At 40.4% G+C, this 288,358-nt stretch overlaps 5 protein-coding genes across 11 annotated transcripts in view; 2 read left to right on the top strand and 3 right to left on the bottom strand.

Annotated features, from left to right (window-relative positions):
• Positions 1-3,589, bottom strand: part of gsx1 (GS homeobox 1) — a 5,095-nt gene extending 1,506 nt beyond the window's left edge. The window contains exon 1 of the mRNA XM_062974674.1: positions 2,960-3,589. Coding sequence (XP_062830744.1) covers positions 2,960-3,398 — 439 coding nt within the window. The 5' untranslated portion in view covers positions 3,399-3,589. The remainder of the gene's footprint in view (positions 1-2,959) is intronic.
• A 50,005-nt stretch (positions 3,590-53,594) lies between these two features.
• LOC100553792 (uncharacterized) lies at positions 53,595-63,438 on the bottom strand. Its single transcript, XM_003225512.4, has 3 exons — positions 63,262-63,438; positions 57,338-57,412; positions 53,595-54,946 (listed from the first exon to the last, which is right to left on the bottom strand). The coding sequence occupies exons 1-3, from the start codon at positions 63,285-63,287 to the stop codon at positions 54,658-54,660; spliced, it is 390 nt and encodes a 129-aa protein (XP_003225560.1). The 5' UTR covers positions 63,288-63,438; the 3' UTR covers positions 53,595-54,657.
• Positions 63,439-73,479: 10,041 nt separating this feature from the next.
• lnx2 (ligand of numb-protein X 2) lies at positions 73,480-187,311 on the top strand. Of its 6 annotated transcripts, XM_016996322.2 has the most exons (12): positions 73,480-73,680; positions 81,066-81,118; positions 110,013-110,096; positions 167,282-167,770; positions 172,822-173,069; positions 174,535-174,734; positions 175,568-175,936; positions 177,714-177,857; positions 179,422-179,599; positions 180,788-181,019; positions 182,093-182,251; positions 184,130-187,311. In XM_016996322.2, the coding sequence occupies exons 4-12, from the start codon at positions 167,376-167,378 to the stop codon at positions 184,263-184,265; spliced, it is 2,061 nt and encodes a 686-aa protein (XP_016851811.1). In that variant the 5' UTR covers positions 73,480-73,680; positions 81,066-81,118; positions 110,013-110,096; positions 167,282-167,375; the 3' UTR covers positions 184,266-187,311. The 6 variants fall into 6 exon arrangements, with proteins under 6 accessions (XP_016851811.1, XP_016851810.1, XP_062830742.1 ...); XM_016996321.2 differs by lacking the exon at positions 81,066-81,118; XM_062974672.1 differs by lacking the exons at positions 73,480-73,680; positions 81,066-81,118; positions 110,013-110,096 and adding an exon at positions 130,408-130,664.
• A 47,644-nt stretch (positions 187,312-234,955) lies between these two features.
• On the top strand, positions 234,956-241,178 carry mtif3 (mitochondrial translational initiation factor 3). The gene is made up of 4 exons (XM_003225510.4): positions 234,956-235,046; positions 236,338-236,831; positions 238,654-238,808; positions 239,708-241,178. Exons 2-4 carry the CDS (start codon positions 236,348-236,350, stop codon positions 239,915-239,917), a joined length of 849 nt encoding a protein of 282 aa, XP_003225558.1. The 5' UTR covers positions 234,956-235,046; positions 236,338-236,347; the 3' UTR covers positions 239,918-241,178.
• Positions 238,626-252,051, bottom strand: gtf3a (general transcription factor IIIA). Of its 2 annotated transcripts, none has more exons than XM_062974670.1 (9): positions 251,717-252,051; positions 249,932-250,032; positions 248,899-248,989; positions 248,350-248,438; positions 247,116-247,189; positions 246,462-246,545; positions 245,252-245,481; positions 245,112-245,165; positions 238,626-240,219 (listed from the first exon to the last, which is right to left on the bottom strand). In XM_062974670.1, exons 1-9 carry the CDS (start codon positions 251,966-251,968, stop codon positions 240,064-240,066), a joined length of 1,131 nt encoding a protein of 376 aa, XP_062830740.1. In that variant the 5' UTR covers positions 251,969-252,051; the 3' UTR covers positions 238,626-240,063. The 2 variants fall into 2 exon arrangements, with proteins under 2 accessions (XP_062830740.1, XP_062830741.1); XM_062974671.1 differs by lacking the exon at positions 238,626-240,219 and adding an exon at positions 241,453-243,660.
• Positions 252,052-288,358: the final 36,307 nt, after the last annotated feature.

Below are 288,358 nucleotides of genomic sequence, written 5' to 3'. Positions count from 1 at the left end.
CTATCAATGATGTGTTTCTCCTAAATAATTTTTTTTGTAACTGTAGCTAGCTAGTTTTTACTCCTTAAGCTTGATATTTCATTATACTTCCTCAATTCTGGGCCCATAACCCTGTGTTCACAGAGAGAGCGCTATGATTATTATTTATTTGCCTTTCTCCCTATAGTGATTCAACCACACAATTAAAATACGTCTAAAATTATACTTAAAAACTCTCTCACACACCGGGTTGCTATGAGTTTTCCGGACTGTATGGCCATGTTCCAGAAGCATTTTCTCCTGACCTTTCACCCACATCTATGGCAGGCATCCTCAAAGGTGGTGAGGTCTGTTGAAAACTAGGAAAGTGCGGTTTATATATCTAGCGTGGGAGTAAGAACTCTTGTCTGTTGGAGGAAGTGAGAATGGTGCAATTGCTCACCTTGACTAGCATTTAATGGCCTTGAAGATTCAAAGCCTGGCTGCTTCCTGCCTGGGGGAATCCTTTGTTGCAAGGTGTTAGCTGGCCCTGATTGTTTCATGTCTGGAATTGCCCTGTTTTCAGAGTGTTGTTCTTTGTTTACTGTCCTTATCTTAGGGTTTTTTAAAATACTGATAGCCAGATTTTGTTCATTTTCATGGTTTTCTCCTTTCTGTTGGAATTGTCCACATGTCCACAAGCCATTGAAATCCACAAGCATGTGGACAATTTCAACAGAAAGGAGGAAACCATGAACATGAATAAAATCTGGCTACCAGTATGAAAAAACTCTAAAATCAGGACTGTAAGTAAAAAGTTTTATTCAGGAGAATTACAAAGTTAATAGTGAAAAGACTAGGTTGCTATCCTATTTAGTCCTTTCTCTGTCAACAATGTCGTTCTCCTAAATAAAACGTTTTACTACTTTAGCTACTGGTTTTTCTACACAAAATTCCAACAGCTCCTTAAGAACTCAGCAGCTCTTGGACTGTTGTGTAGAAAATTTTAATCACTCTGCTTATTGCTTCTCTTTAGTGGTTGTTATTTGGCAATGGTTCGCTTTCTATAGTGTGTTTACAATAACTGGTCTCCATTGGAGTCAGGGGACATGTTTTCCTATTCAGTTTTCTAAATCCTGTCTAATGACCTATCAATTTCTCATCTTGAGAGGTATTTGTGTAGAGCATTGCTGAATTCCAACACTGGATGAAGCGTCAGGATGATAAGAACTCATGCCCTGCTTCCCCCTTAATCTGTTGATACTCTTGAACGTTTTCAGGGCTGGGAGAGGTCCTTGCTTTATGGCTACAGCTCCCAGAATCACTCTCTTTCTCAAGGAACATTTCCATGCTCTGCTACGTTCTCTGTCCCATCAGACTGGTCTGGGACCCTGGCAAGAGCCTCTCTTTCTTCTGGCTTAGATGCACGTTTACTAGGGAATGCATCTGAGACTTTATCACAATGGAGTTGGTTTCAAAGAAGATCTGGGAAAAGCTACTGGGTCTCAAACTTCCAGAATTTCCCGCCATGATGCTGGTGGGAAATTCTGGAAATCGTAGCTTCCCTATAAGGAATGGTAATGGCCAGAAATTGTAATTCCTGATGGGAAACTCCCATGAAGAGAGCCACTTTGCAGTTGTACACACTCGGTTAAAGCCAAGTGAATTTGAGATTGCAGAAATTTGGGACTCTCTAGGGAAGGATAGAGGGTTAAATCCTGTATCTCCTTTGTAGGGGACAATAGAAGGGACAGAGGTGTCGAAATAATATTTCCTATCTCACATTCCTGGAAGGTACTTCCTCCCTGCTTTTACCTGCTGAAGGTTGTGCTAAAATAGAGTGTCAGAGTCAACAGGTGCAGAGTTAGGCTGGATGTACAGTACCCTATATCCCAGGATCTGATCCCAGATTATTTGCAGAGATGCCAGATAATATGGGATCAGATCCTGGGCTGTGGCGCAGGATCAAGGCCCGGGCTGTGGCGCAGGCTGGTGTGCAGCCAGCTGCAGCCAGCTGCAACAAATCACTCTGACCAAGAGGTCATGAGTTCGAGGCCAGCTCGGAGCCTGCGTTTGTCTCTGTCTTTGTTCTATGTTAAGGCATTGAATGTTTGCCTTATATGTGTAATGTGATCCGCCCTGAGTCCCCTTCGGGGTGAGAAGGGTGGAATATAAATACTGTAAATAAATAAATAAATAAATAGATCCACTTCACCAGCGCTCAGACTCAAAGTCCCAGGACTCTGTTACTTGTGATAAATATGTAACAGGCTCTAAACTGACATTAAAAGGGAATTGGTTTTCAAATGGGCCACCTTCCATTAAGGATGCCTAACTCTATTTGCTATTGCTGGGCCCATAACCCTTTGTTGGGTATTCCCCAACAGCTATGCGTCAAAATGTAAGATGCTGAATGTCGGGCGCAATTTTCTTCAGGAAGCCAGGACTAAATAGGACATCTCTGGACACTCACCTTGTTCCTCCTGCTGCTTTTACGATCACAGAAGTTACTTTTGGACAGCCATTCCCAGACTCCCCGGCAGGGCTTGCTGGAAACCGCAGTCCAAAACGCAACAGTGATCATTTAATGCAGTTTCAAACTAGTATTGAATAAAGTAGTTTCCCTGTCCAGGAAATCGGGGTGGTTGATGACACAAAGCACTGATGCTCAGTAAGGGCTGCTTTGGTGGGAGTTAGTTGTCTGTTCGCCACAGTTTGGAGCATTCAGTGGTCAGTCTAGATCAGGCACGGGCAAACTTGGGCCCTCTCTTCAGGTGTTTTGGACTGCAACTCCCACCATTCCTAACAGCCTCAGGCCCTTTCCTTTTCCCCCTCAGCCGCTTAAGCGGAAAAGGAAGGGGCCTGAGGCTGTTAGGAATGGTGGGATTGCAGTCCAAAACACCTGAAGAGAGGGCCCAAGTTTGCCCGTGCCTGGTGCAGAGTTTCTCCCCTTCTTTCCTTCCTCCCACCTGTTTCCCTTCCCTCCCGCCCTGGGACTCACCGACGGAGATGCAGTGGAAGTGCCGGGGGTCCGGCATCGGGAAGGCAGCCGGGTAGAGAGAGGGTGCGGCGGGGGCGGCGGGGGCCTGCCTGGCGGCCAAGGGAGAGGGGCAGAACTGGGAGCCGAAGGGGGCCGGGAAGGCGGCCTTGAGCAGCGGCGGGGGAGGCGGCGGCGGCGGGTGGTGGTGGAGCTGCGAGGAGGCGGCGGCCAGGCACAGCGGGCACACGCACAGCAGCCCGGCTTTGCGCCCGGCCGACGAGGCGGCTCCGGGGGCGGCGGGGCAGGCGGCGGAGACGGCGGAGAGCCCGTGCAGCGGGTGCGAGGGGTGCACGGCGTAGGGGAAGAGCGGCGGGGGCGGCGGACTGGCCGGGGAGGACGAGGAGGAGCCCGCTTTCTTGTCGCGCAGCACCAAGGCGTCCACCAGGAAGGAGCGCGGCATCCTGGCGCTGGCGTGGCTTCTCCTGCTCGGGGCGCTGACCGGCGCCAGTGGTGCTGAAAGGGACGCGCCCACGGCTTTAAGTAGACCCCGCGGGGCCCACGTGACGCGCACACACCGCCCGGGGCTGGAGGGGCGCGCCTCGGGCCCCACGCTGCACGCTCGCCCATTGTGCCCCTCTCCGCCCCGAAAGGGAGGCGCAAGACCCCCACCCTCCTTGCCAAGCCTTGCCTCCTCCCTCCCTCGCCCCCGCCCACAAGGCCATTGGCTCCCTCGCCAGCCACAAGTCCGCGCCTCCTTTTCTACCCCTCCTCCTCCTCCTCCTCCTCCTCCTCCTTCTTTTCTTCTTCTTCCTCCTGTCCTTTTCCTCTTCTTCTTCACCCCCTTCTCCTCCTCCTCCTCCTCCTCTCCTCCTCCTCCTCCTCCTCTTCCTCCTCCTCTCCTCCTCCTTTTTTTCTTCCTCCTGTCCTTTTCCTCTTCTTCACCCCTTCTCCTCTTCCTCCTCCTCATCTTCTTCTTCTCCTCCTCCTCCTCCTCTTCCTCCTCCTCTCCTCCTCCTTTTATTCTTCCTCCTGTCCTTTTCCTCTTCTTCTTCACCCCTTCTCCTCCTCCTCCTCCTCCTCTCCTCCTCCTCTTCCTCCTCCTCTCCTCCTCCTCTCCTCCTCCTCCTCTTCCTCCTCTCCTCCTCCTTCTCCTCTCTTTCTCTCCATCAGGGGCCTATAGCAAGTTGTCTTGCCTCCTGTAGACATGCCACTCTTAACTTGTGTTGTTGAAGACTTTCGTGGCCGGAATCACTGGGTTGTTGTGAGTTTTCCGGACTGCCTGCCGCGTTCCAGAAGCATTCTTTCCTGACGCTTCGCCCACATCTATGGCTGGCATCCTCAGAGGTTGCGTCACTCAAGTGGGGTTTATATATTTGTTAAAAGTCCAGGGTGAGAGAAATAAGTCTTTTCCGTTTGTTGCAAAATCCCAAAAAAGGATTCCCTCAGGCAAGAAGCAGCCAGGCTTTGAAGCTGCAGGAAAGGAGAAAACCATGAAAACGTACAAAATCTGACTACCATTTTTTTTTATTTATTTTTTTTTAAAAACTCTAAAATCAGGACAGCAAACAAAGAACAACTCTCAGAAGACAGGGGAGTTCCAGATATGAAACAATCAGGGCCAGTTAACACTTCCCAACAAAGGATTCACCCAGACAGGAAGCAGCCAGGCTTTGAAGCTGCAAGGCTATTAAATGCTAACCAAGCTGGCCATTTGCAATCAAGGTGATCAATTGCAACATTCACACTTACCTCAAACAGGCAAGTCCAGGCTTTCTCCCAGCCTGGACTTTCCACAGATATATAAACCCCACTTGACTAGTTTCCAAGAAATCTCACAACCTCTGGGGATGCCTGCCATAGATGTGGGTGAAACGTCAGGAGAGAATGCCTCGGAACATGGCCGTACAGCCCGGAAAACTCACAGCAGTCCACTCCTACCTTGTCTGGAGCTTGCGGTCCCGAAGCCTACTCCATGCTCGAAGGAAGGAAGCTGGGAAGTAAGGAGTCTCAAAGGCAGGGCTTTATTTCCAGACGTGCCGCAGAATTTGGCAAAGTTGCGGAGTTTGGTTGTTTCACTCCCTCTCTGGCATTCTGAGAACTGCTGTCCAGAAGAGTCGCGTTTTCAGGCTCGGTTGTGCGAGGAAGCCGAAATCGACTAGATTTGTATCCAAAGCATACACTCCCCGAAGTGTGTGGCATGTACCTTCAAATCGCCTGTCGATTGATGGCGCATGCATTTCATACAGTTTTCCCAGCAAGGGAGGCTCGGGGTGGTTTGGCCCCCAATTCCGTCTCCCGAAATAGACTATAGCACTTGGGATTTATCGGGAGGTCTCTCACCAAAGACCAGAAGCATTCTCTCCTGACGTTTTGCCCACATCTATGGCAGGCATCCTCAGAGGTTGTGAGGTGTAGGAAACTTGTCAAGTGTGGTTTATATATCTGTAGAATCTTCAGGATGGGAGAAAGAACTCTTGTCTGTTTGAGGCATGTGTGAATGTTCCAATTGGCCAGCTTGATTAGCATTGAATAGCTTCAAAGCCTCGCTGCTTCCTGCTTGGAGGAATCCTTTGTTGGGAGATGTTAACTGGCCCTGATTGTTTCACATCTGGATTTCCCCTGTCTTCTGAGAGTTGTCCTTTATTTACTGGCCTGATTTTAGAGTTTTTAAAATACTGGTAGCCAGATTTTGTTTATTGTCATGGTTTCCTCCTTTCTGTTGAAATTGTCCACATGCATGTGGATTTCAATGGCTTCTCTGTGTAGGTCTGACATGGTGGTTGTTCAAGTGGTCCAGCATTTCTGTGTTCTCAAATCATATGCTGTGTTTTCAGATAATATGCTCACAACCTCCTAGGATGCCTGCCATAGATATGGGCGAAACTTTAGGAGAGAATGCTTCTGGAACATGGCCATACAGCCTGGAAAACTCATAGCAATCCTAAGGATACTTTACTGATTATGGGTTAAATTTACATAATAGGTAACCTAAGGTTTACACATGACAATCCTATTCACAATCTCAATTCACAGTTACACTCATTTTTCAGAGGCCAAATAATATTGTTACTAGTGATACTATTATTATTATTGGCACAGCAGCATCAATGTATCATACTAGATTTCCACAGGCATTTTAAAATTATCTCATAGTCATAAGGGATTCCAAAGATGGAAAAGAGAGTGAAGAAGGAGAGTGTGCCTTGGAGTCACCTGTTAACATATGGCAACCCCCATGAATTTTATAAGATTTTCTTAGGCAAATAATTCTCAGCGGTGGTTTTGACAGTTCGAAAGAATAAATGAAGGCAAATATATTTCACAAAACTTCATGACAGATTAATATTCTATTTTGCACAGTTAGGAAATGAGGCCCGGCTTTATTTCCTATTTAGCCACTGTCTAGTATGACTTTGCTTACCAAATGATTACCACACCAATAACATCATCCGTAACAACAACATAAAGTCATTAATGATAAAGGCTTCTTTGCAATGATATAGGCTGCTTTGCAACAAGTGGTTGTTTTGGAACAATGATATGACAGTGACAACAACAAGGAGACCCTCCCTGCCTAGGAGGACTTGCAAGCTCAAAATTCTGTTCAGACTTCTTCAGCTAAATATGGACAAATATGATATCCAGGTGCATTAGGACTATAATACCCAGCATGCAATTCTTTCTGCTCATATTATGTGTGTGTACTTTAAGTCACTTATATTTTTTTAGTGATCTCATGCATTTCAAATGGGTCTCTTAAGCTACTAATACCAGAGATGGTTTACCATTGCCTCCCTCTGAAATACAGCCTACAGCTTTTGATGTTCCTTTTAAAGTTGTTCCTGGTTTTTTTCCCCACCAGACTATTTACTGTCATATCCACCTTTTTTTTATTCTCTGTGTGGAGTTATCTTCTCATTGTTCAGGTACTCAATTGGTGTTCTTTGGTAGTTCCCTATGCAAGTACCAACAGGCCTGACCCTGCTTAGCTTCCAAAGCCAGGCACAAAACAAGAAAACCGAAAGCACAAGATTTTCCTCTGGAGTGATTTTAGATGTTCCTGACATTATTCCCACAGACACTGTATGTATTTAGATGGTTGTTCCCCCATCTCCCCCTTCTTTCCTCCCCTTCATTTCATTTTGGGGAAAATGATCCTGATGAAATGGTCTTTCAAAACATACACAGAGAAGATCTGAGATATATTTAAAGAAATCCCAGCCAGCAGGGATTAATACAAATATACCCTTACCAGGTAGATTAAAATATTATTCCCTCGTAATGTTTCCAAAAACCTCTAAGCTCTTATTGGTAGAATCCCCATGGAAATTGAAAATGCCTGTGTTCACTTCTGGGTGGCAGCAGAGAAAGTACAGCATGTTGGTAGGGCATATGATCAGAAGTGAGCAGCATGTGCTGTCTTTGGGTGTATCTATATTCTACAATTAATGCAGTTTGACGTCACTTTAACTGCTATAGCTATGGAACTCTGGAAGTTGTAATTTTGCAAGCCTTCTCTGCCAAAGACTGCCGGGGCATCAGCAAACTACAAATCCCAGTATTGATATCATTGAGCCATGGCAGTTCAAGTGGTGCCAACTGTTAAATATTATTAATTTTATAGTGTAGATGCAGTCCAGCTTGCACATTGGATCTTACATCCACTAGTAGGTATATGTGTGCATAAGAATATGTATGAATGCTGCTTCTCCCACATGCCCATCTCAAATGGGATGTTTTTCTCCACAATAATCCTGCTCTGGAAAAACAGGAGTAGGGGGAGTCACTTTCCTGGTACATTAATTTATGATCCATACTAATTCAGGCATCCCTGTTCCGTTGAATGGAAATATGGGCAAATGGCATGTTCTCTTTCTTCCCACCTCCCTCTCACAATGGCATACACACATTGCATGGTGCAGGAGTGACATAAAATCAAAGTTAAGCAACCCTTTGTCTACCTGGATGGAATTGGGTTGGAATAAGAAACAAATATGCATGTCTACATCAACAATACACTTGTGATGGCATACACACAACATTCTATTGCTCTCTCTCCCTCTTCTATCTTCTTTCTTTTTTAAGTCCTTAAAAAACAGTGACAACAGCAAGTGCCAAATAAATCAAGGACAATTCAAATAATGGGTTTTTAAAAATCCCAGGTGCAGTTGCAGTGCTGTTGGTTTTAATCAGAGCACTACACATGTGTGTAAGTCTTCCCCTTGTGTCTAGGTGCACCTAAATGATTATTGTTTTGCTATTGTTTTTTCTGGTACTACTCAGATTGGTACTAGCATCACCTGCTACTACTTGTGACTGGTGGTGATTGTTTTAATACAGTGTATCTTGAAAAAAATACCTGAACATTCCTGAATATAGATAAAATCAGTAATGACCTTCCCGCCAATGTTGTGCTCCCTTCAAGCATAAAAACACCCCTTCCTGCATTGGCAGGCAGGATTTATTCTTGTTGTTTTGTACATACATCAGACATGATATAGGACTGACCCACCATCTGTACTGCATTATATGATCAGTGTGGACTTATATAATACAGTTTAACTGCATTGAACTGATGGTACAATGGTCTGAGGCTGGATCTACACTGCCATATAATCCAGTTCCTGAATCCTGATTATCTGCTTTGAACTGGATTATATGGCAGTGTAGACTCATATAATCCAGTTCAAAGCAGATAATCTAGATACAGAAACTTGGTGAGGCATCCACACTCTTTGGTAGAGAAGGCCCAAGACCTTGTAAAGCTACAACTCCCAGAATTCTATAGCATTGAGGCATGGCAGTTAAAGTGGTATAAAAGGGACTTAATTATACAGTGTAGCTGCATCCCCAGAGTCCCGTTTTGATATTAAAGTGGTTTTTTTTACTGGTTGTTGCTGTGCCTCTCTTTCAAAATAGTAACGAGTAACATGTGAGGTACATCATGAGGTAATTAGCTCCTGGAGTGAGAGGAATAGATTACTTTCTGGACAGAGTAATGAGGAATGAAACAAGTTGCTTTGAAAATGCAGCTTTCTTAGTTCTGCATGTCTATTCTAGAAAGTGTGTATAGGATCAGAGCTAGTTTCTAGCAACTCAAAGTGGTGCTGTTTCCCCTCTGAGAGAGAGTGAACAATCAGGGATGAGAGCAGGAAACCATTTTAGCGAGTTTAGGGTGCATCTACACAATAGAATTAATGTAGTTCGACATCACTTTTAACTGCTATCATTCAATGCTATAGCAACCTGGGATAAGTTGTCTGGTGAAGCACCAGCATTCTTTAACAGAGAAGACTAAAGGCTTTGTCAAAATCACAACTCTGATTATTCCATAACATTCAGCCATGGCAATTAAAATGATATCAAATTGCATTAATTCTACAGTTGGTAGATGCTGGGGGACACCTGCTTGGACCCCTGGCCATTGACCTGTGGGGTCCCAAAATGTTCCATTCTCTCCCCCATGCATGAAACTGCTGGGTGAGGTCATTTGAAGCTTTGGAGTTGGGTGCCATCTCTATGCAGATGACACACAACTCTACCACTCTTTTCCACCACATTCCAGGGAAGCTCCACAGATCCTGGATCAGTGCCTGACAGCCGTGATGGACTGGATGAAGGCCAACAAACTGAAACTAAATCCTGAGAAAACAGAGGTCCTCCTGGTCAGTCTTGGGGCCGATTGGGGTATAAGGTGGCAACCTTTATTGACAGGGTTAGACTCCCCCTGAAGACACGGGCCCATAGTCTGGGGGTTCTCCTGGACTCAGCACTGATGCTTGAAGCTCAGGTGTTGGCGGTGGCTGGGAAGGCATTCGAACAATTAAAACTTGTGCGGTGGCTGGGAAGCCATTCGAATAATTAAAACTTGTGTGCCAGCTGCAACCGTACCTCAAAAAGCCTGATTTGGCCACGGTGGTTCACGCCTTAGTTACATCTAGAATGGACTGCTGCAATGCACTCTACATGGGGCTGCCTTTGAAGATGGATTGGAAACTGCAGTTAGTGCAAAGGTTGGCAGCCTTCTGCACACAACTGAAGACATGGTTGTTTAAATAAGCCTTCGACCATATTTAGATGCCTTTAATAAATATATGAAGTCCCACAGATGTCACCAAGCACTTTACATTACTAGATTGACTATTGTTGTTTTATATCTGCAGCTATTGCTGTATTTTATTGATTTTAACCAAGGGGTTTTATGAAGTGAAATATTTATGTTGGCTGTTATTGTTTCATGTTCTTGTTAATGCAATTTTTGTATTTTGTATGTTGCACCTTTGAGTACTTTGTAAGCTGCCCCGAGTCCCTCTGGATGGTGGCAGGGTATAAATAAAGTTTTATTTATTTATGTATTTATTTTTTATAGTGTAGATGCACCCCTAGTTTCTCTTCTTAGCAAATTCTCAGAAGAGAAGTTCACTTCCAATAGAGATGCCTTCATAACTGAGATGAAGCAGACCTTCTTCTATTGCTATGAAAGCTGCAAATCTATAAAAGAAGCAGGTCAGCCTTAAATGCTCACAGATTTTATCTCGCTTAATATTCAGTGAAGCTTTTCTCTAAATGCTCAAAGTACTTAGTCCTAGACCATTTACTGTACCAGGCAAAGGTGCAATTTTGGCTTGCCTGTCTTTGCATAAACCTACAATCTTGCCTTATGAGATGTTATTTTATTGTATTTGCCTATCCCTAGCTGAATTTGGAAAGGAATAGGTAACTCATATAGTGGGATTTTGGGGATCCTAAGACATTTCTGTACTTTGGGGCAGTTGATCCCCGACCTACATACTTCAGAGAAGTAAAGGGTTAATAACCCTTGAATACAGACCAAGCCCAAAGCTACTGGGAACGAAGAATATGAAGGGGGGGTGTATAACCAGTTCCCCCCTTCCTTCCTTCCCTCCTTCCCCCCTCCCTCCCTTTCCCCTCTCTCCAGCCGCTGGACCTTATTGAATGTCATTGAAGAAAGTTTTGAATGCCAGATAAAGAGAGGCGAATTAAACTGTGTGACAGCAGAGGATAAGCAAACACAATGGGAACTCTGTCACACTTTGGGCAAAATCCGTGGGCTTTTTACCAAGCCTCTTCGCTATGATTGAATTAAGTAATAGGAAAACATTTTCTTTCACTTTACAGACCCGAAACAAAAAACTTCAAAGCCAAGAACACTTTTTAATGCACAGTCTCCCCCGACAATGGAATCTTGGGTTTGTGGTGGCAAAATGTTGGAAATGGTTTCTTTGGGCAAGAAGAAGAAAAGGACCCTGGCCCGGAAAGAGAGGAGAGAACTGCATCCTAGCAGAATTTCTCCCTCTTTGCCTCAACCCTTCTCCACACTTGGCTTGAGAAGAGCTGCAAATCCTTGAAAACCTGGCCTGGGATGGCTCGATTCCAGACCAGGGAGAAAATGTAAAGCTGTTTGGCTTTGCAAAGTGTCTGGATTGGGGATGGAGAATCAAATACAGGACCAGAACATGGCCTTGATCCACAGCAGAGCTAGGGCATGTTGACTTGGGGGAATGAAAACTCCTGAAGCCCTCCAGATCCAAAGAAACAATGCTTCCAAACTCTGATACTCAAGTAGCAAAGAAGAAAGAAGTGCAGTGAGATCACAACCATTTCTTTGTGGCCTGTAACTCCCAGAATGCTTCCACCAGCACAGCCATTGGGAGTTGCAATCCAAAAAAAGGAACTTTTTCAAGCTCTGTCCACTTCTTATTCCCTATTGTTTTCACCATGCCATGTCCTGTGTAGATGACCTTCAATGAGGGCTTCAGATTTGGTTCTGACTCACTAACTCAAATGCTGTCCACCAACGATGGAGTTTTACAGCCACTTGGATCTTGAACAATTCGATGTTCTGGTTTTTAAAGTAACTATTATGTTGTTTTTATCTTGTTTTGCATTGTTTTTAAATCTCATTGTTTTAGTGGATCATGTGTATTGTATGCTATGTTGTTGTCATATTCTTGTTGTAAGCCACCCCGAGTCCCCACGGGGAGATGGTGGCAGGGCATAAATAAAGTTGTTATTATTATTATTATTATTATTATTATTATTATTATTATTATTATTATTATATTTTTATTGAAAACAATCCTCACTGCCTCAGTCCACAAAAGCTTGCCATCCTAATCTGCTCAAATAATAGGACTACCCTGACAGCTGCCAAAAAGGGCTTTACACACCAGGAATCTACTCCCTAATCCAGCATTTTTCATACTGTAGATATTGCTTAAGAGAACAGGGACAGTCATCTGGTCTATATTCATAAGGTAGCAAAGCTGTGTTTCAGGCCCCTTTCCTTGTACTACCAAGTAGTCCTCACGTGTGGTGCTGCTACCACTTTTAGTATTAACCACTACTAAAGTAAGATTTAGGTGGATTCTCTATATGAAATGAAAGCACAATCTTGTGGCCCAGGAAACAATATATCATATTTCTGTTTTCATATCTGACTGAGCCTTTCTTGAGGTGGTTATTCAAGAAATATATGAGTGCTCAATGAAAGTATGCTCCACCACAAAACCCTAGTTCTATACCAGTCAGAAATGGCATGGTAGTAAAACTAGAAAATAGGGATATCTAGGGATATTGTTGACCTCAAGATAATTTAGACTACAGAACCCATCATCCTTGGCCACTGCAATGCTGACTGGGCTGCTGAGTCACATTCCAACAACAACCAGAGACAGTCTTTTCTGTGGCTCTCCAACTCCTTTCCCAAAGAGGTTAAACTGGCACCCTCCCTACCCTCTTTCTGTAAACAGATGAACATTTGTATAACATGCTGGATTTTCAAAACAATTTGTTGAAGTGTTTTATGGTTTACATTTCAACTGGTTTAGATTATTTTTGATAGTTTAATAATTTTTAACTTTTGTATTTTGTGAATTTTAATCTTTTTAAAAAGTCTTGACACTCAAACTGGAAAAAAGATGTGTGGAAGGTGTCCCTTATTATTAGGGATGGCCCACATGTGAGGGCTGGAAAGCTTTTCTCTTTATATATATTGAATAAAGTGCTCCTGATCCCATATTTTTGGGTGTAGGCCCTTCATAAAGACATAAATGTGGAAATCATATAATTTTGAATGCAGAGAATATACAATACTTGGCTAAATTAACTGAAATCAATACATATTGAATATCCCTTATCCAAAACACTTGGGCCAGATATTCATACAATATTTTAATTGTTTTGTGTATGGAGCAAAGTCTGTGCACACTGAACTATCAGTAAAGAAAGGTTTCCTTTTACCTTGATAATTTACTCATCTTCAGGTTGTAAATATTAATTACTTGGCTTCTCACATTCCTGAACAGTTACGGCCAAGACATGTAACGCCCACACTACTTTGAGTTATGTCCAGGACCAAATGAGTAGTTAATGTGATTGGGAGATAACTGGATCGTAGAAAGTATTTCTGCATGAGTTCTGTTCCACCTCATGGCCTTCAGGTTGTGGGGTGCTGCTCTACTTCGAGCAAAGTGACCAGTGTTTGGGCTACCATGTATTTTGGATTTCAGATTCCAACAGCTCCACTCAGCACAACCAATTGTAAGCAATTAGGGGAGCTGTAGCCCCCAAATCTCCAAGACCAAGTGTTCCCCACTTAGGATTGAAATGAACACTAGGAAAAATGTCCTCACTGTGAGAGCGGTTCAGCACTGGAACTCTCTGTGTGGCAGAGGCTCCTTCTTTAGAGGCTTTTAAGCAGAAGCTGGATGGCCATCTGTCAGGGGAGCTTTGAATGCAATTTCTTGCTTCTCAGCTAGGGGTTGGACTGGATGGCCCCTGGTTCTATGAAGCTACAAACAGATTTGATAACCCTACATATGTTTATGCCATATTTAAACTTCTCTTTTTTATATACACACTCAAAGAGGTTATTACATTTTCCCAACATGGTGTAGTGGTTTCAGCATTGGACTATGATTCTGGAGACCAGTGTTTGAATTCCCATTCATCCATGGAAACCCACATGGTGAACTTGATCAAGTCATACTCTCTCAGGCTCAGAAGAAGGCTATGTCAAAGCTCTTCTGAACAAATCTTGCCAAGAAAATCCTGTGATAGGTTCAGTTGGAAATGACTTTAGCAAATACATTATTTCAGTGGATGTAAATGGAGTTTGCAACTAGTCATTCTCCTTTCTGGGAGGAATTGGATCTACTCCATAGTTTAATCCTAACTTTAAAAGAGCTATCCAAGACATCAGATTGTATGCCTAAAATGGGCTCAACATGTTGGAAAGCTCCTCTGAAGTTCAGCCTTCAAAGCCACCATTCACCACTGGGCGGAGTCATGCATTCATAAAATATATAGGGGTTTTTTTGTTTCTGTGTTTCTTTTTAGAGAAGAAAAATTGTTGGACAAGTTATGTCATATTTGGGATTATTTCTACCAAGTGTCTAATGTAATGAATTTTTGGAGAAAATGTAGCAATTTTTCACCCTAGCACTTGCAGTATAACACCCTTGCAGTGTAGGCTTAACATTTTTTTCACCTTCTCAATGATGGACTGAAGTTTGCATTTAGTCAGTGGGAGGGAAAAGGCCCAGAATAAGAGATAAATTGTTATATGCAAAAGAGGAAGAAGGAGCCTGGGGAATACCAAGTTTAGAAGCATAAAAAGATGTGTTTCAAATTCAAAGACTGTTAGAAATACAGTATAGTAGGAAAAATGGGTAAATATGGAAACAATAATAAATAATATTAAAGAAAAATAAATAATATTTAAGGAATGGAATAGGAGAGAGAAAACAGAGTGTAAGGAACAATAAGAGGGGGGGGGGAGAAGAAATTAAGTCCAGACAATGAAAATAAGTTGGCAACAATATGGCAAATTAATAACAACAATGACATAAAATAGGCTGAACATTGATGAAAGTAGAGGGAAAAGACTAGCTGAGGACTTGTAAACAAAAGATTGAAATCCTATAGAGCAAAAAAGAAATTCAAAACTGGATAGGACCGGGAAATTGGATCCAAAGTTGGGCTATAAGACAAAATATCTTTAAACAGAGGGAGAGTTAGGGAATAGGACAGTCAATTTGAGAAAATGATAAGGAAATGTCTGAGAGATGAGACAAAAGTGGCAGGAGACTTGTACAGACAAATTATAACAGCAAAGGGAAAAATAATAGAGGAAATATTTCAGATGTGGAGAATAGACATGGAAATTGAGAAGGAAGATATCCAAAGGGAAATAAGTAATATAGTAAAGGAAAAATAAAATGGATGAAGGGAAGTAAGAAGGAAAATGCTACAAAAATGGCACAGAACTCTGGCACAATTTTTTTTTTTAACCAGGGGTAAAGGACAGGTGTTGGCATGGTTGTAAACAGAGAGGTTTGTTTGCTCACATGACATAGGAATGTGATAGAGTATAGGCATGCTGGAGAATAATTGAAGGAGAAATTAATAGAATGTCAAATCTTCAAATGATAATAGCCAATAGAAATGCATTACATGCAAGGATACCAGGAGTGTATAATGTGCAAAAGGAAAGGGTAGCTGACAAATTAATAGCATGTGCTCAAATTATTTTAGTGACGGGTTAGAAAGATAAAACAAAGTGGACACTGACAAATTGATATAATTATATAATTAATATGTTAAATGTGGAAATAACAAATTGTAAACTAAATAATATAGATAAAATAGAAAATGTTATAACAATTAAGAGTCCATGGGATCCAGTTAGGAATTATTTAGAGAATATATTAAGATGTGGAATCGAAAAACTGAGATTAAGATTGATATGTCAAGTGTAATTTCTGTAGTTTATTGTACAAACTGTATGGGAGGGGCGAAGGGTGGGAGTGGGGTAAAACAATAAATAATTTAAAATATATTTTTAAAGAGAAGTTTGCATTTAGTTAGAAAGGTGAAAAAAAGAGAAATGCTACTTTACCATCTGCAAGTACAGTTCAACACTTTCCATTGAAAGGCTCTGAGAGACTCAGAAGAAAGCTACAAATGAAATAAAAAGAGCACATTTGTTATTTAACAAGTCATAAGGATGAATACAAAGTGCTGCCTATAAATTTGTGAATCTCAGCACACTTTTTCATCCCTACTCCTCTTGTCTTTTCTGTTCTTCTCAGCTACGATCGGTCAGTGGTCACTGAGTATTCCAAATTGCAACCAGTATGCTTTGCAAGTAAATGGATCCTGGGGCTTTCTGAGTGCAATTGAACACTCATTTGGGCCGGTGGGAAAGGTCTGAACATTTTTATTTTTAAGGCAGACTGGCTTTTGCTGCTGGCAGAGGGCTTGGCTGGGAATTCCAATTTGCCTCAGTCCCACCTCTGACCTGCAGCCCTAACAATGGGTTGCCTTGCAGGGTTTTTATACTGACTCTCTTTCAGCAAGTGCTGCAAGTTACCCTGCTGTTTGAGCTGCAAGGACACCTTCTTGTGAGTGTGCCCCACACACCTCCCACTTTCCCTTAGTCTCTTTTCCCACTATTTCCCCATCTCTCTCCCCTGTCTCTTCACCACTGATTTCCCTTACTCTGAGGGGTCCTTGTTCACTGGAAGGCAAGGTTGGGGAAAGTGTGAGTCTGAAGCAACTTACAATTTTATTTCCTACCTGCCTCTCCTTGTGGCTCATTTTTCCAGACCTTATGATTTCCTGGCTGGTAGTCTTCATTGACAACAACTCATTTTTAAGCAAGCTGCAGAGAGCCCTTGTATTATTTAAAACTAGGAGAAATGCCTAGTTTTTACAGGATAAGAAAGTGGACGTCCAGCCATTTCTGTGCTGCTGTTAGGTTGCTGTTTGTTTGTGCATTTTTGGCAGTCCCTAAATGCCTCAAGGAAGACAAATGGCCCCCAGACTCACTGCAGTTGCTCACTCCTGCAAGATGATGTTATGAGTGAAGTAGCCCTGGCCACGGTGCTGCTGGTTAAACCCTCTCAAGTCTGACCCTCTCAGAAGAAGGCTGTGGAAACCTTTGTGGGGTGCAGTCCATGCAGTGCATTGCTCTGAATGGGCCCTAGAAACAAGTCTTTGAGTGATTACTCTGAAGAGCCACATTGGTTGCTTTCTTCCTGGGACATTTGTCACAACAGAAGAGTGGTCAATGTGTATTTCTAGAGCATTACCCAGCATAACGCTTTATTCAAAGATCTCCTTGGAGACATGCCCTACTCCAGAAAAATGAGTGAGCAGCTTTCTGCTGTATCATTTCCCAAAGTAGAATGGCTGGCAAGGATCGCCAGTACTTTTTTGTGTGTGTCAGAAGCAACACGAAACAAACATCCGGGACGCCTGGATGTTTGATGTTTTACCATCCGGTGGGAGGCTTCTCTTATGTCCCATCTCCAGTACTGAACAGGTATGAGAGGTTGACCTTGGAATAGTGGGTATATTTTTTTAAAAAAAGATTATAAGAAATATGGCCCAAATGGGGGCTGGAATAATTGTTGCTGTTGCGTGCTTTCATGTTCTTTCTGACTTTTAGCAACCTAAGGTGAACATCACAAGGTTTTCTTGGCAAGATTAATTCAGATGTGTTTGTCTTTGCCTTCCCTTGAAGCCGAGAGAGTTTGACTTGTCCATGTCCATGTCCGAGTAAAGATTTGAACCCTGACATCTGGAGTGATAGTCCAATGCTGAAGCTATTACTCCATGCTTGCTCTCATGCAGCTCCTCAAATGATCTTCAAAACAAAGTTCCAACAGTCCTAATCAGTATAGCCAATAGTGAGAAATGATAGAAGCTGCAGTACAACATCTGGGGAGCCATGTGGTTCCCACTCCTGGCCGAAGATTAATTTCTGATAAAAATTAGAGTAGACCTATTGAACAAATGGGAACTAAATTAATCAACAAGCCACATTAAATGAGCCATACAGTTTTTAGGTGGTGGCTGCAGTGGGATTGCTGAGTGGAAATCACTCTAACACAATGGTTCTCAACCTGTGGGTCCCCAGATGTTTTGGCCTTTAACTACCAGAAATCCTAGCATCTAGTAAATGGACTGGGATTTCTGGGAGTTGTAGGCTAAAACACCTGGGGACCCACAGGTTGAGAACCACTGCTCTAACAGAATGACCGTGACACTTTAACTACCTCATATTAGTGTTGTAGAGAAGGAGGTAGAAGTAGCCAACTTCTGAATTACTTTTATCCCTATGATGATGAGACAATTCAAAATGGGGTCAGAGATAGTGCTGGTCGATAGGAGTCCTGAAGCAGAAGAGACTGCAGCAAAGGCAGACTGAGGTCAACCAGGATAGCCATGACACTGGATTTACAAGAATAATAGAAATGTGTCTTAAAAGTTTCTCCTTCATAGAGTTGCCATAGATTGAAGCCCACTTTATGTCAATAACAACAACAAAACAACAAGAGAGATTAAGGCTGAAGTAATACAACAAGCTAGATGCACAGGAAAGAGTTCAAAGAGAGAGGATATTATCAGTCTGAGCAAGGAAGACATACATTAAACAAGGTGTCCACATTGTGACATTTATGCAGTTTTGTACCATTTTAACTTCCATGGCTCACTGCCATGGAATCATGGGAGTTGTACTGTTCTGGCAAAGAGGGCTGGTGCCTCACCAAACTACAACTCCCATGATTGCACAGCATTGAATCATAGAAGTTAAAGGGGCATCAAACTGCATTGATTCTACAACGTAGATCAGTGGTTCCCAAACCTTTTTTTGACCAGGGACCACTTGACCAGGGAATACTTTGAACAGGGAATACTTGAACAGGGGCCACTTGACTGGGGAACCACTCTCCAACATTAGTACCAAAAGGGTTATGAATCAGTTTTTCTTCAACTTTAGATATGGTTTGGTTATTTGGAGTGCTGATTCAAAAAATAGCATTAGATAGACCACATCAGCTCTAGTTTCTGATACGGGATATATCTCATCCAGTAGTCACCATCTGCTCGCTCACAGAAAACTATATTTAATCATCTAGAGCTGATGTAATCAGAGTTGAGACTGGTCAGCTCTGTGGAAAAAAGCAGAAATAAAATAAATAAACAAAGAAATAAAGAAGGAGGAGCTTCGCAGACCAGATTTTCATTCTCGCGACCCACTGCTTGACCGTGATCCATGGGTTGGGAACCCCTGGTGTAGATGAAGCCAAAATGGGGATACATCTTTCTCTACCATTGTTGCCATATGTAAGCACAGACAGGTTGCAAGTGACTCCCAAAATCCAGCTTGCATTGTACTTTGATGTTTCCCTCCATGGCATGGTAGGGACATATTAAGCCATCCCACAATGTGGGATATGATTCACCACTTGAGGTGAGGATTTTTCTTCCTAGAAAAGCCAGACCTGTTCTCAGAACAAAGATAATAGAGATATAACAATGAACTATGTGGCTGCATCATTGTGCATTATTCTATAAAACTAACCTGCAATGTGGAGATAAAAGCTTTAGTCTAATTTGCACCTGGGCTGTCATGCCACTAGACAAGAATGCATATGGGTTGTAAAGCACTTTGAGCCCCAGCTACAGGTCCATTATCAGCCAGTCTCTCCTAACTATAACATTTCCACCCTACAATTCAAAGAAGAAAGTCCAATTGCTTTGAAATTTAGATAAGATGACCTATTTTTTCCTCCTTCCAAATTTAATTCTATATCATTATTATTTCTTGCTCTTCTTTTCCTGTGGACCAAGGTGGGAAACAATGGACTAAAATACAACTGCTAAAAGCACAGAATGCCAATTGAAATACGTGACCATTTAAAAGGGCATAATATCAGTTAAAATAATAAATTCCTAATTTAAAGCTTATAATATAATTGTCTGGACAGGCCTGCTGAAAGAGATTAACCTTGAGTCATCGCAAGAAGTGCAAACTTCCTCTCTCTGTGGATAATCTTTGGAGTAATGGATGAAATCAATGATGTGGCCAGAGATGCTGAGACTAGAACCCAGCTCTGCTCCAAAGTGACCAGCCAAAGCGGGTGTCAGCAGGTGGAAGCAGTGGGAATGTGGCCAGTGTAGCCACTTGGGCTAACAAACTGGGATCCATTCATGATGGCAGTGGCTGTCACAACATCCTTAATGCCATCTTCTTTTTTAAAAAAGAAAATATATAGTCAGGAGGTGATCAACTGGATGCATAGATACTCTTTTCATTATTTTTGCTTTAAATGCATGCTCTTTAATGCATTCCCTGCCAAGTAAGCATGCTTGGCATCAGGCAACAGAACCAATGCCCATTTTCTTTCTGGAGCCACAATGTTGCTGTGATTTAAATGGGTTGGACATTCAAAGTTGCACGTGTTCAGAGTATTTTTAAAAAAAGCTTTGGCAAACAAATTTGTTGGCTCTAACATCAGAAAAGCAGGCACAGTTGAAAAGCATGGAAGTGGAAGAGGAAAGTGAAGCAAAATGTTACTTGAGTTAGTGGTGCGTTTTACAATAATATGCAAGGACTATCTAAGATCCTTCCATAGGCAGACCATACCAAAATGACCATTGTGCCCAGAGTCTAAAACCACACAGCTGCACTGAAGGACCATTTCATTCTGTAGCTACTGGACTGAATCTTATAGGCATTTCCAGACTGAATAGGTTTACTAGATTAGTTGTAGAAGTGTCCCATTAATCTACTTTTGTCAATAAAACCAATAGAATTCAAGCTATAAAAACCTTTCTTGTCTAAAATCAGGACAGTAAATAAAGAATAATATTCTGAAAACAGGGGAATTCCAGACAAGAAACAATCAGGGCCAGCTAATCACCTCCCAACAAAGGATTCCCTTAGGCAGGAACCAGCCAGGCTTTGAAGCTGCAAGGCCATTAAATGCTAATCAAGCTGGCCAGTTGCAACATTCACATTTGCCTCAAACAGACAAGAGTTCTTTCTCTCACCCTGGACATTATTCCACAGATATATAAACCCCACTTGCCTAGTTTCCAACAGACCTCACAACCTACGAGGATGGCTGCCATAGATGTGGGTGAAAATTCAGGAGATAATGCTTCTGGAACATTGCCATACAGTCCAGAAAACTCACAGCAACTCAGTTTATTGTCGTTATCTTCCAACACATCAATGATCTCTCCTCATCATGCCATCAAGCCAGATTTGATCTATTTATTTATTATCTCATCTTTGTCCTAAATGGAACCCAAGGCAGCTCACACATGAGTTGAAACACAGTGAATGAATTAAAAATGGCCATTAAACAAGTTAAAACACCATTAAACTGCTGCCGTATTAAAACACCAGTGCTACAAGACTGAATCAATCTACCTGCATTGTGGTCTCCTTATTTTCCAACTGCCTTCCATTTCTCCAATATTGTCATCTTTTTTAATGGGTCATGTTATGCCATGGTGTTTCCAAAGTATAATTTAAGAGAATTATTTGCAACATTTGTATTTTTTATTCCAGCATTTGTTAACATTAAATGCAATTGGTAAAACCTTTAGTACAGCATTCTTCTGAAACTCAAAACAAAATCTGAGATAAAACATAAACATCTGAACAGAGATCTCCACAAATTAGATTGTAGTTCTGTTTGTATTTTTTCTCTATCTTCTCTTAGAAAGGATACACATTGGCAAGGTGATATTTAAATTCCAAGGTTGAACTAACCTCAATAGTTTAAAATTTTCTCAAACCTCTCTGAAAGATCTTCTTATTGAAGTTCTTAAGAAGGGCCCGGTTCTGTTCAACATCTTTATTAACGACTTAGACGAAGGGTTAGAAGGCACGATCATCAAGTTTGCAGACGACACAAAACTGGGAGGGATAGCTAACACTCCAGAAGACAGGAGCAGAATTCAAAACGATCTTGACAGACTAGAGAGATGGGCCAAAACTAACAAAATGAAGTTCAACAGGGACAAATGCAAGATACTTCACTTCGGCAGAAAAAATGGAAATCAAAGATACAGAATGGGGGACGCCTGGCTTGACAGCAGTGTGTGCGAAAAAGACCTTGGAGTCCTCGTGGACAACAAGTTAAACATGAGCCAACAATGTGATGCGGCTGCTAAAAAAGCCAACGGGATTCTGGCCTGCATCAATAGGGGAATAGCGTCTAGATCCAGGGAAGTTATGCTCCCCCTCTATTCTGCCTTGGTCAGACCACACCTGGAATACTGTGTCCAATTTTGGGCACCACAGTTGAAGGGAGATGTTGACAAGCTGGAAAGCATCCAGAGGAGGGCGACTAAAATGATTAAGGGTCTGGAGAACAAGCCCTATGAGGAGCGGCTTAAAGAGCTGGGCATGTTTAGCCTGCAGAAGAGAAGGCTGAGAGGAGACATGATAGCCATGTACAAATACGTGAAGGGAAGTCATAGGGAGGAGGGAGCAAGATTGTTTTCTGCTGCCCTGCAGACTAGGACACGGAACAATGGCTTCAAACTACAGGAAAGGAGATTCCACCTGAACATCAGGAAGAACTTCCTCACTGTGAGAGCTGTTCGACAGTGGAACTCTCTCCCCGGGGCCGTGGTGGAGGCTCCTTCTTTGGAGGCTTTTAAGCAGAGGCTGGATGGCCATCTGTCGGGGGTGCTTTGAATGCGATTTCCTGCTTCTTAGCAGGGGGTTGGACTGGATGGCCCATGTGGTCTCTTCCAACTCTACTATTCTATGATTCTATTATTCTAAGAACTGGAAAAACTGGAATCAAACATTATTTGTTGTAATAATAATCTTTCGAGATAATTTTTATTAGTAATAACAACATAATCTTGGTGTTCTATTCTTATCCTTTTTTCTTAAAGTTTCCCATTATAGCATGTAAATCTGAAATCCTTTTAGTAATAATGTTGGTAAAGTCATACCTACATTTTTTTTCCAAATTTCAGATCTTCAGTATTCAATATTCAGAATCTAAGACAGAATTTTAAGAGTCTGCTTTCCTAAACAAGAAATCAATTTAAATGGGACCTTAAATAAATATTTTGAAAAATTATGAACATAATTGATAATTATAATACCAATTATTACTGATGTGGTCCTTCTGCTGCTACTCTAAAATTCCACTGAGAGATGAATTATTTTCATTGGGCTTATGAAGAAAGAAAGCTTTTCCACCACTATCCACTTATAAATGAATGAGCAAATGATAATCTTTATTTATATGTTTCAATGCTGTACAGCAATTTCTCCAAGGGCCCTTCCGGACAGGCCCTATATCCCAAAATCTGATCCCTGATTTTCTGTTTATCCCATAATATCTGGTAGTGTGGACTCATATGATCCAGTTTAAAGCAGAAAACCTGGGATCAGATCCTGGGATATAGGGCCTGTCTGGAAGGGCCCTAAGAAAACTGGTCTGTATGTACCTCAAAAGAAGTCACAGCTTGGCAGTCCAACCTAGTCTTCAAAAGCAAGAATATCCATTGGGTGTGGATTAAGAGAGATTCCATCCAACACGTTTACAAGACACTACTTGAAGTAATTTGTAATGGTCATAGGCTGGACTACTACCATTTTAAAATGGAGGCATGAGGAAAGAAATCATGAGAAAAGTCACTTGACAAGCTTTACGGTTGAATGAAGACTATGAACGCAATGAAACCCACTGGGTGATCTTGGGCAAGTAACACTCTCAGCTCCAGAGAATGGCAACTTCTGAACAACTATTGGCAAGAAATCTGGGAGAAATGGTCAGCTTGTCACAGGTCAGAAATTACTTGAACACCAACAACTTGTGTACTGCAACCATAGTGTAGTTGTCTGTGTACTGGACTTAGCGCTCTAAGAGACCAAGATTTGAATCCCTGCTCAGTTATAAAAACCTGCTGGGTGACTTGGGTAAATCACACACTCTCAAACTCAACGGAAAATATATCTTACGGAAGAACATTATGATTAGGCTGCCAAAAAATCAGTTGACATGAAGGCATAGAAGACCAACAAATCTTGTTCCACTTTGGGAAGTAAAATTCTTGGATCATAATTTCCACAATCCCCTTAGCAGTCATCACTGTTAGCCATGCCCTTTCGATTTACACTAGACTAAGTTTGCTCAATATGTAAAGTATTAAAATATTTTGCCTTGGATGAGGAATTGTCCTACTATTAAGCTTGAGGAGTGTTTTCCAGTTGGTTTTAACAACTGTTGGTGTATCAGGTGTCTGTTGCTAATTTTTGTGTACCTGTTAAGAGATGTTTGACAGTAGAATAGGCTGCCTTACAGACAGTGGACCTTCCTTTGGAGATCTTTAAATAGAGGTTGGATGATGATATTGCATGAGTTCTTTAATAGTGGCAAAGGGTTGGACTAAATGTGCCCCTTCCAACTCTGTGATTCTATTAGTTTTTCTAGCAGCTGCAGAGTGAGATATTAAATATTGTACATATCTGGTTGTTATTGTATACCTTCAAATCATTTCTGAATTTGACGCAATGGGTTAAACCTTTGTGCCAGCTGAACTGCTGATCTGAAGGTTGGGTTGCTAACCTGAAGGTTGCTGGTTCGAATCCACAAGATGGGATGAGCTCCCATCTATCAGCTCTAGCTTGTGGGAACATGAGAGAAGCTTCCCAGAAGGATGTTAACACATGCGGGCATCCCCTGGGCAACATCTTTGTAGACGGCCAATTCTCTCACACCAGAAACTACTTGCAGTATGTTCGCAAGTCACTTCTGACACAATAAAAAAATTCTAAATTATGGTGACCCTAAGATTTGTTCAGAGGGGATTTGCTATGGGCTTCCCCTGTCCTTACTCACTTGCCAGCATAGCTTCACCCTTGAACAGTTACTTTCTTTGCACTACAACTGTTACAGTTCCTCATCCTGCATAGTCACTGACCATGACAGCTGAAGGATTCTGGGATTTGTAGTCCAAAAGTAACTTTTTCAGACTCTGTAGTGGTTATACACTGTATGCCATTTGGTTCTTGCTTTTCGTGGTTTAATTCAATTCTAGTTTGTTGTGATGCATTTCTGAAGTATTTTCTCGTTTCTCGTTGTGTTTTATATCATCAATACACTGGATGCTTTGATGGCGATGCCAACTGGCACAGCCTTCATGCCCGCCATGAATGAGCTGCCTTATTGTAACCTCGCAGACACACACAGCAACAAGTGTCTTTTATCCTCCTGAATGTTCTGCAAATTCCTCCAGTCTTGCCTTAGTTTAGGAGTGTTTGCTGCCCTCTTCAGGCCATGGCAGGAAGTGAGTTACAAAATAACAAAAATCTCAGAAAGAACACACCCTTTCCTTTCTTGATTTTGATTCTACATATTATATTGGGGAATGTTTCAAGTCTTCCGATTGTGTCTTATTGGGTGTATGGAAACCACAGGTAATTTAATAAACAAAAATGAAACTTTAAGCTTCTAGATTTTAGTCTTCTGGCAAGCAAAGTTTTCACAAGCGGTTTTCCTTTTTCACAGTTACACTGCAAAAATAACACCGAGGAGCAGGTTATGACTTTGGCCTGGTCTACACTGGAGAATTAAGGCAGTTTGACTCCAATTTAATTGCCACGACTCAATGCAATGGAATCCTAGGCTTAGTAGCTTGGTGAGGCATCAGTACTTTTTGGCAGAGAAGTCTAGAAACCGTGTAAAATTACAGCTCTGTGAGCATTGAGGCACGGCAGTCAAAGTGGTATCAAACTGTATTAATTCTACAAGGTAGGCCGGGCTGTGGCGCAGCTGTTGAGCAGCTGCCTTAAATCACTCTGACCATGAGGTCATGAGTTCGAGGCCAGCCCGTGGCGGGGTGAGCACCCGTCAATTAAAAATAAAAAATAGCCCCTGCTCGTTGCTGACCTAGCAACCCGAAAGATAGTTGCATCTATCAAGTAGGAAATAAGGTACCACTTATAAAGTGGGGAGGCAAGATTAACTAATTTACGACCTGGAATGAGGAAGTGCCGTCAGTGTGGATGATGAAGCAGCTGCTCCCCCCTGTGGCCAGAATCGAACATCCCCTCAGAAGAAGGTTAACTGCCTCTGCGTGTGTCTCTCAGTCTCTGTTTGATGTGTTTATGGGCATTGAATGTTTGCCCTATGTGTGTTATAATGTGATCCGCCCTGAGTCCCCTTCGGGGTGAGAAGGGCGGAATATAAATACTGTAAATAAATAAATAAAATAAATAGATGGAAATATTCCCTGATTGCCAGAGGCAATTTCTGCTAGATCTTTCTAGACCAGTTCTAAACTGTAAGGAAATGGCTCCCATTGAACCTCATCCATTGTGGAAATATGGTTCAACTAGAGCTGTTACTCAAGCCCCTTCTACACTGCCCTAATCTCCACTGACAGAAAATCTGGGATAAGAAGATAATCTGGGATCAGATCCTGGGATAAAGTGCAATGTGGAAGGGATTTGAGAAAGCCAGTGCGGTGTAGTGATTTCAGCATCCCCACTCAGCCACTTTGGACAAGTAACACACTTTTCACCTCAGAAAGAGGCAAGATAAAAATATCTCTGAATATATCTTGCCAAAGTTAATCATACTTACTGCTCTTTCTCTGTCTGTGTGTGTGTGTACTAGAGGTAGGTGTAGTACCAAACTCAACATGACCTAGGAGGTATATGGATGTTTCCATATAATTTTTGATTTTACTTTATGGAGTCATAGACAATTCTGCATTTGATCAGAGTAATATGGGGTGTTTAATCCCATTCTTGTAGGCCACTTTCTCACTCCAGTTTTTCCCCAGCTGTTCTCATTTGCACAAGGAAAAGCTAACAGGTCCATATAGGTTTGTCTTAGGGTTGCATAAGTTGATTCACAAAAACAACAATAAAGTGTTCTCCTCGTATTGTAATTTAGCTGGGCTTCCAATGTCGTCCCAAGCCATTAGACCAGTTAATTGTCTCCCTTCATTGGATATGATGTCTTAGCATCACAAGACTGCCACACTTTTATGCCACAGTTTATTTGGCACATGCTATTGGAATAGACATTTACCTGTGAACTTAGTCAGCTATTCATGAAAGGTTAGATTTGTCTCTGGTGTGCATCTTGTTTGAAGCTGCTAAGCACATGTAGCCCAGTACTGAGTACTACAATTATGGATTCATTACCTGGAATTATACATATGTAGCTTCTCTGTTTTCAGTAAGACTATCTAACCCTGAACTCAGATTACAAAGTTGACCAGCACATAGAAATTCTTGTAAATCATCCTCACATTTTGTAATGACCCTCACCATTACATAGGTTTGGCCAACTCTGGTTCAATCTACTGTGCCATCATACATCAGCGACAATGATGAATTTGTTACTTATCTCTCTTCATGGTTCAGTGGCAAGTTATTACTATTTATGGCTGGGATCCTCAAACTTTTGAAGCAGAGGGCCGGTCCACAATCCTTCAGACTGTTGAGAGGCCGAATTATCATTAGGAAAAAAAACCCCGAAGAAATTCTTATGCACACCGCACATATCTTATTTGTAGTGCAAAACAACAACAGTAACAATGAAAGAACAATACAATATTTAAAAATGAAAGCAATTTTAACCAACATAAACCTATCAGGCTTTCAATAGGAAGTGTGGGCCTTCTTCTGGCCAATGAGATAGTCAGGTTAATTAGGATTGTTGTTGTTATCTGTCTTCAAATTATTTCAGACTTTGGCCGAGCCTAAGTCTAAAATTATTTATTTATTCATTTACTATGTTTATTTACTATATTTATATCCCACCCTTCTCACCCCGAAGGGAACTCAGAGCAGCTGTATGTACATACAATATATTATATTATTAGCATAGCACAATATTAGCATTATATATTACTATATTTAACTATACTTTAATATTATATGTAATATATAACATAATTAATATTATTATATGGTATTATAATTAGTATTATATTGTATAAAATGATAATATTATTATCAATATAAGTATATACAATATATTATATTATTAAAACTGATATAAAATTTTATATTATAAATGAGGGCGGGGGCCAGGTAAATGACCTTGGAGGGCCGCATCTGGCCCCCGGGCTTTAGTTTGGGGACCCCTGATTTATGGTAACAAGGGTTGCTGCAAGAGTAAATAGTAATAAAAATGTGAAGTGCTTTATGTGGAAGAATGTTTTAAGGCAAGAGAGATAAACTCTTATCAATTCCAAAGTTTTCAGTAGGGTCTCATTTCGTTCCTTCTCTCCTCAAATTGCCACTGGCTGTGTGCTATGCAATCCTAGAGATTTTAGTTTGGTGAGACATCAACAGATCTTGGCAGAGAAGGCCAAACCTACAACTCCCAGGATTCCATAGCACTGAGTCATGGCATTTAAGGTGATTTTTGTGTGTGTCAGGAGCAAAAATCACTTCTAGTGTGAGATAATTGGTCGTCTGCAAGGACGTTGCCCAGGGAATGCCCTGATGCTTGATGTTTTACCATCCTTGTAGGAGGCTTCTCTCATGTCCCTGCATAGAGAGCTGGAGCTGACAGAGGGAGCTCACCTGCTTTCCTCAGATTCGAACCACTGACCTGTCCTTCCAGCACAAGGGTTTAACCCAGTGCACCACTGGGGGTTCCTATTTAAAGTGATGTCAAATTGCTTTAGTTCCACAAATAGTTCATCACAAACTTCTTCCTGCTATTTTCCCCCTCTTCATGTTGCTGTGCTTTATGCTGCTTGAAATTGCTGCCGCCACAAAGCACAAACTCCAGTGAAGATATTAAGGAAATTGCAAGAAGGAGAGAACAATGTAGCAAATGAAAATGCTACCCCTGCTTCCCATATCAGCTCCCAGACAGTGCCCTCAACATTATATTCAGCTTTGGTGCAGTACTTTACATTAGTTTAATTTGTAGTGTGATTTAATGAAATTAATATAAAAACCTTTGCTATGCTCTGATTAATACATAGGAGCAGGGCAGATAAACACAGAGAAATAATTATTATAATTTAGATAGAAGTACAACACCACTCAATGTAGCAGAGAAGACTGCAACTAGATAAATGACTGTATCCCACTATGTTCCTTTACTTATGGAACTAGGAGATCAGGACAGAAGCTCTTGAATTCTGCTCCCCTCAATAACCTTCTTTTCTGTGTTTTGGGCTTGCAATATATATGAGTTGCTGGTTTATAGAAACATTATTAACATCTGAATTTTGAAAGTGTAATAATATTGTGTTGTCGAAGGTTTTCATGGCCGGGATCACAAGGTGGTTGTGTGTTTTCAGAGCTGTAAGCCATGTTCCAGAAGTATTCTCTCCTGACATTTCGCCCACATCTATGGCAGGCATCCTCAGAGGTTGTGAGGATGCCTGCCATAGATGTTGGCAAAACATCAGGAGAGAATACTTCTGGAACATGGCCATACAGCCCGGAAAACACACAACAAGCCTGTAATAATATTTGCACTACAGTATATATCATTATCAGTTTCACACCACTTTAAATGCCATGGCTCCATCCAAAAGAATCCTGGGATTTGTAATTTACTATGTACTACCGGCAAGAAGGTATCAAGTAATCCTGAGCAGTGGAAGGAGAAAGGAGGAAAAAGAACCACATTTGTCATAAGTTTCTATAAAAACTGAACAAATGTCCAAATATAAGTCAATTTGTAAATTTTGTCAGTACATCATCCTTTAAAATGTTGAAAATGTTATTAAATTTTCAATCTGTTGGATTACAGATGGAGAAAGATTATCTTTGCAGCAATGACATTCTCTGTCTTTTAACATCCAAAAAGAGTTCAATATAACAATTCCCTTTGGTCATTTATTAATTCCCAATAAGCAGGCAAATCATTCATGCATGTTTCTAAAAACCAACATTTACTTGTGTAATTTTTTTCCTCCCAAAATGTTGCTACTATGGGACAACTTCAAAGCATATGTGTTAAGGAAGCATTGGCACATTACATCTCCATCAGTCTGTGGATTTAGAAAGCTCTTTTTTGAATAGGCTTTGTGGTGACCATATACAGGCAGTCCCCAAGTTATAAACATCTGACTTACAAATGACTCATAGTTACAAACAGGGGTGAAACAACAGGGAGAATAATCTACCCCAGGAGGGAAATTCACTCCTGAAAGAGTTATCATGTTGGAAAGGTGTATCCACTAGTGCTTTATCACCAATTCATCTTTAACTGGACTTTGACTTTACAAAAACTGTCCAGACCCTCCTAGAAAACCGCAGCTTCTATGTGGAGTTTCAGGGCCGGAAAAGCAGATGGAGGAGGCAAAAGAATGGTTTACCCCACGGAAGCGTTCTTGCACCGACCTTATTTAACATCTTCACGAACGGCCAGCCACAACCACCACTCACAAAGAGCTTTATATATGCTGATGACCTTGGCCTTACAACACAAGCAAAAGATTTTGAAACAGTTGAAAACCAACTCACCAATGCCTTGAAAGACCTCTCCAGCTACTACAAAGAGAATCACAGGATGCCTTAAACCTACACCTGTTGATAAACAGTTAGCTGGCATTGTCCCTCCCTACGTGCAACGGGAAGTTGCTGCTAACTGTGAGAGAAATAAGGTCGAACATTGTGAAAGCCACCCACTGCATGACTATCAGCCTCCTCCCGCCAGACTCAAATCAAGGAAGGGCTTCATGAGAACCACCACTCCTCTTGATGTTCCTCCAGCAGCAGCAAGGGTGTCCCTCTGGGCAGCTAAACCTGGCAATTCCAACTGGATGGCCCCCCACAAGGGTCTTCCTCCAGGGGCAAACCAGGAATGGGCAACTTGGAAGTCCCTGAACAGACTCAGAAGCGGAGTGGGCAGATCTAAAGACAACTTGGCGAGGTGGCATTACCTGGAGGAATCCTCCACCTTGTGTGACTGTGGAGCAGAACAAACAACTCCGCATATGTATGCTTGCCCACAATGTCCTACCTCATGTACAGAGGAGGAGTTGCTTAAAGCTACGGACAATGCAGTTGCTGTTGCCCGCTTTTGGTCTAAAACTATTTAGTTGTTTTGTGATTTCCTCTATTTTTTTTCATCATTTTTAAAATGTATTTGTTATGCAATGCTTTTGACACAAAATAAATAAATATGTTTTGATGGATTTTAACTATGTTTTTAGTGCTATTTGTGTTTAATTCTGTTTGATACTACTTGAACTGGCATGGCTCAATGCTATGGGATACAGAGAGGTGTAGTCTTGAGTTTTCTTTGCCAAAGAGTGCTGGAGTCTCACCAAACTACTGCTCCCCTGATTCCATAGCATAGAGCCATGGCAGTTAAAGTGGTGTCAAACTGCCTCGATTCTACAGTGTAGACGAGTCGTTTTCAACCTGTGGGTCCCCAGGTGTTTTGGCCTACAACTCCCATAAATCCCAGCTGTTAGGATTTCTGAAAATTGAAGGCCAAAACATTTGGGGACCCACAGGTTGAGAACCAATGGTGTAGATACAGCCTAAGTTTCTATGGTGCCATTCACCAGTCAATGATCCTATTTCCATCCGATGGTGTTATCCCTTTCTTCTTGAGGCCTGCACACACCACACAGGTTTGTCAGAAAGACACACCAGTGAATCGTGCAAACTCCACCTTAAGGGAGCCTTGCCTGTGAAGCTTTCCCACAGACTACATCTACACTGCCATATAATCCAGTTTCTGAATATAGATTATCTGCTTTGAACTGGATTGCATGAGTCTACACTGCTATATAATCCAGTTCAAAGCAGATAATCTGAATTTAGAAACTGGATTATATAGCAGTATAGATAAAGTAAAGGTAACGGTTCTCCCCTGACTTTAAGACTAGTCGTTTCTGACTCTGGGGGTTGGTGCTCATCTCCATTTCTAAGCAGAAGAGCCTGCGTTGTCCGTAGACACTTCCAAAGTTATGTGGCTGGCATGACTGCATAGAACACTGTTACCTTCCCGCTGAAGCAGTACCTATTGATCTACTCACATTTGTATGTTTTCTAACTGCTAGGTTGGCAGAAGCTGGGGCTAACAGCAGGAGCTCACCTCACTCCCTGGATTCAAACCACCAACCTTTCGGTCAGCCAGTTCAGCAGCTCAGCGGTTTAATCCACTGCACCACCGGTGGCCTCCATAAATCGTGAAGCACTTTCTTACTAGCATTTTCACCTGCATGTTTCCCTGTGTCAACTTCAAAGCATGGTGAGCTCTAATAACATAGAAGTTTAAAGTGTGGAAGTATTAGTTGCAGAGCTGCTTTTATGTGTACCCTCCAGAGCTGGCTATTGGCTTGGCAATTCATTTCAAGACTTCATGAAGTCCAATCAGCTGTTTGTACCATCAATCATTTGAGGTGATCACAGCTGTGGGACTTTAGCGATCAATGGTCATGGTTGTCTCTAATAACATCATTTAGTTTTTTGATTTTTCCTAATTAAGGAAGGTTCCCACCAGCAACAGTTAAAAATTCCCCAAAATCGCAACCACCTCTTTCATCAGCTGGGCTTTTCTTCCCTTTAATTACTTTTGAAGTCCTGGCTGATTAAATTAAAGGGGTTTTATTCCTCCCTCCAACCCCTTCCTGGTCCTTTCTGAATCCTTTGGGGGAAATGATCTTTTTAAAAAATATATATCATGAAATCAATTCCCTTACGCTGTTTTAATCTTTTATGCCGTGGGCTTTGAAAGGGATGGGCAGACAAGAGTGAACCCTTCGGAAAGTGTGCAGAGCTGGACAGTTTGCCAGTCTTCCATTGCTTCTGTGGACCATCTGGGTCAATTTCCTTCTAAGTGAATAAAATGCAAATAAAAATTCCAGCAGTTTTTCAGCTGCGGGCTGCCCACCTCATTAGCATGATAGAGCCGGGAAGATGAGGCCTGACCTGGTGCACTTCCCCTCATCTCATTAAGTTGTAACTCTACCATGGCGGCATTCATGGTGTTTATTGACGCTGAAAGGCGTCTTTATCCAAAACTAGCTAAATTCACATTCAAACTTTTCTCCTTGCCCTCAGAAGGCTTTGCCTGCTGCAGCATCCACATGAAAGTGAACCTATTGTTGCTCAGTAATGCGTCCCACTGATTCAGTAACAATCTCGAGGTTCCCTCCATCCCCCACTTTGCACCCCCAAAAGGGGCTGTCTACCATTTGAAGTTCTAAAGATTTGTGGGAGAATGGAGGAGGCTGATGTTAGGGAGATAAAAATGTGGGGTTAGGATCATGATTCAAACAGATCTTGGACAACATGTGTGGATAGTACTCTAAGTACCTGCAAGGCATAACTAGGGCCCCTTCCCCACAGCTGAATAAAATCCCACATTTTCTGCTTTGGACTGGAATATTCAAGTGTGGACTCAGATATCCCAGTTCAAAGCAGTTATTGTGGGATTTTCTGCATTGATATTCTGGGTTATATGGCTGTGTGGAAGAGCTCTAAGTCTGGATGGATCATTGCATTAATTATGCTATAGCTCAGGGAGACCCAGACAACCTTGATGCTTCACAATAGCCTCTAGAGATCCATTCACACTATACAGTAATATCATGATGATTCCACTTTAACTGCCATGGTTCCATCCTAGGGAATCCTGGGATTTGCAGTTCAGGTTGGAATATTTAGAAGTCTCTGCCAGAGTACTCTAATGCTTCCCCAAATTACAAACCCAATGTTTTCCCAGTTAGTGCATTAAAATGTGAAAAAAATTGAGTCAGTATTCTTCATGAAGCTGATTCTTAGTGAACTTGAGATCAGAGAGAAATAGAAAAGGCTTAAAATCATCCTGACTAGATAATAAAGCAGGCATAGGCAAACTTCGGGCCTCCAGGTGTTTTGGACTTCAACTCCCATAATTCCTAACAGCCCACTGGCTGTTAGGAATTGTGGGATTTGAAGACCAAAACACCCTGACTAGATGTCCAAAACATCCTTACTAATATCATCCTGACTACATAAATCCATAGGAACTGTAGCAATGCTTAAAGCTCCAAGGGAGAGACTCAAAAGTGCAATCTGTGGATAGCAAAGTGGGTTAAACTGCCAGCTACAAAAGATCTTGCCAACCGGAAGGTTGACAGTTCAAGCCACGGGCAGGGTGAGCTCCCACTGTGAGTCTAGCTTCTGTCTATCTAGCAGTTTGAAAACTGCAATGTGAGTAGATAAATAGGTACAGCTTTAGCAGGGAGGTAAAGGCACCCCTGAAAACATGCTGGCGCTTCAATCAACAGGCCCCTTGGCATGGAAGAATGGAACAGCACCTCCCCATGGCCAAGTTAAACACAGCCTCCAGATGCCGGATATGAAAGAGAGAAGCCTGCCTGTCTCTGTCAATTGCATAATGACATTGAATGTTTGCCATATATATGTACCAGTAATCTGCTCTGAGTCCCCTCAAGGAGTTAGTGGAATATAAATAAGGTTTATTATTATTATTATTATTATTATTATTATTATTATTATTATTATTATTAGCAAGTATTGTCCTATAGAGGTTTATTCAGAAGTTATTTCCATTGAACTCAAATGGGAAGCACTGCAGTATAAATGGGGAAAGAACTGCAGCCAAACTAATCTAACCCAGCTTCTCTAAAACAAATCAGGAGAGTTTGCCTTATAGAATACATGGGTAAAAGCAGGATGAATGGTGATTACATACAGGAAGGTGCAGGGTTGAAGCCTGTAAGCTCATAAGGCTATTTTTGGAACCCATAGAGCTCCCCCACCTCAAATGTTTTTTGCCTTTAAATGACCTCTGGGAAATGAGAGCATTTTGACAATTTAGGGCACATCTACATTCTAGAAATAATACAGTTGAATACCATTTTAACTACTATGGCTCAATGTTATGGAATCATGGGTGCTTTCATTTGGTGAAGCACCAGCACTCTTTGGCAGAGAAGGCTAAAGACCTCACAAAACTACAACTACCATAACCCACAGTATTGAAACATGCAGTTAAAGTAGGGTCACACTGCATTAATTCTGCAGTGCAAATGCACCCTTAGTTCCAGAAAATATCTTGTTTGAAATAGGAAGTGAACAGTGGCTTTTGCTCACTTCATGAAGGTTCCTTCTGGGCCTTAAATTTATTTATTTATTTATTTATTTACAGTATTTATATTCCACCCTTCTCACCCCGAAGGGGACTCGGGGCGGATCACATTGTATACATATAAGGCAAACATTCAATGTCATACACATAGAACAGGACAGAGACAGACGCAGAGGCAATTTAACCTTCTCCTGAGGGGATGCTCGATTCCAGCCACAGGGGGGAGCAGCTGCTTCATCATCTACTGTGATGGCACTTCCTCATTACAACGTCATAAATTAGTTAAATTTGCCTCCCCACTTTATAAGTGGTACTTTATTTCCTACTTGATAGATGTAACTATCTTTTGGGTTGCTAGGTCAGCAATGATCAGGGGCTATTTTTTATTTTTTAATTGACGGGTGCTCACCCCGCCACGGGCTGGCCTCGAACTCATGACCTCATGGTCAGAGTGATTTATTGCAGCAGGCTGCTCGCCAGCCTGCGCCACAGCTCAGGCCCAATGGCACACAGGCTGAGATTGATGCCTCCCCCCATGCTCCTTAGGGGCAAGAGTTGGGGAGAGGGGTGTTGATCTCCTGGACGGCTAATGGGATGTGCTGGCTTTCAATAGCTGACTTGGAGTAGAGGTTAGAGTGCTAGATTTGGGAAATGGAGGTTCAAGTCCCCACTCAGCCCTAATACACATTGGGTGATGTTAAACCAGTGATCCCCACTCAGCCTAATCCATCATTTTTCCTTTATTTTATGTATCTCTCACCTTTTCCCAGAACCTTCCCAAAGACCTGTCAATATGATTAAAAGAGAAGCACAAATAAAGGTGTTGCAACTTCCAAAATTAAAATATAACCAAGCAATCTCTTTTTAGAGGGATAAAGTGGAATATAAATAATAATGATGATGATGATCATGTTTTTAAATATGGATGGTTTTAATGTATGTTTTGGTCTTACGTTTCAATCTGTTGTATTTTAACTCTGGATTGTATCCTACCTTAAGCTTTGAGGACAGGCAGATAAGAAATAAAATACATTATTATTATTATTATTATTATTATTATTATTACTTCATTATGACACAGCAAACAACATAGATATGCTGGATTTCGTATCACAAAATCACAAGTCGAACACTTCCCAAGTGTTTAGGACTGTGTGATGTATTTTCGGATGATGCATGCAGATCCCAGTAGGGTGGCCTTTTGCAGTTGGCAGATCGTGATTTTGTCAATGTCTATTGTTTCCAAATGCCGGCTGAGATCTTTTGGCACAGCACCCAATGTGCCGATCATCACCGGGACCACCTGCACTGGTTTCTGCCAGAGTCTTTGAAGTTCAATCTTGAGGTCCTGATAGCGGCTGAATTTTTCCTGTTGTATTTCGTCAATGCGACTGTCACCTGGGATGGCAACATCAATGATCCAAACCTTTTTCTTTTCCACAACTGTGATGTCTGGTGTGTTGTGTTCCAGAACTTTGTCAGTCTGGATTCGGAAGTCCCACAGTATCTTTGCGTGCTCATTTTCCAATACTTTTGCAGGTTTGTGATCCCACCAATTCTTTGCTGCTGGCAGGTGGTACTTGAGGCATAAATTCCAATGAATCATTTGGGCCACATAGTTGTGCCTCTGTTTGTAGTCTGTCTGTGCGATTTTCTTACAGCAGCTGAGGATATTATTATTATTATTATTATTATTATTATTATTATTATTATTATTATTATTATTGGATACACAAGATTAATACACAGCAAATAAGGATGGACATGAGAGACCTCCCACAAGGATGGTAAAACATCAAACATCCGGGCGCCCCCTGGGCAACGGTCTTGCAGATGGCCAATTCTCTCACAGCAGAAGCGACTTGCAGTTTCTCAAGATGCTTCTAACATGAAAAAATATTATTATTATTATTATTGAAAATTAAGATGTTGTAGCACTTAAACACCTTAAAATAACCTTAAGAGCAATTCGATTTCTGAAAACTCACCTGAACACAAAGGGCTTTGACAATCTTAGAAGATCTGGGAGAAACTACCAAGAAGGCCACTTCATAGGGTAGCAATGTGGACAAAAATAAAGAAGGAGGAGAGCCATGCACACTCTTTTTGCACTCTTGGCAAAATATTCATATTAGACTAATAAATAGGGGCGTTGTATCATAGAATCATAGAATCATAGAATAGTAGAGTTGGAAGAGACCACATGGGCCATCTAGTCCAACCCCCTGCTAAGAAGCAGGAAATCGCATTCAAAGCACCCCCGACAGATGGCCATCCAGCCTCTGCTTAAAAGCCTCCAAGGAAGGAGCCTCCACCACGGCCCCGGGGAGAGAGTTCCACTGTCGAACAGCTCTCACAGTGAGGAAGTTCTTCCTGATGTTCAGGTGGAATCTCCTTTCCTGTAGTTTGAAGCCATTGTTCCGTGTCCTAGTCTGCAGGGCAGCAGAAAACAAGCTTGCTCCCTCTTCCCTATGACTTCCCTTCACATATTTGTACATGGCTATCATGTCTCCTCTCAGCCTTCTCTTCTGCAGGCTAAACATGCCCAGCTCTTTAAGCCTCTCCTCATAGGGCTTGTTCTCCAGACCCTTAATCATTTTAGTCGCCCTCCTCTGGACGCTTTCCAGCTTGTCAACATCTCCCTTCAACTGTGGTGCCCAAAATTGGACACAGTATTCCAGGTGTGGTCTGACCAAGGCAGAATAGAGGGGGAGCATAACTTCCCTGGATCTAGACGCTATTCCCCTATTGATGCAGGCCAGAATCCCATTGGCTTTTTTAGCAGCCGCATCACATTGTTGGCTCATGTTTAACTTGTTGTCCACGAGGACTCCAAGGTCTTTTTCGCACACACTGCTGTCAAGCCAGGTGTCCCCCATTCTGTATCTTTGATTTCCATTTTTTCTGCCGAAGTGAAGTATCTTGCATTTGTCCCTGTTGAACTTCATTTTGTTAGTTTTGGCCCATCTCTCTAGTCTGTCAAGATCGTTTTGAATTCTGCTCCTGTCTTCTGGAGTGTTAGCTATCCCTCCCAGTTTTGTGTCGTCTGCAAACTTGATGATCGTGCCTTCTAACCCTTCGTCTAAGTCATTAATAAAGATGTTGAACAGAACCGGGCCCAGGACGGAGCCCTGCGGCACTCCACTTGGTTTCTACAACTGTATTGCCATGTTCTAGCAGCAATGTTTTGCCTGTATTTGTGGCTGGCATCTTCAGAGGATCCTCAAAGGAACTAAGAAATATATATTTGTATCAACAAAATATGTGTGAGAAAAATGCAGAGCATAGCACAAGACCCTATACTTTATCCATTGGGGTGGTTTTGTTTCTTGTACGTTCTGTTTTGTGCTACCAAGCAAAGAGGATGGGAATCCTGTTTTGCATTGTTCTGAAATGACAGCTCCATACAACAGAATGGGTCAACATTTCAGACTGTCCCTTGTGTTTGAGAATGGGATTGAGCATCCCTGCTTTGCATAGCCACCTTGGGAGGTTCTCTGTGGTCCCAAGAAATGCTCAACCAAGGAGCAGAGACAGGAGCATGGGGCTCACCAAGTGACCTAATAGGGGAAGTAAGCGTTCAAAGCCAGAGCCACAATGAGTCGGCTTCGGAGTGATGTTTTCCACAAATAGCTCTGAATAATTAACAGATTAGTAGAAAATGAAAGTCTTTTTCCAGCTAACTCACAAATATAAAAGGGGGTCGATTTGTTGAATAAACTGAATAGCTTTCCCTGCCACACACACAATCACTGCCCCAAGTCCCAGCTCCAAGACCCCAGTTTTAGCCCATATTCTGTGTGAAGGGAATGTGCGTGTGAAAAGAAGATTCTCTAACGCGCTGTCTAACTATTTTTCTTTGGCTATTCAGTTGTTTTTCCTAAAGTGAACCTAAGACTCTGAGGACTGGATGCCTGATTGACACAACCTTTGGAATCAGAGTAGATCCAAACTGTTGTCATGATCTTCTGTTTTAACAGACTTTTGCAAAGCGAAAGGAGCCCCTGTTCCCTGCAGCTGGCTTTTCCCTCCCATTAGGCAAAGTAACAGCCCAATAATGCCTTGCTAATGAGACATGGAAAGGATGAAACACATATCTGTGTGGCCATCATTTCATCTCAACAATGTTAACTCTCAGAAGGCTTTGCAAGAATTGTTCCCATTGATGCACACAGTTTATAAAATATTTTGTTCACTTTTTTCAGAATTTTTTTGTCCACTTTGTGAGCTATATGGTTTTATGCAGTGCAGATACAAACTCACATTGCTTTTTGAAGTTTTGGTAACTTTCAGAAATGCACTTCTTTTTTGCCACAAGGTACTAATTGAAAATCAAAATCTAAAAATATTGTGAGTTTTTTCCATGGTTGGGGGTTTCTGGAAGCTGCAGTCCAAGAAAGTCAATTTTCAAGTTCTGTGCCAATCACCAACTAAAGATGCCTCCTTTGCAAGGTATTTGCTTTTTACTTGAGAAAGAAATATCTGGAAATAAACTTAAAGTATGTTCCTGATTTTACCATATGCTTCTACAAGCTGCTCCTCTCTCTGACTAACCTTCCATTTCTCTCAGAGGGTGGGCAATCCCTTATGCTGTGGCTGCTATACAGAAGCTGCAATTAACCTTTCCATGTGGCACACACTACATATAATAGTATCCTGTGTGAGAGAAACACAGAACATGTATCTTTCTTCATTATCCAGAGAGTCTTTACTCCAATGGCAAAACAATGTGGTGCAGACATTTCCAGAGAGACAAGCAGAAGGCTTGAACATTGCTCCATTATAATAGATGTTTCCCCACAAAAACATTTACTCTAGCAGAATCCACACTGAGAGTGTTATGTGTGAATTTACTACTTCATAGTCAAGCATAATCACAACCTTGTAAGAGCACCTTCTGAGGGTGCATCTCTACACTGTAGAATTAATGCAGTTTTGTACCATTTTAACTGCCATGGCTCAATACGATGGAGTCGTATTGCATGTTGCTTTTGGTTGGTTGGTTGCATACTGCAAGTCACTTTTGATGTGAGAGAACACATCAAGACATCTGCCCTTGGGCTTTGCTACTCTGCTGATGAATACGCATGCCCAGTGTGGAATAGATTCCACTATGTTAAAACAGTGAATGTGGCTCTTAATGTGACATGCCGTATTATCACAGGATGTCTACACCTTACACTACTGGAGAAATTATATTGTTTAGCCAGTATTGCACCACCTGACATTAGTAGCCAGCAATGAAAGGACCAAGGCATTGACATCTCCGGCCCATCCACTGTTTGGATATCAGCCAGCATGCCAATGCTTTAAATCAAGAAACAGCTTCCTAAGATCTACAGAGATCTACAGCAAGCAAGAGTCCAAAAGTGGCAGGTTAAAACCCGGAATCTCAATCGATGGCTGATACTGGATGAGAGATTTCCTCCTGGGCGAACAGAAGACTGGGTGACTTGGAAGACGCTGAACTGACTACGCTCTGGCATCATGAGATGCAGAACCAATCTTAAAAAATGGGGCTACAAAGTGGAGTCCACAAAAATGTGTGGAGAAGAGCAAACCACAAGCCACTTACTCCAATGCGGTCTGAGCCCTGCCACATGCACAATGGAGGACCTTCTCACAGCAACACCAGAGGCACTTCAAGTGACCAGCTACTGGTCAAAGGAAATCTAGTATAATGTCAAGTTTTAACTTTCTTTTTGTTTTTAAAAATACATTATAACTGTACCTGCAATTAGCTTCTGACACGATAAATAAAATATGGAAATTTAGTAAGGCACCAGTACTCCTTAACAAGGAAAGCTAAAGACTTTGTAAGACTAAAGCTCCCATGATTCCATAGCATTTGCTGCTGTGAGTTCTATTCTCCAAAAACCCTCAAAGATTATTATCAGTAGTTTCAAGGGTTTTTTTCCCCTTAATATTCTTTGATGTAGTTCATCTGGCCCTGGAGACTTGAATTTGTTTAGAATAGCCAGTTATTCCTGTATTGCCTCATTCTGTGCTGTATTCCCCCTACTGCATCATCTGCTTCATTTTCCCTAGGTTGTGAACTGTTTTCCTTTTGGAAGAAAATCAAGGTAGAGAGAGTTTAACCTTTTCTGTTTCCTGTTAGCATTTTGCAATCATTTGCACACAATGGTTATATCATTTCAGACATGACCCAAAAAGTCCTTATAATTATTTTTATGTTGCTTCCACATCCACTCATTCACTGTCAGCTGGCTCTTTTTCGGTTTTTTGTGGGAGGGATGTTGGTTGACGCACACAATGATTTCTTGGATCTGCACTAGAAGGTATTGTAAAGTGGGGGATGTAGTTTACTTAGATAAGGGTGTGTGTCCCTATGCTATACTGGCATTTATTTTTAGAGCTATTTTTCTTATAGTTGTGGTTTCCATGGCATTGGACAATGAATCAATTTTTTGTTTTCTTCTGAACTTTAAAGAAGATCTCCAAGGTGCTAAATAGCATTTCAGTGCAAAAGTAATATTTTACTATTTAACAAAACACTATACCACTATAATATTTTTTAAAAATTTAAAGAGAAAGATTAGGTAGAAAAAATAGAATTTCCTCTACTGTTATCTGTCCCACAATCTTTGTCAAAACCCTCCAATGTGCAAATACTTCAGCTTGTATGACGATGTCCATCATTGGAGGAGTGTCCAAAACATACACACAAAGGACTATAATAATAAATAAATATATAATCACTTTTTTAATTGGATGCCTAATAATAATAGTAATAATGTGGGAATAAAAAGTTGCAATTATTGCTGAGAATTGTCAGCAAATAACACAAGCCAATAAAATCAAACTTTTTGTAATAATCAGAAATGAGAGTAGCACAGTTTAAATCAATTTTAATGCTGATTTTAAATATATATTTATTTTTTCCCATCACATCAACTTTTTAGAATATGACGAATGGTACATTATAGCGGATTACTGTAAAGTCTGCACATTTCACATTATATTTGTGTAACACGAGCCAACAAGTATTTTTCATCAGATATAATTTTAGGTCACTCTTACAGGGTTTTTTGCGCTGAATTCAGATCTGTGTTTATTTTTTTCTCTATCACGTGTAGTTTATTTTTTATGAGGCTAATTGAATAATTAATGCATTTATGCATTGATATCAATAGAATCTAATTATATCAGTGTGTAAATGCATTAATTATTTGAGTCAGAGGAGCTCTGCTCTTTAGCAGAGAATTCTAATTACCTTGGCAAAGTATAAATCCCAAGATTCCATAGGAGTGATGCATGACAGTGGTATCAAATACCCAGGATATACTCCCATTTCTGCTCCCATGCAAGTCAATGTGCTGTAGCTGTGGACTAAAATTGAGGAGTTGTCCTCTCAGGGGCTGGTTTGGAGCCATTCATCTTGAAGGTTGTTATGAGGATGGATGTGTGGAAGGCACAGTCCACTGAACTCATTGGAGGAAAGAGAATAAGAATGTCACAGATAAACAGAACATATGGTGACATAAAATGATGTGTCTAGAATACTTTGGTCTGATTCTGCATTGCCCATTAGTTTGAATGGTCACTTCAGTGTTGAAATATATTCTTTAAAATGAATAAGCAAAGCTTTGACTGTATTCCAATTACTGGTCATTATTGATCCGTGTAAAATGAGACTTTGATGTCAGCCAGCAAAGGCCACCATTGAGAGTATCCATATCTTCGAAGTGGCACTTGGCTACGTTGAGGTGGAAGGAGACAAAAGCCAAACACGATGGCCCTCAGACACATACCCCTTTTTGGTGTTACTCACACTGAAGGGAGCTCAAAAAAGAACTTTTATTCCACCTTAATGCCACACAAAACTGGACAAAAACAGCATCTCCGCTACATAACTCACAATTCAAATGCTCATAAGATGTTCCTTTTTGACTGTTATTTAGTTCAAGGAGGCAGAAAAGTACTCTGAAGAAAGTTTTGTATGGGAACTTTTACTTCCCATCCCATTTGACTTTTGGTCTTTAAAATACGGGTCAAATCAATGAATTTAATGAAGGCCATTTAACACAAAAGCTTTGCCTTGCATTTTGACCCAGATAAAGGAGAGTCAGTTTAGGTCAAAAAGCTTTAGCAAAACTCTAAGTGGTTAGTACACAAATGTGACAGAATGTTTAGAATCTCAGAGTCTTGCAAGTCCCATTGACAAGCCGTTAAAAGTATTTGAAATGGCCGCATGAATGAACTTTGGTAAGGTAGTCCTATTGTCTCCCATTGTCTCTTTCTCTTCATACGAAAACACCCTCCAAAAAAGAACAAGAGTCAATGAATGTATAATGTAGTCTCACTTTTTACTGGATTTCTTTGGACTTTTTGTGGGCATTTCAATCTATTTAAATTCCTCGCTACACATTAAAATCTCTGAAAACACTGTGACTGTTGAGTCACTCATGTCAAACAACAGGCCCTTTAGTTGTGCCAAGAAAACTATGGTGGGTTGGGACACACATAGATTAATAGAAACTAAGATTAAAATAAGGATACCCTGCCTTTCTCATAAAATGGATTTTTATAACAAAAACAGATTCCACTGATACCAGGTTGCTTGGACACCATGGGGCTAGGCGCTATTGACAAAACAAAAATTCAATGGGAAGATGGGGTGCAGATTCATATTCAGTGTGTTTAAATGGCCACTTTCCACTTGGGCAACTTCATGGGAGTTTTTCCAACAGTGTCAAATGGCAGTTAAAAGAGTGTCAATGTCCAAAGCAAAGATGGAAGCATTTGACTACGTACTTCAGAGATGCTTTTTTTCTATTTACAAATTCTGTCAGCTTTGGAGAAAGAATCCTCATTAGCATGACTAGCAATTTAATAAGGCTTCTGTGATCTTGGCAATAAATGTGATTTTTCTTTCCTCTTTTTGTCACAAATAGCAATCTGCCAGGTCAAAGATTACATTGATCTTTTATTTATGTTTTGGAGAGACCACTCCAATGAACCACATGCCAATTTCACATGCGCTCATAGCTCCACGGTCTCAAACACTGTGCTTTTTAAGGGTCTTTTCCCCCCAGTAATTCCCTATAGCTAGATTTTTATTGTATTTTACCCTTTTGTCTACTTTTTGTGTTTGAAAATTTTCCCCCTTCATTCATTGAACGGCAACTTTCTGTCACCCATCTTTGACTTTTCTCCTTACATCTGCATTAAAGCTGTCATTTATTTCTGCATCTCCCTCCTCCTCTCTCAATATTTGACAGGCAAAAGCCCTCGTTCGCTTTTATAGCTTTTTGTTCGCATTATGACATAACCTGTGCAAAGTGGCAACAGCTCCCCAATCCTCGCATGTAAAATTTGCAACATTTTTTGAGACGGGTCAGTGCCCATTTTGGGGACCCTTTTCTTCATCTGAGGACCGTGTTAAAACTTTTTGCAGATGTGAGCCATTCAAGAGCGGTCCATGGCTGCATGCAGAGATGGAAAGAAGAAGAAAAGGCCTTCCTATTTTGCGATTGCCATAGTAACTCAAACATTGCCAGTGTGTTAGGAGTGTTTTGTGTTTTGTTTTTTGTCATGGTGGGGGGGGGGGGGGGGAGAGAAAAAATGCATTTGCTACACCCAAGCCTGTGCATTTGATTTCCTGTGCAATAAAGCCCTCTACTGGATATCATAGCTTGGATGGCACAAGGTTACAAAAAAGGCAGGGTCCTCGTTAGGTTTGAAATTAAAGCGCTGCCATTTAAAATAATACCCATTTGTAACCATTTTGTTCGACATAACAACAGCTGCTACCCCCAGGCTGGCGGGTTTGCTTTTTAAGCCAAAGTCTCATATGACATTTATGAATGAGGCAGACCCTATTCAATTTCACTTTGAATTCACAGTCATTATTTTGGGTTGCTTGGTGTTATTTTCTTCTTCTTCTATTTAGGTGCACGATTTCCAGTCTTGTGTATGCAGTCAGGGACACACTTTTTGATGAGATATAGACTTGTTTGGCAAACAGAGTCTAAATAATTTGTGCTTGATGTGAGAGGGAAGGGAAAAAAATGAACAAACAAATGAACAAACAGGAAAGAAAGAAAGAAAGAAAGAAAGAAAGAAAGAAAGAAAGAAAGAAAGAAAGAAAGAAAGAAAGAAAGAAAGAAAGAAAGAAAGAAAGAACGTATACTTTAAACCACAAAATTTCCATGGTGTTATCTTTTTGTAACATTATTTAAATACTACTGTTAAATGCTTTCAAGTCTGACTCTATCAATAGTCACTTAAGTGTGCCTTCCAACATTTGAAAACCAGGATGCATGTTGCCTGAAGAAGAATACACAAGCAAGGAGAGACCACATCTCTTTGCTTTTGCCTGAATCTGCTGGGAAGGACAAGAATCTTCCTCTCCTCTCTGTTCAGTAAAGTGAGAGCAAACTACTTTTGGCCTTTGAATTCCATTTGCAACAGCTGAAGTGAACTGAGCACAAAGGAATAAAGTTGAGAGGAGAGAGGAACTGTAACTGGAAAATTAAGACAACAGAAATTTAACTGTTGTTATCGCTCTCAAACTGAGGAAGCCGAGGCACATAAAGCAGCATATTATGGATATTCGGAAAGAGCAATGAAATTGCTGTTCATTCACTTTGTTCTTCTTGTATATCTACAGTCAGGAATGTGGATCCATCTCTTTCATATGCCAGAGTAACTGAATTGCCTTTGGGACTACACACCTTGATTTTGCTGAACAATGAGGAGCATCAAATGGCAAAAAAAAAGTTTTGGAGCAGATCTAAAAGTTTAAATAATAACTTCAATAACAGTTTCCACTGCCATGTCATGAATAATATATGGAGTGCAGCCCAAAGTCAAACAAGCAAATAACTTTTCATTCAAAGCAATTCATGCATTTGGTTTGGCTAGTTGAAGAAATTGGTTTTACCATTTTGGTGGCATCACCAAGCCCATAGGGAAAATAATTCTTGGAAGGACTGATTCAAGATATTTTTGCACAGAGCATGTAAAAGTGTTTTTTGGACTGAGCCAAGATATTTTTGCAAAGAGGTTGTAAAAAGTTTCTTTTAGACTGCATCATCCAGAATTCCTCAGCCAAAATGCAATTGACCATTTTACGGTTGGGATGCTGGGAGTCATGCTAAGTTCTGATTTTTTTTGTCTAAGGCAAAACGTGCAAGGGACACCCATTATCCTAAGTCATGGTATGTAGTAGCCAAGGTCAGCCACATTTGGATATCTGCAGTACATATTCCTACAAAGAAAGAAGTGTCTCTCCTTACATTTCCATGCCTGAGGATTAAGAATTGGAGGGTCATTCCTTTGTGACCCAACAGCGGGGGAAATATGATGGCAGAGGGTTATGGGAGAGGCTCATTTCTACTTTGACACAAATTTGTGGAATGCCTTCCCTTCCTCTCTCTTCTCCTGTAGAAATATGTAGTGACATTCCACTTGTCCATTTGGTAAGCATATGTGTATATACAGTCTTTTGTTTCTGTGAAAAGAAGCCAGTGGATCTAGATCAACCATAGTAGTTGGGGACTCCTATAGCAATGGGGCAATTAATTCACTTTGGTCTCCCACCAAAATTTTAAAGGAACTATCCAAGATTCTGAATCTTAACATTCAAATACTGTAGCTAGAACACATTGGGATCCCCATTAAAGTTCAGATTAAAACTTGGAAGAGATCACTACTTTGCCAGCTGCTATCATTGATGTGTTATGTTAGCAAGCATAAATCCTTTTGTTTATATTCAGTCGGGTGTTTACCCATCACTGTATTATTTCTGCATGAAACACTGGGCATCAAAGTTCGAGAAGGGTATTGATAAGCTGGAACACATCCAGAGATAGATGACAAAAATGTTCAATGGTCTGGAAACCAGTCCTTATGAGGGATGGCTTGGAAACTTGGGTATGTTAACTCAGAAAAGAGATTGAGAAGTGAAATGATAGCTATATTTAAATATCTGAAGAGATGTTGTGTAAAAGATGCAATAGAATAGAGTATGAACCAATGCTTCAAATTACAAGAAAAGCGATTCCACATAAAATTAGGAATAACTTTTTTTACTGTAAGACCTATCTGACAGTAGAATAGACTGCCTTGGAATACAATTTCCATTATTTCCTTGCTTTCAGTATCTCATGATGCCTGGGCCTTCTGACAGGTGGAGTCCAAAAACATGTAAGTTTTCCACTCTCTGGAAGAAGTACAGTAGAGTCTCACTTATCCAACACTCACTTATCCAACGTTCTGGATTATCCAACACATTTTTGTAGGCAATGTTTTCAATACATCGTGATATTTTGGTGCTAAATTCATAAATACAGTAATTACTACATAGCATTACTGCGTATTGAACTACCTTTTCTGTCAAATTTGTTGTTAAACATGATGTTTGGGTGCTTAATTTGTAAAATCATAACCTATTTTGATGTTTAATAGGCTTTTTCTTAATCTCTCCTTATTATCCAACATATTCGCTTATCCAACATTCTGCCAGCCCATTTATGTTGGATAAGTGAGACTCTACTGTATATACATATATCCCATTGTCTGTTGTTCAGCTAATATTGAGTTTATCAAAATCATGGATCTTAACCAAAGTAGGTTGGTTACACATTTCATTCATACTTACTGGATGAAAATCATGCTTCTGTATTTTTTAAAAAATTAACAATTCTAGTCAGTATTCTAAAATTATGGCGTATACATCTATAGTTGTGGCCAATAACTCCTATGTCAGCAGGATAGTGAATTAGCTCTGGCTTTTAGTTAGAACTCTAACTGCGCTGTCCATAGTGCTTAACCATATCATCCAACTTGGTTCTGCACCTTGGATGAAGACATTGAAATAGTTAATGTCCTATATGTTGGCTCAATCATTAATTAAAATGGAGGCTACAGTCAAGGAACCAGAAGAATACTGGGACTTAGAAGGGCAACTATGAAGGAACTAGAGAATATAATAAATGAAAATAATATGGCATTATTGACTATTGAAGTTAGGATTCTCCATGCCATCGTATACAACTTCTATGTATGGTTGTGAAAGCTGGACAATGAAGAAAGCTGATGATAGGAAGAAAATCAATAAATTGGAATATAATAGTTCCACAGATATTGCAGACTGCTAAAATGGCAGATTTGAACTCTGGTCCCCAAAGTCCTAGTCTAACACTTGGAATTCTACACCATACTGGCTCCCTTTAATGTCCATTTTCTTTTACTAGTTTTGGGTATTATATGTTTTAATGGGATGACAGACAATGCCTTTTTCTATTCTATCTCAGGCAGCAATATACAGTGTTCCCTCACTTATCATGGGGGTTACGTTCCAGGACCACCCGCAATAAGTGAAAATCCACAAAGTAGGGACGCTATATTTATTTTAATATTTATACATTATTTTAGTAGTTTTACACTCTTTTAAGTCTTTATCAACCAATCGTGTGTTGATAAATCACCTCCTTCTCTTCCTTTTGCCGCTTGGGCTCCTTTTCTCTCCCTTCAGCTTCTCCTTCCTCCCTTCCTTGGGATGTAAATTGTAATTTTTTATTATTTATAATATTCTTTTAGAGTTTATTGAAAAACCGCAAAACAGCGAATCCGCGAAAAGCGAACCACAAAGTAGCGAGGGAACACTGTAATGTGTTTCAAAAAGATGGGCCTGATTTGAAATCACTATATCTTGGCAACAATGAGCCACCCATAAGTGAAACTCTTACTCTTGAAAGGGAGAGGCATAGTTTCAAATGATTATTGCTAGGTACCTCTCCCAGCACACAAACAGCCCCTAGCCTCAGTTGTTCACAAGATAGTGATCCCACAACATAAGATTTTTTTGTGTTCTGCTGTACGGATAACATTGAGACAATAGTTGTATTCATCCCAAATAACTCTTTAAAGTGTCTTCATCTGCTGAAATGACCACTGTTGTGATTCTATGGGGTGTTTCAAAATGATGAACCTAATTTCAAAGCGGCATATTTCAGGATGGTAACATGTTATAATTGCACAAAAAGTTACAAACCGTTTAATGAGTTATAAAATTATGAAGTTTTACTAACCATTTTGAGCCAAAAATAAATCTAAAAAATAACTGCAATTGGAGAGTATGTTATTAGACCTTATGTTGTGGTGGCACAAAAATATGGTCTTTGATGTATTCCCACAAAAAAAGTCAGAAGATGCTTTGTACAGTGCAGCAGGAGGGTACATAGAGAATTAATAAAATGGTTAGGAAATTATGATACTTGGTAACTCATTAAGCTGTTTGTAACTGTTTGTGTAATCATAATATGTTGCCATCATGAAATAAACCGTATTAAAATTGGATCCATCATTTTGAAACACTGTATTTTAAGATGGCCCTGGACTAACTCTATATCCCTTCTGAAATTTGAATGTTTGCACCACCAGAAGACAAGTGCAACACTGAAAGGCTGAGCGAATGAAATTTGAAGCAACCATGGAGTGCAGAAGAATGACAGACTGGAAATAGCAGTGCTTATTTTACATTTATGGGGTGACAAAGTTGGTAATTTGCAATAGATCCGAAGGAGTTAAATGCCTGTGGGGCAATAGTATAATCTTTATTTGCTCCTCCACCACCAAAACTGAGTTCTGTGTTTAAACTTGATTGTATTGGCACCTGCACTGTAAGGAGGATGCTGGGATGGGCTTCCTTTGTCACTTATAATGGCTCATCATTATTGTTCTAACATGCTTTTAAAAAGAAAAGAAGGGTGATGGGGGGAACCCACCAAACCTTAATCTTCCCCTTGGTGCCAGTGACAGTTACAATGGTGAGATAGTTTGTTTTTCTCCCCCACTTCTCCTCTTGCTCTCTCCCTTCACCTCCCATTGTCCCTCTTGCCACAATACTGGGTCATGGCACGGCTGGTTCCGGGGCAGTTTCTTGTACTGTAATGCCCTTTGCTTGATTGTTTAAATCTTATTCAACTGTTTCTGAAGATTTACATTTTTAATGGCTCATTTATGTAATCCCATAAATAGAGTAGCAGAAAAAGCATCCCACACACAAATGAGCGAATGGGAGGGGGGCCTAGGAGGAGAAAAAAAGCTGCTTGCACAGGTCACTGGGGGTCTCAGCTGTGCAGGCCTTGATTGGTATCAACCCTCCTACCCCTGTGGCAACCGACTTAAGACCACCCAGTCAGGCACCAACGGTGCATTACCACGCAAGAGGAGGACGGACAGTCGCTCTTTAGTCTCTCCCATTTATAGAGTTCCACTGAGAAGCCTCATTTACCTTATTGCTTTGACAGCTGCATGTCTCATTCCAAAAAAAGGGGGAAAAGTTGCTCATGATTAGCTTGCTTTTCTGCTAGCAAGCAGCTGATGTTGTCAAGGTTTCACTGACAACACTGTGTTCCGTCCCGTACCCCCCGCGGTTTCCACCCTCCCTGTTCCTTAACCAGTTTCCCCCCCCTAAGACCTATATATTCCCTTCTAAAGAGTCTGTGAATTCAACCACCTGCCCTGAAGATTCTGCATGACATCCTAGGCAGTCAAATAAAAACGAAATGTATTTGATGGTGACCCGCACTTTCTATGCTGCTCGCCACCCTCTTCCTGCTCTGTCTCTAAACACAAAGGCTTGGGGACGAAGAAATAAAGGAATTATATTTTATCAGGGACTGTGCATGAGAGACAACAAATGGCAACTTGATGGAGATACTTTACCTTTAATTATTTCTTCCATTGACAACACAGCCTTCTCCGCTTCAGACAGTAGTGTTTTGTTCTGCTCATTTACCTTTGTGAATCATAACACTAGTTGGTCTATATTTCAAAACATACTAAGGCTTCAAAGCAAGGCATTCAGCAACAAGTTTTAATGATTGATTGGATGCCGTAAATAAACTTCTAAGACTTATTTGTATTGATGGAAATTAAAGATGTATTTTAGATAATTGTGGATTGTGATTATTACAAATATAGTGTTGGACAGTGCCCACTTCCATGAATGAGGGGGCACTATATAGATGTTTGTTTTTATAAAAAGAGCACTGAAAATGGACAAAACAATTCTGCATTTAGATTTTGAGTACTTTGATGGCAGTTTCCAACCCATTCCTAAACCTCCTCAGATTTACAGCAGCATAGCAGAAATGAGGAAGAGGTCAGATTCATCTTCGGCTCATTGTGGTCTGTCAGTTCTATCTCATGGTCCTGGAAGTGTAATTTGAGGCTGAGAATTCCCAAAAGGTTCAGTCTGCATAGTGAATGACAAAGGGTTGTTGGGATCATAATCCAAAATAGCTGGAGGAGGAGAAGTTCTCTACCGATACAGAACGTGCATTAAAATCATAGAATCATAGAGCTGGAAGACACCTCGTGGGCCATTAAGTCCAACCCCCTGCCAAGAAGCAGGAAAATCACATTCAAAGCACCCCCGACAGATGGCCATCCAGCCTCTCCTTAAAAACCATTATGGGCCAGGCTGTGGCGCAGGCTGTTGAGCAATCAGCTGCAACAAATCACTCTGACCAAGAGGTCATGAGTTCGAGGCCAGCTCGGATCCCCGTGTTTGTCTCTGTCTTTGTTCTATGTTAAGGCATTGAATGTTTACCTTATATGTGTAATGTGAGTCCTTGAGTCCCCTTCGGGGTGAGAAGGGCGGAATATAAATACTGCAAATAAATAAATAAAACCTCCAAAGGAGCCTCCACCACACCCCGGGGCAGAGAGTTCCACTGCTGAACAGCTCTCACAGTTAGGAAGTTCTTCTTAATATTCAGGTGAAATCTCCTTTCCTGTAGTTTGAAGCCGTTGTTCCGCTTCCTAGTCTCCAGGGCAACAGAAAATGAGCTTGGATGTGAAACCAGTGATACTCTCCAGCTTAGTTGCACTGGTATTCTGGAAGCCAGAAGCTGGATACTTTAGGGATTACATTTTCCCATGAGCAGCTCTATTTCTTGCCCTACTTTGGGACCCCAATCTGCCTACACTGAAGTTCAGTAGATGGGAATGACAAGCAGGCTCCTCTACAGTTTGAAATCATATATGCTGCAGTTCAAAATGAAACCATAAAAAGCTTTCTTGCCAACTTGACACTGGAATGAAACCAACACCAGTGTCAACTTGGCCCCCACAGGGAGGGATTCAATGAACAGTTTCACATTCGTAGTATTTTGGTCCCACTGATCAGATATGTCTAAGGATTATTCTTGCCATAATAAATATTGTATTCATGGATCTACATGGGTTTTCCAATTCTGTGGGTGAATACAAGATAATGGGGAGAGAGGAAGCAAAATGAAGACATTGCCCCTGCAATAAGAATTCTGTTTTCCCTCCCATTACAAATTTCTAGCATTGCAGAGACATTGAAAATTGGTCACACCTCGAACTCTCCCATTTGCAGTGCTCATATTCTCTTGGTAAGTTTGCCTTTCCCATTTCTTTGGATGCCCATACTATAATTCAAAATGTTCAAGTTCTAATTTTTTAAAATCATGTCAGAAGCGAATTGAAAATATACTGCAAGTCGCTTCTGGTGTGAGAAAATCAGCCATCTACAGAGATAATGCCCAGGGGATGGCCGGATGTGTTACCATCCTGTGGGAGGCTTCTCTCATGTCCCCGCATGGAAGCTGGGGCTGACAGATGGGAGCTCACCCCATCTCGTGGATTCAAACCACTAACTTTCAGATCTTCAGGTCAGCAGTTCAGCCGGCACAAGGGTTTAACCCATTGTGCCATTGCTGCACTCTAAGTTTTAAATTACTGCAGTACTATAAGATTGTGAATTGAAGGAAAATTTTGAGGAGGGAGGCAAATTCCTATTGGGGTGGTAAATGCCCTCATTTTGCCTCCCCTGCCCAGCTTCACTCCAGGGACAACTATCATACAGAAAAAATCATTTCTCAAGCTGATTTAGTGTGTGTATAAATCTGCTAAAACTAAGCATTGCTCTTAATTCAGCATGAAATATGCAATGATTCTAAGATGTGCTTCTTAGATTTCTTTTAATTTTAAAATTAAACAGAGAACAAGCATAGGGGAAAAGTAACAATGTCAACTTCAACGTATTACCAATATGAGACAATATAGGCCAAGATCTGCTGGAACAGATTGTTTTCCACCTAACACACCCACTGACGCTTATTTCTTTCAGACTCCTCTGCCAGGCAGGAGGAGGAAGAGGGGGTTTTTTACTTTCATACATTGTCTTTTATGATTCATTGCTACACAGTTGATTCTCCATATGCAAGGCACCCACAGATTCAACCAGCAATTGCTCAAAACTATTCTGGGGGTAAAATCCAAAAAGAACCCTAACGTTGAGCACTATGCTGCTGTGTGGGCATACTCTGCCATAGACTTGCCTCATTTCAGAGATCCTCAGGCTCTCTCCAGCACTCAATTGATTGGTCTGCCATTTTATAACAGGATTGCCAGTTTACTATGCCACTGTATATAAGGCAACTTGAGCATCCATAGATTTTGATACTTAAGGGTGATCCTGGAACCTAACCACAGGAGATAACAAGAGCCCACTGATAACAAGAGCCCACTAGGAAGCAAATTCTACTGAATTCAATGGGACAATTCAGCACAAACATGTAAGCTCACATTACAAAAACTGCTTTTGACTTGCTAGTATGCACTGAAGTCAGAACAGTACATGCACTAAACTTGTGATAAACTGAAGACATAAGTGTCCTTGACTGGTAATTAAACATTTCTATTCATCAAATTATTTTGTTTCACATTTAAACACCTTTACAAAATACTTGACAAAATTTTAGTATCAGAGCTCAGGTTTAATATCAACTCAGAAAAACCACTCAAATAAATGTTGTCTAAAGACTTACATGTCAGTGTTTCCATAGAACAGAGGAACTACAAAGATAAGTCATCAGCAGATTAAGGATTCACAAAGAACCTAACCAATAAAACTGCTAAAAAGACAGTGATCAAAATTTAAGTGGCCATTCCCTGTATCGTTTCACAATTTAAATAACATGTGGTCAACTTTTTACCACAAACACTCCTGATGTCCACTGTTTTGCACAGAGGTGTCAAAGTATTTTTAGTGACTTAAGAGACATTACCATTTATACAGAGAGAGATGGAATAAAAGCCAATTTTAGATTTCCCAATCTCCAAGGAATAACAAATCACTGCTTGTTTATTTAGTTGCTGGAAAATATTTTTTTGTTTAAACAGATTGTATGGCTGAAAATATTCTGTGCATTTAAATAAATTGCATAACATCTGAAGTGTATGGGAAACTATTGCTCTTGCCAAGTCCCATATAATAAGAGTGTCCACTATGGACCACATTTCCCCTATGTTTATTAACATACATTAAATCAATTTGCATGTATTTAAATAATATGCAATATCCAGATGTATGTCAGGTTATGAGCCTACAATGCAGCTATGTGAGCACAGTGGAAGTTTTCTGTACCTATGGAACAAAATAAAATTAAAAGCAAATTACAAACCAAGTAATTTATCATTTACAGACTATGCATTCATGTATGCTACTATAAAAGATAATGTTTCTGGAAGACAGACACAAGCATGTTACAACCATCCAAAGAAAGGACAAAAAAGCTGAACTGGAAGGATATGAATGTGTGTTGGGGGCAGGGGAAAACAAACACATCATCAACTTCCTAAGTACACAGTAACTCTTCAGGGAATAATCACAAGGAGCAGGCTTGCTGTCTTCTAGAAACCTGCTTTTAACATAGACATCTGTACTGAAGAATGCTCTCTAGTTGAAGATAAAGGAACATTCCCCCCATAGTTCATTGTTTAATTACATACTTGGCTTGGAATGGCCTGCTTTTCTCCTCACTTATTTGATTGCTTTTCATACTTCTCCTTGGTGTTCTGCCTTCTGTTCCTGTTTCGATGCCTAGGAGGAGAAGAGCTGACTCTTCTCCTAGACCGAAAGCTGGGTGTATAAGGATATGATCTGTGCCTCTTTGGTTTGGTTTCTTCCCCGCTCTGCTTTGGCTCAGATTCCTTATCATCTTCCTGATGCTTTTGTCCCTGGTCTTGCTCTTTTGAGGAGTGCAATGTGTTCTTAATAGTATTGATGAGAAACCTTTTATTTGTGCTGGCAAGAGGGCACTTCATCCTGCAGAAACATTAGGAAAAACAACAACATATAAATAGGTTAATGCGAACAAAATAACCAAATAAATGCCATGAATATCTAAATCAGATAGCTCAATTTGTCATGTTTTGGCTTTCCTTGTATGCCACCTAGTGTAGACTTGCAGTATGGAAAGAAACAGCCAAGATGTGTACACTTTCTTACAGGTCTAAAAGCAACTATTTAATTGTCATATTCCTTTTTTAAAAGGGGGTGGAAGTTACATAATGTAGCGATGTTTTTGGTATGTACACAAATACAATTATGATTACACATCTGCAACTATGGTAAAGAATTGTGTAGTATTCCATTTGGTTGAAAACTACGAATGGCTGGGGCAAGAACTTGCCGTTTCAAATAGGAGGACCACAGGTCAGTGGTAGCATACATTTTTGGCCTACATATAGTCTCAGGTTCGTCTCCTGATCCCTCCAGCAGGGCTAAGAGAGATCTCTAGAAGTCACTGTGAGCTAAAGTAGACCAGGCTAGATGGACCAGAAACTTGATAGAAATTACAACTTCAGATAGATTTGCACTATTTGAAATATCTAAAGTATGAAGTTATCCACATTCCATAGCACTAAGCAGCTGTCAAATATTAAAAGGAATGTTTTGTGCATCATTTAAGCAATTCTGATGTAAGCAGGGTCCCACTAATGTTGAACCTGTGAGAAGTGCCACCTGTTCATTCTCAGAGATTAAACCATTTGGGAAAAGGAAAGACATAGGTAGCAGTGGGCATAATGGAAGCCCTGGAAGATCTGGCTTCCATTTTGGGTCTGCTATTTTTTGTGCATGCTGACGTCAATTCTGACCTATGGCCTATGATGATTCTTATTCTATGAATAAGAACTCTCCTAAAACTTCTCTTATTAACAGTCCTCTTTACTCCTACAATCTTTACTGAGTCAATGCACAATGTAATATAGTCTTCTGCTTTGCCCACTATTACTGTATTTTCTAATAAATCATGCTTTATCATTATATGTATGACAGCAGGATCTACAAATCCAATAATTCCTGGTTAGCAAACCAGTTTTTTGGGGCCCTCTAAAAATAAGCTTTGTCGGCACTTCCATGAATGCCTTTCCTGTCTCATAAGAGCTTGAGAGCACAAGGATTTCAAGGGGAAGTGGCAGAGTTCAATACCTTGAGTGACAAATGCCAGGATGCTCGGTTGCTATATTAGTTTAAGTAACACAGGAACATTTTATTATTATCTATTTATTTCTATCCCGCTTTTCTCCCAGATCGGGACTCAAAGCGGTGAACAACATGTAAACAAAAACATTACAACCATAAAAATAAACATAGTAATCAAACCACAACATCTCATGAAAAGTTATAAAACTTGCAACAACATAATAAATAACATTGTGAAGAAATACCTTACCAAAAATATGTCTGGATTTCAAGAGCATACTTAAGAAATATGCCCTATCAACAGACCTAGAAAGACCTGATTCCCAGTACACTCTCCCAGCATTTGCAATAAGAAATTATCCTTCACTCTCTGTCCTCCCTACATCCTGCTGCATCACCAGAAACTGTGTTCTGGAAGTATTTTCCAATCTTCCATCCCAGATTCTGAAATCATCCAGAGGCTGCGGGAATGTATGGGGAAAATGGGTTTTTCTGGATATGCCTTCCATAAGTACTTCACTGATCCTGGACAAAATATTTTAAACAAGTGTGCTGTATAAACAGATGCTGCAGTTAATGGCCTATGAGCATCACTACATAGGAAAAAGGGTACTTTATGAACGCAATTGTGTTATCACCTATTTTAATTGAATTCTTGCACATGTGCTTAATAGGAATTGCTACCACTAGATAGGTTAGGTCCAATGAATCAGTGGTTAAATGGCAAGACCCTATGTAAAACCCACTGAGGGTTGTTGGGACTAACAACAACACTTAGGTCTCTAAAATAATTCTTACTTGGTCCAATGAGGCTTATCTGCTCCAAATGTGTTTAAGGATGTTATTCCACGGGTGGAAGGGAAGCTGGGGAAAGCATTTGGAAGAGTGGGGACTCATCTTACTCCAGCAAGGTCCATCTTTGGGCATGGTCAGCCATCCCATGTCCTTCCCACATATTCTTCCCGCTTCTCCCATTTCTTCAATCCTGAAAACGGAGTCTTCTCTCCATTTTTCACACGCTGGCAAGACAGATTCCCATGGACAGCTACTAGAAGTGGCCGTGCGTCATGGGACAGCCTCCGTGGGACTCCATTTTGCTAGCGTGAGACAACAGAGAGAGAAGGGAGGGAGGCACTTGCATGGGATAAGGTCCTAAGACTGCATCCTCGGTCATTATTTCTTTAACCTGTTTATATTTTAGAAAAGCAGCACATAGTTTGAAGAACTTACCAGCCCATGGCCCCCATAGTTTCTGCTCTTGTTTTCCCACGCTTAGCCTCTGTAAGAAGTTCTTCCACTGCTTTCCTAAATGTAAATATGAGAAAAGCATTTCATTTGATCAATTCTTGAATGTCCTTGAAATATAGGCACATTTACTTATTTCTGTTGTTCACTAAGAACACTAGTGCAAACTACTGACCCATCCCAGGCTCATTAAAGTCACTTTCCCAAATAAAACTGTAAGGATTAAAGTAATGCACGCTCAATTCATCATTTGTATCTTTAACAGCCTCAATCTCATGACTCACTGAACAAATACAGAAGATAATTGCTTTTTACAAAAGACAAAAGGGGATTGATGGTAATTGATCCGGAATGGAAATAATACTGGCACCAATGAAAATGTGTGAAAAGGTGATGTCACTCCAATTTGACTTTTAACAAAACTTACTTTGAAATTGAAACACTGCAACATTACATTTTCTTAAGTTCATAGTCAATCTAGATCTATTAACTTTATTTTAAGTGCTGATGCCTTGTTCACTGTAAATGGAAAAATAAAATACAGGCCATAAATGATGATTACAAATGCTCAGACTTTGGGTTTTTAAGAAAATTACATTTGGGATACCCTATCAGCATTTTTCCCCATCACCTTATTCACAACTGTTCAGTGACAAAGGATCTGAATTATGTTTGAATTCTAGTGACCTGGGAAATTCTAATAACCTCACATAGAAAACTAATTTTTTTGCTAATATGGATAACTAGAGGGACATGAAGTATTTACTGGATTACTATTTTTACCACAGAACAGTCACATGTTTTCTCACCAAGAATGTATGTATTTGTTACTGCACTAAAACTGCTAATGTAAAGAAAATTTCCTCCAGTATATTATATTATATATGCACTGACAATCTCCCCTAGGGGCCTGAAAACTCAGCTTACAGACCAAATCATCACAGTACATAACAATTTAAGAGCCAGTTTGTTGTTGTACTATATCATGAAATCAAAACGTGCTTAACTGATATTGTTACTTTTGAACTTTTCATTGTATTTTATCTTTTCAAGAGCAGTCTTAAATAATTTTAAGACTCTCACTAAGTTAACCCATTTTAATGTTGACTTTTTGTATGTGTTTAACTGTACTATTTTTACATTGTGAGTCACCTTGAATCCCAATTGTGGGAGAACGTGGGATAGAAATACATGAAAAAAGAATAGATGTGCTTAAAATACCCAGTACTGAAAAGATGCAAAATATTGTTATTTTGGCAAAAACATTAACAAAAATAGACTGTCACATTGGTTGCATACACATTAATGCCCAGATAAATTCTGGTTTTGAATTGAATCCATTTATGTACTATTTTAGGATCTCATTGATCTCAGATTAAGCATATCTGTTTCTGTAGGTCTTAAATTTGGTTGAAGAACATATTGACACAAATAACACCAAGAAATAACCAAATGTAAGTCCAGAATAACATTGTGTAGAAACACAAACCAGATTTACTTAAAATAAAATCCCAAATTATGACAATTCCCCAGAGCACTGTTAAATCCATTTTCACAAACTGGAAAGAATATGGCTCAGTCACCATTTTGCCTAGAGAAGGCCTTCCACCAAAACAAAATGAATGTCTTAGGGGTGCATTAGTCACAGAAGCAAACAAATGGTAATTCTGAAGTAGTTGGCGAGATCTGTAGCTGAGATAGGAGAAATGGGACAACCATTATCCAGATGCTTAAAATCATAGAGCTGGAAGAGACTACAATGACCATAGAGTCCACTCCCCTGTCATGAAGGAACACTCAATCCAAGCACTCCCGGCCGATGGCCATCTGGTTTCTGCTCAGAGGAGACTCCACCATGCTACGAGGTAGCATATTCCACTTTCAAATAGCTCTTACTATCAGGAAGTTCTTCCTAATGTTTAAGTGGAATCCATTGCTCTGTGTCCTGGTCTCTAGCAGAAAACAAACTTGGGACTTCTTTCATTTTTTTAACATGGTTACCATGTTCCCCTCAGTCTTCTTTTCTCCAAGCTAAACATACCAAGCTCCCTAAACCCTCCTTATGGGGCCTGGCTTCCAGACTTTTGATCATTTTGGTCACCTTTCTCTAGATACATTTTAGCTTGTCGATGGCTTTTTTGCATTGTTGTGCCTAGAATTGGACATAGCATTTCAGGTCTGACCAAAGCAGAATACACTGGGGCTATGACTTCCCTCAATCTAGACACATTACTCCTATTGATGCAGTCTAGAATTGCGCTAGCTTTTCTAGCTGCAGCACCACACTGTTGACTCATGTTCAGCTTGCAGCCTAAGATTCCATGTACTGTTTTCAAGCCAGATGTCACCCATCTTATATCTGTGCATTTCATTTTTATTTTTCATTTTCATTTTTATTAAGAGTAGTATATTTACCCGTTGAACATTTCTCCCTGCATCCATCACTGTGAGTGATATACACAAGTGTATGTCCACTTTACACCAGTGGATGTCTTTTTTAGTCATTGCAGAAGTTGGTATTTTTTTCAAGACCTCATGATGACCAAAGTCTCTTAGTCTCACACTTCAGCTATGACAGCCCCTCTATGACTATTCTGTGGGTGATGGAGAGCACAGAAGATTGAAGAAGTGTCTGGTTATCTCCAAACCAGATGCAAAATAACATTTATGAGCCAGAGGACACCAGACCTGCAGTGAATCATGGTGGTAGAAGAACATATCGTGGGGATGTTCTAGAAACTGGGAAATTGCCGTATATACTCATGTATAAGTCGACTTCACGTATAATGTCGAGGATCATTCTGTAAAGAGGGAAAAGCACCAATGCCATCTCAGGGGGCAGCCTTACTGCTGCCGTTTTCCCATCCAAGCTTTCAAAAAGGCCAGAAGTGACACCTCAGCAGAGAGAGTAGAGAGGGTTGGTGCTTCTTTCAAGTTATTCTGGAAAGGGTTAAACCCTTACCTTTCACCACTTATCTATTCAGAGAGGAGAATGCTTTCTTTTTTGATAAAGGTTAAGATATAAGTACTCACATTGGTCCATGGATAATCAAACCAGATTGTTTGGGTTGCTTTTTAAACTAAAATTTCTAGACTTATACATGAATATATAAGGTACTCAGGACTGAAGGGAAGATAGATGGAGCCAAACATAGGACAAGCTTGCTTCAGGAACCTGGGATTTGGGCAGAGATTCACCTCTATATGGACAATCATCCTAAATACCAAACCACAACAACACTGTGATGGTAACAACAAAAACCTAATGTCTTAGAATGGCTCCATCAAGGCCCAGTTCTTGAATCTAATTAAAAACCCGTAGCAAGACCTAAGAGTGGCTCAACAAAGGTCACCTTCCTACCTAAATCATGTTACACCACTCACAGAATGAGGAAATAAGAAATCTTATTCTGGCAGTTAAGGCAATGTTCCCAATCACTTCCAAGCGATGCCAAAATTGCTGTTCTGGCAACAAATTACAAAAAATCTTATGAACCTGAATTCAGTATGCAATCCTATATTTCACTGAGTTGTTATTGTGTTCCTTCTAGTCATTTTCAACCAATGGAAATCCTAGGGCAGTGATGGCGAACCTTTTAGAGAGTGAGTGCCCAACCAGTGTACTACTCTAAGGGCCCTTCCACACAGCTCTATATCCCAGAATATCATAGCAGAAAATCCCACAGTATTTGAGTGTAGACTCAGATAACCCAGTTCAAAGCAGATACTGTGGGATTTTCTGCCTTGATATTCTGGGATATCGGGCTGTGGGGAAGGGCCCTAAAAGCAATTTTGGCTATTACTTGTCCAGTGGTCAGGAATTCCCTAAGGCAGGCCTGACCTAAGGCAAACCCATCACAGGGCTTTCTATGCAAGATTTGTTCAGAAGAGGGCTTGTCTTTGCTTTACTCTGAGGCTGAGAATGTGTGATTTATCCAGGGTCATCCAGTGGGTTTCCATGGTTGAGTGGAGATTTAAAATCTGATCTCCAGACTCATAGTGCAATGCTCAAACCACTATAGTTTGGTGATGTTCATGGACAGAGAAGGCCTTGTTCAAGTTGGTTTTATAGCATATTTTAACTAGAAACTACTGCTGCGTTTTTATTGAATATTTTATTTAAATTGAGTTGGGTTTTTTTTGTTAATTTCTGTTAAGTGTTGTTTTATATCAATTGGTGTTGTTACTGATATTTATAAATGCTGATGTATTTTATGTGTTTGTATGGCATCATTATGTGCTGCTCTGTAAGGCGTCCTGAGTCCCTTTTGGGAGATGGTGGCGGGATATAAATAAAGTTGTTGTTGTTGTTATTGTAGAATTACAAATCCTATGACATCACAGCAGTTAAAGTGATGTCACACTACATTAATGTGACATTGCAAATACATCTCAAGCCACAACTATGAGCTTTCTTTTAAGTAGAAGTGGGGAACTGTGCTCTTCTTCTTCCCAGGGTATAACTTCACTGCAGAGTTAATGCAGTTTGACACTTAAACTGCCATGGCTCAATGCGATCGGATCATGGGAGTTGTGGTTTTGCAAGGTCTTCTTTGCCAAAGAGTGTGGTTTTTATAAATGCACCTCCACCTATACCCAGCCACTGCACTTTATTACTGGCCCATCTTATTAGTGACCTTGCAATAAATTGCACATGTATAATTTATTGCCTTGTCTCCAATTTGTGAACACACCCATTATTATATTATATAAAGTTATGGGTATTACATTATGTTTTTTGTTTATTCTATTTTAACTGTGTTGTCGGGCTTGGCCCCATGTAAGCTGCCCCGAGTCCTCGAGGGGAGATGGTGGCGGGATATAAAAATAAAGTTGTTGTTGTTATTATTATTATTATTATTATTATTATTATTATTATTATTATATTGGTTATTGGTTGTTGTTGAGAACAACACTAACATCAGGACAGTAAATAAAGAACAACACTCTGAAAACTGAGGAATTCCAGACATGAAACAGGGCCAGCTAACACCTCCCAACAAAGGATCCAAACAGGCAGGAATCAACCAGGCCTTGAAGGTGCAAGGCTTTTCAATGCTAACCAAGGCAATTAATTGCAGCATTCACACTTGCCTCCAACAGACAAGAGTTCTTTCTCCCACCCTGGACCTTCCACAGATAGATAAATCTCCCTTGCTTAGTTTCCAATATACCCCACAATCTCTAAGGATGGCTACCATAGATGTAGGTGAAACGTCAGGAGAGAATGCTTCTGGAATATAGCCATACAGCCCAGAATCCTTACAGCGACCAGTGATTCCGGCTATAAAAGCCTTCAACAACACAATGGTTTTAAATGTTGATCTAATGTGGGATTTGGTTGGCTTGTTTATTGTATTTGTATCTATTGTTTTTCAAGGCACAGAATGGTTGCCCTTTTGTCTGTTGGAATCTGCCCTGTGTTTCCTTGGGGCGGAATACAAATAAAGCTTATTATTATTATTATTATTATTATTCAAGAGTGCTTAGGGCCTCGCCAAACTACAACCTCTACGATTCCCTAGCCTTGATCCATAGCAGTTTAAGTGATGTCAAACCACACTAATTCTACAGTGAAGATATGCACCTTCAGAGTTGTGTGAGTACCTTCCTCCTGAAACATCCCCTACAACATCTACCATTCGATAGTGGTCTTCAGACTAAGTACGAACCGGGGCAGACCCTGCTTTGCTTCCAAGATCTAATGGGATAAATATAATGATAATAATGCGATGCGGTCCCTTTAAGATTCCGAGGCCCTAAAAAGACAAGGCCACTGGGAAGCCTGTGGGACCTTCTTCCTGGTGTTCACAGACAGTCAAGGCCAAATCCCTCGGCTGCCAAGGGAGCAGCAAAAGCCAGGTTTTCCCTGCAGCGCCTGCCCCTTCCTCCCCGCAGGCCTCACCCACCTCTCCAGCTCCGCGTCTTCCGCCATGGCGGCGGTCGGGGACTGAGGGGCTTCCGCTCGCTCTGGCTCTCACTCTCGCTCGCTTTCTCAGGCCGCCGCCATCATGGCTCTCTTTCTCGCTGCTGCCTGCGACGCAGCAGCCAATGGGAGGCGGAGCTCGCGACGAGGCCAAACAGCCGCTCGCGAGGACCCAGGAAAGGGGCGGGGCCTCTTGGCTGAAGAAGCCCCGCCCACAGCGCCGCCTGCGCCTGAAGTTCTTCTCAGGGCGGGCAGGCCTCTTTCTCAGCTCCCCTGGAGGAGCGCCAATAACAATAACAACACATCATTATTATCATTATTATTATAATCATCATCATCATTATTATTTATGTGTTGCCTGCTTTCCCTCATCTTTTAAGGTAGGTTAGTTGAATGCTCAAACTTTTATACAGTGGCACTTCTTTCACAAGCCAGTAAGGTAATGCTCAAGATCCTGCAAGTTTTGTTGTTTATTCATTCAGTCGCTTCCGACTCTTCGTGACCTCATGGAACAGCCCACGCCAGAGCTGCCTGTCGGCCGTCGCCACCCCCAGTTCCTTCAAGGTCAAGCCAGTCACTTCAAGGATAACATCCATCCATCTTGCCCTTGGTCGGCCCCTCATCCTTTTTTCTTCCATTTTTCCCAACATCAGTATCTTCTCCAAGCTTTCCTGTCTTCTCATTATGTAGCCAAAGTACTTCATCTTTGCCTCTAATATCCTTCCCTCCAGTGAGCAGCCGGGCATTATTTCCTGGAGTATGGACTGGTTGGATCTTGCGATCCAAGGCACTCTCAGATTTTTCCTCCAACACCACAGTTCAAAAGTCTATCTTCCTTCGCTCAGCCTTCCTTATGGCCCAGCTCTCACATTCATAGGTTACTACGGGGAATACCATTGCTTTAACTATATGGACCTTTGTTGCCAATCTTCACGCCTAGAAATGCAAAGTCTGTCACTGCCTCCACATTTTCTCCCTCTCTTTGCCAGTTATCAGTCAGTCTGGTTGCCATAAGCAGTTTGTAAATAAATATAAATACTACTACTACTACTACTACTACTAATAATAATAATAATAAATAGTATATTAAAACATGATGCACCTTTGTGACTTTTGACCCACCCTGTATAAAACATAAGGCTATTAAAATAGGTAAAGGTAAAGGTTTCCCCTGACGTTAAGTCCAGTCATGTCTGACTCTGGGGGTTGGTGCTCATCTCCATTTCTAATCTAAAGAGCCGGTGTTGTCCGTAGACACCTCCAAGGTCATGTGGCTGGCATAACTGCATGGAGCACTGTTACCTTCCCGCCGGAGCGGTACCTATTGATCTACTCACATTGGCATGTTTGGCAGGAGCTGGAGCTAACAGCGGCCGCTCCCGCCGCTCCCAGGGTTTGAACCTGGGTGTTGTGACTGCGCCTTCGGGGATTATGGTTGATGGTGATGGGATTTGAAGAGGAAGAAAAAACTCTCGTGATGAGGGTTCACTGGAGGAGTTGCGCAGGAAGCGACTTAGAGAGCTATATGGGGGATCTTCTGAGGAAGATTCAGATGGGGAGTTTGGGAAAATGGATGCTGAGGAACAGGTGGTGGCTGGGGAAGTGGGCACTGAATGGGCACAGCCACCGGAGATGTCTGGGGATTTGGGGCCTATGGATACTACTGAACCTGGGGTTTCTGCAGGAGCTGATCCCACTTGGGATGCTTGGAGAAGGGAGGATGGTTCTTTAAGTGTTCATGGGGCTAAGTGTGGGCAGGATGATTGGGACTCCGACGAATTGCTAGGTACTCCAGATCCACGAGCTCTAGCTGTGTGGAGTTCGGACTCTGAGTAGATTTGGGACACCTGGTGTTTGGGTGTGAGTGTTTGGTCACCCAGGAGGAAGGGGAATAAAATGGGAATGTTTGGCCACTGCACTTTGCGTGTGGCAAGGTGTTGCTGAGGCGCCATTGGGATCTCTGTGTTTCCGTGAAGACTGGACTTGGACTGTGATTCGGATGTAAGTTATATGGGACTGCTCTGCAGCAGAGGGATGGAACTGTGTGGGTTTCCCTGGACTGCATTCTGATTACTATTTCTAGCTGCTGATACCATCTGGCTTGGCTCTCGCTGTGTCTTATTGTGGACCTGGTTTGGATGACTGCACCCTCTTCGGACTTTGGATTGAATTTGACCTGGCTTCTGTCTACGCCCTCTGACTGACGACTACTCCCGGCTTCTGACTACTGGTTTGCCTTTTGGAATTTGCTGCTGCCTCCTGACCTGACCTTGGATTCTCCTGACGACGGCTATTCATCATCCCTTTGAAGCTTTCGGCTTTATCTGCACCGTGGAAGCAGTTTACTGCTCTTCTAGTTTGTTTGTTTTCAAGCCAGTTTGCTATTTTTCTTTTGGGAACTGTCCCTTTAAATCCGCAGAGCCGGCTGTCTGTTTTCAGAAACGGTTTGAAGCCAAAAGAGGCTTTTGCACTTTCAGTTATACTCTGCAGCTTCTGGAAGGTTTCAAGCCTTCGTTTATTTTGCATATTTTCTTGCAGTCAACTCTATTTGTTCTCCAAAGCTGAATTGAAGCGTCTTTTAGTTTTTATTGAATGCCAGCATGGGAAAATAGCGTGGCTTGTTTTTGAGTTATTTTTGTCCAAACTACTCTTGAAACACTGATAAGTGAAGTGTTTCAAGGATACTTTCTGTGTTTATGTTATTTTTGGCTTATCTTCGGAATAAACTCTGTTTTGTTTGTTAACTGGCGTCTGACTCTTGACGCTGGGACCTTTCAGTCTCCAGCTCAGTGCTTTAACGCACTTCGCCACCGGGGCTCCTATTAAAATACATCTATTATATTCAAACACATGAAACAAAGATTAAAACACATTAAAGTCATGTGCATCTGTATTTTAAGGTGTCCTTAGAGGTTTCCTTCTATGCCAACCTTAAAAACTGTGGCATAGATACTGAGAACTGGGAAGCCCTGGCCCTTGAGCGCTCTCATTGGAGGTCAGCTGTGACCAGCAGTGATGCGGAGTTCGAAGAGGCACGAATGGAGAGCTTAAGGGAGAAACGTGCCAAGAGGAGCATCGAGCCAACCCTGACCGGGACTGCCTTCCACCTGAAAACCAATGTCCTCACTGCGGGAGAACATGCAGATCAAGAATAGGTCTCTTCAGCCATCTACGGACACACCCCCAAGATGGAAGACAATCATCCTCAAACTACGAGGGATCGCCTAAGTAAGTAAGTAAGTAAGCCATCATCTTGAGAAACCAGATTTTACCTGAGGTTGCTGTTCAGCAATCCTAACAAGCAAAATCAAGGATGCATCTACACTGTAGAATTAATGCAGTTTGACGCGTCCTTTAACTGCTATGGTTCAATGCTATGGCATGAGAACTGTAGTTTTGCAAGGTCTTGAGGCTTCTCTGCCAAAGAGAGCTGGTGCTTCACCATACTATAGATCCCAGGATTCCATAGCTTTGAGACATGGCAAGTAAAATGGTGTCAAACTGCATTGATGTAGATGCAGTGTAGATGCACCCCAAGGCAAAGAGTTCTGGCTTGTTTACATAACACAGTTTTAGTGTTGCCTTAGTACTTTCAGTGCCATAGCTGCATCCTCAGGACGGCTGGAGTTTGTGATTTAGTGAAACTTTATTCTAAATTCCTCTCCATAAACTGCAAATTCTAAGAGTCCATAGGGTATCAAAATAATAATTCAATCTGTTGTTGCTACTACCTATCCCTATCCAAAATGCTTGGGATGAGAAGTATTTGCCAATTGGATTTTTTAATTTTTAATTTAATAGCAATAATATTAGTAACAACAACAACAACAAAAATAAATAGTCATGTATCTATGCAGGTATCTCACAATAATAATAATAATAATAATAATAATAATAATAATAATAATAATAATAATTGTACATATACAGATATTCAATCATCATCATTATGTACATACACATATCCAATAATACTAATACTAATTACTAAAAATAATAATACAATCATGTACGCATACAAGTATCCCAAGATCCCATTATTATTGTTGCTGTTATGTTGTATTCTGGGATACTTGAATACATAAATGATGAAATATGTTTTATATGGAGCCCAAGTCTAAACAAGAAATCCATGCTGTTTCATATATATCTGATACATATACTTAAGGTAATTTTATGCACACTGTTTTTAATAATTGTGTGCATGAGGCATGGCTTGTTTACACCAAACTGCCAGAAAGCATAGATATCACTATCTTAGCCACCAATGAGGTCAGTTTTTGATTTTGGAGTATTTTGAAATTCTGGGTAAGGAAACTGTATTATTATGTCCTACCTTGCCCTCTCCATGGATCAAGGTGGAGAACAACATATTAAAATATAACATATACCATCAGTAGCAACATAAAACGGATGTGTATAACTAGCAGTTAAAGTGGAATCATAATATTACAATGTTGTAGTATGTACAGGAAAGCTTGGAGAAGAGAATGATGCTGGGGAAAATGGAAGGAAAAAGGAAGAGGGGCCGCCCAAGGGCAAGATGGATGGATGGATGGTATCCTTGAAGTGACTGGCTTGATTTTGAAGGAGCTGGGAGTGGTGACGGCCAACAGGAAGCTCGGGTGTGGGCTGGTCCATAAGGTCACGAAGAGTCGGAAGCGACTGAACGAATAAACAACAAAATATGTATCCACTCAGTGAAGCCTCCTTTTTGTTGATGATACCTTTATTAAACAACAAAAACTTTAAAATAGAAAGCAATATATAAGGAGAAATTAGATACACTACGAAACAGAGTAAACTGCAAGTGTAAATAACTACACTATAAACTACAATACAATAAGCAAAATGGGAAAAAGAAATGTGACTTCCAGCTTCCCAGCTAATGGTTACAATTGCCTGCTTCTTCTAATTTTATAATATAAATCCAGTTCTACATATTTGTTAATGCCTACTATTCTTCAAATCCTAGTATTGTTAATCTCCCCAAGTAGTTTCTCAAAAATACAATTGTCATTTTTTTTGTGCAAAGTAGTTATTTCTCTTTAACCAAAATGGCCTATTTGTTATCCCTGCCAAGTCACATAATGTTACCAACCAATCTTCTTGTGATGGGATATTTCCATATATTTGTATATTTCCATTTCTGTACCTAAATCAGCCTGGCAGCTGTAATCATGTACTGCAAGATTATAACATTATTCCCGATCAGAAAAGTTCTGAGTTCAGCTGGATTTTAAATTTCAAAATGTTCTTCATCAATTGACATGTCTGAGACGCAAATTATGAGCTCTGCATAGCACTGTAGCAAGTTTCCTGAGCCTGTAATCTTTGCTCCATACTCTATGGAGCTCCATTCAACTCTATGGAGTATAATTACTAAATTATTTCATAGAGGATTGTGTTGTGTCATTTTTTAGGTCTGAGAATACAGCTCTAAAGCACAGATTGTAATCTAATATAACTCACATGGTGTGTTTAAACCTACAGGATATAATACAGAAAAACAGATGATTTCGGATGTGTGTGTGCACATCCCAAAACTATAAGGTATCTCTAAGGGTTCTCTTTGTTATATCCTATAGGTGTTATATCCTATAAGGGTGCATCTACATTTTAAAATTAACACAATTTAACACCACTTTATCTGGCATGGCTCCATGTGATGAAATCATGGGAGTTGTAGATTTACAAGTCTTTGCCCTTCTCTGCCAAAGAGTGCTGGTACTTCACTAGACTACAAAATCCAGGATTCTATAGCATTGAGTGTTGGTAATTTAAGAGATGTCACACAGCATTCATTCTACAAATTGAGATGTACCCCAGGACTTGGAAAGGCAACTTATGAAGGAAGAAGACAAGATTATGTCATACAAGTTAAACAGATATTGTGATAAAATGCGAAGCGTGGGAAGTTATAGCACTGACTACTAAAGTTACGTTTGCCCACGCCATATTTCCCTTTTCCATAGATAATTGTGAAAGCTGGACAATGAAGAAAGCTGATTTGAGATGTGGTGTTGGAGAAGAGTTCCAATTATCCTTTTTAACAGCCTCAAATTCTGCAGGAAGCAGAAGCTGGATTTAAGGTGGATTCATGCTCTAGTGTGATGAGGCTGTAAAAGACAACTATAGTAGAGCAAATCAAGCCTGAAGTCTCCCTTAAAAGCCAAGATGACTACTAAACTTGAGGCTGCCCTACGTTGGCCATATCGTATGACAATATGACTCACTAGAAAAGACAATGCTTGGTGAAATAGAAGGCAGTAGGAAAAGAAGAAAACTGCATTCCAGATGGGTGCATTCAGTCAGGGAAGCCCTGCAATTCCTGAGTAGGGCTGTTGATGAGAGTGACTTGTAGGTCTCTCATCCATAGGACCACCATAAGGAGGAGTCTACTAGATCATAGTTAAAAGGAATCACAACTCTAGGAATCTTCACCACCGATGGATGGACTCAATCGAGGAAACCACCTAACTCTAAGAGAAATAAGGTTGAACACTGTGAAAGCTGTCCTCTGCATGGCTATCAGCCTCCTCCCAATAGATTCAAATCAAAGAAAAGTTTCATAAGAACCTCCATTCTTCTTAATGTTTCCCCAGCAACAGCAACAGTATCCCTCTGGGCAGCTAAACCAGAAAATCCCAAATGGATCCCCCCCAGGGTCTACCCCCAGAGGCAAATCAAGAATGGGCAACTTGGAAGTCCCTGAACAGACTCAGAAATGGTTTTGGGAGATCAAAAGTCAACCTGGCTAAATGGCACTACCTAGAAGAATCCTCCACCTTTTGTGACTGTGGAGCAGAACAGACAACTCCCCATATGTATGCTTGTCCACAATGCCCTGCTTCATGCACAGAGGAAGAATAGTTGAAAGCTACAGATAATGCAATTGCTGTTGCCTGTTTTTGGTCAAAGATTATTAAACTGCTTCTGTTCCCTCTTTTTTTAATTAGTTTTATACTTATTTATGCCATACATTTGACACTAAATAAATAAATAACCTAATTCTGTCAGACCTGAGCAGGCCAGTTGAGGATAGGGAGACTTGGAGGTCACTCATTCATGGGATAACCATAAGTAGACCTTGACTTGAAGGTAGCTAAGAGCTGTGGCGCAGACTGGTTAGTAGCCAGCTGCAATAAATCACTATGACCAAGAGGTCATGAGTTCGAGGCCAGCCCATGTCAGAGTGTGCACCCGACAATTAATTTTTTTTAAAAAAATAGCCCCTGTTCATTGTTGACCTAAGTAACCCAAAAGATAATTGCATCTATCAAGTAGGAAATTTAGGTACCACTATGTGGGCAGGCTAATTTAACTAAATTTACGGCACCATAAAACTGCCACCAGCATGAGGAAAGGAATGAGGAAGTCGGCTTCACAGTGGATGATGAAGCAACTGCTCCCCCTGTGGCCGGGATCGAGCATACCCTCAGGAAGCTGGAGAAGGTTAAATTGCCTCTGTCTCTATGTTCATATGGCATTGAATGTTTGCCTTGTATGTGTACAATGTGATCCGCCCTGAGTCCCCTTTGGGGTGAGAAGGGCAGAATAGAAATACTGTAAATAAATAAATAAACAACTCTTTGAAATATGGCAGTTACGACAGTGTTTCTCAACCTGGGGGTAGGGGCCCCTGGGGGGGGGGGGGGTTGTGAGGGGTGTCAGGGGGATTGCCAAATACCACCAGAAAACACATATTTCTGATGGTCTTAGGAACTCCTTTGGCAGAGAAGGCTGAATATCTCTTTGCCTGTCCTTCTCTTTCTTTTTTGAAACAGATGACGAATCTTCCACCAAAAGCCCAATTTGCCCAAATCTATCATTGGTGGGGTTCAAGGGGCTCTTTGATTGTAGGTGGACTATAAATCCTAGCAACTACAACCCCAAAATATCAAGGTCTATTTTCTTCAAATTACACCAGTGTTCACATTTGGGCATATTGAGTATTCTCAATATGGCCAAGTTTGGTCCAGCTCTATCATTGTTTGAGTCCACAGCGCTCTCTGGGTGTAGGTGAATTGCACGTACAACTCCAAAACTCAAGGCCAATGCCCACCAAATCCTTCCAGTATTTTCTGTTGGTCATGGGAGTTCTGTGTGCCAAGTATGGTTCAATTCCATCGTTGGTGGAATTCAGAATGCTCTTTGTAGGTGAATTATAAATCTTGCTCATTATAGAACTCCATTCAAAACAGAGCCAAAGCTACTAACAGGAATTGTGCTAATGCATAATAAGATAAAGACAGGCATAACACCAAAAAAAGTTATAATGAAACAAGGGAGACAACCCAGGAGACCTTATTGTGTTCCTGTTCTTGGTGTTGCAAGTCAAATGAAGAATCCCTTTCAATACAGTAGTCATTATTTTGAATTTCTCTACTACGATTGCGATGGGACTCAAGACTTTACGTAGCCCCAGGACTAATATGGGCTTGGTTGTACCCACATGCTTCGCTTTATGTCTGTTACTTACTCCTTGAACATTATACCCTTTGTTGGATTATAATATGAGATTTGTATCTTTACTTTTGATACAAGTAATTTCATTATAAATAATACAGTTTGAAGTAACTTACTCTCAGGCAGAGTTGTAGAAAGTATATCCTTGTTACATTTCTTGCAAGTAAAATAAGAGTGTATATGCACATACATTGTTGTTTTATGAATTATAAATCCCAGCAACTACAACTCCCAAATGACAAAATCAATCCCCCCCCCCAACCCCCACCAGGATTCAAATTTGGGCGTATTGGGTATTTGTGCCAAATTTGGTCCAGTGAATGAAAATACACCCTGCATGTCAGATATTTACATTGCGATTCATAACAGTAGCAAAATTGCAGTTATGAAGTAGCAATGAAAATAATTTTATGGTTGGGGGGTCACCACATCATGAGGAACTGTATTATGGGGTCATGGCATTAGGAAGGTGGGGAACTGCTGAGTCAAAGAAATGAGGAACTACATAACCTCGGAGTTTAAGATCATCTGGGGTGGCCCTGCTCTTGATCCAACCTTCGCAAGCACGACTGGTGGGGACGAAAGACAGGGCCTTCTCAGTAGTGCTCCCCCCCCCCCCCCCGGCTGTGGAACTCCTTCCTTAGGGATATTAGAGCAGCCCCCTCTCTCCTAACCTTCAGGAAGAGAGTAAAAACTTGGCTTTGGGAGCAGGCCTTTGATAAATAGGTAAAGGTAAAGGTTTTCCCCTGACGTTAAGTCCAGTCATGTCTGACTCTGGGGGTTGGTGCTCATCTCCATTTCTAAGCTGAAGAGCCAGCATTGTCCGTAGACACCTCCAAGGTCATGTGGCCAGCATGACTGCATAGAGCGCCGTTACCTTCCCGCCGGAGCGGTACCTATTGATCTACTCACATTGGCATGTTTTCGAACTGCTAGGTTGGCAGAAGCTGGAGCTAACAGTGGCCGCTTATGCCACTCCCGAGTTTGAACCTGGGACCTTTTGGTCTGCAAGTTCAGCAGCTCAGCGCTTTAACACACTTCGCCACTGGGGCTCCTTTGATAAATAGCTCAGTGCAAAATATTTTTTTACCTGGAAATGGTGCAATGGATTTTGGAACAACTTTTGACCTTGTCTTTGGATGACGTGTCTCATATTGGAATGTATTGTAATTATGTTTTACGTCTGTTTTAATTTTAATCATTCTATTTCATGTCTGTGTTTTATGCACAAGGCACTATATACTTGCCGTTTGTAAGCCGCCTTGAGTCCCCCTCAGGGTAGAGAAAGGCGGGATATAAATATGGTAAATGAATAAATAACTCTATAGCGGGCATGGCAAACTTCGGCCCTCCAGGTGTTTTGGTCTTCAACTCACACTCTTCCTAACAGCCCCTAGGAGTTGAAGTCCAAAACACCCTGGAGGGCCGAAATTTGCCTATACCTGCTTAACAGTGTAGCTGCATCCATGGACTGTAGCCTGTGCACCTGGATGCTTCCAGGGCTGGTACTAGATTGACATGGGCGAACCCCAACTTTGGGTGGGGGGAGAGGAGGAGGAGGAGGAGGAGGAGGCGGGAGGAAGAAAGAAGAGGAGAGAGGGAGGGAGGAGGATGAAGAAGGGGAAAGAAGGAAAAGGAGGAAGGGGAGGAGGAGCCTCCATTTAAGCCGGGGTGGGTGGGTGGGTGGGGGGAATCGCAGGTGCCAAGTCCCGCCTGGAGTTTGCCTCCTTCCACGAGTGGCAGAACAGGAGGAGGAGGAGGAGGAGCCAGAGGGCCTGCCTTGCAGCCCCGGCGGCTCCAGCTGCGGTGCGGCGGGGGAGAGGACCTTTTCCTCTGCAGCCTCCTCCTCCTTCTCCTCCTCTCTCCGGCCGCCCTTCCACAATGCCTCCTTCCAGGAGACAGCAGCAACGCCGGGCTCCTCCTGCCCCTTAGGGTGAGTATTAACTTCCAGTGGGAGGGGGGAAATGGTATTATGGCCCGCTCCAAAGCTCGGGTCTTGTGCTGGGACCGAGGCGCTTCCTTTTAAGGCTCCCTCCGGGCACTGCGGCGCCTGGGTCGGTGCGCATTTGGAGCCGCTCTCTCCCCCTTTTTCCCAGCTGCTCTCCCTGAGTTGCCTGCCTTCCTGCCTTCCTTCCTTCCTTCCTACCTCCGCTTTTGGTCTGCCGCCACCTCCGTTGGCAGCCTTTGCCTGCAGGCTGTTGTGACTGACATCTACCTATATAGCATCATCATCACCAACTCCATCCTCACCTCCTCCTTCAGGCGTTGGGTTTCCCATTCATTGCCCCACATCCCAAACATAAACAGTTTCCCAGGTTAGCAAAAAATAAAAAATAAAAAAATGAGATGCTGATGTTGCTGGAGATAGAGGAAAGGAATGATTCCCCACCCCACTGCATCACAGCAATCTGGGGGTGCATCATGGTGCATCATTCAACACCAGGCATGGGCAAACTTTGGTCCTCCATGTGTTTTGGACTTCAGCTCCCACCATTCCTAACAGTCTCAGGCCCTCAGCTTAAGCGGTTGAGGGGGAAAAGGAAAGGGCCTGAGGCTGTCAGGAATGGTGGGAGTTGAAGTCCAAAACACCTGGAGGGCCCAAGTGGGCCCATACTTCTTCTACACTGTAGGGTTAATGCAGTTTAACATCACTCCAACTGCCAGGGCTCCTTGCTATGGAATCATGGGAGTTGCAGTTTTACAAGGCCTCCACCCTCCTCTGCCAGAGGGTTCCAGGATTTCACAGCATCCCGCTGTGGTAGTTAAAGTAGTGCCAACCAATACTCATTAATTCTATAATGCAAATGTATAGGGTTTCTAAGGGCCCTTCCAGACAGCCTTATATCCCAGAATATCAAGGCAGAAAATCCCACAATATCTGCTTTGAACTGGGTTATCTGAGTCCACACTCAGATAATTTGGGATTCTCTGCCTTGATATTCTGGGATATAGGGCTGTCTGGAAGGGCCCTTAGGGAAGGGAGACTATAGTGTAAGTATACTCCTAGTCTTCCTTGCCTAGGAAACCCTATAAAATATCATGGGGTTGTCACAAGCCCCTAGGCAACCTGAAGCTACATATACTTGGTGTCAAACTGCATTAATTCTACAGTGCAGAAGCACCCTGGGAGGTGAAGTGAGCATGGAGCCACATAATCCTCCAATAATTAAGAATGGTGTGCAGGGACAAGAGGGCACACCAATTATAAGCTGTTTCTGAATTCTGGAATAGCACTTCTGCACACATACCTTATCTTGCTTCAAAATTATTCTTTTACTTTATGATAGGTTCTTTTATTTATGAGCAGATTTTAAGCCAGTGGCTCCCCAAACTTTGGAAATTTTTGAAGGAAGCTTTAGGAAAGGCCTAGGGTCTGTTTTCTCAGACCAGTGGATTGTATTAAAAATGGAAGTGACTTGCTCCTAGTGTTGATATCCTGATTTGTGGCAAAACTAATGGGCCAACCTTTATTTCTCACGCTATGGATTGCCTCTTAGACCCCTTCCACACAGCTGAATAAAATCCCACATTTTCTGCTATGAACTGGAATATATGGCAGTGTGGACTCAGGTAACTGAGGGCTCTTCCACACAGCCAATATCAGCGTTGACCTGGGTTCTTTGAGTCCACACTGCCATATATTCCAGTTCAAAGCAGATTTTATTCAGCTGGTGGAAGGGGGCCCCAGTTCAAAGCAGATATTGTGGGATTTTCTGCCTTGATATTCTGGGTTATATGGTTGTGTGGAAGGTCCCCAGTCCCCCTAGTGTCCCTCAGTGCCTATCAGTTGTAGGTTTGAGTCATTTCTATTCCAAACTTCCAGGCTCCAGGTATGAATGGTAAGTGACAGCCTCTAACCAAACTTTCTGTCTTTATTCTGTCTTTGCATAATTGTTACCTGCAAGGATATGCAATTTGTTTACATCCTCCTTCCCTTGTGTGAAAACATACATTTTCAAGGGCAGCACAACAGGACCAGAGTTCAAGAGTGTATAAAAAGAGTAGATGCCTCCCAAACAAATGCAGGACTCTTCTGTTGGGCCTTTCTTCCTCATATTGGTGAACACTTAGAAGCTTCTTTTGAATTAGTATTTTGAACCAAGAGGGTCTCACTCTCTCCCAGAGCCTGTTGCTTTGTATATGGTTTGTAAGCATTCCCCCAAGTTTTCAAGTTCCAAGAAAATCATCTGGACAATCTCTGGGGTTTTTTTTATATGTGCAAAGAGTTTGTGTTGAGTGGCTATGGGGAAAACTGCAAGTGTGTGTGTAAGAGTACTGTCTGCAAGAAACTGCTGGCTGGGTAGCATAAATGTTTGGTGATGTTGAAAGTAGTAGGAAAAGAGGAAGACCATACTGCAGGTGGATGGACTCAGTACAGAAACTGCAGCCCTAAGTGTACAAGGCCTGAGCATGACTATTAAGAACAGGTGGTCCCTCATTCATAGGGTTGCCATAAGTAGCATAAAATAAACTTACATGTATAATAAAAATGACTTTTTTGGTAGTGACATATCAGAATCTAAAGATTAGAAAGGTTCGCATCTCCTCCTATGAGCCAGTGCGGACCTTGAGATCTTCCGGGGAGGCTCTTCTCGTGCTTCCACCACCGTCTCAAGTGCGGCTGGTGGGGACGAGGGAACGAGCCTTCTCGGCAGTGCCCCCCCCCCCCCCAGGCTCTGGAATGCACTGCCAAAAGAGATCAGGCAATCCCCTACATTATCCAATTTCTGTAAGGAACTGAAGACCTGGTGGTGTCGGCAGGTTTTTGAGTAATTATATTGGACTACCGCCGATTTCTGAGCCTGAATACATTGCACAAGATTTCCCTAGCCTAAAATGATACATTTTAATATATTGGGTTTATGGTTCCCGTCCCCTTGATCTGGTCATGTAAGTGTGATTTATTGTTATAATTGTATTATTTTACCTTGTTTAATAATGTGTGTTATGTCGTTATGTAATGTTGTGTTGCTTTTATGACTGTAAACCGCCCTGAGTCCCATCCGGGAGATAGGGCGGTATATAAATAAAGTTTTATTATTATTATTATTACCAGTAAGATTATCAAGTCAACTTTGATTTAAAATAGAATAATTCAGACAGACTATAGATTATTATGTGACTGGCAAAGAGAAAAAAAAAGAACAAGGCTAAACGTTAGAAACATGTCTTAACTCAGTCCCATTGCACCTCCCAGATTTTATGGGAAAGTTTTTCCAAGGTCTTTAGCCTTCTCTGTCAAAGAGTGCTGGTGCCACACCAAACTACAAATTACAGAACTTCACAGCATTTAGCCATGGCAGTTGAAGTGGTGCCCAACTGCACTGGCTCTACAGTCTAGATCTGTGGTTCCCAACCTTTTTTTGACCAGGGACCACTTTGACCAGAGACCACTCTCCAACATTAGTACCAGAAGGGTTACAAATCAGTTTTTAGTCAACTTTAGATTCGGCTTAGTTATTTGGGGTGGTGATTCAGAAAGTTGCATTGGATAGACCACATTAGTTCTAATTTCTGACATAGAACATATGCCATCCAGTAATTGCCGTCTGCTCACCCACAGAAAACCATTTTTAATTATTTAGAGCTGATGTGGTCTATCCAAATAATCCCAGGAACAGGCCTAAAAACGGAGACACCCAGGCGTTCCTGCTTCCAGGCGCCACGTGGAACAGTTCTGCTCAAGGGGAGAGAGGGGGGATGAGGAGAAGCAGTCAGGAGGCTTGTTGTCGCACCTTTCCTGGGTTGTCAGCCTCTCCCCTCCTGACATTCCCGTTGCCTCTGCACTATAAGAGGGTTTCATAAGACCAGCTGGTATCGTTGCAACAGTATAGTAATGGTGAGGACCATATTTTAGTTCTTGGGACCACTGGTGGTCCATGGACCACAGGTTGGGAAGCACTCATCTAGATGCACCCTGAGCATCTAAGGAGAGGAAATTCTACAACTGGAGTTTCATAGCAAGAAATTTCCAATATCTCCATATAGTATGTAGTAGCCTTGTTGGAATAAAGCAAGTGTTGATCTAGTCTGGAGGGGAGGTTAACTAGGTACCTGAACAAGTTGTTGTGGGAAGGGCTGTAACTTGGTGGCACATCTCTCTTCCCAGCTGCGTTCTCCATCATCTCCAGGTACATCTCCAGGTACTTTCTGAAATCCTAGGGAACTTCAGCCAGTCAATGTGAACTGTACTGAGCTAGATCAGTGGTTTGAGAGCAAAGTCAAGTTTCTAGGTTTCTGAGAGTCCATCCCAATACAAATACAATGGCCTACTATAACCATAGCTGAATCAGAACACCATCAAAATACAGCATATTTTTCCTCAATGTATCTAATGCTTTTCGGTGTTTAGAGGTATCCCTATCTCTTCTGTGATCTCCACCTAATTGCATGCCCTGTATATTTGCTGTGTCAAATAATGATGGGGACAGTATTGTCTGCCTTAATGCTTGGAACATTGAAAGCAGTAGGAAAAGAGGAAGACCACATTTCAGGTAGATGGACTCAGTCACTGAAGCCACAGCCCTGAGTGTTCAAGACATCAGCAGGGCAATTAAGGACCGTGGGTATTTGAGGTATCTTATTCATAGGGTTGCCATAAGTTAAATGTGATTTGATGGCAGTTAGCAATCACACCTTATCCTGTTTCACATTATACAGTTAGATAACATTGATCCTACTTTTAGTGCTCCTGGGATCTGTAGTTTTGAATGGTATTTAGAAATATCTGCCAGGGAGAATTAGTGTCTCATGAAACTATAAACCCCAGAACTTTGGAGGATGCACTCATGACAGGTATTGTTTTTGCTATTTGGCATCTGCTTAAATTGGAATCAAACCAGGAAATATCCATGTTCTAAGGAGGTACTTTACCAACACATTAAGATTCTTCCCCTAAATTGGTAGCAAGTGGTGTACAGTGTTCCCTCACTTATTGCTGGGGTTAGGTTTCAGGACCACCCGCAATAAGTGAAAATCCGCGAAGTAGGGACACTATATTTATTTTAATATTTATACATTATTTTAGTAGTTATATACTATTTTAAGTCTTTATCAACCAATTGTATGTTGATAAATCACCTTCTTCTCCTGCTGTTGCCGCTTGGGCTCCTTTTCTCTCCCTTTGGCTTCTCCTTCCTCCCTTCCTTAGGCTGTAAATTGTATTTTTTATGATTTATAATAGTCTTTTAGAGTTTATTGAAAAAAATACGAAACAGCGAATCCGCGAAAAGTGAACCACGAAGTAGTGAGGGAACACTGTAGTTGTATTCCTTTTCAGACCCCTTATTTCAATCTTTGTTTTTATTACAGTCCTTTAGACATGCTAACTTGAACTTCTTGTTTTCTTTTGAATTTATCCTTAATCACTGTAAGGGACAAAAACTAGATTTGGTGTTTGCAATGAATAAGCTCAAAGCAATGCCATGGTTCCATCTGGTGGGATCCTGGGGTGTGTAGTTTGATGAGGCAATAGAGCTCTCTGCTTGAGAATCCCAAATGCACCTCCCTAAACTGTAGTATGGATGGGCCCCAGAAGTCAGCAAACTCTGGAGTCGAAAAACAGTTTTCAACTGTACCAGCTCCTCAAAAAAACAACAACATGGAAGTGGGGAGAAGTCCATACCTGGTGCTGAAAACAGGTATGGAGAAGTTGTACCACCCCTTCTTGAAGCTCCCAGGACTGACAATTCTCATTTCTCATCAAAATTGTTTTTAGCAGCAAGCCTCAAAGTTGAAAGAATGGATCAAGTGCCTCGGAAATAGGCCTAGATGCCATTTATGGTCTTCAGAACTCACTATTTCCAATCCTGAATTTAGGAGCGTAAATTTTCAACTATTAATCCTTACAAGTGAGCGTGAATAATTTCCAGTTTTCTCCATGCCACGAAAAACCAAATATTTCTACACAGTGCTTGCCATGTATATATACATCCCATAATATTTTGGGAAACTCTGGTGGATAGCTCTTGCTGTCAGGAATTTTTTTTCCTGTTCTTTAAGTGAAATATCTTTTCCTACTAGAATTACTGTGCCTGATGTATCCAGAAGCTGCCATTCACCTGCTTTGTCATGACCCAGCTATGATTGATCAAGGCCCCCCAGACCCTTTTCTTCCTATGTTATTTGGGTGGAGAAGCCTCTATCCTAGTGAAGACTAGAAATGATTTTCGCCCAAAATGTGGCTTTTATATTTTTGTGTTGAATTCTGTTCTATGATACCCTCAATTCCTAAGGTCATCTGTATCATCCTGTATCAATCCTGCAATCCGCCTGTGTTACAAATGCTTCTCAGCATGGCATTATCAAATTTCACCAGTTCTCTGCACCTGCCCTCCACAAGGACACTGCTGAAATACTGGATAAAACAGGATCCCTGATAAAAAATTTCCCTAGTTACTCTGATCCTTCCTATTTAAAAGTTGCGGTTTTGAACATTAAGATTATCATGCCCATCAAACAAATGGTTCCATTTTCTCAGCATTTTGTTTTCCTCTACCAGCCTTGGGAAATATCCCAATCGGAGCATGATTTGTTATTGTTATGTGCCTTCAAATCATTTCCGACTTTTGGTGACCCGAAAGCAACCTTGATGGCCATACGTTCTTAATCCTGGCATCTGGTATGGCATTTCTGATTAAAGAGCCTGTGTTTAAAAATCTATTCGTAGCCACTGTATTCATATAATATTTCTGTAGTTGTCCTAAAATATTTTGTGCTAGATGGAATCAGAACATCTTTAGTTCCATGGGCTTGATTAAAAACTTTTTTCGCTTTTTTCTAATGTTCTTGGCACTGTGCCCTCCCAATTTTGATGGATGTCTGAGTTCTTTCTAGCTTTTCCTTCTTATTGTCATGATTGGGGTTTTTTTGTGCCCCTTCCATTTTACTTTGACTTACGATGATCCTGTAATAAGGGTTTCCTACTAAGATTCATTCAGGAGCAGGGTGCTATTGTCTTTCTCTAAAGTCTTTCTTTTGAGAGACTATGACTTACCTAGAGCTTAAATTTCAAGGATTTGGGCAGAGATTCAAAACTGAGTCCCCATCTATACTGATCATTTAATGCAGTTGGAAGCTAGGAAGGAACTCTTAGAGATATTTTTCAAGTTCCTTCCCCTACAATATAGACAACAGTCCCTGATATCCATTAATGGTCTTCCATCCAAATACTAACAAGGGTTCACCCTGCCTTGCTTCCAATATCAGATGGAATCTGGCACCTTTAAGGTATTTTGGCATTTCGCACAGTATATTAATGTAAATATCAAGTCCTATCCCCTTTTTAAAGCTTAATTTCTTTACTTTTTCCCATACCAGATCCCAAAATGCATGGCATTGGATTATTGCCAGTATTGCAGTCCAGCTAAAAGGTATGTCAGGAAACAAATATGAGGGGAAAAATTGATGACTTAGAGGCTGGCTCAGCCCCCAATCCCAGCAGTAGTAATTCCTCTGTAAATATCCTTTAATCTATCATTTGCATTGCAGGAAAAATAGGGTTGACAAGCCTGTGTTTGCTGGAGAACAAGTGGTTCTAGATGCCCTAAGAGAAGGAATGGTTATATTCCTGAGATTTAGTGCCAAAACTATCTCTCATCATTGGATACTAAAAGCAGTTCATTAAAGTTGAAGTGTTATATATATCAGCATTGTTTTTGTTGATGCAAGTCAGCCTTCCTCATCCTGTATTGTGTTGGTGATAAAAATCCTATCATTCCTGACAGCACTGTTCCTGAATGGAGAGGATTAGGGCAAAGAAGGCTAATAAAGCAAGTTCTTTTCTGTATGGAAGATGGAGTGAATTTCTGAGAAAGGGAACTATTGGTTAGTTCTCTGGATGTCATCCTATATAAAATGGGCTGGAATTGCACAGTATGGATGGGTGGAGGAACAAACAGATACAATCTAGATCCTGCCAAAAGAAGATATAGCACTGTGTGTATAATATTTTACTTGACTGACTCGGTTGCTTAGGAATTTAACTTCTGAAAGTATGGCTTTAGATTATGGATTTGCAATGTCTTTTTCTCTTTGAAAATGCAGCATGACTGGATGATTCCAACTTGAATAAATGAAGTCAGATCTTATTTTCTGTATGACATTGAGATAAAATATTTTCCTTCTAAGATTAATTCAGTTGACTGCATGATACTGATTTCATTATTTTCATATAACGGAAGCTTATGTTGTAAAATTGAGGTGGATGTGACTGGAACACAACTTTTAGCAACTGTTGCCAGCATAGACATTTGTGAGAAATTGTGATGACCCATGGGCCTTGTAGTCCTGCTCATGACATTGTGATGCCTGATGAAGAAGAAAACTTGGGTTTTTTACCTTCCCAGTCAGAACTGGATTCTTCCCAGACAGATTCTTCCCAGCCAGATCTGGGAACCTTGCACCTGCAAGAGGATTATGTTCCAGAAGTATGTCAAACAAATACTGAGGCTACATCTCCAGTGTTTTCTCGCCATGAGTTTTGTAAACAACAGAGAGGTTTGGAAGCAGCCTCGCGCAGGAGTGCGAGAATAATTGCTAAGAATTTGCCAATTAAGCCTGCTTTCCATGAGAATCTTTAAGGAGTCAAACATCTGGTCTCAGAGATTAGCTTTCGTTTCTGGTTCCCAGAGAACTGCTCTCGGCGGGAAAGTTAGACTCTATATAGGTGTTTTACCCGCGGAGTAACTTTGCGGAGTCAATTCGTCAGCCTCCGGAGCGAGTTGTGTCTGGACAGCGCGCTCCGTTTCAAGCCTCGTTCCTGCTCAAGCCTTGTCCTTGTTTCCTGCCTTCGCTCCTGCTTCCCAGCCTTTGTTTACCTACGGACCTTGCCTTGTTTCCCAGGACTAAACCTTGCCTTGTTTCACGGATTTTACCAAGTTATTCCACGGACCTTGTTCTTGTTCCTCGTTACCTTGTTCCACGATTCAAGCCTTGTTTTCAAGTATCAAGTTATCTCCTAGCCTTGCTCAAGTTCATGGACTAAAGGACCTTGTCATCTCCCCTCACTTTGCCTGGCAAAGTGAGTGTTTCGGTTATTGGATTACAACTTTGGACCTTAATATTTCATATTGGACATTGTTTCTTTGGACTAATTTTGACCTTTCCTGAAAGGTCTGCTTCTGGACTAACTTTTACATTTGCTTTTACTAACTTTATATATTTCCTTAATAAAGATATTAGATAGAATCTGGCCTCTGCGTATGGTTATTGGTGCTCTGTAGCCTGGGTCGTGACAGTTTGACTCCGCCACCCTAAGCACCAATTAACCTCGGCCAGAATGTCTACCGGAGTCGTACCTGGGCCGAGCGGCCAGCCGATTACCTACACCATCGACAAGGATGAGGTGGACCGAATCCGTGATAAGCTCAATGCACAGGATGGAGAAATAAAGGGTTTGAAGGAACGCGGAATCCGTCTTCCGGCCATGGCGTTGCCAACCAAGTTTACTGGAGAAGCTTCTAAGGTTCATGTTTTCCGTCGCCAATGCCAAGCTTATCTAGAGGCCCATGATGCCGAGTTTCCCCAGGAAGACATCAAGGTGGCGTGGATTTACAGTCTCCTAGACGGGCCAGCGGCTAACTGGGCGACGGCTCTGTTCGACCAAGCCTCCCCACATCTAAGGTCAGCGCAACATTTCTTGGACCACCTTAAGGCGACCTGGGGAATCGAGGACAATTTGGAGGCAGCCGGGCACAAACTCCGCCGCCTCTTCCAAGGAGACAGACCCATGTCTCAGTACATAGCCGAGTTCCGAGTGCTGGCCCACAACACCGGCTGGAACGATGTTGCCCTCAGAGGACAATTTCGGGAGGGTCTCAACATTGAAATGCTGGAGGAAATCTCCAAGGTGGATCCTCCCCAAACGCTGGAAGCACTCATCGATCAATGTTTACGGGCTGAAGTCATGATTGCCAACAGGAAGCAGTGGGTACGAGGCCAGAGCGGTAGAGCTGGGGCAAAACCCCCCGCTCCCGCCAGCGTTCAGCCGCGTCCAGTGTGGAGACCCCCACCACCATCCCCATACCCCAGAGGGAGCGAGGAGGTGCCGATGCAGTTGGGCAATGTGCGTCCCAGATTAGATGCCGCCGAGAAGGCCCGCCGCCAACGCCTAAATCTCTGTTGGTATTGCGGGAATGGGGGCCACTTCGCCAGAGAGTGCCCAGCCAAAGGGAAGCCCGCCGCCCGTCTTGCGGCGGCGTCCTCCACGGAGACGAAGACGTCTGAGGCGGCTGGCACACAGCCGGCGGGGGAAGCCAACGACCGGGCGTAGAGAGGCTCGCCAACCCGGTCAAGAAACCCATTCAAGAGCCGCCAACCGGGGTCCTGTTCCTTCTAGTGGTCACCTTATGGTCAGCAAAAAAGGGACCCGTCATGATCCACGCCATGATAGACTCAGGAGCTACCAACAATTTCATTGATAGAGAGTATGCCGACTCTCTGGGATTACAATATCATGACTTCAAGAATGCCCGTGTGGTGCAAGCCATCGATGGCCGCCCTCTCAAGACGGGCCCCGTAAGCCAGTGGTCGGAACCCACCAGGATGTGGATAAGGGAACATATGGAAGAGATTTCCTTCTTTGTTACTGAGGTTCCCCATTTCCCTGTGATTTTGGGGATTCCATGGCTGACACTTCACGACCCAAGCATCTCCTGGTCCAACAGAGAACTGCAGTTTGCTTCAAAGTACTGCCAAAACCATTGCCTCGTAGCCAAGGTCTGCCATGCCACAGACACCGAGCCCATTATCACCTTGCCAAAGAAGTACTCCGAGTATTGGGATGTATTCAATGAAAAAGAAGCCGAAAAATTACCCCCACATAGACCTTATGACTGTGCCATTGACTTGGTGGAGGGGGCCCCGATCCCGCGAGGGCATCTCTACTCCCTGACTGAACCAGAGCAAGAAGCTCTCAGGGAATTCATAGAGACAAACCTTCGCAAGGGATTCATCAGACCCTCTCAATCCCCAGCCGCCTCCCCAGTGATGTTTGTGAAGAAGAAGTCAGGGGAATTACGCTTGGTGGTGGACTACAGAGCATTGAATAATATCACCAAGCGGAACAGCTATCCCCTGCCCTTAATCTCGGATCTACTAGACCGACTTCGAGGAGCCAAGGTTTACACCAAGCTGGATCTTCGGGGAGCTTACAACTTAGTTCGCATCAGAGAAGGGGACGAGTGGAAGACCGCCTTCCAGACTAAATTCGGATTATTCGAGTCCCGAGTTATGAATTATGGATTATGCGGAGCTCCCGCAACGTTCCAGCATTTTGTCAATGACATTTTCCAGGACTATCTAGATAGGTTCTTGATAATCTACCTGGACGATTTTTTGGTGTTTTCTAGATCACAATCAGAACATGAGAACCACGTCAAAATGGTGTTGCAACGATTGCGGGATCATGGACTTTATGCCAAGCTAGAAAAATGCGCTTTTGATCTACAAGAGGTAGATTTCCTTGGATACCGTATCTCGCCTCTAGGGCTCTCCATGGATCCAGCCAAGGTTTCAGCAGTATTGGAATGGCGGGCGCCAACTAACAAGAAGGAGGTGCAGCGATTCTTGGGGTTCGCGAACTATTACCGTAAGTTCATTCCAGATTTTGCCCGCTGGTCTGACCCAATCACTAGCTGCATCCGTGGAAAACAGCCCTTCCGCTGGACTGATCAAGCAGAGAAAGGGTTCCAGCAACTAAAGAAATTATTCACATCTCAGCCAATCCTTCAGCATCCAGATCCTGAAACCCTTTTTGTGGTGCAAGCGGACGCCTCTGATGTGGCAATTGGGGCTGTGCTCCTACAACCGGTGGGAGATCACCTTCATCCTTGTGCCTATTATTCTCGTCAACTAACCGCACCAGAGAGGAACTATACCATTTGGGAAAAAGAACTATTAGCCATAAAGGCAGCTTTTGAAACTTGGAGACATTGGCTAGAAGGGGCCAAATTTCCCATTGAAGTCCACACTGATCATCGGAATCTAGAACATCTAAGAACTGCCCGCAAGCTAAATCAGAGGCAGCAACGTTGGGCTTTATTCTTTGAACGTTTCAACTTCCAGATTCATTATGTGACCCCAGCCCAAACCAAGCAAGCAGACGCCCTGTCACGTAAACCGGAATACGCTGCAGGACGCAAGGAGACCTTTGAATCCCAACTACTACAACCCGAGAACTTTGCCACGCTCACAGTGGGGAACACCAAATGCACTCCCATTGATTCAACTCCCTCTACTCCAGGGCCCATCTGTGCTCAAGAAATCAGGGCTAGTCAGCAAGCAGATGCCTGGGCGCAGGACCAACTTCGTCAAGGTCTGCATTTTCCCTTTTCGCTTAAAGATGGACTGCTTTGCTATAGAAATCATGTTTATATCCCACCCGGACCGGGCAGGGAAAAAGCACTTCGTCTGTGTCATGACTGCAAACCAGCAGGGCATTTCGGACTATTTAAAACCATGCATTTGATCCTAAGAGATTTCTGGTGGCCCAAGATCCGCAAGGATGTGGAAAAATATGTTAACACCTGCCCAGTATGCCAGCGCTCCAAGATAAGAAGGGAGAAGCCCTCAGGGCTTCTACACCCCCTTCCTAACCCATCTCGCCCATGGGAAATAATTTCTGCGGATTTTATCACTGACTTACCACCTTCCTGTGGATTCACCACGATCCTAGTGGTGGTGGACCTTTTCACCAAGTTAGCCCATTTCATTCCCTGTGAAGGTCTTCCCACGGCCCAAGAGACTGCAGATTTATTCCTCCAACATGTTTTCAGACTACATGGATTGCCCAAGAGTTTGGTCACAGACCGTGGATCCCAATTCACCTCTCGTTTCTGGAAAGCACTACAAAAACTATTGGGCATAGACTCTCGTTTATCTTCAGCTCATCATCCCCAAACGGATGGGCAAACGGAGCGCACCAATGCCACTTTGGAACAGTACCTTCGCTGTTATGTAAACTACCAACAGGACAATTGGGCTTCTCTGTTACCACTGTCGGAATTTGCCTACAACAATGGAGTCCAGGCTTCTACAAAAGAAACGCCGTTCTTTGCAAACTACGGCTTCCATCCACGTTTCTTTCCCCCTGTCATTGAAACTTCAGAAGTTCCCGCAGCAGAAGATTGGCTGCAGGAACTCACAGCGGTGCAACAACTTTTGCTCCAGCAACTGGAACAAGCCAAGGAGGACTATAAACGTCACGCGGACAAACATCGCCAGCCGGGCCCCGAAATCAAGGTAGGAGATCGGGTTTTTCTGTCCACTCGCTTTTTGCCCTCCCATCGCCCTTGCCGGAAGTTAGATGCCCGTTTCATTGGCCCCTATCCAGTGGTGGCGCAACTTAACCCCGTGACTTTCAAACTCCAACTTCCGTGCTCAATGCGCATTCACCCAGTGTTTCACCGCTCCCTGCTCCTTCCGGCGGATGGTGTGCGGCCAGATGTAGACCGGCCGGCCCCCGTCCCTATTTTGGTGGATGGGGAGGACGAGTTCGAGGTTCAGGACATTTTGGATTCTCGCTTTCACCGCCGCCGCCTGCAATATCTCATTGACTGGGTGGGTTTTGGCCCTGAGGAACGCTCTTGGGAAGACGCTTCCACAGTTCATGCTCCTGATCTAACCCGTCGCTTCCATCAGACCTATCCCGCCAAGCCACGACCTCACGCCTCGGGGAGAGAGTCCCAGTTTGGGAGGGGGCTTGAGGAGGGGGATAGTGTGATGACCCATGGGCCTTGTAGTCCTGCTCATGACATTGTGATGCCTGATGAAGAAGAAAACTTGGGTTTTTTACCTTCCCAGTCAGAACTGGATTCTTCCCAGAAAGATTCTTCCCAGCCAGATCTGGGAACCTTGCACCTGCAAGAGGATTATGTTCCAGAAGTATGTCAAACAAATACTGAGGCTACATCTCCAGTGTTTTCTCGCCATGAGTTTTGTAAACAACAGAGAGGTTTGGAAGCAGCCTCGCGCAGGAGTGCGAGAATAATTGCTAAGAATTTGCCAATTAAGCCTGCTTTCCATGAGAATCTTTAAGGAGTCAAACATCTGGTCTCAGAGATTAGCTTTCGTTTCTGGTTCCCAGAGAACTGCTCTCGGCGGGAAAGTTAGACTCTATATAGGTGTTTTACCCGCGGAGTAACTTTGCGGAGTCAATTCGTCAGCCTCCGGAGCGAGTTGTGTCTGGACAGCGCGCTCCGTTTCAAGCCTCGTTCCTGCTCAAGCCTTGTCCTTGTTTCCTGCCTTCGCTCCTGCTTCCCAGCCTTTGTTTACCTACGGACCTTGCCTTGTTTCCCAGGACTAAACCTTGCCTTGTTTCACGGATTTTACCAAGTTATTCCACGGACCTTGTTCTTGTTCCTCGTTACCTTGTTCCACGATTCAAGCCTTGTTTTCAAGTATCAAGTTATCTCCTAGCCTTGCTCAAGTTCATGGACTAAAGGACCTTGTCATCTCCCCTCACTTTGCCTGGCAAAGTGAGTGTTTCGGTTATTGGATTACAACTTTGGACCTTAATATTTCATATTGGACATTGTTTCTTTGGACTAATTTTGACCTTTCCTGAAAGGTCTGCTTCTGGACTAACTTTTACATTTGCTTTTACTAACTTTATATATTTCCTTAATAAAGATATTAGATAGAATCTGGCCTCTGCGTATGGTTATTGGTGCTCTGTAGCCTGGGTCGTGACAGAAATGTTGGGAACTGCAGTCCAACAACTTTGAGTGGGTTACATGATACCCATCTCTATTATAAAATTATAGTAGTATGAATCAGAATTACAATCCCCAGGTTGAAGTCTTTTCGTAATCATGAAACTAATTGAATTAACTTGGGCCGCTGTCTCCCAAGCTAACCTACCATGTAGGTTTGTTGTGTGGATAAACAAGTGTCGGAGAAGGGTATTTTAATGTGAGAATACGGCTGTGAAGACACTGGTGTTGAAGGTCAGTATAAAAATTAGTTCACCCTCTCCAGGCAGATTAAATAAAAAGACTGCCATCAACTGCTTTGATCTAGAGCAGGACAAGTTTTTCCACTTGCGACCCCTTCCCACCTGAGAAATGGTTATATGACCCCAAGAATACAAGATTATAAAATAGTTATTTTCTGCAGAGTCCACCATAAACCCTGCATGTTGTTACTAACAGATTTGTGTAAATGGGTGGTGCTCAGAAACCTTTTACTGTTGCCTAACATTGAACTAAGGCAGTGGTTCCCAACCGTTTTTTGACTAGGGACCACTTTGACCACTGACTACTCTCCAACATTAGTACCAAATGAGTTATGAATCAGTTTTTTGTCAACTTCAGATTTGGGGTGTTGATTCAGAAAATTGCACTGGCTAGACTACATCAGTTCTAGTTTCTGATACAAAACATATGCCATCCAGTAGGTGCCATCTGCTCGCCCACAGGAAACCATATTTAATAATCTAGAGCTGATGTGGTCTGTTCAATGCAATTTTCTGAATCAGCACCCCAAATAACCCCAGAAACAGACCTAAAAATAAAGACACCCAGGAGCCACTTCCAGGTGCCACATGGGACGGCTTTGCTCAAGGGGAGGGAGGGGGAGGAGAAGCAACAGTCAGGAGGCTTGTTGTTGCGCCTTTGGTGGGTAGTCAGCCTTTTCCCTCCCGTCATTTCCATTGCCATGGCACTATAAGAGGGTTTCGCAAGACCAGTTGCTGTTGTTACAACGGTGTAGTAACAGTGAGTCCGCAGACCATATTTTAGTTTTTGGGAACACTAATGGTCCACGGACCACAGGCTGGGAACCACTAAACTAAGGGTATCCAAGTTGGAGTTGGGAACTACAGTTTCAGAAGCAGTGAGAGACTCAAGTGAAAAGCCCAGCGTATTGCAGGGTATAATAACTCACAATGTGCACAGAGGTATTTGTCAGTGCGGAAATAAGGATACTTTCATAGCATTCAGACCCAGAAAATTTATGTTGATATGAACTTAAGAGTTCGCTAGAATAACTTTCAGGTCTCATTTTTTGCATCAAAAAATATAACTAATGCAAATGCAGTTGAGTTTTACAACCATTTATGTCCCAACCATATTTTATCTTTTAAAGAACAGGTGTTAGAAACTTGAGGATATTATTCATAGCCCTTCAGCAGACAATGTCATAAAATGTCTACCACGTAGGTCCAGTTGTTTGTGCATTCTAGAACAAAATGCAAGTGGAGGACTGAAACGTCTCATCTGCCTGGATAAGGGTTCAATAAGTAATAATACAGTAATTACAACGTCAGGTTTTTTGATCATATATGGCTGGATCTGGCTTGTGCCTTCTAACCCTCTCTTCCATTGCTAATGCATGCTCAGTGCTATTTGATTATTTACTTTTGTAGAAATCCTCTATTAAGTACTTCTGAGCTTCATTTAATTCCTTCTTTAATTACATTATATTGTCGGTTTCTCCCACTCCTTTTGTACGCATTAAAAAAAGATCTGTCATGGATTAGCTCAAAGGTATGCTTCTTTCTGAAAATGATTTCTAAATTATACATGCGATTGACCTTCCGTTGAGAAGAAAAACTGTTTCTGGCTGGCTAGACCTTTCATCTCATTAAATCAACAATGTGACCAATGGGAATTCTTCCCAGTTCTTTGTGACTTGTTGATGTTTTACACTTACTAAGCATACAATCAGACAAGAGATCAAGGAGGCTTAGGCAGAAACATCAGCTGGGTTGAGCTACTGTCCCAATAAAGATGCTTTTACCATATGCTACTCTGACTTTCAGGAAACAAATTTCTTCCCAAGAGAAATGAAATGCATCACATATTCGCCTGATGGGAAAACTATTAGAACATATTTGCAGCATGGGATATAGGAACCCATGAAGCCTGAAATAACTTATTTTGGGCTGTATCCTTTTGTGCTAACATTGTAATTGGCAATAAGATTTTTTTTATTGTGTCAGAAGCGACTTGAGAACATACTGCAAGTCACTTCTGGTGTGAGAGAATTGGCCGTCTACAGAGATGTTGCCCAGGGAACGCCCGGATTTGTTGCTGGGAGGCTTCTCTCATGTCCCCGCAAGCTAGAGCTGACAGACGGGAGCTCACCCTGTCTTGTGGATTCAAACTGGCAACCTTCAGATCAGCAACCCAACCTTCAGAGCAGCCATCCAGCCAGCACAAGGGTTTAACCCATTGCGCCACTGTGACTCATAGGCAATAAGATAATATACTGGTATTTGGAATTTGTTCATTACATTTTGGTAGTAAATAAGGAGGAGAATTAAAGTAGAATTTAGAAAATTTGCCCTTTTTTTGACAACAACTCTTAGAATTCCCATCTCAGCACTTTTACACTGGGTGGAAATTCTTGAGAGTTATCGTAACCAAATTAATATTTCCAAACTCTTTTTTTAAAAAACCACAACAATCCAGAATATGATATTTTATCTCACACTTTAATTATTTTTTTAAATGAGCCCGGCTTGGTGGTATTGTCAAACAAATATAGGATGGCAATAGTACAATATAAATTCTTTGTGAATATTGATATACGTGTTACAATATTAAGTCAGATGGACCTTCCTTTGTGATGGACAAAAACAGATTTGTGTTATTTTTTGCAAAAAAAAAAAAGTTAAATATGTGTCAGATATCCTGGATCTTCTCTGTAACATAGGTCTATTTGGCTCTGGGTATAATCTCAGTCTAAAATCCTGAGAATTGGCTGGACTGAGTAAGATGTACTCATGGACTGATAAGGAATATGAAAGACCTTGTAAATACAGTAGAGTCTCACTTATCCAACACTCGCTTATCCAATGTTCTGGATTATCCAACACATTTTTGTAGTCAATGTTTTCAATATATCGTGATATTTTGGTGCTAAATTCATAAATACAGTAATTACTACATAACATTACTGCGTATTGAACTACTTTTTCTGCCAAATTTGTTGTCTAACATGATGTTTTGGTGCTTCATTTGTAAAATCATAACCTAATTTGATGTTTAATAGGCTTTTCCTTAATGCCTCCTTATTATCCAAGATATTCGCTTATCCAAGCTTCTGCCGGCCCGTTTATGTTGGATAAGTGAGACTCTACTGTACCTGAATGTATAAGGTATAGAATCAAGTATGTAAAGCAATATGCTGGTATTGCAACGCCAAAGTCATGTTGTTGTTAACTGCTATCAAGTCAACTTTGACTTATGGTGATCCTATGAATGAGAGATCTCCAAGACCCTATCCTCAAAAGCCCTGCTCAGATCTTACAATTCAGGACTGTGGAATCCTTTGATTGAGTCCATCCATCTGCAATGCAATCTATTTTCCTGCTGCCTACTGCTTTACTAAGTATTATCGTCTTTTCTAGTGTGCCATGACTTCTCATGACATGGCAAAGTATAACTGTTTCAAGGTAGTCATTTTGACTTCTAGGGAGAGTTCAGGACTGATTTACTCAAGGACTTGTTCATTTGACTTTTTCACAGTGTACGGGATCCATAAAACTCTTCTCCAGCACATTTCAAAGGAGTTGATTTTCCTCCTAACATACATAACATAGTAGCTTAGCATTTGGAAGTGAAAGGTGAGGAGAAAAACTAAGCACCTATGATTGCTGAATATAAAATCAAGACCCTACCAAGTATAATCGTATTAATCTATATTCAGGGGTGAACACATCTGAGTTCAGCATGACTTATTCCTGTGCAAACAGGTAAAGAACTGCAGCATAAATGTGTCAGATTGGTTTAGAGGATAAAATTAAGACAAAGAAGAATATGGGGAAAGACTGAAATAATTTAGAATTTATTGAATTACTGGGAGGTGGGGGCAGAATTACTTAGAATGAAATGGATTAGGTCTATAAACCCTTAAGCAATTTGTAAAAGTTGCCAGATTGATGGTTTAGCTATAATACTCCTTATATTAGAATAATCTGGTAGGAAGGATAAATCAAGTTTTGAATTATTACTTAGCAAATAGCTTTGTATATTTGATTTATTTATTTGTAAAAGAGGAAATGAAAGGCATTAGCTATCCTGGAATTTTGCAGCATGGATATATTACATGAATAATATTCAAAATACTAATATACATTATGAATTGAATGGCTAGTGTAGTGATTGTGTCTTGGCTTCATCAGATTCAATTATATTTTAAAAAATGACCCTACACCTACTAGAAATTAGATTCTTTGGTAATTATGGTATAATGATTATAATGTTGGGTCAGATGTATTTTTGTTCTCTGTGGTAGACAAAGTTATTATTATTATTATTATTATTATTATTATTATTATTATTATTATTATTATTATTATTATTATGAAGCCCCCGGTGGCGTAGTGGATTAAAGCCTTGTAACTTGAAGGTTGGGTTGTGACCTGAAGGCTGCCAGGTTTGAATCCATGCTGGGACATAAGAAAAGTCTCCCACAAGGATGGTAAAAACATCAAAACATCTGGGCGTCCCATGGGCAACGTCCTTGCAGACGGCCAATTCTCTCACATCAGAAGTGACTTGCAGTTTCTCAAGTCGTTCTTGACACGAAAAAAATGTATTATTATTATTATTATTATTACTACTACTACTACTACTACGTATTTTAGAAAACGCCTTTCCCAATCTAGTTTTCTCCAGTTGTCTTTGATCTCATCTCTCTTCAACCACAATTAACATTTAATCACATTTCCCAATGTACATGCTAGAATGTTCATTGAAATCATGGATCCACGCCATATTACCAGAACTATGGTGAAAGTAGGCAATATCAGATAGCTTTGAAATACTTGCAGAGCATTGTGGGGTTGTGGGCAAAACATGTAGCTTATTTTCTTCCCTGCAATCTAAGATGATGTAAGTTGGCCATGGAATGTCATAGGCAAAGCTTGGAAATACTATTTTGGCAGGAGTATGTCTCCTAGTACTCCCAGCCAGCATGGATGCTGTCCAAAACTATATATTTTTTCATACTCTGGTCATATGTTCTATTAGGAGCAACCACCCATCTGCCATGGAGATGGCAGACGGTAAGACATCTTCTAAATTGGTGCAGAAAGCCAAGTCTTAAATCATCATAGCAACCATATGCTATGATATTTAAAACTCTCTCGGCATTCAATTTGCAATAGTTTAGTGAGATATAATTGATGTTCATGGCTTTTCATTCTTTCATTAAATGACTGGTGTTTGTTGTGTATAAATTATAGGCTCTTTTACATTTGAAATTAAATAATTTCAAATGCCATTAATTATATGCTTTAAATGTTAGGTCATAATATGAAATGAAATAGCAATGTGTTAATGTGTACTAGGTTTTGGATGCAGTCTTACAGGTGCTCAATTAATTCATTTCAAATGTGAATATTTCCATAAGTGCTTTTTGTGTAACATTAAATTTGTATAAACAGTTGAAGGAGGATACCTGTATAGACTATATTTGGTTGGTTTTATCATTTTCCACTTGCTATTGACCAAGAAATGGTTGTTTGGTTTTATTACAGTAAATAGTGCTCAGATCATGACCATATTTGAATAATAAACAGTAATCAGCACTGGTGTTATTCAGCGCTTTCTGTGAAGTCATACTTTTGGCCTAACCCTTTGTGTCCTATAAATTGCTTTATGCAGAATATTGTGTGAGCACCTGTTAATTCCACAAATAGCTTTCTCAGACAATGAGGCACATAAATAACCTTCTGCAGTTTTACAGCTTGTTTCAAAAGAAGCAGAGTACAGGAAAGGTGTGTAAATGGCCATGATAAATTAAGATTCCTTAGGGCATAAAAAGAATGCCAGATATAGCACACACTGCAACCTGCCACAGTCTTGGAAGGAGATAAGTAGAGAAAATACCCTAAGAGGGCATGGGAGGGCCTTCTCTGTTTTGGCACCCCATTTGCGGAATGCTGTCCACTTATAAGGGCTTTCTGCACAAGCTTTTCTGCAGAGGCATTTTAATAGTAAGTCCTTATTTTGGGCACTTGAGATGGGGTGGAATAGTAGGGACCATTTTAATAGTGACTTCCTGCGTAAGTTTTGCTGCCAAGAGATTGTGGTGACCATTTTTAATAGGGGCTTACTGTTACTGGAATTTTATTATATGCAGAATCTCATTGATCAAGATCTTATAACATTCCAAACTTACGTTATGGTATAGTAATAGAAGTTCTTAGCATGCATTTCAATTGCACTTAAAGGTGCTGCTTAAATGTTGGTTGCACGGCCTTGAATTTCATCTCAGTGGATTCTTGAATTGAGTTACAATAATAAATAAACACTTTATTTGTATTTCCTTTAAAACATAAGCAATTAAATATCATCTGGGAAAGGCAAATTCTTCTCTTAAGTCATTAGGCAAATTTAACAATCCATCGCTGTTTTGGTAAAAAGCAAGGGATGAACCATGGCTAATTCCAAATTACAATCCTATGCTACACATATAGCTCCTTGGAAGTTAATTCTGTTGAGTTCAGTATGGATGTCTTCCAGGTGAGCATGTGTAGGATTTCCAATTAAATTATTCAGAATAAACCAACTATATCCACTAAAGACAAACCCTTCACATTTGAAGATTTGACTTTAGTGCAGTGGTTCCCAACCTTTTTTTGACCAGGGCCCACTTTGACTAGGGCCCACTTGACCAGGACCCACTTTGACCAGGGACAACTCTCCAACATTAGTACCAAAAGGGTAATGAATCAGCTTTTTGTCAACTTTAGATTCTGTTTGGTGTTTGGTGCTGAGCCAGAAAATTGCATTGGCTAGACCACATCAGCTCTAGTTTCTGATACATAACATATGCCATCCAGTAGTCGCCATCTGTTTGTCCATAGAAAACCATATTTAATAATCTAGAGTTGATGTGGTCTATCCAGTGTAATGGTCAGCTCTGCAGAAAGGAGTGGAAATAAAATTAATAAAATAACATAAAGAGGAAGGATGTTCGTAGACTGGATTTAATTAAAACGTTATCTCTAGGAATGTATAGATCCTCCGGTTGACCACAAAGTCATGGTGGGGAACCAAGAGATTTCTATAGGGAACATCTCTCTAGGAATCTGTAGGTCATCATGCTAGAGGTCCCAGAGATTCTTAGAGAGATGGTCTCTCAGGTTTTAAAAAAAACTGGGTTTTTAAATTCATGTTTTTAACCTTTCTGCAGTTATTCCACCCTAGCAGCCTTTAAGAAAGTCTTGAAAACCTGGCTCTTCCAGTGTGCTTTCAACAACTGATCACAAGAATATCCTCTTCAGTATGGACTATTACTGGGCCTGATGTATTGTTTTCTTGCCCTTGTTAATTACTCTCCTCGATTATCCTACCCCGAACTCCCTTTTTATACTACAGCACTTTATCTACCTCATCAGGTTTTAATTATGCACTTCTTGCACCACTACCCAGCCTTCTACCGTTTTAACTGCGGTATTGTTTTTACTTGGTGGTTTTATTTGTTACTTTATTATTTTTAAAATGGCGGTTTAATCTGTGTTAAAGGTCAATTATATTTGTTTTTACTGTGAATTGTATTTTATCTTGTCTGATGTGGAAATTTGGGCTTGGCCCCATGTTTATTTATTTATTTATTTATTTATTTACAGCATTTATATTCCGCCCTTCTCACCCCGAAGGGGACTCAGGGCGGATCACATTACACATATAGGCAAACATTCAATGCCTTTTAACATGGAACAAAGACAAGACAAACATAGGCTCCGAGCGGGCCTCAAACTCATGACCTCCTGGTCAGAGTGATTCATTGCAGCTGGTTGCAGCTGGCTTGCTCTCCAGCCTGTGCCACAGCCCGAGACGCCCCGAGTCTCTGCGGGAAAATGGAGGCGGGGTATAAAAATAAAGTTGTTGTTGCTGTTGTTATTATTATTATTATTATTATTATTATTATTATTATTATTATTCCAAGCCCCTACTGTGGTGTACTGACAGTAATTTTCAAACAGCAATGGATCCATTCTGTGACAGCTTTTCCTTGGAGACTGCCTTCTTTTATTTTGCCCCAGGCATTGTAGAAATTAGTTCAGCTTCTGTTACGGGCTTTAAAATAAGGATCAAGCAATGATAGCTATTAGATCTCATACTAAAATGAATGCTGGATCTGCTGCCGTAGAGTGCCAAGTGGAATGCACCCTAAGAAGGCAATGCATCCTGGAGAGAGGGTAATCCTCTTCACGATGGAGAGGAATTTAAGAAACAAGCTGACGTAAATGGGAAGACATCTGGCATCCCAATCCAACCCTTTCTGCTGCCTTTTGGACTGCAGTGCCAGCATTAGCATCATGCTTTCTGATATAATGCATGTATAGGAGTTACTATAACTGTTCATTGTGAGTTACAAGTGTTATTCCTCAATAGAGAAAGTGGTGTTTTAATGTTTTAGTGTGATAGTGCTGGGAATTCGGTAAGCAGATCATGTCAATTCACTTCCTTTCATCTAGTGGTTGTCCTGTTCCCTTGTCACTTACTTGGCAGCGTCGGCTCCCTTAATTAGTGGGAAAAATGATTTTTTATATATGAAGTGCTGGTGGCCCTGCAGATTGCTTATAAACTGGGATTATATTTCACTGTGACAGTTGAGCATATCTACATACTGTGTTTAAAGCAAGACTGGTAAAGTGAAGGTTGGAAATAGTGACTGATCATGAGTTAGCCTAAGACCTGAGCTTTGTCATACTTACAATTTATGTAAGTTGTAATAATAAACTAGTTAGTGAAGTTATTTGCAGAATGAAGATCTATCCCCATTGCTGTCTACTACAGGAACGGGCAAAGTCTGTGGATCCAGAGGGTTCACTTTCAGATTGGGCCACTGAGAAGGGCCCCCACATCTGAGTCACATGTATACAAAAAAGAGGCAGATCTTAGCAGACATTTTAGATGACAAAAATTGTAAAATACACACAAATAGATAACTAATGTATTTATTTGTTTTTTTTTTTAATTTCATCCTTGGCTGATAAAATTTGTTATCATTAACAAATACATTTTCTATTTATACTTGATTAATTAGTATTTGGAAAGACTATATTCATTATTAACAAATCAATGCACATGTAAGTGAACCATAAATGTAGTACTGGCTTTAATAAGGTATTGAATACTGAACATGGTATTAACTATTCAATTGGCTAAAGTCAATGGGATGGCCAGCGGGGTAGTGAATTAAATGTCTTTACCAATGACCATTTAGCAGTTTCCATTATTTTTAATTATTTAGGACTCTGTGGATGGTAAAGACTTTGTCCATCCCTTAATACACTGGGGCCAAATCTCTATGGCGTGGAAAGAACAGTTTACCCCTGGGTCTGAACAACTCAGTAGTCAGTACTTTCCTGAGCAGCCAGAAATGTCTAATCCCCAGTGGCTGTAACATAGACTAAAACTACCATATTTATTAGTGGTGTGCATTCAGGTAAAAGCTTATCCCATTTTCATTTTCAGCTTTCATTGTGGGGCCCAATCCGTTCTTGGTAAACCTCCCAAAAATGGGAGGGTTGCTTTCAGTTGTTTTGTTTCAGGGCCCGAAAATTGGTCCATTATGGGGGGGGGGGCTTTCCACCCACTGGCTCCCCTTCCTGAGGCACCCAGCTGCCTGTCAGGCACTGTGCTTCTTCTCTTCCTCCTCCCTCCCTCCCTCCCTCCCTCACACCCACAATGCCCCACATTCACTCACAGGAGTCATGGCCAGGCAACCCCACATCTAGACCCCAGCAAGCAAGCAGGAAAGAATCATTGCCCCTCCTTTCCCCTTGGAGAGTGTGGTGGGAGGCGGAGCGTGTGTGTGTGTGGTGGGATGTGTGACTGTGCAGGCACTCAGCTGCAGGCAGGCACTGAGAGGCGCTCGCAAGCTTTCTAGACCTGCTTGCACGCCCCACACACACTCTCCTTGGAAAGAGAGAGAGTGTGTGTGGCGGGGCGCAGGCAGGTCTGGAAAGCACATATGCATGCCTGTCAGTGCCTGTCTGTAGCCAAGTGCCGGCACAGTCACACACCCACACACACAAGCCCGGGGCGCAGACGGGAGAGCAAGCCAGTGTAATTAACTGCAATGAATCACTGACCAGGAGGTCATAAGTTCGAGGCCCGCTCGGAGCTATGTTTGTTGCTTATCTTTGTCCTATGTTAAAAGGCATTGAATGTTTGCCTGATGTGTGTAATGTGATCCGCCCTGAGTCCCCTTCGGGGTGAGAAGGGCGGAATATAAATGCTGTAAATAAATAAAAGGAGGGAGGGGATGTGGTTCCTTCCACCATGATGCCGAGGTCCGGATGTGGGGCTGCCCAATCACGACTCCCATGAGTGAATGTGAGGCATTTTGGGCATGAGGGAGTGAGTGAGGGAGGATGAGCAAGAGAAGAAGCGTGCACGCATGGAATTTCAGCTCCACACAAAAGCAGGCTTTCGTGTCGAGCTGAGTTTCACGTGCGTAGGGGGCTTCCTGTTTCGTGCTACCAAATAAATGGAAAACAAAAAAGAATAAGAACGAATTTTGTGCATATGTCTAGTGTTTATTCAATTCTAGGGTAAAGGTAAGGGTTTTCCCCTGACATTAAGTCTAGTTGTGTCCAACTCTGGGGGTTGGTGCTCATCTCCATTTCTAAGCTGAAGAGCCGGCATTATCTATAGATACCTCCAAAGTCATGTGGCTGGCTTGACTGCATGGAGCGCCGTTACCTTCCCACTGAAGCGATACATATTGATCTACTCACATTTGCATGTTTTCGAACTGCTAGATTGATAGAAGCTGGAGCTAACTGCAAGAGCTCACTCAGCTCCTTGGTTTCTAACTCGATTCTAATGCTCACCTTTTTTACTAAATTACCTTCCCAAAATTAGGGTGTACATTAGATTCGCATAATATGGTAAATGCTTTTTTGGGGTTTCAGGGTTTCAAAAATTGAGGTGCGGAGGGAGGGAGGAATCACAAATAGATTTGGAGTTACAGGCATTTATATGACTTTACTCCAGAATTAGGAGATGTGCGGCCATTGGTCCTGAGTTCCTACCAGACTAAGATATGACTGTATGTCTCCAGCAGATTTTAGTTCAGGAATACTATAGACTCGCCCAATAACAAGGCTCTGGTGTAGATGGAGAACTGCTTACCCAATGTGTTACTGCAGATCACATAGTTCCTATAATGGAACTGGCAGATTGGATTTTGCTCAGATATGGACTATTTAGTTGCTAGGCATACCCACAGGAACATTATGTGGAGCAAAAGTTATAATTTCAGAAAATAAATGTAGCTGTTTTGACTATCTAAAACTATTCATGGTTGCTCACAGGAAAGCATCATTGAGTTCAGTATGGTCTTAGTGCAAATAAATACGTTTAGGCTGCATAAAAGGAAATAGCTGGAACTCAACAGCGCTGAGCTGGGCATTTGTTTTTCTTGCCAGCGTCAGGGTGGCAGCTGAGGTCAATATTCTTCACATTATGGCAGTGTTTTGTAGAATAGGACCACAGCATTCCACAGAGCATATAGAATTTCTACTGCCATTATTTTATATCCAGATCTTAAAACTTATTTATTAGTAAGGCTTATTGAATGAGACTTAAATTCCAGATAATATTAGTTCGATTGCTGCCCAAGATATACCCCTGTCCCCATGGTAATTCTTGGTAGTGTATTAAACTGTGGCATAACCATCCAAGAGCCGTGCAGATCTCCTTAAATCAATGTCAAGATATCTCCTGCATTTCAGTTTACTTCCGAGGAAAGAGTGATGCTGATCTAAGTAATATTCCACTCCAATAACACCGCTTAAACAAGAAATTCCAATGTTATATCCTCAAGCTATTGACATTGCTGTTTTAATATGTGGAGATAACATTCATGTTATTTCAGCAGGAGACTGGCAATTCCCAAAAGCTTTTACACAGTGGTCTTCTTGAAAAACCTTTTCCTAGAAATTGCCTAAAAAATTATCTGACAATATCTTACTGTTTTCACAGATAGAAAAAAAAACCTCAGAACCAGTACTTTACACATTGTGCACTTTATAATCCAAGACCAGATGAGTTCAGTAGAGTTTATCTTCAAGTATGTGGGAACAGGTTTACACAACCATAGAAAGAAATACTCACATTCTGTATCATCTGTGATCAGCCTGAGACCACCACTATATAAATACAGATTGGAAACCGCCATCTGGAATTCTGAAATCCAAAATACTCCAAAACTCAAAATTGTCCATATGAATAGCTGAGACAATAACACCTTTGCTCTCAAAATACTGTGTATAAAATGGCCTTCAGATATTTAATTATTGAGCATATACAAATATAGGTAAGGTAAAGGTTTCCCCTGACGTTAAGTCCAGTCATGTCTGACTCTGGGGGTTGGTGCTCATCTACATTTCTAAGCCGAAGAGCCGGTGTCGTCCGTAGACACCTCCAAGGTCATGTGGCTGGCATGACTGCATGGAGCGCCATTATCTTCCCGCCGGAGCGGTACCTATTGATCTACTCACATTGGCATGTTTTCGAACTGCTAGGTTGGCAGGAGCTGGAGCTAACAGAGGCCGCTCCCGCCGCTCCCGAGGTTTGAACCTGGGACCTTTCGGTCTCCAGCTCAGTGCTTTAATGCACTTCGCCACCGGAGCTCCTACAAATATAGGTACAGTAATGTTAAAAAATCCAAATTCCTACACATTTCTGGTCCCAAGGTTTTATGTAAGGGATACTTAACTTGTAATAGAATCTCACAGGTACTATTAGTGATTATACGTACAGTGCTTCCATTTGAGTGGAATAGATCTTCCCCACTGGATTGTGCCACAGAGCTGCAGGTGTCTGAAGTTCATTCCACACACTCCACTTACCTGAGGAAGAAGCTTTCATTCATATGCCTAGATCCACAACAGTTAGCATGTACATTACATTTAATACTAAACCGAAGCTAAAATTCAACAAGATATTCCATTTTTACAGCCTCATCAGATGGGCAAAATAGCCTGTTGTGTGAGACTCCCTCCTCACTTGCAGCATGGAGTCCGACAGCTCCAATCCTATACCCTCAATCAACTTCCAGTGGGGCTCAGTGCCACGAGTAAAGTGGGAGTGTGGTAAGCCATTGTGGTGGCAACACGGGAGGTTTCCCAAGTTGCATAGGCAACAATGGAAGGAAGCCAGGCGGTGCATGCTTCCCCCTGTAGGATGGGGTAAGGGGTAAGTTGGGAGATGCAGGGTGCCCCCGCCTGCCCTGCTGGATTTGCCACAATGCATGGTGAATCCCACTCTTAATGTGATGAGGTCCTTAGTCTTTTTCAGCATAAAAAGACTTCATAAAATCTAGTAGAACCTTCGAGACAAAATGGGGAAAAAGATATTTCTAGCCTGACCTTTTATGGACCCCATTGCATTAGATGGGGTGGACTGAATTAATGAAAACTTAATGTATAATTTCCTTCTTCCTAGGCTCAATGGTGCTACTGGATTCCTTTATGGTTTTTCATACTAAATGAAAAGTTTAGATAATTAATTGGCAACGCTCTGGCTTTTTAAATTAATTGGGATGAATGCTAAGCACATACTTGTTCACTGCTTTAGGCTACCTTGGTTCTGATGTCTTACTGTCATAAGGAATGGAAAATATTACAAATTGTATTTTTTTTTTGCTGAAAGCAGTTTTAATCTAATACAGGTTGAGCATTCCTTAATCAAAATTCCAAAATCTAAACTACTCCAAAATGCAAAATTGTTGATATGGGTGTTTGAGATAGTAACACCATTTCTTTCTGAGGGTTCAATGTATGCAACCTTTGTTTCATGCACAAAATTATTAAAAACATTGTATAAAGTTGGCTTCAGGCTTTATGTATAAGGTTGTACATGAAACAAATTAATTTTGTCTTTGGACCCATGTCTCTTGGACATGGGGTCCCATCTACAGGGCAGTTCATTAATTTGGTAGATGCAAGGAATATTATGGAAGTAGCATATCTTGATTTCAGCAAGGCCTTCATCAAGGTCCCCCATGACCTTCTTGCAAACAAACTAGTCAAATGTGGGCTAGGCAATGCTAATATTAAGTGGCTCTGTAATTGGTTAAGCGACCAAACCCAAAGGGTGGTCACCAATGGTTCCGCTTCATCTTGAAAAGAAATGACTAGTGGAGTGCCGCAGGGTTCAGTCCTGGGCCCAGCACTGTTCAACATCTTTATTAATGACTTGGATGAAGGTTTAGAGGGAATATTTATCACATTTGCAGATGACACCAAATTAGGTATAGCTAATACTCCATAGGAGAGGATCAGAATTCAAAATGACTGTAACACAGACATTGACTTTAGCTGTTAGGAATTGTAGGAGTTGAAGTCCAGAACACCCAGACGGCCAAAGTTTGCCCATGCCTGCCATAACAGATTAGACAAACTAACAAAATGAAATTCAACAGGAACAAGTGTAAGATACTACACTTAGGCAGAAAAAAATGAAACGCAAAGATACAGGATGGGTGATGCCTGGCTTGACAACAGTCCATGTGATAAAGATCTTGGAGTCTTTATGGACAACAAGTTCAACATGAGCCAACAGTGTGATGCAGCAGCTAAAAGAACCAATGGGATTTTGGGCTGTATCAAAAGAAGCATAGTGTCTAAATCAGTGGTTCTTAACCTGTGTGCCGTGGCCCAGCAGTGGACGGCAAGAACAAAAATCCGGCCTGCGAACCTCCTTCCTATTTATTTATTTCTTATTTTATTTTATTTCCGCTCCTTTCTGCAGAGCTGACCATTGCATTGGATAGACCACATCAGCTCTAGATTATTAAATAAGATTTTCTGTGGGCAAGCAGATGGCGACTACTGGATGGCATATTTTCTGTTTCAGAAACTAGAGCTGATGTGGTCTATCCAATGCAGTTTTCTGGATCAGCACCCTAAATAACCAAACTGAATCTCAAGTTGACCAAAACCGATTTGTAACCCTTTTGGTATTAATGTTGGATAGTGGTCCCTGGTCAAAATGGGCCCCGGTCAAAGTTGGCCCTAGTCAAAAAAAGGTTGGGAACCACTGGTCTAGATTGAGGGAAGTTATGGTGCCTTTGTATTCATCTTTGGTTAGACCTACCTGGAATACTGTTTAAAAGAGATATTGACAAACTGGAAGGTATCCAGAGGTGGGCAACTAAAATAATCAAAGATCTGGAGACCATGAATCCCTATGAGAAGCGTCTTAAAGAGCTGGGTATGTTTAGTTTGCAGAAGAAAAGGTTGAGAGAAGGCATGATAGCCATGTATAAACATGTGAAAGGGTGTCTTAAGGAAGAGGAAGTAGGCTTGTTTTCTGCTGCCCTAGAAACTAGGACTCGGAGCAATGGTTTCAAATTACAGGAAAGGGGATTTCACCTGAACATTAGGAGGAACTTCCTGATTGGAAGAGCTGTTCAGCAGTGGAATTCTCTGCCTTGGAGTGTGGTGGAAGCTCCTTCCTTGGAAGCTTTTAAACAGAAGCTGGATAGCCATCTGTCGGGGATGCTTTGATTGTGCTTTTCCTGCATGGCAGGAGGTTGAACTAGATGGCCCATGTGGTCTCTGCCAATTCTAATATTCTATGATTCTGATTCTATGTATATGAAAATACAGGTATTCTAAATTCTCTCCCTCCTTCCAAATAATAATAAAAATTCCTTTTGTTACCACGCATTTTGTTTAAAGAATATTCAGCCTGTAGTTGTCTGTTGAACTCAAATGTATCCTGTTACTAATTAAGAAATATGGATTTTTTTATTTAAAAAAACAGCACCAACAAAAAGAAAATTTAGAACACCTATTGAAGTTTTGCCAATTTATACATTTTAATTGATTTAATAATGTTCCTTTTTATCTAATTAAACAGCAGTCGTATCCTTAATTAGTTGGCAAAGTTATTCTTAATACGTTAATATGGTTAGATATTTGCATGAGTTTTTATTCTTTTTGTCTCCCTGAGGTGTGTGTATTTTATATGAGATCTGGGAAACATAACTATTAAATATATTCATTATTTTATTTTATTTTATTTTATTTTATTTTATAAGGAAGCTCTATATTTGTGGGTTTTACTTGTATGGATTTGATTCTTTGTAGATTAGAGTAATAAGATTTCTCTAGGAATCTCTAGGTTGTCCATCACAATTATGTACTCAACTTCCAGGCATGCTGGAGGACCTAGAGATTTCTACAGATAAACTCTCTTGGATAATAGGCAGCTATTTTATTTGCGGCTTTCCCACTTTTGTGGGGGTCCTATGTCCTTATGACTGTAAAAGTGGAGAGCATACTGTATACTAAAAAGCTTGTAAAGTCACTTAGATTTGATGTGAAAATGAGCATCGTATGTATTTCAATACCTCCTCCGAACCTTCAGTTTTTCACCTGGAATAAAATAGTGGAGAACCTCCCACATGGCTCTAAACTTGTTAATAAACTTTGCACCTCTGTCTGCCTGGTTTTAAGGACCACAACACTACTTCTGTCATCCAACAGGATTTTCTGATCCTATGCTTTGGACTTTCAGGGAAGCAGGAGGGGCTACCATGAGGATAATAGACCGTCAGCTACCATAAACCCAGTTGTGTGCACATATGTTCATATCCAGTATTCAACATGTAGAGTAGACAGATGAAGGTTGTAGAATGCATGTGAGTGGGGTACTGAAAACATGCCACCTTTTAGTTTAGACTTTCAAGGAGCTATCCATGGTGCTGAGCCCTATTCTCTATCATACTACTTATGAGTTCAGCACCTTGGACAGAATATTTAAGTTTTGAACATCACTAATTTTTCTGCTCTGCTTATATGGAAGCCATTTGATATCATTAATTCATTTTTTCTGTGTCTTCTTCCAATGTCATCAGCATTACAGCTTTTCCTGGATTACATGACACCCCCACCCCTTCTTTATTCTGAAGCCCAAAGCAAGACAATCTGGTTTAGATACAATGTGTTGTCGAAGGCTTTCATGGCTGGGATCACAAGGTTGTTGTATGTATTCCGGGCTGTATGGCCATGTTCTAGAAGTATTCTCTCCTGACGTTTCGAAGTGTCAGGAGAGAATACTTTTAGAACATGGCCATATAGCCCGGAATACATACAACAACCCTGGTTTAGATACAATTCGGAATACACACAGAATACTTATGAAATGGGATTTTAAAATTACAGAGATGTCTCCTCTCCCTTCCCAGCCCACTGTGAATTCTTCAGATGTTAATCTTTGTGATTTTACTGAAGAGCTAGAGATGACATTCTAATTTTGTTAAAATCAATATAGCTGTGATGCTGGCAATTTAAGTGAATGTAGAATTCATTTATAGCTGCGATGGTCACTGAGCTGTTTTCACCAGCAGTGAGTTCTAAAGTGCACATAATATTATTATAATAAGTACAGAATCCTGCTCTAAAAATCAATGTAGCAGATCACGAAGGGTGTGAAGTTGGCGCAAGTCTTGTATGTGCACAAAACTGAATTAAGTAATGCCACAGCATTCCTATTCATTTATGGGACTTTACAATTATGAGCACCTATTGCACAATTGTGGTGTGACTGATGCATCATGACTTGATGTACAATAGCACCAGCTGTGCTGTTCTCTTTGAACACTCTTGGTAATGCTGGATGTGTATTTTTGCAGATCACAAGATGTGATTTGTTGTGTTTCTGCAATGTAGCTACAGTTTCATAAAGTTACAAATGCAGACTCTGATACAGGACCTTGGCCATTATTAATAATGTTCCTACTTATTAATAGCAATAAAGTATAAGAGAAACAATAGTACTGGAATTCCAATTTTAATTTCTTTTCCTTTTCCTTTCTGTTGGCAAATCTCCTAACTTAATTAATAAGTTTGTTGGTTTTGTTATCTGCCATGGAGTTGATGGCAGCCCTGTGAATGAGAGACCTCCAAGCCTCCCTTTCATCATAATTTAATTGATTTTAATTTCATTGTTCCTATCATTGCTATGTTTTGTATATGAAAGACGTTTCTCTTTCTGTGGAGCTTTAAGTCATGCTCATTGCCAAATTCATCTGGGTTTCTTACTAGAAAAGGATCTACATATTCTAAATGAACTTAGCATGATCAGCCCAAGTTAATACTTGGGTAGGAGGCCATCAAAAATGCCAAGTGCCATAGTCAGAGGATGTAACCTTATGAAATGCATGGGGTTGCTGTAAGTACACAGGTGACTTGATGACACATACAAACACTAGACAAATGTTCCAAGAACTTCACTGTAATAAGCTTGTTAGCAGTCTTTGGAATGTCATTACTTAGATTTCAAAAATATATTTTAACATGTGCTATCGAACTATATTTTAATAATTACATAGTGATCCCCCCCCCCCCCCCCGTGTAGAACACTTCCAATCCCTTTACATGCAGCGCACAATACCCTAAAATTTATACATTGCCAAATCACCATGGGAATGACAACTTGAAAAGATTTAATGTACAATGTTCTCACTGTAAAAATATGTCCTAAAATATATAATGAATGTACTTCTTACCTTTAAAGAGTGACTGGTAGCTTGATTGGAAAATACCTTGTGGGATTTGGTGCATGGAATAGCTGTTAAAACAATTCATTGCAATTTTTCCCAGAATAAATTGAACAAACTAATTATACCCTTTAGAGATCAAATGGGAGAATGTGCTTATTTTAGAAGGAACAGAGCCAGGATGTACAAAATTCCTACTATCTTTTGTAGAACTTGCTATTGGAATTCTATGTACAGAGTCTCGTTGGTCAAGATCTTAATAAAATTTTAGAAGAACATTATGGGAATTTTTTAAAAGTGACTTCTTTAACTCTCATTGCACTTAAAGATGCTGCTCAAATGTGGGGCGCAGGTTTAAATTTCTTCTCAGATTTTGGTAGTGGCTTCTTGAATCTACGTAGTAGCAATAATAAGTAGATATTTTAACTCTATCTCTATTTCCTTTAAAATATAAACCATTGTTTTCTGGAAAGTCATTAGGTAGATTTCACAATGTTTTGCTGTTCTGGTAAAAGTAAAGGATGATCCCTGCTAACTCAAAACTACAATTCTATGCTACACATTTAGCTCCTTTGAAGTTAATTCCATTGAGTTCGGTATGGCTTTCTTCCACATAAATATGTGTAGAATTTCCAATTAAATTATTCAAAATAAGACCCACTAAATATGGAGAGATTTACTTCTGAGTAAACATGCACAGGATTAAGTTGTGGCTTAATTCAAATGTGAAAAACTAGATAAATCAGGAAGAAATAATTGAAAATATGGGTAAATCCCCCTTATTTGAAGCCTAGAACGGGGGGAAATGGAAATTTGGCAGAGCAAACTGATTGATATTTGTGATAATACAAGTTGATTATCCCTTATCCAAGGTGTTCAGAATTAGGAAGATTTGGGATTTCAGATTTATTTTCATATTTTACTCTACTGTACTTGTATTTGCATATAAGAAATTCATTTCTGCTTCAAATACACCTTATACTTATGGCCTGAGAATAATTTTATACAATGTTTTAAATAACTTTGTTTATGAAACAAGTGTATGTACATTGAACCATTGAAAGCAATGGTGCCGCTGTCTCAGCCAATCATGTGGGCAGTTTTGGATTTTGGAGTATTTCTGAATTCAGGGTGGAGGATACTCAGCCAGTATTGGTTTTGACCAGATTATTAAATAAGCAACACTTTCGGGATTAAAGAATATTGTGGGAATATGCTTAGATACTGAAGAGTATAACAGAGGTATTGGGTGCAGGAGTGCAGTTGAGTTGCTGGGGAAATTTTCCATTAATTCAGCCACAACTGTGTATAGGATTCCAGCTAACATACGTGTTACTTTCTGAAACTGCATACTGTCGTTACTTTCATAACACCAAGACACTCCCCACAGTAGTTCCTCTGGATTCTGGCAGGAAATGCACATTTCATGCCATCTTGCTATCATATCAGTATCCACATGTGTGAAGGTAGGACTATTTATTTACTTCACTTATATATCGCTTTTCTCATCCCAGGTGGGGGACTCAAAGTGGACTAGAACTGTGTGATACTTTTCCTCTGTTTTGTAAACTCACACACCTGTGCAACTATAAAAACTGTTAAAAAAAAACACCCTTGGTGTTACAGTTACACTGCAAAAATGTTCCCTTTTCCATTTTTAAAAGTCCAAACAATGATAAAACTGCAAAATAAGATGTGAATTGCAAGTAACTCTTTCCATCCAAGCTCTGAATAACATTGCAACTAATTGCAGCTTTCCCACGGCAATTTATAAAGTTTCTGCTCTAATGGCTTGGCATCAGTGGATTAAAACCTTTCTTCCCCACAAAACCCTCTGGGCTATGAATGATTCTTTCTCACTGAATTGTTTTAACTTGCTAGAAGCTGTCTAGTTAAATTATTTTCTGTACCTTTGTCTAACATTCTTTTGTTTCAGGATTTTCTTGCCACTTTCTGTGTTATTGCTCCTTTGAAAAGTGCTTGTTTTAACCTTATTTTTGTGGCCCAACATTAGGAAAGACAGTTTTAAAAACAGAAGTGAGCAACTGTCAATGTTTGGGGTCCATATGATATTTGAGTAGGCTGCTGCAACTAATGCTATACCCCTTACAAAACATGCATCTAAATACAGTAGAGTCTCGCTTATCCAACGTAAACAGGCCAGCAGAATGTTGGATAAGAGAATATGTTGGATAATAAGGAGAGATTAAGGAAAAGCCTATTAAACATCAAATTAGGTTATGATTTTACAAATTAAGCACGAAAACATCATGTTATACAACAAATTTGACAGAAAAAGTAGTTCAATACACAGTAATGCTATGTAGTAATTACTGTATTTACGAATTTAGCACCAAAATATCACGATGTATTGAAAACATTGACTACAAAAATGCATTGGATAATCCAGAATGTTGGATAAGTGAGACTCTACTGCAGTGCCCTGTTATAAATGTTTGAAATTAATTCATGAATAGTTACATAAAGCCCAGGCAGGAAGCTTACAATCCCCAGAATCTGCCATCCAGTTTATACAGTGACCAGGCTGGATAGTGGATGCTGAGGCTTTTAATTAAACATTTCTCAATGTATTTTTTTGTGTAAGACAGGGAGAGATCAGGTCATGAATATTGTGGTGCAGAGAACTGGACATTTTGTCTACAAAAGGAAGTGCTTTGTATCAACAGTCTGAGCTGTTGGAACCTTTATTAGAAAATAGAAAGTGATAACATGATGGTAATTAAAATGAGAAAATAAAGATATCAACTCTTGTTCTTCCAGAATCTTACAGATATGCCACCTCAGGAAACATCCATCAGGAACTCCCACCCCACCTCTGCTGTTCGGATAAAGTATCCCACACAAGTAAGCAAAACCAAAGAAATAAGATGTCCCCATTTATAATTGCTGCTAATATCTGTTCTCTCTGCCACTGTTCTTTTTGTTTTTAAAAAGCTCAACTATATTGGCAAAGTTCTCCTTTTTCCTCTAGCAGGAGTACTCTCATGCATGAACGAGCCAGGAAAGGAGTTGGAGAGGTTTTTACACAATTATAGCACAATTATTCTATTTTGTGCAATGGTTCTGTCTTATGCAATTGTGAGATTTTCACTTTAAGGAAGAGTGTTCAGAGTTATCCATTATTCCATCAGACTATGCTCCAGGATGACATAACATTTAGGAATTGTGCTTACAGTTAAATCATAGCATTATATTACAGTTGGCTTCATCACCCACAGATTCCACCATCCACAGCTTTAGATTAGTTTTTTAAAATCCGGAAAGTAATTATTTATTTTCTTATTTTATATAAGTCACACCTTTCACTACACCATAATATGAAATGGGACTTGAGCATCCATAGGAGGTCCTGGAACCGAACCCTGGCAGATATCAAGAGCCCACCACAGTATGAAAGGACTCCAGGTCAATTTCAAAGTTTGTCAGATGTCAGATATTGATGTGGTTGTCTTGTTGTATCAAGGATATCTTATAATGTGTTTTGTTTGCATGTATTAAGTGCCTGATAAAACTAGGCATTGCACAGCATCAAAAGCATAACAATGGGACAGTAGGAATCACAAGCCCAAAAATCAGTTGTTCATCTCTGCTAGAGAAGTTCCATCATATCAATCAGACTTATATAAGCACTGGCTTATCATGTTGTCATTGATTTAATGGGGTTACTCTTCTTAGAACAAATAGTTGGATTTAGGTCATAATAAATAACTAAGAACCAGTGCAGCATAAAACCTTGACAAGCACATTCCACAAACTGCAAAGCAAAACAAAATCTAAAACTGCCCCAGAGGCAAAAGGACCTGAATGTTTTTGGAGAGATCTAGACCTCTTAAAATATTTAAAATGTTTGGAGGAGGAGAAGGCTGGGAGCTGGTGCCACAAAGACAACAATGTGGATAGCAGACAAGCTTTTTTACAGAAATCATTCCTGGATGCTGAGTTCATCGTGCAAAAAATTATTTCTTTTGTCATAGTTTTAAGTGATGAGATTCTAAAAAAAGAAAGGTTTCTAAGGATATCTTTAAGACTTTAATTTCCTATACCTTAGCTGTGGTTTTTAGGAGCTGTAAGTTTAAATACAGGCAGTCCCAGAGTTACAAACACCCAACTTACATGCAACTTATAGTTAAGAATAGTGGGGGGGGGGGGGGGGTGACACAATAGGAAGTGAGAGAAATCTACCCCCAGGAAGGTAAATTCACTCCTGGAAGAGTCTCCATTGAAGCTTTATCACTATCCTTGTTTCCACAACAAGCCAACATGTTCAAAATCCAATTGTCACAGAGACAGTGTGGCAAAATCTTCTGAACAGACAGCAAAACAAACAACACAGAGGTGTTAACCCTTCCCTATGCTATCCAAAACACACACACATACACACACACACATATATAAAATTTATTTACAGTAATTATATTCCGCCCTTCCCACCCCGAAAGGGCCTCAGGGCAGATCACAGAACATACATATGGAGCAAACATTCAATGCTGTTTATATACTGACAAGACAAACAACTGTACATAGATAGATAAATAGATAGATAGGCTTTTCCCATCTTTAGCATTTTGGAGGCTCGTGCTCAGTTCTGACCACTGGGGGGAGGTGTGTGTGTGTGTGTGGGGGGGGGGTGCTGTTGCTTCATTTCCCTGCCAAAGAACTTAATCTAATTGCCAGCATTTTTCTAGCATTTCTTTATGGGTGCCTTAAAACACCTCCCCGCTTTTAAGCGGTACCTACTCATCTCACATTTTGCTTTTGAACTGCTAGGTAGGCAGAAGCTGAGCTAAAGGCCAGGAACTCACCCTGACCCAGGCTTTGAACTGTCAGCTGTTCAACTGACAAGATTTACTGCAACTGGAGGTTTAACCTGCTGTGCTAAAGCTATATATAGCATTGAACTGGTTTTCATTCTGTATGAGTATGTTGTGTCATAGTAATTATGTCATTGTTTTATTAGGGTTGAGTTGTATATTTTTGTGTTGAAATTGTATATTTTTGTGTTGGAAATTGAATGTTTTAACTATGCTGGAAACTGCACTGAGTCCCTTCGGGGAGATAGAGCGGTATACAAATAAAATTTTATTTATTTATATAGCTAGAGTTACACTTTTAGAACATATCTATTCTGATTTACATACAAATTCAACTTAAGAACAAATCTACAGAACCTATCTTGTTCATAACTTGTGGACTGCTTGTAAATGGAGAACCAAAATGGCTTAGAAGGAAAGGAACTAGTAATTGAACTTTACCCATGCTTCTAATACACTACAACTCCCTTATTCACAGATTCAATATCCATGGTTTAACTTGCCCATGCTCCAAATAAGTGTTTGAAGGTCTTTCTAGGTACTCCAATGCAGTTGTACAGTATGTTTCCAGCTCAGGTATAGTCAAAATATAGGATTCACTATTATCCATGCTTTCACGTGTCCATGGTTGTGTACTTGAATCTGAGATCATGTGATGACTCATGGGCCATGTAGTCCCATTCCTAGTGCTGTTGTGACTGATGAAGAGGAAAACTTGGGTTTTCCACCATTTCAGCCAGAAAAGGAACCATTTCAGCCAGAAATTGAGCCTTTGCACCTGCAGGAGGCTTGTCTTCCAGAAATCTGCCAAACAAGCCCTGAGTCGAGTTCTCCCCCTTTTTCGCGCCGTAATTATTATCTCCAGCAAAAAGGAGTGCAGCAGGCTAATCGCAGGAGTTTGAGAATTGCAGCAAAGCATTCAGATGATTAAGCCTGCTCCCATGAGAAATTTTAGGGAGTCATACATCTGGACACAGAGATTGACTTTCGTTTCTGATTCCCCAGAGAAGTGTTCTCTGGTGGGAAAACGAGGCCTATTTAGGTTCCTTGCTCCCGAAGGAATCTTGCGGAGTCAATTCGTCAGCTACCGGAGTAGCGTGTGTGGACAGCTACTCCTGCTCTCAAGCCTTTGTTCCTGTTCCAAGCCTTCGTTCTCAGCCTTGTTTTCTCCCCGGATCTTGCCTTGTTTCCCGGACCTCGCCAAGTAATTGCCACGGATCTTGTTCTTGCTCCTCGTTTCCTTGTTGCCTTGAATCAAGCTTTGTGTTCCAAGAATCAAGTTATTTCCCAGCCTTGCTCAAGTTCATGGACTAAAGGACCTTGTCATCTCCCCTCACTTGCTTGGCAAGTGAGTGTTTCGGTTATTGGATTACAACTTTGGACCTTAATATTTCATATTGGACATTGCTTCTTTGGACTAATTTTGACCTTTCCTGAAAGGTCTACTTCTGGACTATTTCCTATACTTGTTTTTATTAACTTTATATACTTCCTTAATAAAGATATTAGATAGATTCTGGCCTCTGTGTATGGTTATTGGTGCTCTGCAGCCTGAGTCGTGACAGTTTGACTCCGCCACCCTAAGCACCAATTAACCTAGGCCAGAATGTCTACCGGAGCCGGACCGGGGGCCCAACCACTCAGTTACACCATCGACAAGGATGAAGTGGACCGCATCCGTGATAAGCTCAATGCGCAGGAGGGAGAAATAAGGGGATTGAAGGAACGCGGAATCCGTCTCCCGGCCCTGGCGCTGCCAACCAAGTTTACTGGAGAAGCTTCTAAGGTTCATGTTTTCCGTCGCCAATGCCAGGCTTATCTAGAGGCCCGTAATGTCGAGTTTCCCCAAGAAGACATCAAGGTGGCGTGGATCTACAGTCTCCTGGACGGGCCAGCGGCCAACTGGGCAACGGCACTGTTCGACCAAGACTCCCCACATCTAAGATCAGCGCAACAATTCTTGGATCACATTAAGGCGACTTCGGGGATTGAGGACAATTTGGAGGCAGCCGGCCACAAACTCCGGCGCCTCTCCCAAGGGGACAGACCCATGTCCCAGTACATAGCCGAGTTCCGGGTGCTGGCCCATAACACCGGATGGAACGATATAGCCCTTAGAGGACAATTTCGGGAGGGTCTCAACATCGAGATGCTGGAAGAAATCTCCAAGGTGGATCCTCCACACTCTCTTGAAGCACTCATTGATCAATGTTTACGAGCTGAAGTCATGATTGCCAACAGAAGACAATGGATCCGAGGCCAGAGCGGTAGGACCGGAGCGAGACCTCCCGCTCCCACCGGCGTCCAGCCGCGTCCAGTGTGGAGACCCCCGCCACCAGCCCCATACCCCAGAGGAAGCGAGGAGGTGCCGATGCAGTTGGGCAATGTGCGTCCCAGATTAGATGCCGCCGAGAAGGCCCGCCGCCAACGCCTAAATCTCTGTTGGTACTGCGGAAACAAGGGCCACTTTGCCAGAGAGTGTCCAGCCAAAGGGAAGCCCGCCGCTCGTCTGGCGGCGGCGTCCTCCACGGAGACGAAGACGTCTGAGGCGGCTGGCGCACAGCCGGCGGGGGAAGCCAGCGACCGGGCGTAGAGAGGCTCGCCAACCCGGTCAAAAAACCCACTCAAGAGCCGCCAACCGGGGTCCTATTTCTTCTAGTGGTCACCTTGTGGTCAGCAAAAAAAGGACCCGTCATGGTCCATGCCATGATAGACTCAGGAGCCACAAACAACTTCATTGATAGAGAGTATGCCGACTCTCTGGGATTACAATATCACGACTTCAAGAACGCCCGTGTGGTGCAAGCCATCGATGGCCGCCCCCTCAAGACAGGTCCAGTAAGCCAGTGGTCGGAACCCACCAGAATGTGGATAAGGGAACACATGGAAGAGATTTCCTTCTTTGTTACCGAGGTTCCCCACTTCCCTGTGATTTTGGGAATTCCATGGCTGACACTCCACGACCCAAGCATCTCCTGGTCCAACAGAGAACTGCAGTTTGCTTCAAAATATTGCCAAAACCATTGCCTTGTAGCCAAGGTCTGCCATGCCACAGACGCTGAACCCATCATCACCTTGCCCAAGAAGTACTCAGAATATTGGGATGTATTCAATGAAAAAGAAGCCAAGAGACTACCCCCACATAGACCTTATGACTGTGCCATTGACTTGGTGGAGGGGGCCCCGATTCCGCGAGGACACCTCTACTCCCTGACTGAACCAGAGCAAGAAGCTCTCAGGGAGTTCTTAGAGACAAACCTACGCAAGGGGTTTATCAGACCCTCTCAATCCCCAGCCGCTTCCCCAGTGATGTTTGTGAAAAAGAAGTCAGGGGACCTACGCTTGGTGGTGGACTATAGAGCATTGAACAATATCACTAAACGAAACCGGTATCCCCTGCCTTTGATCTCAGACCTCTTAGACCGGCTTCGAGGGGCTAAAGTTTACACCAAACTGGATCTTCGAGGAGCTTATAATCTAGTTCGCATCAGGGAAGGGGACGAGTGGAAGACTGCCTTCCAGACAAAATTCGGTTTATTCGAAACCCTGGTTATGAATTTCGGTTTATGTGGAGCTCCCGCAACGTTCCAGCATTTTGTCAACGATATCTTTCAGGATTATCTAGATCGGTTCCTGATTATCTACCTGGACGATTTTTTGGTGTTTTCTAGATCACAATCAGAACATGAGAATCACGTCAGAATGGTGTTACAACGATTGCGGGACCACGGACTTTATGCCAAGTTGGAAAAATGCGCTTTTGATCTACAAGAGGTAGAGTTCCTGGGATATCGTGTCTCGCCACTAGGGCTCACCATGGACCCGGCAAAGGTGGCAGCAGTATTGGAATGGCGGGCGCCAACCAACAAGAAAGAGGTGCAACGATTCTTGGGGTTCGCGAACTACTACCGCAAGTTCATTCCAGACTTTGCCCGCTGGTCTGACCCAATCACCAGCTGCATCCGTGGGAAACAGCCTTTCCGCTGGACAGATCAAGCAGAGAAAGGGTTCCAGCAACTAAAGAAATTATTCACGTCCCAGCCAATCCTTCAGCACCCAGATCCTGAAACCCCTTTTGTCGTGCAGGCGGACGCCTCCGATGTGGCGATTGGGGCTGTACTCCTACAACCAGTGGGAGATCATCTCCATCCTTGTGCCTTTTATTCCCGTCAATTGACCGCGCCAGAGAGAAATTACACTATTTGGGAAAAGGAACTTTTGGCCATAAGGGCAGCCTTTGAAACTTGGAGACACTGGTTAGAAGGGGCCAAATTTCCCATTGAAGTCCATACTGATCATCGGAATCTAGAGCATCTAAGAACTGCCCGCAAGCTAAATCAGAGGCAACAACGCTGGGCTTTATTCTTTGAACGTTTTAACTTCCAAATTCATTATGTAACCCCAGCCCAGACCAAGGAAGCAGATGCTCTGTCACGGAAACCGGAATACGCTGCAGGGCGCAAGGAGACCTTTGAGTCCCAGCTGTTACAACCCGAGAACTTTGCCACGCTCACAGTGGGAAACACCAAATCCACTCCCATTGAATCAACTCCCTCTACTCCAGGGCCCCTTTGTGCTCAGGAAATCAGGGCTAGTCAGCAAGCAGATGCTTGGGCACAGGACCAACTTCGCCAAGGACTACGTTTTCCCTTTTCGCTCAAGGATGGGCTACTTTGCTATAGAAATCATGTTTACATCCCCCCAGGACCGGGCAGGGAAAAAGCACTTCGTCTGTGTCATGACTGCAAGCCAGCAGGGCATTTCGGACTATTCAAAACCATGCATTTGATCCTAAGAGACTTCTGGTGGCCCAAGATCCGCAAGGATGTGGAAAAATATGTCAACACCTGCCCAGTATGCCAGCGCTCCAAGACAAGAAGGGAAAGACCCTCAGGGCTTCTGCATCCCCTCCCTACCCCATCCCACCCATGGGAAATAATCTCTGCGGATTTTATCACTGATGTACCACCTTCCTGTGGATTCACCACGATCCTAGTGGTGGTGGACCTTTTTACCAAGTTAGCCCATTTCATTCCCTGTGATGGCCTTCCCACGGCCAAAGAGACTGCAGATCTATTCCTTCAACATGTTTTCAGATTGCATGGATTGCCCAAGAGTTTGGTCACAGACCGTGGGTCCCAATTCACCTCTCGTTTCTGGAAAGCACTACAAAAACTATTGGGCATAGACTCTCGTTTATCTTCGGCTCACCATCCCCAAACGGATGGGCAAACTGAGCGCACCAATGCCACTTTGGAACAATACCTTCGCTGTTATGTGAACTACCAACAGGACAATTGGGCTTCCCTGTTACCGCTGTCGGAGTTTGCCTACAACAATGGGGTCCAGGCTTCAACTAAAGAAACCCCGTTCTTTGCAAACTACGGCTTCCATCCACGTTTCTTTCCTCCTGTCATTGAAACCTCAGAAGTTCCCGCAGCAGAGGACTGGCTGCAGGAACTCACAGCGGTGCAACAACTTTTGCTCCAGCAACTGGACCAAGCCAAGGAGGACTATAAACGCCACGCTGACAAACATCGCCAGCCGGGCCCCAAAATCAAGGTAGGAGACCGGGTTCTTCTGTCCACTCGCTTTTTGCCCTCCCATCGCCCTTGCCGGAAATTAGATGCCCGTTTCATTGGGCCCTACCCAGTGGTGGCGCAACTTAACCCCGTGACTTTCAAACTCCAACTTCCGCGCTCTATGCGCATTCATCCAGTGTTCCATCGCTCCCTGCTCCTTCCGGCGGATGGTGTGCGCCCTGATGCAGACCGGCCGGCCCCCGCCCCTGTTTTGGTGGACGGAGAGGAGGAGTTCGAGGTTCAGGACATTTTGGATTCTCGCTTTCACCGCCGCCGCCTACAATATCTCATTGACTGGGTGGGTTTTGGCCCCGAGGAACATTCTTGGGAAGACGCTTCCACAGTCCATGCCCCCGATTTAACCCGCCGCTTCCATCAAACCTATCCCGCCAAGCCGCGGCCTCGCGCCTCGGGGAGAGAGTCCCAGTTTGAGAGGGGGCTTGAGGAGGGGGATAGTGTGATGACTCATGGGCCATGTAGTCCCATTCCTAGTGCTGTTGTGACTGATGAAGAGGAAAACTTGGGTTTTCCACCATTTCAGCCAGAAAAGGAACCATTTCAGCCAGAAATTGAGCCTTTGCACCTGCAGGAGGCTTGTCTTCCAGAAATCTGCCAAACAAGCCCTGAGTCGAGTTCTCCCCCTTTTTCGCGCCGTAATTATTATCTCCAGCAAAAAGGAGTGCAGCAGGCTAATCGCAGGAGTTTGAGAATTGCAGCAAAGCATTCCGATGATTAAGCCTGCTCCCATGAGAAATTTTAGGGAGTCATACATCTGGACACAGAGATTGACTTTCGTTTCTGATTCCCCAGAGAAGTGTTCTCTGGTGGGAAAACGAGGCCTATTTAGGTTCCTTGCTCCCGAAGGAATCTTGCGGAGTCAATTCGTCAGCTACCGGAGTAGCGTGTGTGGACAGCTACTCCTGCTCTCAAGCCTTTGTTCCTGTTCCAAGCCTTCGTTCTCAGCCTTGTTTTCTCCCCGGATCTTGCCTTGTTTCCCGGACCTCGCCAAGTAATTGCCACGGATCTTGTTCTTGCTCCTCGTTTCCTTGTTGCCTTGAATCAAGCTTTGTGTTCCAAGAATCAAGTTATTTCCCAGCCTTGCTCAAGTTCATGGACTAAAGGACCTTGTCATCTCCCCTCACTTGCTTGGCAAGTGAGTGTTTCGGTTATTGGATTACAACTTTGGACCTTAATATTTCATATTGGACATTGCTTCTTTGGACTAATTTTGACCTTTCCTGAAAGGTCTACTTCTGGACTATTTCCTATACTTGTTTTTATTAACTTTATATACTTCCTTAATAAAGATATTAGATAGATTCTGGCCTCTGTGTATGGTTATTGGTGCTCTGCAGCCTGGGTCGTGACAGATCATCTACTAAAGTAGAACGGGAGATTCAGGACAGATGAAAAAAAGCGCTTCTTCATACATTTCATAATTAAGCTGTGTAATTCAGTGACTTAAGATGTCCTGATGATTGCCAATTTGAATGACATTAAAAAGGAATTAGACCTATGTATGGGCAATGAGACTATCAATTGCTGCTACTCAGATGGCTTTACATTTCTTTCAGTACTAGAGATAACAGACCTCCTAATTACCCGTTGCTTGGGAACATGAGCAGGAGGATACATAGCATTTGTGTCTTGCCTCTTGACCTTTCCTAGCAGCTTGGTTTGATTATTGTAGAAATCAAATCCTGGGCTAGGTAAACCTTTAGTTGGAATGAATATATATGTTCTTATGCTCTTAAGGCCTAGAACCAAAATTTACCATGACTTCTTCTGAAAGAATCTCCCATGAAAAAGATCTCTCACCACTCGCTTTGTGCACTAGACAAACTATTGCATTTTGAACCAGGAAGGGCTTTTTGCTGAACCCCCAGAGGTTTAACTATATTCAGTTCTGAAATTTTGAAAAGGAAAGTGCTATTTACATTGGCGTGCTAATGTGGAGATACCCTCCACAGGAAGCCAAACAAGCCGTGATAGTCTTAATTTTCCAGGCTGTTGACATTCTATCCTCCTTTATCCGCTGGCATTGCTGTCACTTTATTTCCTCTCTAATGGCATGAGCCACGATGTCATAATATCCAAAATCAAATGTACCAGAAAATGTAATAAATTAGAGTCAAGCTAGCAGAGTAATTGAAGAATAAAACTGAATTTTAAACAACAATTGGCTGCGTTATGGGGTAGTTATAGATTGACTGCTGTGCGGCAACATGTGCCGGAGGTGAGTAGCACCATGTGATTTCTCTGTAGATGACAAGCAAGCGAAGGAGTCGTGCCAAGTAAGGAAATAATGAGAGGAGAATAGCTTGATCCAGTAGAGCAGGAACATAGCACTGCGACAGCATAACAAAACCACATTTGTTGCCTTTCAGATTTCATAATAGCATTTTATATAGTATGTCTCAAGTGATCCCAGCCTTTCACTGATATTATCTCTAGGATGCAGTACTATTTGCGGGAAATGAAGTCTGTTGAAGAGAGATGCACTTCTGTTGATGTCGGGTACATAAGATGTGGGCAGACTTCAGGCTTGTGGAATCTATTTTGGGTTTTGTTTTCTCCTCTAGAGGTCCACCAATAGGTGTGCGATGCAAAAGTCACATTGTTATGTTTAAATCAACACCAATTTGTGGCAACACTATCAGAGGATTTTCTTGGCAAGATTTAGTTGGAAGAAGCTTACCATTGTCTTCTTCAAAAGCTGAGAAATGATTATTTGCCGAAGGCCACCTAATGGGTTTTCATGGGTAGGCAGGAATTCAGACTCTGGCCTCTTGGAGTCCTAGCGCAGCACACAAACCACTTTACCACTCCGGCTCACCCGGAGTCCCCAGTGGCGCAGTGGGTTAAGACTGTTGACCAACAGGTTGGCAATTCAAATCTGGGGAGAGCAGGTGAGCTCCCTCTCCAGCTCCCCATGCGGGGACATGAGAGAAGCCTCCCACAAGGATAGTAAAACATCAAACATCCAGGCATCCCCTGGGCAACGTCTTTACAGATAGCCAATTCTCTCACACCAGAATCAACTTGCAGTTTTTTAAGGCGGTCCTGACAGGAAACCTCCACAAAAATAATTCACTTAGAATTAAATAGTTCTGATCCTGGGAATTTGTGTTGAGTACCAGATCATAATGATGTTCACAGTCCCCATGTGCCAAAAATCCACTCTTGATAATCCAAATGTCTCTTTATTGCAGAAGTGAAGTTAAAACCCAGTAGACAGGTGTGAGGACATTGGGTTACTATTGTTACAAATATTGGGAGCTTTCAGCCATCAATTATTGCGTGGAACTCACCCAAAGATCTAACAGTACATTTTATATATAACCTGCCTGTCCCAGTGTATATGTATTTCTTTTACCTCAAGCCTTCCTTGGATGAAACCGTATGAATACTACAAAATCTATTGATCAGAGACAAAATTTGGATTACTGTTACTTAAGGGAGGGAAATCTTACAACAATTATTCTTATGAGAATAAATTTCTTCCAGTTCAAAAGTATTTTCTGCACACAAAAATGTTTTGCATAAAACATTATTCTTTGAACAATAGTACCTCTGTGTGTGTGTGCACAAAATCCTAAAAATCTTTCAGTAGCTCTTGACAATATATCTCTGTACTGACACAGCTTTTTTCACTGATGATGAGAAAACTTGCAAGTATCCTTTCCATTGCTGTTGCACATGCCATGAACAGCTATATCTTTCAGCAAGGGCTCCTTATAGCAGCTCTATATCTTATTTGTATTGCAAAACAACAATAACAATGAAAGACCAATACAATATTTAAAAATGAAAATAATTTTAACCAATATAAACCTATCAGGATTTCAATAGGAAGTGTGGGCCTGCTTCTGGCCAATGAGATAATCAGGTTAATCAGGGTTGTTGTTGTTGTTGTGTGTCTTCAAGTCATTTCAGACTTTGGGAGAGCCTAAGTTCAAAATTATTTATTTATTTATTTACTACATTTATTTACTACATTTATATCCCACCCTTCTCACCCCAAAGGGAACTCAGAGCAGCTGTATGTACATACAATATATTATATTATTAGCATAGCACAATATTAGCATTATATATTACTATATTGAACTATACCACTATACTGTAATATTATATGTAATATATAACATATAATTAATATTATTATATCGTATTAGTATTAGTATTATATTGTATAAAATGATAATATTATTATCAATATCATATGTATATACAATATATTATATTATTAAAACTGATATAAAATGTTATATTATAAATGAGGGCGGGGGCCAGGTAAATGACCTTGGAGGGCCGCATCCTGCCCCCAGGCCTTAGTTTGGGGACCCCTGGTGTAGAGCATTGAATAGTTGCCTTTTGTGTGTGTGTAAACCAACCTGAGTCCCCTTGGGTAGAGAGGGCGGTCTATAAATAACGTTGTTGTTGTTGTTGTTGTTGTTGTTGTTGTTGTTGTTGTTATTGACTTGTTTATTGTAGACTGCTTTGGAAGTGTCTCTGCAAACAAAGTATGTAGGTATTCTAAGCAAAATAGGTTTAGTATATGTTTGAATCTGGGACTTGTTGGCCAAGAGCTTACATGTTAATAAGATATATCGGATCTTTCACTTGAGAAAAGTAATACAGTAGAGTCTCACTTATCCAAGCTAAACGGGCAGGCAGAAGCTTGGATAAGCGAATATCTTTGATAATAAGGAGGGATTAAGGAAAAGCCTGTTAAACATCAAATTAGGTTATGATTTTACAAATTAAGCACCAAATCATCATGTTATACAACAAATTTGACAGAAAAGGTAGTTCAATACGCAGTAATGTTATATTGTAATTACTGTATTTACGAATTTAGCACCAAAATATCATGATATATTGAAAACATTGACTACAAAAATGGCTTGGATAATCCAGAAACTAGGATAAGTGAGGCTTGGATAAGTGAGACTCTACTGTATGCCCTAAATCTTGAAAATTCATTAAATGTTTCAGCTTCCCCAAGCAGGAATTTTCAGCATGAGTGTTGTTGGTGCAGTTCAGGAAGAAATTGTACTGTTTTCTGTTCATCTTTTTATATTTGTTCATTTTTTTAATAAGCATCCTACTTCCTGAGGAACCTTCTGATTTTTCCTTCTTCCTTTGGGCTGAAAACAAGGCAAATCATTTGCCAAGCAGGCCATCTGCTTCCTTGTCTCATTGCCATACGCTAAACAAATCTACTTGGAATTAAATTCTGTAGATTTTCAGTGGAAATTACTTCTAAGTAGGTGCACTCTGGATTGCCTCTTTAATTGCATTTGGAGACGCTCAAGCAATTGGTTCTTGGCACTTTGATCCTAAAAGCATTTCTGTTGAAGGCCACCTCTTTAAAACAGAAGGGCCTGACTTCTGATATAAGATTCACCTTGGATGTCAGCAGCCTGGGTCCACTCATTTAGGGTTCTTGCTTCCTATAAAGTGAGATTGAAAAGCACTTGATTTGCAGTTGCATGTTAAAATAGGATAATCCCTCCACATTTGCTGTAAAAGTCAAAAACTTCCAATAAAATTTGCTATTTTTTCCTTTAATGTTTATTTATTTTAATTTATTCAAATATACATACATTGCAAGTGTTTGTTGCATACAGTGCAATACTTTCATCTGTTAGTCTTTCATAATCATTTCTCAGACAATATATTTTCAATAAGGGGTCACAGTCTTCTATTTGAATAGTACATATAAAAATATTATAAGTTCCAAATTAATATCCGATTCCTCCTTGCCTTCAGCCTATTAGCTTCCTCTATGTACATTTTAAAATTAATTTTACATTGAGATATTGGATCATTGGTTGCCATTCATTAACAAATTTCTCTAAAGTTTCTCCTCTTAAGTGTATCGTTATTTTGTCCATTGTCAGCAACTCTGTAATATGTTGTTCCAGTTCTGCTATTTTTTTAACCTGGTAGAACCTCTCTCTAGGAATCTGTTTCGATAGAGTCACATTGAAGGACCTAGCGATTCCTAGGGAGAAGATTCTAAATCAAGTTTGTGAATAATCAAATCCACAAAAGTTAAGCCACAAATGTGGAGGGACAACTGTATATACTTTTGTATAAGTTGACCTTGTGTATAAACCAAGGGCAGATTGTGGGGCCAAAATCATGGATTTTGATGTGATCTATGGATAAGGTAAGGGTCATTCTATAGAGAAGGGAAAGTGCCAGCGCTATTTCAGGGGACCAGCTGCTCCAGGCTCCGTCACCTTTTCCCTGCCCATGCTTTCAAAAAGGCTTTCGCCACTCTACTTAGAGAAGGGGATAGTTCCTTTTTTGATAATTACATTAATAACTTTGATCAAAAGGGAACTATTCCCGTCCTCTGGGTGCAGGGACAAAAGGTGAGAGCTTAATCTATCCCAGAGGAAACTAAAAGTAGCACTAAGCTGTCTCTACTCTCAATGCTATTTTAAGGTGAAGCATCAAAGAACAACCACCACCACCACTACTTTTCTACAAGCCATTCAGAAAGGCTAGAAATGATACCATGGCAGAGAGAGTAGAAGGGGTCGGTACTTTTTAGGTGTAGCGGACTAAGCTGACCTTTTGCCACTCTACTCAAAGAAAGCAGTGGTTCCTTTTTTGTTAAAAGTTGAGATACAGCACTTATCTAGATCCGTGGAAGAGTTGACCCAGGTTTTTCTACTCATGTTTCCAGTCTATACATGAGCACCTCCTGTTTGTACCTGAAAAGCTTTGTTATTGTCATCTGCCTTCAAGGTGTTACTAATTTATGGGGTTTGACCACAACCTGCAAATCTCATTTTGCAGGAGACTCTTAATATCTTCAAGAGCCAGGGTGGAAGTATTTGGATGCCATCTTCTGATCTGTATGTGTATCTGTGTCTTAATTACATCCTGAAATTAGAAAGAAGCACAGAAGGGAATGGTCTGTCTGTCTGACTATTCATTCTCTTTCTTGCACTAAGTTTTTAGATAATCATAGCCATCTAAAATTGTATTCTTCACAGTGAGCAGGAACTGTTATCTACTAGCTAATTCTGTCGCATCATTCACCGTGTATTATGAATCTTAAATGGGCCTTATTGTATTTCAGCATGGTGCTTTGCTAAGGCAAGGTTGGGGCTACAAAAGTTATTGAAGTAAATAACAGTGCTAGTTATAGATCTTGCTGTTGGTTAAAGCTGGAGTCCTATGCAGTCCTCAACAGGTTTGACTTTTGCAGATTTTGTTATTTAGGGATTTAATAAAATGTTGTCAATAATAATAATAATCATCATCATCATCATGATCATCATCATCATCATCATCTTTTTTTCTAGACAGTCCTCTCTCCCTGAAGGGACTCAAGCGGTTTACAAAAGACAAACATTCATTGCCTCAAATAAGTACAAACACATCAATGTTGGAAATAGCAATCTCCCAAGCCACGCACTATTTATTTGTTAATGTGTATATTTGGTAACCTGTATTCCATATGTATGTTGATTTGATTCTTTGATGTGGGAGGAGTTATAGACATGTGATTATGCTGAGCATGTGCAGACTTAAGACTCTATTTTGTATTCAGTATCTGTTTAGACCTCAGATGAGGTGGATGCATGCAAGTGTGTGTTCGGACTTCATGAAAGCAGTTTGCTGTTTGGACTTCAGAGAGAAGTCAGTTTAGAGACTACAATATTTGCTTATGGACTTCAGTGAGTACAGCTATACTAAAGACTATGGGCTAATGATTAAGACTGATACCCTGTGTTCTCAACACAGACAGAAGAACTATATCCGATCTGTAACTGAACTTTATAAGAAATGTGCCTGTATGGTGAATCAATGTGATGTTTTTTTTTTTAAAGAAGACTTGAGTGCATATTTTAACTAAGAGATTTAAAGGGATTGTATATCTTTTTGGCAACTTCAACTGCAAAGAAACAACCATCCTCTGCTAACCAACTATATTTTTGTTGTGGCATATCTTTACCTTTGGTAGTCTAAATACATGGTTCTTCAGTTAAACAGCTGAAGTTTCCTGTGTGCTATTACTTTAATGTTTGTGAATATCACTTGTTCAAAGAGTTGACTTCTAACAAGGTTATGCTCTTCTTGACTAGTGGTTTTCCAAAAGTGGTCTCTACATATTCATGGAGATTCACATTTGCCAAAAGGATATGTGCCCATAGACTGGGTGCAGTTATGTTCCAATAGCTCATGCAATAAGTTATGTTTTGTAATAAGTTATGGAATGTCCAATAATCGGAAATAATACAGGATAAGCACAATAACAATAGTAAACTTTCAACAAAAGAATTAAGCATTGAAATGAAAATAAAACAGAAACAATCAAATAAGATGTAATGTTTAAACATTACAACATATACCCTAAAAACAATTAGAATACAATTACATTAAAATTGGCTTAGAGATGTCTTTACACAATCCCTGTTCTGTTTCGCTGGTAGTTGTGTGGAGAACCCCATGCGCCTTCTCTCCTTCCACCATCAGATGGTGGGGACAGGACAAGGTACATTGGCACCCTGTCCCTGTCCCCATCAGATGGGGCAAAGGGCAAAAAATGTGCATAGCTCATTTAGCTGCCCAAAACACATTTACCTTTCCATAGTTGCTGAGGAAGCATTTTGCAACTCTTCCTTGTCACTTGGAGGGTAAACAGGGCAGAGCCTGCCAAATTCAGCAGGCCCTGTCCCCAAAGTGCTTCCAAAAGGCAAAAAGCCCCAATGTGATAAGGTGGTAGGAATCTCTAGTTCCTCCAATGTGATTCTGTAGTCAGCTTCCAGTAAAAGGTGATCAGAGAGTTTAACTAGAGGACATAGAAATTCTTAAAGAAATGTTGTGACAGACTTTTTAAAATAGTGTTTTTTATTTGTGCCTTTTCACTTTCATGGGGGTCCTGTGGCCCCAACCCAAGCAAAAGTGGAAAGATGTTCTGATTCCACACTTTGGCCACTTCAGTGAATTTGGGGGGTGTGTGTGTGTACAATGCCCCCAAACGTATCAAAGGTCAGATTTTTCACTGTCAGGACATCCAATTTTAGTGGCATGGCATTGAGCACCCCTTGCCACACACAATTCTTCCTAAAGCAATGCATGGGGTGCCATATGCTTTATTTATAAGATCGACATGCTGGGAAGCCTTTTGGAAGTGCTAATCTGAACCTAAACAAGATGCAAACTGCCTACATAGATTTTTAAAAGGCAAATCAAGGCTCCACCACCTGTCTCTGAATTGTAGCATTGGTAGATGGTTTTGTATTCCATTTTTTAAAAAGTGGATGTCGCCTATTCCTGTTATACTCAGTTGTCTACCAGTAAGATACATTGAACTGAATGTGAATTGAATGCCTGCTCGGGAATGTGGGAATGCTCACGTTCTACGCTCTGAGACAAACCCTACCCAGTAGTGCTGCAGCTGAGAGCCTTAAGTGTCAAAAGGAGCTGGTATCAGCCTGCATTTCTGATAGAGGAGGACAGGTGGGAGTCAAAGATCAGTAGGCTCTGATTTACATGGCGGCAGCAGATGTCTTTGCCTGGAATATTATTGCAGCAGGGAGCCACAGGGGCCCACTTTGTATCAACGTCTTCACATGTCACCAGTTTTCAGCAGAAATGGCAAAACCTCCTGTTCAAATTTTATGCATGACCATGTGCCAGATACAAATAGGAATCTCGTTTACATCCTAAAGCTACGGGAGGAGAAGGGCAACTTATAACTTGAGCTTCTCCTTCTGTTGATTTTGAGAGCTCCGTGACTGGAGGAAATATCAAGTTTTAAATTAGTAAGAAGTATAAGCATAAAAAAGGGGAAATGTATTTTTATTTCTTCTTGTCTTGGAGCAAATTTTACTTACTAATTCCACTTAGCACAGACTCACTGAATGAATTGGACTTTTTACAAACTGTCTAACATTTCACAGAGTGGCCAAGGATGGTCCAAATGGCAAAAAGTAATAATGAGGGAAAACGTTTCGCCCACAGAGGTTGTGAGGTATATTGGGAAAAACTAAACAAGGAAGGTTTATATATCTGTGGAAGGTCCAGGGTGGGAGAAGGAACTCTTGTCTGTTGGAGGCCAGTGTGAATGTTGTAATTACTCAACTTGATTAGCATTAATGGCATTGCCAGATTCATGTCCTGACTTCTTCCTGCCTGGGGAAATCTTTTGTTCAGAGGTGTTAGCTGCCCCTGATTGATTCATGTCTAGAATTCCTTTGTTTTCTGAGTGTTGTTCCTTAATTACTGTTCTGATTTTAAGAGTTTTTTTTAATACTAGTAGCCAGATTTTGTTCATTTTCATAGTTTCCTCTTTTCTGTGATCTCAACCCAGTACTAAATGGTACAACCCAGTACTGCCCCAACCTATGATTGACTTGTTTTATTGCTATGTTTTTATATTGTCTGATGTCTGTGCTTGGCCCCATGTAAGCCACCCCATTTCGGGGAGATGGGGCAGGGTATAAAATTATTATTATTATTATTATTATTATTATTTTGAAATTGTCCACATGCTTGTGGATTTCAATGGCTTCTCTGTTTAGTCTCACATGACAGTTGTTAGAGTGGTCCAGCATTTCTGGGTTCTCAAATAATATACTGTGTTGGTTCATTGACTGCTCTGCTATGGCTGATTTCACTGGTTGAATCAGTCTGCAGTGCCTTTCATGTTCCTTGATTTGTGTTTGGGAGCTGTGTTTGGTGGTCCCTATGTAGACTTGTCCGCAGTTGCATGGCATACGGTAGACTCCTGCAGAGCTGAGAGAATCCCTCTTGTCCTTCGCTAAACATAGCATGTGTTGGATTTTCTTAATGGGTCTGTAGATAGTTTGTAGGTTGTGTTTCTTCATCAGCTTGCTTATGCGTTCAGTGGTTCCCTTGATGTTTGGTAAGAACACTTTTCCTCTGGGTGGATCTTTGTCTTTACTCTCATGGCTTGTTCATGGCCTTACAGCTCTTCTGATGTCTGTGGTGACTGACCTGTAGAGCCCAGTTTAGGTGGATTAGTTCACCTTGTCCTTTCCTTTCTTCTTAGTTGAGTTACTATCATCATCGTCATATTTATTTGTCTGCCCTTTTTTCTCTTAACAGAGACTCAGAGCAGCAAACAGTGCTAAAGTCAATCCAAGCTAATTGAATGCAACTTCTGCACTTAGAACTCAGTCTGCAAACCTTGAAGTAAGCTGAGGAAAAATGGGGAAATTGGGAAGATAAAATAAACTAGGGCTTTTTAAAAGCAGCTCAAAAGTGGGATGACAGCAGAATAATCAGGACAGTTCTTGCCAAACTGGGACAGTTGGAGGGTATATGATGTCAATATTTATTTTAAGATCCATTGATTCGGTGAGCTTAACTCCAGTTGAGTCTTTACCTTTATATATATAAAGGTAAAGCCCAGATTTCATCACTTCCTTGTTTTTATTTGTTTTATTTTTTATTTGTTCCCTTTCCTACTTTAAATACTTGCACCCATGTTAGTATTTTATAAGTGTGTTACATTTTCAACATTAATAGTCTTTCTTTGAGGTTGTAACACAGTTGATCCCAGCTGAAGTAAAGAAATTGGAAGGAATATCCTGACTTGATGTCTGCCATTGTCACAACAGCAAAGCAAACAGGAAGGTAGCAATCACGAGGAGAGAAAGAAAGGAAATTTTCAAGGATACAAAGGAAGCAGGTTGTTATTTTTAATTTAAACCCAACATATTTTGAACTGTTGTTTTTCTACAGGAATGCAGGAGCGTGCAAATAGAAGGTTGGAATTTTTGCTCTTCTGGAAGAATAATTACAAACAATGGTTTTGGTTTAACGTTTTTTTAAAGATATCCCTTTTGCACAGAGAAGGCTTTTCCCTTTAATTAATAAATAAAAACCCACTCTTTTCCCAGCCCAAGGCCCAAGGAGGCTCATGGCAAATTGAAACAAAGTACAGATAAAACACCTATTCATACAGAAGTTGAAAAACAATTAAACAAATCAGTGGGTTTTTTTAAGAGTTTAAACTTATATATTAAAAGATAACAGCATGGCATACCACGTTAAAAGGACAATCTGGCATATGAATTAAGACTGAAGGGCCAGCCTCAATAAAAAGGCCTTTACTTGTCAACAGAAATGGGTGGGAAGGGGCTGGGGCCAATCAAAAGTAGTGGATGGCATCCACTAAGGACTAGTTGGTTGAAAATTGTATGTAGGTAAGAGTCTAATTTCCTGGTATGGTAGCTGTTTCTTTCTTCTGAACATCTGCTTCCCGAATCAGGTGGCTTGAGTCTCTGGGAGTTGTAGTTAAAACAAAAAACTTCCTGAAACCCTGGGTCAGAGCTTCATTTTTATTCAGACCCTCAAAAACATGGTAGAATAAATATGTGAGGTGCAGTGTGTCCAACCCACCCAGTTCTCATATATTTTTGTTACTGTTCTCATCTGGAGGATAATGGTATGAAGAGGAGAGCCTTCTCTGCTTGCGGAGGCTCTTTGTGCAGTTCAGAACACTAGAAAGCCATATCATGTATAATTGACTCTGCTTTGGGTAATAAACATTGTGCTCAAAGCCAGTCGTAAAAAATCCAAATTACAGAATGGAGCTGTCTCAATGCACCTGAAGAAACATTTGCATGCCCAATCAAAGCCCGAGATCTGCCTTAAAGTCTGATTTTCTTTAATATGCCCTCCAGGGGGAAGTAGTTTGAATGCTCGCGGCTATGCATCCTTTTAACTATGACAGGCGCGGCTACAACACGTCCTGAACTGTGGTTGTCAAGGCTGAGCTTGCATTTATATGCTATTGTGCCGGAGAACCCATTTACTGTGTTTAAAGCGTAGGCTGCCATAGATTGCTGTAGTTTGGGGGGTGGGCTGGCTTGTGTGTTTTTAATTATTCTAGTGGTGTATTTTTTGCTTATTTCGACATGCTGGCAGCCTTTCCTCTTGAAGTTCAGTAGGATCACGTGGTCTCTTTCAATGGGAAGAACAATGCCACTCATCCTATGCCTTTATATGCTGTGCAGGTATGTTGCGCTTCTCTCTAAATAGCAGGGACAAAGTGAGAGTGTGGGAGTGAGAGGAGAGGGAGAGAGGATCTTTCATATTTTCAGCTTTTTTAATGGCTTGTTTGTACTGATTTCCTACCTTTCCTGCAGAGGTTTTTAAAGGAATTCTACTTGCTTTTCCATTCCATGATATGCCTTAGATTCTGTAGCAGGTATCAAGTACATTCATGTTTTAAAACAATTGTTTTAGAATTCTATCTAGAGGCAAGAATGTTCAGGGATCATTTATATGCACCATTCTCTCAAAGTCCTATAATTTTGGAATGGGGAGGCAGTTCTATTTAAAACACCAAATCAGCACAAATCTGGAAACCTGAAATGAACTAGCCTTTCTTTTTTTAAAAAAAATCTGCTTATTGTATTTGTTGGCTTTATGTATCATGGAAAACAGTGAATTATAGACATTACTTTACAATACTACTACTGGGACAAAGAACTTCTTTATCTGGTGAAAACGTTTATTTAAGGAACATTGAATCTCAGTTACAGAGATGCTGTTGTCAAGACCCTTCTTTGCTTTTAGATGAAGTCACAGTAGGAAATTTTAATGCTCTTGCAAATTGAGATGCATGGAGTGTGGGGACATGAAAGATGAATAATATCAGGGGAATGGATATAAATAATTGGCAGCATAAGCAACATCAATACACACTTTACATTGTGTCTTAAAATGAGACATTATTAGTTAACCTTCCTTCCATTATTTATGTAGCATGTACTCAGCACTCAAAACAAGGCAAAGTACCGGCCTTTTTAGTTATGAAAGCTCGGTCTAGTCTCCTAGGATACATATTCTGTAGTAGTTCTACAGTTATCAATTTACAGTTCTTCATTGTGATACACAGAAAACCTCTCTAAATAGTCCTCACTATTGAGCTCATTCCACTTGGTTTTGTATTATTATATTGGTTTCTTGCTCTGTTTGGAAAGGCTTTATTTAATATAATGGGCTTTCAGATTTGAAAGAGAAGATATCTGACAGCAAGGTTGTTGCTATCATTTCTTGTAACTGGCTCATTTAGTCTACCTTTTTAATTTAGATAGAAAGACATCCTTATTTTATGTTGTTGTATAACAAATGTTTTTCATGGCATATTGTTTGCTTTGCTTGTTCTGTTCCTCATAAGACAGGGAGAGGTCCTGGAAGATATGGTTCTTAAAGTTTGTTCTCTGAGAATCTTCAGAATTTGGGAAAGTTTGTTTTCTACATTCCAGCTTCCAGAGACTCCCAGCTCATATGTCCAGTGGTCATGCTGTGACTGAAGGAGTTATAGTCCCACACAGGAACTTTCTTAAACTTTGGACATCTTATTCAGCCACATCTCGACCTACTGAGATTTCACAGGTGCTTCTATAAACAAATGCAGTAGTGAAAAACTACTCCACTGGACCAAGACATTTTGCTCCCTAAGGCAAGATGAAGATTGCTCCATTTGATGACCAGAAGCTGACTGGCTTTTGAGTCTTAATTCAACACTGATATCCAGATAGTATAACTTCTACACAGTAGAAGTGACAAATATTGGAGTAGACAAATATTGGAGGTGTAAGGCAGTTTGTGTGGTATGTACAGATCTGTGTTCTGTGATAATGAAAAGGCCAAGAAGAATGACTTGGAAATTGGGGAGCACAGAATGGCCCCTTCCATGCTGTCCTTCCGGCAGCAGGCTGAAACCTTTTTATTCTGATAGGCTATTAAAGATGAAGGTTTTAAAGATCAAATCAGGGGTGCTGTGGCTTTTAACTTTGAATTTGTTTTAATGGTCTTTAACTGGGATTTTAAAACTACTGTTTACATTTAATCCTGTTTTAATCTTCATATATTTGTATATTTTAAATAGTAATGCTGGTGCTTTTATGATAAGCTGCTTTGAGTCCCGTTCAGGGAAGATAAATCAGGGTATAAATAAATATGATAACAATAAAGAATCATAATTTACTTCTGTTCACCACCAGAAGCTGGCACTTGGGATAGTTGCTTCGTTCTTCCTTAAGACAGTACAAGTCTTCTTTCAAATAGGACAGGTCTAATTCTTCCTTAAATTGAACTGCAGTTTATCAAGAATTCTACTCTAGATATAAACTATTGGAGTAGTCCCCCATATTTAAAATTAAAATATAAATGCCTGTGTATAGAAAGCTAATCCTGATATAGCTTCTTTCTTGCATAATGCTTTTAGGGGCATTTGAGAGCTTCCTGTTCCCCAAATGAGTCCTAACTTGGGATTCTCTCCCGAACATACATATGATCTAATCTTTAACTAGCTCAGTGAAAATAGCATCAAACCTTGCTTCTTCACAGCTATTACAATTGCTTGTGATGACAGGCAGAACAATATGATAGCATTAGATTGTAACCGAGGGCCCTTTCACACAGCCGTATAACACAGAAGGCAGAATATCAAGGCAGAATAACCCACAATATCTGCTTTGAACTGGAATATTTGAGTCCACACTGCCATATATCCCAGTTCAAAGCAGATAATGTGGAATTTTATTCAGCTGTGTGGAAGGGGCCTGAGGTACAGGTAGACATATCATCATCCTCACCACCATCCTCACCACCACCTCACCATCATCCCACCTTTTCCCAGGTTTGGAACTCAAGTGTATTACAACATTTAAAACAAGCATAGTTAATCATTCATAGCATACAAAAGTTAATAATTAAAGTATTTTAAAAATAAAGCTAGTTGAAAAATATACCGGGCCTGAGGGGAAGAGGTTCAACACATTATAGAATGTCAATTTCCCCCTAAGCAATATCCGTCCTCAAGAGGTTGCTCAAACAAACAAAATCTCCTCCTTCCAGAAAGATAGCCAGGAAGGTGTCAGTCTAACACCTCTAGGAAAGGATTTCCAGATCTTGGGAGCAAGCAATGATCTCAAAACGTGGGCAGACTCATATAGGATAATGGAGTCCTTTAATTAATACTTATTAACTTCTACTGGTTTAGGCCATCAACTGCCATTATTTGAGTAGCCAAACCATAACACGTACGCCTAACAGAGGAGGTTGACCCCATGATTTCATAAGTATAAAACTCTTTAGGATAGCAAACAAACAAACAAACAAACAGAATGGGAAAATATCCCAGAAGCATCTTAAAGAGGATTGAGCACCTCACTGGGGAGATTCCAGTGTGGCACCAATGCAAAGGAATGTTAAAAAAAAAATAGATAATTGAATTTCTGGTATGTAGCAGCTAGTTATAGAAATTTCGTATTTTCAAGTATTCTCTGAATCTGTTTTGAAGACATTTGTGAATTTTGGTAAATTCTTATCAAAAAGCTAAATTGATGTCAATCAGCAGTGTTGGAATTCAGTAAACAAGTACATGTTGTGTCTGCCAGCCATATATGTATTAAAAAGGAAGAGCTGTTTCAGGAAAAAGTGGTAACAGTCCTAATGTAAGCAAGCACTAAATTGGTTGAATACACAAGAAGCTTTAGGACACTGTTCATACAATTTGTTTTACTTGGGCTGCTGCTGGCAGCAATTTGGAAACTTCCTTTGCTACAGGATATAGCTGTAAGATCTTACAAATTAGTTATGTCTGTACTAAATAAATAAGACATTTTCTACCATCAAAATTGGTACAATTTGTCATCCGTTCCCCCTTCCAACTCTGCTGCATGTGCAGAATCTTGTGCAACCTTCCAGATGTGCTGTTTTAGACAATATAGACAGTTGTAAGAAAGGCTGGGAGCTGCAGTTCAGTAACATCTGGAGAGCCAAACGATTACTGCCATGGTTTCGGGTATTATTTTATGTTTGCTTCTAATGCGATTGTTGTGTCATGACTTTGATGTTTTTAGAGATTGGATGAATTACTAGGAAAGGCTATGCTAGAGGTCCCCCCCCCAAGCAGTTTCTAAAATAATATATCCTTTGTTTAATGTATAGAAGCAAAAAGGCGTTTAACATCTGGTGTCATGATGTCATGCAAGATTTAAAGGCAAATGTAGAGTATGAATCAGCATCTGTTACAGAAAATCTCCCTGCTGCATTTTCAGTGTTACAAGTTTCCACTTAGTTTGACTTGACCTCTTGCGTACTAGACTTTAGCCTCGGAGTACATTACGTCCAAGAGAGTTCCAGTAAATTACAAGTGATTCTGCTGTTGGGCAAATGCAAAGGTTCTCTCCCATGTAGACTTTAACAGCTGTGAAATAGAATAAAGGAAGCTGTCTTTTATCAAGTCAGGCATTGGTGCCTCTACCTTTGTATGGTCTACATCAGTGGTTCTCAACCTGTGGGTCCCGAGATGTTTTGGCCTTCAACTCCCAGAAATCCAAACAGCTGGTAAACTGGCTGGGATTTCTGGGAGTTGTAGGCCAAAACACCTGGGGACGCACAGGTTGTGAACTACTGATCTACATGGTGGTCAAAAATTGATTCTTCAGCAAGTATGGAGACCTTCTATCATGTAGACAAGGAGGACCCTACATTTTGAAGAAATCTTTGCTATAGTCTTTCAACATAGCAAAGAGCTGCAGTTGCCATAAAATTTGGGCAATAATAATGATAAAGTGAAACTTGATGGCAACCGAATTATGTTACCAGTGGTGTGCCCCTCCAGGTTTGGCAGGGGTCTACCAGGCTTGTTTTCCTTACAAATGATGCCTGCTTGTTATCTATACCACATGTGTTAAACCCAAGGTCCATGGGCTGAATCTGGCCCACCATGTCATTTTATGTGGTCCTACAGATGCTGGACTAACGACTCCTGTATTCCTCAGCATTAGACATCATGAATAGAGCTGATGGGAACTGATACATGAAAGGCTGCAGTTTCTTCTGTTTAGTCAGGATAGTAGGGTTTAAATTTGGATACAAGGCTTGTGAATATGATGGCTGAGTTTAACCTTTCCCAACCTCAGAGCCACAAGTGCTGTTAGTTTGCAATTCCCATTATTCCCATTTGGTATGGCAGATAATCAGAAGTTATGGGAGCTGTTGTTCAATAACATCCGGGGGCCCAAAATGGATAAAAACTAAAGAATATTGACCATTATGTAAAAAATATATAGTTGTCCCTTTATGTGCATGGATTCTCCCTCTTTAGATTCACGGCCCTTTGAAGATGAATATAAGACAGATGTGGCCTTGATGATAACATGTCTGACATCCTGATCTACACTGACTGCTGATGGCTCTATAGAACTGGATGGGAATCATTCCTAGTCTTGCCTAGAAATTCAAGGAATTGAATCTGAGGCCTTCTGCATTCAAAGCATTAACTCTACCAAAGCATGAAAGAGTTATTATTATTATTATTATTTGGACCATACCTGAATTCCCTAGTGAGTGTATACTGTTTTGCAGTTTTGAGGGGCTACAAACCAAAAAGAAGGAACATTTAAGCTCTGAACTTTTCCAGGCAGTTACAGCTATTCTGGAATTCCATAGGAAATGGTAGCAGCACTTCCCATGATGAGACAGGTTTAGATTACCATGCTTTTATTTTATTCTATTGACATTTATTTAAACCAGTGTTTTGTTTTGTTTGTAAAGAGCCTATGAATAAAATAGGGAGGGGGGAGCATGAAATACTGAGTGGGAAACACATTACATAAAATTAAAAAGAGAAGGTGGGGAGTAGCTCCTCTTTGATCTGACAAATGCTTTCTTAGAAACCTTTAATGCATTTCATGGATGTAGAATTATGACAGTTGAAGTAAGAAAATGTATCATGTCTCGCTATTGACTTGACAAATGCAGCATTATCTTAATTTGTACGTTCTTTTTCTCCCCAGAAAGAGACATGAGTTTACATAATCATCTAATGGCCATTTGCCTTTGAGACGCCTATCTGCAGGCTATGTTTAAAATTCTGTCTCTAATATTGATAGTGCAGTTGCATAAAGGTTTTGCTAATCTTTTCAAACATGGTTTCTATTTAAAAGAACATTGAAGAGTATCACATGTTCTTTGTTCATATATTCCTTTTGCATCAGTGGACCTGTTTGAGTTTAAGATAATGCATTTGTTTTCAGCCAATATAATCCCAACAGTGCAAGCTTTAACACTGATACTCTTCCTTTTCAAATTGCATAACCACATTGCTCTGTTTTGTAGTTGATAGAAGCGTTTTTCTTCTATGAGTTTTTAATCCAATAAAATTTAAAGAAAACACATATACACACACAAATTTCCCAACTCTACCTTATTTCTGTTTCCATACCCTATTTATTTATTTATTTGCAGCATTTTTACTGTGCCTTTCTCGCCTGAGGGGACTCAAGGTGGCTTACATAAATTGTTCTTTGTTACATCATTTGTTCTTTGTATGGAATAAATAGCTTTCAATAAATTGCTTTCATAGGTTGCTATCCGTTTTCTGGGCTGTATGGCCATGTTCCAGAAGCATTTTTTCCTAATGTTTTGCCTACAACTATGGCAGGCATCCTCAGAGGTTGTGAAATCTGCTGGAAACTAAGCAAGTGGAGTTTAAATATCTGTGGAATAATGTCCAGGGTGGGAAAAAGAACTCTTGCCTACCTGAGGCAGATGTGAATGGTGCAATTGGCCATCTTGATTACCATTGAATGGCCTTGCAGCATCAAAGCCTGGCTGCTTCCTGCCTAGGGGATTCCTTTGTTGGGAGATTTAAACTGGCCCTGATTGTTTTATTCCTGGAATTTCCCTGTTTTCTAATTGCTGTTCTTTATTTACTGTCCTGATTTTAGAGTTTTTAAAATACTGATAGCCAGATTTTGTTCATTTTCATGGTTTCCTCCTTTCTGTTGAAATTCTCCACATGCTTGTGGATTTCAGTGGCTTCTCTGTGTAGTCTGACATGGTGGGTGTTAGAATGGTCCAGCATTTCTGTGTTCCCAAATAATATACTGTGTCCAGGTTGGTTCATCAAGTGCTCCACTATGGCTGACTTCTCTGGTTGAATTACTCTGCAGTGCCTTTCATGTTCCTTGATTCATGTGTGGGCGCTGTGTATATAAACCCCACTTGCCTAGTTTCCAACAGACCTCAGAACCTCTGAGGATGCCTGCCATAGAAGTGAGTAAAACATCAGGAGATAATGCTTCTGGAAAAATGGCCATACAGCCTGGAAAACTCACAGCAACCCAGTGATTCCAGCCATGAAAGCCTTCAACAACAAATTGCTTTCATAGTTTGGCTCTTCCTTCATAGGCCAAAATCCAGTTGCTTGTTCAAGTAAAGCAGGTGTTAACTGGCCCTGATTGTTTCATGCCTGGAATTTCCCTGTTTTCTTTTTCTTGTTCTTTATTTACTTTATCGACTTTGGAATAGTAAGTCAATATGTATGTAAGTCTCATTACTTTCACGTATCTACACCAGTTGGTGCTAGTAATAGGATTTAGGCCATGATATAAATTACAGTAGAGAGCCTGTGTGGTGTAGTGGTTAAAGCATTGGACTCAGATTTGGGAGATCAGGGTTAAAATCCCTGCTTGGCCAGCCTCAAAGGAAGGCAATAGCAAACACCCCCCACCCACCCCCGCAATTTAAACAAATCCTGTGTTGTCGAAGGCTTTCATGGCCGGGATCACAGGGTTGTTGTATGTCTTTCGGGCTGTGTGGCCATGTTCCAGAAGCATTCTCTCCTGACGTTTCGCCCACATCTATGGCAGGCATCCTCAGAGGTTGTGAGGTAAGGTACCTCACAACCTCTGAGGATGCCTGCCATAGATGTGGGCGAAACGTCAGGAGAGAATGCTTCTGGAACATGGCCACACAGCCCGAAAGACATACAACAACCCTGTAAACAAATCCTGCCAAGACAACCCTGTGATGGTCTTGTTTTAAGGTACCAGAACTCAGAAATGACTTTTTGGACAATAAATTGCATCCTACCCATCAACTTTTTATCTCAAGATTATATATTTTTCTCACGTATTCAATTGTTATTCTCTAGGCCATTTAGAAGGGGCTGGTGGGGATTGCAGTCCAGTGATATCTGGAAGTTCCAGATTTCCCACCCTTGCCGTCAGAGTGAATAAGACAATGGAGTGAAGGAAGAATATGGCAATCAGGTGCAACAACATTGAGAACACTTGGATGTTCAAGAAAGGTGATGTTCCCCACTTTTGCTCCCCATTTGGCTTATGACTCATTTTTTTCTGCCTCTATCACTTTCGTTTCAGTATGGCTAGATCAAAATGTTCAGCAAATTGGCTCTTGCTCATTAGCTGCCCAGTGGACCATGCTGCTGACATGGACTGTGAGTTGCATTTGCAGATTCCGTTTGCAGATCCAACAATCCTTAGCACAGAGGGAGCACCAGATTTTGTGTAACTAACAGCCTGCAGTTTCCAGTCAGGAGGTCATGATGCTTTGTGACTGTGCTCACTATCTTGAGCAATCCTTCATTGTGCTGGAAAAAAAAACAGGCAAAAGAAATTCTGCCAGCCTGATTTAGATCACATAAATGATTAATTCCTCTTTTGTTAATTTTACTCTGTGACCAAGACTTTTTTTTTTTAAAACCTGGTCTCTTCATCTATTCTACACTGTTGAATTAATGCAAGTTGACACAATTTAACTGCTATGACTCAGTCCTATGAAATCATGGGAGTTGCAGTTTTACAAGATGTTTAGCCTCCTCTGCCAAAGAGTGTTGGTACCTCGCCAAACTACAACTCCCAGGACTCTATAGCATTGTATCACAGCAGTTAAATTGAACCAAACTATATTGATTCTAGAGATCCTTTTAAATAGAATTTATCCATTGAAATGAATAGGGCTTGTTAATAAACATTGATGTGAATCCTGTTAACGTCATTGAATTGATGGGGACTAAGATTATTCCCTGTGTTTGACTTTGCAGATTACTTTTCACTTTAGAATTTGAACCTCTTTCAATGTAAACATTCAGGAACAGTCTTTCCTAAGTCAGTGTTCTTCAAATATGTTAGACTCCGGCTCCTATTTTTCATAATCAGCAAAATGAAATGTCCATATTATAGTAATTATAGTCAACACATCTAAAACCTGTCAGGTTGTGGTCCTGACCTCAAATGGGGTCCCCTTAGCTCAATGTCAAAGTCCTGAAAAATTTGGAAATGGTGAAAGGTTTCTGAATGCCATCCATTTACACCAGAGTTTCTCAAACTGTGCTTCCCCCCGATGTTTTGGACTACAGCTCCCACAATTCCAAACAGTTGGTAAAATGGCTGGGATTTCTAGGAGCTGAAATTCAAAACACCTGGAGGAATAGAGTTTAAGAAGCACAGATTTACACAAATCTGTTTGCAATAGCGTGCAGTGTTTACAGTGGACTTTGAAGAAAATGCTTCATCTGTACTCCACCAAAAGGAAAATCAGCCTGTTTAGACGCATGGCAAATGCTGATTTATTATCAATAAATGTTTGATTTTTTTATACCTATTATATATACACCTGTATATATGGGGGTCACGTAAAAACATTTTACATAGAAAGTGGTTGTAAAAAAAAATTAGGGTTGGAAAGGATTGTGAATGGGAAAAGGTTTTAGAAACTCAGTCCTAGATCACTTCACGGGCATAATTTTCATAGAAGCTTACATATGGAAAAGACTATTTCAATTGTTGAACATCAGTATAACCACATGTTGCTTTGAAAGCACTCCTGGGAAATGTATGTGAGTGACCAATTCCTATATAATATTTTCTCATGAATCACACCCACAGGAGTAAACTGCAAAGACATTCCAATGCAGATAAACCAACCCCTATTGAAATCACACCTGTGTCAGTTACCGTTCTCATTTTTTTGTTTGCTTCAGTTGTAAAATGAGTTGTTAGAATGACGGGAAAGAGATCTTTTGGAATATGAACCACTATGTTTTGCTACACATAAATGAGAGAGATAGAAAATAGTGGAAGCTAGGCTCACAGCAAGCAAATCCTGTTTGATATAGAGATGTGGGACCTCCAAAGCTTTAGAAACATTTATCACAATCTGTTACATCTAGAACAAGAGACAGATGGTGAGGCACAAGAACAGATAATTTAGTGCCCTTGAGGATCTCTTGGACTGTAGCTCCCATATATCCAAAGTTTGTGTACATTGAATCAACAGAAGGCAAAAGCATCACTATCTCAATCATCCAAATTAGACAATTTTGGAGGATTTTGGATTTCAGAAAAACAGATAAGGGATGCTTGACCTATATTAGAGCTGTTTGCCTATATTTTATCCCTATATTTTCATAAATAATAGGACTAGATATTTCAACTAGAAATTGAGGAAGAGACTTAGGACATCACTGAGGGATTTAGGACTTCCCTTATTGTCAATGATGGTACCAGATAGGCTTGCAGTTTCTCAAGTCATAGAATCATAGAATCATAGAATCGTAGAGTTGGAAGAGATCTCATGGGCCATCCAGTCCAACCCCCCACTAAGAAGCAGGAAATCGCATTCAAAGCACCCCCGACAGATGGCCATCCAGCCTCTGCTTAAAAGCCTCCAAAGAAGGAGCCTCCACCACGGCCCGGGGGAGAGAGTTCCACTGACAAACAGCTCTCACAATGAGGAAGTTCTTCCTGATGTTCAGGTGGAATCTCCTTTACTGTAGTTTGAAGCCATTGTTCCGTGTCCTTGTCTGCAGGGCAGCAGAAAACAAGCTTGCTCCCTCCTCCCTATGATTTCCCCTCACATATTTGTACATGGCTATCATGTCTCCTCTCAGCCTTCTCTTCTGCAGGCTAAACATGCCAAGCTCTTTAAGCCGCTCCTCATAGGGCTTGTTCTCCAGACCCTTAATCATTTTAGTCGCTCTCCTCTGGACGCTTTCCAGCTTGTCAACATCTCCCTTCAACTGCGGTGCCCAAAATTGGACACAGTATTCCAGGTGTGGTCTGACCAAGGCAGAATAGAGGGGGAGCATGACTTCCCTGGATCTAGACGCTATTCCCCTATTGATGCAGGCCAGAATCCCGTTGGCTTTTTTAGCTGCCGCATCACATTGTTGGCTCATGTTTAACTTGTTGTCCACGACGACTCCAAGGTCTTTTTCGCACACACTGCTGTTTAACCAGGCGTCCCCCATTCTTTGATTTCCATTTTTTCTGCCGAAGTGAAGTATCTTGCATTTGTCCCTGTTGAACTTCATTTTGTTAGTTTTGGCCCATCTCTCTAGTCTGTCAAGATCGTTTTGAATTCTGCTTCTGTCTTCTGGAGTGTTAGCTATCCCTCCCAGTTTTGTGTCATTCCTGACATGAAAAAACACCCAGATCTGCTACTGCAAAGGGAAAGAGCACACACCCTTGTCCCCAGTACAGAAGCTACTGTGATTGGCATCTAAACTTTCCTTTGCTAATGGACATGGGGTAGCCCCTTTCATCACACCTAAAGCAGTAGCTAGTTTGAGAGGCCCAGGACAGGTACCATGACATGCCTAACTTTCTTCATAACCAGTTAGAAACAGCCAAATTTAGTTCAGAAGGAAGAACAGGGAGCCTACCTCTACCTGATCACCAGATATGCGAGATAGTCCTCAGGTCTCTTCTATATTGCACAACTAATAGCACTTTGATACTACCTTAATCACTATGACTTCATCCTATAGAATCCTGGGATTTGTAATTTGGTGAGGCACTGGACCTGTCTGGCAGAGAATTCCACACAAATGTGTGGAGAAGGTGGTGAAATGCTAACAGGGGATAGGGAAAAGGCAGAGATGCTCAACACCTTCTTTGCCTCAGTCTTCTCCCTGTCAGGGAACCGGCGTCCTGACTGATTGATGAGTCAGGTCTCACCTTCTACTCATCCGTCAGACCACTCTGCAACGGCAAAAGTGGCACCAACAAAGAACGACAACAACAGTCGATCTTATCTGCTAAACCCAGCAACACTAAAGACTTTATTTACACTAATATTTACAATTCTAATAACCAAAGCTGTCTGGACTCATCTTGCCTCCGCAAGATCAAATCATGGAGTTTCTCTGTCTGTCTCTGAATCTGTTATCAGTAAACTGAAGCACCTCCCCGCATTTCGCAGTTCATGACATATCTTCCTGCCACGTAGCACAAACAGAAGTCTTGGTCCTTTGCCCTTCTAGCAATCAATCAGGGCTCACTGCAATAAACCTCTTGACTGCTAGAATGCTTGCCAGAACAAATACACACACTTCCACAGCAACAATAGATTAAACATTTCACTACATATCACAAAAACAGTAACACTCACAAAAGCAGATTGGTGTTCAACCTGAGCAACATGGAGTGGACGAGGTAATAGGGGATATGCAACCCAAAATAGATAAAGAAGCAGTCCAGGATTACCTGGCTACACTAAATGAATTCAAATACCTAGGGCTAGATGAACTACATCCAAGAGTATCGGAGGAACTACAAAAGTCATTTCAGAACCACTAGCAATCTTTCAGAATTCTTGGAGAACACGAGACGTTAAAGCAGACTGGAGGAGGGCAAGTGTAGTCCCTATCTCCAAGAAAGGGAAAGAAGAGGATCCAAACAATTACCAATCAATCAGCCTGACTTCAATATCAGGAAAAATTCTGGAGCAAATTCTGGAGGAACTACAAAAGTCATTTCAGAACCACTAGCAATCTTTCAGAATTCTTGGAGAACACGAGACGTTAAAGCAGACTGGAGGAGGGCAAGTGTAGTCCCTATCTCCAAGAAAGGGAAAGAAGAGGATCCAAACAATTACCAATCAATCAGCCTGACTTCAATATCAGGAAAAATTCTGGAGCAAATCATTAAGGAGGTAGCGTGCAATGACTTAGAAAGGAATGCTGTGATTACAAAAAGTCAAGGTTGATTTCTCAAAAACAAGTCATACCAGTAGAATATTGTCTCTTTTTTTGAAAGTGTTACAAGCTTTGCAGATGCAGGAAATGCTGTGGATGTAGCATATCTTAATTTCAGAAAGGCCTTCGACAAAGTTCCCCCATGACCTTGCAAGCAAACTAGTCAAATGTGGGCTAGCAATGCTACTATTAAATGGATCTGTAATTGGCTAAGCGATCAAACCCAATGGGTCCACTTCATCCTGGAAAGAAGTGACTAGTGGAGTGCCCTAGGGTTTGGTCCTGGACCCAGTACTGTTTAACATCTTTATTAATGACTTGGGTGAAGGTTTAGAGGCATGCTTAATCAAGTTTGCAGATGACACCAATTTAGAAGGGATAGCTAATACTCCAGAGGACAGGAGCAGAATTCAAAATGACCTTAACAGACTAGAGAGTGGGCCAAAAGAAAAGAAAAGAAAAGAATTTCAACAAGGATAGATGTAAGATACTACACTCAGGCAGGAAAAAGGAAATGCAAAAATACAGAATGGGTGATGCCTGGTTTGACAACAGTCCGTGTGAAAAAGATCTTGAAGTCTTCATGGTCAACAAGTTAAACATGAGCCAACAGTGTGATGCATCAACTAAAAAGCCAATGGGATTTTGGGCTGCATCAAAAGGAGTATAGTGTCTCGATCAAGGGAAGTCATGGTGCCGCTCTATTCTGCTTAGATTAGGCCCCACCTGAAATACTGTGTCCAATTCTGGGCACCACAATTTAAAAAAAATATTGACAAGCTGGAAGGTGTCCAGAGGAGGGCAACTGAAACAATTAAAAGTCTGGAGACCATGTCGATCCTATGAGGATCATCCTAAAGAGCTGAGTATGTTTAGCCTGTATAAGAGTTGGTTGAGAATAGACATGATAGCCATGTATAAATATGTGAAAGGGTGTCATAAGGAAGAGGAGCAGGTTTGTTTTCTGCTGCCTTGAAAACTAGGACTTGGAGCAATGGGTTAAAATGGCAGGAAAGGAGATTCCACCTAAACATTAGGAATTACTTCCTGATTGTTAGAGCTGTTCAGCATGGAACTCTGCCTCGGCGTGTGGTGGAAGCACCTTTCCTGGAAGCTTTTAAACAGGCTGGATGGCCATCTGTCAGGGGTACTTGTGCTTTTCCTGCTTGGCACAGAGTTGGACTAGATGGCCCATGTGGTCTCTTCCAACTCTATTATTCTAATTAAAAAATCACAACCTTACATAGGATACAACTGTCTTAGAAAGTGCAGTATGGTGTAGAATGAAAGTAGCCTGTGTACTCTAGAAATTTTAATCAAAAAAGCAACTCCTCAAGGCTGTGTCAACTCAGTGTGAATGCTGTGCCTTAACTCTTATCAAAAAAAGAAACCATTCCCTTCTCTGAGTAGATGAGTGGTGAAAGGCAAGAGCTAAACCCTTTCCAAAAGAACTTGAAAGAGACACCAACCTCCTCTACTATCTCCACTGTGGTGCCACTTTTGGCCTTTTTGAAAGCCAGGGTGGAAGAACGTCCCCCCCCCCCCCCAACCTGAGGTGGCGTTGGTGCTTTCCCCTCTCTGCAGAATGAGCTTTGACTTATCCACAGGTCTTGACAAATTCCATAGTTTTGGACCCAAAACCTGCCCTCGACTTACACATTTAGTATTTTCAGTAGTACTGTATAGTATGAAAGAGACCACAAACGGTCTATGTCCATTGCATATGTCGTGGAATAATTTGATCCCTCTTGTACTTTGCCTGTGACAGTGCTTGTGTGCCAATTTGGTTTTTTTGTCTGACTTATTTTAAAATGGGCATAGGGCTGGTTTGGGTGATTCATTCCATTCACCCCTAAGAAGTTTCCTTTGAGAGACTTAATGGTTCTCTGACGAAATCCCAAGTTTAAAGCATGGCACACTGTTCCCTCCCGTTTCCAGGCTAAGTGAATCAGATGAGATTTTGGTAAGACAGGGCAAAAATGTTGTAAATAAGTGATAGCATTGAATAACTATATGAATGAATTAAACCAATTGTTTTAGACAAGTCTTCTATTCTGAAAGTTTGATATTAACAGTACAAAGTATTGTTGCTGTCATTTCAGTAATGATTAACAAAACTTTCTTCTGTCTGATCTTTGGAAGCAGACGCATTTATATAAAAGCAAAGGGCTTGACTGACCGCATTAGACTTTGTGATCCCAGAGAGTGTCCAGTGGCCTTTTATACAAACAAAGTCCAGTGCAAGCAATTTTTTTTACTATCCTGCCTCCTCAGAGTCACTGGGTCAGTGAGAAGAAATCAGGTTGGCTAATTATTCCTTTCCCCTTAATTACATAACTGCAAGCAGAAAATTCTGCCCATCCAAGTATTCTGGTAATATGTGGGTGGGGACATTTTCTTAATGTATAAGAGATCTTACTAGCTGAGTTTGAATATATAGAAGAACTTGCTTTATATTTAAAGATTATGTTGCAGCTGTTTAAAAATAATCAATTTAGCTGGATTGATGAGCACACATAAAATAAGGTATGTCCTTTTATTTTCCTTTCTGTTGTAAAGCGAGCAACTAGCATGCTGTGTGACGAATAAACAGTACATTTTACTTCCATGGTTCTGTATACTATACAGTGTTTCATATTCTTTCTGCAGTGATGAAGATTATGTATTTTCATGTCTTGTTCTGTGTATTTTGCCACGTTGACATGTAAAGCCTTTATTGCAGAAACTTAGATATTTGCTTGCTATATTATTTACATATTTAATCTCTTGGATATTGACCAATTATTGCTCTGCTTAGCTCCAACAACATCACCACATTGTTTACTTTTGGAAATCCCATGTTGAAAGAAAGACAGGAAATTAAAGAAGTAAATAGGCGAGAGACAAGCTTATAAGGGAATCCATGTAAATAATTTGGCTCCATTGTCCATTTTATTCTAGAAGAAGAGTCAAAAATCTCTATTGTAAATCTTGCTAGCCTGATCGAAGGAAAACCTTGCCGTAAGAAGTGGTAGACAAATATTTTAAATGAAAATATTAAATAATCAATTAGATAAATAATAGAGTTGGAACAATGAGGAAGTATTTTTTCTCTTATCATCAAAACAATCCAAATTGAACCATTCAAAAAACACAGAGACATGATAAAACAAAAAATTAGTTAAACTATACAGTGGGCCCTTGGTTCCGTGGATACAAAAAAATATTTGGATGCTCAAATTGTTTTATATACGATTATATTCCTTACATACAATGACAAAAATCAAGGTTTGCTTTTTAGATTTTTTAAAAAACCATTTTCAAGCTGTGGATGATTGAATCCATGAATGCAGGAGAGTTGACTTTGTTTGGAAACCCTATCTGTATTATGAAATTTACCCTGCCTGCTCAAAGCCATCTTTTCAAATCTGGCTGGAACAGATTTGATTAATCCACCAACCTTTGTTGAAATTCAGAACTTTAGAATGGGTATATGTAGCTGTGTTTTACATCTCAGGCTTTTTTAGTTTGGGTTGAATATATTATCTTAACGCCATAGACATGTAAGAAGCATTTTTCTATCTTGATTTAAGGTTCACAATTCAACTATACATTTTGTTCATGATGATTTTACTACTGGCAATAGATTCTGTAAAGACTATTAAGCTCCCACTAGAACTTAAGTGGTTTATCAGTGTATGTTTGCCATCATTCTCTTTTTATGTTGTGTACAATCTTGTGTGTCGTATTACCAGCATGATGCATTTTCAGCATTATGAAAGTATATGACAGTTACTTTGCCCTGAACTTCCAGTGAGTTTAACACCTTTGATATGCCAGCTTGCTTCAGTAGTGTTAATTTTGGCAAGTGGAACAATGTTAGTCAAAACACACACCACAAACGAGGTGCTTTTCACTTACTTTCAAAGTAAGAATCCTAGATTGAGTCTCCTGTATCAGCATCAGCTTCAGTTTTCCCTTTTTATTTGTAACGCAACATCTAAAGATGAACACAGGAATTTATTTATTTATTTATGTGTGGTACTTTTACCCTGCCTTTCTCAACCCTGGAGGGGACTCAAGGCGGCTTCACAACATGGCAACAATTCAATGCCTTTAAAAACATAGTACAAAAACAACAATTTAAAAGTAAAACATTAAAATACAATTAAAACCATTAACATTTACTCTGAGCAACAGAGTAAATCACGTGATCCATAGGCATAGTCCAAGCCATTCCATTGGTCTGTTCCATATCTTCATACAGTAGAATTCTGGTTATCTGACTTGTGCTTATCTGACATACCGTATTATCCAACGCGCCTCCAACGCACCACCGGGAGCTTGGCAAGAAGGAAAAGGACTTTTGCACACCATGCATGGAGGAGCATGAAGGAGCCCCTCCAGAGAGGGTGCAAAGGGGGTGGCCAAACTCAAGAGGCGCTCTTTGGGCAACTTTTGAAACTGAAGCCGCGGGAAGGTGCCTCAACGGAGGCAGACTCCGAAGGAAATTTTAATGGAAGTTTTATTCTCCCCGCACCTCATTTGCTCACCTTTGAGGAGCTTGGCGGCTCCCACCAGCTGCTCCATGGTGGTAGACAGCGGGACGGGCTCCATGCGGAAGAGAGTGTGGAACTGTGAGGAGACATGGGAAGAAGCCGCTGCCACGCTCATGGCTGCCTCTGCTGCTGCCGCCTCCTCCTTCGCATCTTCCTGGGGCAACCCGAGGAATGGAGCGCTGCTGAGCCAGAGGAAGCAAGGGAGAGGGAGAGAGAGGAGGACTTGGGCTGCCCCAGAAGGATGCGAAGTAGGAGGTGGCGGTGGAGGGAGACACAGAGGCAGGCATGAGCACAGCGGCGGCGGTGGCTTCCTCCCGTGCCTCCTCTCAGCTCTGCACTGTTTTCCGCATGGAGCCCGCCCCGCTGTCCGCCACCTTGGAGCAGTGGTGGGAGCCTCCGAGCTCCTCAACTGTGAGCAAGCGAGGTGCGGGGAAAATAAAACTTCCATTAAAACTTCCTTTGGAGCCTGTCTCCCTCTAGGCACCTTCAAAGGTTCCTCTAAGAGCGCCTCTCGAGTTTGGCCTCCCTCTCTGCACCCCCTGGAGGGGCTCCTCCATGCTCCTCTGTGCATTGTGTGAAAAAGTCCCTTCCCTCCTTGCCAAGCCTCCGGCTTGGAGCCTTAGGGCCTCCCTATTATCCAATAGTTTTGGTTATCTGATATTTGGTGTCGAACAGATAAACAAACACTAAAAAGGTTCAAAACATAAAAAGAGATGTGTATATTAGAGCAACTTGCAAAGGCCACAGAAATAGTCAGGCCTCTCTGAGTATAGAGCTATCTTCCTTCTATGTAAAAAGGATAAGCGAATACTATAAAGTTTCAAAACATAAGTTGCATTATGTGATTCAGAGCACCATATACATATAATATTGAAAATAATGAGTACAGTCAACTGTTATAATCCACAGTAATATCTTCCAGACTGTAATGGTCTCCACTATTTAAACAACAATTGAATTTGGCAAACAAAATAATATAAACACATTCAACCTTTGCAAAATAATATTGGTTAATATATCTTTTAAGACTTCACAGGTATTGAAAGGCTTGTTCCAAAAACCTTGACCAAAAGTTCTTTTGATTCTTTGAGATCCTGTGTTGATGATATCAAATCTATAGCATATCTCTTGAAATTACAGTCTATTGGAAGTAAGTTCAGTTTCTCAAGAGTAAGATCCCAAGTCTGGGGGACAAACTATGCATGAATGTTGATTCTGAGTAGTTGTCAAAAAGAGCCCCAGCTAGGAGAACACAATGTTGTTTCTAAGTAGCTGGCTGTAGATTGCAATAGTCCGTTTACTACTGGCTCCCGGGTTTACTACTGGCTCCCGGGTAATGTGTGTATAAAGTGGAATCTAGACTTTCTCTTCTAATTTTTGAACGATGTTCTTGAATTCTGATTCTCAGTGGTCTAGTGGTCATCCCAATGTACAGCAAGTCACAAGGACACTGAATTACATAGATTACATTTTCTGTTGAGCATCTAATAAAATCTTTCAAATTGATTTTGATGTGTAATGATGGATGGAAAAACTGCTTAATGTCAAATGTGAGGCAACAAACATCACAATGACCACACTTAAAACTCCCTGTTGTAATACTTGTGGATTCTACATTGGATTTTTTGAAGTCAGAATGAATAAGAATGTCTTTTAAATTTTTAGATCGTTTGTGGGCTATGATAGGTATATCTTTGCATCCTGGGATCTCCCGTATGAGGTGCCAATGTTTGTTAATGATCTTGCGAATATGTTGGGTTTGTGTGGTAAGTGTTAGTGGACAAATTATCCTGTTCTGTTGTCGTTTGGGTTTGTATGTCAATAATGTACTTCTATCAATTTGTAGGGACTTCTGAAAAGCCTGTTGTAGTATTTTAGCTGGATAGCCTCTAGCTTTAAGTTTACTGTTGAGAGAATGGGCTGCTGAGAGATAATGATCTGACTTGCTTAACAAAAATTAGAAGAGAAAGTCTAGATTCCACTTTATACACACATTTTCATGATAAATCTCACCCATATAACAGCTTTAAATTTTTTGCTCTAGAGAAGTTACATACTACTGCTTACACAGACATTAGAACTGGTCTCCTCAGAAGAGAAACTTTTTGGATTCACAAACTGAGAACAACCACCCCTCATGGTTTAAACGATAGACTAGACCTCAGCTGTTACCTGTAATCATATATTTAAACACTTAGAAAACCATGTATGACTGCTCGCATCACAGAAACCACATTTCAGCAAACTGACACTGCGAATCTGTAAGTAGATAGTAACTACTATGCCTGGGTATGGAAAAATCTTTGTTTTGTAACTCTTAATATAGCATGCTTTGATATGTCTATTTTCACTTGGTCTATATAAATTATATCTTATATCTTATAAAAAGCACAATACTAGACCATTTCCTTTATTTCTTTAAGATATACTGAAGCAGAGCCAACAATATACAAATTGAGCAGAGCCAACAATATACAAATTGAAAACTATTTGATGCTTATCTATTGCCGCTTACCAGAAGAAGGACAACCGAAACTGGAGTAAACCCGGGAGCCAGTAGTAAACGGACTATTGCAATCTACAGCCAGCTACTTAGAAACAACATTGTGTTCTCCTAGCTGGGGCTCTTTTTGACAACTACTCAGAATCAACATTCATGCATAGTTTGTCCCCCAGACTTGGGATCTTACTCTTGAGAAACTGAACTTACTTCCAATAGACTGTAATTTCAAGAGATATGCTATAGATTTGATATCATCAACACAGGATCTCAAAGAATCAAAAGAACTTTTGGTCAAGGTTTTTGGAACAAGCCTTTCAATACCTGTGAAGTCTTAAAAGATATATTAACCAATATTATTTTGCAAAGGTTGAACGTGTTTATATTATTTTGTTTGCCAAATTCAATTGTTGTTTAAATAGTGGAGACCATTACAGTCTGGAAGATATTACTGTGGATTATAACAGTTGACTGTACTCATTATTTTCAATATTGTATGTATATGGTGCTCTGAATTACATAATGCAACTTATGTTTTGAAACTTTATAGTATTCGCTTATCCTTTTTACATAGAAGGAAGATAGCTCTATACTCAGAGAGGCCTGACTTTCTGTGGTCTTTGCAAGTTGCTCTAATATACGCATCTCTTTTTATGTTTTGAACCTTTTTATGTTTGTTTATCTGTTCGACATTGTATAGTATAGACATTTGTGTGTATTTATCATTATCTGATATTTGGCCCACCCCTTTATGTCGGATAACCGGAACTCTACTGTAGCTTCATATCTATTACTGCACCAGATTTTCGAAGGCTTGGTCAAAAAGCCATGTCTTCATTTTTTTTTGCGGAAGATCAGGAGGGAGGGGCTGATCTAATCTCCCTGGGGAGGGGTTTCCATAGCCGAGGGGCCACTACTGAGAAGGCCCCGTCTCTTGTCTCCACCAATCGCGCCTGTGAAGAAGGCAGGACTGAAAGCAGGGCCTCCCCATACGATCTTAGACTCTGAGATGGTTCATAGAGGGAGATACATTCGCACAGGTAAACTGCGCCAGAACCGTTTAGGGCTTTATAGGCTAAAGCCAGCACTTTGAATTGTGCTTGGTGGCAAACTGGCAGCCAGTGGAGCTGGCGCAACAAAGGGTATGGGTGATATTACTATGTGTTTTCAAGTCATTCCTGACTTATGACAACCATATAGACAATTATCTCTACATACAACAAGCATAGAGGATGTGGGTCTCATGGGGTGATCCGGAGAGGTCATTTATATAATGCAATTGCTCTTTCTTTTCTGTGTGCTCAAAAAGAGCCCAAGCTGGGTATTAAGTACTTTGTTCCAGTTCTTGGATGATAGTAAAAATCAAGTTGAAAAGTAAACAAAGAGGAATTCCTCTATCACAACTCAGCATCCTGAGAGGCTGAGCTTAGAAAAGTTACTTTTTTGAAGTATAACTCTTACGATGACCATTATGCTGACTATCAACATCTGGAAACTATGGTCAAACAAAGCAACTTTCCTCAGGGTCATTCTACAACGCTCAGGTTTCTAACTCTTTATTTGCAGCTTAGTTTGTTTGAAGGCAGACTGGTCAGTGTTTGTACTGATGTATCACAGAAATATCTTTGCTGCTCACTCACAACCAACTCATAACAATATAAATATGAGATGCACATTGTTCCCAGAACTGTCTCTCTATATATAGATTGCAGAATTTATCTTGAAAGAGACCAGTTTTCATCCCACTCTCTCTTTAGAGTACATAGAGTATGGCACATACTTATTTCTAGAACCTAATATTAGGCTTTGGTAAGAACGTAGGGAGAGGTGTCCTTGAAAGAAAGCGAGTGAGAGGAGTTGGCACTCTTCTTAAAAATCACTGCTGTAATTAAAGCCTGAAGCTTCTTGTTACCATGGAAACCCAAAGCAGCGGAAGTATGGAGTACGGGTTTCAGGGACGTATTTAATTCTCCCTTAATATTATCTGTTCATAAAACTGAAGTAATGCACTCTCTGTTCCTCCCTCCCCGCCCCCATCTCTGTTTTCCATCCAGTTACTAACCATCTTGTTCCACATAAACATAAGTGGTGCTCAAAGACAGAGCACTTATTATTCCTGGGAATAAATTTCCCATAAAACTGTTGGGAATTGGGGTGAGGAAGAGGAGGATGCATTTGTGGGGATGGAGGAAGGAACATTCTGGTTTTTGGTAAAGCAAGGTGACACATCAGATTTCTTTTCCCTCTCATAAAAGCATGTGGTTGTTTCATAGAGTTGCCAGGATGAATGTAGGATGCATTTTTTAAAAGTAAACATAAGCTGGAGCAAGAAAGCATAGCGTAAAAGTTCCACCAGAAAGAAATATGGGAGGTCTTCTCTTTCATTCTCTAATCTGCTTTGAAGTTGGTGTAGTCCTTCATTGGCCATTCACTTATTTTCAGAGTGAGAATCCTAGATTGAACCTCCTGTATCAGCACCAGCTTCAGTGTTCCCTCTTTATTTGGTTCACAACATCTAAAGATGAATGCAGGAAAGGCTTGGGTTATATTATTATGTGTATTCAAGTCATTCCTGGCTTATAATGATCTTATAAACCAGTGGTTCTCAACCTGTGGGTTCCCAAATATTTTGGCCTTCAACTCCCAGAAATCCTAGCAGCTGGTAAACTGGCTGGGATTTCTGGGAGTTGTAGGCCAAAACACCTGGGGACCCACAGGTTGAGAACCACTGTTATAGACAGTTATCTTCAGGTTGTACAACAAATTCTACAGAAGATTTATTTATTTCTAAATAAATAATATTTCTGGGGGTGGGGGGACTGAAGGCGGTTTACAACATATTAATGGCAGAAATTCAGTGCCAACATACATATAATAGAAAAAATCTTAATAACTAAACAGTAGCATATAGCTATAAATTAAAACCATGATTTTAATGGGAGGCTCATGGGATGATCTAGGGAGATACGCCCACATGCCTATTTACCAGCCAATGAAGAGTGAAGGAGGAAGAAAGAGAAGTGTTCAGCTATGAGTCCATCTATGGCAGTGGTTCTCAACCTGTGTGTCCCCAGGTGTTTTGGTCTCCAACTCCCAAAAATCCCAGCCAGTTTACCAGCTGTTAGGGTTTCTGGGAGTTGAAGGTCAAAACATCTGGGGATCCACAGGTTGAGTACCACTGATCTATGGAGATAGATGGATAACTCTGTTGTCATCCTGCAGTGCTGTGAGTCTATCAATTTATAGTTTTAAGAATGAAACCTCACCAAGGATCCAGAGATGATCATTTAAAATGCCCTGGGTTTGTGCCCACCAGTCTATTAAATATAATCTAATCTTAACAGCTGGTCTTCAATCTGGGCCTCTAAAGTATGAGCCAGTTCATAGTGATGGAGTATATCCTTCAAATAACTTGCCACCTATCCAGTTTGAATGTAGTGCGGGTTGAAAAATAATCAAAATTTCTTCTTACCTGTAGATAACAAAAATTACAGGGGGTTGGACTAGATGGCCCATGTGATCTCTTTCAACTCTATGATTACAATATACAGGCTGGACAAATGTGATTCTTCTGTGAAAAAGGCTTTTTGATCCAATTAGTTTCTGTTTTGAAGAAACCACTTTCCCCAGTAATGCGAAAATCCGTTTGTTATCCTAGGGATAGGACACATTTGGAAGCAAGGGAGAAAGTCTCCTGCCAAATATGCCTGATTTTCCTTCTCTCAGTTGTAAACTTAGCAGTGCTCTAATCTTAGCATTCTCTTTTGGCAGCCAAACAGCATTGGCTGTTTCCTGCTGTCAGCATCTTTCCTGAGACAGTGTTATATATTTGTTGTTTATACTCAGTGCTACAGGAAAAGGTAGCATAATTTCTAAAGAAGTGACGTCTTTAGAAAGATTGGCATGAGAGCCTTTAACACAGATTACTTTCAAACATCTCCAAAATATGATGCTTCCAGTGGTGCAGTAGCCAAAAACCTTATATAGTACAGATATGATTATCCCATATCTATAATGCTTGGGGCCAGAAGTGCTTTGGATTTTGCTTTGTTTTTTCAGATTTTGGAATAACTGTATCTACATATATGTTCATAAGGAGATACCTTGAAGAGGAAATCCTTGGGGGGTTCATTTCCATCCTGACAAATGGATGGGCAACACTGGGTGCATTGGCATCCCGTGGAAACCTTGGAGATGCCACAGACCTCACTATTCCCTCCCATTTTTGATGTTAAGAAAAGCACACAACAAACCCTCCCAACATCACTGCTGCTGGGTATTTGTTGGAGGACCCTTGAAATCTTCAAAAATAGTCTTAGGGCTGTGCGTATTCTTTCGTCCATATTTTTTCCACTCCTGCTATTAAATACCTTGAAATTCCTTTGATCCCTGGATTTTCTTTTCACACTCTTCAAGTTTAGTGCCATATTCCATGCTATTTGCAACAAACTCCTGCAGTTTCATGAGGTGTTTAGAATTCGCAACCATAGAGCTCTAGTGAATTCATTGTTGTGTGCTTTCAAGTCATTTCCAATTTATGGCAACCTTAAAGCAGTGCTATTGAGGTGGGAGCAAGCTTCCGTTCTGCTTCTCTAGGAGACATAGTAATGGATTCAAACTGCAGGAAAAGAGATTCAATTTCTACCTAAATATTAGGAAGAACTATGACCTATAATAATATTCCACCCCACCCCAGAAGCATTTGTGGGCCTCTCTAGATCCTCCAGTTGGCTTATTATTATGCATCCAGTCCAAGTGTAATAAAAATATAGGGGTCACTATTATCTGTGGTTTCAGGTGTCCTTTGAGATCTTGGAATGTATCCCATACAGATACAGGACTTTATTGTTCTTACATGGGAGACCACCAGTGAATGCTAGCCTTTGTAGGCAATATTTCAGAAGAATGAACTAGCAAAGCCACTTCTGAGTATTCCTTTCCTAAGAAAAACCAATGTAACTAATGGGGTTACCATAAGTCAGTAGGCAACTTAAAAGCACATACCCACAAGCACTTTTATGTATGTGTATATAAAAAAGACAGTGTTGTTTCGGATTAGATCTAAGAAGACCCAGGCCCACACCATGCCACAAAAGCCAGTGGATGATACTGGGCTAGTTACTTCCTTGGACCAGCCTACTTCACAGATAATAGTAGGGAGGAGCAGAGTCACATATGGTGCCCTGGTCACATATGGATGCCTTCCAAAAATATAAAGAATATAATAGAATGTGCTCCTAAAAGAGAAGAGGAGAAATCAAAAGGATATTATATATAAATGAATAGTTTTTGGTTTTCCATAATTATTTGTCACTATCCCATTCCCATCAATGCATTTTTATGTGTGGTGTCAGATACCTATTGAGACAGGCCATGTTTAATCAGAAATGGGCATGGAGCATTGCTTCTGCATTATAGCACCAGATGTTTGTCATGAAAAAAACCCGATAAGACCAAATTTGGAACAATTTCCATCATCTCTGATTATCCAGCTTTATCACTGGCTAGTTAAGACAGGTGGCTGAGACCCCTTGTCAGATTCTATCTTTTTTTCTAAACTCTGAGATGGGCTGGCTGAGCATCTGCTGAGTAGCCAAGATAAAATTAGACTTAAATGTGAACTCTGCTGATGGTTTCAGCTTGATTTGTGGTCAGGTAATATATTTGTTGCTGTCAGTCCTTATCAGTGGTCATAGTGGCTCAGAGCTTTGGGATTAGTAGATCAAAAAATAACTTTTCCAAGCTCTTAATGAGGAACATGATAAGAGAAAGTTTTTTAGCTAGTCCAAGAAATTTATTATGGCACTTGTCTAGAATCTGGGTACACAACAAATGTTTTTTCTTCATTTAGTTATTATTATTAAAAGATTTCTTCATTTGTTTATGAATGTCTAGAAATGTGCAAAACTATTTCATTTGTTTTCATTATTCCCATTTGTTTTAATTTCGTATTGATTTCAGTGTGTGATCCGCCCTGTCTTTTAGCATGCAGTTTTAGGTCATTCTGTCACTTTAATTGCATTATTCTCCCAGCCCCCACCCAGAAACCTTTCAATGACCTGCACAGGTTGTTTCGTAAATCTAAATCCAATTATTAGTCCATCTAGAATATAACCACATAATTAATGGCGTTTACATAAGTCTTAATTTACGAAATTCCTATTAATTCAATGGGTGTATTCTAGCTCGGATTAACCATTGGATTATTTGGGATTAACAAAGAACTAGATTTGGACAAGAGTCTTTTTCAACGTTGTTTCCCCATCCTATTAGCAACCCATGTAATAATGAATTATGCACTGCTTTTTTTAAAAAAATTCTTAAAGTATTCATTTCAGTTGTTGAAAGTCTTTGCAAGCATTGTTGCATCACCAGAAAGATCTTGCCTGGTGAAGCCTTGTGTAATTGTCCCTCCTTCTGTGCATTCAGGGCCCTTCCAGACAGGCCCTAATGTTTATCACAGATTATCTGACAATGCGGACTCATATCATCTAGTTTAAAGCAGAAAACCTGGGATCATACCCTGGAATATAGGGGCAGTCTGGAAGGGCCCCAGAATCATAGAATCATAGTATCTTAGAGTTGGAAGAGACCTTGTGGACCATCCAGGCCAACCCCCTGCCAAGAAGCAGGAAAATTGCATTCAAAGCATCAAATCTAGGGTTCACTCCAGTGATGTATCCTGTCAGGAAGCTCAGCACAAGACTTGGGGCTGTAGTATCATTATAAAACCATTTCTGAGATGAGTTAACCTGAGAAATTTGGTAACTCCACTCACTGCTGAGGACGTATCTGGAACTCTGTTGAAGTGAGGTTTTGCTGCTTAGTGAGTGAGTCTTGGGTAATACAGTGGTTGACAGTCTCAATTCAGTTTCAGTATCCATTCTGCCATGAAATTCAGTGATTGGGTTTGGACTCAAATCAGGCAGAAATCCAATTGTTAAACCGAAAAGCATCATATCCCATTTGATCTTGGATGTTGAGCAAGATCAGCTCAGGTTAACACTTGCATGAGAGAGTACAAGGTGTTGGAGGCTATATTTCAGAGAGAAGAACTGATAAACCATCTCTGAATATTTCCTGTCTAAGAATTTCCTATGAAATTGAAAGGGTCACCACAAGTCCACAGGCACCTTGAAGACACATATATACACAAATCAGCACTTAGGAACTTCCCTTCATTCAATGCACATATTCTAGCACACTGCTTCTTAAACAATGGGTTCCTACCTCAAATGGAGTCCCCTTAGCTCAATGTTGAGGTCCTGAAAATGTTTTCTTAATATTGTATATTGGCTGTTTTAGATATTATTTACACAAATCTCTTGTGCAGTGTATACAATAGACTTTTCAGAAGATGCTTCAGCTGTACTTCATAAAAAGAAAATCAACATAATTAGCAAGCTTGCAAATGCTGATTTGTTATCAGTAAACATTTGATTTTATACCAATTTTATATATTTCTATACTTGGGGTCATGTAAAAATTTCTTAGGCTAAAAAGGGTCCCAGATGGAAAAATTTAAGAAACTTGTGCTAGCAGAAACTAACAATTAAATTTAAGCCACAGCCTTTTACCTTCTCCAGAGGATAAGACAAAGATGTGAATCACCATGAATGTTTGCTTTAGCTCATTATAAGAGATGCAAGACAAAATCATCTGTGCAGGGCATTTGTCAGTATAAATTGGAAATTGAGTGGATGTGATTTGATGGGCATTTATTCAGGACTTGCACTAGTTAAGAGAGATTGACATACATCAACTTTTTCAGTAATGTCCACCTATGCCCATCAGGCCTGCCGGAGTTGTTGGACAGAAATGATGGACATCTAGAAACATTGGATCGGAAGTAGCTAGTTTCTGTAAGTGGCCATCCACATGTTCATAAAGTTACAAGGTGAGTCAGGAAACATATTGGGCTTTCAGCAAAATGGAACAAAGTTTTCAGAAGAGTGGTATCTTTATTGCTATCCAAATGCACAAAATCACACAAGGCTTCTCCATCAGGCAAAAGATATTTAAAATCATACAGGGAAGAAAGGTGACGATAGTAGAGTCACAGGCACCCATTTTGTGTCAGATGAAAGTATCCGAGTAGCTGTATGATAAAAATTCTTGGTATAGACATAGACAACACATAAGACTTTTTTAAAAAATCAATTACTTGGTGCCCAGCTTCAGTAAAGCTTGGTGTGGTGGCAATAAGCACATAATTGATTACTCCTTAATAGCAAAACGCTTTGATTTTATATTGTTTCATTTGTAAAAGAGAAAATTCCAATTTTAACTTAGAGCCACCTTTTATAGACTGTATAGTGAAGTGCCTATGCAAGGAAGAATTATAGGCAAAAATGAAGACTCTCAGTGTTATCGTGAAACGCAGAATGTCTTCTGCCCCCAAGTTTACATGAAAAACATACTGAAAATCCTCCTTGGTCACATAGCTAGCCAATTTGTGGTATGTTGCTCAATTATCTGTAATTTCAAAGGAGAGATACAGGCATCACCTGGTATCTGGTCATCATTCTGAAATTCCAAGGGGTTTATTTCCAAGTGAATTACATGTTTTGACAAATAGCCTTGTATCACTTTTTCTTGTTTTTCTTGATGTTTGTTTTCCTCTCTTTACGGTTCTTTAACCATTACTTTTACTCTTTCCATGATGATGATAAATCTGCCATGGTTGATGTAAAATGTGATGTAAGGAAGAGTGGCTGATGATTCTCACAAGCAGCAGATAAGAGAGTGAACTTTATGCCTGATTGAATCCATCCTGGTACCAAAAATGCATTACATGTAGAAAATTAGATATCACTAAGAAGAATTCTAGTCTGTTCTGCTCTCTGTTTTCTATGTGCTGGGAAGTTTCACATGGGGAAGAATCTCTTCATTTTAACCACCCAGTTTATGGTCTAAAATTTTCCTGTCCAGATTAAGAATTAGGAATTAGTCTATTTGGTTTGTTTGCTTATGTAATTAAATTAATTTTATCCTAACCATCTGTGAATGAGCTCAGGCAAAATGCAGTTTTTAAATCTCCCTTCCTCTTCACAGTAACCCAGCAGATAGGCAATACTGAGGAATAGTCTGCACAAATTCAGAAGTTGCTTTATTCCAGCGTTTCTCAACCTGTTGCCCCCCAAGTGTTTTGGCCTATAACTCTTAGAAATCCCAGCCAGTTTAACAGCTGTTAAGATTTCTGGGAATTGAAGGCCAAAACATTTGGGGACCCACAGGTTGAGAACCACTGCTTTATTCTGTGTCAGTCTATTGCTCCATTGATTGGCGGAAGTTCTCCAGAGTTACTTTCTTAGCTCCACTTGGAGATCCTGGATATTCACTCTAATCTCATCTAATTTCAGAAATGAACAAGGTTTCAGCCTGTTTGATGCTTACTTCCTCATTCATTTAGAATATTTATAACCCACTCTTTAGCCCAAAAGCCTTCCGGAGCATGCTTAAATATTGTGAATTTGACCGTTCCTTGTCAATACAGTAGAGTCTCACTTATCCAACATTCGTTTATCCAATGTTCTGGATTATCCAATGCATTTTTGTAGTCAATGTTTGCAATACATCATTATATTTTGGTGCTAAATTTGTAAATACAGTAATTACTACATAGCATTACTGCGTATTGAACTACTTTTTCTGCCAAATTTGTTGTCTAACATGATGTTTTGGTGCTTAATTTGTAAAATCATAACCTAATTTGATGTTTAATAGGCTTTTCCTTAATCCCTCCTTATTATCCAACATATTCGCTTATCCAACATTCTGCCGGCCTGTTTATGTTGGATAAGTAAGGCTCCTACTGTACCAGGAATGTTGAGGTAGGTTTAGGAAACAATGCTGCCTGAAACCTCCTGCAGCCCAATGAGGAAAAGCTTTTGCCTTTTTTGTCCCAGAAGCATAACAGATATAGCTTGGAGTGTCCAGACCAGAGGGGAAAACAAACAACCTGTTCAGAGACATTAAACATAACTAAAAACACTTTTAGACTTTCCCTCACCTCTGACTTTTCCACCAATTGTTCAGGTGTTTAACAGATATGTTCAGTTGCGGAAACATGCCGTCAGCCAGCTCCACTCTTGAGTGTCCTCCAAATTCTTTTAAAAGTATTTAATGTGTATATAATTTCCTGCTTGCAACAGCTGATAGGTGAAAAGGAAATGACATTTCCAGACACTGATGCTAGAAAGCCAAACAATAAACATCATTTAAGGGTTAATGTCACAATTGTCTTTCTCTCATGGACGCTAAACTCACACAATGGTGCAAAGAGATTTTTCCACCAGTCATGTTATCTCTTTGAGAGGAGTGACTTTAAAGAGAAGCCAAAATTAATAATTAGAAACTGTGTATGGAAACTACTAACTCACTCCTTAAATCTGTGCACATCAGCTCAGATCTTATTACTTTGATTATACTCTCTTATTTGGTGCTTTCATTGGTTCCAAATAAAATCTTTGTGCACTTCTTCAGGCAACAATATTGATAGTATATTATTATATTCCAAAAAGGGTTTGTTTCAAACAATTGGAAAATAATGACTGATGGTAGACCATTATACTATCCTTCTGACTATCTTGAATTAGTGAGGTATCAGGAGATTACTTCTGCATTGCCTGCCTTGATGTTAGTGATTTCATGTATGAGTTGAATGTAATAAACATTTGTCACATGGTAGACATATAGTCTTTTAAACTTGTTTCATATCAAGTTATTTGCAAAATGTATCAAAAGCATTAAAAAAAAAACACTTGGCGTTTGAGATTTGCCTCAAACTTGAATGAAAATGTTTGAGATATGAATCTAAGTTCAAATATCAAGCTTGGCAAAATCAGTTATTATTCCACAAAAACAACAACAACAACAACAACAACAGAGATTTAAAGTGTCTGAGTTGAGTCAGGAAAAATATTGGGCTTTCAGCAAATGGACCAAAGATTGGCATCTTTATTGGTCTGCTACGACGCAAGACCACAGGTATTTGTCTTTCCAAATATATGCCTATTAAAAAAAGATTTTTGTGTTTGGCCTTTAGATGTGTTTGCTAAGCAATTATAGTGCAACTGCTATCTTCTGTCATTCTGCTACTGAAATCTGTAATCTGACAATATGCTCTCACTGTTACATTCGGGAATGTTTAAGAGCCATATAAATTGCATAGCTTTGCATCTTAGCTGGAAAATGTTCGTTTTTAGGTTTCAAAATGTTATTGATCTCCACTTCCACTCCATCTGCCCTCTACTTATAGGAACAATCTCCAAACCACTTATATTCCATTGATTTCAATGGAATTGCTTTGGATTAAGTGGTTTTGCTGATGGCAGACATACTCTGCAAAAAAACCCTTTTTGCATCTGAATCTAGGATGAACTTTATGATAGATGTATTGAACTCCGTTATTTGCAGGTACTGGATATCAAGTGCCACTGTTTGTTTATTTTTTAAATACTGTCCTTTCAATTTCCTACATAAACAAGTTTCCATACATCCTTGGAAAAAGAGGAGTTAATACTGCTGATTTGTATATCAGTGTGTCACTAATGCTGGTTTTTACATCACATTACTCTTAAATACATTCTAGAAAAGGGATTTTTTATTTAAAAAGTCATGGTAACAAAGGAATATGAGTTCCCCAAGAACTGTGGTATCCTAGAAGTACAAGTTAATTACATTAATTGGTGATATCATCCATACAGTATATACCCAAAGTAAAGTCTTCTGTCAAGTGAAGTTAGAATTTTGCTACTGCCAAGCAAAACATAGTTATAGAAAGTTATGAAAAACTAAAGTACTGATTGAGAGACAGCAAAGCATCCCTTTATCTGAGTATTAACTAACGTTAGTGACACATACATGGCTCAGTTCAGAATTTGGATTGGCAAACATAATAGTTTCTTTAAAAAATGAAATAAAAACCCATTCTCTATCTGTCAATCTGTCTAATCTGTTGGTTTATTCTGAGCCTATCATAATATCTGGACTTCCAATAAAGCTCCAAGACCCTCTTCAATTCTTTAATTCTTCTTGTTAGATCTGGCAATACTAAATTTCCCTCCAGTATTGTATTGAATGGGAGTTGAGCATCCACAAATTTTGGTATCCATGGCATGGGATCCTGGAATCAAACCTCAACAAAGGGCCCATTGTAGTATGTGTGTGTACATGTATATATCTATCAGTCTTTCTGCCTATATTTCATCTGTCCATCTAATAAACAAAAAGTATCTATCAGAGTGAAGGCAGTGAGAAACTGATTGTCATAATTTGTTTTAGGGCTAATTTTCTTTTGCTATTAGGAATACCTCATCTTGCCATTAGGTAGAATGAGGCAGCTGTCTTACTCAGCAACAAAAACAACTCCTCCTAATTTCTCCTGCACCCCCTGACTAACTTCCCTGGTGGAAAAGAGAGCTGCCTTTGTCTCATATCACCTGACCAGCCTCCTAAACTGGTTCAGTGGAAGAAGGCTCTGATCTATTGCCAGTGTTGGACATGATTGCCAGTCAGGTTGGCATCTGAATGTAGCAGGGTGTGCTTAGACAGCATCTTTTGCTTCAGGCTATACTTGGGTTGACTTTGGCCCCAAGAAATTCCTTTACACCGAAATAAGACTAGCCTAACTGAAAAGGGCCCCTGACTCCAAATCTCATGTAAGTTACCAGTGAACATTTTAAATATAATTCATTTCTTATTTGTTAGTTGGTATCCACTAGGGATTTGTTCCAGGACTCCAATGGATATCAAAACACATGGAAGCTCAAGTCCCATTATGTACAACGTAGCAATAAAGTGGCAAAATCAAACTTGCTGCTGCTCAGTCGTTTAGTCGTCTCCGACTCTTCATGACCGCATGGACCAGTCCACGCCAGAGCTCCCTGTCGGCCGTCACCACCCCCAGTTCCTTCAAGGTCAACCCGGTCACTTCAAGGATACCTTCCATCCATCTTGCCCTTGGTTGGCCTCTCTTCCTTTTTCCTTCCATTTTCCTCAGCATCGTGATCTTTTCCAAGCTTTCCTGTATCCTGTATGATGTGGCCAAAATACTTCAGCTTTGCCTCTAATATCCTTCCCCCCAGTGAAGGATATTAGAATTTCTTACAGAATTTCTTTTTGGAATATTTTCAGGCCGTTGATGGTTGAATCCACAGATGCAGAATTTATGGATATGAAGGACTGGCTGTATATGCCTCTCCTCGATCTGAACTCATAACAATCCTAAGGCAAACGAATTTGGTAGAGAGTGGAACTGGTCCAAGTTTATACAGTGAATCTCAGTAGAAATTGATCTCTCAAGTCCCAGCCCCAAGCTTTAAATGACTACATCACACTGGCTCCTTTTTTAGCTCTTCCTATTTCTTTCTCTCTCTCTCTCTCTCTCTCTCTCTCTCTCTCTCTCTCTCTCTCTCTCTCTCTCTCTCTCTTTAACTGCTGGTGCCAGGAATGGAGCCTCCTTATGCAGCCTGTGTGCACTCTCTCATTGACCTACCAGGCCTTGCTTGTTGTTAAGTCTTCCCATGATATTTGTCTTGTTAATGACAACTGTTAATGGCAACTCCAGTGAACACATTCGGGGGAGGCAACCTCATTAACATGTGAATACGAACCACTTGGCTGAGACTGACATTTTAATCATCAGAGTAACTTTCTCTCCATCTCATCACATTGTATGTTTTAGTTCATTAGGCAGAAAAAAGCCAGAGGATCCGCTGCCAGCTATTAATTATAAAGCCTATTTATAACAGTAGCCTTGCCTACGTGACTTGCTCATTGTTCGGCACACTGAGCGTGTATTATTCTGCTGGAAGTACAAAGAAATTGACTTTTTGTGTGAGGTTTTGTTAACCACAGGTAACACATTAATAGCCATCTTGGGCCAGTAAGCTACCTAGCTAAGAGGAGAGTAGGAGAGAAAGATTTCCCCAGATAGCATAAAGGGTGAGAAACCTCTTTCTGTTTGGAGGCTTTATAAAATTTCAGAATAGGGACCTCATTCCAGTGGGTGAGGCCAAGGACAAAGGCAGGGGCCAAAACAATCAGTCTATTTGAGCTTAGAACTCTTTATTGCCAAGGACTAAGCTTTAGGAGAGGACTATCAATATTTTAGAATGAAATTTGAGAGACTGTCAAACAATAGAATTGTGAAGAATTTGTGTGGACACTTGGAGAAGCCCAGAGGGCCAGCTTTGGCCTCCAGAATGGCCAACATTAGCCCTGGGAATTGAGATTCCCATAACTGAGGTTAGGGGAAGACGGATAGAATTAATCTTTCCTTGTGTAGCCTCTGCTTTTGCTAATTGTGGTTAATAGGATGACAGCGGCCTTACTTGGTTGAAAGCTCCACAAACCGATTTATGAGACCGGGAATAAATGTTGGCCCTCCATTGCTTCTCTCTTCTCTTTCTCCCTGTTGGATGATGATTTTGGACTGAAGATCCTGGCCAGTATGAAACCAGACTTTCCTGCTGCTTCTAAATTGGGGAACTTTGGTTTAATTTCCTGGACCAATATCCAATGGCATGACAAAAGTGTCACTCTAGATACTTCGTTCCAGAATATGTACCAAGAGGGGGGATGCAATTTCTGTTACTTAGCACAGGGAAAAAGTTATAAAATGTATGTTGTTGAAGGCTTTCATGGCCAGAATCTTTGGGTTGCTAAGAGTTTTCTGAGCTGTATTGTCACATCCCAGAAGCATCTGTGGCAAGCATCCTCAGAGATTGTGAGCTTTGTCAGCCATAGTAGAGCACTTGATGAACCAACCTGGACACAGCATATTATTTAAGAACACAGAAATGTTGGATTACTCTAGCAACTACTATATCAGTCTACACAGAAAAGCCAGAGAAGCCATTGAAATCCAAAAGCATGTGGACAATTTCAACAAAAAGGAGGAAACCATGAAAATGAACAAAATCTGGCTACCAGTATTAAAAAAACTCTAAAATCAAGATAGTAAATAAAGAACAATACTCAAAAACAGGGGAATTCCAGACAAGAAACAATCAGGGCCAGCTAATCACCTCCCAATCAATAATTCCCCCAGCAGGAAGCAGCCAAGCTTTGAAGCTGCAAGGCTATTCCATGCTAATCAAGGTGATCAATTGCAACATTCACACCTCAAACAGACAAGAGTTCTTTCTTCCACCCTGGACATTCCACAGATATATAAACCCCTTTTGCCTAGTTTCCAACAAACCTCACAACCTCTAAGGATGCCTGCCACAGATGTGGGTAAAACATCAGGAGAGAATTGCCTCTGGAACATGGCCATACAGCCCAGAAAACTCACAGCAATCCAGTTATAGAATAGCTTTCATGAACAGTTGCACCAGAAATTCCAAATATACAAGCCTTGCTATGCATAGGAACTACAAGAACAGAAGTGCTATTACTTGCACAATTAAAAAAGAACAATATAATTCCACTGGAGCACTAATGTTGGTTTATCAAGCAATGATGAGGCATAGTCATCAGATCCCACAGTTTAGGGATCATTCAAACCAGATCAGAATTATGCCTTTGCTTGCTCACAGGATATTATTAGAACTTTACGTATTTGTTTGTCCTTTATTTAAGCTACTTTTGTATCCTGCCTTTCCATCTGTTACATGCCCAGGGTGACTATTGGTAAAATAACAAAGCAATTTAAAACAATCAAAGAACACATTGCAAGCCAATTACATTAAAATGCAGACAGAGCAATAAGTAAGCGTAATCAATAAGCATAATCAAAAACCATATACATTTAGGGTGGTGCGCACATAATGTAATTGCTAATGGCCTGTCATTGAGATTAGCAAAAAGATAAATGTTTGATATATGCCTCTGACTTCTCATATGCATAAAAGCCTGAAATAAATGTCTATTTTTTAAAAAGCCTGAATGAGAGAGAAATGGAGACAAACTTTTATGTACGTACGTCTGTGTCTTCTCCAGCTTCAAACCAGCTTAAAGTTTATTCTACAATGGAAGCATTTTTTGTGTACTCAGCAAAGCACATTTTTTTTCTTTGGAAGCTAAATGCTGACCCATTTCCCCTTGTTCTCGCATACCCAAGAAGCATATAATTGCTCATATGTAACAATAAACCAACATGTTGTAATATTAGAGCTATGATTACATGAGATCGGGGTTCAAATTCCTATTTGGTGGATAAGGAAATGGCATTCATTGAGTTTTCCTTCCTATTACCCCCAGTTGTCTCAAGAATGGCACTCAGAAGCTGTGGTTTTGACCATCTTTGGTTTGTGTTCACCAGAAGTTTTAGCTCAGTAGTGGAATATTCTACCCTAGGCATAATGTTTCCATTATACAGGTTTATTTGACTATAATCATATAGTTGGAAGAGACCACAAGGGCCATCCATTCCAACTCTTTGCCCTGCAGGAACACACAATCAAATCACCCTGACAGATGGCCATCCAGCCTCTGCTTTAAAACCCTCCAGAGAAGGAGACTCACCATTCTCCGAAGCAGCATATTTCACTGCCGAACAACTCTTATCACCAGGAAGTTCTTCCTAATGTTTAGGTGGAATTTCTTTCCCTTCACTTTGAATTCATTGTTCACTGTCCTAGTCTCCAGAGCAGCAGAAGACAAGCTTACCCGCTCCTCAATGCAACACCCTTTCAAACATTTAAACATCGTTATCATTTCCCCTCTCGGTCATCTCAGTTATGTTTTCAATAACTGTTATGTTTTCAATATTTTTGCTCTTCTTATAGTGGTAGCAGTCGGTATTTGTATTAATAATTTATGTTTTGATTTTTTTTTCAGGGAAGTGATTCCTTTCTAAAGAATTGAAACCACAAAGAACAAATGAAACCTCTATTTCTCCATTGACAAGGGAGCCCCATCACATTGCTTTATAATGGGCACCACAAATGAAGAGACAGTCCCAGTGGAACAGAACTTGAACCCTCTGTGCTTTGAATGCGGGCAACAGCACTGGACGAGGGAGAACCACTTGTACAATTATCAGAACGATGTGGACGATGACTTGGTCTGCCATATTTGCCTTCAACCCTTGCTACAGCCATTAGACACCCCTTGTGGTCACACATTCTGCTACAAGTGCCTACGGAACTTTCTGCAGGAGAAGGATTTCTGCCCTTTGGATCGCAAAAGGCTCCATTTTAAGTTGTGCAAAAAATCCAGCATTCTTGTTCATAAACTGCTCGACAAGCTCTTTGTGTCATGTCCCTTTGCTTCAGTATGCGATGAGATAATGCAACGTTGCGACCTGGAAGCTCACCTCAAAAACAGGTAAGGCAAAGAGGTGAAGGGCCTCATACAACTTCTTGGTGTGATATGTATTTCTTTCTTCCAAGCATTTCCCTCCTTTCCCCTAAATCAGAACTTTCCAAATGTTTCATGTCACTAACACAACATTTTAGACATGTGCCATTTTGTGGAACAGTAATTCAGTTTTACTAGCAAAGCAGAGGTTAAACCAACTGCTTATAAGAGATATGGAAGCATACAGAAATTGTAATAATGGAATGTATGAGGACACAACATGTCTTATGAAAACCTTTCATTTATATTTTGTAAAAAGATGAGATTATTGTTTTATATAGACTTAAAGGTTTCTCATTATATTCGCATGACACACCTAAACACTACAGCCAATTCTCCGCTGTGCAAAGAGGTGAAGGTCCTGCAGAGAAGAAGAGCTTCTTTCAGCCCCACATCTTCCCGCCAGGATCCTCACTCGAGTATAAGCTGAGGGAGATTTCTTCAGCCTTAAAAAAGGTCTGAAAACCCCGGCTTATACTCGGGTATATACAGTAATTCTGAAGGAGAACAAAAAGCCTATGGATTAAGGATGCTTGAAGAATTTAATCTTTGCATATTTTGATATAACTGAACTCCAATCTGCATCTTATGTACTAAGATGCAGGGTGGAATGTAATAGTCCATTGGATGTTTGCGCTTTGCCAATGTTGTGATGCAGTTCTCTGCTCGAATTGAATTAAATGGTAGAATCTTCTTTGTGATAACTTACAGTTGCGTCAAGAGGAGTTACATTCATATAAACAACTTTTCAGATTTTCAGCAGTCCCACGGAATCTGTGGGAATTCCTATGGCATTTTCACACAACATGACATTTGCGGTATGATTCCACTTTAATCGCCAGGATACCATATGGAATCATGGCACTTAAAGTGGGATCACAGTGCAAAACTCCTATGGAATTATAAGAATCGCAGTTTAGAATTCTCAGCCAAAAAGCTCTAGTGCAGTGATTCTCAACCTGGGGACCCCAGATGTTTTTGGCCTACAACTCTCAGAAATCCTAGCCACTTTACCAGCTGTTAGGATTTCTGGGAGTTGAAGTCCAAAGACATCTGGGGACCCCAGGTTGAGAACCACTGCTCTAGTGCCTCATCAAACTCTGAAACCCAGGATTCAATAGGATATAACTTTGCTTATTGGTCAAAGTTCCCATAATGCGGGAATCATGTACCATTTCCCAGGTCCAAGCCCTACACCCTCTATTATTGTGAGCCTTACAGATCTGAACAGATCCTCTTGGCCTTGATATTGTAGACTTTCAAACTCAGACCTGGTAATTTCCATTGACTAAATAACTGGCTTCATTTAAGCAGAAAGGCTGAATAGAATGTCAATGTAGCCCTGAGGCAGTTGTAGAGTGTGTGGCAAATCTTCAAACCAGTTTAACAAGGAGATTAGAAGAATGAGGGACAAATGTAATTATTTCCTGGTCACTAGTCCCACCTCCAATATTACCCCTTTGCCTCATTAGCATCCCCTTGGTTTATCAGATTTTCAGGTTCATCAGATTCCCTTGAGAGCCTCAAATCTCACAGAATACTTCCAGTTCATCTGTAATAAAATGTTACAATTTTGAGGTAGACGTCTAATTCCCAAGTATATGATATTTTACAAAACCTTAGTCCTTAATGACTTTCTGGACTGGACTTTGCCAAAAGTCATTTACTGAACCAGGTGTTGCCCTTATTTATTTGAAGGTGATTGCTTTTTATCTGGAGTTTCTTTAAAAAAGCAATTAAAAACTCAAAAAGTAAATGGCATTGGCCCAGTATGCAACAAAACATTCCACATAAACAGTCGGAACAGCTTCCTGATGGTAAGAACTATTTGGCAGTTGAATATACTGGTGGTGGATTCTCTTTCTCTGGAAGTTTTTAAGCAGAGGCAGAATGGTCATCTGTCAGGGGTACTTTTGTGTCTTCCTGCGTGGCAGGGGAGTGGGTTGGATAGCCCTTGTGGTCTCTTTCAACTCTACTGTTATTTTATAATTCTGTGAAAAATGTTCTCCAAATCGTAAAATTTCACTGAATAATTTGTTTGTTGTTCAAGGGAATGTGGACAGCTGACCAGATGTATCCACTCATATTAGACCCCAGATACTGTAAACTGTAGCCCTGCAAGCAGTTTACTCATCTTCCTGGCTGGTGAAAAGCATTTGGCTCTATTTAGTTAGTTCTGTTTGTAATATGTTGGATAAATGCAGAGCACATTTCCTGAACGTAAGTTCAGCTGGTGTCATTGACATCAAAGGCAAAGCATCTGAATACAGCCCATTATTTTTCATCCTGTGCTGAGTTCTTTCCCTTCCATATTCCACTTAGTAAGTACCAAAAATTCTTGAGATTCTCATTTGAAGATTCTTCTAAGACAGTGGTTCTCAACCTGTGGGTCCTCGTGTTTTTTGGCCTACAACTCCCAGAAATCCCAGCCAGTTTACTAGCTGTTAGAGTTTCTGGGAGTTAAAGGCCAAAACATCTGGGGACCTACAGGTTGAGAACCACTGTTGTAAGACATGGATACAAACATGTCCCGGTGTTTTGGTCTACAGTTTCCATTATTCGTTATCACTAGCTAGAAACTGTTGGAAAAACTGATTATGAAAAACCTTCTGACGGTTAATGCTGATACACAGTGGAATATGCTGTCTTGGATGATGACAGAGTCTCCTCTTGAGATATTTAAACAGGCTGGATGGTCATGTGTCAGGTGTGCCTTGATTGTGTATTTCTAGCTGGTGGAATGGAGTTGCACTAGTTGGGCCTGGTGGTCTCTTCCAATTCAATGAATCTAGCAGCATACAGGGGAACTCTGATGTGGGTGCCAATGAGGTCACAAAGAGTCAGAAATGACTGAACAAATAAACAACAACAAGCAGCATATGGAGGACTTTATGTTCCCTGCCAACTTCTAAGCTCTACACCAGGGGTCCTCAAACTTTTGAAGTGGAGGGCCGATTCATGGTCCCTCAGATTGCTGAGGGGCCGAATTATCATTTGAAAAAAAAAATGAACAAATTCCTATGCTCACAGCACATGTCTTATTTATAGTGCAAACCCCCCCCCCCAACATTTATTTATTTATTTACTACATTTATATCCCACCCTCTCTCATCCCGAAAGGGACTCAGAGCGGCTTACAAGTTGTATGTACATACAATATATTATATTATTAGCATAGCACAACATTAGCATTATATATTACTATATTGTACTATACCATTATACCATAATAATATTAGTAGCATTACATTTAATATATAATTAATATTATTATATTATACAATATTATTATATTGTATTATTATTATTAGCCGCCCTGAGTCCCCTATTGGGTGAGAAGGGCGGGGTAGAAATACTGTAAGAAATAAATAAATATTATATTGTATTACATTATAATATTATTATCAATATTATATGTATACTATTATATGTATTATATTATTACCATATCATTCATTTACAATATTTCATTTACAATATTAGTAAATGAAAGAACAATACAATATTTAAAAATAAAAATAATTTTAACCAACATACTGTAAACTTATCAAGATTTCAGTGGGAAGTGTGAGCCTGCTTCTGAGCAATGAGATAATCAAGTAGGATTGTTGTTGTTGTGCCTTCAAGTCATTTCAGACTTTGGGCGAGCCTAAGTCTAAACTGAGGGCAGGGGCCATATAAATGGCCTTGGAGGGCCACATCCGGCCCCCGGGCCTTAGTTTGGGGACCCCTGCTCTACACCTATAGGTAGCACTCAACATCAGTACTTCACAATCTGCTATTTATTTGTTTTTGATGTTTTGTTTTCTTTTTATTGCGATTTTATAAGGCAGAAACAAACAGGGCAAATGTCGCCAGAGTTTCAAATACTTGTATTGGGAGTTCTGAGTTTTTAAAAGCCCACAGGTTACAAACAAGATAGGTTCTGTAAGTTTGTTCTTAAATTGAATGTGCTTGTAAGTTAGAATAGGAACATTTTAAAATGTAACACCTATCTATCTATCTACCAAGCTTTGGATAGCATAGGGAAGGGTTAACATCCCTGTGATATTTGTTTTGCTGTCTGTGCCTCTATTCAGAAGATTTCACCTCACTTTCTGTCCCTGTGATAATTGGATTTTGAAAAAAATGCTTGTTGTGGAAACAAGGACTGATTATAAAGCTTCAGTGGAGATCCCCTTTCCCCTTGATAAGTCTTCCAGAAGTGAATTTCCCTTCCTAGGGGTAGATTTCTCTCATTTCCTGTTGTCTTGCCCCAATTCGTAACTATGAATCGTTTGCAAGTCGGATATTTGTAACTTGGAGACTGCCTATATTTGCATCTTCTACTTTTTGTTTAATATCAGACATGACGTCTATTGTTGTGGTTCATGCTTTGATTTTAGCTACTTATATAAAATGGCAAAATTAAGGTTTGCTTTTGTGATTTAAAAAAAATCTCAATTTGTGGATGGTTGACTCTGTGGTTACAGAATCTGCATTTGGAGAGCTGAGTGTATTGGTGTTTCATTGTCTGTGGAGCTGAACAAACAACTCAGCATATGTATGCTTGCCCACAATGCCCTGCCTCATATAGAGAGGAGGAGTTGTTTAAAGCTACAGACAATGCGGTTGCTGTTGCCTGCTTTTGGTCCAGAACTATTTAGTTGCTTGTTATTTCTTTCTTTTCTTTCTTTTTTTTTAATTTTATTTTTATTTCCATTATTTGAAATGTACAATGCTTTTGACACAAAATAAATAAATAAAATTGTCTGGTTCTCATCGAAATGTCGAATATTTTAACGAGATGCTAAAAGATTTTCTCACTCTATTGTGTGCCAGATATTATGGACTACAACTCTCATCAAGCCAGACCAGCTTAATGAGTAGACAGGAATGATGGATGTTGCAGTCTGAAATATCTGGTGAGCACTCTGTTGGGAAGAATAATGCTCAATTAATGCATAAAGAAGCTTGAATTGTGCTCAGACACTTTGTGCAGTTTCCTGCTTTTGTGACTATTACTGTTTCATCCCTAGGTGTCCTGGGGCTTCCCATCGACGAGCCGCCTTGGAGAGAAGAAAAAACAGCAAGCTGCAGACTGACACTGAGAGTGAAAACGAGAGCAGCGTGATCGATCGCCCTGGTTCCCAGTCTCCGGATGCAGAGCATGCCGGGACAGGAACAACACCAGCCGAGCAGAACATTACATCAGCCACTGTTCCAGTGTGGACAGATGAGTCTGGCCTTGACAACCCTGCCTTTGAAGAGAGCACAGGAGCTGACAGTATGTTCTGTTTCCCCTTTGACATCCTGTTTGATCTGTCTCCATTAAATGTATTTTTTTTAAAAAGCCTATGCAGTCTCAAAGACAGATTTTGTTCTTGCATGCAAACAAGCAACTGCTTTTTCCATTCACCTGTTTTGTTATTAAACTTTTTATCTCACTAGCTCATTAAAAAAATCCATTGTCTCATTCATTTTTGGTGTTAACTGCCTTCAAGTCGACCTTGACTTATGGTAACAATATGAATGAGACACCTCCAAAGTCACTTTATCCTCAAAAGCCCTGCTCAGATTTTGCAGTTCCTTGATTGAGTCTTTCCATCTGGAATGCAGCCTTACTATTTTCCTACTGCTTTCTACCTTACCAAGTATCCTTTCTAGTGAGTCATGCCTTCTCATGATAGGGCCTGGGATAGCCTTGACCTGTCAAACCTAGGTAGAATGTAAACATTTAATAGATTAATATGATATGGTTCAAATCAAATCAGGCCAAATGATGAACTTCCTGGTTGGTTGAGCTCTATCAGTGTTGTCTGGCTGCTCAAGTTTTGCTTGCTATGATAGATGAGGGATTCAGAGGAGCCAGTGTGGTGTAGTTGTTTGAGTGTTGGACTTGGACTCTGGGAGATCAGGGTTTGAATCCCCACTCAGAAACCCATGCTAAACAAGGATTGTGAGTAATCATTACTGGAATGAAAGGTCTACTAGAGTTTTTATTCCAGATACAGTGGAAGTGCCCATTTTAGAATGGGTGAGCTTGAAAGAAAAAGAAGCTTAGAATCCTCAAGAGGAGGAACATTTATTATTATTGAATGGCTATAGCATGATCCTTTATATATTAATTTAAAATGGGGGTGGGGGTGTTTTTGGCACATCTTCCCCCATCAAATTGTAAAGGGGTTCAGTCTGGACAACAGAGTGCAGTTAACCCCGACTGAACAGACAGTGTTATCCTCCCATAACATCTTTGGAATCAGGACTTTGTCTGAACCATCTCATTCCAAGTGGACAAGAGAACAACACGAACAAGTGCAGAAACCACTGTTTCTTCTAACAACACCATTAGCTGACCTTAGACCATTCACATTCTCAGGAAGGCAATGATAATAACCTCTAAATGAATATTACCAAGAAAACCATTGAAAGTATTGTCTTAGGCTGGGTAATCATAAATCAGAAATGGATGGATGGCACACAACAACTGAGGAATTCTGGAAGTTGCAATCCCCAAAGATGAACTTTTCCACCAACGCTCCATAAACCTGCTGGTTTAATTTCCTCCCAACCTGAGACTGCAAAAGGAGAGGGCTCATTATTTGCATTTGCACAAGTTGTAATTTATTTGCATCACATCGTGCCTGGTGTCCTTTCGTTGCCTGTCTAACAGTTCCTCCTATCTGTGGTTTGCAAATCTATTTAGGTGTACATATTGTGTTTGTTTTTGTTTTTTGTTCCAAATCGGGCAGCAACCCATCACCCGCCAAGTTTGCCAGAAGGCGAGATCACAACCATTGAAATCCATCGGTCCAATCCTTATATTGAGCTGGGAATTAGCATCGTGGGTGGCAATGAAACACCTTTGATCAACATTGTTATTCAGGAAGTTTATCGAGATGGGATTATTGCCAGAGATGGACGGCTCCTTGCTGGAGATCAAATACTGCAAGTATGTATGTAATTATACATTCATCTTGGCTTACGTCTATCGAGACTCTGCAGCGCCATATCAAATGAAGGAGGGAGATGTGGCCAGGAAAGATTCATAATTTCCTGGCAGCCACTTGCTATCCCTTGTTTCTGGGCAAATGTTAGCAGCGTCAGGTTGGAAAAAATGATATTATTCAAACAAAGGAGGATTTACTATTTCACTGTTGATATAGTGAGTTACATAGCTCTTGGAGTTTGCATCCCTTCACTATTTTGGATCCATTGCATTTTTTTCTAAATGTGGGAAGTCAGACGGATGTCTGTTTGTCTTCCTCTGCTGAATGATGTGAAAAGCTTGCCTCCTGTTTTTGTGGTTAAAACAAAAGATCTCTTTTGTTGGTTTTTAGAAGTATCAATTCATTTTTAACAGGATGCAGGACTTCCTTGCATCCTGAATCCCCCAGACAACATGGCTAAGGGGAGCTGTAGTTTAAAAAGTCAACTTCTCCAAATTGACAATGAGGAATAAGTATGAATTGATATGCTTTTCCCCAGTTTTGTTTTTTGTTTTTATCTTTATCCAAAATAGAATCACATATACTGAATAGGAGAAAGAGGAACAAGTTTGTAGCAGCCACAGCTGTTGCAAAAATACAAAAACAGGGGAGAATGAATGGAGTGGATTATTCTAGAAGAGGACATGGGTGGCTAGTTCCCCAAACTACAGCAATTTGTTGTAGGGAAGAATGGAATAGGGGAAAACGGGAGGGCAAACGGAAGTGAGTTTCCTAAAACGGGCATGGCTGGCTGTAGCATTTTGTTACAGATTTTCACTTATTTTCCCCGCTCTAGGTCAATAACTCTGATATCAGCAATGTGTCCCACAACCACGCCAGAGCTATTCTGTCCCAGCCTTGCGCAGTGTTGCACCTCACCGTACTCCGAGAGAGACGCTTTGGGAGCCGAACTCACAACCACAGTGACAGTCCTCCCCAGAGAGAGGAAAGTTTTCACGTGACCTTGCACAAGCGAGATTCCAGTGAGCAACTTGGCATTAAGTTGGTGCGCAGAACAGATGAGCCGGGAGTTTTTATCCTTGACCTTTTAGAAGGGGGCCTGGCTGCTCAGGATGGAAGGCTGTGTAGCAATGACAAGGTGTTGGCCATCAACGGGCATGACCTCAAGCATGGCACACCTGAATTGGCTGCTCAGATTATCCAGGTAAGGCTCAGATTGAGCAAAAATGAAGTCACAGTTATCTGTTACAGGAATAGGCAGCTGTTTGGTATTTGGGGCCTACATTGTTTTCCATGAGACGCTGTGTGATGTTTGGCCATTCAAGGTTTCTGGGGGATTACTGCAGCCTGTGTGCTTTCCACAATTGTTGGCCCATGAGCTAGACAGAGGATAGGAGGAAATGAGAGGGCACTGGACGGATGTGCAAAGCCTTTGTAAAACGGATCTGCTTTGTCAGGCTTCAGTAACGGAGGTGTGCCTGTTATCTGTTTATTATCAAGGCAGGAAGGGAAAATCCATTCTTAAAAGTAAACAGTGCTTTTCCCCCTCCGTGGCTGTGACAGCAAGTGCCAGGAAATCCCACAAGGCCTGTGAAAGCTGTAAAGATGGATGGGAAGCCACATTCAGCTAGTGAACTATATCTTGCCCACTATTCTATTAGACATGTCACATTTAGGGGAAAGTTTCAGTAGAGAAAGGGCATATCTGACTACTATCTTCCAAGAAGCTGGAGCAGTTAACATTTTCTTCTCAGGCTCTTCTTTGCAAATTACCACCCCTTCAGAAAAAAAACCCTCTTTAAATATGGTGCTAGTTGTAGGTTGACATCATGCAGCGTACAAAACGGTTTCAATATCTCAGTGCCTCCTTCGTTACAATTTCAAGCATATGTGTTATTTTGGCTCCCATAGGAAAGCAGTCTGTAACAGGACATCTTGTGGCAAAAAATATAAAGCTTTATTTTCCTGCATTAAAGAAACTACTACAGTTTTCTGGGATATAGTTGTACAGACTTGCTACTATCATGAACCACAATTAAAAGACATTTTATATATGATGTCTTTTATCCATTTTTAGATTAAACCTCTCAGTTTTTCTTCTTTATCCTTCTCCCAGTAAAAAAGATGCCACATCAGAAATTCTTTTTCTTCTTAATATCACTTAATATTTGCTTGCCAGTTGGACAGACTACTGTTCTACTTATGGCTGTTTTCCAACTGTTCTAGTAGGGGTGAATCATTTTTCAATATACATTGTTCTGGTTCTAGCACAGTGAAACCAAGAAATGCAATGCCCCTCATAAGAACATAATGAGCTGCCGTTGAAGCAGGTTGGACTGTCTGTCATTGTAATCCAGTATTACTTCTCTGTGCTACCTGAAGAATAATTTTCCCACAAAGACGCCTACTCTGGTATTGAGATCTTTATGGGCCCTTCACTCAGTCCCATCTCCCAAAATAAGATTTGTGAGAACATCAGCCAACACTCACAGGCTGTGAAAGTCCCTGTAAAAGAAGCTAGATTTACTATTTTTAAAAAGTTCAAGAAAGCATTTTTGGTAGCTAATGTGGATTTTTAGAGAGGGACCTTATTTTGTTTTCAATTGATTTGTTTTTCCTGGCTTTTAAAATTCTCTGTTTCAATTGACATATCCTTTTAATAACCCAAGGATTGAGATCTGCTGAGTGGGATAATATCCTCCACTTCCACCAGAGATGTCAATGAACTGTGTCCGGGCATGGGAGAGGGTTTTTAAAACTATGAGCATGTTTGCACCAAATATTATAGAAATTCCTGGCTGAAGAAGTATACAAACTTATACCTGAAATGTGATTGCATTCATTCCTGCAGTGTAGTTTAACTTGAGAATCTGTGGTTATTATCTGTGCAGTTCAGCTTGCAGTATCTTTCAGTGTTTTCCTTCTTACAACTGTATGGCACATGAACAGTAGCACTGATTTTACTTCATGTTCTTCTTCAGGCCAGTGGAGAGCGGGTGAGTCTAACCATTTCCAGACCTGCCAAGTCACAAATTGTAAGCATCCTAAGAGACGGAGGCACCCACCCAGTCAGCCAGCACCCATCTCACACGCTCTACCACAGCAGCAGGCCCAGCCCACACAGGGTATGTCTCAACAGGATGTCATTTATTTGGCTGTTGGGGGTTATATTTGTTTGGTTCCCATTTTAATGCAGACTCATAACCTGCATTTCTTAAATAAGTACATGAAACAAAATACATTCATCCGTTTTCTCATTTTGCAATTCAGGTCTCAAAAAACATAATGCAAAATATACTAGGGAAGGTGTTTTTTGAAAATTACACACAAATTTGCTTTATGTTGGCAAAAATGGCACAAAAATGAATTCATTGAATTATGGAAGCCCAAAGTTGGAAGAGACTCCAAGGGCCATGCAGTCCCACCCCTTGCCATGCAGAAACACTCAGTCAAAGCACCCCCAAAAATGATCATCTAGACTCCACCACACTCTGAACAGGCAGCATATTCTAGTACCAAACATCTCTTACCACCAGGAAGTTCTTCCTAATGTTTAGGTGGCATCTCTTATCCTGCAGTTTGAATCCATTGCTCCATATCATAGTCTCCAGATAATTCTTTAAAAAAAAAACAGATGCAAATTTGAGACAGAACAAACATAAGATTGGGAAGAGTGATAAACTGAGTAAAAAACAAAAATATATAGTTTGCTAAAAGAAACAGTGCCCAATCATTAATAAAAGAGTTAGTTAAACCTACCAACTGTGTAAAAGCCAATAGGGTCCCAAGCATGTAGGAAAATGGTTCATTCGTGGATAGATGGTCTCAAATGGTGCTGATCAATCACACTGTAAATCAATGTTTTATTCATTTTTTACTTTTCTGTTCCACCTTTCCTTAATGATGTTCAGAACAGCGTATATGAGTTACCCTTTCCCCTAATGTTGTCTTCATAACAATACTATGACAAAAGCTAGGTTGAGAAACAGTGATTGGCCCAAGGACACTCAATGTATTTTGGGAACCTTCATATCCCAAATTCTGACTGCTCCACCACCTTGTGTTCTGTAAAAACTGGTGTTCATGTGCAGCGGAGGACATCATTCAAGATCTGAATGTATGATTTCAGCAACTGCTTAAGTCTCAATTTCTATAAACTTGAGCAGATAAAACAAACTCCATGGTTCTAATTCACATTTTACCCCGAAGACTGGAATGGGGGATGTAAATGCCATGGTCTGTCCAAGGGCAGGAACCTTGTCTCCATTCAGATGTTTTGAACTATCACAGCCAAAGGTCAAGAATGCTGGGAAATGAAATCCAGCAATATTCGGAGGAATCCACAATCCTATCTCATATTAATCCCAACCAAATTAGATTTGTTAAATCAATGGAAATTTAGTATGCCAACCCTTTTATAAATTCCATGATTCAGTGAGTTTATTCTAGGTAGCATTAGCAATTTGATTTAGGTGGTTATGCTCTATTGTACAACCTGATTTAAATATCAGTGGTATAAGAAAAGGTCCACCGACATTTTATATTTCCCAGGAATTTTACTAAAGCATTCAAGATCAGGGAGAGGGTGAAAGAGAAGCCCATACGCCTGTACGTGACTAAATGTGGGTTTTAGATCCAGGTTGACCTGAATGTCTGCCTGAAATGTCAACATCTATTATCTTCTTTCAGGATCTCTCACAGTGTGTGACTTGCCAAGAGAAGCACATCACGGTGAAGAAGGAGCCCCATGAATCCCTTGGTATGACCGTAGCCGGAGGCAGAGGCAGCAAAAGTGGAGAGCTCCCCATCTTTGTTACAAGCGTGCAGCCTCACGGCTGCTTGGCCAGAGATGGCAGAATCAAAAGAGGTGGGAAAGGAATGATCTCTTGGTGGGGAAAGCTCTGTTATGTACAAATCCCACTGAAATATAGGAGGAATGCCTTCATCTTGCACAGCTTGTCTTTCATTTCCATGTGGCTTATGCAGGAGATATTGCCCAGCAACCTGTAGAGAGGCACTATGATAGTGACTGCACTCTGGGCAAAGTCAGGCAGATATAACAAAAGGAGGCAAGCAGATGGGCAGCCTTTTTGCTGGTGCTTTCTTTCCCTTGTGCTGGCTGCCTTTCCACAAGTACAGGATGATTATCTGATAACTAAAATGCTTGAGATAAAAACGTTTTGGATTTTTTTCAGAGTTTGGAATATCTGCATATATGTACATAGTGAGATATTCCAGAGATAAAACTCAAGTGTAAACATGAAATTCATGTGTTTCATATGCACCTTATACATATAGCCTGAAGCTGATTTTACACACCACCTTTAACTTTGTGCTGGAAACAAAATTTGTGTACATTGAACCATCAGAAAGCAAAGGAGTTCCTATCGCAACCACACATGTGGTAGAACTCCACCAACACACAATTTTGGGGGTATTTTGAAAAGAGTTGCTTAAACTGTATGACACACATTGCCTTTATCATCATTGCCTTCAGTATACTATTTTATTTACTGGAGTTGCAGAAATTGCAATGCCCAGTGGGACAATAAACAGAGTCCCCTTTGGGGAGATAAAGCGGGGTAATAATAATAATAATAATAATAATAAGAAGAAGAAGAAGAAGAAGAAGAAGAAGAAGAAGAAGAAGAAGAAGAAGGCCACCCTGCTGGGATCTGCACGCATCATCCGAAAATACATCACACAGTCCTAGACACTTGGGAAGTATTTGACTTGTGATTTTGTGATATGAAATCCAGCATATCTATCATGTTTGCTGTGTCATAATAAAATAATAATAATAATAATAATAATAATAATAATAATAATAATAATAATAATAGCTGGCCAATATGCAGAAGGGTGATATAGTGTGGCCACTATATAAGTTTGTATTATGCAAGCATGATGTATGTGGCACTGTGATTACAATGGCTTATTTGATCCAAGTGCCAGTTAGGAGCATAAATCAATGACTTATGTTATTGCATAGGGAAGTCAAAGGTATCTAAACACCTCATAGGAGTTTTTCCCTCTCTCCTTTCTTTTCTCCTAGGTGATGTGCTGATGAATATTAATGGCATTGATCTGACCAACTTAAGTCACAGTGAGGCGGTGGCAATGCTCAAAGCCAGTGCTGCCTCTTCAGTTGTTGCCCTAAAAGCCTTGGAGGTTCAGATTGCTGAAGAACAACCCCAAGCAAATGATGAGCCCCCCAGCACCATCAGCGAGAATGAATATGATGCAAGCTGGTCTCCATCGTGGGTGATGTGGCTGGGGCTTCCAAGGTATTGCTTCACAGCCAACTAAACAGCAATGCTTCTTCCTCTAATCTTCTATAGCTGTTGCATGTTTGTTTGAGCAGGCCTTTAGTTGCCTTTAGGTCATCGTTTTGTTGCTTTGTAGACAAGTCATTATATGGCTGTTACAAATTGCGGGAGTTGAAGTCCAAAACACCTGGAGGACCGAAGTTTGTCCATGCCTGATCTAGTCACTAGAGTGTCAGTGTGGTGTAGTACTAAGAGTCCCCGTTGAACCCTCAAAACGGTGGGTGACATCAAGCCAGTTTTTCTCTCATCCTGACCTGCCTCACAAGATTTTTTTTAACTCCAAAACAGGAAACATGAGAATCATGTGCACTGCTGTGAATTCATTAGAGAAAGAGCTGGAGAGATGTGCATTTAAGGAACCTATCCATCCTAATAAGCAATAGAGTATGTGTGCACCTAATGTTTTGCATGGGAAAATGGATAGTAGGACTCCACAGGATAAGCAGGCAGGAAGACAGTTTACACAGTTGACTGGTCAAAAAACTGTACTCAGTTTGATTGTCAAAGCCAACCTGCAGCCAAGTACAGGTGGGCCAAAATTCACAAAGAGGTTTCAATATTTAATAACTTCTTTATTTTTGTTTTAAAATCACAACACCATAGCATCATATACAGTATATACAGAAAATAAAATTACAGCAAGTTATAAAAGATCAGATGTCTTTGTGACTTTTGGCTCACCTATATTTTTTTTAAGTTTTGACGTTATTATAGCAACAAGAAAGAAGCTCTGATTATTGTCTGGCATGATGGTTATACTTATTCAAAAGACCAATTAGTTGACTATTCATGTGAAGCAATTAGAATAATTTTTGAAAAGGAAAAAGCATTATATAATTAGGATTTTTAACAATGTTAGGAAGTGTTCAAAGTAAACATAAGGAATTCTATAGAATTTAATTCACCTAGTACTCTCCTAAACATATTCAAGAGGGTGAGAAAATAAAAACTTTGCACTTAAGTTGGGTGCTAGTTTGGTGTAAAAGAATTACAAGACACATCTTTTGTTTTGTGACACTCTGTTTCCATAGCTGCCTGCACAGTTGCCACGACGTAGTGCTACGGAGGAGCAATTTGGCAAGCTGGGGCTTTAGCATTGTTGGGGGCTATGAAGAGAATCACACAAACCAGCCTTTCTTCATAAAAACGATTGTTCTGGGAACACCAGCATACTTTGATGGAAGACTTAAGTAAGCAATTTCATTTCCTCCTTTTATGCTACTTTGAAACAAAGAGATACAGAAGCCAAGGGTAAATTCAAGCCTGGGTTGGGGTGGGCTCCTGGCCGTCAGCCCAGCTTCTATTCCCCTAGCAGTTCAAAAACAATAATGTAAGTAGATAAATAGGCACCTCTTTGGCATGGAATATAGAATGGAATATAAATAAAGTACAGTATATTATTATTATTATTTTATTATGATACAGTTATTATTATTGTTGTTGCTGCTGCTGCTGTTTTTGTAGTAGTAGTAGTAGTAGTTGTTATTATTATTATTATTATTATTATTATTATTATTATTATTATTATGCAACTGGAGCTCCTGGTGGTGCAATGGGTTAAGCCCTTATGCCAGCAGGACTGCTGACCGAAAGGTTGGCGATTTGAATCCAGAGAGCGGGGTGAGCTCCCGTCTGTCAGTTCCAGCTTCCCATGCAGGGACATGAGAGAAGCCTCCCACAGGATGGTAAAACATCGAACATCCGAGTGGCCCCTGGCAACGTCCTTGCAGACAGTCAATTCTCTCACACCAGAAGCGACTTGCAGTTTCTCAAGTCGCTCCTGACACCAAAAAATATATATACAATTTGCGTATTAGCTCAATCAGATTTTATCTGTACATTTCACCTGTACAACCTCAGGTGATGGCTGCATTGTTACATACTGATTTTCAGAATAGAGGGGAATAATACCATATAATACCATAATTTTATATTTATGTTTTCACATAAATATAAAATTCAGAGATCAAGTCCTTGAGATGAATAATACAGTCCTCCTATAGTTCCCTTGCATGTCAGTAATATTTGTTGGGGTCTTGGATAAGCAGTGCACTGCCCCCTGCCTACACAACCACTTACCTGTTGCAAAAGGGGAGTTGTGTATAGCCAGCAGCAGTGTGAAATATAGTTCTTGTTTGGCAAAAAATGTTTTAGTTTTTTTCCCCAAAATACAAAGCCGCCAAATGTTAATTTTTTAAAAGAGATTGTCCATCTTCTTGCTGAGATGCTTCAAATGTGTTGCAAAGCCTTTTCTTGCCAAAACAAAAATGTGAGCATTATTTCTATACTAGCTTGGGGACCTGGTAATGCCCAGGGTATTTCAAAAAGGCACTGTTTGTTTTTGAATGTTGGGTATTCTCAGTTTGGTGTGGGTGAACTACAAGTCCCAAATGAAGGTCAATTCCCCCCCCCCCAAAAAAAAACTCTGCAGTATATTCATTTGGTCATGGGGGTTCTGTGTGCCAAGTTTGTTCCCGATCCATCATCAGTGGGGTTCGGAGTGCTCTTTGATTGTAGGTGAACTATAAATCCCAGTATCTAAAACTCCAAATGTCATGGCCAATTCCACCCCAAATCCACCAGTATTCAAATGTGGGCATATTGGCTATATGTGCCAAATTTGGTGCATATCCATTGTTGTTTGTGCTCACGGTGCTCTCTGGATGTAGATGAACTATAATTCCTATAAATCAAGGTGAATTTCCTCCAAAGCCCTCCTGCATTTTTGTTGGTCATGGGGGTTCTGTGTGCTAAGTCAGGTCCAGAGTGCTTTTTGATTGCAGGTGAACAATACATCCCAGTACATACAACTCCAAAATGTCCAGGCCAGTTCCCCTCAAAACTTGGGCATATTGGGTATGCATGCCAAGTTTGATCCAGATTCATCATTGTTTGAGTCCATTGGTGTCTCCTGAGTACTGGGAGTTGTAGCTGTTTGTGGAGGTGGCAAGCTGTCTGTTTAAGTAGACACCTCTGCCACATACACACATAAAGATTTTCACTTTTATTATGTGTATAGATTTACTGAACACTGCCATATCTCTCTCCCTCTCCGTTTCTCTCTTCAGGTGTGGCGATATGATTGTTGCGGTCAATGGACTTTCAACTGTTGGGATGAGCCATTCAGCGCTGGTTCCTATGTTGAAGGAGCAAAGGAATAAAGTAACATTGACAGTTATCTGCTGGCCAGGAAGTCTTGTATAGACTCACAAAGCAACACCCCCTTGTGTTCAAGCAGCTTCTTTTTTCTAAATGGCTGGTTCAAAACTTTCAAGCAAGCTGTGTTTTCTTTTCTTCTGTTCCTTTTTCTTTTCTACTACTGATGCAGCTGGTAATAAGCTGGGCCAAAAATGCTACCTTCATAACTGGGAGAGTTGGGAGGGGAGGGTGGAAGGAAGGAAGATGCTCAACCTCACAGTGTGTATCCCTTCATCTTGAAACAGCCATTTCTATCATGTTTCTTGGGTTTTCTTTTTTGGTTTTCACGCATTGACACCCAGAACATCCATGTGTGCCCACACTTTGTCGGCAGAATCTGAGAGAGTGAGGAGATAGGTGGGAATTGTTATACAGGACCTTTAATGTTACAGAGTATGGAAATATTTTGGGTTTTTTTTTGGACTCAAGACACTGAGAAACCCCCAGCAATGCTGACTTAGGGTTACTGAGAGTTGCAGTCCAACAAAGTAATTTTTCCAGGCTCTGCACAACACTCATTAGTGAAGGTGCCTCATTTGTAAAGTACTCGTCGTTTCCTTCTAGGTTTTGCAGCCACCATTGTTTGGCCAAGCAAACATCTGGAAGCATGCTTTATACTTCTTGAAGTATGTTCCTAGTGTAACCATGTAGCCTAAGAGTGCTTCTGCAAGTTACTCAACTATCTCAAAATTCCTCAATATCTCTCAAAGGACAGGAAATGCCTTATGCTATGACTGCTATAAAGAAGTTGCAGGAAGTATAGTCATCCCTCCACATCTGCAAACTTGAGTTTTGTAGATTTGATTATTCATGGATTTGATCAAAAATGTTTTCTCTAGGAATCCCTAGGTCCTCTGGTCAGCTTACAGTGAAAGTTGATTGTAGAGTTGTGCTGGGAGACCTAGAAATTCTTAGAGAGGTATTCTCTCAGGAAAAAAAAATAAGAATTCCTTTATTTGCAGTTTTTCACTTTCAGGGGGATCCTGTTCCCCTAACCCCAGCAAGTGCGGAGGGCTGACAATATCCCCAGGTGGCACATGCTGGACATAATAATTGCCCTATGTGAAAAGGAGCACACCATGTGAAAAGGAACACACTGGAGCTTCTCCTCCAGTAGCAGCTATTGCCATCTCCAGAGAATGCAGTGCAGGATTTCCAGGGATACAGCCAATAGTTGGACATGGCCCCATGTTATGGCCTTTACCCCAGAAAAGCATTTACTCTAGCAGATTGTGAGTGTCAGTGTATGAATCTGTTCCTAAATGCAATCAGCACTCCCGTGTTTCAGCTCCAAGCATGGCAATCGCTTTGTCAGAACAGTCTCTGTATCATCCAGTTGCGGTTTTAGTGTGAATTGTCGTATAAATTGCACAGGGGTTATTATGTCAGGTCCATGCCAGCCTTTGAGATCTTCACTGTGACATGGATGGTTTCCATATCAGATACACAAAGTGCATCCTACACACATAATCACCACTCTTTTTACGGGAAAAGGTTGTGTAATACTGTGTGTCAACAGAAATCGAAATCTTGTAACCTGAATAAATTATGAAAACTTGCAATTGCATCTGTGTTTTGCATAATTTATTCTGCTCCGGCAATCCTTGAACGAGAGATGGAGCCATAGAATACTGTGAAGCCCTGGAAATCCTGTTCAGCCTAGTTTCAATTTTCAGTATTTATTTTTCTTTGTTTTTTAATGAACACATTAAAGTTTGCAAAGCAATAATCACAGCAAACAGAACAAATAGCTCAAAAATATATAAACCCCCACAATGTTTCAATTTTTCATCCTAATTATTCCATCTTCAGCTATGAGGGCCAGAAATGCTGAGATCTGGCATTGTTAAGTTGTGCCAAATATTTCTTTCCAGTCCCATACAGTGTGTCATAAGATACCAGAACTGCCATAGCTCTTGATTTTGAACTACAACTTCCAGAATCACCATGGTCATTTTGGCTAAGACGATTTTGAAAGTTGTATGCCAAAACAGTCATTTCTCAAAACTCTAGTCTAAACTAATCCACGAAAAGCCTTCAGTGCATCCATGGCATGGTCTGTGCCATTTCTTAAACTGTATAGATATGTACTGAAACAACCATTGTATAACTGGGTTTCCTGTGCTAGGTTAATCCACCAGTCATAATTTAAAATTTACAGTTCTGGGTTAGATGTGAACTGTTTACATCAGCCCCTTATAGGCAGAGCCTAAACATTTTTAGATGAGTGATATCCAAAATCAATAAAGCCATCCTATATAATTTTAAATTCCCCCTATAATTTTTGCAAATAAAATTGAAGAATCATTTAGACATTGTCAGTCTCCTCCCCAAATCGAGTTGTAATGGGAGAGATCAAACTAGTTGCATCATTTTGTGCTCTTTAGCACGCATTTTGAAAAGGGCAGATACTTACCAAGCATCTTCATATTCACCTGCTATTTTCTCCATAATTTTCCAAGAGCCTGTCCTTTTCTGAGGAAACATTTTCATCCCATAGCTTCATTTGCAGGGCATGTGTGTTCATTTCAGTAGGACAAAAGCCTGGGTTTTTATTTTTGTTTTATTTTGTAACAAAGTGCAATAATTGGATTATTTCTTAGCAAGCTATATAGTGTATAAAGAAGTTTACACCCTGAAACTAAAACATGTTGTTGATGTGATTGCTTGCAATACTGGCAAGAAAGAGAAACCAAATTAGGAGGTGACTTCAATCAATCTGCAATGTCAGTGTTTACTGATACTACTGTTCCAAAGTGAATGTTTTACTATGTAAGAGTTTTGATGAATCTTTTCTTCTAAAAACCATTTTTACAGTTTATACTGCAGCTATCTTTAGCTCTTGAGTGTATTGTATGCAAAATTCAAGGAGTAATTTAAGAAAAGGGAAAGTGGGGCTGGGAGTGCTATGTTATAAGTTCAGGAATTTTAAAGGGGAGATATTCTTCTCCCTATTGACCCAAAATGAGAGAAAAAACTGGACATTTCCCCCTTGTTCTGTCATCTGCTGACAAAAGCCCAGATGCCTTCACATAAAAATGCTGAAAAAATATCTTTGTGGACTCTTTTTTTGTTAATGACCTGTCAGTGATGATGCCTTACAACTGTCTGTCTAACCCACAATGTTGGGTGTGTTCATGTTAGTCTTTGACATGAACAGAAAGCATTATCCTCTTGTACAGAACTCAGAACTTTTGCTTTTGAACTAGGTCCAAACTTCATTAGAAGTTTTCTCTGTTTCAGAACACAATAAAGTCCCAGATGGCTCAACCAATTTTATGAATTAGAACCAGTTACCTGTTGGGCTTTTATTAATGCATGATCTAGAGCACTGCTTCTTGAATCGAGGGTCCTGAACAAAATGGGGTCCCCTTAGCACAATGTTGAGGTCCCAAACATCATGTAGTGACTGTTTTAAACATTTGCATGAATCTATTGTGTTGGGTTTACAGTGGACTCTGAAGAAGATCCTTCAGCTATACTGTACTATACTGTATAAAAAGGAAAATCAGACTGTTTAGCAAACCTTACAAATGCTGATTTGTTATCAGTAAATGTAGAGTTTTATACTTATTTTATATACTTATACCTGGGGTCACATAAAAATTTCTCAAGCCAAAAGGGATCCTGAGTGGAAAGGTTTTTAATCTGTGTATTATGTAACAGTTTGGTATTCATAATCCCTACATACTCCTTAGTTTAAGGGACTGTGAAAGCCCCCCCCCCCGCCCCAAATCCTGACTTACTGGAAAGTAGCTGCCACTATTTATTTATTTCCATAATTTCTATCCCACCCTTCTCACCCAAAGGGATTCAGGGCGGCTCAAACTCTGGCAAACTTCAATGCCAATATACAATACAAAAAGATAAAACATACGCAATTAAAACAATTGGATAATTTAACAAAATACAGTAAATAGATTAAAAACCATACATTATAAAATACTTGAGCCATTCGTCCACAAGACCTAATACATAAACTTTAATCTGGATTGAGTTGAGCCAACAGAATTCACTCATCAAACGCCTGCTCAGAAAGCCAAGTCTTTACTTTTTTCCTAAAACTCAGAAGGGATGGAGCATGCCGAATATCACTGGGGAGGGAGTTCCACAGGCGAGGAGCCACCACTGAGAAGGCCCTGTCTCTCGTCCCCACCAGCCGCACTTGTGAGGCAGGTGGGACCGAGAGCAGGGCCTCTCCAGATGATCTTAAAGTTCTCACAGGCTCGTAGGAGAAGATACGTTCGGACAGGTAAGTTGGACCAGAACCTTTTAGGGCTTTTTAAGCCAAGACCAGCACTTTGAATTGGGCCCGGTAGCATATCGGCAGCCAGTGGAGCTGGCTTAACGGGAGTAGTATGCTGCCACTCCAGTTATTAATCTGGCTGCCGTCCATTGTACTAATTGGAGCTTCCGGGTCATCTTCAAAGGCAGCCCCACGTAGAGCGCGTTGCAGTAATCCAAACGGGATGTAGCCAGAGCGTGGACCACCGTGGCCAAGTCAGACTTCCCAAGGTACGGGCGGAGCTGGCGCACAAGTCTTTGTTGTGCGAAAACTCCCCTGGCCACCGCCGAAACCTGGGGCTCCAGGCTCAGCGATGAGTCCAGGAGAACACCCAGACTGCGAACCTGTGTCTTCAGGGGGAGTGCAACCCCGTCCAACATAGGCTGTAACCCTATTTCCTGTTCAGCCTTACGACTGACCATGAGGATCTCTGCCTCATCTGGATTGAGTTTCAATTTGATCGCCCTCATCCAGTCCGACACCGGTTCAGGACCTGAACAGCCTCCTTAGTGACAGGTGGGAAGGAGTGACAGAGCTGGACATAATCTGTGTACAGATGGCACCTCACCCCGAAACTACGGATGATCTCTCCCAACGGCTTCATGTATATGTTGAACAACATGGGGGACAGTACTGACCCCTGCAGGACCCCACAAGACAACGGTTGTGGGGCTGAGCAGGGGTCCCCCAATGGCACCATCTGGGATCGCCCCTCCAGAAAGGACCTGAGCCACTGTAAAACAGTACATCAGAGTCCCATTCTGGCAAGGCGCCCCAGAAGGATACCGTGATCGATGGTATCGAAGGCCGCTGAGAGGTCCAGCAGAACCAGCAGGGACACACTCCCCCTGTCCAGCTCCTGGCAAAGATCATCGACTAAGGCGACCAAGGCTGTCTCGGTACCATGCCCCGACCTGAAGCCAGATTGTGCCGGATCTAGAAAATCAGTATCATCCAAGAATGCCTGGAGTTGTGCGGCCACCACACATTCCACAACCTTGCCCCAAAAGGGGAGATTGGAAATAGGCCAAAAGTTGTCCAATTGAGTGGGGTCCAGTGATGGCTTCTTCAACAGCGGTTTGATTACAGCCAATTTGAGGCTCGCTAGAAAAATGCCTTCCTGAGGGGAGGCATTCACCACTACCTTCACCTACTCGGCCAAACCCCCTTTGGCTTCTTTTTTCAGCTAGGATAGGCAGGGGTCTAGGATGCAGGTGGTAGCCCTCACCTCTCCAAGCACCTTGTCCACATCCTCAGGCTGAACCAATTGAAACAAATCCATCAAAATAGGACAAGCAGGTGCTCGTGTTACATCCTCGGGGACTGCCGTTAATATGGTGTCAAAGCCAGAGCGGATCAGAGCGACTTTGTACGCAAAGAACCGAGCAAATGTGAAGCAAATGCTTCACGGCGGGCTGCCGAGTTGTCAGGGAGCAACGGGATTTAACAGCCCTCTGAGAACTTGAAACAGCTCCGCCGGATGGTTCTTTGTGGACGCAATATTAGCTGCAAAGAAAACATTCTTTGCAGCATCTATTGCCGGGGCATATGCCCTTAGGTAGGAGCATAGCCGTGTTCGGTCTGATTCGTTCTGCTTTGAACGCCACACACCCTCTAGTTCTGTTAAGATTTAACTTTATACTTGCACAGTCTCAGCCCCTTCCAGTAGCTTACACCTGCTCAGTACTTTCAGTCTTCCAGTCTGCTTCCACCGTAGACACTTGAGCACATGCCCGGCCATTGTCAGTTTTTACTACTGTCTTGGTGGCCATGAAGTCCTGAGCTGCGCCAGTCAGGATGGTCTCAGCATGGACATTGAAGTCCCCCAGCACTAAAAGCCGCTGGGACTCCAACACCAGGCTCGAGACCACCCCTGCTAGCTCAGGTAGGGAGACTGTAGTGCAGCGGGATGGTCGGTACACTAACAGAATCCCTAATCTGTCCTGGTCACCCACCCTCAGATGGACACATTCAAACAAGGTTGACTGTGGGATGGGGCACCTGGTCAGAGGGAAAGACTCCTTATAGACCAATGCAACACCACCTCCCCGTCCTCCAGATCTTGGTTGGTGCTGCACGGAGTATCCGGGAGGACAGAGTTGGGTGAGATTGACCCCACCCGCCTCATTCAACCAGGTCTCCATTATGCATGCCAGGTCTGCCTGTTCATCCAAGATGAAGTCTTGGATGATTGCTGTTTTACCATTTACAGACCTGGCATTCAACAGCACCACCTTTAATCCGGAGGAACCACCAACCTGAGTATCCAAGTTTACCATGTCAGGAGGCCGTTTTAAATCTACAGGAAATCTTTTCCTCTCCCTAGGCCGAATCAGTTTTGCCGAATTATGGAGATCTATTCTCATTGCCCAGGAAGCAGGTACTGGTGCTACCCACTGCACAAACTTGCATGACAAATACAGTGTTCCTTATACCAAAAGTGTTGCACTGTGTGTACAAAAGGAGAGAAAGACATCAAGTACAGTAGAGTCTCACTTATCCAACATAAACAGGCCAGCAGAACGTTGGATAAGCAAATATGTTGGATAATAAGGAGAGATTAAGGAAAAGCCTATTAAACACCAAATTAGGTTATGATTTTACAAATTAAGCACCAAAACATCAGGTTATACAACAAATTTGACAGAAAAAGTAGTTCAATACGCAGTCATGCTATCTAGTAATTACTATATTTACGAATTTAGCACCAAAATATCACGATGTATTGAAAACATTGACAACAAAAATGCGTTGGATAATCCAGAACGTTGGATAAGTGAGTGTTGGATAAGTGAGACTCTACTGTATATAAAAATACTCCATGCATTTGTTTAAAAAATGGTCCGAAGTACAAAGAATCCCATGGTCATTTCCATTTTTCTTGGAACCTGGAAAAAACCTGTTACAGAACAGTTCCAATAATTCTTTAACCAATGTAGCCAGAAACCATGTTGGCTGAAAAAAGTCATAACCCACTGTATTTGTCATAACTGTTCCAAGCTCTGCTCCCACACTGTAGGTAATTGCACTAATGCACAAACTTGTTTTATTGCATGTAATATAGCCAGCATATATCTGTTAAGATTTAATGACTACATTTCATTATATTAAGCCACAGCAAAACTGCAGCAGCAGCATAAGAGGGGGGTTAAGGGCCTCAGGAGTCCATTCCCTTAGCTATCACCTTGAAATGGAACTGTTTCTTACCACTATAAATTTTGCAGAGCAGCTTGCCTGCAGTAATATCCTGAGTAATTTGGACACCCACCTGAACTGACAACTATTGAGTCCCTCGTTCACCAACACAAGAAAGAGGAGGGGAAAGGATTTTGTTATTTTTAACACAGAATAATAGAAGTGGGACTCTCAAAAATGTTGAAATGCTAAGAAATTAAGAACCAGGCTACCATGTCTCATACTCTCCACTTTCCCAATTAGGCAGGGATAGATTATCTGTCATCTCACTTTTAAAGCTGATAGTAAAAGGTCCCAGTTTTTTTCTTCTCCCCCTTTGTCCTCAGCTTATTTCAGCTGCTGCAAACTGAATTCAAACTGAAAAAGTAGTTTGCACTCAATTAACTCTGTAGTAAAAATAAAAATCTTACCCTCCTTTGTGGACTCAGGCAAAAGCAAACTTCTACAACCTTTCCTAGCTTGCACATTCTTCCACATTGATAACTTTTACCACTCTGACCACACTCATGTTGCCCGGACACATGTCTTAGTTTCCACATGTGAAATGTTGGAGGGTATAGTGCCATCTTCCAGGATATTCCAGTCCATTCCCTTTGCTTATGTTTTCCATTCTTTTTAACTTGTACACGAGAGAAGCCTCTCAGCCAGATGGTAACACATCCAGGTATCCCCTGGGCAATGTTTCTGTAGACCAATTCTCTCACACCAGAAACAACTTGCAGTATGTTTTCAAATAACTTCTGACACGATAAAAAAAAAAAACCCCTACAATCTATTGAAGTTCTGAGAATGCTCCAGTCCTTGTTGGGTCCTTTGGGGATTTGGTGGTCCTGCGTCACAAAAACTTTCAGCATTCTTCAAACCTTGGGATTTCCTCAAACTGGTTGAAAACATTGTGTACACATAAAAAGTATGACTGTGTTATTAGTAGACACAAGATTAAGGTCCAAATAAGATATATGTCAAGAACAAAGCACTGTCAAATCTAAAGGACAAGCAAAATAAGATACTGTTAAAAAGATGGGAATTATGCCTAACTGAAAATTCCGGCAGCCCTTAGGCAACGCCGAATGTGGTGAGGAATGCTGAGAGTTATGATTCAACAACATCTGGAGGGCTCAGAATTCCCATCCCTGCTATGTTTTTGTTACTATGCTTTCAATTCAGTTCTGATTTATGAAAACCCTAAGGTTTATAATAAATTTTCCATTGCTTTTTTGCCATTGAGAGGGGCAACATGCCAAGGTCTTTCAGTGGATTTCATGCCAAGCAAGGATTTGAATCCTGGTCTCCGGGACCAGAGTTTCATGTTTAAGCATAGGCGGTCCACCGGCGAGGCCATTTAGGCAGTCGCTTGTGGCACAATCATTCCAGGGGTGCCGTCGCTGCCAGTGAGTTGGTGTGCAAGGTTGATGGGTTGAAGACCCACCAGCCACCCATCTGCGTGGGCTATTGTAAGCCCTACGCATGCGTACAGGCCCAACGTCCAAAATGGGCGATGGGCCTGTGCGTGTGCGCAGGGCTGACAATCCCCCGCGCAGACACCATCATCAACCTTACACATCAACCCCTCCAGTTGAAGCAGCTGTAGAGCGCGCACACTGCCTAGAAGGTGGGCCCATGCCGGCGTGCGCCGCAGCCAAGCGCAGGCGAACGAGGCCTCACCCGCAACCGCCGCCGAGTGCGGCCTCTCCTGCAGCCGTGGCCTCGCCCGCAACTGCCGCCACTGCCGAAGTCTATAACAAGGCAAGTGGAGTTTATTTTTCAGCTATTGGTTTGTGGGGAGGGGGGCACCAAAATTGGGGGAGGGGGCAAAATTTGGTTCGCCTACTCCTCAAAATTACCTAGGGCCAGTTCTGTGTTTAAGCCATTACAGCACATTGACTCCTGCTGTGTTGTTGTTGTTTATTCATTCCGACTCTTTGCGACCTCATGGACCAGCCCACGCCAAGGCTCCCTGTTGATGGTCATCATCCCCAGTTCCTTCAAGGTCAAGCCAGTCACTTCAAAGATACCATCCATCTATCTTCCTTTGGTCAACCCCTCTTCCTTTTTCCTTCCATTTTCCCCAGCATCATGATCCAAGCTTTCCTGTCTTCTCATGATGTGGCCAAAGTACTTCATCTTTGCCTCTAATATCCTTCCTTCCAGTGAGTAGTCGGGCATTTTTTCCTGGAGGATGGACTAGTTGGATGTTCTTGCAGTTCAAAGCACTCTCAGAATTTTCTTCCAGCACCACAGTTCAAAGGCATCTATCTTCCTTTGCTCAGCTTTTCTTATGGTCCAGCTCCTGCTGTACAACCTCTTAAACCAGACATAGCTGAAGCAAGGGGGAGTAATCACAAGGTCCTGCAGGTATGGTTGTACTGCAACTCCCGTATGCCTTAACCAGCATAGCCAATGAGGAGGATTTCTGGGAATGGCAGTCCAACAACATCTGAAGGGCTACATCATACCTACCCCTCCTTTAGATCCTTTGCATACCTTAATCTTGTCCTAATCAAATCCTTATCAAGTGAGGGATAAATGTGAAGTTTAAAGCACTGCACGAACATGTAGGAAGCCAGGCCCGCCCCTTGCTCAATTCATCCACCCACTCAAGTCATTAGGGATGGAAAGAATATCCACAATTATTCATTTCCACTTCATAAAATGGGTTTCCTGACAATCAGAAAACCCTGTGGAGAACAATAATAGAGCAACAAGACTTTTTGTACAGCTTTCTCCTGTTATTCAAATATCACAATATTCCAAAGGAAATATGTGGATTAAAATATGGGGGGGGGGGTGCACACAATGTGTTCAGAGCCCTCAACATTTCATGGTCACCAACATCAACCTCAAAGAAATTTGAACTAAATGCAAAACCTCATTTTCACAAAAATTGTAGGGTTTCATGGCCAAGCGGGGATTTGAATGATGGAATAATGGATTATGGGATAATGACATGTAAGTTGGGAGTAGCATAGATACTCCCCTTCTCTGAGTAGAATGGTGAGAGGAAAACCCATCCTAGGAAAACCTAGAAGAATTACTGATAATGTACTGTCAGTGCCCAAGTTACAAACAAGATAGGTTCTGTAGGTTTGTTCTTAAGCTGAATTTCTTTGTAAGTCAGAACAGGTATATTTTTAAGTGTAATTCCAGCCAAATGTATATATATTTCTTTTAGCTTCGGATAGCATAAGGAAGGATTAACACTCCTGATTAGTTTGTTTGGATGTCTGTGCTTTTGTTCAGAAAATTTCACCTCACTTTCTGTCCCTGTGTCAACTGGATTTTGAAAGAGCCACGGTGGCGCAGTGGGTTAAACCCTTGTGCCGTTTGAACTGCTGACCTGAAGTTTGCTGGTTCAAATCTGCAAGATGCGGTGAGCTCCCATCTGTCATCTCTAGCTTGCAGAGAATGAGAGAAATCTCCCAACTAACACATCTCGGCACCCCCTGGGCAACGCCTCTGTAGATGGCCAAGTCTCTCACACCATAAGCAACTTGCTGTATGTTACCAAATTGCTTCTGACACAATAAAAAAAATTGGATTTTGAAAAATTTGGCTTGTTGTGAAAACAAGGATTTGTGGGAAAGCTTCAGTGGAGACCACTTTTCCCCATGATAAGTCTTTCAGGAGGAAATTTCTCTTCCAAAGGGTAGAATTCTTTCACTTCCTGTTGTCTCACTCCCATTCTTGACTATGAGTCATTTATAAGTTGAATGTTTGTAACTTGAGGACTGCCTGTACTTCCATTAATCCATGACCATAAATTTTACTTTATGAACAGAATTTTCAAGATTATACATGAGTATACTTGACTTTAAAGTAACTCTCATCCCACTTGAGGAGTTGGCAATTCAAAAGGTTCCCGTTTTAGGGCTACCAGACAAGTTCCAAATCCTGGAAGAAAAGTCCTTGTAGATACTTCTCTGGAGCCCTGGCATTGTTTCATCTCACAGCTGCTGCTTAGCTTTCTTTTTTAAAATATGTTTTTATAAGATTTTTTTTATTAGAAACCAGGAGTCCTTCCACACAGCCATATAACCCAGAATATCATGGCAGAAAATCCCACAATATATGCTTTGAACTGGGTTATCTGAGTCCACACTGCCACATATTCCAGTTCAAAGCAGAAAATGTGGAATTTTATTCAGCTGTGTGGAAGGGGTCTTAATCTAACAAAACTCTCTCAAACATTACATTCTTTCTTCTTTATAATAAAGCAGCTTCTTCCATTTTTTCCACAATGTATCAGCTTACAAACACTATCTGTGTATTGTATCTTTAGCCTAGATGTCCAATAAATTTATATATACAACCCAGTAAACTTCAAGCACAGAGTTATAAATATAATTTATATTTAAAATAGGTAAAGGTAAAGGTTTCCACTTGACATTAAGTCTAGTTGTGTCTGACTTTGCGGGTTGGTGCTCATCTCCATTTCTAAGCCCAAGAGCTGGCGTTGTCCATTTAACCTGCAGAACCATCAAGGACTCCATATTTATATATACACTACATATTTATTTATATATACACTATATATATATCTGCCTTATAACTTTTATCCAACCTTCTCCATTATTCAATTCACTTACCTTTCTAATAGTGTACATACTGTAAGAGGAGCAAGAGCATGCCATCTAACTGTTCTGATTTGGCAGGGACAGTCCCAATTAATCTTCTGTCATTCCACTTTCTCAGCTGTTCTTAAAAATGTACTGGTTTCTCTCTCCTCTTCCCACTTTCCCTCTTCATTGTCAACTCACTTTGCTGAAAAAGGCTCTGAAGGGGAAAAAAATGCAACAGTCTCTCCTTGCTCCTGTACCCTTCCTCATGAATAATGTTTGACATCTTGACCACCCTCTGATGTTACTTGGCTACAGATGTCCTGGTTTTCATCTGTGAAAGTCTGGAGAGTATGCCAAAGAAAACCTCTCTTTGGGTGCATCTAGACTGCAGAATGAATGGAGTTTGTCCCCATGGCTTGATGCTACGAGATTCTGACAATTGTAATTTGACAAGCTCTCTACCCTTTTCTGCCAAAGAGTTTTGGTGCCTCAACAAACTACATATCCCAGGATTCCATAGCATTGAGCCATGGCAGTTAAACTGAGTGTCAAGCTCCCCTACCTCTGGGCTGAGTTCTAATAGAAAAATCACATGAATGAGTAATAGTGTGTATAGAAAGCGGAGACACTAGATGTATGCGCTCAATTTATGAGTCCAGCGTAATCTATTCAACAACGTTGGTCTTGGACCAGAGAAACTGGGTTCAATGCTCACCAGGATGCATTGTACATTACTTCACAGCCTAATCTACATTGCAAGGTTGTTGTTGTAAGGATAAAATGGAATAACTTTGTATATGCAAGAATGAACTGTTTAGAAAAAAGGCAATGATAGTTAAATACAATGTGCCATCCTGGGTTTATTTGTTTCTTAATTCCACACAAAATTTGTTTCAGATTGAGATGCAAACATTTTTATGGCTAACAACTGTATTCAACTGTCTGAAGAAGCACATAGCCCACCTTTCTGTGGTTTGAAGGTTTAGATCATACTGAGTAAAACTCTTTTCATTTTACAGAGACTTTCATAATTGCACATCTTCTGCTGATGGTAAATGTAATTCTGATCATGCCCTTCTAAAAATGCCTCAGATTAAAAGCTTTTACGGACTCTTTAGGCCAGGGGCCTGCAATTACAGAAAATGAACCGCATCTTAGCTTTCCATTGAAATTAATAACAGCACTTCTCCAATTGACTCAGCCAGTAGTTAATGGAATAAACTGTACAATATGGTTTTAAAGCCATTTGAGGAAGAATCTGTCTTTCAAATGGGATAATAATTCATGAAGTACAAACTCATCTTGGGGCAGGTTTTCAGAATCCCAAATATGTCCTGATTTTAAGATGTAATGGATTGACAATTATTAACTGTTTGAATCTGATCTTCCTTGCTCCGTGTAGCTCCGAATAGTGCTTTTCATATCAGCAGAATAGAAAAAGGAAAGGAAATTCATGCAAAATGGAAGATAAGCCAAAGGATAGACAATGTGGTAGAACAACACATATATTTTTCCAAAGTCCAACATATCTAAAGGAGAAGACAGAGTAATCTGCAAACTAGCATTCCCATGGACAGTCACAGCTTAAAAACCCATGGTACATTAACGACTAATATATTACTTTTTAACATGAACTTTTGTACACTTCGCTTGTGTTTTAAATATACCTCACCATGTTATACACCAGGGCTTTAAAATGGGCAGCCTTACATTTCTGCCATCTGCAGAATTTTGGGAAATGTAGTTTGGGAAGGCGGGGACCTCTGTAGTTGAGAAATCAAAAGGCACCACCTTAAACTACATTTTCCAGAATTCTGCAGGTGACAAAAATGTGGGGCTGCCCCCTTTAAAGCCCTGGTGTGAAAACGTCATTAGTCTCTAGAACAGTGGTTCCCAACCTTTTTTTAATTTGTTGTATGGGTTCTTTCCAGCAATTAAATGTTTTGTTATGTTGGAAACCACTCTGAGTCTTCTTGAGGAGATAGAGTGGTATATTTAAAAGGTTATTATTGATATAGATGACATGAGAGATAACGCCAAGAGAGATCCTTTTGTTGAGGCTGGAAAGGATTTTATTTTATTCAGCTGAAGACTCTGGAAGTGGAATCTCTTCCGAAAGAAAAACCAGAGCCCCGATCAAGGCGTTGACATGGCCTTTTATACATTTTCAGACAAAGAACATGCTTCTACATACATCTCGTCATTAGTACGTCACTTCACATGCTTACATACATGGGCATAAATATGCACAATCAGCATTTTCCTATCTAAGCACTCTTAAAGCCTGTAGCAAGTCACAGACACCAAAAAGAGAGATCCATCAAGAAGCCACTCTTGACTTGTCAAGCTGTACTAGGAACCAATTCACACTGGAATGTATAGATAACAGGCCCCCCTTCTCCCAGCTTGTCTTGTCAGCTTGTGCATCCCTAAAATCTAACACAGAGAGAGTCTGATTTTTCTACATTTCACTGCTTTTAATGTGCATACAATATATGTCTAAAAATCCATATTTTTCAGTTCCTCCTCCTCCTCCTCCTCCTCCTCCTCCTCCTCCTCCTCCTCATCATCATTATTATTATTAATAATAATAATCCAGGCCATTCCGGTAGCCATTACACATAATTCCAATTCAATCTATTGCACTGTGATTATTCTCCAAAAGCTTGATTAAGCATCTCTTTACTGTCTGAAATATTTTTGATGTCAGTTTTGCAAAAGTTCCAGATCGTGCATGCCCCTGCAGTCCAAAACAAGCTTTGGCAATCATATGTGCAACCTTCCACTGCACGATACACAAAATAAGAAATGGTTTAGAATTGCAAAATGAATCTTTATTTTATTTTATCTCAGACAAGTCACACACTCTCAGCCTCAGAGGAGGGTAATGGGAGACTGCGTTTCGATAAATCTTTCCAAGAAAACTGCATGCTAATCAAGGGGATTTAATTACAACATTCACACTTGTCTCCAACACACAATTCTTTCTTTCTCCCACCCTGGACCTTTCACAGATACATAAACCCCTTGCCTAGTTTCCAACAGATCTCACAACCTCTGTGGACAAAACGTCAGAAGAGAATGCTTCTGGAACATGCCATACAGCCTGGAAAACTCACCGCAACCCAGTGATTCTGGCCATGAAAGCCTTCAACAACACATACTCCATGAAAGGTTTGCCATAGGGATACCATAAGTCAGAAACAACTTAAAGGCGCAACAACAACAAAATCAACAACAACAACACTGCACATATGCTTGTATTATCAAGTCTTGAAAGAAAAGCAAAATAACAGTTCTCCCAGTATAAGTTCCTGTTTACTGAACTCCCCATCCTCAATCAAACTTTTCACAAATGTATGCTGCAGCCCAGGGACTGGCTTTCCTAATGGAAATGCTGACAGACCTTTACTTATAGCCCTATAGAGAGTGGCCCTGTAATTATTCAATTGCCTAATTCCATTTATCTTCCATGAACCATTATGGGCTGCTGACATGCTGCTGCTTGCATGGCACAATACCTAACAGAATCTAATGGACTCTAGGCAAAGTCAGTTAAATGGAGTAAGGTTTGTGCCTGATTCTCAAAAGCTATTATTGTATAAATGAAGGCAGGTGGATGCATTTACATTTTTAGAATAAATATTTATGAACTCTATCTCTGATATGCTGCATTACAAAGGCATTATCTGCCAAGGTTTTTTCCCAAAAAATATAATAATACATGTATACAAAGAACAATCCACTCCAGAGTATATTTTGATTAATGCATTGATTGTGGTGCTCCTTCCACAAAGCTGCAAGACAGTGTGATCTGCATACATACAGGCATAGTCAAAGACCAGCTTCTGCATTTCTAAAATAAACAAGCATAAAATGGACATGTCTGAATTAAAAATCTAGGAGAATTCAAAGTTATGTGCATTAAGAAACCCGTTCTCCCTCAACGCAGATTAAAGAAAAAATACCCAGTAAGATGAAAGGGGTCTGAGATTTAAATGGATTACAATTTTAGTTTGAGCCAATGCTGAATTAAACAGAACTAGGCTTGTACTTCTAAGAACCATCCAGGCGTTTGTTCTAAGTAGACAATTGGGAAGGACCTCAAATGTACCATATGCCTTAAGAATTATAATTCTTCCAAGGATTGAAAATCTTGCTATGTAAACAGCTGTGAACCATATAATATTTGATCTACACCTTTTCTTCAAAAACCTTTAGTATAGCTGTAGATGTGAACCTCCTTTAGGGGGAAAAACTGAATAAAGCATTAAGAGATCTTTGACCATTTTTAGTACGGTATATATATATTTTTGTAATACAAAAAATGAAATACAAAGTATCCTTGTGTTTGGGGAAATACTAAAAGTCTCTTCCCTAGGCTGAATACAATGGATATATGTTTGTAATGGCATGTGGCTATCTGACAAAGAGTTATTGATCCACATCAGACCAGAGAGTTATAAAAAGGAAAAATGCAAATACCAGACTCTGTGGAATCATAGATCTAAAAGATTCTCTCTCCTCTTCCCTCTTTCTCTTTTTATTCTTGGTTTACTTCAGTTGCTACCTATTGAGATGAAACTGCAAAAGTAGTTCTTACTCATATAATCGCAGAATTGAAATAGATCAGAAGGGCCATCCATTCCAACCCCATTCTGACATGCAGAAACACACAATCAAAGCACTCCTGACAGATGGCCGTCCAATCTCAAAAACCTCCAGATAAGAGATTCCACCATGTTCTGAAGCAGCATATCCCACTGTTGAAAAGCTTTTACCATTAAGAAAGTCTTCCAAATGTTTAAGTGGATTGTCTTTTCCTGTAATATGAATTCATTGCTCCATGTCCCAGGAGAAGCCGAACATAAGTTTTCCCCCTCCTCAGTATGACCTACCTTCAAATATTTAAACATGGCTATCATGTCCCCTCTCAACCCTTTCTTTTCCATGCTAAATTCCTCCATCCCCTTGATATGCTCCTCATAGGGCTTGGCCTCCAGTCCTTTGATCATTTTGGTTGCCAATATCTCTCTTTGTCACGACCCAAGCTGCAGAGCACCAATAACCATGCGCAGAGACCAGATTCTATCTAATATCTTTATTAAAGAATTATATAAAGTCAATAAAAACAAGTGAAGAATATAGTTCAGAAGCGGACCTTTCAGGAAAGGCCAAATATAGTCCAGGAAAATATTGTCCAATATAAGATATTAGAGTTTAAAGTTATAATCCATTAACCGAAACACACACTTTGCCAAGCAATAGTGTGGGGAGATGACAAGGTCTTATAGTCCATTGAAGCTTGACAACAAGGCTGGATCATGAGCTTGATTCTTGGCTGGATCAAAGACTTGAAACGTGGCAACTTGAAGCATGAAACAAGGTCCGTGGCAAAACGTGAGACAAGGCAAGACTTGAAACTAGATCCGGGAAGCAGGGAACAAGGAGTACGAAGTCCACACACGATCTCTCTCTCAAGCTGATCAATTGACTCCGCAAGGTTCCCCTTGCGGCAAAACCCCTATATAGGGTTTTCCCGCCAACAGAACACTTTCCCTGGAGAACAAGAAGCGAAACCCAACTCTGACCAGATGCATGACTCCTTAGAATTTCCCAAGGGAAGCAGACTTAATCAGCTAGTTGTTTGGCAGCGATTCTGAGACTCCGGCGATTAGCCTCCCTGACTCCTCTATCTCTATTATAATTGTCCTTTCGGGAAAACGGGGGAGAATTCTGCCCAAAGCTTGTTTGGGTAACTTCCTGAGGACAAACATCCTCCAGGTGGAGAGGCTCCGTTTCAAACTGAACCGGTGGAAATCCCATGTTTTCCTCCTCGTCTGCCACAATAGCACTAGGAACGGGACTACAAGGCCCATGAGACATCACACTCTTGAATTGTAGTACCCAGAATTGGACACAATAGTTCAGGTGACCTCATGGACCAGCCCATGGCAGAGTTCCCTGTCCACCGTGGTCACCCTCCAGCTCCTTCATGGTCAAGCCAGTCACTTCAAGAATACCATCCAGCCATCTTGACCTTGGTCAACCTCTCTTCCTTTTTCCTTCCATTTTCCACAGCATCACTATCTTCTCCAAGCTTTCCTGTCTTCTCATTATGTGACCAAAGTACTTCATCTTTGCCTCTAATATCCTTCCCTCCAGTGAGCAGTCAGGCATTATTTCCTGGAGTATGGACTGGTTTGATCTTCTTGTAGTCCAAGGCATTCTCACAATTTTTCTCCAACACCACAGTTCAAAAGCGTCTATCTTCCTTCGCTCAGTCTTCCTTATGGTCCGGCTCTCACATCCATAGGTTAGTACGGGGAATACCATTGCTTTAACTTTGCGGACCTTTGTTGCCAGTGTGATGTCTCTACTCTTCACTATTTTATCGAGATTGGTCATTGCTCTCCTCCCAAGAAGTAAACGTCTTCTGATTTCCTGGCTGCAGTCTGCATCTGCAGTAATCTTCGTGCCTAGAAATATAAAGTCTGTCACTGCATCCACGTTTTCTCTCTCTATTTGTCAGTTATCAATCAGTCTGGTTACCATAATCTTGTTTTTTTATGTTTAACTACAGAATAGAGTGATACTATCCTTCAAAAAGGATTTGTCCAGTACCCCAGATGTAAGAGTGAGATGATAATTATTTGATAGAAAGACAGTCAATAAACATACCAGATAAGCAACTTACCATCTTTTCTTGATGCTTTTAATTAGCAGGTCAACTTTTCAGATAATGACAAGGACCAGACATTAGTAAGTCATCCATCTATGGATCTCCAGCATTTGGCAATCTTCAGTAATGCAATACAATTATGATTTACGTACTTCTCTGTAAGTAGACTGTATAGCTGTCCTCATGCAACGGTATCCTAGCACAGTTGCAGTCTGGTATGTTATGCAGCCATATTCTTTGAAACCCTTGTAGAAGACCTTCCAGTAGCAACCCCATAAGAAAGATCTCTTACCCTAAACAAACCTGCATATTTCCACCCTGTAAATTACACAGCTTTGTCTCTGAGCAGAAGGAAACGATGATTTGAGATGGCACAGGTGAAAATGTTTTTACCCACAAACATCAAATCTGAAGTTTTTATAAAAGTCTTTTAGTTTTTATTTAATAGAATAGGAATTAATCAGTAATCAGCAGTTCATATCTGAACTCTTTATGAAAGGTCTAAGATGTCCACCCCATTTAAATTGTGACCTTTGCCTCTTCTGAAAAGCAGTGGAATGCAATTTCAGATTTGGAATTTTTCCAGCTCTCGCTCTCTCCCCCTCCCCAAATTGGATGGATTACTTTGGACCCTTTTAGTAAATGTGCGCTACACCTGAGATGAATTTTCCTATTAAATTCTGCCAAGATGTTATTTTAGAATAATTTGCTTGGGAATAATTATACTAATTTAGATAATATATGCATGTTGATAGCTGCCCTTCACCCTAATAACAATTTTAAAGTGACTAAGTTATTGGCTTCTGTTTCATCCAATTACCAACTAGAATTTTTGATATGGCATTTCATTCAGGTCATTGAGTAGTGTAATTTTCAGAAACTAAAACTGTGAAGAAAAATGACAGGAAGAGTATTGACTCATCTAAAATGTATTGCTAAAGAAGAATGCTACAAATACCGTACAAATGCTATAAAGACAGGTGCATTCGAGATCAAGCAAAGCCTGAACTTTTTCTAGAAGCCAAAATGACTAAACTGAGTCTGTCATACTTTGGACATATCATAAAATTCCATTGGAAGAGACAAACTGCTTAGTTACACAGACAGCAGTAGAAAAAGAAAAAAGATCACATCACATATGAATTGACTCAATCAAGGAAGCCATAGACCTGAGTCTGCAAGATCTGAGCAGAACATTTGATGACAGAAGTTCATGGTGAACTTAAATTATAGGATTGCCATAACTAAAAGCCAATTTAACAATTAAATAACAAGAATAACATAATTTTGCATTTGTTATAGAACTGAACAATTAATAAGAAAACTGCATTTCCCCAAAACAAGTCTCTCTAGCAGGTTGCAAGACAGAGCTATTCTTACATGTCAAATGCCGTAAGAACATCAAATTATATATTTACCGATATAGATATACTGAATACTATTAAGAGCTTACCTAAAGATATATGCAATTTAGTACTCAGGCCTAAAGTCATTTGTTCATTCACAGTATATTCTGTAAGTCATGCAAAAGTAGCTGTCAATATTTTATGATATTGATATAGGAGGGCCATAAATATTTATGCCAACATTTAAAACTTGGAGACCATTAGTAATCTTTAGTCATGCCAATTTTTCATGGAAACACCTCATGGGTGAGAGGACAAGGGATGAAAGAGTCTTGAACCATGTTGTAAAACATTCCTGAAATCCCATCCATCCCAGTATGTTTGTTTAAGGAGTTCCTTCAGTTAAGATTGGGTGATTCCAGTAGCTTTTATGATCCTTTGTCAGTGTTTGGGCACATTTAGAAATCTGTTTAAAACTGTCTCTGGCTCTAGTTCTGATTGGTATAATTCAGAACTAAAATTAGAACTATATCATTGGAAATAGTAATAAGTTTGCCATTTTTCTTCTTATTACTGCAGTCAGAGACATCAAGTCAGTGGATGTAACGGCTGTTCTTATGCTCTTATCCCAGATACATATGATAGGTAGGAGCTGTTTTTCAGACAGGAAAATTAATTGACACGTTGTTTGGATGAGTGGGGGATTTCCCATGTAAACCTCAACCCCTTCCCAAGATGTACTTGGCCTTTGCAAGGGTGGATATTGGATGGCAGGGTTTTGCTTTCGTTTTTTGTTTTTTCATGTCAGGAGCAACTTGAGAAACTGCAGGTCACTTCTGGTGTGAGAGAATTGTCCATCGGCAAGGACGTTGCCCAGGGGACACCTGGATGTTTTGATGTTTTACCATCCTTGTAGGAGGCTTCTCTTATGTCCCTGCATAGAGCTGGAGCTGATAGAGGGAACTCATCCAAGTCAGGAGTCCTGCTGGCACAAGGGTTTAACCCACTGTGCCACCAGAAGCTCCAATGACAGGGTAAATGCAGCTGACTTCACTTCTGGTGACCTCTTGGCTTTGCGTAAGGTAAGCCCACCTACATCCTACTAGCTCCGGCAGTCTCCTGTTATCACTCTTTTATATTATTATTACATAGCCTAAAGCCTAAAGTTGAAGGCTAGATTGGGGTCCAGGAAGTCAACCAATACAATCCCTGCACCTACTTTGTAGCACACTTAGGTGCCATTGTACCATTAAAACTGCATGAAACAATGTTTCCACTTTTCATGAATATCTTAACCCAAATCTTGCCCCTTATGCCAGAAGAAAAATTAAATATATTGATTTTAAAAACAAATCCTGCATATACAGCTGGTGTAGAGCTTTTAAAAAATCTGATGAAGTTTAAACATTGATGATACTAAAGGAAATAAATTAGCTGTGCTAATGGGCTACATTATTGTTATTGTTCTGATTTGTTATTTATTAAAGCATTTACACCTCGTGAGATGTTTCTTCCCCTCTTCCCTTCCTCATTAATCTTTGCAAGAAACATGAAAACATTTAAATTTCACTGCAATGAGGTTTGCCTTAATTATGGCCCTTGCCTAATACCTCCTTGCTTTACCTGCTTTTGGTCATAAATAGCCACTAAGCCCATCATTTCATAAAGAGTTGTTTTTCTACCTGATGTTCGCTATGTTCAGAATGTTAATAGCTACTATAGCGGAATAGGAATAGGCTTGGTGGAGCCACTTGAAATATAGCAAAATGGCCCAGACATTAAAAAAGATAAAAGGGAAAAGGGCAGTAATGAATTTAGAGGAAAATGAACATTAATGGCACTAACATTACTCATGTTCCACATAACAAATTATTGGAAGTCTGTCAAGCACACCAAATTACCTACTCATCTGCTGTTGTGGGGCCCTTTGGAGCCATCCAAAACCAGCAAAAGCAAGACAATTTGAGCTAATTTTATTATTTATAACAATAGAACAGGCCATTAAGATAAATTAATGTCATTATCAAGTTTCTATGAAAATGACAAATACCGCTATTTTGAGAAGCTTTAGAAGCTGTTGACTATAATGAAATCTGCTCTACAGGTACTAAAAAGAAACACTCCATGTAATTATTTTCTAGTAGCTTGTTTGTTTCCTTCCCATTCATTTGCTTTCACCACAATTAGTTCTGTACACAATACGTGGTAACTAAACAGTCAACACTACGCAGGCATTAGGACTAATTGGGCAATTAGGAGGCAGTTCCCATCCTTTTAAGTCCTAAAGAGAGCCAGGAGTAAACATTCTCCAAGCAACAATAACAGCACTACACAGGGGCTGAGACTGTCCGAGCTTTAAGGGAATACAAAGTGAGAAAAGAAAGGCAGGGCAAATCAAACACTCTGCCTGAAGCAAAACACAAATAAGATAGTTTATTAAATGATATAATCATCACCCTCAGAGCCCCATGGTGGATAAGGCCAAACAGCAAGACTGTCTTAAGATGCTGGTATAAGAATTTGTGGAGTCCTCTTAAAGAAGAGGGTACATCAAAGTATCCAACATCTAAGTTGAGCATGCAAGAGTGGGGACGAGGGGACATGGATGGACAGAAGACACACACACACACACACACATACACACTGACTCTTGTGTTAATGGGACAAATAATCCTGACAGAGTTCCAGCCTCAACTTTTTCAAAGTACTGATCCCCATCCCCAAACTAGGATAACTAAGGATAGCTATAACAGCAAGGCTATCTTAAGATACTTGTACAACAATCAGTGGATCTTTCTTAAAGTAGAAGCAAGCCTGTAGCGAGGGGGTGGTTTTAGGGGTTCAACCCCCCCCCCCCCGAAATTTTTCAGGTTATAAAAAAATCTGGTTTACTCATGAATTTTAACTGGTTAACCAAATCCCCATGCTAAGTCTATGAGATGCAAAACACTAAGAGTCCCTCCAGGCACTATCTCAAGCAGATATTGACAGGTTTGTAGTGGGGAGGGGTGCGTGCTAGGGGTTCAACCCCCCCCCCCCGAAATTTTCAAAACCCCTCCCGAAATTTTTTTCTGGCTACGGCCCTGAGTAGAAGGTATACCAAAACTTATATCCCCATACCAAAAAGGGAAATGCTAAATAATGCTCAAACTTTCGTACAGTGGCACTTACTTTACATACCAGTAAGGTAATGCTCAAGATCCTGCAAGGTAGACTCCAGCAATACATGGAGTGAGAGTTGCCAGATGTACAAGCCGGCTTTAGAAAAGGGTGAGGAATGAGAGACCAAATTGCCAGTATCTATTGGATAATGAAGGAAGGTAAGGAGATTCAGAAAAACATCTATTTTTGTTTTATTGACTATTCTAAAGCCTTTGACTGTGTGGATCACAATAAATTGTGGCAGGTTCTTGGTGGTATGGGGATACCAAGTCACGTTGTTAATCTCCTAAGGAATCTGTATAACGACCAAGTAAGAACAGACCACGGAACAACAAACTGGTTCAAGATTGGGAAAGGAGTATGGCAGGGCTATATACTTTCACCCTACCTATTCAGCTTGTATGTAAAACACATCATGTGATTTGCGGAGCTTGATGAATCCAAGACTGGAGTTAAAATTGCTGGAAGAAACATTAACAACCTCAGATATGCAGATGATACCACTTTGATGGCTGAAAGTGAAGAGGAGCTGAGGAGCCTTACAACCAAGGTGAAAGAAGAAAATGCAAAACCTTGGCTGCAGTTAAACATTTTTAAAACTCCAAGATTTTTTTGGTAATCAGACTGATTGATAACTGGCTAATAGAGGGAGAAAAAGTGGAGGCAGTGACAGACTTTATATTTCTAGGTGCAAAGATTACTGCAGACGCAGATTGCAGCCAGGAAACCAGAAGACATTTACTTCTTGTGAGGAGAGCAATGATCAATCTTGATTAGTAAAGAGTAGAGACATCACACTGGCAACGAAGGTCAGCATAGTTAAAGCAATGGTATTCCCCATAGTAACCTATAGATGTGAGAGCTGGACCATAAGGAAGGCTGAGCAAAGGAAGATAGACGCTTTTGAACTTTGGTGCTAGAGGAAAATCCCGAAAGTGCCTTGGATCGCAAGAAGATCCAACCAGTCCATAGTCCAGGAAATAATCTCCGGCTGCTCACTGGAGGGAAGGATATTAGAGGCAAAGATGAAGTACTTCGGCCACATAATGAGAAGACAGGAAATCTTGGAGAAGATCATGATGATGGGGAAAATGGAAGGAAAAAGGAAGAGGGGCCGACCAAGGATGGATGGTATCCTTGAAGTGACTGGATTGACCTTGATCTAAGTTATGCATGGGAGAGTGGGGACACAAACACATATGAATGAATGGACAGATGGATGCAGATACACAAACACTAATTTGTGTGCTAATGGGGCTAATAATCCACTCTGAGCTTTAATCTGAACTTCAACTGGACTATCCAAGGTACTGAGTCCTTCCCCAAAATAGATTTTGCACCATGGAGAGGATACCAAAGGCACTGGTTCCACTCCAGCCTTTTCTACTTTAGGATCATCACATTTTCCAAGTCTGCTATTATCTCTTTTAATACATGGATGGAGTTTATTTGCCTACAAAAAACTAGATATCTGAAGATCTTTTGAGCTACACAATAACAGTGATATGATTTCACACTACTATGTCTCTATTCAATGGACTTCTGGGATGTATAGTTTAAGGAAGAGTTTTTAGAATCCTCAGAGAGCGAACTCTAGCTCATCACCAAGATTCCAAGATTCTATAGGAAAGTTAAAATGGAATCCCAGAGGCATAAACATGTAGTGTGAAAGGACCCCTAGCAAATGAGTTTAGGTAAGATCATCAACAGTTTATGCTGTGTCCATTTCACTTTGGGTATTCAAACTTGCACCAGCCAAAATTGTATAACTGAGGATAAAAATGGACTGGGCATACAATGGAATGGGCTCGTGACCTAGCAAAAATATACATTTGGTTCACTAGAGATTCTAAGAACTTAACCAGGGGAGAGGAGATGGGTTTTATTGTTAGAGAATTCAGATATGAACATCTTTGCCTTGCTGTGAATTCTTCAGTGGTCTATCATTTATACCCTGAACCTCTCTCCCTACATGACAGGCCAAACCATCTTGGATCAACTTAAATTTATAGAATTGGAAAGGACCTCATAGGCCATCAAGTCCAATCCCCCGCTTAATGCAAGGTCTCCAGGTAATGTATCTCCAGCAGGTAGCTGTCTAGCTTCCTTTTGATGTCATCCAGACCCCATGATCTCTCTAAGTAATTGTTTTCATTGCTGACCCACTCTTACTGTCAATATGGTCCTTCCAACGTTCAATTATAAATCTACTGTAACTTAGAAACCATGAGAACTGGTCCTACCTTCATGGACACACCCTCCTTCCTGTGACACCCTTGAGGTATTAAAAGACTGCTATCATGTGACCTCTCAGTCTTCTCTTCACCAAGCTGAGCATGCCCAGTTTATTCAACCTCTACTCATATTCTTCATGCTTCATATACCTTCTCACGTTTGCTGCTATGCTCTAAGCCTGCTCCAAAGTGAGTATATTTGTCTTCTTTGCTGTAGCATCATACTGCTGATTGGTGTTAAATTTATGATCAACAACAATCTGAAGATCCCTTTCACGTGTAGTATTGCTGAGCCACATATCATTCATGCTAAATCTGTTCATTTGGTCTTTGTGGCCCCAGCCCAGTATACCTGTCTGAATGCATCTCCTTTACGAACCACCACAAAGACTAAGATCTTCCGGGAGGCCCTGCTCTTGGTCTCGTCACCGTCACAGGCGTGTTTGGTGGGGACGAGAGAGAGGGACTTCTCAGTGATTGCTCCCTGGCTATGGAACTCCCTCCCTGGTGAGATTAGATAAGTCCCCTCCCTCCTGTCCTTCAGAAAGATGGTAAAGACCTGGCTGTGGGACCAAACCTTTAGGCCAGTGCAATGAGGCAATAATAGGAAACCTACTCTGCTGACCGGAGCCAACATGGTTTCCTGACTTGGTTCAAATAGCTGATTTTAAAGTAAGTATAACTGATTTTAATGTTTGTGTATATTTATAATTATTTTATGTCCAGGCATGAAGTTCTTGCCGTATATATGTTGTGCTCCGTCCTGAGTTCCTTTTCGGGTGAGAAGGGCAGAATATAAATGTTTTAAATAAAATAAATAAATAATATATTTTGCATTTGTTTCTGTTGAATTTCATCTTATTTCTGCCCAATTTTTTACTTTATCTACTTTCTCCTTTTGGATTCTCATCCTTCCTTCCAATGTATTAGCTACCCCACCCAATTTTGTGTCATCTGCAAATTTGATGAGGATTCCCACAACTCCGTCATCTAGGTCATTGATAAAAATGTTAACTTACATGATGTGGTGATGACAATTCTTATCCAGTTTGAAGCTATCTGGCTTAAAGTTGATCAATAACTTTTCTCAATCACTTGGCTTAGGTGACGAAAAGAGTTTTTAATGGGGTTGCACTTTTATCCTCCTCACCAATGTCTTATTGCTGTTTGATATTGTTTTTATCATCTTGTATAAATATGGTTTAAACTGTACTGCTTTAAAAAAATGCTTGTAAGCTGCCTTGGATCATGCACAAGGAGAAAGGCAGGCCAGTAAAGTAAATAAATAAATCAGACTCCTACCTGAAAACCAGTACATATATCTTCCTTTTACTCCTTTTCTACTCCACTCTTTTTCCTTTGCTTCTGGCTAATTTGTGCCATTCTCCCACCATAGTAATAATCTGCTCCCGGAGTATCTTTGCCTGGGCCACTATTTCTCTGATCAGTTCAGTCAGTGTTAAAGTTAATGAAAGGCAATTAGTACATGAAAGCTCTATCAAACATTTCAGGGCATTTTATCAGTACTATCAGCCAGAGGTTTTACATGTCAGGGGATTTTGCTTTTGTCTTAATTAGACCTTCATAAGGGAATATCAAATTTGATGGTCCATGTAGTAATTTATTACAAAATAAAGCGGCTGTGGTCCTGGGTGAAGATCTGGTATTGAACCAAGTCCTAGGATGGAGAAGCCAATAGCAATAGCATTCTTGTATACCTGGACTTAAATTTAGCCCCTCATGTTAGTAACCATTTTGATGTATTCATTAATGTGTATGTTTTCCAGGAGGGAAATTGGACATTTGTACTGGCTTGGATGTATAGTCTTGTTCTATTTTTGAAAGGGGGAGTATAAATGAGAAACAGCATGATTTAATAGTTTAAGTGCTGGAATACGAGTCCAGGAGCTAGAGAATTGATTATCCGTTCACCTATTAAAAACTATCAAGTGATCTTGGGCAAGCCAAACTTTTAATCAGTTTAAGATAAAAGGAACAGCAACACTTCTCTGAGTAAATTATGCCAAAAAAGAAAATCCTCTAGGTAGTTTGCTACATAAAAGCAACCACAACAAATGTTGGAAAAAGTCAATTTTTGTCTCAAGAGTTTTTTGCTAAATATTTTTTATGATTTGTGTATATGATAATGTAAACAAGAACTAAAATATAGTCCGCGGACTCACCATTACTACACTAATGCAATGAGAGCAACTGGCCTCACGAATCCCTCTTATAGTGCCAAGACAATGGGGATGTCAGAAGGGGACACATGAAAGGCACAACAGCAAGCCTGCTGCTTCTCCTCCTCCCTCCCCTTGAGCAGAGAGGTTCCATGTGGTACCTGGAAGCGGGGGTCCTTTGGTGTCTTCATTTTTGGCCTGTTCCTGGGGTTATTTGGGATGCTGATTCAGAAAATTAAATTGGCTTGACCACATCAGCTCTAGATTATTAAATATGGTTTTCTGTGGTGAGCAGATGGCGACTACTGGATGGCATATGTTCTGTATCAGAAACTAGAGCTGATGAGATCCATCCAATACAATTTTCTGAATAAGCATCCCAAATAACCAAACCGAATCTAAAGTTGACCAAAAACTGATTCGTAATCCTCTTGGTACTAATGTTGGAGAGTGGTCCCTGTTCACAGTGGCCCCTGGTCAAAAAAAGGTTGGGAACCACTGCCATAGAGCAATGGTTCCCAAACTTTGTTTTTCCAGGTGTTTTGAACTTCAGCTCTCAGCAGACTTAAGTACATAACTTTGCTAGCCATCAGACCTTCTGGGAGCCGAAATACAAAACTTCTCGAGAATTAAAGTTTATTAACTAATGTAGCACCTTCAACCTGGCTCATTTGATGCTTTACTATTAGCTGTTTTACAAGATGAATACATATCCCTTTACTTCCAATGAGTCTGTTCTTTACAATCAAGCATGATTGAAATAGTTGAACATGTGCTCTACCTATATTATGGGGACAGCATTTTAATATATTAATACAGTTTTAACATCCTTCCTGGCAGGTTATTTCTTTTAGCAGGCTTCTTTAAACATTTACTAATTTTTACATTAGCAAAAATAAATAAATTCTAGCATTTTCTGCTAGGCCCAGTTGGTTAAACCCTCTTAGTCATTTTAATGAGAAGTAGCAGACCTCACTAAGTTCTTTATTGGAGACAATTACAGAAAGTTGTTTTACAGTTACAATTACAATTACAGAAAGCCATTGTATGCACAGATGCTGGAACTTTTCTAAACATGTAATTTGTACCTTTTTTCTTTTTTCTTTTATAAATATAGGGGCTGATTGTAATAAAATTATCATGCCATGTGATGAGATGCAGGTCCCCTTGGTTTGGCAGTGAGCTAGCAGCCTCTATTTCAGAAAGTCTGCCCACACAGAAGTATCATATTTAGATATTTAGAGAGTTGGGGACTGAAGGTTCATCAGGTGCAATTGACTAGCCCAAGACCACAATGGTGGGTTATGATCAGAGTTGCAGTGCAAGTATATCTGGAATTCCACCTTTCCCTCAACCCTTTGCATTGGTTCGCCAGTACAACCCATGGTTTCATACATATGACCTCCAAATACTTTCCCATACCAGAACTATGACCCAATACAGACAGTCCGCGGTATCCATGGAATCTGCACTCACAGATTCATCTATTTGAAAATATTTTTTTAAAATATTCCAAAATACAACTTTAATTGTGCTATTTTATATAAGAGACACCATTTTACTACATCATTATAAATAATAGGACTTGAGCATTCATGAATTTTGGTATTCAGGGTGTCCTGGAATCAAACCCCAGTGAACAAAAAAAAAAAAGCCCATTTTACTTTAATTTCAGCACCAATGCTGCATTATGTGGCTTCAACCCCATACATTTTGAAAGAAAGGAAGACAAGTTCACTCCACATTAAGTTTCAAGGACAACTACGCCCATTGTTCATTTAGCCATATATGGAAATAATCACCTGCCTCTGGTCTCAAATAATTTCTGCCTCTGGTCTCAAATTTTCTATTACAGTGGAATTGTTGAGATCACATCTACTTTGTTATGCCAATATACCTATATAGTGTCGCTCTTCTGAACCCAGCACAGAAGTCAAATAGGCCACCACAGTAGGAGAAAAGGGGTTAAATTACCTTTCTTCTACTTGCAGCAGAAGGAAGGTAATGTAACCCTTTCCTCCTTGCTGTGGTATATGAGAGGTGTGGACATGCCAACAATTATGCTGTGGTCCCCATAATTATAAGAACCTCCACATCTGGTGTATCCTCTTGGGAAGCTGAATTAAGAGTAAAACAGAAAGTTTTGAAAGTGACTTTTAAAAACCAATTCGTTACATGCATAAGTCTTGATATGATGAGGACTTACACCTGAAATCCTGCTTCTGACTCAAAGGAGAGGTCATTCATAAGAGAGAGGTGGAAACATTATTCTACTGCACCCCAGTTGAAAGAACAGACTGTCATAGCTGGTAGTAGCTGCTCTGTGGTAACACAGAATTGTAGCAGGCTTGGGATTAGATACATATTACCTATAACTAACCAGATCTAGATTTATAAGATTTACAGATCTAGTTTTATAAGGTCTTCAGTCTTCTTTGCCAAAGAGTACTGGTGCCTCGCCAAACAACAACTTCCATATTTCCATAGCATTGAGCCATGGCAATTAAAGGAATACCAAACCGCAATATGAAAAACTGAATTATCATCTCTCAGCCTTCCTGACCAATGCAAAAGAGTGTCACAAAAATAATGTGGTGAAGAACAATATATGCTGCTTGAATTTGCTTGAGCAAAGATAGGATGGAAAGAGCAGCACACAAATAAATACACCCAAAACTGATATGTAGGAAATCACTACCATGAGCAGTCCTTGTTGGTTTCACAGGTAGCTAGATGTTGCTTTTAACCTGGTGTAATTTACTGAAAATATCTGGCTGTGGGGGATCTCTAAGAGGAAAGGAGGTTTTTGGCATTGTCTGGCAATGAATAATACATTGGGAAGCAAAGGCAGCCATTAGCTCTCTTCTAATCAGTATCATGTAGCATTTTACCAATTAACCACTTCTCTCAGACACTTACCATATGAAGTGGCTCTGTGCAGAACTCCCACCAGGGTGGACGGGCCATCTGCATTTAGAAAATTGCCTATACATTTATTAAAGTGAAATTCACCCATTAATTAATCCTGTCAGTCTTTCCTCCAAGGGTTCTCATTAGCACAATGAGCTAATTACTACCACCAGAGGCATAAGGGGGAGGAATTAGAATGGGATGGAGGGGCAAGAGGGTCCCCCCACTCTCTGCAATGCCATTAAAATAAATATTTCTGTTTCTTTCTCATCTCCTTCTTTGTTGCCCAACAAATCAGCAAGATACAGTGGTTAAACCGAATCACCCTTTGATCATAGACACTACATTCTTCCTATATTTATGGTTGCAACATCAATGCAAATCAAAACTGTGTTCAGATGTTAGAAGTCTTTGAGATATGTTCCAAAGCCCATGGGCATTTTTGCAGCCCTGAAGAAATATATAAATTTTGTTTTACTCCAGACAACATTTACATATTCCTGGAGGGCTGTGTGATTCCCATTCTGATTGTAGAGTTGCTTAAATGTGGCTCAGCATGTCGTAATCCGGTCTCAAGGGCAAAGGTGGCTTTGCATTCCCTGGATCTAAATTCTCCCCAGGAATTATACTCTCAGTTATATCCTTTGCCTGGAACTGACATAAAAAACTTCCGCTACGTGTAAATCTGCTGAGATAAATCTCACAGCATGATATGGCAGGGCTCCAGAGTGGCTGACAATTCACTAATCCAGTGCTTCTTAAGGTAGGATTGGCAGGGTTTTCCCAACGTGGTGGGGATTGGCACCACATTTGTGCTCATTAACCACACCCATTTCTTTCTTTCCTGGGTATTTACTATGGATCAGCAACCAACAGCTCCTGAACTGGCATCAGGTACAATATTATGCATAGGGGCTGAGGAACAGGACAGGAAGAAGAAAACATGCCCAATGAAGGACAACATCAACACAGAGTGCCCTCCGTGGATATCAATCAGCTGCTAGATTCACAAAGAAGTCATCATTAATGTTTGCCTTTTCGAGAATAAGTAGTACCAGTTTAACTTCCATAATGGTGCCAGTATTGCATTACTCTGAGACATTCTGGGGAATTCAGCTGGTACACACAAACACACATAACGCAACACAAGCAAACAAGGCTGCAGAAGCTGGATGACCATATGTCTAGACTCTGGAGTGCTTTGACTGGGTGTTCCTACATGGTAGTGGGTTAGACTGGGTGCCTCTTGGGGTCTTTTCCAACTATGTTCTAATTATAAGGTGTCCTTCAAAATCACAACCCAGTTATCATAGTTTAGGAAGCTAGTGAGGTATAGTGATTTGGATGGTGAGCTACACAATTGGGGGAACCATAATTCAAAGCCCAATTTGGCCATGATAACCCACTGGTTGACTTTGGGCAAGTCACACTCTCAGTCTCAGAAGAAGGCAAACCCTCAAATCCATTCAAGGATGGCAATGAAATGTTGCAGCTGGTGCCAGGAACTGCCAAGAAAAAAAAATCAGGAAAATTAAATTAAAGCAACAGATGCTACAACCTCCTAATACATTTGCTCACCTGGAGAAAAAATATAGTGTATTATTTTATTGTTCTCATTGTACAAATAAACCTCAGTAAACAAAGCCTCTTTTTACACATCATTTTTCATTCCTCTCAGCTGCTTTTATTTGTAACATAGAATCCTATCCCTGTTCTTTTCATATTATTTCTGCTTCTGGTACCACATTTTCTGTTATATCAGTAACACTTAGGAAAAAATCTACTTCATTAACTCAAGTATTTGTAGTCTCAGTTATTCACAGGGATTAAGAATGCTTTAAACACAATTTAATAAATAAAATAAACAATAGGCCCAAGAAGATAGCATTTTCAAACGTGTGTGTTTTCAACAATCAAAGAAAGCCCAGAACAGCACAAATTAAGGTGCTGCATGATGCATGAACACAAATAACCCAGAGATTAGCCTCATTTCAACTCAGTAATCTTGTTTAAAAAAAAAAAAACCCTATGTGATTTATTTGCAATTGTTTACATCTAAATTATTACAAATGCTAACTGATTTTTTTTCATGAACTCCCCATGAAGTGATTTAGCTAGGGCCGTAGATAAGAGGATCCATGCCTGTTCTGCCTCCATGCTTAATTAAATGAACTGGAAGGACTCATAGCACGAAGGACAGATTGGAGACTGTAGTTGTGAAACAAAATATTTTATTAATAGACAAAATTGATCTCTTTTCCTCTTGATGCCACTATGAAGTCTCTTGTGAGGAAAGAAATCTTTGAGTCTATGCAGTTCTGGATAGATATTGCCACAGAGTATAAAGTCTTGTTATGACTGGATTCTTTGTATCTTTGAGATGACTTCAATGCAGTGTTGTTGACATGGCTTTCTCTATCGCTGTAGTCTATGGCTTTTTAATCTAATTTGAATACAGTTCCAACGTGACGTGAATTTCTGTGATCCTTTTACTTCCTACACTTCCTTCCAGTGCTTCACCAACTGACAAATTCTAACTGACAAAAATAACTGCCATTTCAGGCTGGCAGGGGCCAAGGCTAAGCTCCGCCCCTTTGGAACCTTAAAGAGACAGGGCAGCAGGTAATGTTTTGCCTGCTCGTGGCATGACACTCCCCACCTAAAACTTATTAATAAGTTTTACTCCCTTTTTAATAACAAATATCTAACACAAAATATCAACTAATCTAAAACAAACTATAACTGTTCTAACTTGTAGATTCATCATCCCTTTGACTTCCTCTAGTGTTTCATCCTTCAGCTTTCCTACAGTCTCTGCAGATTGATCTGGATGAAATGGCGGGATGAAGTATGTGGTTGGCCTTTCAAAGTCCAACACTTCGATGACCTTGCGATCCTCCTTCATGTGGACTAAATCCTCTTCGGTCAAAGCTTACCTTTAATTCTGGAACATGGAAGGCAAACCTGTCCTCTGCGACGCTGCAACACCCGTTCAGGCCTCCCTGGACTGATACAAACTCTTGTCTCAACTCCAACACCTTTGCTCTCTGCTGGGCACTCTTTCGAAAGCTCCGCTCATCCTGGCACTGCTGCTTCACTCCATTTAGCTGTTGCTGCAGTTTGGTTACAACTGCTGCTATCTTCTTTAGCTTCTCCTCAGAATATGAAGGCTTTATTTGAAGATCAGCAACCTGCTGTTCTTTGACCAATAGCCTTTTACTAGATAATTGTTTCTGCTCTTTTAGCTGACCATGAGCTTCTTCAAGTTGATACTTTGTCTCCGAAGGTTTTTGAAGTTCTTGCTCATATACAGCAACTTCTCGGGGTTCTTTGGCAAGTTCAGCTCTTAATCGATTGGTGGTAGCCTGTGAGGTCATATATTCTGCTTGCAAATGATTACACATATCTGAGACATCAGAGTGGAAGTTTGTATGACTCACTATCATTTGTGATAATGCAGGATCACTTCCAGTGTTCTTGTGGCCATCTATATTATGCTCACTGTCCTTTTGAAGTTGCACTTGGCTATAATTTAGACAATTAATACTCTCTTTGTGATCAGCCATCCATTCTTCTTTGGTAACCTTTGCTGGTAGGGCGAAAATGTCGACACCAACATTGGTGGGTGGTTGCACTATTGGAGATATCATTGCAGCATCTATAGCTTGCTGTACAGACTCTTGAGCTTCCAGATGGTCAAAAGGTATATCTGATTCTACCCTCTGAGTTGAGGAATTGGTTTGAAATGCAGTCTGCGATGTGGACATATCTTCAATTTCATCTTCTTTTATGACAGACTTTGAAGCACTAGGCTGCTCTGAACTTCTGTTATCAGTATGATTGCTTTCTTCATATTTGATGATATATGACTTGTCTGCTAAGTCCCTTCTTGGGTTTCTATAGAAGGTGTAATTTAAAATATCAAGTGGGACTGAGGACTGTTGCAAAGTTGGTTCAGAGTTAGTTCGGATCTGGGGTTTTTCTGGAACCCAACTAGCTGCTTTGGGATTGAGACTGAATGCAGTTGTTGGCATTGTGTAGTTTGACTGTATTGAGTCCTGTGTGTCTACTGGAAAACTGTGCTCCAACTTGGTTTGAGATATATCATGCAATGGAACTGCTGCTTGACTTGCTACTTCTGCATACGGCAAATAATGTTCTTTGGGTGCAGAAACCTCTATAATTTCTGGTTGTGACACAAAAGAATTATTTGCTACTACACTTTCTCTTGTTAGCACAGGAGGGGCTGCGATATTGATAATTTGGGTATTTAAATAAGAATCCACTTTTGTGACAGGATCTTCTGTTGTAACATCTGGAGGGAATGTATTTCCTAAGAGACCTTGCTCTAGGACTGAGGCCTTTACTTGTAACACCTCAGCCTTTGCAACCTGTGCTAACGTTGCTAGAGCAGCTTCTGTTTTAACTTGACGGGCCTTATTTTCTGCATCCATACCTGCTTGCTTGGCAGCGGCTGCTGCCTGCTCAGCGGCAGCTGCGGCTTCCATTTCTGCCTTCTTGGCAGCGGCCAAGGCATCCAGTTCTGCCTTCTCTGCAACAATTTGCTGTCTTTTCTTAAGAAACTCTATTTGTTTTACTGCGGCAGCTGCCTCGGCCCTAGCCTTTATGACCAGACTAAGGGATTGGCCAGAAGAACCACTATGAACAGAAGTCCCTCTTGTTCTTTCTGTTCTGTGGGATGTGTGAGATGATCTTGATTTGCCTGCTAATGTACACACAGACCTGTTTGACTTTGTATCTGTGTCTTTACTAAACATGTGTTGCACTTGTTCTTCATCAACAGTTTCCATAAGGGAGGCAGGGTCTTCTTCTGCCTGACCTTCTGATATTTTGTTAGATAAATCATTCATGATGGTATCAAATTCTAGTTCCCTTCTCTCTCTCTCTGACAACATTTCTTCCTTATTACTTAAAGATTCTGATGTTTTCATATGTTCAAGCAAAGAGATTATATTATCTGAATATGTTATCCACTCACAGTATTGATGTTGTAATCTTTCCTTACAATCTAATATTTCTTTCTGCTGCCTAAAGCGATGGCTTGCTTGACTCATATCTAAAATTCTCTGCCATGACTTCTGATATTTAGGTTTCAAGGAATCTAGTTTATCTTGCCAGAAGGACAACATTTTTGAGGTAGGTTTAGATATTCTGCTCTTTTGTGAGGAAGAAGCAGACATCTTTAAGTCTTCTGAAGTTTGTGTCACTTTATATTAGACTGAATTGCTTTTGGACAGAAAGGACTGAATAGCCTATTCTCCGTTACTTTGGAATGTAGGTCTTTTATTCTCCTGTTGCTGTCCGTTACTAATAGTCCCTTAAATAAAGTGATCACTAACTTTTAAGATTCTCAGTCCTTTTACTGAGACTTAAAGCTTTTTAGACTTAAAAATAACTATTGTGGTCCTGAAAGCCACATTTTCCTCCGAAAGGGCTTCCCTCAGGTTCCTTCAAAATGGCGCTGCCCTCTATGACTGCACTCTCTCTACAGTCAAAATGGCTGCTTAACTCCTTCTTCTTCTGAGGTAGTTTTCACTTCTCCTCAGGAAGGTCAAAAGAAAGAAATCAACTGCTACTTGGGAAGCTTAAAGAAAATACACTTTTACTGGGGAAGCTCAAAGGAAAATAAATTCATTTTTATTCAGGAAGCTTGAAGGAAAGAAATTCACTTTTACTTGGGAAGGTCAAAGGAAAGAAATTCACTGTTCTGCCTCCATGCTTAATTAAATGAACTGGAAGGACTCATAGCACGAAGGACAGATTGGAGACTGTAGTTGTGAAACAAAATATTTTATTAATAGACAAAATTGATCTCTTTTCCTCTTGATGCCACTATGAAGTCTCTTGTGAGGAAAGAAATCTTTGAGTCTATGCAGTTCTGGATAGATATTGCCACAGAGTATAAAGTCTTGTTATGACTGGATTCTTTGTATCTTTGAGATGACTTCAATGCAGTGTTGTTGACATGGCTTTCTCTATCGCTGTAGTCTATGGCTTTTTAATCTAATTTGAATACAGTTCCAACGTGACGTGAATTTCTGTGATCCTTTTACTTCCTACACTTCCTTCCAGTGCTTCACCAACTGACAAATTCTAACTGACAAAAATAACTGCCATTTCAGGCTGGCAGGGGCCAAGGCTAAGCTCCGCCCCTTTGGAACCTTAAAGAGACAGGGCAGCAGGTAATGTTTTGCCTGCTCGTGGCATGACAATGCCCGACAAGTTTATGCTAAACCAGAAGGGCCAAGACAGAGAAAGCAACTCACCAGGTGGAAGACAAGACACAGAGGTTTATTATGATTTGGCCAAAAAAGATGCAAGTACAAGCAATTTGCTTCAAAAGGTACAAATAAAAGGAAAGGAAAATGATATTAAACATTTCTGACAGCCATTTAAACCTCCTGCTCCCTCCCCAATTGGCCAGAGAAGAGACTGGCTAGGATCTGCGCTGGGATTGGCTGAAAGCTCCATTGACATCATGGCTTCCAGCAAGGATTCCCTTGGCAGGGAGAATGGTGACTGGGAGTGATCAGGATGAAGGATCAATCAGCTGCAGATCTGGGAGAAGACAATACCAGTGATATGTTGATGGGATTTTGATTAGCTCAGCTGTCCATGTTAAACAAAGATACGGAGCTCAGGAAACCAAGGTGTTAGGCTCAGAGGGCAAAAAGTGCTGATCCCGGGCCATCAAGGATTTGGCTGTCAATAAAAGAGTTAAAGAATGAACATACTCTAAACTCCTGTTTCCATAAGGGAGCATCAGGCTCTCAGCCTCAGGGGAATTATACAAATATTTGGCTTATTTGGCTGGCAAGGAAAATATCCAGGGGGGGTTGCCCAACCTTTCTATTCTCGGGAGATTATTTCACCAGGGTCATGGAGGGGTGGATGTCTCTGGGCTACATTTTGATACATTTCTATAAAGCAGTTTAGATACATTTTATATAAGAAACTAACTGTGCACGGCCACGCGTTGCTGTGGCATTGTCTGGTGGTGTTGGTGAGAAATTGTTGAGGTAGTGGTGGTATTGAATGTCTGTTGTATGGTTGTCTTTATGTTTAGTATGCACACTGAAGTGGATTATATGGCAGTGTGGAGTCAAGATAAACCAGTTCAAAGCAGATAATATAAGATTCTAAATTGGTTATATAGCTGTGTGGAAGGGCCTTGAGTCTACACTGCCATATAATCCAGTTAAAATCTGATAATCTGTGGAAGAGGCCTAAGTGAGGCCTAACTGTGCCTGTCCCCTGGGCTGAGGAGGTTGCTAGGAGACCAAGTGGGTAGAGCAGCAATTGGATAAAAACAATTATTCCTCTCCCTGTAATTAGGACTTTATTTTTCTTTTCTTTTTGTTGTATCAACCTAGAGCCGTAGATGAGGGGTTGTGTTGTCAAATTTCGAGGTTGGGGGCCCTGTAGTTTTGTTGTTTTGTCCGCTGCCCTGATGCTATCACTTCTTTTATATATATAGATAGATACAATACATGGCTAAAAGATACAAATTACACCAAAATCATAAAGTAGATACAATTTATTGAAGGGTTAGATACAATATAGTTCATGGGGGTACAGCTGCTGCTGGGTTGGTTCTCGATCTTCTGAAGCCTTGAACTTGAGCAGCTATATAACCCAGAATGCCAAGGCACATAATCCACAGTATCTGTTTGAACTGGATTATCTTGAGTCCACACTGCCATATACTCAGTTCAGTGTGGATTTTATACAGCTGTGTAGAAGGGGCCTTATATAATCCAGTTCTAAGCAGATGATATAAGATTATAAATATAATATATAATATTTACTATGGTATAATAATACAGAACAATATAATATCTACAATCAGGACAGTAAATAAATAACAAAACTCTGAAAACAGGGAAATTCCAGACAGGAAACAATCAGGGCCAGCTAACACCTCCCAACAAAGGATTCCCCCAGGCAGGAAGTATCCAGGCTTTGAAGTTGCAAGGCCGTTAAATGCTAATCAAGGTGACTATTGCAGCATTCATACTTGCCACACCAAGACTATTAATTGCTATTCAATCTGGGCAACCAAGGATTCCATAAGGTAGAAAGCGGCCAGGCTTGCAAGCTGCAAGACTATTCAATGCAATTCAATCTGGCCAAACAAGGATTGCCCTACAAAGGAAGTAGCTAGGCTTCTTTGATTGAGGGTGCTACTCCAGTTTGCCGAACAAGGCTTCCCCTAGCTATAACACAGCCAGGCATTTAAGGTGCAAGGCTATTCAGTGCAATTCAACCAGACCAACAAAGTAGAAGGCAACCAGGCTTTGAAGCAGCTATACTACTCTGTACTATTGAAGCTGACCAACCAAAGTTTCCGCTAGATAGCAAGCAGCCGGGCTTTGAAGCAGCAAGGCTATTCATTGCAATTCTAGCAGTCCAAAAAACCATTCTCCTAGAATGCAAGTACCCAGCCTCCCAAGCACCAAGCCCATTCCATTATATTCCAGCTCACCAAACAAGGATTACCATAAGAAGAAAACAGCCAGGCTTTGAGGCTGCAAGGCTATTCACTGCTATTCCACCTGGCCAACAAATGATTGCCATAAGCCACAGCAACGCGTGGCTGGGCACAGCTAGTATTTTTAATAAAAGGAAGAAATCATATATTTATTTGTTAGCCCTTGGTGAGCTATAAATCATTTGGAGGGGGGTTTACTGGGGGGTCAATAACACACAGATAACCTTAGTCTGGGGTTAGATAAGAATAGTGACCCACCCACACTACAAGACTGTTGTAAGGATTATAATAATATCTTATTTGTGGAACACTTCAGACATTTGAAAGCACTATGGAAAATGCTAAACATAATATTTAATCAAAGCAAAGTAACTGAGGCTATGATCAAAATATATCCCAGGTTTTCTGTTTATCCCAGATTATCTGGCAGTGCAGATTCAAATAATCCAGTTTAAAGCAGAAAAACTGGGATCATATCCTGGAATATAGGGCTTGTCTGGAAGGGCCCTCAGGGAGCTTCATAAATGACTCAAGACTAATTTTGAAGATTTATTAGGCATTGTGGCAGTTGAAGCACTCTCAACCTTTGCATACTTTCACACATTAATGTCTAGTTTGCATGTTAGGGCTTGGGTATAGCATATACAGTGTTCCCTCACTTATCACTGGGGTTAGGTTCCAGGACCACCCGCAATAAGTGAAAATCCACAAAATAGGGACGCTATATTTATTTTAATATTTATACATTATTTTATTAATTACTAGCTGTGCCCGGCCACGCGTTGCTGTGTCTAGGACTTTATTTTTCTTTTCTTTTTGTTGTATGAACGTAGAGGCGTGGATGAGAGGTTGTGCTGTCAATTTTCGAGGTTGTGGGGTGTTTAGTTTAGTTGTTTTGTCCAGTGCCATGATTCCATTACCCTTCTATATATATAGATACACTATTTTAAGTCTTTATCAACCAATCATGTGTTGATAAATCGCCTCCTTCTCCTCCCGTTGCCGCTTGGGCTCCTTTTCTCTCCCTTTGGCTTCTCCTTCCTACCTTCCTTAGGCTGTAAATTGTAGTTTTTATGATTTATAATAGTCTTGAAGAGTTTATTGAAAAACCGCAAAATAGTGATTCTGCGAAAAGTGAACCATGAAGTAGTGAAGGAACACTGTATACATGCTAACTTAATAGTTTCCTACATTTTCTCTACTTTCTCTCTCTTCCATTAAACCATGCATTGGACTATTACAAAAAACTGGTAGGTGAAGCTAGTTTTCATATGTTTTAAGGAGGAAGATTGAGTATATTTCTTTTTTCTACTGCACATAGTGTATGTGGCGGAAGTGTGGAATTGGTTGTTATTCGGCTCCTGCCTTGTCAATTTGATTACTCTATTAGACAGATCCTACTACCATTTCTGATATTTCAAAACAGTGACAATGTAAGTACTTTCCCAAGTGTTGTGCAAGGAGAGAGCAAGCATCTTCTTATGCAATGCCTTTTCCTTGGCTTTGCAAGAGAAATGGATATGTATGTGGGTACAGATTTACTCTTTACAGCATCCAATAGGATTGTGACCTTACACCCAGGTCTCCTTGGTCTTTCTTATACAAGAATACACATAAAAATTCACTTAGCGTGCCCCTCAGATACATCCAGAATAGCATACATTGTGTGGGGAGGAATGTCTATTACATTTTCTAGCAAACTCTTCTTCCCCTCATGCTTCTCCTGAACCACACATCTGTTATGAGAAATGTCCAGGATCAGCTAATTGCTACCTTGGGTATCAGATGATATTATGTTAATGAAGAGTGGGATAAATGCTGTCACAAATTTGCATATAATGATGCTGGTCATAGCCTTTGTTGAAGTGCACATCCCAGGGAGACTGCCCCCAAATAACAGACCTTTTCCATGCTAGCCATAAAACTCAGGAAAGAGTCTGTTAGAGAGACAAAGCGGCTTTTCTAATTTCTGCCTTACATTTAATGGCGCTACCACCGTGACTCCGGAGACATCAAGTAATTATGGGCAGGAAAGTGGTTACGCAAATGAGATACTGGATAATATAGCTGGAGCCGAAGTGGGGAGTTGGCTTGTTACAAGCACGTTCAGTCTCAGAAAGTCACCATCTCTATCCAAATTGTTTTTTAAGAAATGGTCTGACCTGTACTAGGGGCACCTCAAGTGTTATGCTTACCCTGCCTTTCAATAAGCATGGCTGAAAACTCTGCTGGAGGAGACTAGAATCAACGAACTGCATTCAACATTACACAGCTCTTAGGATAAGAGATGATCTACACTGACCACTATATTGGGGCTGATCCAGTGTAGCATACGCTGAACTGGCTCTGAGATGGGTCAGGCAAGCATTCTCCTAGTTGCTGTGGAGGTGGTAAGGAATCTCTTGGTTCAGCATAGCCAGACTGCCACTCTTACAAACCTTTCTTGTTCTCTGTGTTGTAGTCTCTGGCCATGACATGGGTCCTATCTGCGGCTATTGCCTGCAATGATGTCAGACGGGGTGGCTTGGGAAAGGAACAATCACCCTAGCCAACATCATTGCAGACAACAGGTAACAGGTAGAACCCATGTCATGGCTAGAGACTGCTACAATATGGAGGACAAGAGGGCCAGAATTCAAACTATTTGGTGAATGTGGGTCAAGGCTGAGTTAAGGTAGTCTTGTCCCAAGTTATCCTGAATCAGTTCCATGTAGTATTTAGCCATGGAGCTGATTCAGGGCCCTCCAATTAAGTGGCCTCACAGATGTACCCTAAAATAACTTTATTACTATTCTTGATTTTTGTTCACGATTTGTTTGAGGCTCCTCATATTTGCTTCTTCAATTAGTTGCAAAACCAAAATACATGGAGTTTGTTTCCAAAAGGTATCAAATAAAAAAAAATTGAAAAATGAGTTATAGGTGGCAGCACATTGTTGGGTATTATTATTATTATTATTATTATTTTATTATGATACAGCAAACAAGATAGATATGCTGGATTTCATATCACAAAATCACAAGTCGAACACTTCCCAAGTGCCTAGGACTGTGTGATGTATTATTATTATTATTATTATTATTATTATTATTATTATTATTATTATTACTATCAACACAACAACGTTGTATGGCACAGCAAACAAGATAGATATGCTGGATTTCGTTTCGCAAAATCACAAGTCGAACACTTCCCAAGTGTCTAGGACTGTGTGATGTATTTTCTGATGATGTGTGCAGATCCCAGTAGGGTGGCCTTTTGCAGTTGGCAGATGGTGATTTTGTCAATGTCTATTGTTTCCAAATGCCGGCTGAGATCTTTTGGCACAGCACCCAGTGTGCCCATCACCACCGGAACCACCTGTACTGGTTTCTGCCAGAGTCTTTGAAGTTCAATCTTGAGGTCCTGATAGCGGCTGAGTTTTTCCTGTTGTTTTTCATCTATGCGACTGTCACCTGGGATGGCAACATCAATGATCCAAACCTTGTTCTTGCCCCCCCCCCCCCCCCGCAGGTGCCACCTTGACGTGGTGGGGGGGCTTAGCTGCTCCAATGATAACTGAGGGCTGTGCTGGCGGTAGTGTAACTACCGGCAGGTCCAACCAAGCCAGAGAGGCCTCAGCTGAGGAGCACAACCAAGAGCACCTAACCCATTAGCATTATGGAGAATCAAACCCAAACGAAGTCTATACTGGCTCGGTCGTCGCCCAGGATAAAAAGGACCGCGGTGGATGCTGCTGATTCTGTACATCCATCGAAAAGTGGGCTACGGAATCATCAAAACCCAAATGAACAGTCACAGAAGCGGCAAAAATATACAATGCCAGAAAACCGCACAATTATTATTATTATTATTATTATTATTATTATTATTATTATTGTTTATAACAATTGGCTAGAACTAGATTTGTAAAATATTATGAAAAGATCAAAACTATCAGAATGTATCAAATCACTTTGATACAGGGCTTGGAAAATGACATTTTATAGCAAAAGAATGCATATCCCCAGCGGATGCTTTTTAATCCTATAAAGGTTGCTTTGGTGGATTTGGTACCTTTTGGAAACAAACTCTACATATAATTAGAAATACAGTAGAGTCTCACTTATCCAAGCTAAATGGGCCGGCAGAAGCTTGGATAAGCGAATATCTTGGATAATAAGGAGGGATTAAGGAAAAGCCTATTAAACATCAAATTAGGTTATGATTTTACAAATTAAGCACCAAGACATCATGCTATACAACAAATTTGACAGAAAAAGTAGTTCAATACGCAGTAATGTTATGTTATAATTACTGTATTTACACATTTAGCACCAAAATATCACGATATATTGAAAACATTGACTGCAAAAATGGCTTGGATTATCCAGAAGCTTGGATAAGCGAGGCTTGGATAAGTGAGACTCTACTGTATATACAGGTTAGGTATCCCTTATCTGGAATTCCAAATTCTGAAACACTTCAAAATCCAAAATTGTCCATGTGGAGTGACTGAGATAATGTCATCTTTGCTTTCTGATGCACAGAAATACAAAATGCAGTTACAATTACTGATGAATGGGAACCATAAACTGTAGTATACCAGCAAATATTTGCCAGCTGTGTCAAATACACCTTATTTGTCAGCAATATAAAACTTAGCTTTTTTAGACATTTTCATCCCTTTCATTTTAATGAGTTGTAAGCAGCTTGTTATAAAGGAATGTTTAAACAGTGATTAACAGGTAAAGAGTAAGGGATGGCAATACAAATATTGGTGGTGAAACAGTGCTGAAACCCTGACAAATTAAAAGAACAAGAGCAAAATTAGCCACTGAAGACTTTCTTAGCAATCGCTCTGAGTCCCCTCGGGGAGAAAGGGCAGTCTATAAATAAAGTATTATTATTATTATTATTATTATTATTATTATTATTATTATTATTATTATTATTATTATTATTAGAAAGGAAGACTTTAGTGACTTTTTTAAAGTTAAAAAAGGTGGGCAACCACATGATATAGCATGAGGGCCAAGTAAACTGAGTACTTGGGGTGGAGGCCCTTGAAATTGCCTCTTTCAAATCTTAACCAAAAATTATTGGAAGAGTTCTTGAGAATACAAATGGTGTCTTCAAAACAGAACATATTTTCATAATGATGCCAAGTCGGAGTATTGCTTAATTTCTGCAATAAGATATGGAATCCCTCCTTCAGTCTTACAAAGAAACCCATCATTAATTCTACAGGTGAAGTGACATAATATGTGTTTTCAAATGACATATTAAGTGTTTGCTGTTTTTCTTTTCTTATTTCATCATAAACATGGGAGAAGCATTTCTTCATGTACTAACAAAGTTCTAGATTCCTTGCCCCATCCCTTTCAGACTAATGCAAACCACCCAATCCCTGACACAAACACATAAACAAAAAAATCATAACATACGTATTTTCAAAGTATAGTTGTATACAGTTTTAGCCTAAGTGCATAGAAATAAGCTGCTGTTTTTTAGTGGCAAGAGGAAATGGTTCTAATGTATTTTTATTGTATGTATTCATATATCCATTTTTAAAGTGGTACAGCTTGACGCTAAACAAACAGGGCTAGAGGATGAAACAGCCGATTTTCAGGATTTAAAATAGTACTACAAACTGTCAAAAAGATATCTCACTTCCCCATATTAATTTACCTCAGTGACATTCTTTAAGTGATTCTTAACATACTTCCAATAAACAATTTTATATAATAGATCTGAACAGGTGAAAGAGACCGTGAAAGATCTGGGTGGACTATTTTTTTATTATACAGCCACTAGGTTTGCATGTGTTTGGGGATTTTCTAAACACTAACTAGCTCCATGAGGCTACACCAATGTATTCTAAAGAAAGGAATTGCCAGGAATCTCATTTAGATGGTTTCACTCAGATCCCTGTTGGTGGGAGATAGAAGAGAAAATAGAAAAAAATGGCAGGGGCAGGGAGAAAAAACCTTTTGCACAAAGACTCTGCTGTTATAATGTGTCCCAAAAAGCAGCCTGCCACCATCAATTCCTGCTACTGCCAATAATGTGTCTGTCTTTTTAACATCTACAAATTAATTTTGACTTAGCCAAGCAGGGGACCTACTTTCAACCCTCAATTTGAAAATCATGGAAGCTTTATAAAGTCGTTTTCCACCTGCACCTCTTTTGGGAGCATTGCAGTGCCTTTATCCCATATAAAGGACAGAGAGGAAAAAAGGCAGCATATAAAAACTTTGTTAAGCTGTCACTCTCAATACAGATAAAGAGGAGAAAAAGATTGACAAAGAAACAAATTGCATCTTCAAATAAGTTTCCTTCAGACTCCTTGTTAAAAGCTATAACCTCTGATGTTAACTAAATTTAACCCATTCTGACCCCCAGTATGGCCCTTAACCTTCTCTTTATTCCGCTTCCTGTGGTTGCTGAAGAAAACTAGTCCAGTCACTTGGAAAGCGTTCTCTGTGGCACACAAAGGCTGGATGGAGTTGTTAGTCTGTCAGGAGGGAGAGAATAGACAGAGGGGTCAGCACCTGTGCTGAGAAGCAGGTGACAGGGAACCGCATGGACCATTCGAGGGCAAGCCGCAATAGTGTCTCCCTTTCCAAGGGTGAGTTGCGGGGGAGAATCCACACTGTAGTTTAGGGTATTCAAGGCAGCAAAGTTTGCATTTGCTTTGTGATACAGACTTTAAACAAATTAATCTATTGCTGTTCAACTGACTGTAAAATTAGTAGATTTACTGTTGCAAAAAAAAAAAAAAAAGGAGCGCATTCACTTCCCTTTTAATAAGGTCACGGATGTGTCCTAGGCTGCCAACAAAGCAGCTTTCAAACTCTTTGCAGCTGAACCCAGCAACTTGCAAAAGCCACGGAACAATGTCTCAGATGTACAAGGGAAAGGCCCGCACCATACAGTGGCCACGTTCAGCGAGACATTTAATGCACTGGTGACAATGTCAGGGTTTGTTGTTTACTTTACTTTACTTTATTTCCTCCCAGGGAGACTCAGGAATTTGTTTTAGGATTACAATTCTTATTTAAATTCTTTTTAAAAAGCTGTAGGGGCAGCATTACGCTGGCATGTGTTTCTTAGAAGAATTTTTGAAAAGGCTCATAAAAGATGTCTGTTCTACTGGGATTTTTTTTTGAAGCACTGTTTTGTTGTACATTTGTATTCTTCGCATAAACTTCTGGATCAAATGCACTAAGCTATCATTTGTTCTGCTCGCATTTGTTGTGATCTATTAAGATAGAAGTTATTTGTGCATTACGTTTGGAAAACTAAATGAAAAAAGAAAAAAAGATTGAGATGGTAAGTATCTAAATAGTTGATGCTCCCTGCACATATATGCATGAGTTTTGGCTGTATAAAAACGAACCATTTTATATACTGTTTTCAGAAGGAATTGTGTGTTACCCATAGGCTGGGAGAAGCAGCTCGTAAAACATGGAATCCTGGATCCAAGTACAAAGTGAAGGGGGAGCAGAAATTGTGAACACAGTTTCAAATACTACAATCCTATACAATTTCATGCACTTTCTAATTCTAAATATGCATTTTCTACATTCCTGTTATCATTGTGTGCCTTCAAATCATTTCTAGCTTATGCTGATGCTAAGATGAATCTATCACAAGATTTTCTTGGCAGAATTTATTCAGATGTTTGCCCCTTTTTTTTTCCTAAGGCCAAGTCGCTCCTGACATATACACACACAAACCACAACCATTACAGAGAACCAGAATAATATAGTGGTTTGAGGATTGGACTATGACTCTAGAGACCAGGGTTTGAGTGCCTGCTCAGCAGTTGGAACTCGTTGAGTGACACACTCTCAGCCTCAGAGGAAGGCAAGGGCAAACCTCTTCGGAACAATTTCTGCCAAGAAGACCTTGTGCTAGGTCACCATAGGTCAGATATGACTTTTAGGCACATAACAATAACAACATTTGTTATAAAATATGTGTTGAACAAGGTTACTCTCTCCCTGAAGACACAGGTTTGCCGCTTGGGTGTTCTCCTGGATTCATTGCTGAGCCTGGAACCCCAAATTTTGGTGATGACCAGGGGAGCATTTGCACAATTAAAACTTGTGTGCCAGTTGTGCCATACCTTGGGAAGTCATACTTGGCTACGGTGGTCCACGCTCTTGCTACATGCCGCTTAGATTACTGCAACACGCTCTAAGTGGGGTTGCTTTTAAAGAAGGCCCAGAAGCTCCAACTAGTCCAACTGACAGCAACCAGACTTTTATCCAGAGCGGTTACAGGGAGCATACTACTCCTCTGTTGCATCAGCTCCACTGGCTACTGATATGCTAACGAGCCCAATTTAAAGTGCTGGTCTTGACCTATAAAGTCCTATACGGTTCTGGTCTAACTTATCTGTCCAAACGCATCTCCTCTTATGAGCCTACTAGAACTTTAAGATCATCTGGGGAGTCCCTGCTCTCGGTCCCACCTTCTTCGCAAGTGCGATTGGTGGGGATGAAAGATGGGGCCTTCTCAGTGGTGGCTCCTCAGCTGTGGAACTCCCTCCTCGGTGATATCAGGCAGGCTCCATCCCTTCTGGGTTTTTTTAAAAAGCTGAAGACATGGCTCTGTGCACATGTGTTTAAAGAATATGTTTTTAAGGCTTCGACATGGTCGGGATCAAGGATTATGAGCAAGGTTTTTTGATGAATGGAACTATGCACTTTATATGCTTTTAGATTTTTGTATACAGTTTTATGTGCTTTAATGTTTAATATAAAACGTTTTATATTTTATTGTTATTATTGTTTTTTATTGGCATTGCATTTTTGCCAGATTTGTAAGCCGCCTTGAGTCCCTTTAGGTGAGAAAAGCAGGGTAGAAATGAAGTAAATAAATAACATACAACAATTTAAGATGCAAATGTCTCGTTTTCTCTGTCACCCTTACGAACCTGGGCCTCTCTCCCTCTCTGCTTGGCCTACCTCTCAAGTTTGTTGTGAGGATAAAATGATGCCTGCCATCTTGACTTCTATGGAGAAAAAGCAGCATAAAAATGGACATAATAATGCCCGGTCTATTTAGGTACTGAACAAAACACTCAAGGGAAGTAATGTCGCTTAGTGGTTTGGATGTTGGGTGCATATAGCATGAATGCAGTTTGACACTACTTTATCTGCCATGGCTCAATGCTGTGGAATCCTAGGAGTTATAGTTTGGTGAGGCACCAGCCATCTTTGGTAGAGAAGGTTCAAGGCCTTGTAAAATTACAGATCGCATGATTCCAAAGCATTGAGCTATGGCAGTTAAAAGTGGTATCAAACTCCATTAACTCTACAATGAAGATAAGTGGTTCCCAACCTTTTTATGGCTATGACTCACCTAAGCATCTCTAAAATCCTGATTGCCCCACCCCCCTCCTGTGACATATAATTCTTATTATTCAAAAAGTGAACTCCTTTTCACAAGGGGGAAACCTTTTTGTCAGCAATTCAATGGGACGTTTGTCATAGAGACACAAGCAGTGAAGCTAGGTCCAAAACTTCAGCCTGTGTGTTTTCTGACATCACTTGTGGATAACTGATGATGTGCCAACGCATGTTCTTTCCATGCTCATTATCTATTCAAAAGGTTATTTCTCCTTTAAAATAATACAAGTATTTTAAGTTGCCAGCAAGAGATCAAGAAAAATTTGTGAGGAACACAAAATATGATATATATTTTTGCGAAAAAAAAACACTTTGCGCTTGATAAAGCTAACTAATGAAATAGAATAACTATCACATGGGTAGTAGTCATATTCGAGACACAATTGATTTGAGTAACCTGCACCGAATTCAGGGTAACGTAAGTGTCTAACTTCCTTGTGTGTATTTGGTGGGAATCTGCAAGAATGTCCTCTCACCTGACATTAATTTTCTTGTAACAGATCACCTTTTTAAATTACTTTTTCATACAAAAATATTGACTTACCTATGAAAGTAGTAATAATAGTGCTTTGGATTTGTCCACAGATTTCTTGCTACATTCATATGCAGAAAAAAAGACATGTTTATATATTTTGTGTAGCTTGTAATGTTAAAAGACACTGAGAGGAGTGGGGCTGTTTGGAATGAAAGCGGCCTACCTTTTTGTGCTGTTGCACTTTCTAGTTAGCTCTATGCTCTCACAACTCCTCTTTATTAGTTTCCCCCCTCTCCATTGTCACTAGTTGACCACTGTGCCCATTCTGGTCTTAATTTTAAAAATATGTATGTCACACTATACTCGTAGATTTATATACCATATATGAAGCTGCTAGAACAGGCATGAGCAAGCTTTGGCCCCCCAGGTGTATTGAACTTAGAATCATAGAATAATACAGCTGGAAGAGACCACATAGGCCATCTAGTCCAACCCCCTGCCATGCAAAAAAAGCACAAAGTATCGCTGACTGATGGCCATCCAGTCTCTGTTTAAAAGTTTCCAAGGGAGGAGCTTCCACCACACTCTGAGGCAGAGAGTTCCACTGTGGAACAGCTTGTACAGTCAGGAAGTTCTTCCTAATGTTCAGGTGGAATCTCCTTTTCTGCCATTTAAGCCCATTGCTCCAAGTCCTAGTTTTCAAGGCAGAAGAAAACAAACCTGCTCCCTCTTCATTATGCCATTCTTTCCATAGCCCCGGTCTCTGGAGACAAAGGTTCTTATCCTGGCTTTGCCATGGAAACCCTTGAATGACTATGGGTGAGCCACGCTGTCTCAGCCTCAGAGAAAAGCAAGGGCAAACCCCCTCTAAACAACAAAAAAAGCCCTGTTGAAAAACAGATAGGAAAATATTTAAAAACAACAACAGTAATACACTGGCTTGCTGTGAGTTTTCCAGGCTGTATGGCCATGTTCCAGAAGCATTCTCTTCTGGCATTTCACCCACATCTGTGGCAAGCATCCTCAGAGGTTGTGAGGTCTTGTCTGAGGAAAGTGTGAATGTTGCAATTGGCCACCTTGATTAGCACTGAATAGCCTTGCAGCTTCAAAGCTTGGCTACTTCCTGCCTGGGGGAATCCTTTGTTAGGAGGTGTTAGCTGGCTCTGATTGTTTCCTGTTTGGAATTCCCCTGTTTTCTGAGTGTTGTTCTTCATTTACTGTCCTGATTTTAGAGTTGTTTCCAGAGCCCAGAGGTTGTGAGGTCTGTTGGAAACTAGGCAGGGGATGTTTATATATCCGTGGAAGGTCCAGGGTGGGAGAAAGAACCCTTGTCCGTTTGAGGCAATTGTAAATGTTGCATCTGGCCACCTTGATTAGCACTGAATAGCCTTGCCTGGCTGCTTCCTGCCTGGGGGAATCCTTTGTTGGGTTGTGTTAGCTGGCCCTGATTGTTTCATGTCTGGAATTCCCCTGTTTTCAGTGTGTTGTCCTTTATTTACTGACCTGATTTTAGAGTTTTTTAAAATACTGGTAGCCATATTTTGTTCATTTTCATGGATTCCTCTTTTCTGTTGAAATTGTCCACATACTTATGGATTTCAATGGCTTCGCTGTGTAGTCTGACATGGTGGTTGTCAGAGTGGTCCCTGGCGCTTAGCTAGTAAAGGGACACACTTTCTCCATGATTAATTCGCGCCAGGCAACTCCTACCTTACACAAAGTTCCTGAGGGGACGCCTGTCAGGGAGACACAAGCACCATTTCCGCCCAAGCCCCGCCTTTTCCGGCCAGTCCTTCGCCCTCTTTCTTCCGCGCCTGGGAGGCTGACAGTATTGTTGTCCGGGCAGGTGAGTTGAGAGCCATGGATGCAGCGGCTCTGAGTACACCTCTGCTGTTGGACTCATGCAGTTTGGCACCACTTGCATTGCCTTGGCTCAGGGCTATGAAATCTTGAGAGTTGTAGCTTTGTAAGGTCTTCAGCCTTCTCTGCCAAAGAGGGCTGGTGCCTCACCAAACTACAACTCCCCTGATTCCATAGCATCGTGGCAATCAAAGTGGTGTCAAGCTGCATTCATTCTATGTGTTGTCGAAGGCTTTCAGGGCCGGAATCACTGGGTTGCTGTGAGTTTTCCGGGCTGTATGGTCATGTTCCAGAAGCATTCTCTCCTGACGTTTCGCACACATGTATAGCAGGCATCCTCAGAGGTTGGGGTTTATATATGTATGGAGTGATGTCCAGGGTGGGAGAAAGAACTCTTGTCTGCTGGAGGCAAGTGTAAATGTTGCAATTGGCCACCTTGATTAGCATTGAATAGCTTTGCAGCTTCAACGCCTGGCTGCTTCCTGCCTGGGGGAACCCTTTGTTGGGAGGTGTTAACTGGCCCTATTCATTCTATTCATTCATTCATTCTACTCTGGTGCATCTCACACAGGCTTGCGAGACATTTTTTTTTTTCTAAAACAGGATTTTGGTGTTGTAAATTCATAAGTGACCCTAGATTTGCTCCAACGTATTCTCACAAGTTGCTTTGATGTTTTTAATACATCATATGTGGCTGAGTAAGATCATTTTTTTGAGGGGAGTATCCTAGAGTTCCATGGAATGTTACCATGGCAACTGAAATGGAACCAAAACACGTTTATTGTGCAGTGTGAAAGGTGCCTGTGAGGCTACTGCATATTTAAATCATGTCTCCTAGGTAAAGGACCTAAAGAGCAGGAATAATCCATGGAAAACAAAATAGTTTACAGTTTATTGCTTGTCACCTTTATATCTCTTCTCATTCTTCAGTAAACTCAAAGCAGCACGCATGCCTCTCCTGCAGTTCATTGGCCTTAATATTTTTCTGAGTCAACTGTCTTGATTGCAGGAAGTCATAATCCTACTGTGTTCTGCTTTGGTCAGACTTCACATGGAATAATGCTGTGTGCTTTGTGTATTCCTACATGACGGAATGGGGTTGAACGTGGTCGCTTGTGGTCTCTTCCAGCTCTAATACTATGAGAAGTGTACTGAGGTTCATATAAACAATGAGAAACCTGAATGCAAAATCAAGTCATACTCTTGATAGCTTTCTTGAATAACTTTGTTGCTTATCCAACTTTTATTTTTTGGGGGTTTCTCACTTCTTTTTCCAGTTCTTCTAGAATGGCTGCCTTGTGCTTAAAGAAACTACTTGCTCAGGCCAAAAGGGATCAAGTGAACCTTATCAGTAGATACCTTGCTACTTTTGGGGTGTGCCCATTGAAAAGAACACCCCCCTCTCAGACATGGCTTGTGACAGAGCATGCTACAAAAGGACTTCTTCCTTTCCCCACACAATCATTCTGTACACATGAAGCTGCTGAGGAGAAACTCAAAGGAAAGAAAATAAATCCCAATGCCAAAAAGACTATTGAAAGTGTTGGAAAGAAAATCCCGCATAGGATTGTTCAGCTGATAGATGAGAATGGCAACAACGAGGGGACGATGCACAGAGCTGACGTGATTCGTATCATGGATGAAAGGGGACTGAGGCTTGTTCTGCTTTCAGAGAAGGCAGATCCTCCTGTTTACAGACTGATGTCAGGGCACCAGATTCATGAAGAACGCATGAAACTGAGAGAAAAGCAGAAAGCTAACCCCTCAAATGGTGCGTATAGCTCTTGTTAAAAGTTCTGTGGTTTGGAATGGTCTTCTTACAAAAAATAATTGGGATATAATCCAATTGTTTGTTTTCCTTTCTGAATGTGTAGAACAGAATCATTCTCAGTCACCGTTATTTTGGGTGACAGGTACTTTAAAGTCAGTTAACTACATGCCTATATACCTATTAATCACTATCAGATACACTACTAGATGTTTTAAAGGAGTGGAAATCTGCAGAGTTGTTCCATCATACGATACAAGATAGTGCAACCTTTTCAGTTTTAGATCAGATGATTTAGCTCATTTAGTATGGCCCTTGTAGCCATGGGACCATGAACCATGTTGTTTATACTGTTTTAATTGTTTTAATTTGCTTTTTGTTTTGTATTGTTATATTGTGTGTTGAGGCCTTGGCCTTTGTAAGCCGCATCGAGTCCTTCGGGAGATGCTAGCGGGGTACAAATAAAGTTTAATAATAATAATAATAATAATAACCATAGTTTTATTTATCCACATTAGCCAAAATATGCTTTCTAGGCATTTTCTAGGGCCTCCATTGTGACTTTATGGTGTTCTTGGATTGGAAGTCTTCATTTCATTAGATTTATGCTATTGCATTTACAAAATAAGATGTTGATGAAGTTGCTTAAATAAATAAGGATGCCTTTTTGCTCTCTAGACACATATGGTCTGAGTACCTTTGTCCACATTCCAGCAAGCCTCCCTAGAACTATGAGAGGAGACTAGCTTTCCCTTTTCTGTGGTCCTGAAGTAAAGTCTTCCCAGCTCTACATTACTCCTTCTACATGACAGCTTTTGAACCTTTTTGCTACAGGAGAGCACCACACTTCATAACCGGATGCTACATGGTGGCTATTGATTGCACGCCCTTAGTGCTGCAGCATGAGGTGCAGCTTATTCTATCCAAGATGCTGGCTTAGGAAGATTCTTACCTGGACATATCCATATGTTTGATTTTGTTTTTCTGGTAGTCCAGCCACAGCACAGCAACCCAAGCTGTGGCTTGCAACACAAGAGCTCAGAGAGCGGTGACTTGTTAAGAAATTGTGCCTTCATTTCATACAGAGATGAGAGAACCCCCAAAGTCACAGTCTGAACTTCCAGTAGTTACATGAAAATGTGTTAACTATATTTGTTTGCTTAATAAGCCAAGTTAGAACTGAGGATGGGGGGCTCTCCCTCAATATTCCCATGCATTTGAAAGTTAGTCACTCATTGAGACTGTAGGTCTGAAGAGTATTCTGTAACTACATTGAATTGAATTCAGTTACAAAGCCTACGAGTTGGGCCTTGGAAATACTTGCTTCCTCTGCCTACAGGAGCTGTAATTATAGTTAGAGCCCGCTGCAGTCATCCATTCTCAATACATTAAGGTCTAGCTTATATTCCATGCAATGAGGGATATTGAGGTAATGGGTTTTAGGTGCCACTCACATCTCTAGTTTTACTTCTTTGGTTTGGTCAGATGAATTCCTGGATACATAACTTCTGGTTCTCATACATGGGTAGGAATGCTATGCTGCCCTTTCACCATTGTGAAGAAATATGAAGCTGTTAATTGTGTTGTGTGCCTTCAAATAGTTTTCGATTTATGGTGACCTTATCATGGGGTTTTCTTGGCAAGATCTGTTCAGAAGGGGGTTGCTTTTGCCTCCCTCTGAGGCTGAAAGAGTATGAGTTGCCCAAGTGATTTCTGGGATTTCCATAGTGTCACCTTCCCAATCACTGGTATTTTAATAAAGGAACTAATTTGGAGAAGAATTGTTAAATGCAAAGATTAAATATGCTTCCTTTATTTTCCATAGGGCCTGTCCAACAGAAGGAGATAACACTTTCCACAACTATTGCTCAACATGATTTAGATACAAAGATAAAACAAATACAGCAGTGGATTGATAAGAAGCACCATGTGAGGGTAACAGTGCAGCAGAAGAGGGCTGATGATGAACCAAAACATACGGTAATTTGATTAAAAAGTTTTAAAGTGTGTTTATTCTATTGATGGCCAGCATTTTATGTACCAGGTTTTGTCAACAGTAAAGACTGCTTTTAAGTATTTTATTTTTAAGATTCTGTAATAACTTTGAATACAGCTATCTCCTCTATGTCCAGAAGTTTTGTTTAAAGCAAGAGTGAGCAAAAAATATCATATAGGCTACATGCAATCTACTGCCTTTTTTTTGCTGACTTTCCCCATAGCGCCCCCCCCCCCCCCCCCAGCATGTGCAGTGCTTTGTTTAAATGAAACAGAACTGCACCCCAAGTAAATAAATAACAAAAATGGTTTTCCAGTCATTTTTGGTTTCAATTTTTTCAAGATTTTAAGGCCTAAAAACTGGTATCCAGACTTGAAAAAATTGTTTAAGTGTCTTGAATGCCACACTTTCTAATTCAATTATAAGTTGTCCTTTTTACAATTTGAATATTATCTTTTTACCGTTTTAATGTTAGTTTCAACACTCTGCAGTATTGCTACTTTAAGTAAAGCTCAATACAACCATGGATAATTTTATCTGTAAATACAAAATACTTCAGATAGAAGGAAAGATAAACAGAAGCTCTCCAAGCCACTGAGAATAAAATTGTGGCATTTCTTAACATGCCAGACTATTGTAATCATAATAAGCAACTGACAAACTCCAGTCAACATTGCTGAATTATACCCAAAATACAAATATTAGTCTAAAGGCAGTCAGATCTCATTGTCATCTCAGTATTTTTTACATACTGATTTAGAATTTTGTCACATTATTAGTATGCCTGATCTGTTGTATTAAGAGTCCAATCCTTTTACTAAACCTTTTTTTAAAAAACCTCACCTAATACATTTTTAACATCAAACTCTCTCTTCATTTTCAGTTAGCATTATTTAGTCAGATTTTGGATGCGATGCCTGAAAAAGCAACTTACCTCTCAGAGCCCCGCATTGCTAAAGAAGGAAGGGGCACATGTGTATTGAGACACATGTCCGAGAAAGAGATCCGCGAACTCAAGACAAGGGGAAAAAACAAAGAAGGTCCAGGGGACACTGAAAAGTCAACCACTACCTCGGATGCACTCAATCAGTGATTTTGAAATGTGACAAAAGACTGAGTTTACTTCAATAGCTTTTTGGTTATCTGTACAGACCCCTTAAACTTGATGACAATGATTGCTCTATAAAGTCTCTTCCTGTTTCATGCTCGCAAAGCTATTGTTCAGGCTCATCTGAAACTTTAGCCAAGGGACAGTGTTTCCACTGCCAGCACTGTATTCATTGCAGGTTCGGTCAAACTATCACTGATGGACAATATGTCTCTTTGGTCTGATTTCAATGGGATGTATCCACTGAGGTGAGAGGCTAGGCTCCGCCTAGGTCTTGGCTTTTTAACCTTAGGAGACAAGACAAACAGAATTCCATTTGATATCTGTCATATAAAAAGAAAGCTTAATCTATTTCTGCAGATCGAGTATCCCTTAACTGAAATGCTTGGGACTAGAAATCTTTTGGAATACCTGTATTTTGCCTATATGTAAATAATGAGGTATCTTGGGAAATTGGACTCAAGTCTAAACACAAATGCATTTATGTGTCATATACTCCTTAGCCTGAATCTTATTTTATACAATACTTTATAATTTTGTGCCTCAAACAAATTTTGTCTACACTGAAGTATCAGAAAGCAACGGTGTCACTCTCTCAACCACTCACAATGATGATTTTTGGAGTGTTTTGGATTTTTGAGTTCCAGATAAGGGATGCTCAACCTGTATTATTGCTACACATATCTGTGACCAGCATTCTTGGTAGCTAGCTTATAGGAAATGACATTTTTGCATTTCCCCTGTGCTGGAGAAGTTGCAGAGATAATTGCTGTTCAAGTATTGTTTCCTTTGGGTCAGGAAACACTAGATGTTTATGCTGTTTTCCTATAATATGCCCTTGTTGAAATATGCAAAGAGACAAGCAGAGGCAAACAGATACCCGTGTAAGCAAGGAGACCCACTACTTCACATCTTTCCAAAACGGGGACCTGTTCCATCACTATACCTCCACTCACCTCCTCTCTTGCATTTAATGCTATGTATAATTCATCTGCCTAATGGATTTCCCACATAATATACTCCCAGCCTAGTTTCATTTTCATGGGGGTGGGGAAGTGGGAACCATCTAGTTTTCCAGATATCGTTGGACAACAGCTCCTAGCATGCTGCTTCATCCTTCAGAACATCTGGAAGACCGTTATTACTTTTGTAACTATGGCTTCTATAACTTCAATTGTATCTAAATGGTCATCTTGCATATATCATTGCCAACGTATGTTGGAGAATAAATGCATGTAAGACCCACCCACAGTGATATCTGAAGTGTTCTGATTCCCTGCCATTCAGGTCTGACTGCTGTCTGATGAAAACATTTATGAACTTCACCATTGTTAGGAACCCTGATAATGCACAGTAGATTTCTAAAGCCTGGTAAAAGGGAATGTCTTTTCCCTTTTGGGAAAAAATATGAAGACTAGATCTATTAGGAAACAGTCTCCGTCAACAGAGTTTAGTAGAAATACCAGTAATGCTTCTCTTGCTCAGACTAACTTAACTTTAAAAAAAACCAGTAGGCAGGATAAAGTTACAAACCAAAGAATTTTACTAATTGCTTTGATAATGTACATACATTTGAATTCCCTACATCCTAACTAACTAATGAAAAGATTGGGTGAAAGAGCACCACAGAGAGCTTAAAATTTTAACTCATCTTAAAGCTGAGGACAAAGGAGGAAGAGAAGAACAAAGAGGAAATTGTGAATGAGAAGGGGAGTTTTTATATGACCAATCCTATAGGTTTCTCACATGGTCTGGTTACTTACATACATAAAGTATATGACCATGCACTGTTACAGATAGGTGAGCAAATGGGGGAACTTGACCTACAGAACTCAAAAGGAGTATAGGCATGCAGGGGGGACCCTATACTATCTAAAATCCCCAGTTGCTCTAACAGCAATGAAAGGAAGTGAGAAAATGCTTGACTTTACAACAATTCCATTTCTAATTCTCTTGTACCCACATCAGCAACTTGCATCCCTTCTTGTAATGTATGGAAACACTCATTTGGGAGAAGCACAGGAAGGATATCAGCAATCATAATTTCAGTGATGCAGCACCTTAACTGCACAAGTCCACTTTGAAGTTTCTCTTGCACCTTGTGAAAACGTATTAATCATCTTCCTGGGTGTTTTATTTTTTACTCTCAGAAATATTGCATTAAAATGATTGGCTTGGATTCTGTTACTATGAAGTACAGAAGTTATGCATACACTGTATTTCATCACTCCTTTTGCTGATATATACTTAGCACCAGTGGAAGAATATGCACTTGTATATTGTTGCCCAATTTATGGATTCTCCATAAAAGGTCGGGTTTCTGTTGATTTTCTGTCTGCCAAGTTTGCAGCGATCAACTGTGGCTGGCCATAGCAACAGATTGTGATCTGTAGTTCCTTACAAATATCAGCCAACTCTTTTCATTGTAATGAGATTCCTTACGCTAAGACAGTTAATAGTTCTGCATAGTGTGTGATGTCTTCCAAATTTTTAATGTTTCTCTTTGAGATTTTGGATTTTCTCCTTACTGTCTGCTTTGTCTTGACTGCACATGATCCAATCATCAACACAAGACATGATATAAGTCCATTTTCATTTTTTTAACCTTTTGTATATACATCTGTCAATACTCAAGTGCCTAGAATGAACCCCTTCTTGAGGAGAAAGTGATTAGTTTCTTAGTCCATGCTCTGGCAGCCTGTTATAAACTATAAATGCTCTTTTTCAGTTTGCATACAAGATGCCTTTTTCCTAGGAAATTGAAATCCAGGAGGCTGTTCCATGTAAAGTGCTTAGAATGTGGCATTTAATGCTGACTCATGACCTTTGAGTATTTAATTTTTGTTCACACCTTTTTTCTGGAGGAAGAAGATGCTTTAATATGTGAATCCTTTTCCAACAGATGGGCTAATTTCTCTCCTGTAACTTTTATTTTATGGATGCTTTCTATGCAGTTTTGTCTATTTTGGTATTCTCCAATTTCAGAAATAGCCTTTTGCAAAGTCATACCTTCCTTAATTTGAAAAGCAGCCATTATTGGAGTGTAATATTTTGGAAGGCTATCCATAGAAAGTCTAAGTTTCACAGATTCTGGCATGAATTTTCTAGAAATCAGAAGTCCAGTCAGGGTATAAATTCATTAAAGTTCTCATCCAAAAATCGAAGGCTGGACAATTTTGTATCCAGAGGCCTTATGATAAGGACAGCCTAATTAATCTACTTGAAGGATCAAGTTATTCCTGTAGTTTTTCTCACATTTGTTTTTCAAATCTTGAATGTGCAAATTTATCTTTGCATCAACTGCCAGGCATATGTAAGCTGTTGCCTTGATATTGTTCATATAGAACTGTTTCTGGGGATCTGCTTGTTTCCACAGGTCTCTATTTTTTCATAGCATTAAATACCCTCATTGCAGTGAGATGTATCAGCTTACTCCACGGCCAGGACTTTTCCGTGGCCATTGTTGCCTAATTTTCTATTCTTTAAGCAGCAAAGCAGCACCATTGGTAGGTTTGGTAAAACAACAGCTATGTGGTCTCAGAGAAAGCACTTAGAGATTGAGACTGGGCCCATCAACCCCAAAATGTGAGAAAGGTAGTATATCCCAGGGTGTAAGCCCTTTTGGAAAAAAAATATGAAGACTGGATTTGCTAGGAAACAATCTCCTTCAGCAGAGTTTAGCAGAAGTAATCTTCCTCAGTCTTCAGTACCTCCAAGGTTGGAACTGACTTAAGTAAAGAAACAAGCAGGCAGCATCAAGTTACAAACTAAAGAACTTTACTAATCATTTTTAAAATGTACATACATTTGATGTCCCTACATATTAACTAACTAATGAAAAGATTAGGCAAAAGAAAGAGCTCTAGTAAGTTTAAAACTTAAATTCGCTATCTTGAAGCTAAGGATAAAGGCAGGAAAGAAGAACAAAGAGGAAGTTGATAGAAAAGGGGGTGTTTTAATATGACCACTGAATGTAGACTTTTTTGGGGTCATATGGTCTACCTTGTTAAATACAGCAAGTATTAATGATAGGTGAACAAATTAGGGAACTTTAGAGGGAGCCTATACTATCTAAAACCCCAAATTTCTTTAGCAGAAATGAATGGCGGGTTGGGGGTAAGTTGAGCAAGAATGCTCAAGGATCTAAATATATTCATTCAAATATATTTACAGTGCCAGTACTTTTCTTAGCACCAAACATGCAAAAGAAGTTTAGAAGCACCTACTGGGGAGATAAGACATACCCATCACTACAAGTAATTTCAGTAATTCCTTTAAAATATTTTCTTAGAATAAAATCTGTAATTTCAGATTAAGATTTGTTTTTCAGCCATAATTCAGTGTCAACTCTGGGTTTTTTTAGATTATAGCTACCATGCTGCGTGGGAGATTGAGGAAGCTGTAAATCAAAAATGGGATGTTTCCAGGTTCTGATTAAATATATTGCTAATTATTGTGTCTGCCAAATAGAAAATTCTCTTTTGACTGAATCTACGTAACTAATCAATTTCATTATTTCTATAATATCAATATTAACACTGTACCTACCAACCATAGGAATTTCATTTTCATTGGGAAAATAAATTAGACCTTCATTTCACATTACTTGTCATAAGTTCCTGACAAGTTCAATTTAGTGAAGATTGATCTGAACAAGTTGAAAGGAAAACATAACTTTCCAGTTTACGGGCCCTTCTGTCCATACACTTAAATCTCACATTTGTCAAGGCTGTTGATTACAACATCAGTACTTTATGGAAATAGTTTACAAACATTGCTTCTATGGGTTAGGAAAAGAAAAGTTTTCAAACCAGCCAGGATGACAAAGTGGTGCAAGTTCTGGAAGCAAGCATGAAACCAGAGTGTTTACTGCTAAATAGCATGTTATCAGACTTGCATTACTATTTTGGAAATATGTGAAGCAGTATCAATCAAAAACCTAAAGCTGTATTATAAACTAGACATTTAAATCACCCTACTCTTATTCCATATACTTATGTGAAACAAATCCCACTTAGTTCTGTGAATCTGCATGTCTACCCCCCACATTCTTGGGTCATTAGTAAAGACCATCACCACTCCATCAAAAAAAGTTTACCGAATTACTGTCAGGCATTAGTTATTCACAGAATTTTTTGTTTCATTCCTAAACAGAAATGAAGACAATAGTGTGACTTACCTTGGCGTTTCTCTTTTCAGGATCATGTATCACTGTGTGCCTTATGAGGCTTTGCTGTAAAATAACAACATTTCAGTTTATGCATAAACCTAAAAGAGGAATGAACAATGCGAGTCAAACAGTTACATAAAAGCACCTACTTTCATTGCAAAGTCTCTTCCACAGCCAGGATGGTCACATCTGAATGGTCTTCTGGCTTCATGAAATGAAAGAATATGGCTCTTGAGATTGAACACTGTTGTGTAAGTTCGTTCACAGTTCTCCCTTGGACATTTTAGAACTTCTCTGTTGGCAGCATGAATTTTCTGGTGACTTCTGAGGTAATCTTTGCGGGTGAATTCTTTGGAACATATCTTGCAAATCACTGGTTCTAGAAAAGGGGGGGGGGGAAAGGAGAAACTTTGTATGTGTCTTCAAGTCATCTGTTAACTCAAAGCCATCTCATGAATTTCACAGGGTTTCTTAATCGTTGGCAATCTCCTATCCAAATACTAACCAGGGATCACCCTATCTAGCTTCCAAAATCAGATAGGATCTGGTACATTTAAGGTACTTTGGCCACTTCAATAGAAACTGCTGGCATAGTGTCAGAGCTGAATTTGACAGCTGTCAATGTAATTTCTCTCCATTTAGTATTTAAGAGATTTATATCTTGCCTTTCCCCACTTAAGGGCTCAAGGTGGCTTACAGCAGAGAAAACCTTGCATAATAGAAGTTAAAACATTTAAAACCATATATTTGTAGTAAAACATACATTAAACAATAGTAAAACATTAAAACTTGAAAACTACCCATAAATACATCATACAGTCCAGGTTCTTCTTCAATTTTGTAAGTCCTGAGTTCACTGAAAGGCCTCCTTAAAAAGACAGGTTTTAAGGCTTCTCCTAAACTCCAACAGAGAGGGCATTGATCTAATCAGCTCTACATGGAAAACAATCTCTATGAACAAAATAAACGCAACTCCATATCAGCATCCACTAAGCTCAGTTACCTTCTTACATAGGTATGTACTTTCATTCCAGGAAGTTACAGGTACATTTCTAACATGAAAATAAGACTCTGAATCCCCATGACTGTAGAACAGTATATACAACAGACACCATGGTATATTGGCTTTGAGTGTTGGACATTTCAAATACTTGTCCAGTCATAGAAATCCAGTTAGCGATTCTGAGCAAGTCACATTTTCTCAACCTTAGAGGGAGAAAATGGAATAAATTTTTCGAATAAATCTTGCCAAGAAACCCAGGACAAGTCAGAATTGAAGGCAGATAGCAACAGTAAGCCAGTTTAAGACTGAGTTTTTAAAGAAACAAATCGCTATGCAATTGTTTTAGTAACATTTACCCGTATGACTGTATCTCATGTGTTTCAGAAGCTCCGACCAGGTTTTCCCAACATATGGACAGTCCCCCTTTCTGCATGGATAACCTAATTTACAAACGCCATCACAAAAATAAACAGAAACAGATTAAAATAAAACATAAATACACATTCATTTAGAAATTTCTTCTTCTGCCTATATAGTGTAAATTCATTGTCTGGATTTTCAGATTCCTAGCATGTTAAGGACAACCACATCTACCACAATATTGATTTGTACATTATTCCTTAAAACGACAGTTATTCAGCACAGAATACTGGTCAAACACTGTTGCTGTTTTATGAGCTTTCTTTAACAAAAGGATCCTCATGAAAGCCAATAACTTTCAAAAAATTGTGTGTGTGTGTGTGTATAGAATTGGTTCAGGAACACATGAGCACACTTTTATCCTTAATGTCACTGAAATTAACCAACACTGTCTATCAAGTTTTGATTAAACCAAAAGATTCATTTGCTTCTAGCCTGGTCCTTATATCTGAAGTTGATATTCCATTTATGAATATTTTAGAATGCTCTTCCATCCTTTCCAAGTGTGTTTCTGTTTCTCCTGTACTATGAATCTGTCAGCCTTCTACATTTTGCTGCTTTGGCATGGCTGAAGAAAGAAAAGTATTTACCCTCGTGAGTTTTCCCATGACGTTTCAGATGAGCAGGTGTCGCAAAATGTTTTCCACAATCTTCATGGGTACATCTATGTGGCAAACAAAAATATTCACATAACAACTATAATAATAATTACAGCAGACAAACTAGGAAGCAGCAATTCTTAAATTTTCTTTTCACTGCTATCATCATACAATTAACATGATGCTCCAAGGACACTTTAGAAATTGCCTTTAAAGAATTCTCCACAAGAAGGATCAAACCCATATTGTTCTTTTTTCTGATACATTTCAGCTACATCTTGTAAAAAGTCTTTTGGAGTAGAATTTTAGTCTCAATTGTTTTGTACTTAAGAACAAGAGAGGCTTGTATTTTATTGAAACAGTAACACTACAGTTGTGTTAAAACAGATTTTCTAAAGCAACAGAAGTGACAGATTCTCATTGCTGAAGCGCTTACAAATCTGTCTTAAATAGAAAAAAGCAAAAGAAGATGAAGGAGAAATGCTGATAATGAATGAATTTAAACAAGTGTGGTATGTCTACTGAAATATTGTTACAGTAGATACAAAAATTATGATCCATTGTTAAAGCTATAAAAATCAGGATTCTCTTAGTGATATTTCTAAAAAGAAGACTAACATGTTGAAACATCAAAGCAAATTATAAGTTGAAGCTGGGCTAAAGATGGGAACTTTTAAAATGCAGTTGAGAAGGGCCAGGATGGCTCCAAGAGAAGGGGTCAGCACAGGAGTTAGAATAAGAATCATGAAAATAATGGAAATGATGATCATACAGTATAATCTGTAGCAGGTTTTAAAAACTGTTGATATTCGCTTTAAAAACTAGAAGCACATTGTTAATCAAAGGCCTGTTTCGGCAGGCCTTTGAGTTCTGTTGTTGATGTTTTAAAAAGGTGCTTTTAGGATGTTTTAAATATGTTTTTTAAATTGTTGATTTTAGCCGGTTCTTGTAAGCCGCTCCGAGCCCTAGGGGAGTGGCGGCATATAAGTTTGAAAAATAAATAAATAAATAAATAAATCAGCAGTGTGTGAAAAAGTATGCAGTCAAAATTACTCCAGTTATTTTCTTGCTTCAAAACATACAAAATTAAAGACATCCCAGTAACATCTGTACCTATATTTGTCAAAGTAATCATTCGTAATTCCTGTCTACAAGTACCCTGAAAACCCCAATACTTGTTTTCATGCATAAAAGAATAGGCAGAGCTGTTAAATAATTCACCTACTTGAAGATTGGCTCCCCAGTGTGTTGGGACTCATGGACTTTCAACTGCTGGTGCTTTTTGAAAGCCTTCCCACAATTTTCAAATTCACACTATTCAGAAAACAAAGATTGATATTATCAGCAATAGGCAAAGGTAAAGTAAAGTATTTGTATTTTATGTGTTCCCCAAGTATTGATATGTGAAGCCGTGGCAAAGCTGAAGAAAGGATTCATGCTGGATACAGTATTTTGGGAGCAGTATTTTTAAAAGTAACTTTTCCAATTTTTACACAGCATGCAACAAGGCTGTGATCTGCCAGGGCTCTTCACAGAATTGGTCCCCACTGCCACCTGTATCAAATAACACTTTGCAAGCAATTGAGACACTTTCCCCTGCTTTAGCTGACAGTGGCGACAGCTGACAATAGCATGTTGGTCCTCAGTGCTTAATAACAGTTCAGGCATGCAATGTAAACACTAACAGGATGGAAAGAACTGATAGATCAAGCATATTTTGGGAAATGATTTACAAATGTCCAGCACAAAATAGTGAAGAAATAGAAACACTTACTACATATTTCCTTTGTAGATGCCTGCGAATAACATGCTTGTTCAAGTTTGCTTTTGTGATGAACTTTTCATTGCAACCAGGCACCGTGCATCTACAAAGACAAATATCTGTTCTCAGTAACAAGAACGAACAAACAAAAGCATGTGTAATTAGCTGCCAGAACCATTGCATGATTTAAAAAATCCTAGTCAAATAACCACTGATGTTGCTTCCACTTTCATAACCTTAGATCCCTGGGCTACGTACAGAAAGGACACAGTGAGACATTTAGCATAAATAAAAAGTAGTACAGTCTGCCCTCTAAATTCACAAGAACTAAGGGTGCAGGGCCCTGACAAAAATGGGAAAAACCCATTAAAAACATGCAAACAACTTTGTTTCTACCTTTTAAAAAGATATCTAGGAATCTCTAGGTACTCCAGCACAACTCTGTGGTAGAAATTTATCAGAGTCAGGCTTGAGAACCTAAAGAAAATATTAATTTAATCTACAAATAATCAAATCTGAAAAAGTTAAAGCCACAAATATGGAGGGCCGACAGTACTCCTTCATAAAATACACCGTTAAACTATAAAATTCACTGCCACAATAAAGCCAACTGGGGTGTCTTTAAGATTAGATACAGGCTGAATATCATTTGTCTGAAACACTAAGGATTAGAAGGGTCCTGGATTTTGGAATACGAATATAATGAGATATCTGGGAAATTGAACCCCAAGTCTAAACATGGAATTCATTTATGTTTTTTAAATCTCATATGCATAGCCTGATGATAATTTTGTATGCAATATTTGTACTAATTTGTACACGAAGCACAGTTTGCATATACTGAACTATCAGAAAGGACAACTATTTCAGCCATCTATTTGGACGATTTTGGAATATAAGGGAGTGCAGCCACACTATATCCTCATTGGCTTCCTGTTGGCAATTAGTTTCATCCCAAGATAAATTTGGGGCTTTGGATGTTACACTTAAAACTCCAATGTTTTCCTTTTCAAATACACAGATTGTAATTGAACAGCATACTTACTCATAAGGTTTTTCTCCTGTGTGTATAAGGTAATGGCGCTTAAGGTGAGCATCTCTCGTGAAGCCTTTGCCACAGCCTTCGTATGTACAAATAAAAGGGCGCTGATAAAAGAGAAGTGGTATTTTTTAACTACTTGGTTATCTCATTACATGCCTTACAACTTTCTAGAAAAGCATCTCTTACACCAAAAGTATATCAATAGATATCACACTACTGTTGAGCTACTCGCGTCCTTGTCTTTCCAAGTGACACATCTACTTCCCTCTGCTCCACAAAAAGAGAGCATTTCCTCTTCTCCTAAAGTCATGTTTTCTGCTTCTCTATTCATCAAATCAGTCTGATGCTCCCTTCATCAAAAGTTCATTGTTGGCCAATGGCTGTAACCAATTCTTGGAATGCTGGGTAATACTATGTAATATTCATTTCTATTTTAATCAAGGTAGAGCTATTCAACTAACAGAAAGAAGGATGTTTTGACCTATGATATACTAATCTATGAGACTTTCTAGTGCTAATCATAACTAAACATATCTCTTTTAATAAGCTGAAATTGTAAGGGGAAAGAAAAGTACACCTTTTCCTTCATTTAGATCCACGTGCTTTATAAAAGGTAGTGATATGTGGAAATTACAAATGTAATATTCCTTGCACAGTGAGAGTGCTTAACTAAATAGCCTTAAGGATGACTTTTTTTTTTTTACAACAGGCACCGAGATTTATAATATCAAATAATCACAGTGTGCGCCAATAGGTGAAATTGACACTGCCTCTCAGGACTGCCATTTATCTGTAGGGCAAGGAGGTGGCACAGCACCAAGAACAAATGAAGAGCATGCCAATCACAAAGTGACAGTGCTAGATAATAAGGAGAGATTAAGGAAAAGCCTATTAAACATCAAATTAGGTTATGATTTTACAAATTAAGCACCAAAACATCATGTTATACAACAAATTTGACAGAAAAAGTTGTTCAATAGGCAGTAATGTTATGTTGTAATTACTGTATTTACGAATTTAGCACCAAAATATCACGATATATTGAAAACATTGACTACAAAAATGGCTTGGATAATCCAGAAACTTGGATAAGCGAGGCTTGGATATGTGAGACTCTACTGTACATATATTACTAGTAACATTGCAGTATATTGTTATTTTTGATACAGATGTGGATTTCAGGGTTGTTGTATGTCTTTCGGGCTGTGTGGCCATGTTCCAGAAGTATTCTTTCCTGACGTTTCGCCCACATCTATGGCAGGCATCCTCAGAGGTTGTTGAGGTATGGATAAACTAAGTAAGGAAAGTGGAAATGTGGATTTGTTTTTTGGGATTTGGGAGGCTTGGTTCTTTTTGTCTTTGTTCAACTACTCAAGAGCATTGCATGTTTGCAGATATCTGTTGTAAACCGTCCTAAGTCCCCTCGGGGAGATAGAGCAAGATATTATTATTATTATTATTATTATTATTATTATTATTATTATTATTATTATTATTATTATTATTATTATTTCTACTACAGTACTATTATACGGGTCAGGAAGAGCATCAATAGCTGCGCACGTTTCAGTGGAACATACGTCACGTAATCACTTCCGGTAGAAGTGTCCCCCGAGCACATAGTCCCCTCCGATAGCAGCCAATGGGGAAGCCGCCTCACGCTGATTGGCTGCCCCGATCGGGCTCCCTCCCAAGGCGGCGGGGCGCGTTGCCTCAAGCAAAGCGGCGCGCGCCCGCCCCCGAATGGCCCCGCCTCCTCCCTCCCTCCGTCCCCATGGCAACTCTTACCTCCTGCTCCTGGCCCATATGCCGGAGCAAGTGCGCCTTGAGCTTGAAGGGCCTGTTGAACGTGGCCACGCAGTCCGGGAAGGAGCAGATGAAGACCTTGTCCTCGGAGGGGACCCGCCGCCGGCGAACCCGCTCCTCCTCCTGCCCGCTCGCTTGTGCCCTCAGCTGAGCCTCCGCATCCGCCACCGCGACCACCGTCGTGATTGCTTCCTCTTCCACCTCCTCCTTCACCATAAACCCCTTCACCTCCATATTGTCCCTCTCTCCAGGCCACGTGACCACGCTGTCGCCCTGCCCCTCTCTCGAGCTCGCGAAAGGCGTCGCGGCCGTTTATTGGGGCTTCTGGGCTCCTCCCGGTTGCCGTCGCCCGTTCTTCCGCCCTGGGCAAATATGGCGGCGGCGGAATATCGTGGCAGTTCGGGAAGTGGCTTGTTTTTTTCTTTCGTTCTCCGCATGCGCGGAGTGTCCTTTCTTATGCAGTGCAGTTAAGAATAGCGTAAAAATATTTAGAGAAATAATAGCAGGCGTGGGCAAATTTGGGCGCGCCAGGTGTTTGGGACTTCAACTCCCACAATTCCTAACAGCCTCAGGCCCCTTCCTTTTCCCCCTCAGCCGCTTAAGGAAGAGGCCTGAGGCTGTTAGGAATTGTGGGAGTTGAAGTCCCAAACACCTGGAGGGAGGGCCCAGGCTTGCCCATGCCTGATCTATACGTATCTATAAGTGTGTGTAGACCAGGCATGAGCAAACATGGGCTCGCTGTCCAGGTGTTTTGGACTTTTAATTCCACAATTCCTAACAGCCTCAGTCCCTTTTCCCCCTCAGCCGCTTAAGGGGAAAAGGAAGGGGCTGAGGTTGGTAGGACTATGAAATTGCAAGGAGAAAAAGGAAGAAATATATTATTAATTCCCTTGGATGAGATCAGTTGTGTTCAAATGTGCCAGACATCATTATTTGCAATTTATAAACCACTCTCAATGTTATTTGGACAGTGTTAGCCATCTAATGGGAATACTGTCTCCTGCCCTTTTTCCTTTGCAGACCTTTCCATTAAGTGTTGCCGAAGGCTTTCGTGGCCGGAATCACTGGGTTGCTGTGAGTTTTCCAGGCTGTATGGCCATGTTCTAGAAGCATTCTCTCCTGACGTTTAGTTCACAGTTATTACTTTATTTGTTTACCTTTACTCCAATGGGGACTCAAGACGGCTTACAAATGGCACTTAGATATAAAACATACACAGAAAGTAAAATTGAATTAATACATACAAAATAGCATAAACTAAAATACATTTCAGTGTTAAAACACATCATCCAAAAGCAAAGTCTAAAGCTGTTCCGTAGCCAGTTGCACAATTTCTGTTAAGATTGTTGCACCACACTATTTTTCAAAGGCCTGCCCCCAAAGCCAGGTTTTTAATCTTCTAGAGGCTAGCAGGAAGGGGGCTGATCTGATATCGCTAGGGAGGGAGTTCCACAGCCGAGGGGCCACCACTGAGAAGGTCCTGTCCCTTAAGGTGGGATTAGAGCAGGGCCTCCCCAGATGATCTTAATCTCTGAGATGGTTCATAGAGGGAGATATGTTGGGACAGTTAGACGGGGCCGGAACCGTTTAGGGCTTTATAGGCTAAAGCCAGCACTTTGAATTGTGCCCAGACACAAACTGGGAGCCAATGGAGCTGACATAGCAGGGGAGTGGTGTGTTTCCTGTACGCCGCTCCAGTGAGCAGCCTGGCTGCTGCCTGTTGGACCAGTTGAAGCTTCCAAACAGTCATCAAAGGCAGGCATCCTCAGAGGTTGAGGGATCTGGTGGAAACTAAGTGAGGTTTATATATCTGTGGAATGTCCAAAGATACCAGCCAGGCCTTGAAACGGCAGGCCATTAAATGCTAATCAAGATGGCAAATTGCAACATTCACGTACCTGAAGCAGACAAGAGTTCTTATCCTCACCCTGGACATTCCACAGATATATAAGCCTCACTTACTTAGTTTCCAACCGACCCCTCAACCTCTGAAAATGCCTGCCGTAGGTGTGGACAAAATGTCAGGAGAGAATGCTTCTAGAACATATCCATAAAGCCCAGAAAACTCACAACCCATTTTCCATTAAGGTTTTATTCTGGAGTAAAAGAGCAGGAAGCTACTTATCCAACACAGTTCTTTGCCATTTTGCATTACAATGGAATCCTTGCTGCCAGGAATCTATTTCCCACTCATTCTTTCCTGTGTTTCTTTTTGCACTCCAAATAAACATTATGTATATATTGTTAAACATGTCAATAAAAATATTCCTTCTAACAGAGAATGTGGAGATCCTAAGTCAACAAATAGGGTTGTGAAATATGATCAAAGAAGCAGTAGCGGATTTATTTATTTTTGCAGTCTTTTGGGTCTCTGCACACTTCATTTGGTGTTTTGTTTTTCTTCTAGGCAATAAAAATGATATTGGAAAATGTGATGTAATAATCAGTGTTTGATTGGTTTGTTACCAGGCTTAGGGTGGACTTATAATGATGTCAGTGTCCTTAGATGTCCTTTGTGGTATTAGGTAAAAGACAACATTAATCAGTTGAGCTTTTCCCTTCTGTTGTGTTCAGCCAAGAAAGCTGAGTCTTGACAGATGTTTCTGCTTTCAGGGCGCTGGGAGTTTCACTGCCTATTTGTCCTTGCTTTCAAGAGAAAAACAGCTCAAAGGAAACTAACCATCTGAAATGTAATGGCTTCTTTATTTCTTAGTGTCTTCTATCTAAAGAAGTAATATACCTTTTCTTGTTTTTGTACAGAGGAACTGGGTAAATAGACACAGTCAGAAGAAGAGGGGATTGTTGTTATATAGTATAACAGCTTAAAATATCATGTTGTGTATGCTCTGGTACTAAAGAACAGGGGACTGACAGCTTTGAATTGATGTTTTAGAAAAATAAAAATAAAATGTCAGTCATATAGTTTAGTGGATTAATCGTCTCAGTTGATCATAAATGTACTCTTGAATTCGGCAACAATTTTATTTATTTAGAAGATCTGGTCTTATATATCAAATTGACATACAGATAGCATCCCACAAGCAGGATATATGTGAAAGAGCTCCTAAGCTAATTATATTGAGAGACACCATTATCTGATACTAGATATAGTATATAGCCATCATGCCCAGTACTAGTTATTGCTAATATTAACACATACTCTGAATCTGTCAACCCCCTGAACTAGGACAACGTTAAACATGTTAGAATAATGCAGTGAATGCGCTTTTACTATTTGCTGAACAATATAGAAAGAGGCGTCATCTTTTGCTTAGATGATGCTGCAAGATGCCATCTACATCAGAGTTTAATAAAAATAATAATGCAGATGATTGTACCAGCAGCAGCAGCTATGGAAATAATTGAAAAACAGCACTCAAAAGCTCTGCTCAAAGGACAGACAGAAAAGATTTAGATTAGTAAAATTCTTCAAATATTCTTCTATAAGGAGCAAAATACAAGTATTCTGTGGTAAGGATAAGAAGCCATTAGTTCTCCAGATGCTGAGGCCCCTTCTACACTGCCATATAAACCAGTTTTATCAAAATTGATAAACCACCTTTGAATGGTATTATATGAATCTATACTGCCATATAATCAGTTCAAAGCATAATCTGGATTTTATATGAGTGTAGAAGGGGCCCAAGATACTACTTTTAGTATCATGCCTTGCTACGGCCGGTGGGATCTGAAGTTCAAAAGCATGTGGTGTGTGTCACAGATTCCCTGGCCCTTCAGGCATATGTAACACAAATTCCAAAGGCCCTTGATTGTGTGCAAAAGACCTTTGGGAAGGGATAGTTTGTATCAAAACTAAATGCTTAATCCTTGTCAGGCTTGTCTCCCACACCCAAGTGATGTTACTGTTGCAATAAAAAGGAGAGAGGGAGTGACAAGGAAAGGGGATGGGATGTAGCAGCACCATTAAGACTAACATAATTGGTTTTTATTTTTGAATGAGCTTTCATGATTATAAACCCACTTCTAGATTTATATGCAATTCAGATTGATAATAAATGCTCAGGTATAACAGTCTGCAACTCTATGTGCTGCAGAGAGATAGAACTGTAAAAACAGGGGGGTTTTTTTGTTAAGAGGGTCATGCTCATCTTTTCTGCTGCAGATGCCCAAGTCATTTTGCAGGAAAAAAAATAGATGTTGGGGCACTGGCTGCTCAGTTTTGATTATAGATATCGATACGTATAAGTCCCCCTGCTGTTCTGACTAGCCATTGCAAATGTGATGATTAGGCAATTTTGTCCTCAACTTTAGATCTTCAAATATAGGCAGAGGTAGTACTAGCAATTATATAAGAGCAAATTTTCCTAAGATGTCCTTCTGACAGAGGTAAGAACCATACATAGGGCCAATACTTTAAAATACTGCTACACCATTTGGCCATCAATAAAATGGTGACTATTTGACATAGGCAATCTGGATTTGGAATAAAGTGATGAAAAATTCAAAGGCACTTTCCTGTACAGAATTTAGACATTCAAAAAGGAAAAAAAAACTTTCTGAGATCAAAGAGAGCCATCTTGTGGCAATAGAAGGCCATTATGATTTAAGAAAGATTCCCCTCAAAGGAAACACCTGCCATAGATTTTGCACAAACGTTTTTGTAGCATATCAATGCTATTGTAACCAAAATCTATATATATAAATGAGTGATGGCATCACGGCAACCAACAAAACTACAGGCCCCCCAACCTGAAATTTGACAACACAACCCATCATCCACGCCTCTAGGTTGATACAACAAAAAGAAAAGAAAAATGAAGTCCTAATTAGAGGGAAAGGAATAATTGTTTTTATCCAGTTGCTGCCAGTTAGAGGACTAATCTCTGCCCACTTGGTCTCCTAGCAACCAACTCAGCCCAGGGGACAGGCAGACTTAGGCCTCTTCCACAGATTATCTAATTTGCACTGGATTAGATGGCCCTTCCACACAGCTATATAACCCATTTATAATCTTATAATACCTGCTTTGCACTGGATTATCTTGACTCCACACTACCATATAATCCACTTCAGTGTGCATTTTATACAGCTGTGAAGAAGGGGCCTCATATAATCCAGTTCTAAGCAGATAATATAAGATTATCAATATACAGTAGAGTCTCACTTATCCAACATAAACAAGCCGGCAGAACGTTGGATAAGTGAATATGTTGGATAATAAGAAGGGATCAGGAAAAGCCGATTAAACATCAAATTAGCTAATCGTTATACTCCCATAATGCCTCTCATGTAGAATCTTACTGAATCTTCCAAGAAATTAAAAAGAAAGGTTAGATTTACTGTTATTCCCAACAGGTGTGAATGTGTCTTATTTCAAATAGCCCAGCAGTACTGGAGGAAGTCTGCCAGAAATACCTTTGTATCATGTTTGCACAGAGATGTGCATATCAGGAGGAACTGTGAGATACAATGGTTAAGGAATAAAACCAGTAGCTAAAGTTACAAAAAGCTTTATTTAAGAGAACTACATGGCTGATAGAAAAAGAGACGAGGATCCATCCTCCAGGCTAAGTTCATCCTGTGAGAAACTTTATAAACTTTCTAAACCCTTTCCATTTCCCATCATGAGGGCTATTTTTTATGCAGAGCATTGTTGAATCCCAACATACCACATCCAGACAAATGACATGAATCACAAAAAAGTGTGTAAAGAAATTATTTATACAGTATAAGACTTATATTGACAATTTAATATGCATAGACATACATTTAGAAATACTGGCTATAATAGAAATAGAAATAATAAAAATGCAGTATATCTCATAGCAGAGAGAACTGTTGATGGGCAACAATCACTGCTCTTCCATTCACTTAAGTTAGACTTGGACCAGACAATCCTTTAAGTGAACAGCTTCAAATGTCTTCTATGTAAAATGCATATGACCACACTAGTCCTTAAACCTAGAAAGGAGAACAATAGCATTAAAGTGAGAAAGTATATCAGTTAATGGAACCTAGGTTTTTTTTTTTTAAAAAAACTGCTTAGAAAGGTTACTGTTTCAGACTCCCAGATTCTCCTAGCCAGGGGGATATCATTCAGATCTTGAAAATTACCACTTCCAAAAATGTCCAGCCAACATGGTCACTGGATAACTTTTTCAGGTTCTGGGTTGTCAGGTGTTCAGAAAGTTACAAGTGATCTTTTCTTTAGTCTATCTCTAATAATCACTTTCTGTAAGACTCATAGACACCTCATGCAAACTTCAGTCCTTGTGAATTGTCCCAGTGTGTGTGGGAGAAGCTGCTTTGTTCCCATGTCACAAGAGGCTGCCTATTCTTTGGCCCTATCTCTTCCTGTCTAAAAAGAAAACATACCATTCTTCAACCTGGATGTTTTCTTTCCCTAAGTAAATAATACATGAAATAAGCGACAGCTTTGCCTGTTCTGTACATAAATCAATTCATGCATTCCTTGCACAAGGGTGAGAATGACAACATTTTATGGGAACCAGAAAGGCAAAATTTAGCAGACAAAAAAAAAACATTTCTCATGAAGCATTTTGTATGTGATGACTGTAGGAAATTGCCCCCCAAAAGAGGCTAAAGTAAGAAATGGCAATTCACTAGGCAACAACTTCTGCAGTTTAATATATATTCAATGGGATTAAGGTCCAAGGCTTACCAACATCCCAGCATCCTCATCAAAAATGCCAGTGTGATATAGTAGTTCAAGTGTTGGACAACGGCTTTGGAGATCCAGGTTCTAATCCTCCTGAGCCATAAAACTCATTGGATGACCTTATGCCTAAATCCTGGCCAATCTCACAGTGCTGCTGTGAGGATAAAGTACGGAGAGTACATGCTCCTTGGAGAAAAAGAAGAATATAAAAGCACAAATAAATTAGTAATACACAATTTGTTCTATGAAGATTTTGTTTGACTGAATACCCAACAAATGGATGTGCATATGGTTTGAGTGACTAGTCCACAAACTAAAAATAAATGTTTATATACCCTTCATTATAAACCCTGTCCTCTGTGGTTTTTACTCCTACTCCCTTTCTCACCCCGAGTTTTAACCTAGTGTTCATGTGGCCTGCCCTTGGTTTTATTGTTCTTTTGATCTTGTTTAATGTAGTTTATATTTTCTTTTATTGTGTTGTTTAATGTGTTATGATTTGTTGTTCTATTATATTTTGTTATATTGTATTGTTCTGGGCATGACCCCATGTAAGCCGCCCCGAATCCCCGTTGGGGAGATGGTGGCGGGGTATAAATAAAGTTTATTATTATTATTATTATTATTATTATTATTATTATTATTATTATTATTATTATTAATTTGTTCCAAGTCAGCCTTAAGTATCATGTTTAAAGAAAATAGACTTCATCCAAAAGAGCCAAATGTAGCATTCTGATTTTCTCTCTTTTCTTCATGCACTACCTTATGTAAAATGCTATAGTACCTGGTTCACTCTGTTGCACTTAGATTTTAAACATGCTATACAATATCTGTTTATACTATTAGCTTGCTTGGATTCTAAGTTTTTGTTTTTTTGAAGTTTCTTAGTCAACCTTTTAAAGGTTTCTATGGAAGCTGAGAAAATCAGCATCTATAAAAATTAATAGAGCATAGAAAGCAACAAATATCCAAAAAGGAACTTCTCTTCTTCTCTGCAGTTTTCTGCTCAACATATGCAAGAAAGCATAAGGAGTAAACTTCACAGGACTTTCCTGCTGGAGAAGCTAATTGTGATTAAGGTATAGACCAATGGTACTCAACTTGTGGGTCTCCAGGTGTTTTGGCCTACAACTCCCAGAAATCCCAGCCAGTTTACTAGCTGTTTTAATATAATGCATTTTGCTCTTATTTTTACTAATAGATATTTGCGCACTTTCTCTGAACACATCTAAAATATTTTGTATGTATTTTTAAAATCTGAGAACCCTTGCAAAGATTTAAAAATTATACATTTCACAAATTAACTGGTTTTAATATGTGTGTTGGTTTGAAAGTGTGAAATTAAGTAGATCCTCATTAAAATGTGGACCAAATAACTGCTCCCGCATCCCTAGTTCCACCTGCCTGTTAAAGAAAATGGTGGCTGTGAATCTTATGCAGTGAATACAGTTTTCTAATGAACAAAGTAGATCTTCCCACATATGGTTAGTGGGAACCTAAATTCTTTGCTCTCCTAATCATACTTATTTGGATGAAAGTTCTCAAGAAATCAATGTAATTTGCTCCACGCAGATGCTCAAAACAGAGATTAAATTTTCCCCTGGTAAGTCTGTAGCTGTATTTGTATTTGGCACCTCTTAAAGCAGCGTTAATAAAAGCGATTGTAACTAGGCTCCATAAAGAGTCCTTCCAAATGCTGAACAAGTGAATGCTCTGCCAGCATCTACATTAGGAAACACATCTGTCTTCTGTCCAGTTCTTCTCTGAAATGTCTGCTTGAATCAGGTTTTATGGAGTGTGATCGTAAATATCCCTTTCTGTTTGGATCCTCAGGTTAACAATGCCCCCTGTGACTACCAACACAAGATGTTGCATTCAGGAAAGAGGTGCACTCAAGTAAGAAGAGATCTTTATGACAGTATCTCCCAGTATGGTCCCCAATGCCCAGCTAATCACATTAGCATGAGAGCAAAGAGGTGGCCACTAGACAGCCACATAAAGGGCAGGAGAAAAGCAAGACTAATCTCGTTAAAAGGGAAGCAAAGATAGACGCTACTTTTACATCGCAGCTTATGATGGCCCAGTTTTCCCAGGATTGGCATCACCTGTACATCTTTGGGGAATGTAGGTCGGCTGCTGGGCAGTTGGTTTCTCTGTTGTCCAGAGTCCCAAATAGTCGCAACCCTATTTCCTAATTTTAAAACAAACCTCAATTACTATGTTCTCTTGGTCTCTTGAGTCACCAGCTCTGTTGCTAATGTTTCCACCCTTCCCCAAATATATGTACTCAAATATCCTAATAGGCTCAGTGTTGCTGACCATAGTTCATATTTTCCTGCTATGCAGTGAAAGTCACAGAATAGAATTTAGATCATGTAAATCTTTTAACCAAATCCTTATGAGCTACAAAAAAGTAAATAAGACAAAAGTCCTTTGTCGAAAAGGCTGGCTTTCCTCTTTAAACAGCATAGGTTCTTATTCCAGAAGCATGTCATTTAATTACTTTAATTTGGCTATTTGTCCCACCTGCTCTAAAAACTAAAAATAAGACACAGTACAGTACAACTTCAAAACATTTATTCAGAAACATCTTCTCCAAATTGCATAAATGCATGAGATTTCAACTTTATAGCACACTCCTATTACAGTCTACTCAAATATAACTCTTGAGTTTGTTCTTTTGTTTCTCTGTTGCACTTTTAGGCCTGCTAGTTACTGGGCTTCTGTGTATGGTGTGCAAGTCATAAAATATAGAATATAAACTATAAAACAGTAAATGACATGTAATATAATTAACAAAGGATAAAAATGCCAAAGTAAGTGAAACTATAATCAAACTAGCAATAAGAAAAAATAGTGCTGAAAGCTAAAAGCATTACAAACATTTCTTAAAATACCTGAGAGATTTAGAACCTGGCACCAAATTACATTACAAACAATTCTTAAAATACCTAGGAGAATTAAATACTGGTACCAAAAAAGTCAATCATGGGGTTCTAATTGATTCCACCAATTAAAATGTCATCTTTTTGGTAGCTGTTCACTTCTACTCCAGGCATTATTCCGATGTGCAGCTGGACACATTTTGTGCTTAAAAGAAATAAAAGAGCTGCCCTGAGTCCCCTCAGGTGAGAAGGGTGGGGTATAAATGTTGTAAATAAATAAATAAATAAATTGTGTACAAACACATAGGGATTTTTTGTTGGTAATATGAACTCTAATCAAGAAAAAGGATATCAAATAAAACAAATAGATTATAAAAAATATACAAGATTAAAATGGCTTCTGTTACCATTCTGCTTTCAAAGTATTCAGTTAATAGTATGTTGTTAGAACTAGCTATCCAGCTCCTCCAACTGTGACCAGCCAGGATATATGCATGAAATGATATCTAGCTGTTTGGACCCAAGCTGTATTGCTGCAGGCATTGGACAGTTTGTTCTACACAGCCATATACTAGTATGCCAAAAACTGATTCCAGGCTGGAATGGAGGCCACAAAGATCCACTGATTGTGCATCAATTGGAACCCAGGAATACTTTTTTTCTTAGTGCTGCTGATGTGCTTCGGCATGATCAGCACCAGACCAAGGCAGGGCACAGCAAATGCAGACAAAGGGGCAGAAGACTCACGTTCTCATGCAGTGGGTGGGGAGTGAGGAGATGTTTGTTTACCTTCCCACATTTTCAGGTTTTTCAAAGGTATCATGCTAGCCCTGTACTAACAAGTGTTCCACATTTCTCAGTCTCTTCAAGTTCTGGATTGAATATACACTGGACCCAGGTTCAAATCCCGGGAGCAGAATGAGCGCCCGCTGTTAGCCCCAGCTCCTGCCAACTAGCAGTTCGAAAACATGTAAATGTGTAGTAGTAAACTTTTATTACGGTCAATGACCAGCTCGTAACGGGGGTACCCAGTTCTGTACATCCATGTTAGACTTCATTAATAATAATAAAATTATAATAAAAATTTTAAAAAAACTATTATAAAATTGAATTATTTACCAATCTAAAATCTAGGCTAAAGACCACATACAAGTAACTATTGAAGCTCAACTAATCCCATAGGATCCTCTGGGGCAGTCTCAAGGGAGGGAGTGGGGATGACACCGGGGGGAGGGGGGAAGTAACCATAACTGTAAATAACAGTCTAGAACTATAATTATCAGTCTATTTCTGATTCCCCATCTATACTCTGTAGGAGATGCTTAAGTCTTTTGGCTCTCAATCATCTTCTGCCGAATTTTAATTGCAGCCGTGCAGAACTTGGCAACGTTGTATGTCACAGCCGAGATGGTATCTGAGAGCAGTAAGGTTACATAAAATTGTCCAGAGCGTCCTGGGTATTTAGTTGTCCATGGCGTAATGAGACGCAAACGAATGTCTCTATAAAACAGGCACTGCAGAAGCACATGTTCTGTTGTTTCTATGTGACCTGAGTCACAGGGACATAGCCTCTCAGAGTATGGGGTCTTCTGGTAACGACCTTCCGGTACTGCAGATGGAAGCACATGGCATCGAGCTAAGGTGAAGGCTCTTCGATGGTTGGCTACCTCCAACATAGTGAAATATTCCATAGGGGAGGTAGAGCCCCTACTGTCTCCACTGGTGATAAAGGATGGGGCATTAGACAGATCTATTTGGCGTTCAATGTCTGTTATGCATTGTTTGATCTGGGCTTTGGCCTGGTCATATCCCATGCTGGTTAGTATTTGTGGGGATAGACCTAGAGATGCAAGTTTGTGTAGTATCTCCTTTTGCCAACTAGATTGAAAGTTGTCCTTCATAGAGAGTGGTGCAAGGCCCAGGGGTGAGAGGGATAGTCTGAGCCAGTAATTCAATATTACCATCCACACCCTGGCTTCAACTCTCAGGAAGCCAGTCTCCAGGCGAAGGATGGCGTTGGAGACACACCTTGGCACCTGTAGGGCGGATCTTAAGAATTTGGACTGGACAGTCTCCAGTGGGGCAAAGTCAGAAAATGGTCCTATTTGGGCCCCATAAAGGAGTTGGGCCATTGACTTGGCTTCAAAAAGTTTGAGTGCCGCTGGTATAAAGTGTCCCCCTTTTGATCTCAGATATTTTAGTATGGCAGACGAACTCCTTTGTGCATTCTCTGCCACATAGCCTCCATGTGCTTTTCTGCTGCCGGAAGAGTGGAGGACTACTCCCAAATATTTGAAACAAGGGACCTGCTCAATTTTGTTTCCATCTATAGTCCAGTGGTGGAGCTTAGGTCTTTTAGCAAACACCACAATTTTTGTTTTCTGATAGTTGAGTTGTAACTGTTATCCCTACAGTATTGTGCTAATGCTTTCAAAGCTCTTCCCGCCGGAGCGGTACCTATTGATCTACTAACATGTAAATGTGAGTAGATCAATAGGTACCGCTCCGGCGGGAAGGTAACGGCGCTCCATGCAGTCATGCCAGCCACATGACCTTGGAGGTGTCTATGGACAACGCTGGCTCTTCGGCTTAGAAATGGAGATGAGCACCAACCCCCAGAGTCGGTCACGATTAGACAATGTCAGGGGAAACCTTTACCTTATAGCGGATTTTGTGACTAGTTTCAGAATTTCCAGTTAGTTCTTTTAATACGCTGTTTCGGGCTTGATACATGCTGTACCGTGTGTTGGGGTGCATGTTTTGAGGACACCTTGACCTTGAGATGGCTGCGAACTGTATTATAATGGCTGCATAGAACTGCTCATTGTCAGCTACATCCAACAGTCCTTTTGCACCATAGCTATAAGGTTCACTGGCACTTTTCAACTCAAAATTTTGAATGACTATCACCATTACCTACATTTTGCCCATTCTGGTTCATCAACTGTATCCACACACCTTAGGGACAATGCCAATATATCATCAGCCAATGTCTTAGCGGGGCTGGGGGTTATCTCCTATATTGTATAACAGATCATCACAATTATAATCAGGTGCAGAATACACTTAATGTACACTTAGGCAAGCCACCATATGGGAGCCAGATCCCAAGGGTTCCTTGAGCTTTGTACATACATTATCCCTCAAGTTACTGTCAGCACCTTCAGGACTTTGCATAATGTTGTTTGGCATGCCACAGTTGTATCATGTCCCAAGACCTGAGAGTCACACAGAGAGGGGCAATAAACTTTATAACCTGCTGGCCAAATCTTCAGCTTTTGAAATCCGCTTCCAAAGTCAAGAAAGAAGACATATTATTTTTAGAATTTGTGATAGGTAGAAAAATGCTAAGTAATATGCAGTAAAAATACAAACCATCTACATTTTATCTGCCTGTCATAAAAATATTGTTATTAAACAGAGCGTGCATTTGGAATCTAAAAAAAAGAAAACTATTTTTACAGCATATTTGTGAACTGTAAAATTTTCATGTTCTTGTGCTTCCTTCTTTAGACTCTCTTTTGTGTACACATTCAGTTTAGTTGTTGTGTCGATACCTTCTTCCTGGCTAAGTTATTTGAATGGTTATCTCGCACACAATTGCCTGTGTGCTAGTACACAAAAGGCAGCTCTTGCAAGATAAAATTGGACATAAAAATGATACAATAAAGCCACACAGAGGACTCAAGGACACCCTGACCTTGTTTTTCCTCCTGTGAACTGATTTTGATTTAAGATTAGATGATCTGGTTTACTGATAAAGTTATTACATGCAGAACAATTGGAAGAATGTCTGTACCCATTCTTTCTGCTGATGAAACTATTGAGAAAGTTGCCATTATTAATTGGATTTTTTCTTTAACACTTTACCAATAAGACCAATTCTTTTTTAAATACAGTGACACCTATGGTCCGTTGACTTTAATTTCCTAGATTGGTTCTAGGCTAAGAATATAAATTCTTGCATCATTCTTATTTGTTAGAATGAGATCTCACATTTCCCACCTTTTCTTCTGTAAGATGTATAAAACATTTTCTTAGCACCAAGTTCTACCACTTTACTAAAAAAAAAATGAACTACTGAAAAATGGCCAGTAATTTTCCAATATAGGCATACCTTTGTTAGCAAAACATCTGACAAAGAAACTCTGTTTTATGAAATTCTTTTTCACTTTCTCACTCTCTTTCTTTCTCACCCTTTGTATGCTGGAAGTTTTTCTAGCAACATCAGCACTTGGAAAAAGGCATAGGGGGACTGGAGAAACAGAGATTTTTGTTATAGTACAGCCCATGATTGTGCCTGCTCCTAATGTCAATGAGGAAGTGGATCATATGATTTTTGGGCCTGCGAGCCAGCATGAGATTTTCAGTCTTGAAACTGAGCAGTCTGTGTCTCCTGTGTTTCCAGCAGCTAGTGAAGGCTCCATTCCAGAGGGGCCCAGATGCTGCCAAGAAGTCATTCTCTGAGAGAAGTAAGGTCAGAGGTTAAAATGAGTTCAGAGGATGAAATACCAGGTGGAGAGTTTAATGAGCTGATAGAGATGACACTTAGTTTTCGTAAACTGTGGGGTGCGCTGCAGAATTTCCAAAGGTAAATGCGCTTGTTAGAGAAGAAACCGTTATCAGCTAGTCAGGGAAAACAGCATGATTTCATGTGTATATTAGAGAGGCCAGAGAAATCTTCCAGTAGTTTGGTCAACATTGGTAATTGAGGCAACATCTCTTGCCAAATCCTAGTTAAGCCTGCTAAGGGATTTCCAAATTTCATGTCTTCGTTAGTTCATGTTTCATGCTTCCAGGTTTGAAGGATTGTTGCTGGATTTTTGTATGGGATTTTATGCTGCCTAATATATCCTGGTTCTTTTGAATTCCTATGCTTTTGAAACGACTCTTGAAATGTAGGGGTAGTGGCTCATTGGCACTCTTCCAGCTCTCTGCATTTTGTCAGGAGTCTGCTGGGCTCAAGGAAATTCAGTTTGTGGTGTGTCTTCATTACATTGCCCTCTTGAGCCCAGGGAACTCCTGACAATGTTCAGAGAGCTGGAGGAGTGCCAGTGAGCCATTGCCCCTACATTTCCTTGAACCTTATGGACTATTTCATACATTTAGACTTTGACATTTTTACTAATTTTGCTAAACTGCTTTTTATGTAATCTTCAATAAACTGCTTTGCTGGTTTTACTTAGACTGGAGTGTGGTGGTTAAGTACAGAGGTGTTCCTGCCCTGGAGTACAACAACTTTTGGGATGTGTCTACGATGCTGTGAAATTAATGCAGTTTGGAACTCCTTAAACTGCTATGGCTCAATGCTATGACCTTCTCTGGCAAATAGTGCTGGTGTCTCAAACAAGAAGGGCACAAGCCATTTTAGGAGACGTGTGGGATAACATCCTAGATAAGCCTGCCTCACCATTTGCACCAAACATGTTTTAAAAAAGCATAGATGTGTAAGTTGGGCCAACAAAATGTAAATAATAAGGAGAGTAGGAAAAGAGGTGAAATCATTCCTGGATGCATTTTGGAAGAAGTTATCAAATGGTCTCTAGAACTTTCAGAATGTTTTTGCATACACATGCAAGGCTTACCTTACCTGTCACAAATCCACACACAAAAAAACTCCCAAAACCCTAAGATATTTGTTGAAACAAGTTCTTTTGCATGGTGCAGAACCCTATTATTTCTGTATTATTTCCACCTCTGTTACAAAAGTTTTTGTTAAAGCCCAAGAATATATCTAATTCACTCACGGCCCTATACCTGTATAGTGAGATTTAAGGAGGGCTTTCTCAACAATGGCCTACTTTAGACATGGTGGCTACCTTTAACAATTGGAAAATATTCTCACAAAGTAAATGATTTTGCCATTTTATATAAGGAATACCATTTTACTATGCCATTGTATATAATTGGATTTGAGCATCCATATATTTTGGTATTTATGGGAGTTCTGGAACCAAACCTCAGCAGAAACCAAGGACCCCCGATAAATACACCGTGAGTTTTACAATATCAGGTGATTTTTTTTTCTTGGTAGTACAGGGTAGTTGGGTTTTTAAAAAAATAATAATATCCTTTCAAAGGTGGTCTGCCCTCCCTTTAGTCTCATTTTAGATCCTGTACCTAGGAGGGGCAGAAACATGTGCACATAAATGTAAGTGTGAGGCAAGGAGTGCATATTCCCCAGCAAGGAGATATGAGAGCAGCTACAAAGGTACCATTGTTCTGTGGTTATTTAGAGGCACCAAGAGCTGCTTAGATTGGGGGAGATCCTTTACTGTTCTTGCTGCTGCTTCCCATTTTCCAAGTGTTCCAATGCAATATTTTGTGAGAAGCTCGGAGTCTTTGCCACAGTCATTTTCCCCATCCAATGTTTGAGGACTGAGAAGAGGCCAGGAAACCACAGTGAGCTCTCAAACATTTTGTTGTTAGGAGAAAATCCAGTTCCTCCCATTTACTCATGAAGTAAATCAAGGATTTAAAGAGAGCTTTTACCTGTGGGGGAAATACCACTGAAGTCAATGGGACACAGAATTTTGTAAAGCAGAAATAATGCGAAGGACTGTGTACAAATAAGGCAGAGATCAAGATGTTTAAAATATCAGTAAACACACAACAAATTAGTAGTTCAACAATAAATGCAAATTTGCATGTATATGTGGGCTTAAATAACCCTGAATATATCAGATCCAGTCTGATCTTGGAAGGCGATCAAGGTTAAGTTCTTGGAGTGGAGGCCACCAATGAATACCATGCACTGTCAGCTATGTTTCAAAGGAATGTACTGGTGAAACCATCTCTGAGATTTCCTTTCCTAAGAAAATCCTATGAAATTCATAGAATCAACAACTTAAAGGCACACAAGCACACACGTGTGTGTGTGTGTGTGTGTATTCTTGAAAAGCCACATATGTTTGCATGCAGGAAAGATTTGTGTTGTAGTTTAATATCACAGGGCTGCAGCTCATCCTAATCCATGTGGGCATGGCATTACTGGATTTCATGGTAATGAAAGACACACATGCACAATGCTGGTGCATTCCCTTTCTCAAACTTTCCACCTGCATATAGCTTGGAAGACCAGTTCAGAGCTGGATTATAAATACTAATGTGGCATGCCGAAGAGTTGACCTTATCAAAAGTAATATGAAGTACATTCGGGAGAGGCTCAATACACATTATGTAAATTCTGCTAGGAGAGTCAATTATATATACACCTGTATTTCTAACTGATACGTGTGTGTGTGTGTGTGTGTGTGTGTGTGTGCGCGCGCGTTTAAGTAAGTATTATGCTCTTGGATCAGATCAAAAGCACCAGGGGAAGAAGGAAGAGATACTCCTGTTGTAATGGAAACCTGCCACTGGGAATCTCTTGCAGGGTTCAGAATGATCATCAATGGGAGGTTAAACAAGGGTCAGGAGGATGTGACACTTTGCAGTCACAAGAAAGCACATATTGAACTAAATGCATTGAACTTCTCATTAAGGCACAAAATGAATCAAATGTTTCATTTTCTCCTGCACTGTGAGCATTTGAATATACAGTAGAATCTCGCTTATCCAACATTCTGGATTATCCAACGCATTTTTGTAGTCAATGTTTTCAATACATCATGATATTTTGGTGCTAAATTCGTAAATACAGTAATTACTACATAGCATTACTGCATATTGAACTGCTTTTTCTGTCAAATTTGTTGTAAAACATGATGTTTTGGTGCTTAATTTGTAAAATCATAACCTAATTTGACATTTAATAGGCTTTTCCTTAATCCCTCCTTATTATCCAACATATTCGCTTATCCAACATTCTGCTGGCCCGTTTACGTTGGATAAGCGAGACTCTACTGTATCTTTGTTTCGAGCGGAATCTTTTCCCTCTTCTTTTCCTTTTTCCTGCTTGAGTTAATCTCCCAATTGATGTGTTAGCCCATACATTATATTATATTATTATATTTTCTTTACTGAGGAAGTGAATCTGGCTAGAATTTAGTCTTGGCTACACCAGTGTAATGAGCATATTTGGGAATAAGACTTAGCACCTTGGACACAAATCTGGAAGGAATATGCCACCAGCTGCCATTGTCAAAATGTCTGTCTCACCCCACTTCTCCTCTCTCCTGTGTATAATTGCCAGCTGCCCAGCACCAACACAAAGCTCTGTGCTGGAGGCAAAAGAATTGACATAGAGGTACTTCCTGGAATCCAGTCTATTTTCTTTGTAGAAAAGATGCTTGATTCCAAGACAAGATGACAGTCTTTTCATACCACACCATTATAGTGTTGTAATATGTCATAATTCCATCCTATGAAATCCTGGGATATGTATTTACGCGAGAGCTCTCTCTGGCATAGAATTAGAAATGCCTCTATCTAAATTACACATCCCAGAATTTCATATGATGGAATTATGACACTGAAAGAGGTATCATAGTGCTAAAGTTGTGTAGCATAAAGGGGTCCTTTATATTAGGCGTCTTTGAGTCTACTGATGTCTCTGTATGGGCTGGTCTTGCTTTTGAAGACAAGGGTTGCATCCTAATATGTTTGGAGGGTATTGCTTTGGTAAAGCTATCATAAATCTGTACATCATTAATTATGTGTATAAGCTGTTATTAAACTGTTCCAGACAATTGGTTTTTATTCAATGTGTAGACTGGTGCTGGAGAATGAGTTCATGGAAGACAACTTGCTTATCCTATAGTGAATAACATCTACATACTACTGTCCAAGCCAACAAACTGTCCCTTTCAATATAAGGGCTGGAGAGATGATTTTATATTAATCTGTTCTGTCTCACCTTTCTCATACTATGGGATCTAAGGCAGATATCTATATTTACAAAATATTGCAGGAGCCCACATTTACAAGAATGATTTTTTACTTCTGCAAGGAACTCTGGGATTATATTACTTAAAACCTACATCATCTTTGCAGGGTGCTTTATAACTAATCATTTTAAAAGAAGAGCAGACAGATTTTCTCTTCCCACTGCAAGGATGTTCCTGTACCAACTGCACCATAAGAATTAGAATGGAAATTGACCTTTGGAGCTAAGGCACTGATAGAGCAGATGAAGATGGTCACCCCATTGTTAGCAACAAGAGAGGTTTCTCTATATGGCTTCTAATAAAACAGTGAGCAGTAGTTACATCCACCCTCCTGCCCAAAAGTAGCCTGTAGCAGCTGGGGACTTCTGTTTACATCTACAGAGTGAACACTGAAAATGACCCTTCAATTGAGAACTTCAGGATAACCAGATGCCGATAACTGTAAAAGACCAACTAGTTTGAATGCTGGATAAAGTCCAAATGGATTGGGGGAAAATATTGTTAACCACTAATTTTCTCTTGTGTGTCCTCAAGATCCTAAAGGCAGCAAATCCTATCTGGTCTTGGGAGCTAAACAGAGCCATCTCTTGATAATATTGGGATTGGAGAGCACTAATGAATACTATATATTGTACACTATATTTCAAAGGATGGAACTGGAAAAACAATTTCTGATAAATTGTTTGCCTAAGAAAACCAAATGAAAGTCAGGATGAAGGACTTGATGAAGCCTTCTGTCAACAGCTGACCAAACAGGCACAAAGAAGAGATATAGTAGTCATGGGCGATTTCAATTATCCCGATATCTGCTGGAAAACAAACTCAGCCAAGAGTACAAAGTCCAACAAATTCCTCACTTGCCTTGCAGATAATTTTATGGTCCAGAAGGTAGAAGAGGCAACAAGGGGATCAGCAACTCTTGATCTAATCTTAACAAATGTGGAAGACCTGATCAATACCGTTGAAGTGGTTGGATCCTTAGGGGCAAGTGACCATGTGCTCCTGCAGTTTGCAATACAAAGGAATGCTGAAACTAAGACAAGTCAAACACGCATTCTGGACTTTAAGAGAGCTGACTTCCAAAAAATGAAGGAATTACTGAGCGGCATTCCATGGACGCCGATATTAAAAAACAAGGGAGTTAAGGATGGATGGGAGTTTTTCAAAAGTGAAATACTCAAGGCGCAAATGCAAACAGTGCCAACAAAGAAGAAAAATAAGACAAGTGCAAAGAAGCCAGAATGGATGTCCAAAGAACTTCTAACTGAGCTAAAGCTCAAAAGTGACATGCACAAGAAGTGGAAAAGGGGAGAAATCACCAAAGAAGAATTCAAACGTATAGCCAACACCTGTAGGGAAAAGGTTCGCAAGGCTAAAGCGCAAAATGAGCTCAGGCTTGCCAGGGACATAAAAAACAACAAAAAAGGCTTTTTTGCTTACGTTGGTAGAAAAAGGAAGAAAAAGGAGGCGATAGGGCCATTGCAAGGAGAAGATGGGGTGATGGCGACAGGGGACAGGGAAAAGGCAGAACTACTTAATGCCTTCTTTGCCTCGGTCTTCTCACAAAAAGAAAGCCATCTTCAACCTCAGCAACATGGAATGGACGAAGGATTGGGGGAAATCCAATCCCAAATAGGGAAACAAGTTGTCCAGGAACACCTGGCCACTCTAAACGAATTCAAGTCCCCAGGGCCAGATCAGCTACATCCAAGAGTACTGAAGGAACTAGCGGAAGTTATTTCAGAACCACTGGCAATTATCTTCGAGAGTTCTTGGAGAACGGGAGAAGTCCCAGCAGATTGGAGGAGGGCGAATGTGGTCCCTATCTTCAAGAAGGGAAAAAAGAACGACCCAAACAATTACCGTCCGGTCAGCCTCACATCAATACCAGGCAAAATTCTGGAAAAGATCATTAAGGAAGTGGTCTGCGAACACTTAGAAACAAATGCGGTCATTGCTAATAGTCAACACGGATTTACCAAAAACAAGTCATGCCAGACTAATCTGATCTCTTTTTTCGATAGAGTTACGAGTTGGGTCGATACAGGGAATGCTGTGGATGTAGTGTACCTGGATTTCAGTAAGGCCTTCGACAAAGTCCCCCACGACCTTCTGGCAAACAAACTAGTAAAATGTGGGCTAGACAAAACTACGGTTAGGTGGATCTGTAATTGGCTAAGCGAACGAACCCAAAGGGTGCTCACCAATGCGTCGTCTTCATCATGGAAAGAAGTGACAAGTGGAGTGCCGCAGGGCTCCGTCCTGGGCCCGGTTCTGTTCAACATCTTTATTAACAACTTAGACGAAGGGTTAGAAGGCACGATCATCAAGTTTGCAGACGACACAAAACTGGGAGGGATAGCTAACACTCCAGAAGACAGGAGCAGAATTCAAAACGATCTTGACAGACTAGAGAGATGGGCCAAAACTAACAAAATGAAGTTCAACAGGGACAAATGCAAGATACTTCACTTCGGCAGAAAAAATGGAAATCAAAGATACAGAATGGGGAACGCCTGGCTTGACAGCAGTGTGTGTGAAAAAGACCTTGGAGTCCTTGTGGACAACAAGTTAAACATGAGCCAACAATGTGATGCGGCTGCTAAAAAAGCCAATGGGATTCTGGCCTGCATCAATAGGGGAATAGCGTCTAGATCCAGGGAAGTTATGCTCCCCCTCTATTCTGCCTTGGTCAGACCACACCTGGAATACTGTGGCCAATTTTGGGCACCACAGTTGAAGGGAGATGTTGACAAGCTGGAAAGCGTCCAGAGGAGGGCGACTAAAATGATTAAGGGTCTGGAGAACAAGCCCTATGAGGAGCGGCTTAAAGAGCTGGGCATGTTTAGCCTGCAGAAGAGAAGGCTGAGAGGAGACATGATAGCCATGTACAAATACGTGAAGGGAAGTCATAGGGAGGAGGGAGCAAGCTTGTTTTCTGCTGCCCTGCAGACTAGGACACGGAACAATGGCTTCAAACTACAGGAAAGGAGATTCCACCTGAACATCAGGAAGAACTTCCTCACTGTGAGAGCTGTTCGACAGTGGAACTCTCTCCCCGGGGCTGTGGTGGAGGCTCCTTCTTTGGAGGCTTTTAAGCAGAGGCTGGATGGCCATCTGTCGGGGGTGCTTTGAATGCGATTTCCTCCTTCTTAGCAGGGGGTTGGACTGGATGGCCCATGTGGTCTCTTCCAACTCTACTATTCTATGATTCTATGATTCTATGATTCTATGATTCTATGATTCTATGAAAGTAATGAGGTCACCATAAGTCATCAGCCAACCTGAAGGTACACACACACACACAATCTTCTCTTACAATTGTTGAAATTTGTTCTTTAGATGATAACATGGCTATCTGTGAGCCCTTGCACATAGCCATATAACCCAGAATATCAAGGCAGAATAACCCACAGTATCTGCTTTGAACTAGAATATCTGAGTCCACACTACCATATATCCCAGTTCAAAGCAGATAACGTGGGATTTTATTCAGCTGTGTGTAAGGGGCCTTTGCCTTGCTTCCTTTACAAGTTTCTGTTATATCACCAGGGATCCTTAAGTGAGGAGATGGAGCATAACTTTACATTTGTGTAGAGATGTAGCTAAAGGGGGGACACTTTTACCCTGTGAATGAAATTTCCCTTCAATCCTAAATGGCTAGTGTTGCAGATTGAGAGACACTGGAATTTGTCCATATCTACAACCTATATTTCCCCTGTTACTATTTACTTGGTAACTTACCCTGCCTCTCTTTGGATGCCTAAGCAGTATTTCTAAATGCTGAACCGAAGTTTTAAGTTACTTCAGTTCTAGAAATTTGGGAACTGAAAGAAGAAAAATAATTGGGACAGACAGAAGGGGCTTCCCCATAGCTACTTACGTGGCAGTTGCGCAATGCCACCTCATTAGCATATTGTGATGTTCCATAATACATGTGCAATCAAATTCACATCAGCACATTTGATAGCCAACAGAATGAACAATGCTCATGTACAGTGGCATCCTGTGTACACCTCAGCCTCTACAATCTTGAACTGTCAATTCATTTCTGTAGGTGGGTTTGCACATGCATCAGACATGAAGACTAATCCAGTCATAGTTTTTAGAAGAGTATCAATGACTACAAAATAAATTTATGTACTATCTTGTTGGTTGTCAGGAAAACCAAGGAACTAGTTCATGTCTTTCAGTAACAGTGTAGCAATATCATCATTCAATTGAGAGAGAAAAAGGGGGGAAATCTCTGGTCTGTAAATCTGGCAATCCCAACATTGGTGACTGAACGCATGTTTTCCCAGGTTCCGTTTCAATGCTGTCTAGCAGACCATATTGGCTGTTGATAGTAACCTATCAGACTTTTCTGTAGGCCCAAATATTTCCCTCCTTTCCAGGGTTTTCCATAGATAGGTAGGTGAGAACAACCACTTAATCAGGACAGAAGTGTGTCAGCTTTGCATTGCCAAGATGTTTCCCTAAAGCATTGCCATCCATAATCTTTGCTTCCGCCTTTTTTTTTGGCTAGCCAGGTTCCCATCCACCTCCCCAAGATGATTAATGAAGGAGGTAAATGATCTGGTGGCGCCGTCTTGGAGGTGGGTGTCTGTAAATGAAAGGAAAGGACAAGCAGAGAAGGTGTCCTTTGACACCACCCGCGACTCTCCTATCAGCTCTGGAAAGCAAGGTAAGGCGAGTGGCTTGTTTAGGGTGGGATATTTGCTGACAAAAGTCTATGCAAACACAAAGCCTTATGAGAATGTCAAGGGAACAGCTGCTCCCATCTGGCAAAGGTGAACGCCGTTTGCAGAGCAAACTTTCCTCTAATTCAAGCAAATACTGTTACAAGAACTATACCTGGAAAAGAAAACATGTTGACTAGGAAGTTAAGAAAATGGAGAAATAAGGGTGAAGTAGGCATGCTAGGATTTCACAATGGCAAAAGACAGCTTCCACACCCTTTCTGGTCTTACCTAGATTGCCTTGCCAGTTTCCCTGGATGCCCAAATACCCAATTTAGTTTAAGCCAATGATTTTTGGTGTCATGGTTGTGTCAGCCCATTACTAGGGGACTCTAGGCCATGCCCTGAGATTCACATAAGACCCACCACCATGGCTACCAATGTTGGATAGGCTGTTTCCAAGATGGTAGCAAGCGGGGATTGTGAGAGAGGCCATAATGGCTAATGTCTACAATTGGTCACAAGTGGTCTATGGGCCGTATGTTGTGCACCCTTGCAATGATCTGAAAAGATATTGTGAAGTTCTTGCTCTTCTCCAATTTAATCGACATGGTCTGATTTACGGCTGAAGCATGAGGTTTTTAGACAAATGGATCTAATTTACATATGTTTTAAATGTTATAATGTATTTTAATGATGTATTTTTTATAGTTTTAATTGATGATATATACTGTTGTTGTTTTATTATTATATCCTTGGCATTAAATGTTGCCAACTGTTGTAAGCCGCCCTGAGTCCCCCTGGGTGAGAAGGGTAGAGTACAAATGCCGGAAATAAATATTGTTTCATGTTTCTGTGATCAGGAGAAAATAGAACCCCCCCTCCCAATTTGCATGAACCTGAGAAGCTTCCAAAAGCAAGACCATTAACCCCTGTGCACCAAGACTAGCCCTTTTTTATTTTTCATCCACAGACCCATATAGATAGCAAGATAAGTTTTTTTTCAAAATAATATAGCTCATTTCATTCATTGATCATCAATCATGAAGTTGTTTTGAGTTCAAAAGTAATTACGTGAGCCTGATAGAAAGCCAGATAATCAGGATTTTATATGGCAGTGTAGAAGGGGTCTGAAAGTGTTCCTTTTCTCTCTCTCTCATCATGTCGACTGGGGATTCTTGGATTTTAACCCCCCAAAATGACATCTCCAAGCTCTGGAAATAAGTGAAAGTGCATTTGTAAGTAGAGTAAGGTTTGACACAACTTTAACTGCCATGGCTCAATGCTATGGAATTATGGGTTGTAGTTTTAGAAGGTCTTTGCCCTCTCTGACAAAGAGTACTGGTACCTTATCTCACTACAAATCCCAGGGTTTGATAGCATTGAGCCATGGCAATTAAAGTGGTATCAAACTACATTACATCTGCAGCGTAACTACATTATTTCTACACTGTAGCTCAAGCATGGGCAAACTTCTACCCTCCAGGTGTTTTGGACTTCAACTCCCACAATTCCCAATAGCTGGTAGGCTCTTAGAAATTGTAGAAGTTGAAGTCCAAAACACCTGGAGGGCTGAAGTTTGCCTATGCCTGGTGTAGCTATACCTTCAGTGAACCAAAGAAGGCACATGCATTTTGGTTGGCATTCTTGGTCACATGAGGACCCATGACTTTCATGAGAGTTGCAGTCACTGTATGTGTTTCTCTTTCTTTCTTTCATAATAATGGAAACAGTGTCAGGATCTTGCAATTTAATTATTTCCCTGAAAATTACTATCAGAAATTGTTCTGTAGATGACAGTTTGAACTTGTGCCTATGGAAGAGAGTCGAAGAGAAAGTGGAGGATGTAGATTATCATTCATAAAGGCCATGAAAACACAATAGAAACCCTCTGGGTGTGCTTGGGTAAGTTATACTCTCTCAGCCTCAGAAGAAGGTGATGGTAAACATCATTTAAAGAAATCTTGCCAAGAAAACCCTGTGATGGATCCACCATAGGGTTATCATAAGTCTGAAACTACTTGAAGCACACAACTACAATGCAAAAGTACCCCATTTGTAAAATAAGTCATAGATTGCCACCATGTGGTTACTTTAAAACATATCTGGAGTACAACTCTTCACCGCTTCTCCAAGCATTCTTTTCTTTCCAAATTTTTTAAAAAGTGTTTCTTTCCAGGGCTCTTTTGCAAGACACATTAAATGGCAACATGGTTCCACTTTAACCATCCTATAGAATTCTGCAATGAGCATTTAGAGAGGGGATATTTAAAAGCCATATAGGTTCTTCTAGTGTCTCATTAAATGGCAAAAATTCCATGGGATGCCGCTATGGCAGTTAAAGTGAAATTGTAGTGCTGTCATTTTGAATTTGCATCATATCCATTTGCATCAGCATCTCATGGTGAAATAGGGATAGATATATTATAGAATCACCAAGTTGAAAGAGCCATGTAGTCTAGCTCCTTGTCAGTGCAGAAATTCACAACCAAAGTACCTCTGATAGTTACCATCCAATTCTGTTTATTGGATGGCAAGCTACTGAAGGAGACCCTGTTACATTTCAAAGCTGTGCCTTCTAATAATACCAGGGAGTTCTCCCTAATGTAAATTCAGAATCTCTTCTCTCTGGTCCCTTGTACATTGCCATATAAAATCCAGGTTATCTGCTTTGAACTGGATTATATGGCAGTGTAGACTCATATAATCCACTTCAAAGCAAATAATGTGGATTATCTGGTTTGATAATCTGGATTATATGGAGTGTAGAAGGGGCCTTACAGTTTGGCTCTATTAGCTCTGATCCGATCCTCCAGAGGGGCAGAAATGTCCCTCCATCTTCTCCATAATATCTCTTCAAATCTCTTAAATTGGCTCTCATGTCATCTTTGCTTCTCCTACCTAAACATATTATCCAGGTTCCTTATCTTTTCCTCATAAATTTAGTTTCCAAATCCTTTACCATTTAGATTGTTTTCCTCATTTTAAGTGTATATGTGCCTTCCAATTGCCTGTTGAATTATTATGGCAACCCCATGAATTTCCAAGGGTTTCCTCAGGCAAGGAATACTTAGAGGTGGGATCCTTCCCCTGAAATAGAGGCCCCTTCTATACTGCAATATAAAATCCAGACTATCTGCTTTGAATTGGATTATATAGCAGTATAGACTCAGATAATCCAAAGCAGATAATGTGAATTATCTGTCTTGATATTCTGTATTTTATGGCAGTGTACAAGGGCCAATAGTCTACACAACCAGGTATTTGCTAGTAGTCTCCTATTCAAGTATTAGCCAGGCTGACCCTGTTTATCTTCAAACAAGATCTGGTACTTTCAAGGGATTCAGGCACATCCCACTGATTAAGGCTGTATCTACAATGTCCTATATCCCAGGATCAGATCCCAAATCATCTGCTTTGAACTGGATTATATGAGTCTAAACTGCCAGATATCTGGGATAAGCAAATAATCTGGGATGAGATCCTGGGATATATAGGGCAGTGTAGAAGGGGCTTTAGAATGGACATCATAAACTGGCCTCAATGTAGATCATTTCAGAGGCTATGAGCCCATTGCCATCACTCAATTGATCCTACATTGTAAGGTTATTGTGCACGTAAAGCTTGCTGACTTTTGGGTTCATAGGAGAAGAAGGAAATAGAAAAGCAACATACAGTACTATTTTTTTGAAGAAAAAAACCAAGCTTGGTTAAAGATGGCACAATTTTTTTCATATCATGGGATGTCTTATTCTGGAAACAAAATCCATATTATTGCCCTAAGGAAAAATAATTTACCTACAGGAGGGTAAAAGTGCATTATGCCTCGGTGGGATATTGAGCCCAACAGAGCCGGCATTCCATCACCCTTCAAATGGTATTGTTAAAGACAGCTGAATCCAGGCTTTTGTCCTGAGAAATTGAGCTTGCCCTAATCTTGCCTATCTCCCCTGAACTTGTTGCATTGAGAGATAGTAGCTGAAAGGTGTGTTTATATTGAGAATCGGTGCTAGACACTCAGGGACTGGACTACACGGCGTTTTGTGTTCAACCTGTTTACAGAACGACTGTGCAAACATGATTAGTCAGCTCTGCAGCCATTAATAATTAAGCTGAACAGCTTTCAATTGATTTTTTGGGGCTGTTTGGGATTTTTTTTAGAGTAGAGTCTGAAAGATAAATGGTAATATTTCATTTGTGCAAGATATACATGTTGGCAAGGGCTGAATCCAAGATATGGAATCATTCCAACCCAGCCAATGGAAAACTAACACAAATATCCTGTTTTTGACTTTACCATGGATGTGAGCATACAATGAAAGAGAAGTTGTCCATCTCCGTTGCATGGGATTTTTTTTTCGTGTCAGGAGTGACTTGAGAAACTGCTTTTAGTGTGAGAGAATTGGCTGTCTAAAAGGACGTTGCCCAGGGGATGCCCGGATGTTTTACCATCCTGTGGGAGGCTTCTCTCATGTCCCCAAATGTGAAGCTGGAGCTGACAGACAGGAGCTCACCCCACTCCCTGTGGATTTGAACCGTCGACTGTTTGGTTGGTAGTCCTGCCGGCACAAGAGTTTAACCTAATTGACTCCAAGTTATGCCGACCCTATCATAGGGTTTTCTTGGTGTCCTCTGCAGAAGCTTTGTCCTTGCCTTCCTCTGAACCTGAGCCTGGAGCTACACTGTTAGTTTGAACTACATTATATGGTCAGTATAGAACCATATAATGCAGTTAAATGCAGTTCATCCTGGTTCTAAGTCAAGGACAGTATGAATCAAATCATCCTAAGACCCCTTCTACACAGCTGTATAAAATCCAGATTATCTGCTTTGAACTGGATTATTTGGCAGTGTAGACTCAGGCCTCTTCCACACTGCTGAATAAAATCCCACATTTTCTGCTTTGAACTGGAATATATGGCAGTGTGGACTCAGATAACTCAGTTCAAAGCAGATATTGTGGGATATTCTGCTTTGATATTCTAGGTTATATGGCTGTGTGGAAGGGTCCTCAGATAATGGACTGTGCCTGGATCTACACAGCCAAATAATGCATTTGGAAATACATTATATGGTCAGTGTAGACCAGGCATGGGCAAACTTTAGCCCTCCAGGTGTTTTGGTCTTTAACTCCCACAATTCCTAACAGCCTACCGTCTGCCCATGCCTGTTGTAGACCTATATACTGCTGTTTGAACTGCATTGAGCAGCATTCAAGGGGTCTACACTGACCATGTAGTGCAGTTTCAAACCGTATCACATGGCAGTGTAGATCCAGTATAATACAGACTTGCTTTAGGTCACCAAAGGTTGGAAACAGCTAGAAAACATGCAACAATTTAAAAAACCTGGAAAAAATGTAAGATCGTCCAATTAATAAATTCCATTGATTTCAATGTATTACTTACAACTGGATGCAACCCAAGAAAGTCATGTAAGCTTTTGGTATTCCATGCCTTGCACAAGAGCGACACCTACTGTTTGGATTGATTACCTGTTTTTGAGACCGCATTTTCATATCACACAGTTATGGTATTATGGTTTTATTTTCACTGTCAGCAACATTTTGTGGAATCATGGGCTTTGTAGTTTGATAAGACATTGGAGTTGAAAAAAATCTGGAGAATTTATCAATAAGGAATTGGTGAAACATGATGTGGGCTATAGCCGTGTTGGACCTATACATTAAGATTAACAAAATGAAAGACAAAACATCTATTTGATAATACAGTAGAGTCTCATCCAACATTCACTTATCCAACGTTCTGGATTATCCAACACTTTTTTGTAGTCAATGTTTTCAATACATCGTGTTATTTTGGTGCCAAGTTCGTAAATACAGTAATTTCCTACATAGCATTACTGTGTATTGAACTACTTTTTGTGTCAAATTTGTGGTATAACATGATGTTTTGGTGCTTAATTTGTAAAAGCATAACCTAATTTGATGTTTAATAGGCTTTTTCTTTATCCCTCCTTATTATCCAACATATTCGCTTATCCAATGTTCTGCCGACCCGTTTATGTTGGATAAGTGAGACTCTACTGTACATGGAAACCATTTGTCAAAGTAAAGGTGAAATCAAACCACAAAAAATAAGATTTTAGAAGAAGAAGAAGTAAATATATATAACAATTAAATGCAATTAATGAAATTAGAGTAAATAAAAGGCACTTTGAAGTGTTGTTTGTAAGCTGCCTTGAGTCCCTCCAGGGGAAGAGAAAGGCGGGATATAAATATGGTAAATAAATAAATAATAGAACTGACAGAGCTAGATTGTTAGAACTCCATATGAATGATGTTGATGTTTTATTATAAAAAAAGACACTGGAGTTTTTTTTATTCAAAAATAAATACCCCTCCCTAAACTATCTATCCCAGGATTCCATAGGGTGGACCTATATTATACGATTGCATAGTGTAAAAGGATACTTAATTCTCTTTAGAGGAATTATTAATAAAAGGTAAAGGTTTTCCCCTGACATTAAGTCTAGTCTTGTCCGACTCTGCGGGTTGGTGCTCATCTCCATTTCTAAGCCACAGAGCTGGCATTGTCCGTAGACACCTCCAAGGTCATGTGACCAGCATTACTGCATGGGGAGCCTTTACCTTCCAGCTGGAGCAGTACCTATTGATCTCACATTTGCATGTTTTTGAACTGCTAGGTTGGCAGAAGCTGGGGCTAACAGCGGGAGCTCACTCCGCTCCTGGATTCGAACCACCAACCTTTTTGTCAGCAAGTTCAGCAGTTCAGCGGTTTAATCCACTATGCCACCGGGGGCTCCAATTGTTAATAGTGTATAGTAAAAAAAGAAGACAGAATGAAAGGTTATGCCAACAAACATACTCCCTTCCAAATTTATCAATCCATTCCTCCAAAAGAGATTAATTTTATCAGGAAAACATGTGATTTAGAATTCAGAGTTGGTTTCATAACATCAATTTTCTCCATGGGGAAAGTTTAGAAAATAACAGCACCTCTACTACTATGGCTAAAAAATTGTATATGACTATAAGAATCTATAGATTTTTGTATAGGAAAAAAAATAAAATAATTGCACGTTTCGCACATTCACATCCCATTGATCTGTTTGCTTCTTTCTAACATTTGTCTCTTGCCTTTCCTCCCAGGAATTTGGATATGATGGAATTTCAAGGGCAAATAATGGTGTATGATGTAGACACTTAAGGCAAGTAAAATAAAATGTTGTAAATTAAATCTATAACTTTTTGGACTAAAAAGTGTCCAGACTCTACCAGCCAACATAACTGGGGTCACATGATCTGAAGCTTCTGAAATCTATCACTCAGAAAAGTTGGGTTTTTTAAAGCTCTGAAAAGAGTCCATGTAGATAAAATGGCCACTTATGAAAAACAGATACAGTAGGAGAGGAATTACAGTAAAATCCCAAACATATATTCCTAGAAAGAAGTCCCATTGAGTTCAGCAGGATTTATTCCTTGGAAGGAGCATATAGTTGCATTAGAGATGGACTACCAGCCCAAGTATAGTGGGCCCTCAACATTGGCTGGGTTTGGAGCTGCAAGAACCCAGCAAAAGTGGAAAAAACACATTTTAAAAAATCCTTCTCTTAGTTAAGGGTCTACCAACTTAAAAGTGGTGCTTTTAGGATATTTGGGTTGCTTCCCTTTCTTCTTGAATACTAAATTGTGGAGGGACTCAGTTGGAAGCCACGAGATGGCGCTAAGAGATAATGAATGAGTTCTGTTTTGTTCAATGATGAATTTCACACTTTGAACTGTTCCTTGTTCCATTTAAGGCTGCTAACTAGGGAAAGGGTTGTTTTCTAAATTTATTCTCACTCATTTATTTAAAACTATAATTGCTTGTCTTATAATGTTCAGCTAAATCTACAAGAAGCAAATCACTAGTAGATAAAAAAGAAGTACCTTCTATACATAATTCTCAAAAGCATAGCTTCTAAGCCAATCAATATCTGTATATACTACCTAGAATAGTGGTTCCTAGCCTGTTGGGGGCACTGGGATATTTGAGAAATGATCATTGGGCACTGCTACAAAATGGGCTGGAAGGGCTGTGTGGTTAGTTGAAAAATGTTTGTCTTGGGATCCTGGCTAGGCATAAAGGACAAGTGATTTACCCAAACATCTAAATACAATTCATGCCACAATTTGCAAAAAAAAAAAAAGCCAACTTTATAGAACTAAAAACAGAAGAAAAACTGGCGAGTCTCAGAAGCAAATAACTTGCGAAGAAACTGTACAAATCAGAGGACGGGTGCGAGTATCAAGCCAATCTTTTTGGTAACCAAGCTGTATAGAGGCTAGTGCTAAGATAACAGCTGTGTTTACTTTTCTGCTATCCAGAAATGATTTTCAAGCTCTGTGTAAAACATTCCAAATGAAACATGGGCCAGAATTCTTTTGATCTCTTAGCCTTATGAAAGCAATTGGACAATTTATTCAACATGTAATATTCACATTCAGTGCAAGGTTGTGGTTGTGAAATTGCTTATGTGGCATCATTGCCCATACAGATCTCAGGCTCATGTGGGTATCCATGCACATTCCTTTGTATGTATCTGCACATTTGGGGGTGCATTCAGTCACATAATATTGTCATTCATCACAAAAGTTGTATAATACAATCATTGCTTATCTCCAAATGCAGGATCATGGTCATGAGTAGAACAAACTTACAGCAGGGATGAGGAAACGTTGCCCCTTCAGATGTTTTCAACTCCCACAAACCCTTTTATTTACTATACTGGCCAAAGGCTGAAACATTTGATGAGTCTGAAGGTCTAAAACATCTGATGAGTAGAGCAGGGGTGTTCCATCTCTACTCTACAGAAATATATGTGGTGGAGGCAGAGACTGGGTGGCCATCTGTTGGGAGTGCTTTGAATGAGATTTTCCTGCTTCTTGGCAGAGGGTTGGACTGGATGGCCTACAAGGTCTCTTCCAACTTTATGATTCCATGATAAGCAGAACAGTTGGGTTTTTATTGTTCCAACAATAAAAATATCTTGATACATACGTTTTGGGTAATCTGTTCCTCAAAAACTGTAAAGGGATGAGAATTGGACAGTCCAACCAAACCTTCAGTGTAACCATCAGAACCTCCCTATATACCTGTGAGGCCCTATCATTGCAAAATTATTATTATTATTATTATTATTATTATTATTATTATTATTGTTGTTATTATTATCATTCCTCTAGAACAGTGGTTCTCAGCCTGTGGATCCCCAGATGTTTTGGCCTTCAATTCCCAGAAATTCTAACAGCTGGTAAACTGGCTGGGATTTCTGGGAATTGTAGGCAAAAATACCTGGGGACCCACAGGTTGAGAACCACTGCTCTATTTGGATCTGGAGGCATGATTCTTTGAGGTAAGGACATTTGCCAGGAACAGACTATTTAAAGCTTTAAAAAAAAACTGTGTCCCTCCCAAAGTCCAGTCATTTCTGATTTTGAAAAGATGAATGACTGCAGTTCAGGGAAATCTGGGTTGTTGATGTGACCCCCACCTTAGACTTTCCATGGTTACACACAAAGGATCTGAATAGTGATCCAATGAGGTGAGTACAACGTCATTTATGGCAATCCTAAGGAAAACCTATCATTGGATTTTCTTGCCAAGATTTGTCCAAGGATGAGGTAGGTGCCATTGCCATCGCCTTCCTCTATGGCCGAAAGTGTGTGACTTGTTCATTATCATCCAGTGGTTTTCCATGGCCAATCAGGGATTCAAATCATAGTCTCCAAATTTGTAGTCGTAGGGCAAATATACACCAACCCATAACCCAGGGCTGAGCCAGTGTGGCAAATGCCGGTTTGGCCCCAGGTATAATACAGACAGGGATTTCTCCAGCCATTGCAGAGGCAGCAGAGAGTCCTCACTGCCCAGGGTCATTTAATATTGGGAGTGGGAACAGTAGTGGTCAGATCTTTTGCTGCATGCTGTGTATTAAACAGCATAGACCTTGACACAGTAAAGTCTCACCATACCACTGCCTTCCTCAAGCATCGTATTTATAGGTTGTCACGTTGTTTCACAGGGAAGGCAAACAGTTGCTTTCCAGGTACAATTAATTAGCCCCAGCCAGTGTGGAGGCAGTGTTCAGGGATAATGGGAAAGCACCCGGTCACCTGTACTCAGTTAAGATGTTTTTCACCGGAAATAGAGAAGAAGAACAAACACTAACAGGCAAGGGCAAAGCTTTCACCTTTTAAATCAGCTTGCTCAGAAATGACCTTTCATTCCTATAGCACTGAATAATGTACTCATTCTTTCACTAGTGACTAGAGGATATACATACCGATATATATATATATATATATATATATATATATATATATATATATACACACACACACACACACACACACACACTAGCTGTGCCCGGCCACGCGTTGCTGTGGCAAAGTGGTGGTGGTATTGGTTAAAAATTGTTGTGTAATTTTTATTTGACGTTATTTGTGTTTTTAAATTATTTTTATTGTAAGTTATCTTTTTATTTATTATATTTTATTATTTTCTTGTATTATTTTTAGTTATTTTCTGTTATTATAGTACTTCATTGTATTAATTTTCTAGTGTTTTTAATTATTTTTAGTGTTTTTTATTATTTTTTATTGGGTTGCTAGGAGACCAAGTTGGAGGAGCTTAGCCTTCTAACTGGCATCAATTGGATAAAAGCAATTATTCCTCTCCCTCTAATTAGGACTTTATTTTTCTTTTCTTTTTGTTGTATCAACCTAGAGGCATGGATGATGGGTTGTGTTGTCAAATTTTGAGGTTGGGGGGCCTGTAGTTTTGTTGTTTTGTGGGTCGCCGTGATGCCATCACTCTTTATATATATATATATATATATATATATATATATATATATATATATATATATATAGTAATGCTGAACAATGAAGCAATCTCAAGTACCAACGCATCCCCTTTTACTATAATTACAATTTTACTTCTTATTTTCTAGCTACGATTGTCTGATGCTTGTCAAAAGCCTCCCACACAAGGACTCTGCAGCTTCTGGCTAAACCTTAGTAACCTCTTTAGTTTCTTTTACGCACTAGTTAATAGCTTCACATGCTTAAAGACCAGTGTGACTCCCTGTCACCTGCACTCACTCACCTGCCTCAACCATAAGGTACGTAGTTTTCTGTTCTGGTCCTCTTGACTCCACCATCCAAAGGAAGGCAAATTGTTATAAAGCATTGAGATGGAATGTAACTAATATTAATTCAGCCATGAGAGAAATCTCTCCCAAGTTCATGTTTACTGTCTTTTAAGTTGAGATAATGAGTCTCCTTGTGGAGAAAAAAAGCAGGGTATAAAAAACATTATTATTATTGTTATTGTTGTTGTTGTTGTTGTTGTTGTTATTATTTGAAACACAAGATGAGTTCACAGCAGACACTCTGCTGGCTGTTATACTGGATCACATGTTGGACACTTCCCAAGTGTCTAGGATTGTGTGATGTATTGGCGAATAATGCGAGCAGATCCCAGTAAGGTGACCTTCTGCAGCTGGCCAGTGGTAATTTTGTCAGCACCGATTGTGTTTAAGTGCAGGCCAAGGTCTTTAGGCACTGCGCCCAGTATGTCAATCACCACTGGGACCACCTTGACTGGCTTGTGCCAGAGTCTTTGCAATTCGATCTTCAAATCCTCATATTGTGTCAGCTTTTCCAGTTGTTTCTCCTCAATCCTGCCGTTACCTGGGATTGCTATATCGACAATCCATACTTTGTTTTTTAACACGATTGTGAGGTCAGGAGTATTATTATTATTATTATTATTATTATTATTATTATTATTATTATCATCATCATCATCATCTCTCAGGGCCCATGTACATACATGAGCCACTTAATCTGAGGTTGGTTTGGAGGAGCAGTACTCCAAACCACCCCTGGGAATAGCTACACTGCTCATCTCCATTGTACTATGGTGGTGGGATAGAGTCTATCACACCATGCCTCTTCAGCCTGTAGCCCTCCAGGTGTTTTGGACTTCAGAATTCCTGACCACTGAACAAGCTGGTTAGAACTGTTGGAGGTCTAAACACTTGAAGGGTTGCAGGTTGAGAAGTTCTGATCTAGAATGTCTACTCAAGCTGAACCTGATTTGACTCCACTGGACAGCCACCCCTAACTGCTGACATATGTGACTTCCTTACATGGCCAAAGATGTCAGAAAAGGTACCTGTAAACTGGGGCTGGATCTATCCTACCCTATATCTCAGGATCTGATCCCAGATTATCTGCTTATCCCAAATTATCCGGCAGTGTAGACTCATATAATCCAGTTCAAATTGGATAATCTGGGATCAGATCCTGGGATATAGGGCAGTATAGATCCACCCCAAAGTATGGAGCTTCAGGGAAGTTCCAGAGCATTCCCCAACTTTCCCTGACACAGGGCAAACCCATTTTAAGTGGTGTTACCACATGTTGGGGGTGAGAAGGCCCTGTGCATCATATATACATCTTGGAGTAACTTCTTCCTCACTTTGGTGTAGAATTATAGACTCATAGAGTTGGAAGAAACCACATGGGCCATCCAGTCCAACCCCTTGCCATGCAGGAAAGCACAATCAAAGTATACCTGACAGATGGCCATCCAGCCTCTTTTTAAAAGCTTCTAAGGAAGGAGCTTCCACCTCACTGAGAGATAACAGCTCTTACAGCCAGGAAGTTCTTCCTAATGTTCAGGTGGAATCTCCTTTGGGCTTTAGCACAGCTGGTAAATCACCAGCAGTAATAAGATCTATCAACCAAAAGATGGCCAGTTCGAAGCCCAGTTGGGGTGAGCATTTGACTGTCAAGCCCAGCTCACTGCTTACCTAAAACAGTTTAGAGCTGTAAGTAGAGAAATCAAGTACCGATAATCAGCGGGAGAGGTATTTTACGACACCATAAAGAACAAGATCAGAAATGCAATGACCAAAAGGAAGGTGGAAGGAGGAAGTCCTGATGGCTTTTTGTCATAGAGAATGGAGCAACAGCACCCCCTTGTGACTGAATCTGAACTCATCCTCCAAGGCTGCAAAACTGGACTTTGAGACAACATACCTCCTTTCTGTCTGTTCTGTCCTGTCTGTCCAAACAGCATTGAATGTTTGATATGTATGTGTACTGTGATCTGCTCTGAGTCCCCTTAGGGAGATAAGGTGGAATATAAATAAAGTGTGTGTTGTTGTTGTTGTTGTTGTTGTTGTTATTTCCTGTAATTTGAACCCATTGCTCCGAGTCCTAGAAAACAAGTCTACTCCCTCTTCCTTATGGCATCCTTTCACGTATTTATGCATGGCTATCGTGTCTCCTCTCAACCTTCTCTTCTGCAGGCTAAGTATAGATGAGAGCCACTTTCTTCTATCCTAAGTAAGTATGCAGGAAGGCCACTTTCTCACATGCATCTGCCTTCATAGACTACACAGTCACTGCCGCCATGGTGTGAGTTGTATCACTTTCCATTCTGGAAACTGGCTGAAAAATAGCTGATTTGTGCTGTTGGAGAGACATTTATGAGTAATACATTCAAGGGATTTTTTGTGGTGATTTGGGCATTTTTCCTGTGTTTTTCAGC

Source organism: Anolis carolinensis, chromosome 3 (assembly GCF_035594765.1).
Source record: "Anolis carolinensis isolate JA03-04 chromosome 3, rAnoCar3.1.pri, whole genome shotgun sequence".
NCBI lineage: Eukaryota > Metazoa > Chordata > Lepidosauria > Squamata > Dactyloidae > Anolis > Anolis carolinensis.
This window is presented reverse-complemented; position numbering and strand designations above follow the sequence as displayed.

Bases quoted from the DNA above. Each gene is read 5' to 3' on its own strand.
- LOC100553792 (XM_003225512.4), bottom strand. From the start codon at position 63,287: ATGGCGGAAGACGCGGAGCTGGAGAG. The intron at 57,413-63,261 runs GTGGGTGAGGCC...ATTTACATTTAG, and splicing joins GAAGACGCGGAGCTGGAGAG to GAAAGCAGTGGAAGAACTTC. The intron at 54,947-57,337 runs GTAAGTTCTTCA...ATGTTTCTGCAG, and splicing joins ACTATGGGGGCCATGGGCTG to GATGAAGTGCCCTCTTGCCA.
- lnx2 (XM_016996321.2), top strand. From the start codon at position 167,376: ATGGGCACCACAAATGAAGAGACAGTCCCAGTGGAACAGAACTTGAAC. The intron at 177,858-179,421 runs GTATGTCTCAAC...ATCTTCTTTCAG, and splicing joins GCAGGCCCAGCCCACACAGG to GATCTCTCACAGTGTGTGAC. The intron at 182,252-184,129 runs GTAAGCAATTTC...TTCTCTCTTCAG, and splicing joins TACTTTGATGGAAGACTTAA to GTGTGGCGATATGATTGTTG.
- mtif3 (XM_003225510.4), top strand. From the start codon at position 236,348: ATGGCTGCCTTGTGCTTAAAGAAACTACTTGCTCAGGCCAAAAGGGAT. The intron at 236,832-238,653 runs GTGCGTATAGCT...TATTTTCCATAG, and splicing joins GAAAGCTAACCCCTCAAATG to GGCCTGTCCAACAGAAGGAG. The intron at 238,809-239,707 runs GTAATTTGATTA...CTTCATTTTCAG, and splicing joins ATGATGAACCAAAACATACG to TTAGCATTATTTAGTCAGAT.
- gtf3a (XM_062974670.1), bottom strand. From the start codon at position 251,968: ATGGAGGTGAAGGGGTTTATGGTGAAGGAGGAGGTGGAAGAGGAAGCA. The intron at 250,033-251,716 runs GTAAGAGTTGCC...CTCTTTTATCAG, and splicing joins ATATGGGCCAGGAGCAGGAG to CGCCCTTTTATTTGTACATA. The intron at 248,990-249,931 runs GTAAGTATGCTG...TTGTCTTTGTAG, and splicing joins ACAGGAGAAAAACCTTATGA to ATGCACGGTGCCTGGTTGCA.